The following is a 285,282-nucleotide window of genomic DNA, read 5'->3' as shown; positions in this document are numbered from 1 at the left end:
AGAAAAGCCTCTGAGGGGAGGAGATTGAAGGGGATGGAAGGGTGAGGATGGGGGTTATAGATATAGTATAGATTATAGTGTAACTTTTATTTACTTGTAGGGTTTAGGCAATACATCAGGGCTGATTCTGAAATGGAACCTAACTAGTTGCAAATATATCTGTGGGATTACGTGCCCTGTGATATGACCATATAGGGCACAGTCACATTTTCGAGGAGCATATTACTCAGACTATGTGGGATAGTCCTCTATGTTGGATAAGACCTGTAACAGTTCTGATTACCTTGTATATACCCCTGTGCTTAATACAGTGCTTGTCCCTAGTAAGTGCTTAACAAATTCAAATCAATTGGTACATTTATTGAGTGCTTTCTATCCACAGTGCACTGTTCTAACCACTTGGGAAAGTACAGTACAAAAGAATTTGTAGATACGATCCCTGCCCACATGAAGCTTATAATCTAGAATACAAAATCACAATTATTATTTTTGTTGGAAATTATTACAAAAAACTAGACCCACATGTAGGTAAGATGCCATCTGCTTGAAACCAAAGATTGCCAGAGGTCTTAAAAGATGCCTTCTAGCTCTAAGATTTCATGATTTTTGTTTAAGAAGAAACACTTAAAATAATTTTTGCCTTTGAAAGACAATAGTTGAGGGATGGTGTATCAAGGGATGCATGCACTCTTCCCAGAGTTTAGTTTCAGTTTTTGGCATGTAGTGGGTACACAATAAAAAAATGATGTGAATGAATAAAAATGTACATGAGTCAATATTCTGATGGATTTTTCACAGAAGACTCTGGACAAAGAATAGAAGCAGTTGGAAACAGAGAAGAAAGAAGGAAACGAAGCAGGAGACAAGGGAGAAAAGAAGAATAAGAAAAAAAATCTATAAGAAAAAGTGAAAAAAATACACGAGAGACTTCCCCTGAGCTACAAAGGGTTAGAACAGAAATGAAAAAACAACATAAAGAAAACACACTTGTGATTCCAGGAGGAGTAAAGTGAGGAGTACCTGACACACTATCCAGTTTGGCCAGTCGTTAGATCCATTAAGACATGGGGAGATGGAATATCTTGAGTGCGTGTACTGCCCTGGGCAGCATCCCCAAGTGGAGAGTGATCGGCCATGACAACTGACCTGGCTGCACCAGTTCCTGCAAGTCCTGCAAGAGGTCTTCCCCAATTCAAAATGATTTTGAGCGTCTACCTGTCCTATCGTGTTGGAGAGGGGCAGGGGATTAGATCACTGATCATCTCTGGAATTTTGGAGGCCTGGGGAGTTCTGGGAAAGGATTCTGCTCTCAGTGCACAATACCGTGGAAAGGGAGAGGTGGAAATGTTGGCATAAGAAGACTCCTTGAATCATCTTATATAAATTTAGTTCTCTTAATCACTGACTGCAGATAATTTCTTCATACAATGCTTATGGATAACAAATTTCTTTCTTGAATAAGAAAATTAGAAGAGCTGAAACAGAATAATCCATTTAGAGGTGGTCACCCTGTCAATATGCTAATTCTGCTAAACTCTACCCTGCTCCTTACTCTCTGGAAGCCATACTGCCAACTCATCTTCCTTGGGCTTTTTCTCATTTCTGAGCTAAAGTTCTTCCTTCTCTCCATGCCTGGATCTCTCAGCCCCAGTCCATCTACCAAACCACATTCCTTCTCACCTCTGAAGCCTTTCTTAATGTATATCTCACTCAAGGGACACTCTTCCCGATCACACTTCGCCATCAGTCACCCTCTTACTCATGTCTCTCCCTCAACCGCCTGAGGAATCCGGTGTAAATCTCTTCATATGACTTCCATTGTATTGACTTGCTTACTTTATATTTTTATGCCCTACTCCTTCTCTACATCCTCTCCCTCCTAAAAATGCGTGTGGGGACTCTTCTGAGGAGATGGGCAGGTGAAGGAATGTGCAGGAGCAAACGGAAGGGGAAGGGCATTTGTTTTGCCTTTACGGACCATTGGGTAGGGAATTAGATACTAGATCTCAACTAACAGATCTGGTCCTAAAGGATGATCTGTACACTGAGTTCTCACATGCTTGTCCAGAAACTTCAGTCAGGCACCTTATCCACATTATCACTTAGTCTCTGAGCCCTATGTGGGTCGTGGACTGCGACCAACCTGATTATCTTTTAACTACCCCAGCACTTAGTAGGGTGCCTGGCACATAGAAACTGCTCAACCAATATCATCATCATTACCGTCATTATTGTTATCATCATCACCACATCCTGACCACCCACTGTCCCTAAATCAGGAACTTTCTCCCTCTCTGTTTCTCCCTCACATCCCACATCAGAGCCTGACACCCAGAAGTCACTCACCTAGTTGGGACGACTCTCCCTCTGTGCTGAGCTATGGAGGGCTTATTGTCTCGCTTCATGGTGGGACCCTCCCGGGGCAGCACTTATAGAAGAAAGAGAGCATGAGCTCATCTCTCTCCAGGGCTCCCATTATTGTGTCATTTGCTGCTGCTGTGACACTAACTGCAGTGGGAGTTTGGGATATCTCTAAAGAAAGAATAACTTCATTCTCATTTGGCAATCCTCCTCTAAACCAGCCATAAGGATGATGCTAATAACTGAACAATTAACTTGGAGTGTCAGGCTGGGAGTAAAATCTTTTGAGGCTTGATTGGAAATGCCCACTGAGAGTTGGGATTGTCATGGAAATCTAGAGATGGAAGAGATATTAATAGGTCATTTGTTCTAGCCCCCTGCCTCTAAGAAGGCACATCACTAGCCACCTACAGAAGATGATTTTCCACAGTTTCATTCATATTATCTTGGTCAGGGAGGTGTCTGTGAAGCTGGAAGAGACTTAAGGGTTTGAAGAGTGATAGAGTCCAACTTATGCTATTGCTCACTTATATCTCATAATTGAATTGAATATAATTCAATTGGAATGGAGGGAAAAACCTGTCTTAGAACAGGTTGTTGGGAGGTTGGATTCAATTTCAGAACATAGGATCATGGGTCAAACCCTCTAGCCTATGAGCTCCTTGTGGGCAGGGAACATGTCTACAACTCTACTGTATTTTTCTCTCCCAGGTGCCTAGTAAAGTGCTCAGCACAGGGAAAGTTTGATGAATGCCTTTGTTGGATTGTGGATTTATTGAAGGTACCTCCATCCTGTCAGAGGAAGGGAGAACCATGAATTGAATGCTGATAAAAGTTTCTGATGCAAACCAAGGGTTTTCTGTTATTCCACTGCACTCAGAAATGAGTATACCCTCTTTCTTCTTAGCCAGCACAGTGATGCTTAGACCACTTAAATGATGGCCCAGTGAATGCTGGTTTCATATGACACCTCAGCCTAGAAAATCAGTCAGTCAACAACATTTATAGAGCCCTTAGAGTGTGAATAATAATAACTAATAATAATTATAATTATGGTACTTGTTAAGCACTTACTCTGTGCCAAGTACTGTTCTAAGCACTGGGGTAGATTCAAGGCAATAGCTGTCCCACATGAGGCTCACAGTTTTAATCCCCATTTTACAGATGAGGTAACTGAGGCAGAGAGAAGTTAAGTGACTTGCCCAAGGTCGCACAGCAGACAAGTGGCGGAACTGGAATTAGAATCCACGTCCTCTGACTCACAAGCCTGCTCTTGCCACTAGGACCTGCTATCTCTTAGTATAGTGAAGACCACTATACTAAGCCTGGAGGAGAGCATAGTAGAATTGGTAGGCACAGTTCCTGTCCTGAAAGAGCTTAAAGTCTGCTGGAGAAGACTGACACTAAAATAAATTACAGGGAAAAGGAAGCAGTAGAGTACAGAGATACGTACATACCCGATCCTGGAGTGGGTTGTGAGAACCTAAGTGCTTAGAGGCCACAGAATTGTGGAAGTGGAAGACGGGAGGGGACATAGAGTGTAGGGCATCTTTGGATCAAAGGTCTAAAAGTCACCAAGCAAAGATTCCAAGGAAAATCCAGATGTCAGTCTAAAGTAAGTAGAGCTGACTTTTACTCTGTGGCTTTTCCATGGACTCTAGGTCCAGAGGGGCAGATTTAGGGAAATGAGAATATTTCCTCACAGGGTTGTGACCTCTGGGCTTCGTGAAATGGATGAAAGAAGGGAGAGTTGTGCAAGTCTAGAGAGGGAGAGGGGTCATGGAGACATCCAGGTGGAATCGATGAAGACTTCTCCAGCTAGATCATTTTACAAAGTTATTTTTGAGTCTGAAATCTCCCTATCTAGAAATATTCCTACTGAGCAATTGCAAGACCCAGGTAGCCCCAGACAAAGGAGACGGTGGACAGAAATGCCATCCAAAGAGAATGTCCTATGATTATTCTGAAAGCAACACCACCATTGACTCATGCCTCAACTGATCTTAGATCATTCTATCTTTACTTTCTTATTTCTAGCTCACCATCAACATCTCCTGGCATTAGCTCAAAGATTCTTAGAAATGCACTTACATTGTTCTATCAATAGTATTTTTTGAGTGCTTACCGTGTGTACAACATGGTTACAAAGTACTTGGGAGAGTACAACAGAGTTGGTGAATATGTTCTCTGCCTACAGTGACCTTACAATATAGAAGCAGAGACCGACATTGATATAATTAAACGTTGTGGACATGTGTATAAGTCCTGTGGGTCTGAGGGTGGGGTGAATATCAAGTGTCCAAAGTTTACACAACTAAGTGCAAAGATGAGGCAGAAGGGAGAGGAAGTTGAGGAAAAGAGGGCTTAAATGGGGGAGACCACTTGGAGGAGATATAACCTTAATAAGGTTTTGAAGGTGGGGAGAGTGGTGGTCTGGCATGTAAGGAGGGGAAGGGAGTTCCTGGGCATAGGGAGGATGTGGGAAAAGGATCAATGGCTAAATAGAGATTGAGGCACAGTGAGCAAGCTGGGGCTGGAGGAGTGAAGTGTGTGGGCTGGGTTGTAGTAGATCAGTTAGGTAAGGTCGGAGAGTGTGAGCTGATTAAGTGCTTTAAAGCTAACGGTAAGGAGTTGGTCAGGCAACCACTGGAGGTTCTTGAGGAGTGGGGAGATGTGGACTAAGCATTTTTTAATGAAAAAAGATCTGGGCAGCCGAATGAAGTATGGACTGGAGTGAGGAGAGACAGAAGGTGGGGGAGGTCAGTGAGGAAGCAGATGCAGAGTCAAGGCAGGATAGGATAAGTGCTTGGATCAGTAGAGTAGCAGTTTGGATGAAGAGGAAAGGGTGGATTTTAGTGCTATTGCGAAGGTGGACTCAATAGGAGTTAGCGACAGACTGAGTTTGTGGGTTGAATGAGAGAGATGAGTCAAGGATAATGTCAAGGTTCCAGGCTTGTGAGTCAGGGAAGATGGGAAAGTCAGGAGGAGGACAATGTTTGGGTGGGAAGACGAGAAGTTGTGCCTTTGACATATTCATTCATTCACAACTCTAGCCCTGCTGGAGACCTCGACATTCTAAACATTGAGAAGCCTTCATGCTGTCACTGATCAAGTCCTTCCAGGGGCTGGAGCAGAGGCCTCTGGGAACCCCAGTGTCATGGATGTGAAGTGATGTGGACCCTCACCCAGAACCCTGAATCCACAGACCCCCTTTTCACTCTCACCCTTCCATCCAAATGCACTATGGTTCCTTCTATTTTCTCCACAAACCTCGCAAACAGAATTGTCCTTGCTGCTGCTGACACAGCCCCTCCCACCAGTGCCAAGGTAAAGACCCAGGCTGCATAACTTGGGATGGGGTAAGAGCAGTCTCCAGAGGCAGAAGAGAAGGAGGAGGGGGAGAGGGTGGATCAGAGCCTCTGATTTTCATCCTTGCGCCCCCATCTCCTCTGAGCCCTCCCTCCTCCCCACAACCTCGCCACCACTGCCACCTGCTTTTACTGTTCGTTGCCCGGGTTGACCATGACATTTAAAATTTCAGCCTTTGGAGGAAGGACTGCCAGTTATGGAAGGGGCTAGGGCCATGACCATGATAGCAGCAATGAGGGCCACTTTTAGGGACACCTTCCCTCCCCACTAAATATAATAAGGTAGAGGGCCGTATGGAGGAAGCGGGGAAACAGAGCCTTGAGCCCAGGGTGCAGGAGAGTGTCCAGGGAACACATGGGAACAGAGAAGCCTAGACAGAGGAGGATGGACATGGCCTGGGAGTCAGAAGGTCATGGGTTCTAATGTCGGCTCTGCCACTTGTCTGCTGTGTGACCTTGGGCAAGTCACTTTACTTCTCTGTGCCTCAGTTACCACAGTTGTAAAATGGGGATTGAGACTGTGAGCCCCACGTGGGACAGGGACTGTGTCCATCCCAATTTGTTTGCATCTATCCCAGTGTTTAGTACATTGTCTGGTACATAGTAAGCGCTTAATACCATAATTATTATTACTATGGACGGGAAAGGTAGGGGGCTGAGATCAGGCTACAGGAGAGTGTCCAGGGACTACGTGGTAATGGAGAAGACTGGACTAAGGAAGATGAGTTGGGGTGACAGAGGACTGAGACCAGGGTGCAAGAGAGGGTCCAGCAAGAGAGTTGGATGAGGGGTGGGGGGAGGCAGAGGGGCCAGGGTCGTGGGACAGGAGAGAGTCTAGGAAGTACACAGAAACAAAGGAGCCTGGACTAAAGATACTGGGATGGACCTATGTCTCTGGTGATGTCGTAAAGCAGAAATACCAACTGCCTTGTCTTGGAGGAGAAGTGATTTCTGACCCGCTGATGGGGAAGCAGCCTTTCATAGATCCCCAAACACTCTGTACTGAAAATGAGAAGAAGAGTCCAAAACACAGAAAATGGTGACAACAAAATAGGATAGCTGTTACAGTGATGAGCTCCTACACATTTAGCAGCAGGACAATGGGATGCACCAGACACAGAAGGAAGGGATAGAGAGTAAGGAATGGGCAATGGCAGGGAAGAGGGCCAGGAGGAAAGAGGAAGTGGTCCCTTTTACCCAAATGATGCTCAACAACTGTAGGATGTCTTCTCCCACCCAATCAGGGAGTGGCTTCTAGACAAGCATGGCGTGGCATAGAGAATGGCACATTCCATATGAGGAATAATACAGAAGGAGTGAAGATATCCAACTCAATTCTGGCTCTGAACGTTCAAGATGTCTGTTCGCTGGAGAAGCAGTGTAGGCTAATGGAAAGAACACAGACCTGGGATTCAAGGGACGTGGGTTCTAAGCCTGGCTCTGTCACTTGCCTGCTGTGTGAACTCAGAAAAGTCACTTAACTTCTCTGTGCCTCAGTTTCCTCCTCTGCAAACTGGGGATGAAATATCTCTTCTCTTTCTCCCTTCATCTCTGAGCCCTGTGTGGGCTTGATCTGAATGTCTTGTACCTATGCCATCTTCTAGTACAGGCTGGGTACATAGTAAGTACTTAACAGATGTATGTTATTATCATTATTATTATTGTTATTAATAATGATTAACTGGCTCTCAGAGGAGATTATCCAAAACCCCTAGAGAGGCTGTTCCGGTAATGGCCTTCTCTAATTAATTTTCACAGAGGATCTAAGGACCGAGTATTAGGCAGTGAAAAGTGTACTGGTTATCAACCCGTATGTATAAGAGAATATTTGAGGGCATGCAAGAGCCCGTGAAGCTGGGGATCATTGTTTATGAGAACCAGGGGGCACAGAAAGGCAAAACACAAACCTAGAAATATGCCAGGATCATACAGATTCAAGGCATCCTGAACCACATACATCATAAACACAACCCCCCCACTGATGCAGTAAAAGGAAACAAAGCAGGTGATGAGGAGGAGGATGGCCTGGGTGGCTCTATACTCGGGAGAGGATTTGGGGGAAAGGCTGGTGCTGTGGATGTGTTGGACTTGCTTGTGGTGTCGGTGTAGCACCATTACCATGTAGCCACTGGCCCAGCTCATGAGACCGACAAAGATGGCATCACAGAGAGTTAAAGCATTTGCAATTGCAATCCGATGTAAGCCATTTGTTTGGGGTAAACTGAGACAAGATTTTCTACTGACACCACTAACTCTGGTTGTGGCATTCAGGATGGATTCAGCTATTTTTAGAGTATTCATGTCTACCAACAAGCAAAGGATCCAGAAGAAGAGGAAGGAAGGAAGGATGTAGTTGGGGGCTCTGTGTTTGAGCTGGGCCCAACAGAAGGTGCTGGGACTGATAGTGTTGGCCTGGAACACACTCAAGAGACACGTGGTACAGATGGAAAGACCTCAGGACACTCTCTCAATGTACAGGATGAGCCGGCACCCAACCACATCCAGAATATCCTCCCACTCGAAGGCCATCACTATTCCGGGGGCAGTGTTGGTCAGAAGAGTTACTGAGTTGGTCATGGTCAGATGAGTGATGATCAGGTCTGTGGGTTTCCTCCAATGGGGCTGGGAAAAGAAGACAGTGACATAGAACAGAAGCAGTATTGAGTTCCCCAGCAGTCCAATCCCCGTCTGAGCCAGGAAGAAAATGGAGAAGACTAAGTCACTCAAAGACATTTTTGTCATTTCTTCAATCTGAAGTACTCACAAGATCTTAAAGAGACAAACCCAAAGGGAATTATAAACCTTAAATCTTCATGTACGAGAAATTGAGCTCTTGAAAGGCATCACCAGACTTTCCCAGGTCACAAATTCAGTCCAGGTGAAGGCTCTAGGGCCCCATGATGGATCTTGCGAGTTGGTGCTGGGGAAGGGGCTTCCAGTAAGAATTCCCTGAAAAAAAAAGACCTCTTTTGTCTGAGGCCATGACTCTCTAAATTTGTCTTTAAGAGTGGTAAGTAGCCATAGATTGCAAAGAGCTGAAGGGTTTGCCCATCTATCACAGTTACCGGGGGAGGATTGTGCGTAAAATGTAGGGTCCCAAAGAGCACACCTTGGTACACATGTCCTTCAAAAAATTTGGTCTCCGGGGTTGCCATTGATTGTTTTGAACTCCGAATCCCTTAATCATACTAATGATGGCATTTGTTAAGTGCGTACTATGTACTGTACTAAGTACTGAGGTAGATGCAAACAAATTGAGTTGGTCACAGGCCCTGTCCCAGGTGGGGCTCACAGTCTCAATACCCATTTTACAGAAGAGGTAACTGAAGCACAGAGAAGTGAAGTGATTTGCTCAAGGTCAGGCAGTAGACAAGTGGTAGACCTGGGAGTAGACCCCTTGACCTTCTTGCTCCCAGGCCTGTGCTCTATCCACTATGCCATGTTGCTTCCCTAGGCTCCACCAGCCTGCTGTTACCCTCTCTCTGAACCCCAACTTGACCCCGTGGCTAGGGCTTTGACCCCCAGGTTTTAGACCAGCTTGCAAACTTGTCTTGCCCTGAATTACTGGAGACCTCTACCATTTTGTCAGAGAGAGGACCCCTTCTCTGTTCATCCAACACCTGAATTTGGGTGGATTGCGATTAATCTGAAACCAACCAATCATCTAGGGTGTGTAGAGCCCAGTCTAAAGGTTTGAGAGAGATGAATAGAGTTAATTGACTCAATACCTGTGCTCAAGGAGCTTACAACCTAGCTAAAAGGGGGCCTTGTGTCAAGATCTGTCTTCTAGACTTTGAGCTTATTGTGGGCAGGGAATGTGTCTGGTTGTTGTTGCACTGTACTCTCCCAAGGGCTTAGTAGAGTGTTTTTCGCACAGTAAGTGCTCAATAAATGATTGCATAGAATAGAATAGCACAGTCCCTTAAAAACACAGCTCCTCCAAAAATCCTTTTCCAACTAAACCTTCATCTCCCCTACTCCATCTCCCTTTTGTGTCACCTATGCACTTGGATCTGTATCCTTTAACCATTTGATATTTAGCCCATCCTCGGCCCCACCAGCACTTATGTACGCATCTACAATGTATACATTCATATTAATGTCTCCCTCTCTCTACTTTAAGCGTGTTGTGGGCAGGGATTGTGTCTACCAACTCTGTTGTTTTGGACTCTCTAAAGTACCTAGTACAGTATTCTGCACACTGGAAGTGCTCAATAAACTCCACTGATTGATATTGAGAGCCTAATTTAAATATTTCTGTCTGTGCTCTGTAGCCACAGATTCCCAGTGATGAGCCAAAGGAGCTACAGTATAAATCAATCTGTCATAGTCATTTGTAAAGGAGCAGGAGAAAAATCCGTAGTCCCACTATACAATCCCAAACACTCAGACCTGAAACGCCTAAAGGGACTTGATTTTAGGGGGCAGGGAGGAAAAGATACATCAAAATACGGCCTAATGGAAGGAGCGTGGGCCTGGAAGCCAGAAGACCTGGGTTCTAATACCAACTCCGTCACTTGTCTGCTGTGTGACATTGGGCAAGTCACTTAACCTCTTTGTGTCATATGTAAAATGGAGAGTCTAGATTGCTTTGCCTTCCCACAGACTGTGAGCCCCATATGGGACAGGGACTGTGTCCAATCTCATTATTTTGTATCTACCTTAGTGCTTAGAACAGTGCTTGACACGTAGTAAGTGCTTAACAAATATGATAATAATAATAATGTTGGTATTTGTTAAGCGCTTACTATGTGCAGAGCACTGTTCTAAGTGCTGGGGTAGATACAGGGTAATCAGGTTGTCCCACGTGGGGCTCACAGTCTTTATCCCCATTTTACAGATGAGGGAACTGAGGCCCAGAGAAGTTAAGTGACTTGCCCACAGTCATACAGCTGACAAGTGGCAGATCCAGAATTCAAACCCATGACCTCTGACTCCCAAGCCCGTGCTCCTTCCCCTGAGGCATGCTGCTTCCCTAATAATAATGATAATGGTAATAGCTGTTTTAGTTATCTGACCAAGGGAAGCTTGGGTGTCTCCTCTAGAGAAGTCAGAGGTCAAAACACTGCCTCAGGAATAGTAAAATAATGTTATTTCCTGAGCTTCATTTTTCTCTGTTTCCTCTCATCACCCTCTCTCCCTCATCATACCCACCATTTACACTCTCTATCAATCCATGACATTTATTGAGTGCTTATTGTATGCAGAGCACTGTATTAAGTGCTTGGAAGAGTATACTCCAAAAGAACTAAGCATGTTCCCTGCACCCAAGGAGTTGAAAGTCTAGACAGATATTAAAACAAATACATAAATTATGGACGTATCCATAAATTGAAAGCAGCAAGGCCTAGTGGAAATAGTATGGGCCTGGGAGTGAGAAGACCCGGGTTCTAATCCTGACTCCACCACTTGTCTGCTGTGAGTACTTGGCAAATCACTTAACTTCTCTGGCCTTCAGTTTCCTCATCTGGAAATTGGGGATTAAAATCCTCCTCTCTCCTACCTAGACTGAGAGCCCCATAAGTGACAGGGACTATGTCCAACCTGATTATCTTGTATCTACCCCAGCGCTCCAAACAGTGATAGGCACTTAATAAATACTACTACTATTTATAATGATAATTATAAGTGCTGTGGGGCTGAGGGTAGGGTGAGTATCAAGTACTTAAATTGAACAGATTCAAGTATATGAAAAATGTATGGGAAAGGCACTCAGGGTGTTGAGAATGTGGAGATGAACAGAGAGAGAGAGAGAGGCAGAGAAGGGGAAGGGCACTTGTTTTAGTGGACAGCCATTAAGGTAGCAGATCTCACCCAAAGAAGCTGGACAAAATTGCTGTGTTTGTGTAGTTTCTCCCTCCTCTTATGAGGGAATTTATATTAGACAGCCAGAAAGAGGAGAAGTTACAGACAGTGACGCTGAACTTCATGGTCTCGAAAGAGACATGATCCAGGGACCTTTTCAGTGACATCAGTACACCCCAGTCTCCCATATCCCAGGGACCCTCACCCCTTCTGGTTTTTTTTTTTTTGCTCACACCACATATCAGAGTCTGATACCCAGGGCTCACTCACCTAAAGGGGTCTTTGCGCTCATCATACTGGTCTCGTCTATGTTTGGCAGGGGCCAGTTGAGGCAGCAGTTATAGGGATGAGGTGGTGTGAGCACATCTCCCCTCAGGGCTGTGATTATCTTGTCACTTGCTTTTGTTGTGACAAAGGTTTCTGGAGTGGGAGTCTGTGATGTCTCTGTAGAAGGGACAACCTGCAGAGGGGACAACCTTACTTCCCTGTTGGAAATGCCCATCCAAAACACACTGATGGTGGAATTAAAGAAATAGCCATTAATCAAATAAATCACTGAATGGGTAGGGTCATCTTGGAAGTAAAGCTTTCTGAGGCTTAATCAGAGATACCTACTGGAGTTGTGATTGTCATGGAATCCTGGAGCCATAAATCCTATCGGTTGATTGATCGATGTCTTCACTATCTTTGAGGGACTAAGATTTGACAAGTGTCCTCATAGGGGTGCTTTTGGGTCAGAGCCCCAAAAGTGGAAAGAGTCTAATGTCAGCTCATGAGGAAGAAGGAGGAAGAGCAGGAGGGGGAAAAAGAGGATGAGGAGAAAGTAGAGGAAGAGGAGGTGAAAGAGGAAGAAAAGGGGGAGAAGGAGGCAATGGGGGCTCAACTGTCCCAGGCACAGCTGCTGCCATAGGAGACTTGCTCTCTCCCTGGCCAGGAAGGCAAGGGACTCTGAGGCTCAAGGTCCAAGGCTGGCCCTGATGCCACTGCCAATTGACCTGCCAGGGCAGAATGGACATCACTCAAGCTCACTTCTTTGCCCTACCTGGGAATTGGGGTATTTCTTAGTTTTCTGCCATTGCCCCAGTGACAATGGCCCCCAGGTACCTCAGCCAACAGAGCAGAGTTTTTCCTCTTACTTCTCTGCAGCAGCCTGCATTTATGGACAGGGAAATCATTTGTGTTTATGGTCTATCGTAGGCTGTTTTTACATACTTTCTATGAATTTACAGTCAGCAACCCACTTAACACCAGTGCATAAGTGACACGTTAATGAATGAACGTTAGGGTGAGTAAATAGCATGAGGACATGAGAGATTAGGTAGGGAAGGTTTCCTGAAGCCCTCTAAAGACCAGAAATGAACTTACAGCATCCTCATTATCTTCCTGTACCCTGGGGCAGGGGGCAAGAGGTTGAGCCATTATACTGGTTCCCCCATGTTGCTTTCTGGTTCTAAAGGGTGGAATGGGTTGCCAGAGATTGCTCATTTGCAGGGATATCATATGGGCACAGCAGGAAATCTGACTCCCCAGGGCCCTCCCCAGGACCCCAAGAGGGGCTCCATCTCCAGCCCTCAGTCTAGTCCACCCAAAGCTTCCTTGAGCAATGCTACTCCCAAGTTGACCTCCCTGATGGTTGGTCAGAATGGCACAATGAATGGCGATTGTCCACAAACACCAGCTAGGCATATGGCTGGTCAACTGGTTTCACAATGGGCAGTCTGATTTTCCCTTGGTGTCCCTAGGGAACTGGATGTTTTTGTAAATTTCTAAAAATCCCTGGCAACTTCTGCCACTGGTTCTCATGGCTCCAGACAAGATCCTACAGGCTTTGGAGCCAGTGGGGAGTTCAAAGTTGATGCTGAAGAAATGCTCTAGGTTCAGGTGACTTGGACTGCATCTGCAAAATAGCAGCTGTGACACCACCGAATCATGTTTATACATAGCAGAGAAGTCTGAGTTCACTGAGGTACACGAGGTAAAGAAGAGGAGGAATGGATGACTAGATATGAAGAATGAACATGAAGAAATACAAGTGGTGACATTTCTCTGGGTTACTTTTTGAAAATGGCTCACCAGGCTAGACCCATCCCAGATTCCTCCATTTCAATCACTAATGCCGATGCCTGGATACAGTACTATAATTTATTTTCCAAATTGCTTTCACAGTTGTCATAATGTGTTCCACAACATCCCCGTGAGGTAGAGTGGAGCAGAGATTTCTATTCACTAGATGAAGAAATTGGGGCCTAGTCCAGGTCAACTTGCACACACAGCAGAGGCAGGACTTGGACTCATGGATCCAGACTCCTACACCTTGGCTCTTTCTACTAGTCCCCATCCTGCCTTTCTTACTGACAATATATGGCCTAGTTGTTGGATCCCAAGTCCCTGATTTTAATGCCCAAAATGGATGTTCAAAGATATTATCCTTGCATCATCCTGTTGAAGACATGTTATCATATGATACATTTGAACTATGGTGTTGCAGGGCACACCATCTTGGCTCCCAATTGGATATGTTCTTTTTACTCATCCTTAACTGATTTTAGCTTATCACCTCCTGAGTCCAGGTCACTTAACAACCACCAGACACCTCCATTCAGGATTGCTCTTCTGTTGAAAGATAAGAATTGAGGAGAATAGAAGAAGGAAGAGAGGAGGTTGAAGTAGATTATGAAAATTCTGACGTTGATGAATGATAAGATGAAAACTATCATGATCCATTCATGATAGAAAGCCTGATGGAGTTTGTGAATGGAGACAAAGGAATGGAAATTGGAAGGGAAGTGTAGGCAAGAAGATAGAATGGTGCGGTGAAGCATTTCCTTCCTAACAAAGAATGCACTCTTTGTTATGTTCTCATGGGGTTGGTGAGTCACTGAATAGCCTTTCCAGGTGGGGAGATGGGGTTTCCAGGGGTGCTTATTGCCTGGATCAAGATGGTGGGCTTCCAAAGCCTGCTTCTTCTTTCTAACCAGCGACTTTTCAGAGAGTCTGTGTGTGTGGTGTATTCAGAAGAGGGTAAAGATGTTTCTCATCACTGGGATATGAAGGCAGAGAGGGCTCTCTCTCTTCCAAGAGGACATAGTAGTTTGGAGACTCGGGGGTCATTACTAATGAGCACCAAGGGTCCAAAGAAAGAGTAACAGGAACCTAGAAATAATACAGGATCATATAACCTCAAGTCGTCCTCCTCGAAAAAATTCAAAGCCAGGGTAAGGCTGCTGTTGATGCAATAAAAGGAAACAAAGCAGGTGACGAGGAACAGGATGGTCTGGGTGGCTTTGGTCTCTGCTGAGGATTTCGGGGAGAGGCTGGTGCTGTGAATGTGCTGGACCTGTTTATGGTGTCGGTAGAGCACGATCACCATGTAGCCACTGGCCCAGCTCATGAGGAACACAAAGACGGCATCTCGGATCACCTTGGCAGTTAGAAAAACCACATTATTTAAATAATTCCCCCGGATCATATTAAGACAACATCTCCTCCTGTCAACATGGAGGGTGAGAGTGACATTTTGGCTGACTTCAATGGATTTTAGTATGTTCATTTCTACCATGAAGTTGAGAACCCAGAAAAAGAGGAAGATAGAGACGATATACTTGGAGAGGCTGGGTTTGATCTGGGCCCAGCGGGAAGTGCTGGGACTGATGGTGATGGCCTGGAATACGCTCAGAAGACAGGTGTTGCAGATAGAAAGTCCCCGGGCCACTCTTCTGATGAACAGGGCGATCTGGCACCCCACCACGTCCATTGCATTTTCCCACCTGATGGCCAGAATCATCCCTGGGGCCACCTGTGTGATAAGTATCCCTGTGTTGGCCACAGTCAGGTAGGCAACAATCAGGTCTGTGGGCTTTTTATGATGTCTGTGGGAAGTGAAGACACTGACAAACAGCATGAGTAGTATTGAGTTTTCCAGAAGCCCAACCACAGTCTGAATAAGGAAAAGGATTAGGAAGACCAGGTCAATTAAAAGCATTTTTTTGATGTCTTCAGAATGGTCAAACTGAGAATACCTTAAAGAGAAATCCCAAAGCACTCATCATGGCTAAACCCTCCAATGAGAGAATTTGAACTCCACTGGAGAGTGGTTAGGCCTTCTCATTCCAGTATAGTTGTCAAATTCCGGATACCAGCCCAATGGGTGAAGCGTCTAATAGAATGACCTTAGGGGATCTGTGATGATCCCTTTGATCTTCAGATGCCTGCAGACACCTTTCTGAAAAAAATAATAAAGCACTCTTTTGTAAACTTTAAATACCTGGAGAGGATTGAATTGTTTCAAATATCCTTACACGACTGCAATTTCAATGTCACTGGGTGAAACTAAGTTCTCTCAGGTGTCTAAATGCTAATTGCAATAAAGTGCAGCCAAACCTGAGAGTTCAAGGATTATCACAACAGCCTCCTTTATAAACAATCAATACTATGTATGCATGACACTTCATGTACTCTGCACAAAATAAGCACTCAATAAATACCATTGATTGTCTACTCTTTGCAAGGAAATGTATTCAGTGCTTTGGAGAGTATAGTAGATGCATACACAAGTGTTGTGGTAATTTTGAATTGAGTGTAAGCTTCTAGATTTTAAGCTCTTTAAGGGCAAGAATCATACCTATTATTCCTTGACTTCCAACTTCAATGGTTAACTTTCCAAGGGTTTCTTTCCCACTGCTTTCAAACATACTCATATATCCTATATCCAAAAACACCTTCCCTTAACCCCACTGTTACCTCCAGTTATCACCCCCCCCCCCATCATTCATCTCCAAATTCCTTGAGCGAGTTTTCCTACACCCAATGCCTCCACTTCCTCTTAGAATGCCCAAAGCACTCTATTGCTTTTGTTTTTCATCTGTGCATCTATCCTGATCCTTTTATGTTGCTTGAGATTTTCACTGTTTCATTGCTCCTTATATATCTGTCACCAGCCTGCCCTTTCCCTTTTAATTTTTGATGGGAAGTCAATGGGGACAAAGAGCCATGTCCAATTCCTATCTGTGTATCCATTCCCAAGATTTAGTACAGTGTTCTGCACAAAGACTGTACTACTACTATTGTTCCTCCTATTACATCCACTGATGACTCATTTTCTGGAGCATTGGTCAGAATCTGCTCATCATCATTTCTACAATCCATTTTGAAGAGGTTCTTTCAAATCCATTGTACCTGATTCTGTTCCTGTTTTAGTGATTTCAGGGTGTACAGAAGCAGGTGTATGTGATGTATGTGTGATCTATGTGAGGTGGAGGTTGATGATGGAGAGAGCAGAGATGAATTCTGGGGAATGAAATGAAGTTTAACAAATGGGGCTGGTGATTGTGGTGTGGTTAAAAGAAGACAGCAGGAGAGCAGGAATGGTCAGGAACAGGTGCCCTGAGTTGTTGGAGAGATGCACCATAAGTCTCAACTCATAGCTGCATAATTGAGGGAAGGGTGGCAACCTTGCAGGAGAAAATTTTTTTTTAAAAAGAAGCACTCTAAAACTAATGACCCAAGATGTCCACACCTCTTTTTTCCATTACTCCCTGTAGCTAGTTGAATGCTTATTTCCAAGAAGATAAATTAATCGCTCCCTACTGTAAGTATATGAATACATTGGTGCTAAATAAACAATGCAAAAGGTATTCTTCTGTGTCCACAGTGTCCCAGAAGTGAGCTCACCCCAAGAATGGTGCAGCCACAAACATGAGACAGAAGCCACTTTTTTAAAATAGTGAGGGGAGAAAAAGCTAAAGAAAAAGAGTAACAGAAAACCATAATCTATCATGAATATCAAAAAACATCAATTTTCTTTGCTATAAGGGAATGCATCATGTAAGTTTCAAATCACTCCACCAACTGGATTTATTGAGCACCTCTTTTGTTATAGGCATTATGATGAGCACTTGGGAGAGCATAATGAGAACAGGATACACATTCTCTTCCATCAAGAAGTTTACAATTTAATGCAGGAGAGGAAAAGTACATAAGGTAATACACATATCTGTATGATACATAGCAATTTAATCATTATCTAAAATTTCATCGGCAAGACTTTAAGGCATGGAAATAACAGCACTGATGGGTTGTAAAATGGTAAATCCTTTCCTGATTCTAATATATCTGATATGAAAAAGAGCAGGAGAGATTGGGAACCACAAGTTTCATCTTACAAAATAGGACCTAGAATATTAGACATTTCAAACCATTCTATGAATGCTAGAAGGTTAGATTATAAACTCTTAAGGAGCAGGGACCACAGTTTATGATTGTTTCAGGATGATCCCCAGACACTCATTATATTTATATATTATATATTATATATTGTATATTGTACTGTATATTATATATACAGTACTATATTCTGTATATTGTAGGTTCTCAGAAAGTAATGATGAAGTTAAAGCTACAATTTTGGATCACCAACATGTTTCTTGATAGGAATTAAACAGGATTTGGAGAAAGAAATGTGGGACTGCCAAAATAGTTCTGGAACTGAATGAACTGGATTTGAATATTAAAATACATCAATCAGAAGCAGTGTGGCCTAGTGGATAGACCACGGGCCTGGGAGTCGGAAGGACCTGGGTTCTAATCCCGCCTCTGCCACCTGTCTGCTGTGTGACCTTGGGCAGCATGGCCTAGTGGATAGAGCATGGGCCTGGGAGTCAGAAAAACTGAATAGTTGAGGGATGGTGATTGTATCATGGGATGCATGTGCTCTTCCCAGTGTTTAGTCCAGTATTCTACACATAGTAACTGCACAATAAAAAATAATAACTGAATTGATACAGATGTGCATAAGAGTCAATACCCTGATGGGTTTTCACTGAAGACCCTGAACAAAGAAAAGAACTAGTGGGAAGCAGAGGAGAAAGAAGGAAATGAAGTAGGAGATGCGGGAGGAAAGAAGAATAAAAAAAAAACTTGTATAAGAAAATATGAAAAAAACAGCCAACTGAGAGACTTCATCAGCTACAAAGGGTCAGAAGAGAAATGAAAAAATCAAATAAATTAAACACAATTGTGATTCCAGGAGGAGTAAAGTGAGGCTTACTTGACACACTATCCAGTTTGGCCAGCTGTGTGATCCGTTAAGACGTGGGGAGATGGAACAACCTGAGTGTGTGTACTGCCTTGGGCAGCATCCCCAACTGGAGAGTGATCACTATGGCAACAGGCCTGGCTGCACCAATTCCTACAAGTCCTGCAGGAGATCTTCCCCAATTCAAAGGTGATTTTCATCGTCTACCCTGCTGGAGAGTGGCAGGGGATTGGATCACTGATCATCTTTGGAATTCTAGAGGCCTGGAGAGTTCTGGGAGAAGTTTCTGCTAACAGAGCGGAAGGGCACAATACTGAGAAAAGGGAGAGGTGGAAATGTTGGCCTAAGAAGACTCAGTGAATCATGTTACATGAATTATTTCGCTTTATCACTGACTGCAAATCAATTCTTCATATAATGCTTATGGATAACATATTTCTTTGCTGAATGGGATAAATAGGAGACTTGAAACCGAATAATCCATTTAAATGTGGTGACCCGATCAATATGCTAATCCTGCTATACCCCACCCCGCTCCTCACTCCCTGGAAACTCTACTGTCAACTCATCTTGGGCTTTCTCTCATTTCTGAGCCATAGCTCTTCACTCTCTTTAAGGCCTGGATCTCCCAGCCCCCAACCATCTACCAAACTGCATCCCTTCTCACCTCTGAAGCCTTTTTTAATGTCTATCTCCCTCAAGGGACATGCATTCTGATCTCACATCTGCTCCTGCCTTCAAGTCATCTCTACTGGGAGGTCCTCTCAACAACCTCAAAGTTAACATGTGTAAAACAGAACTTATCATCACAACCAAACCCTGTCCTCTCCCCGACTTTTCCATCACTAAAGAGACCACCATCCTTCCAGTTTCACAAGTCCGTAACCTTGACATTATCCTCGACTTCTTTCTCTCATTCAACCTACATATTCAAATCCATCCCTAAATCTTGTCTGTTCAACCTTCACAACGTCGTTAAAATCTGTCCCTTCCTCGTCATCTAAACTGCTATCATATTCCAATCGCTTATCCTATCCTGCTTTGATTCTGTATCAGCCTCCTTGCTAACTTCCCTTCCTCCTTTCTCTCCCCACTCCGGGCCATACTTCACTCTGTTGCCCAGATCATTTTTCTACAGAAACATTTGGACCATGTTTCCCCACTCCTCAAAAACATCAAGAGATTGCCCATCCACCTCCGTATCAAACAGAAACTACTCACCACTGGCTTTAAAGCATTCATTCATTCATTCATTCATTCATTCATTTATTCAGTCATATTTATTGAGCGATTACTGAGTGCAGAACTCTGTAATAATCGCTTGGAAAGTACAATTCAGGAATAAAGAGAGACAATCATAGCTCACTTCGCTACTCTCATAGTACAACCAACCCGCACACTGTTCTCTTTTAATGCTATCCTTGTCTCTGTACCTCATTCTCATCTACCTCACCACCGACCTTTCACTCACATTCCGCCACTGGCCTGGAATGCCCTCCCTCCTCCTGTCGGACAGACAATTACTTTTCCTCATCTTCAAAGCCTTATTGAAGGCACATCTCCAAGAGGCCTTCCCTGACTAAGCCCTCTTTTCCTTTTCTTCAACTCCATTCTGTGTCACCTGGACTTGCTCCCTATATTCATCCACCCTCTCAGCCCCACAGCTCTTATGTGTACTTTATATCTGTAATTTACTTATTTGTATTAATGTCTGTCTCACCCCCTTGACTGTAAGCTCATTCTGGGTGGGAATGTGTCTGTTATATTGTCATATCACACTCTCCCAAGTGCTTAGTACAGTGCTCTGCCCACAGTAAGTGCTCAATCAACACAACTGACTGACTGACTTCTGCTTCAGTCACCGTCTTACTCAAATCTTTCCATCAACCACCTGAGGAATCCGATATGAATCTCTTCATTTGATTTCAGTTGTATTAATCTGTTTACTTGATATTGTTATGCCCTACTCCTTCTCTCCATTCTCTCCTCTTTTCCCTTAGTCTGAGCTTAAACTCCCTCCTATTGAAGTATGTGGGGCTGTTATAAGGAGATGGGCAGATGCAGGAATGTGCAGGAGTGAATGGAAGGGGCAGGACATTTGTTTTGCTTTTCTGGACCATTGGTTGGGGAATTAGATGCTAGAACTCATCTAAAGGATCAGGACTTAAAGGACTGTCTGTATACTGAGATCTCAGATGCTGGTCCAGAGACTCCAGTCAGAGACCATATTATCACTTAGACTGTGATCCCTAAGTGGAACAAGGACTGTGACTAACCTGATTATCTTATAACTACCCCAGCAATTGGTACAGCGCCTGGCACATAGAAAGCTCTCAAAAACATCATCACTACCATCATCAACATCATCATCGTCACCACCTCCCTGACCACCCACTGTCCCTGACCACCCACTGTGTCCCTGAACCAGAAATCTTCTCCGTCTCTGTTTCTCCCTCACATCCCACATCAGAGCCTGATACCCAAGAGTCACTCACTTGGTTGGGACGACTCTCCTTCTGCACTGAGCTATAGAGGGCTTATCTTCTCTCTTCATGGTGGGACCCTCCCGGTGTAGCATTTATAGAAGCAAGAGAGTATGAGCTCATCTCTCTCCAGGGCTCCCATTAATGTGTCACATGCTGCTGCTGTGAGTGACCCTGACTGCAGTGGGAGGTTGGGATATCTCCAAAGAAGGAATAACTTTGTTCTCAGTTGGAAATCCTCCTCTAAACCAGCCATAAGGATGATGTTAATAACTGAACAATTAATCAAGTAAATACTTAGCTTGGAAGCATCAGTCTGGGGGTAAAACCTTTTGGGGCTTGATTGGAAATGTCCCCTGAGAGGATTGTTATGGAATCCTAGAGATGGAAGAGATATTAATAGGTCATTTGGGCCAGCCCCCTGCCTCTGAGAAGGCACATCACTAGCCATCTACAGATGATTTCCCAAAGTTTCATTCACATTATCTGGGTCAGGGAGAGGTCTGTGAGGCTGGAAAGGACTTAAGGGTCTGAAGAGTGATAGAGTCCAACTTCTGCCATGCTCATTTATATCTCATAATGGAATTGAATCTAATTTAATCAGAATGCAGAGAAAAACCTGGTTTAGAACAGGTTGTTGGGAGGCTGGATTCAATTTCAGAACCTAGGGTCATGGGTCAAACCTTCTAGCCTATGAGCTCTTTGTGGACAGGGAACATGTCTACAACTCTACTGTATTTTTCTCTCCCAGGTGCCTAGTAAAGTGCTCAGCATAGGGAGAGCTCAATGAATGCCTTTGATGGATCGTTGAGTGATTGAAGTTGCCTGCATCCTGTCAGAAGAGGGAAGAACCATGAATTGAGTGTTGATAAAAGTTTCTGATGAAAATCCAGGGTGTTCTATTTGTTACTCCATTGCACTCAGAAACGGGAATACCCCCTTTTGCCAACACAGTGATGCTTAGACCACTTAGGTGATGGCCCAGTGAATGCTGGTTTCATATGACACAGCCTAGAAATTTAGTCAGTCAATAACATTTATTGAGCACCTAGAGTCTGAAGAACACTATACTAAGCACTTAGGGGAACATAGTAGAAATGGTAGGCACAGTTCCTGTTCCAAAAGAGCTTACAGTCCGCTGGAGAAGACTGACATGAAAATAAATTATAGGGAAAAAGAAGCAATAGAGTATAGAGATATGGGCATATGTTGTCCTGGAGTGGGCTGTGAGAACCTAAGTGCTTAGGGGTCACAGAATTGTGGAAGCGAAGATGGGAAGGGGCATAGAGTGTTTTGAAGGTTTTGAAGGTGGTGAGACTGGTGGTCTGCCAAATAAGGAGGGGGAGGGAGTTCCACGGTGGGGGGAGAATATGGGAAAGGGATCAGTGGCTAGATAGACAAGATCGAGACACGGTGAGCAAGCTGGTGCTGGAGAATTGAAGTGTGTGGGCTGGGTTGTGGTAGGAGATCAGTGAGGTAAGGTAGGAGGGAGGGAGCTGACTGAATGCTTTGAAGCCTGATGGTAAAGAGGGAAGATGAGGAGTTGTGCTTTTGACATACTAAGTTGGAGTGTGGTGGGCCATCCAAGTAGTGATGTCCTGAAGGCAGGAGGAAATATGAGACTGCAGAGCAGGAGATAGATCAGGGCTGGAAATGTAGATTTGGGACGCAGCTGCATAGAGACAGTACGTGAAGCCATGGGAGCGAATGATTTCACCAAAGGCTGGCATTAGATGGTGAATAGAAGAGGACCCAGAACTGAGCCTCGAGGGACTCCCACAGTTAAAGGATGAGAAGCAGAGGACGAGCCCGCAAAAGAAACCAAGATTGAATAGCCAGAGATAAGAGAACCAGGAGAGGATGGTGCCAGTGAAGTCAAAGATAGATAATGTTTTCTGGAGAAGGAGGTAGTCCATAGGATTGGAGGCAGTTGAGAGGTCAAGGATGGAATGGAAGTCATTGGATCTGGCAACAAGTAGATCATTAGTGACCTTTGAGAAGGCAGTTTCGGGGGAACAAAGTGGGGGGAAGCCAGATTGTAGGGGGTCAAGGAGAGAAATGGAGGAGAGGAAGTGGAGGCAGCAGGTGTAGACAATTCACTCAAGGAATTTGGAGAGGAATGGTAGGAGGGTAATGGTGCAATAACTGGAGGGCAACGTGGGGGTCAAAGGAGTATTTTTTTAGAATAGGGGATTCTTCAGCAGGTTGGAAAACAATAGGGAAGAAGTTATTAATAGAAGTAACAGTAATAATTGCATTTAATAAGCACATACCATATGCAAAGCACTGTTCAGGGAAATAAATACACAGATGAGGGAGAGAACAGTTCCTCTTCACCAAGGGGATCAGTTTGAGAATGAAATGAGGAGGAGGATGGTGACAGACATGTAAGAAAAGTCAAAGAGAATTACAAAAGACAAAGATAATGACAACCACAAAGAGCGCAGCAGGATTCCAGGCTACTCACAGCTCAGACCAATGATCCCAGAATTCACAACTGCAGCCCCACTGGAGACCGTGACATTCTAAACCCTGGTCGAGTCCTTCCAGGGACGAGCAGAGGCCTCTTGGGAGCTCCAGTGTCATGGATGTGGGGCAGCATCCTTCACACATGACTGGACCTCAGAGGGCCAGAAATAAGGACCAAAGACTGTGCAAGTCGAGAGGAGGCAGGAATTACCTCTGAATTCTCAGTGGTCTGGTGGAGGAGAGGCTGAAAGACAGGCCAACTGTAGCTCAGAGTGGATAGGGCGAGTCAGGTGCAGGGATCTCAGGTGGCCCAGTGGTCAGGGGCCCTGGTTCCCAGTGGATTCACTCAGTTCATCTGGTGGAGGGTGAGCGACTTGGAAAAGGATACACGTTTTCTGCCCTGAGATGTTACACTGCAGAGGATGAAATTTCACTGCTCCAAGTCAATAACGTCTTTGATGTTCTTGTTGTCATGAAACATAGTCAAACCCCATACATGCCCTACCCCAGTTCACACATGTTCCACTTCCCACCATGCTCTGGGTTTTGTGGTTTTCAGTCATTCCTCGACCCTCACCCAGCACCCTAAATCCACAACCCCCCTTTTCACTCTCACTCTTCCCTCCAAATTCAGTGTGGTACTTTCTGTTTTCTCCCCCAACCTCACCGACAGAATTGGTCTCGCTGCTGCTGCTCCTGCAGCCCCTCCCACCACCGTGGCCCCCTACTGCCTGCCCTCACAGTGCCAAGGTGAAGACCCAGGCTGTAAAACTTGGGATGGGGGTAAGAACAGCTTCCAGTGGCAGAAGAGAAGGAAGAGGAGGAAAGAGGTGAGGGTGGAGCACAGCCTCTGATTTTCACCCTTGTGCCCCCACCTCCTCTGAGCCCTCCTTCCTCCCTCCAACCATGCCACGACTGCCTCCTGCTTTCACTAGTCCCAGATCAGGTAGACCATGGCACTTGGAGGAAGGACTGCCAGTCATGGAAGGGGATGGAGCCATCGCCATGGAAGCAGCAGTGAGGGCCATTCTACAGGGACCCTTTCACTCCCCACTAAATAGAGTAAAAGGCAGTGTGGAGGAAGTGGGGAGGCAGAGCCTTGAGCCCAGGGTTCAGGAGAATGTCCAGGGATGGCACAGCAAGGGAGAAGACTGGAGTAAGGAAGATGAATTGGGGTTCAGAGGACTGAGACTGGGGTGCAGGAGAGGGTCCAGAAAGTGCACGGTAATGGAGAAGTCAGGACTTACAGGGTTGAATGGGGGAGGCAGAAGGGCTGAGGTCGCGTGGCAGGAGAGGATCCAGGAAGAGCATGGGAACAAAGGAGCCTGGACTAAGGATGCTGGGGTGGTACTATTTCTCTGGTGATGTCGTAAAGCAGAAATACCAACTGCCTTGTCTTGGAGAAGTGATTCTGTCCCACTGATTGTGAGCCATCCTTTCATAGATTATGAAACAATATGTACTGAGAATGAGGAGTCCAAGACACAGAGGATGGTGATGAGAAAAAATGATAGCCCTGACAGCGAGGAGCTCCTATGCAGTTAGTAGCAGGGAAATGGGATGTACCAGAAACAAAAGGAAGAGACAGAGAGTAAGGAATGGGCAACAGCAGGGAAGAAGGCCAGGAAGAAAGGGGAGGCGTTCCCTTTTTGCTAGGCGATTCTTGACAACTGTACAGCGTTTCCCCCCACCCAATGAGAGAATGGCTTCTAGACAAGAGTGGTGTGGTATTACGTGGCCTGGCATGGCATGGAGAATGGCCCATTCAGTACAAGGAATGATAGGGAGGGAGTGAAGATATCCAACTCTGTTCTTTCTCTGAACTTTCAAGGTGTCCGCTTGCCTGAGAAGCAGATTAGTCTAATGGAAGGAGCATAGGCCTGGGATTCAGGGCACCTGGGTTTTAAGCCCAGCTCCATCACAGGTCTGCTGTGGGAACTTGGGCAGGTCACCTAACTTCTTTGGCCTCAGTTTCCTCCTCTATAACCTGCAGATGAAATATCTCTTCTCTTTCTCCCTTAATCTCTGAACCTCATCTTGAGCCGATTGTTTTGTACCCATGCCAAATTCTAGTTCAGGCTGGGCACATAGTAGGCACTTAACGAATGTCTGTTATTATCATTATCCCAATTGTTATCATTAGTATCCTCAAACTCAGGGGATAGAGTCTGTCTGAAACCCCTAGAGAGGCCGTTCCTGCAACTTCCTTCACTATAGACTATTAGGCAGTGAAAAGTGTAATGGTTAACTTCCAGTATGGTATTAGGCAGTAAAAAGTGTAATGGTTAATTTCCAGCACGTATGGTAAGAGAGTATTCAAAGACATGCAAGAGTCTGCGAAGCCGGGGATCATTGCTTATGAGAACCAGGGGGCACAGAAAGGCAAAACACGAGCCTAGAAATATGCCAGGATCATACAGATTCAAGGTATCCTGAACCACATAGATCATAAGCACAAAACCCCCATTGAGGCAATAAAAGGAAACGAAGCAGGTGACCAGGAGCAGGATGGCCTGGGTGGCTCTGTCCTCGGGAGAGGATTTGGGGGAAAGGCTGGTGCTGTGGATGTGTTGGACTTGCTTGTGGTGCCGGTGTAACACCATCACCATGTAGCCACTGGCCCAGCTCATGAGACCGACAAAGATGGCATCACGGAGAGTTAAAACATTTGCAATTGCAACCTGATGTAAGCCATTTGTTTGGAATAAACCAGGACAAGATTTTCTACTGACACCACTAACTCTGGTTGTGGCATTCGGGATGGTTTCAGCTATTTTTAGAGTATTCATGTCTATCAACAAGCAAAGGATCCAGAAGAAGAGGAAGGAAGGAAGGATGCAGTTGGGGGCTCTGTGTTTGAGCCGGGCCCAACAGGAGGTGCTGGGACTGATAGTGATGGCCTGGAACACACTCAAGAGACATGTAGTACAGATGGAAAGACCTCGGGACACTCTCTTAATGTACAGGACGATCCGGCACCCAACCACATCCAGAATATCCTCCCACTCGAAGGCCATCACTATTCCGGGGGCAGTGTTGGTCAGAAGAGTTATTGAGTTGGTCATGGTCAGATGAGTGATGATCAGGTCTGTGGGTTTCCTCCAATGGGGCTGGGAAAAGAAGACAGTGACATAGAACAGAAGCAGTATTGAGTTCCCCAGGAGCCCAATCCCCGTCTGAGCCAGGAAGAAAATGGAGAAGACCAAGTCACTCAAAGACATTTTTGTCATTTCTTCAATCTGAAGTACTCACAGGAACTTAAAGAGACAATCCCAAGGGAATTATAAACCTTAAATCTTCATTTAAGAGAAACTGTGCTCCTGAAAGGCATCACCAGACTTTCCCAGGTCACAAATTCAGTCCAGGTGAAGGTTCTAGGGTCCCATGATGGGTCTTGCCAGTTGGTGCTGGGGAAGAGGCCTTCAATTAGAATTCCCTGAAAAAAAAAGAACTCTTTTGTCTGAGGCCTTGACTCTCTAAGTTCGTCTTGAAGGGTGGTAGGTAGCTATAGGTTCCAAAGAGCTGAAGGGTTTGTCCGTCTATCACAGTTATGGGGGAGGATCTTGCCGAAAATGTATGGTTCCAAAGAGCACACCTTGGTACACATTTCCATCAGTTTGGTCCCCAGGGCTGCCATTGATGTTTGAACCCCAAATCCCTTAATAATAATAATGGTAATAATAATAAAGATGGCATTTGTTAAGTGTTTACTATGTTCCAGGCACTGTACTAAGTGCTGGCGTAGATAAAAGCAAATTGAGTTGGTTCCATGTACGGCTCAAAGTCTCAATACCCATTTTACAGAAGAGGTAACTGAAGCACAGAGAAGTGAAGTGATTTGCCCAAGGTCACACAATAGGCAAGTGGCAGAACTGGGATTAGAATCCATGTCCTTCTAACTCCCAGGCCCATGCTCTATCCATGCCACACTGGTTCCCTTGGCTCCACCGGTTTGCTGTTGCCCTTTCTCTGAAGTCCAGCTTGACCCCCGTGGCTAGGGATATGACCCCCAGTTTTAGACCAGCTGGCAAATCTGTCATGCCCCCAGTTACTGGAGACCTCTACCATTTTGTCAGAGACCAAACCCCTTCTCTATTCATCCAACACCAGGAGTTGGGTGGACTGTGGATAATATGAAACCAACCAATCGTGCAGGGTGGTAGAGCCCTGTCTAAAAACTTGAGAGAATCAGAGTTGGGAGATTCAATCCCCGTGCTCAAGGAGCTTACAGTCTAGCTCAAAGAGGGCCTTGCATCATGATCAGATACTCTGTTTCCTATTCATTGATCAACATCTCAGGGCATGAGTGCTGAAAGATTGTACTGTCCATTAAAATCACAGCTCCTCCAAGAAGTCTTTCCCAACTAAACCTTCATCTCTCCTACTCGTTCTCCCTTCTGTTTCACCTATGCACTTGGGTCTGTATCCTTTAAGCATTTGATATTCAGCCCATCCTCAGCTCTACCAGCATTTATGTACACATCTGTAATGTATTTACTTATATTAATGTCTGTTTCCCTCTCTCTGCTGTAAACTTGTGGGCAGGGATTATGTCTACCAACTCTGTTGTACTGTACCTTCTAAAGTACTTAGTACAGTATTCTGTACCCTGTATGTGCTCAATAAATATGGGAAGAAGCATGGCCTAGTGGCAAGAGCATGGGCTTGGAAGTCAGATGTCATGGGTTCTAATTCTGACTCTACCACTTGTCCGCTGTGTGATCTTGGGCAAGTCACTTTACTTCTCTGTCCTCAGTTACCTCATCTATAAAATGGGAATTAGGAGTATGAGCCTCATGTGGGACAGGGACTGTGTCCAAGCTGATTTACCTTGTATTGACCCAGCACGTAGAACAGTGCTTGGCACATAGTAAGCGCTAAACAAATATAATTTTTTTAAAAAAAACATTGGTTGATATTGAGAGCCTAATTGAAATATTTCTCTCTGTGCACTCTAGAGCCACAGATACCCAGTGATGAGCCAAAAGAGTTACAGTGTAAAACAATCTGCCATAGTCATTTGTAAAGGAGCAGGGGAGAAATCTGTAGTCCCACTATACAATCACAAATTCTCAGACCTGAAATGCCAAAAGGGAGTTGAATCTAAGGGGCAGGAAGGAAAAGATGCATCAAAATATGGACTAGTGGAAAATGCATGGGCCTGGGAGCCAGAAGACCTGGGTTCTAATCCCAAATCTGCCACTTGTCTGCTGTGTAACCTTGGGTAAGTCACTTAACTTCTCTGTGTCATTTGTAAAATGGGGATTCTAGATCGGTTTCTCCTCCCACTTGGACTGTGAGCCCCATAGGGGACAGGGACTTTGTCCAATCTCGTTATTATCGGGACCTAAAGGACTGTCTGTACACTGAGATCTCAGATGCTTGTCCAGAGACTCCAGTCAGAGACCTTACCCACATTATCACTTAGACTGTGATACCTAAAGTGGAACGAGGACTGCGACTAACCTGATTATCTTGTAACTACCCCAGCACTTAGTACAGCACCTGCACATAGAAAGCCCTCAAAAACATCAGCACTCCAAACTGTGATGGGCACTCAATAAATACTACTACTACTAATGATAATTATAAGTACTGTGGGGGTGAATATCAAGTACTTAAATTGAACAAATTCAAGTGTATGAAAAATGTATGGGAAAGGCACTCCAGGTGTTGAGAATGTGGAGATGAACAGAGAGAGAGAGGCAGAGAAGGGGAAGGGCACTTGTTTTAGCGGACAGCCATTAAGGTAGTAGATCTCAACTAGAGAAGCTGGACAAAAATGAAGTGTTTGTGTAATTTCTTCCTCCTCTTATGAGAGAATCTATAATAGCCAGAAAGAGGAGAAGTTACTGACTGTGACTCTAAACTCCATGGCTTCGAAAGAAACAGGATCCAGGGACATTTACAGTGACATCAGTACACCCCAGTCTCCCATATCCCAGGGACCCTCATCCCTTCTGTTTTTTTTTTTTTCCGCTCACACCACATATCAGAGTCTGATACGCAGGGCTCACTCACCTGAAGGGGTCTTTGAGCTCATCACACTGGTCTCGTCTATGCTTGGCAGGGGCCAGTTGAGGCAGCAGTTATAGGGATGAGGTGGTGTGAGCTCATCTCCCCTCAGGGCTATGATTATCTGGTCACTTGCTTTTGTTGTGACAAAGGTTTCTGGAGTGGGAGTCTGAGATGTCTCCAAAGAAGGCACAACCTGCAGAGGGGACGAGCTTACTTCCCTGTTGGAAACCTCTTCCAAAACACACTGATGTGGAATTAAATAAATGAGCCATTAATCAAATAAATCACTGAATGGGTGGGGTCAGCTTGGAAGTAAAACTTTCTGAGGCTTACTCAGAGATACCAACTGGAGTTGTGATTGTCACGGAATTCTGGAGCCATAAATCCTATGGGTTGATTGATTGATGTCTTCACTATTGTTGAGGGAATAAGATTCAACAAGTGTCCTCATAGGGGTGCTTGAGGACTCTCACAGCCCCAAAAGTGGAAAGAGTCTAATTTCAGCTCTTTTACATATAATAATGTTGGTATTTGTTAAGCGCTTACTATGTGCCAAGCATTGTTCTAAGCGCTGGGGTGGATACAAGGTGATCAGGTTCTCTCACGTAGGGCTCATAGTCTTCATCCCTATTTTACAGATGAGGTAACTGAAGCACAGAGAAGTTAAGTGGCTTGCCCAATGTCACACAGCTGACAAGCAGCGGAGCCGGGATTAGAACCCATGACCTTTGACTCCCAAGCCCGGGCTCTTTCCACTGAGCCATGCTGCTTTTCTGAAACAGCGTATATGCTGGGTGACTTTGAGCCATAATTTCCTTTGTGCCACAGAGTCCTCTGGGTGACTTTCTGCTTCTGTGCCATGGTTTCCTCATCTGTACAATGGGCAATCAATATCAGTTTTCTCTTCTACCTATCTTATCAGCCCCTTGTGGGACAAGGACTGTACCTACCCAAGCACCTAGAAAGGAGTTTGACACAGAGTAAGCACTTAACATATAACAGAATCATCCTTGCACTTTAAGCACTTGATTTTCCCCTGATGGTTCTTTGGTCCATTCTGAGACCAAGGGGCACCGAGGCTCAAATTTCAGGGCTGGTACCACTGCCAATGCTGATTGACCTGCCAAGGCAGACTGGACATCACTCAAACTCACTTCATTCCTGTACCCGGGAATCAGGGTTTTAGTTTCATGCCACTGTTCCAGTAACAGTGCCCCGCCAGGGACCTCAGCTAACAGAGCAAACAGAGTTCTTCTTCTCACTTCTCTGCAGCAGCCTGAATTTACAGACAGGGAAATCCTTTTCTAGGCTGTGTGCATATGGGCTATCATGGACTGTTTTTTAGACTGTCTATGAATTTACAGACGGTTAGCAACTCACTCAACACCAATGCATGGGTGACGTAGTAGGTGGGGGAAATAGCATGGGAATATGCAAGATTAGGTAGGGAAGGTTTCCTGAAGCTCCATGAGAACCAGAAATGAACTTGCAGCATTCTCATTATCTTCCTGTACCCCCGGGCAGAGGGCAAGAGGTTGAGCCATTATCCTGGTTCTCCCTGTGTTACCTTCTGGTTCTAAAGGGTAGAATGGGTTGCCAGAGATTGCCTATTCGCAGGGGCATCATATGGGCACAGCAGGAAACCTGAATCCCCAGGGCCCTCCCCAGGACCCCAAGAGGGGCTCCATCCCCAGCCCTCAGTCTAGTCCACCCAAGCTTCCCTAAGCAATTCTTCTCCTGAGTTGATTTCCCTGACTGTTGGTCAGAATGGCACAATGAATGCCGATTATCCACAAACACCAGCTAGTCACATGGCTGGTCAATTGGTTTCACAATGGGCAGTCTGATTTTCCCTTGGCATCCCTAGGGAACTGGATATTTTTGTAAATTTCTAAAAATCCATGGCAGCTTCTGCCACCAGTTCTCATGACTCAGACAAGATCCTACAGGCTTTGGAGCTGATGGGGAGTTCAAAGTTGCTGCTGAAGAAATGCTCTAGGTTCATATGATTGGACTGCTTCTGCAAAATAGCAGCTGTGATACCACAGAATCAAGACTGTGAGCTCATTGTGTGCAGGGATAGGCTCTCTTTATTGCTATATTGTACTTTCCCAAGCATTTAGTACAGTGCTCTGCACACTGTAAGCACTCAATAAATACAATTGAATGAAAGAATGAATGTTTAATCCACAGCAGAGAAGTCTGAGTTCACTGAGGTACATGAGATGAAGAAGAGGAGGAGTGGATGACTATCTAGTCATCTATGAAGTCATCCATCTATGAAGAAAGGACATGAGGAAATTCAAGTGCTGACATTTCTCTGCGTTACTTTTTGAAAATGACTCTCCAGGCTAGACCCATCCCTGATTCCTCCATTTCAATCACTAATGTCGATGCCTGGATAGAGTAGCACAAATCACTTTTCCAAATCACTTTCACAGTTGTTATACTGTGTTCCACAACATGCCCGTGAGGTAGAGTAGAGCAGAGATTTCCATTCAATAGATGAAGAAATTGGGGCCTAGTCCAGTTCAACTTACACACACAGCAGAGGCAGGACTCGGACCCATGGATCCAGATTCCTACACCTTGGCTCTTTCTACTAGTCCCCAGTAGTCTACTATTGCCTTCCTTACTGACAATATATGGCCCAGTTGTTGGATCCCAAATCCATGATTTTAATGCCCAAAATGGATGTTCAAAGATATTGTCTTTGCATCATCCTGTTGAAGACATGATATCATATGATACATTTTAACTGTGGCGTTACGGGGAACCATCTTGGATCCCAACTGGACACGTTCTTTTTACATATCCTTAGTTGATCTTAGCTTATCTCCTTCTGAGTCCAGGTAACTTTACCACCACCAGAAACCTCCATCCAGGATTGCTCTCTGTCGAAAGATAAGAATTGAGGAGAAAAGAAGAAAGAGAGGAGGTTGAAGTAGATGATGAAAATTCTAAAGTTGATGAAAACTATCATGATCCATTCATGGTAGAAAGCCTGATGGAACCTGTGGTTTGAAGAGAAAAGAATGGTAGTTGGAAGGGGAGTGATGGCAAGAAGATAGAATGATGTGGTTAAACATTCCCTTCCTATCAAAGAATGGACTCTCTCTTGTTACGTTCCCATAGGGGTAGTGAGTCACTGAATGGTCTTTCCAGGTGGGGAGAGATGGGGACTACAGGGATACTTGTTGACTGGATTAGGAAGAGTCACACACATCAAGACGGTGGGCTTCCAAAGCCGGCTTCTTCTTTCTAAACGACGACATTACAGCGACTCTGTGCATGGTATATTTAGAGGAGAGGTAAAATGCTTCTCATTACTAGGATATGAAGGAGGAGAGGGCTCTCTTTCTTCCAAGAGGACATAGCAGTTTGAAAACTCGGGGGTCATTATTGATGAGCACTAAGGGTCCAAAGAAAGAATAGCAGGCACCCACAAATAATCCAGGATCATATAACCTAGAGTTGTCCTCCTCGAAAAAATTCAAAGCCAGGGCAAGGCTGCTGTTGATGCAATAAAAGGAAACAAAGCAGGTGACGAGGAGCAGGATGGTCTGGGTGGCTCTGGTCTCTGCTGAGGATTTTGGGGAGAGGCTGGTGCTGTGAATATGCTGGACTTGTTTACGGTGTCGGTAGAGCATGATCACCATGTAGCCACTGGCCCAGCTCATGAGGAACATAAAGACGGCATCTCGGATCACTTTGGCAGTTAGAAAAGTCACATTATTTAAATAATTCCCCCGGATCAAATTAAGACAACATTTCCTACTGTGAACATGGATGGTGAGAGTGACATTTTGGCTGACTTCAGTGGATTTTAGTATGTTCATTTCTACCATGAAGTTGAGAACCCAGAAAAAGAGGAAGACAAAAGGGATATTCTTGGAGAGGCTGGGTTTGATCTGGGCCCAGCGGGAAGTGCTGGGACTGATGGTGATGGCCTGGAATATGCTCAGGAGACATGTGGTGCAGATAGAAAGGCCCCGGGCCACTCTCCTGATGAACAGGGTGATCTGGCACCCCACCACATCCATTGCATTTTCCCACCTGATGGCCAGAATCATCCCCGGTGCTACCTGGATGATAAGTATCACTGTGTTGGCCACAGTCAGATGGGCAAGGATCAGGTCTGTGGGCTTCTTATGATAGGTGTGGAAACTGAAGACACTGACAAACAGCATGAGTAGCACTGAGTTTTCCAGAAGCCCAACCCCAGTCTGAATAAAGAAAAGGATTTTGAAGACCAGGTCAATTAAAAGCATTTTCTTGATGTCTTCAGAATGGTCAAGCTGAGGATACCTTAAAGAGAAATCCCAAAACACTCATCATGGCTAAACCCTCCAATGAGAGAATTTGAACTCCACTGGAGAATGGTTAAGGCCTTCTCTTTCCAGCATAGTTGTCAAATTCCAGACACCAGCCCCCAGGGTAAAGCCTGGATCTGTGATGACCCCTTTGATCTTCAGATGCCTGTGGAAGCCTTTCTGAAAAAAATAAAGCACTCTCATGTAAACCTTAAAAACCAGGAGAGGAGTTGTTTAAAATATCCCTACACATCTGGAAGAGGAAATGTGTGGTGCAATTTCAACACCTTTAGGTGAAAGTATGTTCTCTCAGGTGTCTAAAAGCTCGCTGGGTTAAAAGGGCAGGTGGACCTGAGAGTTCAAGGATTACCACATCAGCCTCCTTGAATCAATCAATACTATGTATGCACTGCTCAACCTGTGCTCTGTGCAAAATAAGCACTCAATAAATACCACTGATTGATTGCCTACTCTTTGCTGGGAAATGTGCTCAGTGCTTTGGAGATTACTGTAGTTAGATACATACACAAGTATAACCGGTAATTGTGAATTGAATGCAAATTCTAGAACATAAGATTTTTAAGGGCATGGATCATATCTACCACCTCCCTGACTTCCATCTTCAACAGTTAACTTTCAAAGGGCTTCTTCCCACTGCTTTCGAACATGTTCAATTATCCTATATCCTAAAAACCCCTCCCTTGACCCCCATGACTTCCTCTAGTTATTTACCCATAACCCTCTTATCATTCCTCTCCAAATTCCTTAAGTTCACCACATCCACTGCCTTGATACCCATTGCCTTCATTTCCTCTTGGAATGCTCACAGCACTCTATTGATTTTGTTTTTAATTTGTGTGTCTATCCTAGGTTTTTTATACTAACTTAGATTTTCCCTGATTCATTGCTCCTTATGTATCTGTAGCCAGCCTCCCCTTCCCTTTTTAATTTTTCAGTTGGGTGTCACTTGAAGACCAAGGGCTGTGTCTAATGCCTATCTGTGTATTCTTTCCCAAGATTTAGTGCAGTGATCTGCACATCTCATGGACTTAATAAATAATAGTACTACTACTGCTTTTCCTACTAATTCTAGTAATAATTCTAGTAAATTCTAGTAATAATTACTAGTAATAATTGGCACATAGTAAGTGCTTAACAAATACCAGAACTATTATTATTATTAATATAATTATTATTATATTATTATAATAAGTTATTCTGGGAACTTTTCTTATCCGAGGCTTCCAGTTTAAAATTGGTTGACAATTTGCTCCTTTTGCCCTTTCCTCTATTTGGAAAGTGCCTTGTACCTTAAAAAAAATTCAAATGTTTTGTGCTTTAAAATGTTCACGAACGAAGCATATTTTTACAAATTGGTTTAATATGATGGTTTCTAAAGACACAGATAAATGAAATATTCATTAAATGGATTTTATTTCAAGTCAATTATTTTCACCCTTTCCTGGAAACACTCCATGTAATGATTCATTTAAACTCAATCCTTTGGTGGGCACTTCACCAAATTTTCAGTCACTTTGCAGGTGATTAATATATGATCCAATGGAGGAGATCTCCTCCCTCCTCGCAAGTGCCACCCCCTCCACCTGCACTTCGGACCCCATTCCCTCTCACCTTCTTAAAACCATCGCCCCTGCCCTCCTCCCTTCCTTAACTTCTATTTTTAACCACTCAATCTCCAAGGGCTCCTTCCCCTCTGCCTTCAAACATGCCCACGTCTCCCCCATCCTAAAAAAACCCGCTCTTGACCCCACTTCCCCCTCCAGTTATCGTCCTATCTCCCTACTACCCTTCCTTTCCAAAATCTTAGAACGAGTCGTCTACAATCGATGCCTAGAATTCCTTAATTCCCATTCTCTCCTAGACCCCCTCCAATCTGGCTTCCGTCCCCTCCACTCTACCGAGACTGCTCTCTCTAAGGTCACCCATGACCTCCTTCTTGCCAAATCCAATGGCTCCTACTCCATTCTGATCCTCCTTGACCTCTCTGCTGCCTTTGACACTGTCGACCATCCCCTCCTCCTCCATACCTTATCTCACCTTGGCTTCACGGACTCTGTCCTCTCCTGGTTCTCCTCTTACCTCTCTGGCTGATCATTCTCGGTCTCCTACGCTGGAGCCTCCTCCCCCTCCCATCCTTTAACTGTTGGAGTTCCTCAAGGGTCAGTTCTTGGCCCTCTTCTGTTCTCCATTTACACTCACTCCCTCGGTGAACTCATCCGCTCTCACGGCTTTGACTACCATCTCTACGCAGATGACACGCAGATCTACATCTCCGCCCTTGTCCTCTCCCCCTCCCTTCAGGCTCGCATCTCCTCCTGCCTCCGGGACGTCTCCACCTGGATGTCGGCCCGCCACCTAAAACTCAACATGAGCAAGACTGAGCTCCTCATCTTCCCTCCCAAGCCCGGTCCGCTCCCAGACTTCTCCATCACCGTGGATGGCACGACCATCCTTCCCGTCCCGCAGGCCCGCAATCTCGGTGTCATCCTTGACTCGTCCCTCTTGTTCACCCCACACATCCTATCCGTTACCAAGACCTGCCGGTTTCACCTCTACAATATCGCCAAGATCCGCCCTTTCCTCTCCACCCAAACGGCTACCTTACTATTACGGGCTCTCGTTATATCCCGGCTAGACTACTGTGTCAGCCTTCTCTCTGACCTCCCTTCCTCCTCTCTCGCCCCGCTCCGGTCTATTCTTCACTCCGCTGCCCGGCTCATCTTCCTCCAGAAACGATCTGGGCATGTCACTCCCCTTCTTAAACAACTCCAGTGGTTGCCTATCGACCTCCGCTCCAAACAAAAACTCCTCACTCTAGGCTTCAAGGCTCTCCATCACCTTGCCCCTTCCTACCTCTCCTCCCTTCTCTCTTTCTACCGCCCACCCCGCACGCTCCGCTCCTCTGCCGCCCACCTCCTCGCCGTCCCTCGGTCTCGCCTATCCCGCCGTCGACCCCTGGGTCACGTCCTCCCGCGGTCCTGGAACGCCCTCCCTCCTCACCTCCGCCAAACTGATTCTCTTTCCCTCTTCAAAACCTTACTTAAAAATCACCTCCTCCAAGAGGCGTTCCCAGACTGAGCTCCTCTTCCCCCTCTACTCCCTCTGCCATCCCCCCTTTACCTCTCCGCAGCTAAAGCCTCATTTTCCCCTTTTCCCTCTGCTCCTCCACCTCTCCCTTCCCATCCCCACAGCACTGTACTCGTCCGCTCAACTGTATATATTTTCGTTACCCTATTTATTTTGTTAATGAATTGTACATCGCCTTGATTCTATTTAGTTGCCATTGTTTTTACGAGATGCTCTTCCCCTTGACGCTGTTTAGTGCCATTGTTCTTGTCTGTCCGTCTCCCCCGATTAGACTGTAAGCCCGTCAAACGGCAGGGACTGTCTCTATCTGTTGCCGACTTGTTCATCCCAAGCGCTTAGTACAGTGCTCTGCACATAGTAAGCGCTCAATAAATACTATTGAATGAATGAATGAGAAGGAGAGAGCCAGGACTTCAAAGAATGCAAATGAAAAGTATCTGCAATAGCTATTTTGTCAGAGGTACACAATATATTTTCCCCTCTAAACTGTAAGCTCGCTATGGTCAAGGAATGTATCTAACCCTGTTGGATTGTACTCTCCCAAGTGTTTAATACAGTGCTCTACACATAGTAAGCACTCAGTAAATATCACTGATGATGAAGATTATGATGATCTTGCTAATCTGCGATTCCTTAGACAACTGAAAGCCTTCTGGGAACTTTTCTTATCAGCTGCTTCCAGTTTAAAATTGGTTTACAATTTGCTCCTTTTGCCCTTTCCTCTATTTGGTGGACAAATTGGATCTCTCATGCCAGTGATCTAATCCCTGTTGGTTTTGAATGTGGGAAGGGTCACTCAGCACACACTGTGTCTTGCTTTTCATAGCAGCAGACCGTCTGTTTCCCAGGTCTCTGGATTACCAGTTCCGGGCTCTTTCCAAAGCAAAAGCAGGAACTGCAAGGGGCAGCTGGGGGAGGGGAGTAGAAGTAGTCTGGCTGCAAACAGAAGGGTTTCTGAGCCTAGAAACAACTGTACACTGCAGCTTGGGGTGGAAGGGAGAGATCTGCTTTTAGCTGTGTGACTGTGGGCAAGTCACTTAACTTCTCTGTGCCTCAGTTCCCTCATCTGTAAAATGGGGATTAAGACTGTGAGCCCCACGTGGGACAACCTGATTCCCCTGTGTTTACCCCAGCGCTTAGAACAGTGCTCTGCACATAGTAAGCGCTTAACAAAACAAATACCAACATTATTACCACTACACGCCTGGTAGATTTTTCAGCTCCTTTTGAAGTTCGATGATAAACTTCAAACAAGTGGGAGGAAAGCAGAAAATAAACTTTTATCCTGCTGCACTTCTCCTGATTCCCTTTAAATCCCTGCCAGAATCCAGGCAGCACCTTGGTCCACCCTGCCTCCTCTCCACATCTTATCCCCTTTTTCCTAGTAATGCCCCAAGCAAGTCTTAATTAGACTTGAAAAAATGAATAGTTGCTTTGAAAAGCTGCCTCTAAAACAGTCGGTTTTTGGGAGAATATGTCAAATATGAAGTTATCTGTCCATAAAGTCAGACTGGCCTCATGGTACTGTGATCTCATTTACCGCATATATCCAATCCGTCACCAAAACCTGCCGGTCTCACCTTCACAACATCACCAAGATCCACCCTTTCCTCTCCATCCAGACCACTGCCTTGTTAGTTCAATCATTCATCATATCCCGACTGGATCACTGCATCAGCAACCTTTCTGATCTCCCAAACTCCTGTCTCTCCCCGCTTCAGTCTATACTTCACTCTGCTGCCCGGATTACCTTTCTACAGAAATGTTCTGGGCATGTCACCCCCCTCCTCAAAAATCTCCAGTGGTTGCCTATCAACCTTATATCAAGCAAAAACTCCTCACTATTGGTTTCAAAGCTGTCCATCCCCTTGCCCCCTCCTACCTCACCTCCCTTCTCTCCTTCTACAGCCCAGCTCGCACACTCCACTCCTCTGCCACTAACCTCCTCACTGTGCCTCATTCTCGCCTGTCCCACCATCGACTCCGTCCCACATCTGGCCTGGAATGCCCTCCCTCCTCACATCTGCCAAACTAGCACACTTCCCCCCTTCAAAGTCCTACTGAAAGCTCATCTCCTCCAGGAGGTCTTCCCAGACTGAGCCCTCCTTTTCCTCTGCTGCTCCTCCCCTCCCTATTGCCCCAACTCCCTCCCTCTGCTCTACCTGCTCTGCCCCACAGCACTTGTGTATATATGTACATATTTATTATTCTATTTATTTTATTAATGATGTGTATATATCTATAATTCTATTTATTTATACTGACGCTATTGATGCTTGTCTACTTGTTTTGTTTCGTTGTCTGTCTCCCACCTTGTAGACTGTGAGCTCATTGTTGGGTAGGGATTGTCTCGATCTGTTGCCGAATTGTACTTTCCAAGTGCATAGTACACTGCTATGCACACACACAGAGCACGATTGAATGAACGAATGAATGTTAGAAAGAACAAACAAATTGCTAGGGCTAAGAAAGATTGTGTGAACTTGCCAAGGATGAATGTGTATAGCCTGCTCCTCTTAGAGACTGTGGTCTGTTTAGGGGAGCTGTATCACCTCGTGCAAAGAGCACAGGACTGGTGCTGAGCAGACCTGGGTTCTAATCCCAGGTCTGCATTCCCCTGCTGTGCAACTTTGGACAAGCCACTTAACTTCTCTGTGCTACAGTCTCCTCATGTTGCCTGCTACATGACCCTGTGCAAGTATTAACTTAGCTGTGACTCCTTTTTCTCTTCTTTTAAAAGGGATCAAATGCCTGTTCTCTTTCTTAGAGCAAGAGCCCCAAGAGGGATGGAGACTGCTAGAGATCTACCTCAGACTTTTGCAGATTGTTTGGCAAGTAATAAGCCCATAACAAATACCACAATTCTCATTGCTATTGTTATGGGGGCTGCAGGGAGACATGACACACCCAAGTTGGAGGGGACTCCTGTGTTACAAAGAACTGAGAGAGGTACACAATGATTCTGGAGTAAAGGAGGGAGAGGAACAGAAGTCCCCTGAGAAAAGCACTCCAGGTTCTGGGGCTTGGGACTCAAGTGGACTTCTGAGTGATAGCATTTTTATGCTGTGTGACCAAGGTAAAATGCACAGCATGATGGGCTTCGGGATGGCCCACCTGTGACAGGACTGGCATCTTGCTTCCAGATCAGGGCTGTAATATGTTGGTATTTGTTAAGCGCTTACTATGTGCCGAGCACTGTTCTAAACGCTGGGGTAGACATAGGGGAATCAGGTCGTCCCACGTGGGGCTCACAGTCTTAATCCCCATTTTACAGATGAGGGAACTGAGGCACAGAGAAGTGAAGTGACTCGCCCACAGTCACACAGCCGACAAGTGGCAGAGCTGGGATTCGAACTCATGAGCCCTGACTCCAAAGCCCGTGCTCTTTCCACTGAGCCACGCTGCTTCTCATATGCCCGATGGCATTGAACTCAGACATAGTGAAATAACATGACACAGGGGAATGAGCACAGGCCTGGGAATCAGAAGACTTGGGTTCTAATCTTAGCTCTGTCTCTTGCCTGCAGTGTGATTTGGGGAAGTCACTAAACGTCTCTGTGCCTCAGTCTCCTCATCTGTAAAATGGGGATTAAATACCTATTCTCCCTCCCCCTTACACTGTGAGCCCCATGTGAGACAGGGACTCTATCTGACCTGATCAATCTTACATCTACCCCTGCCTTAGTACAGTGCTTGCCACATAGTGAGCATTTAATTATCATTATTATCATTATGGTTTCTCCTCATCCCTTTCCAACATCCTTTCATAGCAGAAACAACAAGAACTAGGCTGTAAACACAAACTCCATTTGATTTCCTTCCCAGTATATCAGCACATCTGGATTTAGAGTCTATGAGCCCAGATAACACGCTCTCTCTCTTTCAGAATCCCCTGCTCACATAAAGATTGACGAGGAAGGATATACTCACTTGGGCTGGTCCCTGCTTCCACCGTGATGCCCAGTGATGACCTTGTGTTCCCTGTGGCTGGAAAGGCACAGGGAGGGCAGCAGATAAAGGGACAGGATGGGGTGAGCTCATCTCCCCACAGATCTGCCATTACTGTGTCATTCATTATGGCTGCCTGGATTGGGAGTCTCAGAAATCTCCAGAGGAGCAAACTTCTTTCCCTGTAGCCAATCATCCTCTGAATATATTGAATATGAAATTAACCAAGGAATAATTAGGTGAGGAATATGAGGAATTTTAAAAAAAATTTACAGTATTTGTAAAGTGCTTACTACGTGCCAGGTCCTGTACTAAGCGCTGGGATTGATATGAGCTAATCAGTATGGACACGGCCCATGTCCCACATGGAGCTCACAGTCTTGATCCCCATTTTACAGCAGAGGTAACTGAGAGGTTCAGTGACTTGCGCAAGGTCACACAGCAGATAAGTGGCAAAACTGGGATCACCGGGATGACTCCCAGGCCTGTGCTCTTTCTAAAAGGCCATGCTACTTCTTCAGCAGTTCCATTATCAAGTATTGCTACCAAGTAATGTAGTAAACGGAACATCAAATATGATAAACTGACATCAGTATCATTCCCCCCGTCCAGATCCATTCCATTTGACAACCACGCATTACCCTGGAAGCTGTGAATGTGGAGGTGGCTTTCTCTCTGCCATTCTGTCAGCTCTGGCCTGTGGATTGGCTGGTTTCTAGGGTTTACAGGACAGTTTAGGAGCAAAATTCAGATCTTACACTTCACGTATACTAGGGACATTAACCTACAGTGCTAATTATCCTTTGACCAGGTCCACATTTCCCAATTGCTTGAAAATTAAAAAACAACAACAAAATATCTCTGCAAATTTATCCAGAAAGTAGAGATCAAGATGAATCTTTAAACTTATTAGAGGAGAAAGACAGAGTAGTAGAAGAGTAAAAGACAGAGACAATGGAAATGTGTGAAAGAGAGAGTATTCCTCCATTTTTGAAGATGATGATATCAACGAGATTCTATTCACTTGGGAACTGTGGCTGACAATCTATTCTACACTGTGTGCATATAAAGATAAAAGAATAATTTGTCTAACTGTTGCCTTTATGACTGGCTCCATATGTCATTATTTTCTGTACTTAGTCTCTCCATCTTCCCCGAACTTCTGATTGTCACCTGGCTGCCTTGATTGCCTCCCAACAGTCTTCCAAAATACCACACTCTGAGGGCCTTTCAATCATTGTTTCCTTAAAATGCTTGCTCCACAATCCCTGCTTTTTGGTACCTTCCTGTGGTTTACCCCATATTCATTCATTCAATCGTATTTATTGAGCGCTTACTGTGTGCAGACAACTGAACTAAGCACTTGGAAAGTACAATTCAGCAACAAATAGAGACAATCCCTACTCAACAATGGGCTCACAGTCTAGAAGGTGCTTAGGTATCCTACCATATCCCATTAGGAGAAGCAGCATGGTGTAGTGGATAGAGCATGGGCCTGGGAGTCAGAAGGTCATGGGTTCTAATCCCGGTTCTGCCACTTGTCTGCTGTGTGACCTTGGGCAAGTCACTTCACTGGGCCTCAGTTCCCTCATCTGTAAAATGGGGATTGAGACTGTGAGCCCCATGCGGGACAGGAACTGTGTCCAACCCGATTTGCTTGTATCCACCCCAGTGCTTAGTACAGTGCCTGGCACATAGTAAATGCTTAACAAATACCATTATTATTATTATTATTCCATTAATGTCATAACTCCCAACCAGTGACAAGTTCCACACTACTCCAGCCAAGGCCCTCCCCAGTCCAACAGTCACAGCTTTCCCAGTGAAATGAAATAAGGGAAGGAAGGATTTATCTTGCCTCTCTCTGACCAAGTGTGTGGGGGAGGGAAGAGTGTCAGTGCCTGGACCCCGGCCTCTGATTGAGAAGGAGCTCTGAGCCAAAGGGACACAGCTCCAACTTCTCCTCATCTTACACCCAATATCTACATGTCTTCTAATTCTACTGAATGCTCCCATGTGCTTAGAACAGAGCTTCATATCCAGGAGATGCAAAAACAAATACTCCTGAGTGTGTCCAACATCACATGAACCTTCAAGAGTGTAGTTTCAAGCATCAGGAGCTACAGGACACTTTTTAATTGCCTCTACTCCTACTTCTATTATTAAGTTTGAATACTTTCCTGGAAAATCGGAAGACTATTCTGCCATTAATTTCCATGTTTCCTGGTGCATCCTCCTGAGGCCACACAGAAGAGATGAAATGGGACACACCTACCTCACATCCCAGCTGTAGTCTGGAGTGTGTGTGGAAAGCTGACCCCTCGAGTCAACAGTGAATTTTGGTGCGGGAGAATTTCTGGCTGTTGGAGGTGCGGTCAACCTTTGAGAGCCCACAGATAAGTCTTCTGGGGGATTTGGCCAAAGAATCCCCAGTGTACGTACTGAGCAATGACATGTACGGTGGATCCTACATGTCCTAGTCTCACAGTCTCTCCACCTACCTTGGCCGATTGACCAGAGTTGAAGACAAGAAGGAGGAGTGATATGTTCATCTCAATTCAGTTCCCAGGAAAGCAGAATGAACATGGAGAGAAAAATAGAAGTGAAAAAACGCAGGAGGTGAAGAGACACTGAGTGCAGGTACAGAGCAGGTTGGTTACCTCCCTAACAGGTGGCTTTCCATCACAAATATGTAGTAGGACCAAGAGGTCACCACAGTGCCATCCATCTTTGGTTTGGGGTCCTCGGGTCACCTGGGCAAATGCAATAGGAACCATCATGTTCAAGGAAGAAAATCCATTCGTGTGGAGAGGAAAAGGGAGAGAATCAATCAAGCAGTCAAATCAATGGTATTTACTGAGCACTCACTATGTGTAGAGCACTGTACTATATGCTTGAAAGAGTACAACACAACACAATTAGCCGAACTGAACGATGCCCGTGACAAGCCTACAGTCTAGTGGGGGAAAAAGATATTAATAAAAAGAATTTACAATGTATAATTTAAAGACCAAATATCCCCTTCAGTTCTCTTATTCTCAATTCTACCTATCAAATGCCTAGAAGCACTGTGGCTTAGTGGAAAAAGCATGGACTTGGGAGTCTGAGGTCACGGGTTCTAATCCTGACTCCACCACTTGTCAGCTGTGTGACTTCAGGCAAATCACTTAACTTCTCTGTGCCTCAGTTACCTCATCTGTAAAATGGGGATTAAGACTGGGAGCCCCATGTGGGGCAATCTGATTACCTTGTATCTACCCCAGTGCTCAGAAAAGTGCTTGGCGCATAGTAAGCACTTAAATACTATCATCATCATCTTGGATCAGGGAGGTCAGGACTCCTGAGGAAAGTCCGTTCCCCAAATTTTGCAGCGTGGCTCAGTGGAAAGAGCACGGGCTTTGGAGTCAGGGCTCATGAGTTCGAATCCCAGCTCTGCCACTTGTCGGCTGTGTGACTGTGGGCAAGTCACTTAACTTCTCTGTGCCTCAGTTCCCTCATCTGTAAAATGGGGATTAAGACTGTGAGCCCCACGTGGGACAACCTGATTCCCCTATGTCTACCCCAGCGCTTAGAACAGTGCTCGGCACATAGTAAGCGCTTAACAAATACCAACATTATTATTATTAAATTTTCCTTGCTTCTATTTCTAATGGTTCTATTGAGGGGCTGTGGTCAGAGAGTGGGCCTGGGAGCCAAGCTGACACCTAAAACAGCTCAGCCTAGTGGAAAGCAAATGGTCCTGGGATCTGGAAGACTGGGGTTTTAAACTCAGCCCCACCATTTGCCTGATGTGTGACCCTCAGGCAAGTCACTCAACTCTGCTATGCCTCAGTTTCCTCTTCTGAATACCTTTCTCCTTCCCCTAGACTGTGAACCCCTTGTGGGGCATGGACTGTGTCTAATTTGATTATATTGTATTTACTCCGGCTCTTAGGAAAGTGCTTGGTACATGATGAGCAGTCAATGAATTCCACAGTTGGTATTATTATTAGCTGGGGGAGCAGAGAGGCCTCTAACCTTTTTGAAGAAAGATGGGGGCTTGGGGACCCTTGGATCACTGCTAATCAGCACCCAGGGACAGAGGGATGGGTAGCATGCAGAAAGGTATGCTAGTGTTTCATTTAGCTGAAAGTCTTCCGCCACAAAATTGAAAGAGAGCGTGATGCTGCTGGTGATCCAGTATATGGACACAAAGCAGATGACGAGGAGCAGGATGGTCTGGGTGGCTCTGGTCTCCGCGGAGGATCTTGGGGAGTGGCTGGTGCTGTGGATGTGCTGGACTTGCTTGTGGTGTTGATGCAATACAATCACCATGTACCCACTGGCACAGGTCATGAGAAACACAAAGAAGATATCTCGGAAAGTAATCACACTTAAAAATGCAGTGTCAGTTAAGAAACTCATCCAAAATACACTGGGACAGTATTTTATATTATACTTACTAACTGAGAGAGTGATATTTTCACTGGCTGCAGTGGTTGTCCACAGGTTGGCATACATGAAGAGGTGGACGATCCAGAAGAAGAGGAAGGAAGGGAGGATGCTCTCTGGGGCTCTGTATTTGAGCCGAGCCCAGCGGGAGGTGCTGGGACTGATAGTGACGGCCTGGTACATGCTTAGGAGGCACATGGTGCAGATGGTAAGACCTCGGGTCACTCTCCTGATGTAGACAAAAATCTGGCAACCCACTTCACCCAAACGATTTTCAGTCCCATAGAGAAACATCAGCACAGGAACACCCTGAGTGAGGAGTGTCACTGAGTTGGTTATGGTCAGGTGTGTGAGGATCAGGTCTGTGGACTTCCTCTGCTGGGGCCGAGAAATGAAGATACAGATGTACAGCGTGAACAGTGTTAAGTTCCCCAGGAGCCCAACCCAAGTCTGAAGCAGGGAGAAGGTTGCCAGCACCACATCCCTCACCAGCATCTTCTTGTTTTCATCAGAACTACAAAGGTCAGAGTCCCATCAAGGGAAGCCCAAATGGGTTTACTACTGCTGGATCCTCAAATTCTGGAATTTGAGAAACGTCAGGAAGCCGTTATGCTTTTTCTACCCACCTTGCCTTACGAAATTGCCGGTTGCCAGTTCAACTTAGATGGACATCTTGGGGTTAGTCAGTTGATGTGTGACATCACGGTGAAGTGGAGGAAAGACCCTCCTATAGCACTTTCTGGGAAGAATGTGGACTCTTTTCTAGGCAATCTTGCATTTAACCCTCTTCCAGCTAGAACTGTCCAAATCTTCGAAGCATAGCAAAAGATCTGGAGGGATACAGAAGCACATTTTAAGGTGTTATGGATAGCTGGATGCCTGAACTCTTATTATCATTCCCTGGAATGACTTCTGCAAATATCTCTTTGAAGTCCATCCTGGTGTTTTACTCTCTTCCCTATTCACATGTACATCATATTCCCCCACCAAGTTCCATTCATCCACCCTGCAAACCTACCAACTCATTTCATAGTAAGCGCCATCATTCTGCAAATTCCACCATTAAATCATAAGCTCCTTGAAAGCAGGGATATTAACTCTACTGCACACAGTGAATACTAATACCACTGATTGATTGGCTTTCTGGGGTGATACATATTATCTGCTCAGCATTGTGTCTAAAGTAATTCTGGTGAGAGTCTCTCCAAACCAAGAAACTTCGTTCAACTAGTGGTTTAGCAGTTTAATGGTCCAGAGAAGTGCAAGGTGCATTTGTATTTGTATGTGTTTGTGTACATTAGAGGTGTTGGTTGATGAGGAGTTTATACTTTACAGCCTTTGGGTCATAAACTAATACAGCCCCGTCAGTAATTTATCTGAGCCTAGAAAGAGCCAGGGGTGTCCAGAAACTCAAGTATCATGTAACACACCAGATAGACTATTAAACATTTGAAATCTTTCTACAGGTGATAAATAATTATGGCACTTATTAGGCACTTACCATGTGCCAAGCACTGTTCTAAGAGCCAGGGTAGACACAAGTTAATCAGGTTGGACACAGTCACTGTCTTACATGGGGCTCGCAGTCTAAGCAAGAGGGAGAAGAATTGAAATCCCACTTTAGTGATGAGGTAACTGAAACACAGATACGTTAAGTGACTTGCCCAAGGTCACACAGCAGACACGTGGCCGAGCTGGCACCAATGCTTCTCTAAAGAACTAGAGAATTAGATTGTAAACTCTTTTAGGGGTAGGGATCACATCTTACCATTTTTCAGTGTAGTCATTTGGGGATATTGGTGATATTGCTGGATTTGAATATTAAAATAAATCAAGCATATGAAGTGAAGGAATGATGGATGCAATTAGTAGAAACAAAAAAATGTTATATATCAGATGAAAAACAGACTTTCTTTGCAGCGCATAAAATTAGGTATATAGAACAAGGTGCACAGAAGGTAAAAAAATAGACTAAAATAAAATTACCAATATGTTATTAAAATTGTTACAGAAGTCACCAACCATAAAGATGCTCTGCAATTTGAAGCATCTGTTTCTGAGACAACGAGAATATTCATCCTACATTAATTTGTGATGGTGAGGGAAAGACAGAAATTGTCACCAAGCTACATATGCAATTAAATACAGTTAGCATCACATTTGACAGCACAATGGGTACAGAAAACAGAAGCCTGTGAAATTTTAACAAGAAATAGCAAATCTGATGGCAATTAGAATGGAATATAAAGCTAGTACTAAATCAACATGCATTTGCCTCGATTTAACCGGGGGTGTTGGGGTACACACACACTTCACTGGAAGCCAAGAGATGAGCAGATGGACCTTGTCTGGAGGATGTCACCATAGGAAAAAGGGGCACCAGAGAACTCTAGGTTGGGAGAAACAGCATGTAGATGAGCGGTTTGAGAGTCAAGCAGATGGAGTTTTCACCTAATTAAGAAAACAGTATCATCTCTTAAGACTGAAGAACTGCAGAGAGAAATGGCTGTTTTTAAAAAATAATTTAGGGTTAAAAAAACTAAAACAGTTATTTGAGGGGATCATGAGATGTGTTTGCACCATTTAACAGAGCAATGAGAGAACGGCAGAAAAGCTAAAGGAATAAGGAGAATAAGTTGCATCTTAAAAAGAGTGTACTTTAAATAAGCACATGAAAGTTACATGATTCTTGTGGCCTGATTTAAATGCCTACTATAAAAAAAAACCCAAAAAACTTCCGTGAAAGACTGTTTCTTAGGGATGTTAATCATTTTTATCATTTCATGGAAGAGCTCCCTTTAATGATTCAACTCAATACAAGGGCAAAGAAACTGCAGGACACAAGCAGAGGCAGAAATGTTGATGTATTTGAAGGTAATTGATTTATGACTGGCTGAAGGTGGGAAGAGAGAGGGGAGAAATATAATGTAGGAAGCAAAGGGGCAGAAGAGGAAAGGAAAGCGTTTCAAAGGAAAAGCAAGCAGGAGGTGAAAATAGGGGAAAGAGGATCAGGAAAAGATTTAGTCAGAGTTAGAGGTTTGCACAATAAATGTCAACAGCATTAGATATAGAATTGGAAGAGATGTGGTCTATGGGGAAATGAAGGAACAGGAACTTGCCATCCTGCTGAAACAAGAAACCAGAGGGGAGAAGAAGAAAGCATAAGATTGAACCAACAGGGGGACCATAAAGGAAATATATAGAGAAAACAGGATGGGACTGGAGTGATTTCAAAAATAAAACAACAATGAGGTGGGTGGTGTGTTATCTTTAGGGTGCATTTTAGTGGAGAGGAAAACTTTCAGTGATTCATAATCATGTTGGTGTGATTCAGGCAAGCAGTGAATGTGTGAATTGCTCAAGGTGATGACAAGGTGATGAGGGAGGGGGCTCAACCAGGGAATGAATGGGAGGCTAAAATTCAAAATGAGCAGCAACTAGAACAACTGGACAGGACCCAGGACAGCCAGAGGCAATCTGCAGAAACACCAGGATGAGGGAGAATTTTAAAGACAATTTAGGGGAAGGAAAAGTCCCAATGAGATCTGTCAGTACAATACATTGAGCTTATTTTGGCTTATTGAATGCAAGAACACCGTACTAAGCCTTAGAGAGAGTTCAAGACACAGCCTCTGCCCTTAAGAGTTTACAGTCTGCTGGGAAAAGTGGAAATAGCATGAGCCTCAGAGTCAGAGAACTTGGGTTTGAATTCTGACTCTGGAACTTGCCTGCTGTGGGACCTTGGGCAAGCCACTTCACTTCTCTGTGCCTTAGATACCTCAACTTTAAACTAGGGTCTAAATCCTACTCCCTTTACTTAGGCTGTGAGCCCCATGTCTGACAGAGAGTGTGACCAAAATGATTATCTTAATTCTACCCCAGTGTTTAGCATATTGCCTGGAATATAGTAAGTGCTTAACAAGTACCATAATGGTGATTATCATCATTATTATTACTATTATTATTATTATTGCTACTATTCAGCCTACTCCCTGTATCGTTTCTCTGCAAAAAATTGTTCAGTCCACATTTCCCCACTCCTCAAGAACTTCCAGTGGTTACCCCTCCACCTGTGCATCAAACAGAAACTCCTTATCATCAGCTTTAAAGCACTCCATCAGCTCTCCCCATTCTACCTTATCTTGTCTGTTTCTGACTACAGATTCTGTCAGTCATTTATATTTACCAAACGCTTACTCTATGCATAGCACTGTACTAAGTGCTTGGGAGAGTACGATATAACCATATAACAGACACGTTCCTTGCCCACATTGAGTTTACAGTCTAGAGACAAGCTTACAGTCTAGAGTGAAGGTAGTGGAAACTAGATTGGAGGAGTCAAGGATAGAATTAGAGGAGAGAAACCAGAGGCAGTGGGTGTAGACAATTTACTCAAGGAGTTTGGAGAGGGATTCATTCATTCAATAGTATTTATTGAGTGCTTACTATGTGCAGAGCACTGTACTAAGCGTTTGGAATGTACAATTTGGCAACAGGTAGAGACAATCCTTGCCCATTGATGGGCTTACAGTCTAATCAGGGGAGACAGACAGACAAAAACAATAACAATAGAATCAAGGGGATATACATCTCATTAACAAAATAAATAGGGTAATAAAAATATATACAAATGAGCAGATGAGCACAGTGCTGAGGGGAGGGGAAGGGAGAGGGGGAGGAGCATAGGGAAAGGAGGGGAAAAGGGGGCTTAGCTGAGGGGAGGGGAGGGCGGGGTAGAGAGGCAGCAGAGGGAGCAGAGGGAAAAGGGGAAGGTCAGTCTGGGAAGGCCTCTTGGAGGAGGTGAGCTCTCTGTAGGGCTTTGAAGAGGGGAAGAGAGTTAGTTTGGCGGAGGTGAGGAGGGAGGGCATTCCAGGACAATGGGAGGACATGGGCCAGGGGTCGACGGCGGGATAGGCTGGGAAGATGGGGTGATAACTGGAGGGAGCAGTGAGGTCAAGGGACAGCTTTTTTTAGGATGGGGAGACATGATCATATTTGAAAGCAGGGAGGAAGAAGCCATCAGAAAGTGAACAGTTGAAGATGGAGGTTTAGAGAGTGAGTTTCCTTTACCCCAACTTCCTCCCCTTGCAGAAACACTGAGAATTCAGCTGTTCAAACAGATTACATTCAGTTCCCTTTCCCACTACAGCATTCCATTCCCGGGATGCAGATTCTCTGACTACAGGCCACACATTCTCACTTTCCATCACCGTATCGCAACTCGACAATAAGGACCTTCTCACCTGTGCTGGTCTCTGCTCTAGGTGTGCTGCACAGTGATGGGCTCTTCTTGTCTACAGCTGGAGGGACCTGGCTGGGGTAGCAGTTATAAGGAACAGAGGCTGTGAGTTCATGTCCCCATCCTAATCACTGCTGTGACACTGGTGTCCCTTGTCCCTGCTGTGACACAGGTATCTCTTGTCAATGCTGTGAAACCACCCAGAGTGGAAATTTGAGAGATCTCCATAGAAAGAACAATCCTCCCTCCCTGTGGCCAATCGTCCTCCAGTCATATTAAAAGTTGAACTAAGCAAGGAGCTAATTAAATGTAAGTTGTTGGGTTGGGAGTAAAAATGAATAAGGCTTGATTAGAGTTGTACCTCGGGGTTGCGTCTGTCACAGAATCCTTCAGATAGAAAGGACTTAGGGGTATTTTCCAATCTCCTGATTCTGGAAAGTGAAGTGTCCTTATCCATTAATACTGATGCTTTCCATGCTATTGCCCCTCTCAAACCCCTCTGATTGCTATCCCATCAGTGGAATAATCATCAATCAATGGCATTTATCACACACCACACTACATTCTTTTACTTCCTTTTTCTCCATCTGGCTCATTTTATTTGTATGCCATTTTGTCTGTCTGTTCATATCCACTATATGGTAAAAAGCAAAAGCGCAGCAGCCATATGCCTTTTGTTGTAATAATAATAATTGTGGTATTTAAGTGCTTACTCTGTGCCAAGCACTCTGCTAAGTGGTGGGGGAGATACAAGCTAATCAGGTCCCACATAAGGCTCACAGTCTAAGCGGAAGAGAGAACAAGTGTGGAATCCCCATTTTGCAGATAAGGGAACTGAGGCATAGAGAAGTTAAGTGTCTTGCCCAAGGTCACAGATCAGGTAAGTAGCCGAGTCAGGATAAGAACCCAGATCCTCTGATTCCTAGCCCCGTGCTTTTTCTACTAGGCCAGGCTGCTTGTCCTCTTCAAATTCCCAAGTTCGGTAATCGATATTCACGGGGTGTCTAATAAATGTCATTGATGATGATGATAACTGTAAGCTCTCCTCTAGACTGGAAGATCCCATCCACAGGCTGTGGGACCTTGGGGAAGTCACTTTACTTCTCTCTGCTTAAGTTTCCTCATCTGTAAAATGGAGATTCAATACCCATTCTTCCTCCAACTTAGACCATGTACCTCATGCAGGACAGGGACAATGTCCAATCTGATTATCTTGGTTTTACTCCATTACTTAGTCCAGGGCTTGGCACCTAGTAAGTGATTAACAAATACTATAGTCATCCTTGTCATCATCATCATCATAACCATTATTGAGGGCAGGCATTGTGTCTACCAACCCTATTCTGCTCTCCCAAAGTGTTCTGTACGATGCTCCGTACACAGTAAGTGCTCAAGAATACACCACTGCTTGATAATAGCATGGAGAGCACTGTTCATTCATTCATTCATTCGATAGTATTTATTAAGCGCTTATTATGTGCAGAGCACTGTACTAAGCGCTTGGAATGTACAAGTCAGCAACAGATAGAGACAGTCCCTGCCCTTTGACGGGCTTACAGTCTAATCACTGTTCTAAACTCCTGAGGTCTAACTGGAGCATAAAACAGATTTTTCCCCAAAAGAACCTTAAATTCTAATGAGAGATACAGCGAGACATACATCATTTACAGCTTGAGAGAGCAAGGAAATGAAGAAAGGACTAATAACAATTTTTAAAAATTGTAGTATTTGTTAAGCACTTAATGCCTTTCAACCTTTATTCTAAGACCTGGTATAGATACAAGATAATCAGATCAGATACATGTCCCACAAGCAGCTCATGGTGTAAGGTGGGAGAGAGAACAGATATTTTATCCCCATTTTACAGATGAGGAAACAGAGGCACAGAGAAGTTAGGTGACATGTTCATTATCACACAACAGGAAAGTTGAAGAGCCAGGGTTAGAACCTAGGTCCTCTGACTCCCAGGCCCGTGCTTTTCCAACTATGTCTTGCCACTTCTCTAGGCATTCATTCCTTGACTAATTCTATCTTCTGGCTCAAACCACCTCCTCAGCCACCAACCCAGCCATCTGTATACTTGCTCATTTTTATGTATTTCTTAATCAACATCATTTGTTTTTAGCATTTATATTGATGATCTTACTCTCATCTACTCTGAGAAAAAGAAGTCTTCCACTGTTACTCTTCCCTGTCTTTTTGAACTTGTATGGCTGAAAAGACCTAGGCTTGACTGAAAATCAAGCCCTGATTCTGCCTGTTAAAAGACAGTTCTTTGCTCCCCTCTGCAATGGTGAGGGCTGTGATCTGGAGGATTTGAGTGGAGAGGGAAGTACAGGATGAGGAAGCAGTAGAAGAGCGGGGTACAACTAGGTGGTGAGCATGGGAGAAGGGAAGAGCATGAGCTGGGCAGAGAGAAGCCCTCCTAAAATCCTACCTTCTCCAGGAAGTAATCCCTGCTTATTTCACCATCCCCTAGTTGTATTGGCCCAACACCCACCATTAGTGCTTAGCACAATGCTCTGCACACCAAAAGCTCTCAATTAATATGATTGACTGACTGACCTAAAGAAGGACCGGCATTTGGATTCCAGATCGGTTTTTCCATATGCCTGAATCCAGCCTCGTGTGATACTGGTCTCAGAGACACTGAAATAGTGGAATTGTTACTCCTTCAGCTCACTCCTCATTCACTCCCAACCACTAACCCATGGGTAAATACTGAGAACCCCATCCATACACATAGACTCCTTTCAATACCCTTTCCTTTTCTGTGGCCACATCCTCAGAATCTCTGAGTCTGGAAAACATGCTCTCTCTCTCTCTCATTCCCTGTCCCCTTTCAGTTACCTTAGATGCCAAGTTAGGCCACACTCCCCTGGACTGGTCTATGCTCCCTCTGTGGGGCTCAACGATGTACTGATCTTGTCTATGGCTGGAGGGCCCCATCCAGGATGGCAGTTATAGGGGCAGGATGGTGTGAGCTCACCTCCCCTTGGGGCTGTCATTACTGTGTCACTCGCTTTGCCTGTGACCCTCTCTGGACTGGAAATTTCTAAAGAGCACACAACCTTCCCAGTCGCAAAGAATCCTCCAAATAATTTGAGTCATGAATTAACCAAGGAAGAAATTGAACGTGAAGTTTGAATTTGGGAGTAAAGCTTAATGAGCCCTGGTTAGAGGTGACATGAGGTTGTAACTGCCACAGAATCCTTCAGCTGGGAATTGCTGAAAGAGGTCAGTTGGTCCAGACTCCAGCACCTAAGCCGGAAACTGCCTAAACCACCACCAAAGAACTCTTTTGGCCGCTCTATCTGTGGTTTGCCTTTAAAGTTGTCTATCAGTTCATTCCCTGACCTAGCAGCTTTCTTATTTCACATACCAGCTATCAACCTTCACTTCTCCTTACCTAATCTAAGGGGATTTTGTTCTTAACAATCATATCTGATGCATTATTCAAACTCTTCCACATTCATGGAGCTTTTTCCTCTTCTGGGTTCCACCAAATCGAGTCCCTCTCTACTCGATGGGGGTCAGGAGATCCAGGTTCTAATCCTAGCTCGATTAGTAGCTTTCTGGGTGAACTTGGACAAGTCCCTAGAACTGTCTGGATCTACATTTCCTTATCTATTAAATGGAGATGAAATTGACAGAGAGACCCATCATGTGTGTCAAGGTGGTGACCCATCAACCTTGTATCAACTCCAACCCTTATCAAATAGTCAGTGTTTAATAAATGTTATCCTTAATCATTATAGGTTATAATCCATTGAATGATATTTAATTAAATGTACATTTTCATATTTGTATAATATATAACTTTATCATATGGCAATTTTGTATTGGGAAATGCAGGCTGTTTTAGACATATTTCAAAGGCTGTTAAATTTTGGAATGCTTTGGGCAGAATCTATCACAGGCTAGTTAGTGGTGGAGAGGTGGTCCGGTAATAATAATACTAATAATAATAATGATGGTATTTAAGCACTTACTATGTGCCAAGCACTGTTCCAAGTGCTGGGGCAGATACAAGGTAATCAGGTTGTCCTATGTAATGCTCACAGTCTTAACCTCCATTTTACAGATGAGGTAATTGAGGCACAAAGAAGTTAAGCGGCTTGTCTAAAGTCACACAGTGACAAATGGCAGAACTGGGATTAGGGCCCATGTCCTCTGACTCCCGAGCCCGGGCTCTTTCCACTAAGCCATGCTGCTGATGGAATGCCATTTCAGATCCACTGTATCTGAAATCAGTTCAACTTAAATTCCCTATCCCTGGGTATCTCTCCTTGGAGGAATAGACTTCAATTGCAGGAGGAGTGATTTAGGCTAGAAACAAGAAACCCATTTCATACAGGTTATCAGAGGCTGAGAGGTAGAACCAAACCAGGTGGTGAAGCTTCTTCTGAGAAGTTTAGATAAAAATAAATGCCCATGTATCCAGAATGACTGAAAGTTGGGTGAGGTGGTCCAGAGGTGATGATGGGAGTCCAAAGAAGAAAGGAAAATTAATGCCAGTCTCTAAAGCCCAGTGTGGGCCCTGTTCCTTGGAGGGAAGAAAATACTATGCGTTACTGATCTAAAAACTTTAATGGTGAGCTAAGTAGACTTTGCCCTAGGGGCCTTCCTCTGGACCAATCATCAAGCATCTCTAATTGCTCAGTGTGGGTACAGGATCTCAAGGGCCCCACCAGAATCAACAAGGCAATTTTCTCCTCCAACCAGAGATATTTCCCTTATAAGGTAGAACATTTCATTCTTCTCCTCCACCCATAATTGGCCTTTGGAGTCTGCCAATTTGGTTGGAGTCTCCAATTCAGGATGGACACATATGCATGTGCTTATTCCTGAGTATCCTTGTTAGTGTCTCTAGCCTGAAGGCCTCCCTGACCCATTACTAGGGTGAGGGAGATCGGTCATAGCCAGAGACGGTTAATGTCTCGGGTTATTGATACTTGTAGCTACAAGTCTAAGTTTCCATCAGTTAAAAGAAGCTCTTTTGATCAACCTTAGCTGGAGGAGAAGCTGTGTGATCCAGTGTCTCCTGACCAAATCTAAACCAGTAAACAGAACTGAAGCGACAAGAGAGACAAATTGGCCTCAATTATGTGAGGGATCCCAGTGGTCTGCTTTGACTCTGATCTGTCTTTCAAGCCCAGCACCGGTGATCCACTAACCCAGCCAGACCAAACCCTAAACTCACTCCTATCAGAGGTACAAGAGAAGGTATGTTGCATGGTCTTACTCTAACTAAGCTTCAAGGCCTTTTTTTTCAAGGTAGTATTCTTAAGCACTGTACTGCTTAAGCACTGTACTAAGTGCTGGGGTAGGTACAAGATAATTAGGCTGAACACAGTCCCTGTCCCACATGGGGCTCACAGTCTTAATCCCCATTTTACAGATTGAGGTAACTGAGACACAGAGAAGTTAAGTGACTTGCCCGAGGTCACAAAGCAGACAAGTTGCAAAGCTGGAATTAGAACCCAGGTCCTCTGACTCCAAGGCCACGCTCTTTCTACTAGGCCACACTGTTTCTCAGGATTAGGGGAAGGAACAGAAGATACTAAGGCTTGTAATATGAAATCAGAGTTGAAGAGCAACCTCAAGAGGTCATTTGGTCTAGTCTCCCACATTTCACCCCTCTCAGGGTCGCAGCTGGGGAGTTTCCAGTACTCTACCAGTCTCGACTACAGGATGGAGAATCAAGCAGAGACATACCCCTTCCATTCCTAGCTTGGGCAGTGGCTAGTGAGTGGAAGGCACTCTGCTACAAGTCAAAACTCACCCGTGCTGGGCAGCAGCGGCATGGGAGAGTTGAAGGCGGAGACTCAAGTTTACTGCGTGGAAGGAGGCAACGGTAAACCACTTCTGGATTTTTACCAAGGAAACTCTATGGATCCACTACCTATTTTGAAGTCTAATTACCCTGACAGTCCCGAAGTCTTTCCTTGTGTCTAACTCAATTTACTATGGGTGCGATTTAAGCCAATCATCCAATGGGTTTCTCTATGGAGGTGTCTGTTTTCCTTATGACAATACCAGAGTCATTCAGTCCCCTTCAGTCTTCCCTTTTTTAAGCTTAACAACCTCAACTCACCCTAACTCCTCTCACCTTCAGCCTTAAGACTTGTTCTCCCCTTCATCAGTTTGTTGCTCTTAATTAGTGGTGTTTATTAATAATAATGTTGGTATTTGTTAAGCGCTTACTATGTGCTGAGCACTGTTCTAAGCACTGGGGTAGACACAGGGGAATCAAGTTGTCCCACGTGGGGCTCACAGTCTTAATCCCCATTTTACAGATGAGGGAACTGAGGCACAGAGAAGTGAAGTGACTTGCCCACAGGCACACAGCTGACAGGTGGCAGATCCGGGATTCAAACCCATGACCTCTGACTCCAAAGCCCGGGCTCTTTCCACTGAGCCACGCTATTCTGAAAAGGAAGAGATGTGAAAGGCAGATGGGTCTCCGATTCTAAAAGCAGAGGATGGAAAAAGCCCCATTACGGATAATAATAATACTAACAATAATGATGATGGTATTTGTTAAGTGCTTATTATGTGCCAAGTCCTGTTCTAAGCGCTGGGGTAGACACAAGGCAATCAGTTTGTCCCATGTGGGGCTCACGGACTTAATCCCCATTTTACAGATGAGGGAACTGAGGCACAGAAAAGTGAAGTGACTTGCTCACAGTCACACAGCTGATAAATAGCAAAGCCGGGATTAGAACCCACAACCTCTGACTCCCAAGCCTGGGCTCGTTCCACTAAGTCATGCTCCTTCTCTGCATCTAGGTGGAACAATGGCCATTCCTTGTCCTCATTAGTAATGGTCCGAATACCTATATTTTGGCATCCAAAGGGATACCCATCTCCTGAAATAATGTCTCAAGTTATGAATGAAAGACAGTGATGCTTCCCTAACTGGATCGATGTGAGAGTTAGGGTCCAAGATGGGGGAGGTCGAGTATGGAAAAGGACAATAAGCGCCATCTACTGGAATGTGTGGAACGTATAAATGTTTTCCAGGCCGATGTTCTAGGTAATCACATTGTGCTGAACAAGTTATATTTATTGGGATATTTGTTAGTTGCCTACTATCTGCCAAGTAATAATAATAACAATAATAATAATGGCATTTGTTAAGTGCTTACTATGTGCCAAGCACTGCTCTAAGCGCCAGGGTAGATACAAGGTTATCAGGTTGTCCCACGTGGGGCTCACAGTCTTAATCCCTATTTTACAGGTAAGATAACTGAAGCACAGAGAAGTTAAGTGACTTGCCTAAAGTCACACAGCTGACAAGTTGCGGAGCGGGGATGTGAACCTATGACTTCTGACTCCCAAACCCATGCTCTTTCCATGAAGCCACACTGCTTAGTAAGCACTGGGGAAGATATGACAATCATTTTAGGCACATTCCCTGTCCTACTTGGGATTTATAGTTCAAGAGAAGCAGAGTGAAGCAGCTTGGCTTAGTGGAAACGGCACGGGCTTGGGAGTCAGAAGTCATGGGTTCTAATCTGGGTTCCTCCACTTATCTGCTGTGTGACCTAGGGGAAGTCACTTAACTTCTCTGTGCCTCAGTTACCCCATCTGTAAAATGGGGATTAAGACTGTGAGCCCCATGTGAGACAACCTGATTACCTTGTAACTTCCCCAGCACTTAAAACAGTGGTTGGCTCATAGTAAGCGCTTAACAAATACCATAATTATTCCCTTCTAAACTGTGAGCCCGTTGTGGGGGCAGAGATTGTCTCTATTTGTTGCTAAATTGTACTTCCCAAGCGCTTAGTACAGCGCTCTGCACACAGTAAGTGCTCAATAAATATGATTGAATGAATGAATGAATGGCCTAGTGGATAAAGTACAGGCCTGGGAGTTAGAAGTAATAATAATGTTGGTATTTGTTAAGCGCTTACTATGTGCAGAGCACTGTTCTAAGCGCCGGGGTAGATACAGGGTAATCAGGTTGTCCCACGCGAGGCTCACAGTCTTAATCCCCATTTTACAGATGAGGGAATTTAGGCACAGAGAAGTTAAGTGACTTGCCCACAGTCACACAGCTGACAAGTGGCAGAGCCGGGATTCGAACCCATGACCTCTGCCTCCCAAGCCCATGCTCTTTCCACTGAGCCACCTGCGTTCTAATCCTATTCTGCCATTGCCTGCTGTGTGACCTTGCACAAGTCACTTAAATTCTCTTTATCGCAGTTATCATATCTGTAAAATTGGGGTTAAGACTGTGATCTCCATGTGAGACAGGGACAATGTCTGACTTGATTAGCTTGTATTTTTTTTTTATAGTATTAAGTGCTTACTATGTGCCGGGCACTGTTCTAAGTGCTGGAGCAGATACAAGTTAGTACAATGCCTGGCACATAGAAATCACTTAAATACCAAAAACAAAAAAAACACAAAAAGAGGGAGGGAGAACAAGTGTTTAATCCCGATTTTGCAAACGAGGAAACTGAGGCGTAGATAAAGTGACTTTCCCAAGTCACACAGCAGGTAAGTGGTCAGGACTCGAACCTGGGCCTGCTGATTCCCAAAGCTGTGCTCTTCTATAGATCACACTCTTTTCATCATATAGGAGAATTGGCCATTTTAGATCAGTAAATTCCCGTTAGAGTGTATATTTTTATAGTTCTGTTATACTTTCCAAGTGATTAATATAGTGCATTGTCTTCAGCAGGAAGTGAATAAATACCATCAAGGCTTCTAATATTATTAGATATAAAGCAGTAACGCTTGACCTCCATTTCCACTAGGGGTAGAAAGTGAAACTGAATTAAATCACACAGGACGACTATAGCATGAGTTTACGAAACCAGATCTTGACAGTGTGAGGTGCTAACACCGAAGGAGGCTACGGAGATTCTAGCATTTCCCTGAGTGGATTAAAAACATTCTCTCATTCTTAGAATCTCTGCTATGAAAATGTTAATGTTTTTCCAAGTCTTATCTTGCCCAGTGCCTGCCAATGTTCCAGAAAGAAACATCACAGTCTCCTGCCCAAAGATCCGCTCCAGCCAGAGGATGGTAGGTTTCTCAAAAAATTACCCCTTATCTCCAGAGCACTTGTACACTTCTCTTTATACTCTACTGCTGTAATTAAATGTCCGTCTCCCACACTAGACTGTAAGTCCCTCGAGGGCATAGTTTGTCTCTAAGAACTCCATTACACTTTCCCAAGTGCTTAGTACAAAGTAACCGCTCATTAAATTCCATCAATCGATTGCCATTCCTCTGATACCTTCCCCTCCTTGCAGGTAAGATGAACTGAAGGTGCCCACAAAATGAGATCTAACGGGAGCTCTTTGGGGGCATTTGTCTTACTGGGCTTCTCCGATCAACCCAAATTGGAACTAGTCCTTTTTGTGGTAGTTCTGATCTTCTACATCTTGACCTTGGTGGGCAATGCCATCATCATCCTGGTGTCCCGGCTGGACCCTCAGCTCCGGACTCCCATGTACTTTTTTCTCACCAACCTCTCCTTCTTAGACATCTGCTTCACCAGCAGTTCCGTCCCCCAGCTGTTATTCAACCTAAGGGGCCCAGACAAATCCATCAGCTACCTGGGCTGCGCCATCCAGCTCTTCATGTTCTTGGGACTGGGTGGCACAGAGTGCATCCTTCTAGGGGTCATGGCTTATGACCGCTTCACGGCCATCTGTAAGCCCTTGCGCTACAAGGTGGCCATGCATCCGCACCTCTGCCTGCAGCTGGTGGTTGGGGCCTGGGCCAGCGGGATCGCCAACTCGCTGGCCATGTCGCCCGTGACCTTGAGCCTGCCCCGATGTGGGAGATACCATGTGGACCACTTCCTCTGTGAGATGCCAGCCATGATCAGGTTGGCTTGTGTGGACACCACTGTCGTAGAGAGTATTGTTTTTGTACTGGCTGGTTGCTTCACTCTCCTGCCTCTCTCTCTTATCCTGGTCTCCTATGGTTACATAGCACGAGCTGTGTTGAGGATTAAGTCAACCATGGGGCGGCATAAGGCTCTGAACACCTGTGGGTCTCACCTCACTGTTGTGACCCTCTTCTATGGGAACATCATCTACATGTACATGCAACCTGGTACCAGTTCCTCTCAGGACCAGGGAAAGTTCCTCACTCTCTTCTACAATCTATTAACACCAACCCTCAATCCCCTCATTTATACTCTGAGGAACAAAGAGGTGAAGGGAGCCCTCAAGAGGTTGGTGAGAAGCAGCATGGCCTAGTGGTTAGAGCATGAGCTTGGGAAGCAAAAGAACTTGAGTTCTAATCCGGGCTCTACCACTTTTCTGCTGTGTGACCTTGGGCAAGTCACTTTACTTCTCTGGGCCTCAGTTACTTCATCTGTTAAATGGGGATTAAGATTGTGAGTCCCATGTGGGACACGGACTGTGTCCAACTTGATTAGCTTGTGCTTAATCCAGTGCTTAGTAGTGTGTCTGGCCCATAGTAAGCACTTAACAAATAGCATTTTTTAAAAAAGAATGAGAATATGAGAGAGGTTCTAGGGTGAAACAACCAAGAGAACTTCAGGACAGGACGTTATCTCCATTTAGAGAATGGAATTGAGGCAAGTATTATTGTGAAAGACAGGTTGAAAGTCTAAACCCATATTAGTGGTTGTGAATATTTTGTCTCCCCTGTGAGAGTGTAAACTCCCTGTGGAGAGAAAAGGTGTCACCTTTTTTTATTCTGAACTTCCCAAGGACCTAACACAGCATACCACACCAAGTGAGCACTCAATAAATGCTACTGCTATTACTATTCCTACTCTGACTACTCTTACTCCTCCTCCTACTACTATTGTTTTGTTCTTAGAATACTTTTGGTAGACAGTAAGGAGATCACATTTCAGCTGGAAATGTGGTAAAAGATGCCTAGAAGCCCCAGATAAGAAGCTGTATGACTTAAATAAAGTTCAACTGATTGAACTGATTGGCCAGTGTTGTCTTTTCATCTGGTACACCCCTACGGGTTCAAAGACGATGAAACCAATGGTGACATTCTGTGTGTGGGCAGGACTGGTAAAACCAACGTTTGGTCCCAAGCCCCATGCTGTCCCTGGTGTACCCTCCCTTCCTAGAGAATTATAGTGATGAAAAACGCATAGGTAAGTACCATCCATTCTGAGTGGATTAGGGACGAAACAGCCTATTAGCAGCTAATTATAGGGCTTGATTAAATGAATCATTCTGGATTTTGTACACTGCCAAACATCATGTACAGCACACTCTTTTTACTGATCTCAAGAATTTTGCTCCCCAGATTGACATTTCACATTTAACTCATTTCTTAAGACTTCAATTAATTAATTCATTTACAGAATGATTTACAATAGGGAGGGACTTTTACTCCTTCTGTGGAGATGTTTCGGTCTCCCAGTGCAGGGTGTACCACAAGCACAGTGAGTGACACAGTAATGGTGGCCCTGGGAGAGATGAGCTCAGCCCAACTCGGCTCTATAACTGCTGCCCGAGCAGGACACACCTGAGCAGGGATGAGAGCTCCGTCTCTGTGCAGTGTGGAGGGAGAGCAGCCCAGCCCAGGTGAGAGTCTCCTCTTCTGCCAGGCTCTAGCAGGGAGACACTGGGAATGGAGAAGAAACTCAAAGGGAGCAGATTGTGGGGTCAGGATGTTGGGTGCTGGAGGATGTAGTGGGGTCATCGGAATTGGCCCTGTGTGGAGTCGGTGAGGGCTACTGAGTTCTCTCTGTCTCTCCCTCTTTTCTCTCCCCTCAGTTGGCTGGAATGTGCTCAGCCAGTGGAGAATCAGGAACAAATCTGGGCCTCCTCCTCCTAGTTGTCCTCCCTGACAGAAGCACCAATCTTTCTTTCTGAGGGCAGTGGTGGAAAGAGGCAAGGGATTTTTAGTGGATGTGAGTGGGGGGACCTCAAACAGGTAACAAGGCCTGATATTTTGCCCCAGGTTTGTGCCTTTTCAGCTCTGACTGGAAACTCTCAAGTCTTGTCACTGACTTGATAAGCTTAGGAGAGAAGCAGCGTGGCTCAGTGGAAAGAGCCTGGGCTTTGGAGTCAGAGTCATGAGTTCAAATCCCAGCTCTGCCACTTGTCAGCTATGTGACTGTGGGCAAGTCACTTCACTTCTCTGGGCCTCAGTTACCTCATCTGTAAAATGGGGATTAAGACTGTGAGCCCCACGTGGGACAACCTGATTCCCCTGTGTCTACCCCAGCACTTAGAACAGTGCTCTGCACATAGTAAGCGCTTAACAAATACCAACATTATTATTATAGGAGGGACCTCGGTTCACATAGCTGTGGGGGCCACCATCACCCCTTAAAGCAATTAGTACCATTCTATGTGGAGTGGTAGATGAATAAATACCACTGATTGATGGAAAGGACACAATAATGATGGTGTTTATTGAACTTCAAATGCCACATCCTATGCTAAGGCAGGGATAGATACAAGATAATCAAATCGGACACATTCCATGTCAATGGAGCTCACAGTCTAAGAGGGAGGGAGAACAGGTGTTTTATACCCAAACAATTAATAGTAGTCACTGAATGCTTATTGTATCCAGAGCATTGTATTAAGCACTTGGAGAGTACAATATACAGAATTCATAAATATACCCTCTGCCCACAACGAGCTTTCAGTCTAGAGGCAGAGATAAACATATATAAATATATATAAATTATGGATACATACTTGAGAGGGGGTGGTGGGGGACGAGGAAATAAAGGGACCAAATCAGGGCAATGCTAAAGGGAGCGAGGGAAGAGGAAATGAGGACTTAGGGAAAGCTTCTTGGAGGAGATGGCCCTCCAATAAGGCTTTGAAGGTGGAGAAACTGTAAGATGTGGAGAGGGAGGGCATTACAAGCCATAGGCAGGAAGTGGGCAAGAGGTTGGTGATGAGATAATGAGATTGAGGTACACTTAGTAGGTTGGCAATAGAGGAGTGAAGCGTGTGGGCTGGGTTGTAGTAGGAGGGCCACGAGGTGAGGTAAGAGGGGGCAAGGCAATTGAGTGCTTTTAAGCCCATAGTATGGGGTTTCTGTTTGATGCAGAGGTGGATGGGCAACAACTGGAGGTTTTTGAGGAATGGGGAAACATGCACTGAATATTTTTGTAGAAAAATGATCCGGGCAGCAGAATGAAGTATGGGCTGGATAGGGGAGAGACAGGAGGCAGGGGGGTCAACAAAGAGGCTGATACAGTAATCAAGGCGGGATAGGGTAAGTGCTTGGATTAACATGTTAGCAATTTGGATGGAGAGGAAAGGGCAGATTTTAGTGGTGTTGTGAAGGTTGGACTGACAGGATTTAGTGATAAACTGAATATGTGGGTTGAATGAGAGAGATTAGACTTTTTTCATCAATGAGGAAACTATAAGGCACAGAAAAGGTAAATGCCTTCCACAAGGCATATGTAATCTCAGGGTGTATACACCACTATTTTGTTAGCTTGGAAATGTCTGCCATTTATTATATTTAATATCAGATTGCAACTCCAATAGAAGGACAAAATGACCTTTGTACTTATCCTAACTAAACTTCATGCTTTCATTTTTTGATGTGATTGCAAACATGTTTTAAATACATTAGCATGTAGAATATGCAATTCAGAATCAAAGGCAACTGCCACTGCCAATGAATACCTGCCACTGAGTACTCTTATTTCTGTGTAACCAATAATTAAAAGCCTCCTTGCACAAAACACAAATTTCTATCAAAGCACAGTAGTTGAAATAATATTTTCTCTTCTTATAAGTTTCCTTCATAATTGCTACCAGAAGCGTGTGATCACTTTTTGCAGAGAAACAAGTTCCTATGAAACAATAGGACATTCTTTTCATTTACGTGGCTCAGTGGAAAGAGCCCGGGCTTGAGAGTCAGAGGTCATGAGTTCAAATCCCGGCTCTGCCACTTGTCAGTTGTGTGACTGTGGGCAAGTCACTCCACTTCTCTGTGCCTCAGTTACCTCATCTGTAAAATGAGGATTAAGACTGTGAGCCTCACGTGGGACAACCTGATGACCCTATATCTACCCCAGCGCTTAGAACAGTGCTCTGTACATAGTAAGCGCTTAACAAATACCAACATTATTATTATTATTATTTACAGCCCAACACATACACACTCCACTCCTCTAACGACAATCTACCTCTCTGAGGCTCAATTTTGTCTATCTCACTGGTGACCACTTGCCCAAGTCCTCCCTCAGTCCTGGAGCTCCCTCTTCACTTCACGTATTTCAGACCACCACTATCCCCATCTTCAAAAACCTCCTAAAATCACAACTCCTCCAAGAGGCCTCATTTCTTCTATGTACCCACCCTTTGAATTAACTATGTGCTCGGCTGTGTGTCCCTTAAGTACTTTAATACTCACCCCAGCCCTGCTATACTCAAAAATTCTTATACTATATCTACAACTTCCCCTATCCTTAATTTGTTTTAAAGTCAGTCACCCCCTTTACACTGCAAAGTCATTGTGGGAAGAGATCACCTTTACCAACTCTGTTGAATTGTACTTTTCCAAATATTAGTACAGCTCTGCACATGGTAAGTGCTCTATAAATATCAATGATTAAGATAAATGTTAAAGTTTTATCAATGTCAGCACAATTTCATCGACATCATGGATCTAGATGTTTATGTCACTGTTCTCCATGTTAAGCCACACTTCTGCCTGATTCCTTGTTTTGAAATTTCCACTGAGAATTTGGTTTCTGTATTACTATCAGCATATCTTAGTGTCAGTGCCTGTTCTCTCATCCCCCTTAGACTGCTAGCTTCATGGGACAGAGGGACTCTGTACAGCCTGATTATCTTGTATGTTCTCCAGCACTTACATAGCACTTCAGCTCATAGTAAGTGCTTAATTAATACTTTTATAATTGTTGTTATTTTGATAACATTTCATCCTGTCAACATTTCATCCTGTCGAACTCCTTCTGATGATATCCCTATCAACACAACTAAACACATATTTCATTAACCTCTCTAGTTTATCTCTTTAGGCATAAGTGAAATGTACATCCCCACAGCATAAAAAAACACACACATCCAGTACTATTTGGAACAATCATATATTCATTCAATAGTATTTATTGAGCACTTACTATGTGCAGAGCCCTGTACTAAGTGCTTGGAATGTACAATTCAATATATATTCAATATATTTAATAGCCTGCATGATATTTTGATCAAATACTGCCAACTGCCAAAAAAGTCCCACTAAGTTAAATTAACGTTACATTTTATTCAGTTTCATTAATCAGTAGTCCTTATTAGGTGCTTACTGTATGCACAGCACTGTGCTTGGGAGAGTACAATAGAGTTGGTAGACAGCATCCTTACCCTCAAGCAGCTTACAGTCTAGTAGGGGGGACAAATATCAAAATTTATCACAGGCACATTAAAATAAATTCCATCTCCACTTTGTACTCTTTACTCAATTTCTGTCTACTCCAATATTAAGTTCCTCCAATGATGCTCCTCAAATCAATAAATAGGAATTTACACTTTTATACTATTCTATAACATCCAATATTTAGAAGAAATGGCATATACAAAGCACAACCTGGGGTGAGAAGCAGCATGACCTTGTGGATGAACATGGGCCTGGAAATCAGAGGACCTGGGTTCTAATCCCGGCTCTATCACTTACATGCTGTGTGACGTTGGACAAGTCACAACTTCTCTATGCTTTAGTTTCCTTATCAGAAAAATGAGGATTCAGTACTTGTCTTCTATTCTACTTAGACTGTGAACTCCATGTGGGACCTGGTGATCTTTTCTCTACCCCAGAACTTAGTAGCGGGCTTGGCATAGAGTAAGCACTTAAATGTCACAAATATTAATATTACTAAATTCTTCTATTAGGACGTGCAAAAACTCAGAAGACACATGTATAGAAGAAATGCATTTGACTCTATAATTTGACCTATATAATGATTTTGGTATTCATTAAGAGTTTACATCAATCCGTGGTATTTATTGAGCACTTACTGTGTGTAGAGCACAATGTTAAGCAATTGGGAGAGTAAATTACAACAGAGTTGGTAGACATGTTCCCTGATCACAAAGAGCTTACAGTCTAGAGAGGGAGACAGAAATGACATTGAATACTTTTGAAATGTACCAGCCTATTTACTCTATAAGGCTTGTGAACCATTTGGGTTTGAATTACTCTATTAATAATATTGGCTGACTGCTTACTTTGTGCAGGGTATTTTACTAAGCATTTGGGAGAATACAATACAGGCAGCAGATATCCTTTCCTCAAAGAGGTTATAATAGAATCGGAGAGACAGACAAAAAACAATTTGTAGAGGGAAGGAAGGAATTCTTAATTAGGGTCTGAAAATTGATATGTACCCAAATGCTGTGGGAGATTGTGAAAGTTTAAAGAGCCAAAGGGTTGTAAAGTCACTGAGATGATCATTGGGAGGGTCAGAACTGATGGCTAGGCACCAAGCTACCCAAAGCAGCTTGACATAACTCCAAAATAATCTTAATATCCTTGCTGGTCCTTTCTAGGAGTGGACTGTTCCAGATGGTCCATGGGCCAATGTGAGGGGGTTAACCAGTGTGGACATATTTTTCTGGAACTGTAGACTCCAGTGCTCCACCATCACCACACCAGTCCCAAGGGTGGTTCTCCTGAAAGATTCATCTGCTTGACTCTCAACCTTCAAAGTGATCCCGAGTCATGGGTGGAGGAAGCTTCATCAGTGCCTTATGCACCTCACATGACACCATTTGAGGACAGAACAGTGAAGAGCTAGCTGTTCAGGATTTCTTCCGCAGCTCTGAAGAAATCACAAAAATGCTCCTGAGTGATCTGGTCTTTGTCATTTTCTCCCTCTCTCAGACTGGCATTGGCCTTCTGGGGAACTCCATCTTGCTCATAGTGTATGTCAGAGCTTTCATTTCTCAACCCTGTCGTAAGAAGCCCACTGACCTGATCCTCACTCACCTGACGATGGCCAATACGGTGACCCTCCTGACACAGGGTGTCCCAGGAATGATACTGGTCTTTGGGGTCAAGCATGTCCCGAATGAAATGGGGTGCAAGATGGTCCTCTATCTTCGCCGGGTGTCCCGGGGTCTGTCCATCTGTAGCACCTCTCTCATGAGTGTGTTTCAGGCCATCGTAATGAGTCCCAGCAACTCCTGCTTAGCTCAGCTCAAACCCAGGGCCATCAGATGCATCCTCCCCTCCTTCATCTTCCTCTGGGCCCTCCACATCTTCATGTACATCAATATACTAGTAGCCTCTGCACCCATTCAAAATGTCACCATTGTAGTTAATGGCCATGATATAAAATATTGTTCAAATGTGATCTGGAATCACATTTTAACTAATACTTCCTTTGTAAGTGCTGTGACTCTCCGGGATGTCTTCTTTGTGCTCCTCATGAGCTGGGCCAGTGCCTACATGGTGATCGTGCTCTACAGACACCAGAAGGAAGTCCGGCACATCCACAGCACCAGCCTCTCCCCCAGATCCTCCCCAGAGACTAGAGCCACCCACACCATCCTGCTCCTTGTCACCTGCTTCCTTGTCTTCTACCTTATTAACTGCAGCACTAACCTTTCAATACATCTGGGGGCTTGGGCTGTCTTCAGAGTGAGTGATACTAACACTTTTCTGGGGGCTTGCTACCCTTCCTTCTGCCCTTTGGTGTTGATCAGCAAGGATCCCCGAGTCTCCCAGCCCCAGTGGATCCTGGAGAAAGTGAGAGTCCTCTTTCTTCCCTCTGACGTCACGGATGGAAAATTCCAGGCAAAGAGAAGCAGACCCTTAGAACAGCCTCTACCAGGACCCAGCCAGTCCTTGTCCTTTGAGGACAGATAGAAATTCCAGTGAAAGAAAACTGATGGGGAGATCTTGGTCTCCCATGGAATGTAAGGAAAACAGTGGCCCTTTCGGGTTTTCCCCCATCTCTGCTGCTCCTTCTGAATCTCTTTCACTGGCTCTTTCTCTGTCCTCCACCCCATAACTGTGTGTACCCCTCAAACCTCAGTTCTGGGTCTCTTCTAGTCTCTTTTTACACCCACTCCCTTGGGGAGTTCATCTGCCCCCATGGATTTAACTATCATCTCTCTGTGAATTACTCCTATATCTACCTCTCCTTTAGCCTGGAAGCTCTTTGTGAACAGGGAATGTGTGTCCATTTATTTTTGTATTTAACTCCCCCAAGCACTTAGTACAGTGCTCTGCACACAGAAATTGCTTAATAAATACAATTGACTGAATGACTTACTGCTCCAGCCCCAAACTCTCTTCTCTTTCACAGTCTGGAATTTCCTCTTGCCTTTGGGAAAGCTAAACCTCTATGTTCTGAAGTCACTTCAGATGCAATATGCCCAAAATAGAACTCCTCATCTTTCTTCCCAGAATCACCTTATCACTTATCCCTCCTTTCCCATCACTACCATCCTCCCTGTCTCACAAGTCCACAACTTTGGCCTTCTTTTATCTGGCCTTCAACCCTCCTTTTCACTGGGGCACCAAATCCTACTGGTTCTATCTTCAGATTATTTCAGCAGTCCACGGCTTTCACTCCATTATACTGGTTCAAGCATATCCTGTCTCAACTACTATATAAGTCTCCTCGGTGACCTCCCCGCCTCCAGCCTCTGCCTTCTCCATCCATACTTCACTCTGCTGCCTAGATCATCTTTCTAAAAAATGAATACCGCTCACTTAGCTATCTCTTTCCTTCCTATCCTCCCTCCTCGCACATCTCAACCCAGCCTGCATGCTTTGCTCCTTGACATCAGCCTACCCACTGCCTCAATCTAATCTCTCTCTCCACTGAACCCTTGCCCACATCCTTCCTCTCCATCTTCAAGGACCTACTTGTTAACAGTGGACGAGTGAGCCAATGGGTGCCCGGGTGTGTCAGCTGTGTATAGTGGCAGCAAGATAGCCACACTGAGTCTTTATTAGTCCAGGGTGGAAAATCTGTTGATCTGTGGAACTGCTCAAGGAGAAGTTTAACACATACCACCATCAACCAAAGGTTCTCTTAACCTAAGAGTTCCAGTGTGTTATCATCAAAGGGCATTGGAAACACACCTGTTCACATCCCTAGAAAGGACTTTCCTGCTCCCACAGACTTTCAAAAAAAAAAGAATTGGTTATCCTCTGGTGGACTGGTAAATAAGGGGAGGAGTTTGGGATAAAAGGAACAGCCTCTTTTGCCAAGACATGCCTCTACCAAATTATCTTGACATGAGGACTCTAGGAAGTGAGGCCAGTGGATCACTTTAATAAAGATCTGATGTGAGTCATGCTCCTGGTGTGTATCTTTTGAATTGTGGCTACCAAGTGGGACAATCTTGTTAACTATGTGGGTACCAAAATCACATCTCTTAACATTTGCTATTTTCAACTTTCCATATCCAAACCAGAATTCCTCATATTTCCAGGTAAACCTGTCCTCCCCCTGACTTTCCCATCACTGTAGACAGCACCAAGACTTTTCCTCTCTCACAATCCCATAACCTTGGTGTTAACCTCAACCAATATCTCTCATTCAACCGCATATTCAAGATCACCCAATTCTGTCAGTTCAACCTTCACACCATCGCTAAAATCCACCCTTTCCTCTTCAAACTGCTACCATGTTAATCCAAGCACTTATCCTATCCCGCCTTGATGGCTGCATCACACTCCTTGCTGACTTCTCTGCCTTTTGTCTCTCCTCACTCTAGGCCATATTTCATGCTATCTGGATCATTTTTTGGCACAACTGTTCTGTCCATATTCTCCCACTCAAGAAACTCCAGTGGTTGCCCATCTGCCCTGGCACCAAACAGAAACTCCTTATTACTGGCTTTAAAACAGTGCACCCTCCTCCCTTATCTCCCAAATTCCTAGTACAACCCAGCCAACAAGCTTTGCTTCTCTAAAGCCAACCTACTCACTGTTCCTCGATTTCACCTAATTCATTGCTAAGCCACACTGAAGTATGGACTGGAGTGGGGAGAGGCAGGAAGTAGGGAGGACAGTGCGGAGGCAGATGAAGTAGTCAAGGTGGGACTGTATCAGTGTTATGAAGGTAGAATCAGTGTTGTGAAGGGAGAAGGTAGCAGCCATTTCTCTGCTGAATATTCCTTCTTGGATAAATCATTTAACTTCTCTGTATCTCAACTTCATCATCTCTGTAATGGGAATTAAATATCTGTTTTTCCTTCCCTCACTAGAATGTGAGAGAGGGACTGTGACTGGCCTGATTAACTTTTGTCTAGCTCAGTGCTTAGTACACTTCTTGACACCTAGTAAGCACTTAAATAACAGCATTATCATTATTATTACTAATAACAATAATAAGAAAAACTACAATTATTCCATTATATAATAAGATTTTTAAATTATTATCATCATCACAAGTATTTACTAGGGCTCTACTCTGTGTTGACCATGCCAAAATCACAGTATCCAGTGTCCACTCTGACAGTGGACATTTTTTATGGTATTCTTTAAGGGCTTACTACATGCTAGGCACTGTACTAAGCATTGGGGTAGATACGAGAAAATCAGCCTGGACATAGTCCCTGTCCCATGTAAGGCTCACAATCTTAAATCTCATGTTACAACTGAGGTAAATGAGGCACAGAGAAGTTAAGTGATTTGGCCAAGGTCACACCACAGAGCTGTGGCAGAGCTGGGATTAGAACCCATGTCCTTCTGACTCCCAGGCCCATGCTCTATCCACTAGGCCATGCTGCTTCTCATAACTTAACATAAACACTTAAAAGTGGCTAACCTTAATACGAGTGTAAGCAAACCCTGGCCCATATCGTTTAGGAATTTTCCTTACCGCAGGCCACTGTCAGACTACATAAGATATTGGAATCAGTTAATCTGTGGAGTTTGGGGACAATCTCCACCTCTAACAGGCATCTCTAATCAAGTCTGGCATTTTCACTCCCCAGTAGTTGTACTGTACATGACAGGCTACTTGATCAATAGCTCCACTCATTCATTCAAGTGCCTACATGATGTAGAGGCAGATTTCCTAGTGGGAGAGGAGTTGGTTCCTTCAGAGACATTTCAGACTCCCTCTCTGTTTGGAATGGCAGATACAGCAGGTGACACAGTAAAGGGATCCCTGAGGGGTGATGAACTCACACCATCTCGGCCCTATAACTGCTGCTCCAGCTTCTACCTCTCCAATCAAAGGCAGGATGGCCCCATCCTCATGTGATGTTGCAGGATCACAAGATAGCACAGGTGAGTGTCTCCTTAGCTTCTTACAGGGGAGGGAGGGAAGAGGAGCAAGGAAGCAGAGAGAAGGAAACTTCTGAGCTCAGGGACTCTTAGTTTCCTTTTATGATATTTGTTGAGTGTTTGCTATGTGCCAGGCACTGGGGTAGAGACAAGATACTCAAGGTGGACAGAGTCCCTGTCCCACGCAGGGCTCACAGTCTTAATCCCCATTTTACCAATGAGGTACCAGGCACAGTGAAGTTAATTGACTTGTCCATGGCTAGACATCAGACAGGTGGCGGGAGGTAGGATTAGAACCCAGGTCCTTCTGACTCCCAGGCCCATGCTCTATCCACTAGACTAAGCTAGAGAAGCAGCGTGGCTCAGTGGAAAGAGCCCGGGCTTGGGAATTCAGAGGTCATGGGTTCGAATCCCGGCTCTGAAACTTGTCAGCTGTGTGACTGTGGGCAAGTCACTTAACTTCTCTGTGTCTCAGTTACCTCATCTGTAAAATGGGGATTAAGACTGTGAGCCTCACATGGGACAACCTGATTACCCTGTATCTACCCCAGTGCTTAGAACAGTGCTCTGCACATAGTAAGCGCTTAACAAATACCAACGTTATTAAGCTACCTTTCATCTTGGTGCCCTCATTTTAGCGGAGTCATTTCTCAGGCTGGTCTTTTTGTTGCAGTGATCACTGATAAATCCACTAAATATATGCTGAGAAGCAGCATGCTGTAGGGGATAGAACACGGGACTGGGAGTCAGAAGGTCATCGGTTCTAATCCCACCTCTGCCACTTGTCCTTGCCACATATAGGGGTTCATAAACTTCAGAGGAAGAAGAACAGGTAGTTTAATTCCCATTTTATAGAAGAGGAGAATGAGGAACAGAAAAGTGAAGTGATTTGGCCAAGGTCACACAGTGGGTGATTGGCTGGGAATTTACATACTAGTCTCCTACATAACAATAAATCAATCTAAATTGAAGCCATTAACTGGATATACAGAAATAAAATGTTGCATTATCATTGCCAGTAATCCTGAGGATTACAAGAATACTTATAAACTATTTCACTGTCCTTTGCATTAGTAGGAGAACCAGTGACAAACGGTGAAATTAACCTATGAGTGTCACTGGGAAAGCCAAAGTACAGTATGTTTATATATATATGCATTATACGATTGGCTAACCAGTTGCAGCACTGTTGTGGTTTGCTATTTACTTGGGCTCCTGTGCTAAAAGGAAAAAATGAACATCAGTTATATTTACTGTACTCTGGTCCCATTTTTAGGAATTATCCATTCTTTTTCATTCTATCTCATATCAAAAATTCTCAATTGTCTCTGCTCCTCGACTGGTCAACTGTGTTTCTGCCAATTTTAATCAGCTTTTTGTACCACCTTGTTTTTATTTCTCTAATTCACTTGCTAACAAATGCAAAATTATTATGGACATTTCAACAAAATACAATTATTCCAATTGGGTGGAAGCTGATTTGTGCCATTTGGCTAACGCTGGCTTTTTCTGGCCTTGGATGGAAATAAGTGAATTAACTCCCACAGTTCTGCATACATCATTTTTTATAATCCAGTTCATTCAAATTTTTCAGGAAATCCATTTTTCCCACTGAAATCTCTATTTTATCCCAAACTGGGAAATTTGCTGGTGTTCAGAGAGCTCAATTTTGATTGAAATTCATTGTCCTTTGCATTAGTAGAAGCAGCGTGGCTCAGTAGAAAGAGCATGGGCTTGGGAGTCAGAGGTCATGGGTTCGAATTCCGGCTCTGCCACTTGTCAGTTGTATGACTGTGGGCAAGTCACTTAACTTCTCTGTGCCTCAGTTACCTAATCTGTAAAATAGGGATTAAGATATGAGCCTCATGTGGGACAACCTGATTACCCTGTATCTACCCCAGTGCTAAGAACAGTGCTCTGCACATAGTAAGCGCTTAACAAATACCAACATTATTATTAGTAGAAAAACCAATGACAAATGGTGAAATTAACCTATGAGTGTCACTGGGAAAGCCAAGGCACTATATATATATATATATATACATTATACTAATGGCTAACCAGTATACAGAATGAACATGTTTCTTCTCCTGCTGGTGATCGTGATCATATAGACAACTTGAGCCTGAAAATAGATGAAACGAACCCAGGCTTCTGAAGATTTTCTTTTTGAATTAGTCACTTTGCTCAACAGAATAAGTCAAACCCCTGTAATAATTTTCTCCAGTCATAACAACCTCTAATAGCCCATAGGTCTTGCTGTTTTGAATGAAATAACCCCTTCCCTTGAGTGAAGAAGAATGGCCTAGTGGAGTCAGAGGACCTGGGTTCTAATCCCAGCTCTACCAATTACCTACTTCATAGCTTTTTTCTCTTTATATGGTATTTTTTAAGTACTTACTATGTGTCAAGAACTGTTCTAACACTAGGGTAGGTACAAGTGAATTAGGTTGGATACAGTCCCTGTCCCGCATAGGACTCACAGTCTAAGTAGGAAGGAGAATAAGATAATTGAGGCACAAAGAAGTTGAGTAACTTGCCCAAGGTCACACAACAAGCATTCGGCTTAGAACACAGGTCCCCCGATTCCCAGTCCCATGATCTTTCCACTAGGCCACACATTCTCTAAGGGGCAAACTTTCTGCGTCTCAGTTTCCTCATCTGTAAAATGACGATTCAGAATCTGTTTTCCTCTTAGATTTTGATTCCCATGTTGGACAGGGTCAGTGTCTAACCTGATAAACTGAAAGCAGAATAGCTTAATTAGAAAATTCCAGGCCTGGGAGTCAGGGGACCTGTGTTCTGAGCCAGAATCTTGCTGAGTGGCCTTAGGCCATTTCTCTGGGCCTCAGTTTCCTCATTTGTAAAACAGGGATTCAATAAGTGTTCTTTCTCCCTCTTAGACTGTGATCCCTTTTTGGGACAGGGACTGTGGCCAATCTGATTATCTTCTACTGACCCTAGTGTTTGTCACATGGTAAGCATTTCACAAACATTATTATTACTAAATTCTTCCACTAGGATCTTCAAAAACTCACCAGACACATATAGAAGAAATGCATTTGTCTCTATAATTTGACCTATGTAATGATTCTGGTATTCATTAAGAGTTTACATCAATCATTGGTATTTATTCAACACCTACTGTGTGTAGAGCACAATGTTAAGCAATTGGGAGAGCGAAATACAACAGAGTTGGTAGACATGTTCCCTGACCAAAATGAGCTTACGATCTACAGGGAGAGACAGATATGACATTGCAAGACTTTTGAAATACATCAGCCTTTCTACTCCAAAAACCTTCTGAACCGTTTGAGATTGAATCACTCTAATAATAATATTTGCTGAGTGCCTACTTTGTGCAGAGCTTTTTATTAAGCCTTTGGGAGAATATTTAATGCTATTATTTTTGCCTGTCTCCCCCGAGTAGACTGTAAGCCCGGCAATGGGCAGGAATTGTCTCTATCTGTTGCCGAATTGTACATTCCAAGCGCTTAGTACAGTGCGCTGCACATAGCGTTCAATAAATACTATTGAATGAATGGATGAATGAATACAATAGAGTCAGTAGATGTGATCCTTTCCTCAAGGAGCTTATAATAGAATGGGAGAGACAGACACAAAATAATTTGCAGAATGAAGGAATCCTTAATTAGTAGGGTGGGTAGGATATGTACCCAAATGCTGTGTGAGACTGTGAAAGCCTAGAGATTCAAAGCATTGTGACGTCACTGAGATGATTTTTGGGAGGGTCAGAACTGATGGCTAGGCACCAAACTACTCACAGTAGCTTGACATAACTCCAAAATAATCTTAATATCTTTGCTGGTCCTTTCTAGGAGTGGACTGTTCCAGATGGTCCATGGGCCAATGTGAGGAGGCTAACGAGTGTGGACATGTTTTTCTGGAACTGTAGACTCTAGTGCTCCACCATCACCACACCACTCCCAAGGGTGGTTCTCCTGAAAGATTCATCTGCTTGACTCTCAACCTTCAAAGTGATCCAGAGTCATGGGTGGAGAAAGCTTCATCAGTGCCTTATGCACCCCAGATGACACCATTTGAGGACAGAACAGAGAAGAGCTGTCCAGGATTTCTTCCGCAGCTCTGAAGAAATCACAAAAATGCTTCTGAGTGATCTAGTCTTTGTCATTTTCTCCCTCTCTCAGACTGGGATTGGGCTCCTGGGGAACTCCATCTTGCTCATAGTGTATGTCAGAGCTTTCATTTCTCAACCCTGTCGTAAGAAGCCCACTGACCTGATCCTCGCTCACCTGACGATGGCCAATATGATGACCCTCCTGACACAGGGTGTCCCAGGAATGATACTGGTCTTTGGGGCCAAGCATGTCCAGAATGAAATGGGGTGCAAGATGGTCCTCTATCTCCGCCGGGTGTCCCGGGGTCTGTCCATCTGTAGCACCTCTCTCATGAGTGTGTTTCAGGCCATCATAATGAGTCCCAGCAACTCCTGCTTAGCTCAGCTCAAACCCAAGGCCATCAGATGCATCCTCCCCTCCTTCATCTTCTTCTGGGCCCTCCACATCTTCATGTACATCAATATACTAGTAGCCACTGCACCCAAACAAAATGTCACCAAAGTAGTTAGTGGCCACAATATAAAATATTGTTCGAATGTGCTCTGGATTAATATTTTGAATGATACTTCCTTTGTAAGTGCTGTGACTTTCCGAGATGTCTTCTTTGTTTTCCTCATGAGCTGGGCCAGTGCCTACATGGTGATCGTGCTCTACCGACACCAGAAGCAAGTCCGGCACATCCACAGCACCAGCCTCTCCCCCAGATCCTCCCCAGAGGCTAGAGCCACCCACACCATCCTGCTCCTGGTCACCTGCTTCATTGTTTTCTACTTTGTCAACTGCAGCATTAATCTTTCCGTACATTTGGGGGCTTGGGATGTCTTCAGAGTGAATGATACTAATACTTTTCTGGGGGCTTGTTACCCTTCCTTCTGCCCTTTGGTGCTGATCAGCAAGGATCCCCGTGTTTCCAAGCCCCAGTGGATCCTGGAAAAAGTGAGAGAACTTTACCTTCCCTCTGACCTCGTTGATGGGAAATTCCAGGCAAAGAGAAGCAGAGCCTTTGAACAGCCTCTACCAGGACCCAGCCAGTCCTTGTCCTTTGAGGACAGATAGAAATTCCAGTGAAAGAAAACTGATTGGGAGATCTTGGTCTCCCATGGAATGTAAGGAAAACAGTGGCCCTTTTGGGTTTTTCCCCATCTCTGCTGCTCCTTCTGAATCTCTTTCACTGTCTCCTTCTCTGCCTCTCACCCTCAAACCACAGTTTTGGGTCTTTGCTAGTCTCTATTTACACCCACTCCCTTGTAGAGTTCACTTGATCCCATGGATTCAACTACCATCTCTCTGTGAATCACTCTTAAATCTACCTCCCCTCTAGACTGTTAGCTCTTTATTGGCAGGGAATGTGTCCGTTTATGGTTGCAGTGAACCAAGCACATAGGACAGTGCTCTGCACACAGTAAGTGCTCAATAAATACCACTGACTGACCTCTCCAGCCCCAAACTCTCTCCTCCTTTTCAGTCTGACATTTCCTCTTGCCTTTTTGAAATCTATACCTGGATGTTCTAATGTCACTTCAGACTCAATACATCCAAAAAGAACTTCTCATCTTTCTTCTCAGACCCTCCTTACCCCTGGACGTTCCCATCACTACCATTCTCCCTGTCTCACAAGGCTACAACTTTGTCCTTATTTTAACTGGCCTTCAACCCTCATATTCACTGAGTCACCAAATCCGGTTGGTTCTTTCAGTTCTACCTTCACACCATTGCTAAAATCCACCCTTTCCTCTCCAAACTGCTACCTTGTTAATCCAAGCAAGTACCCTATCCTGCCTTGATTACTGCATCAAACTCCTTGCCGACTTCTCTGTCTTCTATCTCTACTCACTCCAGTCCCTGTTTCATGCTATCTGGATCATTTTTTGGCAAAACTCTTCTGACCACATTTTCCCACTCAAGAAACTCCAGTGGTTACCCATCTGCCTCAGCATCAAAGAAAAACTCCTTACCACCGGCTTTAAAGTTCCACAGATCCTCACTTTGCACCCTCCTACCTTACCTCCCAATTTCCTAGTACAACCCAGCACACAGACTTTGCTTATCTAATGCCAACCTAATCACCGTTCCTCTGTCTCATCTATTTCATGGCTGACCCATACTGAAGTATGGACTGGAGTAGGGAGAGGCAGGAAGCAGGGAGGTCAGCGAGGAGGAAGATGAAGTAGTCTGGGTGGGATTCCAACAGTGTTAGGAAGGTAGAAGCAATGCTGTGAAGGTAGACGGTAGCAGCCACTTCTCTCTTGCATATTCCTGGGTAAATCATTTCAATCACAAACTTTTCTGTGGCTCAACTTCATCATCTCTGTAATGGGTATTAAATATCTGTTTTCCCTCCCCTCCCTAGAATGTGAGAGAAGGACTGTGCAGGGCCTAATTATCTTTTATCTATCCCAGTCCTTAGTACACTTTTTGACACCTAATAAGCACTTAAACACCATTATCACTATTATTACTAATGACAATAATAAGAAAAAATACATTTATTCCTTTATAGAATAAGATTTTTTAAATTATCACCATCACAAATATTTAGAGAAGCAGCGTGGCTCAGTGGAAAGAGCACGGGCTTTGAAGTCAGAGGTCATGAGTTCGAATCCCAGCTCTGCCACTTTGCTGTGTGACTGTGGGCAAGTCACTTAACTTCTCTGTGCCTCAGTTACCTCATCTGTAAAATGGGGATTAAGACTGTGACCCCCACGTGGGGCATCCTGATTCCCGTGTCTACCCCAGCGCTTAGAACAGTGCTCGGCACATAGTAAGCGCTTAACAAATACCAACATTATTATTATTACTAAGGCTCTACTCTGTGTTGACCATGCCAAAATCAAAGTACCCAGTGTCCACCCTGAGAGTGGGCATTTTTTATATTTTAAGGCTTACTACGTGCTAGGCACTGTACTAAGCATTGGAGTAGACACAAGAAAATCAGATTGGACACAGTTCCTGTCCCATATAAGGCTCACAATCTTAAATCTCATGTTACAACTGAGGTAAATGAGGCACAGAGAAGTTAAGTGATTTGGCCAAGGTCACACCACAGAGCTGTGGCAGAGCTGGGATTAGAACCCGAAGTCCTTCTGACTTTCAGGCCCATGCTCTATCCACTAGGCCATGCTGCTTCTCATAATTTACTTAACATAAACACTTAAAAGTGGCTAACCTTAATACAAGTTTAAGCAAACCCTGGCCCATATTGTTTAGGAATTTTCCTTTCCACAGGCCACTGACAGACTACATAAGATATTGGAATCAGTTAATTTGTGGAGTTTTGGGACAAACTCCACCTCTAACAGGCATCTCTAATCAAGTCTGGCATTTTCACTCCCCAGTAGTTGTACTGTACATAACAAGCTACTTGATCAATAGCTCAACTCATTCATTCATCTGCCTACATGACGTGGAAGCAGATTTCCTAGTGGGAGGGGAGTTGGTTCCTTCAGAGACATTTCAGACTCCCTCTCTGTTTGGAATGGCAGACACAGCAGGTGACACAGTAATGGAAGCCCTGAGGGGGGATGAGCTCACACCATCTCGGCCCTATAACTGCTGCTCCAGCTTGTACCTCTCCAATCAAAGGCAGGGTGGCCCCATCCTCATGTGATGTTGCAGGATCACAAGATAGCACAGGTGAGTGTCTCCTTAGCTTCTTCCAGGGGAGGGAGGGAAGAGGAGGGAGAAGCAGAGAGGGGGAAACTTCTGAGCTCAGGGACTCTTAGTTTCCTTTTACAATATTTGTTGAGTGTTTGCTATGTGCCAGGCACTGGGGTAGAGACAAGATACTCAAGGTGGACAGAGTCCCTGTCCCACGCAGGGCTCACAGTCTTAATCTCCATTTTACCGATGAGATGACAGGCACAGAGATGTTAAGTGACTTGTCTATTGTCACAGAGCAGACAGGTGGTGGAGACAGGATTAGAACCCAGGTTCTTCTGACTCACATGCCCATGCTCTATCCACTAGGCAAAGCTACCTTTCATCTTGGTGTCCTAATTTTAGCTGAGTCATTTCGCAGGCTGGCCTTTTTGCTGCAGGGATCACTGATAAATCCAATAAATATACTGTTGAGAAGCAGCATGTTGTACGGGATAGAACACGGGCATGGGAGTCAGAAGGCCATAGGTTCTAATTCCACCTCCACCACTTGTCCTTGCCACATGTAAGGGGTTGATAGATTCCAGAGGAAGAAGAACAGGTAGTTTAATCTCCATTTTACAGAAGAGGAAAATGAGGTACAGAGAAGTGAAGTGACTTGGCCAAGGACACACAGTAGGTGATTGGCTGAGACTATTCATATTAGTCCCCTACACAACAATAAATCAATCTAAATTGAATCCATTAAATGTATAAACAAAAATAAAAAGGTTGCATTATTATCTCCAGAAATCCTGAGGATTACATGAATACTTTTATTACTATTTCATTTTCCTTAGCATTAGTAGAACCAATGACAAATGGTGAAATTAACCTGAGTGAGTATGTCACTGGAAAAGCCAAATTGCAGTATATTAATATATATATATGCATTATACTAATGGCTAACCAGTTGCAGCACAGTTGTGGTTTCCTATTTACTTGGGCTCCTGTGCCAAAAGAATAAGAAAAAAAAAGCTTCAGTTTTATTTACTGCATTCTGGCCTTTCAGGAATTACACACTCTGTATCATTCTATCTCATATCTCAAATTTTCCATTGTCTCTGCTCCTCGACTGGTCAACTGTGCTTCTGCCAATTTTAATCAGCTTTTTGCACCACCTTGTTTTTATTTCTCTAATTCATTTGCTTTTTAACAAATGCAAAACAATTATGTTCATTTCAACAAAATCCAGTTTTTCCAACTGTGTGGGAGCTGATTTGTGCCATTTGGCTAACCCCTGCTTTTGCTGGCCTTGGATGGATTTCAGTGAATTAACTCCCAGAGTTCTGCATATATCATTTTTTATAATCCAGTTCATTTAAATTTTTCAGTAAACCCATTTTTCCTAAAGAAATCCCTAATCGATTCCAAAGAGAGAATTTTGCTGGTGTTTGGAGAGCTCGGTTTGATTGAAATTCTAAGGACCTTCAGAATGAAAATGTTTCTTCTCCTGCTGGAGAATGTATAGACAACTTGAGTCTGAAAATAGATGAAACGAACCCAGGCTTCTGAAGATTTTCTTTTTGAATTAGTCACTTTACTCAACGGAACAAGTCAAACCCCTGTAAAAATTTCTTCCAATCATAACGACCTCTAATAGCCCATAAGACTTGCCTTTTGAATGAAATGGCCCCTTCCCTCGAAAGAAGCAGCATGGCCAAGTGGAGTCAGAGGACATGGATTCTAATCCTAGCTCTGCCAATTACCTATTTCATAGCCTTTTTTTTCTTTTTATGGTATTTTTTTTAAGTGCTTACTATGTGTCAAGCACTGTTCTAACACTGGGGTAGGAACAAATGAATTAGGTTGGATATAGTCCCTGACCCATATAGGGCTCACAGTCTAAGTAGGAGGGAGAATAGGAGAATTGAGGCACAAAGAAGTTAAGTGACTTGTTCAAGGTCACACAGAAAACATCTGGTTTAGAACACAGGTCCCTGACTCCCAGGCCCATGATCTTTCCACTAGGCCACACTGATTCTCTAAGGGGCAACTTTTCTGCACTTCAGTTTTCTCATCTGTAAAATGGGGATTAAGGATCTGTTTTCCTCTTAGATTTTGAGCCCCATGTGGGACAGGGACTGTGTCTAACCTGATAAACTGGAAGCAGAATAGCCTAATGGGAAAATCCCAGGCCTCAGTTCCCTCATCTGTAAAATGGGGATTAAGACTGTGAACCTTACGTGGGACAACCTGATTACCCTGTATCTACCCCAGAGCTTAGAACAGTGCTCTGCACATAGTAAGCGCTTAACAAATACTGACTTTATTATCAACAACCAACAGGAAGTATTTACTGAGCACCTATTGGGTTACAAGGATTATATTAACTGCTTGGAAGAGTGCAATAGAGCCTACAATCTGTTGCCTCTCCCAAAGTGTGAAAAATTATGTAACTATTAATCTATCCACTATGGTTTTCACAAATTTCCTTTCTATCCTTTAAAGGACGAGATGATTCCCGATGGCATAAAGACAGTTTTGAGGTGGAAAGGTGTTTTCTTGAATTGTTGTCAGTCTCCTATACTCCATAAAAGGAATTACTGACCCCAGAACAACTTCTTGGAATATTCAGCTAGGGAAGCGGCATGCTGGGAATTTGCACCCTGTACTGAAAATAGAAAAATCTATCCATTTGTTTATTCTTCTTAAATTCTCCTCAAATTCCACCATTTGAAGATTTCATGTTACGTTTGCAACGACAATAAACTTGTCCTGCTCTCTACAGTTTTGAAGAAAATAAGAACATGGCTTCTAGGGATTTGGTCCTGGGTATTTTTTCCTTCTCTCAGACCAGCATTGGTCTCCTGGGGAACATCACTCTGCTTACGGTATATGTCCATGTCTTCATTTCTCACTCTCTATCAAAGAAATCAACGGACCTTATCCTGATCCACCTCACAGTAGCCAACACAGTCACACTTCTTACCCAGGTTGTCCCAGCGATGATTGTGACCTTTGACACGGAGAATAGCCTGGGTAATGTTGGGTACCAGATCATTATCTTCACCAGGAGAATGTCCCGGGGTCTTTCCATCTGCACCACCAGTCTCCTGAGCGTGTTCCAGGCCATCACCATCAGTCCCAGCACTTCCTGCTGGGCCAAGTTCAAGCCCAGAGCACCAAGGTACATCCTTCCTTCCTTCCTCTTCTTCTGGATCCTCCACATCTTTATATATGTTAAAATCCTGTCAGTCAGTGTAAGTGCCCAAAATGCCACTCTATTGGCTAATCATTCTGCTGTAAAAAATAGTCCTAATATATTCTGGTTAAATTATCTAAATGATACTGCATCCCGTTTGACTGCAGCTGTCCGAGATCTTCTCTTTGTGGGTCTCATGAGCTGGTCCAGTGGTTACATGGTGATGGTTCTTTACCAACATCGCAGACGGCTCCAGCACATCCACAGCACCAGCCACTCTCCGAAATCCTCCCCTGAGACCAGAGCCACCCAAACTATTGTACTACTGGTCAGCTGCTTCGTTAGTTTTTATTTAATCAACTCCAGCATTAATCTTTTTGTTAACTTATTCAAGGAGAAAGACTTCTGGTTGATCAACATTGCAGCATTTCTGAGTACCTGTTACCCCTCCCTGTGCCCCTTGGTCCTTCTCAGTAATGATCCCCGACTCCCCAAGCCCTGCTGTGTCATGGAGAAAGTGAGAGAGAAAATAAATTATGGTATTTGTCAAGTGCTTACTATGTGCCAGGCATAGAACTAAGCAATAGGGTGGATACAAGCAGATCGGGTTGGGGATAGTCCCTGGCCCATGTGGGACTCACAGTGAATGGGGCCGAATGAATGTATCCCCATTTTCCAGATGAGGTAACTGAGGCACAGAGAAGTTGTGATTTGCCCAAGATCACACAGCAGACAAGTGGTGGATGCGGGATTAGAACCCATGACCTTCTGACTCCCAGGCCCGTGCTATATCCACTACTCCATGCTGCTTCTTCCCCAGATCCCACTAATGAGCAAAGGGTCAGCTCCTTTCCTCCTTTGCCAAGGGACCATTTGCAAAGTTCAACTCAAAAGAGAGAAGAGGATTCTGGGATCCTCCCATACCTCCAACACTTCCTCTTCTCAGAGACTACTAGAACATCCACTGAGAAGAAAGAGTGGATGTCTTTGCTTTATCTCCATTCCCACACTCAATTAGCCTTTTACTTGCCCACATTGTCCATGAAAATACAAGAGCATGTCTTTCTGTCACCTTGAATTCAGCTGAGCTGTGCTCAGACACCAGTGGCTAAGAGGAAAAGGTATGTCCAGGTTCCGTGGATCTTCCAAGTAGACACTGATGTTCGGCTGGACGAGTGGAAAGAAGACTGTATGGAATGTGCTTAGGTAACACGCTATATCACTAAATAATGTTCCTAGTCCCTTCGAAGCCTTGTTAAAATCACATCTTCTCCAAGATTCACCCTCGACCCACAGTACTTGTGTACATAGTAGTAATTTATGTTAATGTCCATCTCCCCTCTTAGACTGCAAGCTCCTCGTGGGCAGGTAACATATCTACCAACTTTGTTATACTTTCTCAAGGGCTTAATACAGTGCCTTGCACTCAGTAAGTGCTCAATAAATATCACTGATTAAGTTACCTCCTGAGACTCTGTCTTCTTCTCTGGGGTGATGGTAAGATAATCTCTGTGGAGCTCAACTCTGACCAATAGAATCCCTGGGAAGAGAAAAGGCACAGTCCCAAACAGCTCTCCGCATGAGCTGTAGGTTTTTCAGGAAGCGTGATCGGAGGATCCGAGGCAGGGCCAGCTTTAGGCAGTAAGCAGAGTAAGACATGGCCTCAAAGGTCCATGGAACAAGAGTGACTACACAATTCTTCTCAGAGATGGCCACTCTGCTACCCTTCTCAAACATGGCCAGCACATCAGGAATTCCCAAGAAGGCTGTCTGGAAAGTTAGGTCTTGGAGGGGAGCTGCCCAGGGAGCTTGGTTAAAGGGTGCTCCTGTGGTGGGGGGGGGGAGGTGGGGGAAGGGGCAGTAGGGCACCGATCGGGTCAGAGAAACACTCTTCCACGGAGTGATCAAAGACATCACATTTCACTGCGGACAAGCATTGTAACATAACTCTATTGTACCCTCCCAAACACTTAGCACATTGTTTTACACACAGTAATGCTCTATAAATGTTGTTTGATTAATTGATTGATACAGAGGAAAGGGGCTAATTAACCCCTCCACCCCCCATCTCAGGGCAGCAAAGTATTTGCAAGAGCAAAGGTCTAGAGACTTCAGTTTGCTCCTGCCTTACTATTACCAATCACCTGTTTGTTACTCTGACAGTTGCTATTATTATTATGGAATTAATTTAGGGCTAACTGGTGCCAAAACAGAGTTCTAAACGCTGAGGTAGATACAAGATAATCAAGTCAGATACAGTTCCTGTCCTACTTACAAGAAAAGCAGAGTGGCTTAGTGGCAAGAGCTCGGACTTGGGAGGCAGAGGGTGTGTGTTCTAATCTCAGCTCCGCCACTTGTCTCCTATGTGACCTTGGGCAAACCACTTAACTTCTCTGTGTCTCAGTTATCTCATCTGGAAAATGGGGATAAAGAATGTGAGCCCCACGGGGGGGCAAACTGATTACCTTGTGTCTATCCCAAGGCTTGGCACATAGTAAGTGCTTAACAAATACCATAATTATTATTATTACTACTTGGGGCTCACAGTCTAATGGGGAGAGAGAACAGGGATTTTATCCCCATTTTACCGATGAGGAAACAGAGAGAAAGACACATGTGGGGCCTAGTGGAAGGAGCACAGGCCTGGGAGTAGAAGATATGGATTCTAATCCAGCTCTGCCATGCATGTGCTGCATGATCTTGGGCTAGTCACTTCCATCTGTCACAGTTTATCTGTAAAACAGAGTTATTCAATAGCTCTTCTCCCTCCTACTTAGACTGAAAACCCCATGGGGGACAGAGATTGTGCCCAGTCTGCTTATACTGAAACTTTCCCGATGATTAGGGCATAGTAAAGGCTTAATAAATATTTTTCTTTACTGGCTTCTTTTTAAAACTTTAGGTTGGTTTCTTCCTTGAAATGCACCTAAGCACTGATGTATTTAATAGACACTAAATGTTTTATGAAATATATTGCAGATACAAATAAAAATATTGAGTGAACACGTATCAACCATTCAAATTTATTGAGCCCTTACTGTGTGCAGGGCACTGTACTAAGCGTTTGGGAGAGTGCAATATAACGGCTGGTAGACATATTCCCTGCCCACAGTGAGCTTACACTCTAGAAGGGGAGACAGACATCAATACAAATAAATTATGGATATGTACATAAGTGCTGTGGGGCCGCACGACACAGAAGGGGGTGGGAAAAGAGGAAATGAGGGCTTAGTCAGGGAAGGCCTCTTGGAGGAGATGTGCCTTCAATAAGGCCTTGAAGGCGGAGGAAGGAATTGTCAGATATGAATAGGGAGGGCATTTGGACAGAGGCAGGAAGTGGGCAAGAGTTTGGTGGTGAGATAGATGTGATTGAGGTACAATGAGTAGGGTGGCAATAGAGTAGTGAAGTGTGCGGGCTGGGTTGTATTAGGAGAAAAGCAAGGTGAGGTAGGAGTGGGCAAGGTGATTTAGTGCTTTACACAAAGCCTTTTGTTGTAGGGTTAAGAACATCTTTTGCACATGTGTGACAGTGGCCTCTTAGACCAAATATACTTATGCATTTATATGATTACAAATAGATAAAATATACACTCAAATATATTGCATACACATGCATTAAAAAGTATATATTAAATACGTAAGAATTAAATAGGAATCAGAATGTCTTGCATATTGATCATGAAGGCGCCTTCCTATTCCAAATGCATGTAAAAATATAATCTGGGTGCCTATAAACATACTAAATAAATATATTGAATACATAAGTGCCCAGGTACCTTTGGAATAGCAATAACATCTTACATTGCATAGAGACTCATATATTATAATCTTCAGACTGTAAACTTGTTCTGGACAGGGAACGTATCAACCAACTCTGTTGTGTTATTCTCTCTCAAATGCTTAGCACAGTGCTCTGCACAAAGTAAGCTCTCAGTAAATGCCATTGATGATGATTGATGTCTAATTTATTAGTCCACATGCTTGACAGGTTTTCTTTAATTCTACAACTGGATTAAACCTCAGCTTCAAGGTACCCAACTTCACCCTGCACTGAATAATAATCATAGAAATGTGGACAAGAACAGTCCAGCTTGGTTGAGGCATTGTCCCACCTGCAGGTCAAGGGACAGATTAAATGGCATTTTGAAATCTATTCTTTTCTAGTATTGGGTGAGAACCATAACTCTCAATGGGCAGTACTAATCAAGGTCCTGGCCGCTCTACTCCCTATTAATCGCCATGTGTACAGTGAGTGATGTGATTAATTGCTCAAATACTTAATTCAACTGTCAATTTGAGTATGAGGACGACATTCAACTGGGAGGAGAGTTTGTCCTTTCGGAACTGTTTCAGGCTGCCACTCCTGAGAGGGCTCACAGGCTCAACAGGGCATGAAATAATCAGGGACCTGGGAGAGATGAGTTCACACCTCATCCCTATAATAGCTCACCCAGCCATAACCCACCAGTCAAAGGCAGGACAGGACTACAGTGTGGCGGCATCTGGAGGGAGAACAGGTGAGTGTCATCTTAAGGCTGACACTGTATTCTGCTTCAGAGACTCTTCATACAAGAGTTCATGAATAGAGATTTTGGGCCCAGGTGAATTTTAAGCATCTTGGGCCACCTGGCTCTTTGCCCCATTGCCTGGAATAGGTCCAGTTAGAAGAGTCAGGGTAGAGGAATAAGTTTTGGGATATGCTCTCAGTTTCCTCCCTTGCCCCGACATTACCTCTGTCATTTGAGGTGCAGCGTGGTCTAGTGGATAGAGCATGGCCCTGGGAGTCAGAGGACCTGGGTGCTGATCCCGGCTCTACCGATTGCCTGCTGTGTGACCTTGGGCAAACTACTTCACTTCTCTATGCCTCAGCTTCCTCACCTACAAAATGGGGGTTCATTGTCTGTTCTTCCTCCTAGACGAAGAGCGCCAGGTGGAACAGGGACTGTGTCAGATTAATTAATTTGTATCTACTCCAGCATTCTAAGGAGTGCTTAACACGTAGTAAGCACTTCATGAATAACAATTTGCACCAATATCTGATTCTGAAACCCAAGAAGTTTTCAGATTCTTTCTAAGGATTAACCCCCTCACCCATCTTCTGAGATCACTGGCTCCAAACCCCTCCCACAGCAGGGACAATGGGGCTAGGGATGGGAAAGCTTAACGATTTTGACTTTTCAGAGATGTCCTCTCCATTGCTCTGTCTCTGTCTCTACATCTCCAGTGACATTTCTGCTTCTCTAATAGCTAGAGAAACAGCGTGGCCTAGTGGAAAGCATACGAGGCTGAGAGTCAAAGTACCTGGGTTCTAACCCCAGCTCTGCCACTTACCTGCTGTGTAACTTTGGGCTAGTCATTTAACTTCTCTGAGCCTCAGTTTCCTCAGCTGTTAAATGGGTATTCAAGATCTGATCAACCTCCTACTTAACCTGTGAGTCCCATGTGGGACAGGTATTATGTTCAACCGGATAAAGCCATATGTACCCCAGTGCTTAGAAAATGCTTGACGCACAGTAAGTTCTAAACAAATACTATTAAAAGAAAGTTTTCATATAGTGTCAGGTCCTGCCAGGGGGAACCAGTAAAGTGACATAGCTCATGTTTCAGAAACCAATCAGGGGATGCAGCTCATAATTGGGCAATAAATTAATCACTTAAACCGAGTGCTTACTGTGTGCAAAGCACTGTACTAAGTGCTGGGGAGAGTACACTGTAACATCAAACACATTCCCTGCCCACAACTAGCTCACAGTTTAGAGGGGGAGACAGACATTAATGTAACTAAATGAATAGATAAATAAATTACAGGTATATGCAGATATATATATGTGTACCATTGGGAAGGGAGAGAGGATGAATGAAGGAGCAAATATGAACAACACAGAAGGGAGTGGGAGAAGAGGAGGGCTCAGTCAGGGAAGGCTTCCTGGAGGAGATGTGTCTTCAATAAGGCTGTGAAGTTGGGGAGAGGAGTTGTCTGTCTGATATGAGGAGGGAGGGTGTTCCAGTCCAGAGCTAGGATGTGGGCGAGAGGTCGGTGGCGAGATAGACGAGATGGAGGTACAGTGAGAAGGTTAGCACCAGTGGAACCAAGTGTGCAGGCTGGGTTGTAATAGGAGAGCAGCGAGGTGAGATAAGAAGGGACAAGGTGGTTAAGTGCTTTGAAACCAATGGTGAAGAGTTTTTGCTTGATGCAGAAGCGGATGGGCAACCACTGGAGTTTCTTGAGGAGTGGGGAAACACGGTCTAAACGTTTTTGAAGGATTCGAACAGTAGAATGGAGTATGGACTGGAGTGGAAAGAGACACAAGGCCGGGAGGTCAGCAAAAAGGCTGATAGAATAAGCAAGGCGGGATAAGAGAAGTGCTTGCATTAATGTGGTAGCCAGTTGGATGAAGAGAAAGCGATGGATTTGGGCGATGTTGTGAAGGTAGAACTGACAGGATTTGGTGATGGCTCAGTAAATTGCTTGACACATAGTAAGTACTTAACATCTACCACTATCATTATTACTATTATCATTAATAATATTGTTACTGTTCTCCTAATCAACCCAAGTGGAGACCAAAACTGAAATACTATTTCCCCACACAGTAACAGATTGAACATTTTTTTCCACCCAAGTCATTGAAACTGGCATCTTCCAAACCCACATAACGGCCATATAAATGGAATGTAAACTGAAATTAATATATTAAGCAAAAGTCATTTTGTCAGGTATGCATTTCGAGACGGTGCTAGGTAGTGTGGGTTTAATTAGGGAATCTCATCCCTTCATCAATCAAAATGCTTTACTCAGTTCACTCTAGTGCCATAGTGTATGTCTTTAATGAAAGAGGAAACAGTTACTGCTTACGCTATGGAGATATATATGTGAAGATGATGCTACTGACAGTAAGATCAATCGATCAGTCAATCGTATTTGTTATGCACTTACTGTGTGCAGACCACTGCCCTAAGTGCCCTAAGTGATAGAATTAGCAGTCACGTTCCCTGCCTACAATGAGCTTACAGGCTAGAGACTGGTTTCACCTCAGTTCCAACACCCCTTCCCCATCCAGGGCAGAGTGCTGCCTTCCCCAGGGGCCTAATTCACTCCCGAGGGGAGAAGGGCCTTCACCTCCACGCAAAACCATTGAGGCTGCCATCCCCTCCCCGGGCTGGGCTGGGGAGGGAGCAGCTCGCTGAGGTTCCCAGGCCTGGCTCCCCAAAGCTGGTCACACATGAGCAAACAAGCCAGAACGGTTTTCCTGAGGCACCCCCAAGAGCCAGGGGGTGACAAGACTTGTCATAAACCATATTCAGAAGTCTTCTTGCTGGAAGATTCAACCAGTGAATTGGCATGGGGAGAATTAGCCCAACACAATGAGCAGAAGTATAATGGTCAGCATTGACTTCTCAAAATAATTCAGATGAGAATTTTGCATGATAATGGTAGTTATGAGGTGATGTTGATGATAATGATAATTAGACCTTTTGTGTTTCTCTTTCAAGGTGCTCTGAAGGCAGTTTTAAAGAAAATAAGAATATGCTTGTGAGTGACCTAGTCTTGGGGATTTTCTCCCTCTCTCAGGCTAGTCTTGGACTCCTGGGGAACTCAACATTGTTCCTGGTGTATGCTGGTGTCTTTTTCTCTCAGGCCCATTCAAGGAAGCCCACAGACCTGATCCTTGCCCACCTGACTATGGCCAACACGATAACACTTCTCACCCAAGGAGTTCCAGCTATGATAATGATTTGGGGGCAGGAGAGCACCTCAGATTCTGTTAGCTGCCGAATCATTATCTATATCAGGAGAGTGTCCCGGGGTCTTTCCATCTGTACAACGTGTCTTCTGAGCGTGTTCCAGGCCATCACCATCAGTCCCAGCACCTCCAGCTTGGCCCCGTATAAGCAGAAAGCACCCAAGTACATTCTCTATTCCTTCTTCTTTTTCTGGATCCTCAACTCTTCAATGTATATCAATATACTAGCAACCACTGAAACCATCAAACATGTCAATAACACAGTTAGTAGCTACGACATAAGATATGGTGCTAATATCTTCTGGATGAACTTTATAAATGATGTTGCATTTCTAAGTACGATAACTTTCCGAGACGTCTTCTTTGTGTTCCTCATGACGTGGTCCAGTGGCTACATGGTGATGGTGTTACACCGACACCGTAAACAAGTCCAGCACATCCACAGCACCAGCCTCTCCCCCACATCCTCCGTAGAGACCAGAGTGACCCACACCATCCTGCTCCTGGTCACCTGCTTTGTTGTCTTTTACTGCATCAACTGCACCATTAACCTGTTTCTAACCTTTGTAGAGGAGGAAGATTATTTCAGGCTGAATGATACCAAAGCATTTCTGGCTATATGTTACCCCTCCCTCTGCCCTTTGGTGCTAATTAACAGTGATCGTCGGGTCCCTAGGCCCCATTGTGTTCTCAAGAGAGTGATAGGTCCCTCTCCTCCCTTGGACTTCAGTGAAAGAGAACAGGTCAGCTCCATAAAATGTTCTTTGCCCACGGCTCGTCTTTGAAGGCACCGGTCAAAGAGAAAAAGCATATTCTAGGAACAGACTTTTCCCAGATGCCTCAGACCTCCTGACCATATCATCATCTTCATCATCAACATCTTTATAAACCTTACCATCAGCATTGACATCATTCTCTCACCATCCTCCTCATCCTCCTCCTCCTAACCTCTGCACCCTTTCTCACCCACTCTGGCTTTTCAAAAGCAAATAAAGCTCACGAGGGAGATCCTGCGGAAACTTGCGGTAAGCTGCTCCCTTTGGGAGATAATGGATAATCAGATGGAAATTCAGAAGAATATCCATATCAAATGGTTTGAGGTAATGCACCTATAACACTAAATGCAGTTTAATGGAGTCACACATGATGTGGGATAATTTCTCTAGCTATCAATTCTGGCCATTATATAGCCAGATGACTGTCCTGGATTTGATGCCATTGACCTTCTATAAAATGCTGACCAAGTCACCTGAGTCCCTTGCACTTAAGTTTCTTTATCTGTCAGAGGGTAACATCAGTTCCTTCTCCTCTCGACTTCTGAAATGTTTTGAGGTTGAATTGAAATAACTGGTGTAAAAGCTCTTTGGTAAAGACCTGGGACTGAAAATTCCAGGCCTCGTTATGAGAGGCAGAGAGAGATAAAGAAGGACTAGATGGATATACTCCATTTTGAACATCAGCTTAAAAAAATAATCTAGCTGGGTACATTAGCATTATCTCCACTGGCTTCATCTCACTCCCCAGATATACACACCTCATTCATTTACCCATTCATTCATTCAATAGTATTTAATGAGCACGTGCCCTAAGATATTTAACTTCCTTGTGTCTCAGGTATCTCATCTGTAAAATGGAGATTCAAAACCTATTCTCCCTCCTACTTATGCTGTGCATCCTGGGTGGAACAGGGACTGTGAATAATCTGATTATATCTACCCCAGTACTTAGTACAATGCTTGGTACATAAATGCTTAATGAGTACTACTACTACTAATAATAATGATGGCATTTAAGTGCTTACTATGTGCCAAGCACTGTTCTAAGCACTGACTATTATTACTCTCACTACTCTGATTTTTATTGTCATTATCTTCTCAATCAACCAAACAGGAAACCAAAATTGAAAGACTACTTCCCTTCATAACAATAAATTGCACATTTTTTTCCCACTGAAGTCATGAAACCACAATACTGCAATATTACATTCATAATATAAACCGAGAATTACTATGAATGTTAAACAAAGTTCTACTGGTCAGGGGTGCATTTCTAGGTGATGATAGATGTCTGGGTTTAATGAGGAATTTGTATTCCTTCACCAATCAACATCTTTTACACATTACACTTCAGTATCATGGCATGTTTATATTGAGATAGGAAAAAGTTACTGTGTAAGCTGTGGAGATATAAATTTGAAGATGATGCTACTGATCATTCATCCTATCCCACCTGGATTACTGTATTAGCCTTCCTTCTGATCTCCCATACTCCTGTCTCTCCCCCATCCAGTCCATACTTCACCTGCTGCCCGGATCATTTTTCTACAGAAACGTTCAGGACATGTCACCACCCCCCTCCTCGATAAACTCCAGTAGTTGCCCATCCACATCAAACAAAAACTCCTCACCACTGGCTTTAAAGCACTCCATCACCTTGCCCCCTCCTACCTCACCTCACTTCTTTCCTTCTACAGCCTAGCCCACACACTTTGCTCCTCTAGCGTTAGCCTTCTCACTGTGCTTCTATCTCGTTTATCTCACCGCCAACCCCTACCCCACATCCTGTCTCTGGCCTGGAATGCCCTCCCTCCTCAAATCCGACAATTACTCTCCCCCACCTTCATAGCCTTATTGAAGGCATATCTCCTCCAAGAGGCCTTCCCAGACTAAGCCCATCTTTCCTCATCTCCCAGTCACTCTTTTCTGCATCACCCTGACTTGTTCCCTTTGCTCTTCCCCCCTCCCAGCCCCACAGCACTTATGTACATATCTGTAATGCTATTTGTATGTATTCATGTCTGTCTCCCTTCCTCTAGACTGTAAGCTCATTGTGGGCAGGGAATGGGTCTGTTTATTGTTGTATTGTACTCTCCCAAGCGCTTAATACAGTGCTCTGCACACAGTAAGTACTCAATAAATACGATTGAATGATGGTGAGATCTTTGTATTTTGTTTCTACCTCATTGCTTACTACAGTGCTTGTCACAAAGTAAGCACTGAACAGATGGCATTGTTATTATCATTATCCTCTAGACTCTAAGCTCACTATGGGCAGGGAAACTGTCTACCAATGCTGTCCTATTGCCCTCTCCCAAGAACTTAGTAGAGTGCTCTGCACACAGTAAGTGCTCAATAAATACAATTGACTGACCGATCATTATTATTACTGAATGCAAAGTATTGTACTGGGCTCTTGGAAAGTGAAAGATTCAATCTCCACTTTCAAGGATCATTGGCAGTAATCACCTTCTCAAGGGGTAATATGGAAATTGTGGGTTGAGGGGAAGTGGCCCACAGATGTCCTGGTTCTGGCTTCAAGAGTCCACTTTGTGACATTAACAGACGTGCTACACATGATTGTGAAATTCCTTCCCTGCCCCACCTTTAGCCTTCAGACAGTTGTTGGGCAAATCGCAAGCTCATCTGAATCTGGATCCAAATGACCACCACCAGTGAATTGCTGATGCTTATTGTCTGCTGATCACAATCTTGCTCAGAGTATGGTCCATAGGTGTCCCTTGACTAATCCCAGGGGACGATCATCTGAATATCAGGAACTATCTCTTACACCCACCCTCAAACAGTCCTATCATACCTGTTGCCCTATAGGTCCCGGTCCCTCTATAGACTTTGGAATCTTAGCACAAACCAAGACCCCTTAGTTTCTTCCATTCCCCACCTTGAGAATGCAACACCTAGACTGAATTCAGACCCCTTGAAAAGGCAGCGTGGTTTGAGTAAAGAGGATGGGATCAGGTGTCAGGAGACCTGGGTTCTAGTTCCATCTCTGCAGGCTGTGTGAACTTGGGCAAGTCACTTACTCTCTGGACTTTTCTTCATTGGTAATATGAGAATAAAATAGATTGAGAGTCCAATGCAGGACAGGTACCCTGTCCAATATGATCATCTTGTATCTATCCTAGTGCATAGTGAATAGTCAGCATTTAATGAAAACCATGATATTAATTGTTACTTTCTTCAAACACTCGGTCTCCAGCTCCTCATTTTTATTCCTGTAGAACCGACTGACAGTAGCAGTCTCTAACCCAGTAGAATTTCTCTCTTGGAAGCATCAAATCTTCATCCCACTGGGCCTTGATGAGACTTCAGTGGTCCTGGGAGAGAAAGACTGGAGCAGATTCTGACTTGAGAAACTCAGATGCTCCTCTCCAGGAAACTCTCCAGCCACCAGCCAGATCAGCTTGGCTGGGAAAGGTGGAAAGAACCCCAGAAGAAACAAGCCGTCAAAGTCACCAATAGGGACCTTACCTAGCCACATACTATCTGTGTTGCGACCTAAAGCCAAAATTCCCAAAGGGGACCTTCTCTGCTATCCCCCTCAACCTGTTAAATTTCCCTGGAATAAACAAGTTCAATGGGTATGAGGGGTCACCGCCCAGGAATTGCCAAACAGGTTATTGTGTCTTTTCTGGAACAATTGGTCCCTATCACATTGCTACGATCCTGGGAGATGAATACAGGAAAGATCTGCAGAAACCCTTTGCTCTGTGGGTTCAAGCTCTTGTTCCTGTTGAAAGACCCCTTTGGGGAAAAAATGCCAACTTCCTATGAGTGGTAGCCAGTTAGTGGAGCTTAGATGTTAAAAGACATTAAGCTCCTTGAGAGCAGAGATCATGCCTTGTCCTGCCATTGAACTACTCCAAGCCCCCAGTAGGCACTTGATAAATTCCACTGTTGGATTTCATCTTAGATTTGTTTCCCCAGCCTTGGTGGTTTGACACCCCAAAACTAACCTATTGATTGAGCGAATCTCTAGAGAAAAGCAGACTGTGATCAACTGATCTATCAGCTCTCCCCTCTTACCTGAACTTGCTGGTCTCTTAGAACAAACCAGCCCACTCAGTTTCCTCCTCTAAAGTCAACCTACTCTCAGTATCTCTATGACTTAGTTTCCTCATCTGTAAAATAGGGATTCAATACCTATTCTCCTTCCCTTAGATGGTTAGCCCCACGTGGGACAGGGACTGTGTCTCATCTGATTGTATTGTATCTACCCTAGTGTCAGAGCAGATTAATGCTCAATGATTCACACAAGTGTACACACAGACACACACACTAATCATCCCCTTAGGGAGAAGAGTTATGAGGAAAAGCAGCCTATAAATACAGCCTCAGCCTCGTTCTGGCAGAGTCTGACTGTCGGCAAGCTGTCCTCCCAGCCAGCAGGAGCAAGGGAGAGGGGTGAGTAGGATCAACATCTCCCTGTTAGTGGTGTTTCAGGGTCAAAATTCGCCATTTGATAGGGAATCCGTGCTTTCGAAATGGAGGTCTGAGGTGGGATCCAGGACTAGGGACCCCCGAAGTGATTCCCCTGAGATAATTGGAAACTTAATAGTAAAAATAACAACTGTGGCATTTGTTATCTGCTTCCCATGTGCCAAGAACTGTACGAAGCACAATCAATCAGGTCAGACACGGCCCCTGTCCCACACGAGGCCTACAATCTAAGGGAGCAGGGAGAATCATCAATGGTATTTATTGAGTGCTTACTGTATGCAGAGCACTGTACTAGGTGCTTAGGAGGGGAAAACAGGTATTTCAGGCCCATGTCATAGATGAGGAAACTGAGGCACAGAGCAGTTAAGTGGTTTGTTCAAGTATAAACAACAGGTAAGTGACAAAGTCAGCATTAGAACTCAGGTCCTCTGACTTCCAGGACTGTTTTCTATCCACAGAGCCATGCTGCTTCCTGCCAGCACCCTGATATAATGTACCTCTGGTCCCGTCAGCTTCTCTAGGGGAATTCCAGGTTTCAGCTTTACCCCCTCTATCTTTCTCTCGGAATCTTGGGATACCAGGGTACAACTGCTCGCAATCCAAATGCTCATTTTCCCCACTCAGTTGGGGCAGCCTCACTCCTGAGAGATCATAGCCTACGGTCCCCAACCTGGACAACCCTTCCTCCTTCGGTCTGTTACCGAGGGTCATTCCAACTCTTAAAATGTCTTAGTCTCCTCATCTTTTCCTAATCCACTTATGTGAATGGTTCTGTCATGGGTCCCCCAGCTAAGTAGTGTTACTTAAACAGATTAACATTCCCTCTGTGAGGGGGTCCCGAGGACCAAGATTCGACCTGTTTCAGTGATTTCTGAGGCTCTCCTCACCATTACTTCTAGTTGGGGGTTTGACTTGACTGGCTGTCACATGGACTATCAACCAGAGAGTTGAGATTTTGGAAGCAAGCGTGACTGTCTACAAGGAGTGTGGATACTTCCTACTCAGAGCACCTTCGGTGATGTTGGGATTAGTTTCAAAGCTGTACCTATATCTGGACAGTGTTTTTTCTTTTCCTGGATTTTATTCATCACAAATTTAAAATTTATCCCTAAATTGTAAATTCCTAGAGGGCAGGGATTGTGCATTACAATTCTATTTATCCAAGTGCTTAGTACTCCGGGCACAGTAAGCAGCCTGGCTTAGCAGATATAACACAGGGCTGGGAATTGGAGACACTGGATTCTAATCCTAGTTCTGCTTCTTGGCTGCTGTTTGACCTAGGCAAGACACCACTTCTCTGTACCTCAGTTTCCTCTTCTGTGAAATGGGGCTTCAATACCTGTTCTCTTTCCCCCTTAGACTGTAAACCCCATGTGGTGCAGGAAGTGTGTCCAACCGATTATCTTGTATCTACCCCAATGCTTACTTCAGTGCTTGACACATAGTAATCAATCAGTTGTACTTATTGAGTGCTTACACTGTGCAGAGCATGGTACTAAGACCTTGGGTGAGTAAAATACAATATAATTAGTTTCCCTGCCCATAACGAGCTTATAATCTAGAGGGAGAGACAGGCATTAAAACAGGCAATACCACAATTATTATTAACTCTTCAATAAATCTCATTGATTGATTGGTTGAATGACTTGGGTGGGACCAAGCTTTGACTCCAGATCTGCTCAAGAGAAAGCTAACACTGACTTTAGCATTAACTGAGACCATCCCCAACTGGATCCATCCCAGAGTCCACCTCTATCCCAACAATCCCCAGATACATCATGGCCATCACCCTATGTCTTTTAACATGATAAATATGGTATTTAAGGACTTACTTTGGCCAAGCACTGTACAACCTCCTCCATGAAAGGATTGATAAATTTGGGGATTCCGCTAAAAAAATCTGCACCTAATGGGGTGGGCAGCTCTGGTGGGGAGATAATTCCTAGTTACTAATCACCTTCCCCAAATTACTGTGGCCTTTCCAGGTCAGTGGGGTTTCTCTATACACCCATAACCACACATCTCACTTCTGTACATATTGATTCCCAAGCCCTTCAGTTTAAACACTTACTCATTCACCTGTCCATCATTCCATTCTTCCTCATGTCTGCAATTTACTTCACTGTGTTGGTCCCCCCAGCTAGGTGACGTCTAACTCTATTCTACTCTCCCAATGACTGTGCTCTCAACCCAGTAGGTGCTCAATAAATACTATTGATTGATTACTAAGTACTGAAAAGCAGCAATACATGATCTTAAGTAGCAGGCAGCATGCACTGCTTACAGACTGTGCTCAGACTTACTAAAAAATCAGCTTCCGAAAACCGCTTTTTAAGTCTACTCGTAAATTAGAGCTGATTTTTGTAAGGGAATGATGTTATATAAATGGGGTGTTACTATGTCATTGAGGATGGCCTAAGTGTAATTACAAGAATAGCAACAGTGCATGGTCAAACTCTCCTGAATCAAACCTGTTCTCTAGTCTGGCACTGTTCCCCCTCTCAACTGGATTGCTCCGAAATTCCCACCAAGTTCTGCTGAAATCTCCTTAGCTTGGGTCCAATGGACCTTCAGTTCCAGGTGCGGGACAAGCCTTCTGTCACCTCACCCGGTTGCTTGATTCCTCCCTCCTAATAGGCTGATCTCCAGCTGTTGTCTTCAGGTGATTGATACATTATGGAAATAAGCTAAGAGTTTGGGGTTTCATGGGAGCCGGCAGTCCAAATTGCATTTTTCATAGTCCTAGTGACACCCCATTATGGATTTGCCAGCTGGCTAGCCCCCAGAACAAATTCACTGAGAATAAATGAATTTAACTTGCCATTATATTTATGTGGTGCAGATACCCAGAATATGTTCTAATGGAGCCTCTTCTGCCCCACCCCCTCCTCCTTTTCTCTCTCTGCTTGTTCAATTTTTTTCCTTTATCTTGCCTCTGATGTCTCTCTTTGTTCCGCAGTTTTCTACGGTATTAAATGACAATTCAAGATGATGAACACCGTTGAGGTTTCTTTCGCAGTGGCAATGCTGTTACAGGTCAGCACTGGGGTCTCAGTGAATGTTTTCCTTCTCCTCTTTTATACCCACACTGTCTCCACCAGCCACAAGCCCAGCTCCTCAGACCTAATACTCTCCCACCTTGCATTGTCCAACACCATCATTCTTCTCACTGTTGGAATCCCAGAGACCATGTCAGCCTGGGGACAGAATAATTTCCTAAACAGTATTGGATGCAAAACTCTCATCTACCTTTATCGAGTGGCCCGGGGACTGGCCATCTGCACCACCTGCCTCCTGAGCGTCTTCCAGGCCGTCACCCTCAGTCCCGGCACCTCCCGCTGGGCAGGAACCAAAGTCAAATTACCCAAATGCATCATCCCCTCCTGCCTCCTCTCCTGGATCCTCAATCTGCTAATAGAAATTAATACAGCACTAAACTTCACAGGTCCCCAGAACAGTAGCGGCATTCGATATCCCCTAGATCTCAAATATTGCTCCCGAGTCAGTGTCAGCGCAAAAACCAACCAGGTTGTTGCAGTTGTGCTTTCCACCAGGGATCTGCTGTTCGTGGGGCTCATGACTGTGACCAGCAGCTACATGGTGTTTATCCTGTTCAGACACCACCAGCGGGTCCAGCACCTTCACGGTCCTGGCCACTCCCCCAGGGTGATGCCCGAGGTCAGAGCGGCCAAGAGGGTTGTTGCCCTGGTGACGTTCTATGTCATCCTCTATGGACGACAGTCAATCATGCTGAGTTTTATACTGAACATGAAAGAAAATTCCCCTCTGCTGGTAAATACCCACATGGTGCTGTCATTCACCTTCTCGGCCATCAGTCCATTCCTGGTGATTCACAGTGACCGGAGGATGAGGACATTCTGGAAAAAGGAATCTCCTCTTTCCAGTACCGATCCTTCTTAGCGTATCAGAGAAGTCACCTGTCTTCACACCAGTTCTCTCTAGGGTAAGGTGACCAGAAGCTCTGAAAAGGTGAGCACTGTGTTGATTTAGGGGTTCTGTGTCCATGGTAATTATTAAGCATTTAATTTGTGCACAGCAGCAGGCTGAGAACGAAGGAGAGTATAGTTGGTAGACATAATCCCTGACCTCAAAGAATTTGTCATATTCCAGTGAGGGAGGGAGGCGATGGCTGTGACTCTTATGCCTCCCATAGATCAGAAGGAGAATCCTGCCCTCCCCTAAAAAGCTTCCCTTCCACCAAGGCACCCTTTCCCTACCCAGTTCCGCCCTCACTCTGCTCTCCGCTAGAGCACAATTCCTTGAGCACATTCCGATAAACAGTAGCAGGTGGCTAGCAGGGAGAGAGCGCTTGACCCTGTTACACAAAACCAGTCCCACTCTGGAGAATGCCTGGAACTCCCTCCCCAACCATTTTTGCCAGACCACCACTCTCTCCACCTTTGAAGTATTATTAAAATCACATCTCCTCCAAGATGCCTTCCCCAATTAAAACCTCTTTTCCCTGACTCTCCCTTCTGTGCCACCTATACACTAGGTTCTGTTTTCTTTGGACATTTGATTTTTGCCCCACTGCCAATCCTACAGCATTTATGTACATATCTTTATATGTATTATAAATTATTTATATTAGTGTCTGTCTTCTCCTCTAAACTGTAAGCCTGTTATGGGCTGTGAACTTGTCTGCTAATTCTGTTGTGTTATACTCTCCCAAGCACTTAATGCAGTGTTCTGCAGTTCTCAATAAATACCATGGATGGATTCACTGACTGACTGAGAATCACCAAATCTGTCAACCAAAGGATGTTGTGGGCTGTGAATGGACCAGATGTTTGAAAGGGGCAGAGGTTTGAAATGGACAATTTGTGGGAAATAACCACTCTTGAACCTTCCCAGGAGAGAAGCAGGAGAGTGCAGCCCTTGTTTAGCTTTTTCCTGTTTCCTTTCTCATATTCTAGAGGCATGTCACTCCTTAGGTGAGGGGAGGAGAAAACGATACCCTGGATGAAGAATGAAAGGTGAAGGAAGAAGAGGTGGGGAGTGATCCTATTTCACATGGAGAAAAAGACAGTAATAGGAGGGTAGGAGGGAGCAGGGAAGATGTGGGGGACAGACAAGGTGGGATCCTTGATAGATGATACTTGATATTCTCTAGTACTTCCAACTGGGATGGGATCCAAGTCATAGATGTAGAAGAAAAAGAGTCAGCGACTCAGCTGGGAGATGCGTGGAAATGCCCAGTCCATGCCTTGCCTGCTCTTTAAGTCTTTTTGCTGCTAGAGTATATCTGCTTCAACTAAGCCATTTTCTTTTTTCTTTTTTTGCTCAGTTCCCACTTTCCTCACAATCACCACTGGCCCTAAAACTCCTTTAATTGCCTCTGACCTCCCTTCCTCCTCTCTCGCCCCGCTCCAGTCTATTCTTCACTCCGCTGCCCGGCTCATCTTCCTGCAGAAACGATCTGGGCATGTCACTCCCCTTCTTAAACAACTCCAGTGGTTGCCTATCAACCTCCGCTCCAAACAAAAACTCCTCACTCTAGGCTTCAAGGCTCTACATCACCTTGCCCCTTCCTACCTCTCCTCCCTTCTCTCTTTCTACCATCCACCCCACATGCTCCGCTCCTCTGCCGCCCACCTTCTCACCGTCCCTCGGTCTCGCCTATCCCGCCGTCGACCCCTGGGCCACGTCCTCCCGCGGTCCTGGAATGCCCTCCCTCCTCACCTCCGCCAAACTGATTCTCTTCCCCTCTTCAAAACCCTACTTAAAACTCACCTCCTCCAAGAGGCCTTCCCAGACTGAGCTCCTCTTCTCCCTCTACTCCCTCTGCCACCCCCCTTTACCTCTCTGCAGCTAAACCCTCTTTTTCCCCTTTTCCCTCTGCTCCTCCACCTCTCCCTTCCCATCCCCACAGCACTGTACTCGTCCGCTCAACTGTATATAGTTCCATTACCCTATTTATTTTGTTAATGAATTGTACATCGCCTTGATTCTATTTAGTTGCCATTGTTTTTACAAGATGTTCTTCCCCTTGACTCTATTTATTGCCATTGTTCTTGTCTGTCCATCTCCCCCTGTAAGCCTGTTAGACTGTACGCCCGTCAAACGTCAGGGACTGTCTCTATCTGTTGCCGACTTGTTCATTCCAAGCGCTTAGTACAGTGCTCTGCACATAGTAAGCGCTCAATAAATACTATTGAATGAATGAATGAATGTTCTGATCGCACATCAGATGTACCAAACCTTAAACCCACCTAATAATTTTGGATTTTGTTAAGAACATACTCTTTGCCAAGCACTGTACTAAGCACTGGGATAGATGCAGAGAAGCAGCATCGCTTAGTGGAAAGAACACGGGCTTGGGAGTCAGAGGATGTGGGTTCTAATCCCAGCTCTGCCACTTGTCTGCTGTGTGACCTTGGGCTAACCACATAACCTCTCAATGCCTCAGTTATCACAACTGTAAATGGGGATTAAGACTGTGAGCCCAAAATGGGACAACCTGATTACCCAAATAACAAGAACAAGTAACCCCAAACAGTGCTTGGCACATAGTAAGTGCTTAACAAATACCATATTAATAATTATTATTATACAAGATAGGTACAAGAAACAGTCCCTGTCCCACATGGGACTTACAGTTTAAGTAGTAGAGAGAGCCAGTATTTAAATTCCATTTTACAGATGAGGAAATTGAGGAACAGAGCAGTTCAATGACTTGCCCAAGATCACCCAGCAGGCAAAGGATGAAGCCAAGATTAGAAGCCAGGTCCCCTGACTTTCAGAGCCTTGCGATTTCCACTATACCACACTGCTTCTCCCAACCACCTCTGCCAAATTGGCACGGAACCTCAAATGTTGACCACCCCTACAAAAGTGTTCATGCTACCTGCCCAATCTCCCTCTGCTGGGACCTGAGGCAGGAGGTGGGGGGAGGGGAAGAGCTAGGAGAAAGAAATGGAAGAGGCGGGGTGGGTGGGGAGGTAGGAGGTAGTCCTCTGATGGTGGCAGTGATTGTCATAGCAACAGGAGCAGCTAATCATTCATTCATCCATGTATTCATTCATTTGTCAGAGTGGACCTTGCCCTTCACCTGACCCATACCCTGGAATCAAGAAAATGAATAGAAGGAGACCCAGAATTTAGCCTTGAGAGACTCTCACTGTCAGAGGGTGGGAGGCAGAAGAGGAGCCCGCAAAAGAGATTGAGAAGGAGCGGTCAAAGAGATAGGAGGAGAACCAAGAGAGGACAAGTGTCAGTGAAGCTAAGGTTGGAAAATGTGTCAAGGAGAAGGGGGGTGGTCTTTGATGTCAAAGGCACCTGAGAGTTCTAGAAGGATTAGGATGACACAGAGAGGGTCATTATTATTATTATCATTACCATTATATAGCATCACTTAGGTCAGCAACATAATGTTCCAAGTTAACATTGCAAACACATCTGTTTGCACCACAATCCCTGGACCTCTACAAAGGTAGTTGAAATCTCTGTCCTGCAAGGGGCCTGGGGGAGGGAAAGGGAGGAGGGGGATTTTTGTTTTTTCTTCTAATAGTATTTGTTAAGAACTTACAATGTGCCAGCCACTGTATTAAGTGCTGGGGTAGATACAAAATAATAAGGTCTGACACAGCCGCTGTCCCACTTGGGGCTCACAGTTTAAGTAGTCAGTCTCATACTGAAAGAGACTTCTCTTTGTTCCGCTGGTCTCTCTGGCTCTTACCTCGTCTCCTCACTCCCACTCCTCTCCAAACTTCTTCAGTGGTCCCACGTCATCTGCCATGGGGAAGCAGCATGGTGTAGGGAGACAGCATGGGCATGCGAGTCAGGTCATAAATTCTAATTTACCATTAATGTAACCTAGTATAAAGAGCACGGATGTGGGAGTCAGAAGACCTAGGTTCTAATCCCAACTCCACCATTTGCCTGCTGTGAGACCCTAAGCAAGACACCTAACTTCTCTGTGCCTTAGCTTCCTCATCTGTGAAATGGGAACTTAATACGGATTCTTTCTCCTTACTTAGACTGTAGATTTTGAGCCAGGTGTGGGACAGGGCTCAGTAAAGTGCTTGGAAACACAGTGAACATTTACCAAAAACCGCCATTATCAGAACTGACTCTTTCCCACCTGATTCGTGAAGAGAGCTGAGCAGTGGCCAGGAGGCAGGGGATCAGCAAGGAAGTAGGGATTACCATCCTGGCCATAGTCAGCAGCCCTGTCCCAAGTGGCTGAGGAGTAGCTGTGGAGGGCCGTCTGGCTATGCGTGACCCTGGAGTGTGAAAGTTAATCAGGCACTAGAGAAACTGGCTTAGCTCATGACAGAAATGGAGATGGACGAAAGTTCAGATGCACCTGAGATTTCTGGCATATGGCACTGATGGATTCCTGTCTTTCTAAAGCAATAAGGAGAACAAGCTCTGGGGTCACCTGCTCCCACATGGAGGTAAGAAAGGAGCCTGGACATTTCCAGATGCATGGAGTGTCTGTGTGGATTAGTGTTCAGTGATTCAGTCACTCACATGCACACTAATCACCTCCTGTGGGATGGGAGCGATGAGAAAGGCAGCTGATAAATGGTACCTCAGTCTTGTTCCTACAGAGACAGACTTCCTGTGAGCAGGGATTGTGTCGGTTTAGCACTTAGTACAGTGCTCTGCACACAGTAAGTGCTCAAAAAATACGATTGACTGACTTTCCACCCAGGTTTCAGAACCAACAGAAACAGGTGAGTTGGGGAAAGCCATCTTTCTGTCCAGGGGAATTCTAAGCTGGGAGTTGCTGTCCAATTGGACAATACTGCATCCTAGAACTCCAGGATGAATCCCATAGCTGGCCACTTGTAAAAAGAACTACTACCTCCCAGGAATCTTACAAAGTCTTTTTTCTCAGGGCTTTTGGAATACTGGCCTTTAGGGATTAGCTGGATTACCTTTTGTCTGAGGTTTCAGAAAATAATTGAATTAAGTCTTGATATGAGAAGGCTAAATACCTGTATTACCCAGTGACTCCCAGTTGGGAGATGGGGGTAAGGGGGGAAGAGTGGTCTGTCAGATATGAAGGGGGAGGGAGTTCCAGGAAATGGGGAGGATGTGAGCAAGAAGCCAGTAGCAGGTGAGATGAGAAAGAGGCCCAAGGAGCAGATTAACTGGAGAGGAACAAAGTGTGCGAGCTGTAGTGTGAAAAGGTATTGGAAGAGGAGGGGGGAGAGTGCTGATTGAATGCCTTAAAGCCAAGAGTTAGTAGTTTCTTCTTTGTGAGAAAACAATGGGCAACCACTGGAGGTTTTCAAGGAAGGGGGTGATAGATGCAGTTATGACACTGCAGAAAATCATCTGGGCTGTACAGTGAAGTTTGGACTGGCGAGTGGAGAAGCTAGAGGCAAGAAGGTCAACAAGCAGGTTCATGCAAACGAGAAGATGACAAGGGTTTGGAACAGTGAGTTGGCCTCCTGGATAATAATAATAACTATGGTATTTGAAAGGGCTTGCTATGTGCCAACCATTGTACTAATCTCTAGGAGGTTATTCAAAATAATCAGACCCAGTCCCTGTCCCACAGAGCCCTCACAGTCTAAGAGGGAGGGAGGCCAGGTGTTGAAATCCCATTTTACATAAAAAGAAAGTGAGACCTAGAGAAGTTAAGTGACCTATTCAAGATCCCAGCAGATAGTGATGGAATCGGGATTAGAAAGGATAGTTCCACCTCGGAGTGGAGGTGCTGAATGATCCCAGGGTGGGGAGAAATGTCTCCTTAACTCAGTCTCAGGAACTGATGCCTTGGTCAATAATGGGTAATCAGAGGGTAAAGGTGGGGACAGTAGGAGAAGAAAAGGATGTTGAAGAGGGCAAGCATCCCAGAGTTCTTGCAATTATCTTTAGAGCCAATATTGGAAGCAGAGCACTAGGCTGATGGCCTGCTGTTCTAGCCCAGGGTGGCACTGTTGGTTTTTTTTTAGATGTGATATCAGTAGCACTTGGATCCTGGGGAGAATGGTGGTCTGTTGATATGAAGTGGAGGGGAGACTCAACCAGATGGAAGGCAAAGACAAAGAGTCAGCAGTGAGATAGATGACATCGAGGTACAGTGAGTAGGTTGCTGTAAGAGGAGAAAAATGTGTGGACTGGGTTGTAGAAGACCAGTGAGGTAAGATGGGAGAGGAAAAGCTGATTGTTTTAAAACTGATAATAAGGAGTTTCTGTTTGATAGGGAGCTGGATGGGTAACTACTGGAGGGTTTTGAGGATTATAGAGACATACACTGAAAGTTTTCATGGAAAAATGACCCAGGCAGTTGAATGAAGTAGGGGCCAGAGGCGGGAGAAAGAGGCTGGAGGGAGGTCAGTGTGGGGTCTGATAGAGTAATTAAGGTGGGGTGTGATATATCGTTGGATCAGCAGGGTAGCATTTTGGATGGAGAAGAACTGATTGATTCTAGAGATGTTGTGATGTCAGAATTAATAAGATTTTGGTGTCAGATTGAATATGTAGGTCAAATGAGAGAGACAAGTCAAAAATAAAGTCAAGGTTATGGACCTGTGAGACAGGAAAAATGGTTGTATTCCTTTCATTGATGGAAAAGTCAAGGGGAGAACAGGGTGGAAAGATGAGGAATTCTGTTTTGAACATGTTACTTTTGAGGTGTCAGTGGCTCACCCAAGTAGAGATATTCTGAAGACAGGAGAAAATGCAGGACTGCAGAGAAGGAGAGCCATCAGGGAGATGTAGATTTGGGAATCCTCTGCATAGAGATGGGAGTTGAAGCCATGAGAGTGAATGAATTTTCCAAGGGAGTGGATGTAGATAGAGAATAGAAGGGGACCCAGAACTGAGTCTTGAAGGATTCCCACAGTTAAGCATGAGAGGCAGAGGAGGAACCTGTGAAAGAAACTAAGAATGAACAGGCAGAGAGAGAGGACAATAACTAAGAGAGGACATGTCAGTGAAGCCAAGGTTAGAGGATTTGTGGATAATTTGTCCTCAGTAGTGAAAGTAACTGAAAGATGGCAGATAACTAGGATGGAGTAGAAGCTTTTGGATTTGGCAAGAAGGAGATAATTGGTAACCTTAGGGAGGTCCCGTAGAGATATTCCATACAGATAGGGAATATATTCCATAGAAGTATATTCCATAGGGAGTATAATCCACAGAGATAAGGAGGCAAAAGCCAAATTGCAGGGGGTCAAGAAGAGAACTGGAGGAGAGGAAGTGGAGGCAGCAGGTTTAGACAACTCACTCAAGGAGTATGGCAAAGAATGATAGGAGGAAGATGGGGGTGATAACTGGAGGGAACTGCGGGGGGGTTACGAGTGGATTGAAAGTAGTGGGGAAAGAGCCATTGGAAAGTGAATGGCTGAAGATCATGATCAGGGAGGAAAGAAAGGAGGGGTCAAGTGTTTTGGTTAAGGTGATAGAGGATGGGGTCAGAGTTCAGGTGGATGGACTACAGTTTGAGAGGAGGCAGAAGAGCTTTTGAGATGCTACTTGGAAAAATGGGAGAGTCAAGGAGACGACAGGAGGAGAAAAGGCCTGGAGAGGAGAAGGGCAGAAGTTTAGGAAATTACATCTTAATTGAGATGAGAAAGGAGTTAAATATCTGAAGCAGATGGCCAAGCAATGGGCGTAGTCAGTATCATTGGAGAAATAGAGAGGGTAGAGCTAATCAGGCTGAGGTTGAATTTTGGTTGGCTGAGGTCAGCCTGGTGTCTGGATTTCCACTTGCAGCACTCTGCAGCATGAACACAGGAGTGGAGGAAGCATACTGTAGCAGTAATCCAGGACTGTGAGGTAATGGTATGAAATTGGAGGAGGGAAAGGGGAGCATATCGGTTGAGTTCAGTAGGGAAGGAGGAATTGAGGACATGAATCTGAATGCCAAGAGCATGGCTCAGTGGAAAAAGCCCGGGCTTGGGAGTCAGAGGTCATGGGTTAGAATCCTGACTCTGCCACTTGTCAGCTGTGTGACTGTGGGCAAGTCACTTAACTTCTCTGTGCCTCAGTTACCTCTTCTGTAAAATGAGGATTAAAACTGTGAGCCTCACGTGGGACAACCTGATTACCGTGTATCTACCCCAGCGCTTAGAACAGTGCTCTGCACATAGTAAGTACTTAACAAATACCAACATTATTATTATTATTACTCTATTTTATTAATGATGTGTATATATCTATGATTCTATTTATCTATTTTGATGGTATTGATGCCTGTCTACTTGTTTTGTTTTGTTGTCTTCTAGACTCCAAGCCCATTGTTGGGTAGGGATTGTCTCTATCTGTTGCTGAATTGTACTTTCCAGGTGCTTAGTACAGTGCTCTGCACACAGTAAGTGCTCAATAAGTACAATTGAATGAATGAATATGGGGACCAAATGGGCAATGATGACTTTAGAAAGATTGTAGGTCTCAGGGGGAACAGGACAGATTTTCAGAGTGAGTATGGGAGAGAAGGCAGGTGAGGATATTCTAGTTAGAATAATTTCACATCAGTGAGAATAGAGATTATATAGTGGCTAGAGATAATAAGAGAAGCAGCGTAGCTCAGTGGAAAGGGCATGGGCTTGGGAGTCAGAGATCATGGGTTCAAATCCCGGCTCTGCCACTTGTCAGCTGTGTGACTGTGGGCAAGTCACTTAACTTCTCTGTGCCTCATCTATAAAATGGGGATTAAGATTGTGAGCCTCATGTGGAACAACCTGATTACCCTGTATCTACCCCAGTGCTTAGAACAGTGCTCTGCACATAGTAAGCACTTAAATACCAATATTATTATTATTATAAGATCAAATGCATTTAAATTGGCAAGTGGGTAAAGTGTGGAGGAGCAGGAGAGGAGCCGAGGAGTGAGTGGAAGTGGGAAGTAGAAAGGTTGGGAGGAACATCCACGTGGATATTGAAGTCCCCAACTAGGCAGTTGGATTAGTATATGGTAGCAGTAGAGACAGATTCTTGTCTTAGGGGAGATTGCAATCCTAATAGGAGATGTAGGAAAGTGATTATGACAGGACTATTAATGATCAAATGGAATATATGAATTTTTTCTATTTAGACAGCAAGTTATCTGTTGTTGCAGACGTTACGTTTCAATTAACACTCTCTCTGTCTCTTTTTCTCCTACCCCTTCCTTTTTCATTTCTACCCTTATCTTTCCTCCTCTCACAAGGATGCTTCAGAGGAGTTCTCCTCTGGTTCTAATTAAAAAATCAAGACAATGGATGCCACTCAGCTTTCCATTGGGATTGTGATGCTGTTACAGATCTGTGCTGGGGTCTTAATGAATGTCTTCCTCCTCCTGTTTTATATTCACATGTTCTCTGCCAGCCCCAAGTTCAGTTCTTCAGACTTGATCCTTGCCCACCTAGCCTTGGCCAATGTCATGATCCTTCTTACTTTTGGAATCTCAGAGACTCTGTCAGCCTGGGGACTGAGAAATTTCCTAGATAAATATGGATGTAAAATCATCTTTTACCTTTACCGTGTGGCACGGGGCCTGGCCATCTGCACCACCTGCCTCCTGAGCGTCTTCCAGGCCGTCACCATCAGTCCCGGCAACTCCCCCTGGGCCATGATCAAAGCCAAATTATCCAAGAGCATCATCCCTTCCTGTGTCCTCTTCTGGATCCTTAATCTGCTCATCGATTTTGATGTATTAATTAATATGACAAGCCCCCAGAACAGCAGCAATGTTCAAATCATGTTAGATTTCAAATATTGCTCAAAAGTCAGTATCAGTGCAGAAACCACCCTGCTCATTTCAATTGTGTTCTCCCTCCGGGATCTGTTCTTTGTGGGACTGATGAGTGTGGCCAGCGGCTACATGGTGTTTGTCCTGCACAGACACCACCGGCTGGTCCAGCACCTTCACAGGCCTGGTCATTCCCCTGGGGTGATGCCCGAGGTCACAGCGGCCAAGAGGGTCATTGCTCTGGTGACTCTTTATGTCCTCCTCTATGGGAGACAGACAATCATGCTGAGCATTTTAGTAAACCTGAAAGAAAAATCCTCTCTACTGGTGAAGAGCCACATGGTATTGTCATTCACCTTCTCTGCCATCAGTCCATTCCTGGTGATTCACAGTGACCGGAGGATGAAAATGTTCTGGAAGAGGGAATCTCCTGTATCCAATCTGGATCCCCCCTAGGGTCCCAGGGAAGCTGTCTGCTTTCCCTCAGAGTCCCACTAGGACAAGGTGGCCAGGTGTCCCAGTCGAGCGTTCTGCCCCATGTCCCAAGATGCCTAAGATAAGGCTACATAAGGATAATGGCAGTGGCCACACTGGTGATGGTAGCTGCTCCTTCTAGAGGAGAGCAATAAGGGAGTGACTGCTGTCACTAATTCAGTCTGGCCCCAGCTCAGTTCTGCCAATGGGACTTTCTCTCCTGGCCAGAGAGTCATCATCCAGCTGTGCCAGAAATTTCCAGCCTTGGCCATCCTGGAATGGCCAGTTCTGGGGCAGAGGAGTATCCATGGTAGTTACTGCAGCCTCTGCCTGGAATCTGTTAAAGGGACTCCTCAGGCAGTGTGGCCTAGTTGAAAGAGCATGAACCTGGGAGTCAGGGAACATGGTTTCTCTGCCCAACTTTGCTACTGGCCTGCTGCATGACCTTGGACAAATCACTTAATAATAATAATGATGATGGTATTTGTTAAGCACTTACTATGTGCAAAGCACTGTTCTAAGCACTGGGGAGGATACAAGGTGATCAGGTTGTCCCACGTGGGGCTCGCAGTCTTCATCCCCATTTTACAGATGGGGTAACTGAGGCACAGAGAAGTGAAGTGACTTGCCCAAAGTCACACAGCTGACAAGTGATGGAGCCGGAATTTGAACCCATGACTTCTGACTCCCAAGCCCGGGCTCTTTCCACTGAGCCATTAACTTCTTTGTCCCTCAGTTTCCTCATTTGTAAAATGGGTATGAAATACCTATTGTCCTTTCCTCTTAGTCACGACCCCTCCCCCTTTCCCCCCTCACCATGTAAGACAAGGAATGTGTCTGACCTGATTAATTGGTGCTAATACCGTGCTGGCATAGAATAAGCTGTAAGCCTGTCAAAGGGCAGGGACTGTCTCTGTTACCGATTTGTACATTCCAAGCACTTAGTACAGTGCTCTGCACAAAGTAAGTGCTCAATAAATACTATTGAATGAATAAGCACTTAGCCAATCCCACATTTATTTTTATCATAGTGCCCCAGCCTGAATCCTGCTCCATGGCTCTAAGTTGGACCCAAGATGGCCTTACCCAGAAAGACAGAGTGCAGCAATGAGATGAATTATATTGTGGTTGCCAGCATCACTACTATCTCCCTATGAGCCATTTACCTCTCCTGCCCCCCTTGCCCACTGGCCCCACCTGCCTTTAAACCTCTCTTCCCAGGGCTCCCCTGGGCCTGCACCCTATACTGCCAACCCATCTCTGTGTCTGCTTTGAGCCCTGGCCAAACAGGAAGCCCCAAATCTGCTCCTTTTGCTCTCATTCTAACCTTCTCCCACTCTCCTCGGTCCTCTGGCCCCCTGTCTCCATGCCATGCGATTCCTTTCCAGGACCCTCAACCTTGGGGAGGATAGACAGGGTGAAGGTGACCCCAGCAGGTGGGGCAGAGAGATGCTGTAGGGGCAGAAATTTAAAGGAGGGGCTGGAAGAGCCAAATAATAACAATGAACACGGCAGGGACAACCTCAGATAACAAGGAAGGAAAGTGGGAGAATCGGGGATACCACGTTTCCTTCACTCCCAAGATGGCTACAGGTTGGGACATTCAAGATGGAACCTGTATCAGTCCTCCTTATCAAGATGGCCACCGTGCAAGCAAGGTCAACTCCAGCCCCTCCCTCTACATATACATGGCAGTCATCTTTAGTTACACTTTTACACGGCTACTCCACTTTTCCACCCTCATAAATACGGGAGTCTTTTAAAAAGGTTGACTTTTTATTTATTTAAAGACTAGAGGGCATCTCCTTCCCTCCATCCCCATCCCATCCTACTTCCAGGCCCAGAAGTGGCCCAGATCTTCTCTTTGCCTGGGGTTTGGTGGTCAGGTGGCCCAGGGTGGGGGCCCGGGATGGTGTTGGAGGGCAGTCCCAGGATTCACACAGGGGTAGATGAGCCACTCTGAGCCTGGGACTGAGGGCAGGAGAAGACAGGATTGGAAAGGGGAAATAGTTGGCTGAGAGGATGTTTTCCCCGACTCAGGCAGGGGATCCTGAAACCCAAGGCTGGCGGGGGGTACCCGTGGGGTGGGGTTAAGAGCAGCTCCTCATACTTGGGAACAAGAAGCAGGCCCTTGTTCCTGAGTGGGATAGAGCTCACTGAGAACTCCTCTCTGAACTGTTGACAGGATTGTGTCTTTCATGTGGCCCCTTGGATAGGTGTCAAAAGTTCCCATTTCCACCCCTGTTTGTGGCATGGCTGTGGGGAGGATGGATGGGGTGGAATTGCCAATGCAATTTCCCCTTCTGGTATTTTTTTTTCCAATGGTAGTTGTTAAGCGCTTATTCTGGGCCAGGCATGGTACTAGGAGATGGAGCAGTTACAAGTTAATTAGGTTGGACACCGTCCCCATCCCACATGGGGCTCACGATCAATCCTCATTTTACAAATGAGGCAACTTAGGCCCACAGAAGTGAAGTGTCTTCCCCAAGGTCACACAGCAAACAAGTGGGAGAGCTGGGATTAGAACCCAGGTCCTTCTGACTTCCAGGCCTAGGCTCTCTCCATTATGCCACACTTCTTTTCTACTTATGGATATTTATTGAGCCTTCATATTGTATGCGGAGCACGGTACCGAGCATGTTGTTGGGTAGGGATTGTCTCTATCTGTTGCCGAATTGTACTTCCCAAGCGCTTAGTACAGTGCTCTGCACACTGTAAGCACTCAATAAATACGATTGATTGAATGAATGAATACCTTGTCAAACAGGTGCAAGGTCATGGTGCCCTGCCCTCAGGGGGCTCGCAGTGTGAGACGGGGCAGAGTGGAAGTAGCCCAACCCTCTGGGGGAGCTTACAGAATTAGCAGATGCCTTCGCTGCCCGTAAAGAAATAACAGTCTAGGGCAATATCTGCCAATTTTTTTTCACAAAGCACCTTCCCCATCTAGGAGCTGTTTTTCAGCAGCTCCTTTGGCTTTTTCATTCATTTAGTCAATTATATTCACTGAGTGCTTACTGTGTGCAAAGCACTCTACTAAGCACTTGGGAGAGTACAATATAACAATAACCAGACATTCCCTGCCTACAGTGAACTGGCAGACTAGAGGGGGGACAGACATCAATATAAACAGCTAACATTAAAATACAGATTTGGTAATTTTATAAATTACAAATATTTTCAAGCTAGCTTGCACAAGTTCATCTCCTTTTTCATCTTACGGTATAACTCTAAATCACATTTACAACCTGGGCTTTAAAACTTTGTTGTGGATTTGGTGTTGTGTGTGCTTCAGTCACTTCTTCAGATTCAGTAGAACTTAATAATAATAATATTTATTAAACCCTTACTATGTACCGGGCACTGTAGTAAACGCTGGGGTAGATACAAGCAAATCAGATTAGACAGAGTTCCTATCCCACATGGAGCTCACAGTCTTAATCTCCATTTTACAGATGAGGTAACTGAGGCCCAGAGAAGTGAAATGATTTGCCCAAGGTCACACAGCAATCAAGTGGTGGAACCAGAATTAGAACTCAGCTCTTTCTGTCATCTGGGCCCGGGCTCTATCCACGAGGCCATACTGCTTCTCCATCAGAAGACACAGCCCCTCCCCTCATAGAGCTTATAGTATAAGCACATGGAGAAAAGTCAAGGCAGATTGCACATTTACAGTCAATTAATCACATTTATTGAGCACTTACTGTGTGCAGAGCACTGTACTGAGCACTTGGGAAAGTACAATATAACACTAATAGATATTCCCTGCCAGCAATGAGTCTACAGTCTAGATCGGGACAGTCTAGACAGGGAGATGGACCAGACACTGTACCGGGTCTTGAACTAGTGAAAGCAGGAGTCACACAGATATAGACAGACAGTGATCATGTACCACTTCAAGTACAACCCACATTCATTCATTCAATCATATTTAATAATGTTGGTATTTGTTAAGCGCTTACTATGTGCAGAGCACTGTTCTAAGCGCTGGGGAAGATACAGGGTCATCAGGTTGTCCACATGAGGCTCACAGTTAATCCCCATTTTACAGATGAGGTAACTGAGGCACAGAGAAGTGAAGTGACTTGCCCACTGTCACACAGCTGACAAGTGGCGGAGCCGGGATTCGAACCCATGACCTCTGACTCCCAAGCTCGGGCTCTTGCCATTGAGCCACGCTGCTTCTTTATTGAGCACTTTCTGTGTGCAATAGTAATAACAATAATGATGGTATTTGTTAAGCACTTACTATGTGCCAAGCACTGTTCGAAGTGCTGGGGAGTATACAAGGTGATCAGGTTGTCCCATGTGGGGCTCACAGCCTTAATCCCCATTTTACAGATGAGGTAACTGGGGCACAGAGAAGTTAAGTGACGCCCAAAGTCACACAGCTGACAAGCGGCGGAGCCGGTATTTGAACCCATAACCTCTGACACCCAAGCCCATGCTCTTTCCACTGAGCCACACTGCTGAGCACTGTACTACCAACTTGGAAAGTACAATTTAGCAATAAAGATAGACAATCCCTGCCCACCCCGGGCTTACAGTTTAGAAGATGTTCCATACATCATCAGTAAGGAGTCATCCATCCCAGCCCTCGAGGACACTCAACTTCAGGTCCAGCAGTCGCCCCCGAACCAAGCCCAACCTTCCTCAAGGCCAAGGACATCTGCTTCTAAAGTCATCTTCCAACCCCTCCCTATCTGCTTAGGCCCTCCACCCTCAGCCCAAACAAGAAAAGGCAGCTCTCAGGCTCCAGCCCCTCCTCCCTGAAACCCTCCCCCGAATCCGAGACCAGCAACAATATCAGAAACGTAATCTGAGCACCCAACACAATCATCGCCACCCCAACCCCTCTCCACTTTCCCTAGTGCCCCTCAACCAGGCAATGCGCAGTGTACACACACACACACACACACATCATTATCAGGGTCACAACCCATCAGTATCAAGCACCCCAACACCTCTCCCTAGTCCCCTCAACCTTCATCCCCACACTTGCCCCAACACCCACAGTTCAACAACATGTACATATAGGTCATTTCTGAAACCCTGGAATGCACACCTCCTCCAACTCCCTCTCCACCCAACCAGTCCAACCCCGATTCCCCCCCCCATTACCAAAACAATAAGCATCAACAATCCCAGCAACCCCAGTTTCAGATCCACCCTAAAAAAATGGAGGGTGTGGGTAGCTGAAGTAGTCATTGTTGTCTACTCACCAAAGCCCCAGGCAGACCACATTCTGTTTCCTTTACCACTTGCAAAATGGAGGTGGCCTAATCAGGAGCCTTATATAGGGCAGGGAAGGATCCAGCAGCCCCTAAGGCCTTAAAGGGACGGTGCTTCTTGGCCCCATGGTGTAGTGGAAAGAGCAAGAGTCTGGGAATCAGAAAGTCTTGGGTTCTAATCACAGATCTGTCACTTGTCTACTAGCTGTGTGACCTTGGGCAAATCACTTAACTTCTCTTTTCCTCAATTACCTCATCTGTGAAATGGGGATTAAGACTGTGAGCTCCTTGTGGGATTTGAACTGTGTCCAACCTGATTTGCGTGTATCCACCCCAGTGCTCAGTAGAATGCCCTGCACATAGTAAGCACTTAACAAATACCACAATTATTATTATAATCTCACTGGGCAGAGAGGTGAGGATGGGACTAGGTAGTGGATAACAGGGGTGGTAGCGGCAGCATTCTAGAAGGTTCAGAGCCTCAAAGGAAGGAGCGGAAGCTAGAGTGGAAAAGCCGCGAGTGAGAGAAGAAATCGTGGCCAAAGTTGATTTACCTGAAAGCTGGTGTTGGTATTCATACAGGTAGCTTTCCTAACTGCAGAATGGTTTGTTATTTTAATACAAGGACTAAGTGTTGGCAGTGACAATAATACTAAAATAATAATAATAATAATGTAGTGGATAGAGCACAAGCCTGGGAGTCCAAAGGACATGGGTTCTAATCCCCGCTCTGCCACTTGTCTGCTGCGTGATCTTGGGTAGGTCACTTCACTTCTCTGTGCCTCAGTTGCTTCATTTGCAAAATGAGGTTTGAGACCGTGAGCCCCTGGTGGGACAGGGACTGTGTTCAACCCAGTTGGCTTGTATCCACCCCAGTGCTTAGTGCCGTTCTTGCCACACGGTGAATGCTTATCACATCCCATAATAATCATTATTATTAATGATGATGATAGAGATGCATCATGGCCTAGTGGAAAGAGTATGAGCCTGGGAGCCAGAGAACCTGGGTTCTAATCCTGATTCCTCCACTTGTCTGCTATGTGACCTTGGGCAAGTTACTTCTGTTGCTTAGTTACCTCATCTATAAAAGGGGGTATCTATGAAAGGTGAGAGCCCCATGGGGAATAGGGATTGTGTCCAACCTGATTATCTTGAATCTACCCCAGTGCTTAGTGCCTGGCACATAGTAAGTACTTAACAAATAGTATTAAAAAAAACAAAACCCTCCAAAAAAATAAGCATGGTCTGAGGGAACAAGGTGAAATCTCTGCCTCATCACAAAGCAGAAGGCACAGCTAGCTTCTTGAGATGTTTAATGAGTCTATGCCCTTCAATCTGTGACCTTCAGACACACGGTATTCTACCCACCCCCAACCCCACAGCACTTCTGTACATATCTCTGAATTATATATTGTAAATTGCTTATTTGTTCATATTAATATCTGTCTCCCCCTCTAGAATCTGTTTATTATTGGCAGGGAACGTCTGCTAATTTGGTGGAATTGTACTCTCCCAAGCGCTTAGTACAGTACAGCATATAGGAAGTGCTCAGTAAATACAACTGATTGGTCCAGGTGTATCTGTGACCATGCACAATGCTGAGGGTGAGAGTGTCAAAGATGTTTTGGAGACCCAGGCTTGGCTTCTGGCAGGGGTGAGTTTTGCCTAGCAGCTGGACCCTGTAGGAATCAGCCATGATCCTGCCCTGTCTATTAACAGTGTCTCTGCAAGGACAATTAGCAGCAGATAATTAGGGGAGCTCCCTGGGTTAATCGAGTCCTAGGTTGGGGGCGTCAGTAAGGGGAGGTTGGGCATTTTCAGAGACGTCCCAGTTAGAGTGTCAGAGCAGATGTCAGAGCAGATTAATGCTCAGAAATTTGCTCATTCACCCACACGCTAATCGTTCCCCGAGAGAGCAGAGTGATGAGGAAAGTAACTGATAAATGCTGCCTCAGCCTTGTCTTGCCAGAGACTGACTGCCCGTGAGCTGCCCTCCCAGACATCCAGATATCAAGGGGACAGAGACGGGTAAGTAAGATAAAACCGTTTCTTTGCCAAAGGAAATGCCAATGCCCCAAGAAGCAGCATAGCCTATTAGAAAGATTTGGGGAGTCAGGAGATCTAAGTTTTAATCTTGGCTCTGCCTCTTGCCTAGTGTATGACCCTGGATAAGTTATTTAGCTTTTTTGTGCTTCAATTACCTCATCTTTAAAATAGGATTTAGATATCAATTCTCCTTTCCTCTTAGGCAACGAGCCCCATATGGGACAGGAGATGTATCTGATGGTATCCACCCCAGCATTTACCTAACAGTAAGTGCTTAGCAAATACTGCAATTATTGTTAATCGGGTTTGGGGACTGGAAGTTAATTCAATTCATTCAATTGTATTTACTGAGCCCTGGCTGTGTGCAAAACATCGTACTAAGAGCTTGGGTGAGTACACTACAATAATAATAACTGTGGAATTTGAGAAGCACTTACTATGTGCCAGACACTGTACTAAGCACTGGGGTAGATACAAGGTAGAGTCCCTGTCCCTGGGGCTTTCAATCTTAATCCTCATTTTACAGATGAGAGAAGTGAGGCACAGAGAAGTTAAAGTGACTTGCCCAAGATCACACAGCAGACAAGTAGCAGAGATGGAATTAGAACCCAGGTCCTTCTGACTCCCAAGCTCATGCTTTATCTACTAGGCCACATTGCTTCTCTACAACAGAGTTGGTAGACAGGTTCCCAGCCCACAAGATGCTTACAGTCTAGAGGAGGAGACAGGCATTAATGTGAATAAATAATTTATAATATATAACGGTGTTTGGTCTGATCATTTTGTATCTACCTCAATGCTTGGCACATAGTAAATCCTTAATACATGGTATTATTATTTTCACCATCATCATCATGTTGTGGGATCACTTTAGAAATGGTCCCAAACCCATACTAGGCCAATGTTTTTTTCCTAAAGGTTAATTTGGGAAAATATAATATTTCTCCAAATCTGTGGTCATGAACAGCTCAATCCCAATCCGAGCTCTGCCCTAGAAATTAAAATGAAGATGGATACGTAGCAGGACCCCGTATCCTCTATCAAGCCCATCCTATTCACCCTAAAATTTACAAACAAATGTTTTCCAGATCTTTCCTGTAAAATCGGTTTAAAATTATGATGATTTTATCAGTAATAACAGATTGACTGGGTACATTTTTTTCACTTCTCAATAATGTGCCATGAAGTTATGTTTATTATAGGCATATATATATAATGTATATATGTGAAAAAATGAGTTCTATGCATAGGCTTCAATTAACTTCCTCTCCTCCCTCCCCCTGTTTTCATTCTCTTTCTTCCTCCCTTTCCCTCTTTTTTCTCTTCCTATCTCTCTCCCTTTCTCTCCTCCATCCCCCCTCTCCCTTTCCCCTTCTCAATTGCTTTTTAGGAGATTTTCTCCAGTTCTAACCAGAAATTAAAGAGGATGAATGCCACCGAGATCTCTTTGGGGATTCTGTATCTGCTAAAATTCACCACTGGGGTCTCAATGAATGTCTTCCTCCTGCTGTTTTATTGCCGTGTGATCTCCACAAGTCCCAAGATCAATTCTTCAGACTTGATCCTGGCCCACCTGACCTTGGCCAACACCATAGTGCTTCTTATCCTTGGAATCCCAGAGACCCTTTCAGCTTGGGGACTGAGAAACTTCCTGGGTGATACTGGGTGTAAGATCATCATGTACCTTTTTCGAGTGGCGCGGGGCCTGGCCATCTGCACCACCTGCCTCCTGAGCGTCTTCCAGGCCGTCACCATCAGTCCCGGCACCTCCCAGTGGGCAGGAGTCAAAGCCAAATTACCCAGGTGCATCATCCCCTCCTGCGTCCTCTCCTGGATCCTCAATCTGCTTGTAGAGTTTGACACCCTGTTGAATATGACAGGCCCTCAGAGCAGCAACAGTGTTCAAATAATGCTAGATTTAAAATACTGCTCAAAAGTTAGTGACAGTTCAAAAATCCACGTGCTAATTGCAGTTGTCCGTTCCCTCCGGGATATGTTTTTTGTGGGGCTCATGATAGTGACCAGCGGCTACATGGTGTTTGTTCTGCACAGACACCACCGGCAGGTCCGGCACCTTCAGGGGCCCAGCCACCCTGCCAGGGCAATGCCCGAGGTCAGAGCGGCCAAGAGAGTAATTGTCTTCGTGACTCTCTATGTCATCCTCTACGGGCGACAGTCAATCATGCTGAGTGTTTTACTCACCCTGAAAGGTTATTCTCCTCTTCTGGTGAAGAGTCACATGGTGCTGTCATTCACCTTCTCCACCATCAGTCCGTTCCTGATAATTCACGGTGACCGGAGGATAAGAATGTTCCGGAAAAGGGAATCCCTAGTTTCTGACATGGAACCCTCATAGTGTCCTGTGGGGGAGCCTGTTCTACTGCTGAGTGCCATTTGAAGAGGGTGGCCAGATTTGGGAAGGACCAAACCTATATTGGGTTCATGCCTCCCATCCCAAAACCTTTTAGGCAGGGATATTACCGTGGTAGCAGTGGTGGGTATTGTTTCTACATTGAAAGAAGAGAGTCCATGTGGAACATGGAATATGTCTGAACTGATGATCTTCTATCTACCCCAATGCTTAATATAATGCCGGCATAGAGCAAGCACATAAAAACCAAAAAAAAAAAAGAAAAAAAGAAGGATTCTATCTACCCCTGCCACTGAGCTAAGTTCTTCCCCAACTGAGCTCTATCCTTGCCAGAAACTTCCACTGCCACCATGGAAAAGTCCACTATGGTGCAGATATGATCTTTTCTGTGCTCTGGAAGAGTATGGCCTAGTTGAAAGAGCACTGGTTTGGGAGTCAAATGAACCATGTTCTAATCTCAGCTCTGCCACTTACCTGCTGAATGAACTTGGTCAAATGACTTTTTTTTATGGTATTTGTTAAGTGTTTACTATGTGTCAAGCACTGTTATAAGTGCTGGGGTAGATTGAAGTTTATAAGTTGGACACAATCCCTGTCCCACATGGAGCTCACAGTCTAAACTGGAAGGAGGTGGATTTAATATGCATTCTACAGATGAGTTAACTGAGCCTCAGAGAAGTTAAGTGATTTGCCCAAGGTAACACAGCAAGCATTTGGAAGACCTGGGATAGGTCAGTCAGAGGATTGTATTTATTGAGTGCCTACTGTGTGCAGAGCACTTTACTAAGCACTTGGGAGGGTACAATATAACAATAGACAGACACAATCCCTGTCCATAACAAGCTTAGGTCCTCTGACTCCCGGGCCCATGCTCTTTCCTCTAGGCCTTGCTGCTTCTCTTCTCTGTGCCTCCATTTCTTCTTCTGTCAAATAGGTATTCATTTTCTCCCATATTTAGTCTGTGACCCCCAACATTGGAAAGGACTATCTCCAAGTGGGTGAACTTATATTTACACCAGTGGTCAGTAAAGTACATGGCACATAGTAAATACTAAGCAAATACCACAATTATCATCATCATCACTGCTGCCATAGCAAACACCACACGAGAAGGATTCCCCTAGTCCATGTTGGGGCAGGGACTCAGACTACTCCTTCCCCGGGCGCAGCCTGGGGCACCCTCAGCTTGTCCTGGGCAACAGTGGAAGTGGGCAGGAGTGGCTCCAGTCCTTTTTGATCTAGAAGGGTTTGATCTTTCTGCTGTTGCTGTGCAGCTATGCTCAGCTATGCTCATCTTGGAGTGGCATATGGAGTGGTCCCCTCATCCTATGAACTACTGGACCAGGAACTTGAGTGGCCAAAAGTAGGTGATCAGTAGCCCGAGACAAAGTGGACCACATGGACATCAGTCCTGGCATCAAGAGAATGAGCTAAGAGAATGAGAAGCAGCAAGGCCAAGTGGAAAGAGCACAGGGCCGGAAGTCAAAGGACCTGGGGTCTTAATCTGAGCTCCACTACTTTCCTGCTACATGAAGTCACTTAACTACTCTGTGACTCCACTTCCTCAACTCTGAAATGGGGATTGAATACCCATTCTCTCTCCCCCTTAGATTATGAACCCCATATGGGACAAGGACTGTGTCCAACCCAATTATCTTTAATATACCCCAGTGTTTAGTACAATGCTTGGCATATAGCAGACACTTAACAAATGCCTCAGTAATATATTGAGTACTCTACCATGTGAACTCATACTTGCTTTTCTAAGTAATGTTATGCAGCAGTCTTTCCTTGCTCAGCCATTCCTGGACCCTGTTGAGGTTGAGGATAATAAAATTGGTGAGGAAGAATAATGAAAGGAAAAGGTAAAATGGGATGGAGCAGTTACGGATAGCAACAAAAGTATGTGAGGGGGTTATTGCCAGGGGTAAAAGGATTGTAACCCAGGCAAGAGCTGGATGATCGAATCTGGGGACCTGCAAGAGGGTATGATCTTTAAAGAAAAATAGGTTGAGAACTAGATAAGGGCAAGATGATCTGATCATCTTCAAGAAAATCATAAAGAACACAACCTCAAAAGAACCCAATGAACCTTGGAACAATGGAGAAATACCATAATAAAGAAGCAGAAAGAAAAAGAAGACAGCTTCCCCTGCCTTCACCTCCAAAGAAGAGTTTCCAGAGGTGAAGCTGAACTAATGGTGACTTCTTTAAAGAACTGCACAAAATCCTGGATGACCCTCGGCCAAGAAACAGATCAGTACATTCGAAAAGTGCAGAAACGTCCTAGACTACCCAAGAAGTGTCATTGCGATATGGGAGACTCTCTGCTGGGGAGGAGCCAGAAAGGAGTGTGGAAGGTAGACAAGGTTAGCATGCTCCATCAACATCTGAAAGGCCTCATCTTCATTCTGCATCTTGTTCCATTCCATAACCAGGCCACTGCCTCTTGTCTCTTCCAGAAGTAAGTGACTTCACTCAGAACAGATGAGACAATTGTGTGAACTTTCCGAGGGCTTGCTTTGTACACTACTCAAAATAGAGAAAAGTCTCAATTGATGTCATTCATTTTGTGATTATTATTATCGTTACTATTATTATGAGCTGCCACTGTGAGAAGATAACCAGTAAAGTAAGAATAATTATAATCCCATCCCTTAGCCAACCGGATTCCTAATTTTTAGAAGACTGGATGATATGTGACCATGTGATAATCCTGTGATGCAGGAGGGGTGATTAATGCTCAAGGGAGGCAAGTCAGGGTCCGTTAGCGACCTTCAACATCTCCCAGGCCATGTGCAGTAGTGTCCTCTGGGACTAATCAGAGAGGCATCTCCCACTGAGCCCCCAGGATTCCCTCCTCCCCAACTCCCTCAGCTTCTAACTCTTCATTTAATTTAAATAACAGAGAACTCACCTCAGACCTAGAATCGGGGTTCTCCCCCCAGGTCCTGAGTCAGAGATCTTACCCCAGATCCGGATTCAGGTAACCAAGATTCCTGTACAATCTGTGATAGTGAGTGAAACACTGCTGATCCACAGATTTCTGTAAATCTGGTCCTGTCCTCTTAATATTTCTGTTCTCTGTGTGTGAGGTGAGGTAGGTCCCAGGAGGAGGAGGAGGAGGAAGCTGAGGAGGAGGAGGGGAAGCTGCAGCTCAGAAGCAGAGAAATTTCTTTAAGCCTCAGAAGAGAGGCTAGAATGCCCATTCTCTGAAATGTAAGTGCCAAAGCCAAATTCTGGGTGTCTCCAAATTAATTAGAAATAAACCATGGTAAGAAATCTCAGGGGAACAAATCCAGGAAATGTGTGGAAAAGAATTCTAGGTTCCTTGAGGGCAGGGATTGTATCTACTTACTTTATTGTGCTCTCAAAAATGCTGAGTTCAGTGCTCTGCACATAGTAAGTGCTCATTAAATACCATTAATTGATTAAAGTGTCTGGGAAGTGGGGGAGGCCTAATTACTTGAGGTAATACTTGATATATCAGTGACGTCCCCTAAATGTGGGCAAGTCAATCAACTTTTCTATCAAATTGGGATGAAATAACTGTTCTCTCTCCCTTAGACAGCGATTCCCCTGTGGGATAGGGACAATGTCTGATCTGCTCATATTCTATCTACCGTAGTGCTGAGTACATTAGCAGGGACATAGTAATTGTTCAACAAATATATAAATTAAGAGGTGAGGTGTTGATAATATTTTTTTCTATTTGATCATCTGTTTATTAATGTCTTTATTTCTGGTTTAGACCACACCCTGTTCTTTTTTAATAGTGTTTGTTAATTGCTTACTTATAGAGAAGCAGTGTGGCTCAGTGGAAAGAGCATGGGCTTTGGAGTCAGAGGTCATGAGTTCGAATCCCAGGTCTGCCACTTGTCAGCTGTGTGACTGTGGGCAAGTCACTTAACTTCTCTGTGCCTCAGTTACCTCATCTGTAAAATGGGGATGAAGACTGGGAGCCCCACGCGGGACAACCTGATTCCTCTGTGTCCACCCCAGCGCTTAGAACAGTGCTCGGCACATAGTAAGCGCTTAACAAATACCAACATTATTATTATTATTATGTGCCAGACACTGTTCTAAGCACTGGGGTGGATACAAGCAAATCAGGTTGGATATAGTCCATGTTCCACATGGGGCTCGCAATCTTAATCCCCATTTTACATATGAGATAACTGAGGTACAGAGAAATTAAGTGACATGCCCACGGTCACTCTGCAGACAAGTAGCGAAGCTGGGATTAGAAACCAGGACCTTCTGATTCTCAGGCCAGGACTCTGTCCACTAAGCCACGCTGCTTGTCAAGTTAGGTAATCACCCAAGATGGTGAAGATGGCAATGGCTAACAAGGAAGCCACTTGACGGGTTTCAGGACTCCAGCATACTGTGCTGTGGTTACTTTAGCCATAAATAGGTCCTGTAAATAGGAAACCTTTGCAAGCTTTTTGTATTGTGCTACACAACTACCCACCTACCTGCTGTTCAAATTCTGTGCCAGTGACTGACTCAGTACATGGACAATTATGAGTCAAGGACATGGCAGCACTCAGCCATGTCTGGTGAAGGGATATAAGAACCCAGACTGAGCTGGAGTCCTTTTTAGCCACTGTGCAGAGGACACCACCTGAGTTGGGCTTGGTGAACCTACCTGGTGTGACAGGGATTGCCCACCCCAAGACCAGCCCGAGTTAGGATGGAGAACTAAAGAGGCCATTAATTCTAGGAAACATGGCATTTAACGACTGTAATCATCTTGCCCCGAGGTGTGCCAAGGAACGGATATAGGTGCTTGAGGCTTTATCTGACTAAATGCTAGCTACGAGGAACCCAGTTGAGGTGCTTATCTGATTGTTTACCTACTTCGATTAGTATTTGTAGGCAATAATCCTTTTATTCCTTGCACCACAAGGGGTTTAGAATCCAAAACCAAGCCGGCCCTGCCTCTTCCCCTTCATTCAGTATACTCCTAAATCTTGGTGATTCCTCCTTCATGACAGTATCCACATTTGTCCTTTCCTCTCCACTCAAACAGGTAACACCCTTGTCCAAACTCTGGCTATAGCACGATTAGTCTACTCCATTAGCCCCCTTGCTGGTTTTTCTGCCTCCAGCCTCTTTCTGCTTTAGTCTGTGCTCCATACTGCTGCATGGATCATTTTCTGGCAGGGTGTTTCATCACACATCTCTCCAGTCCTCCAAAACTACCAATGGTTACCCATCTTCCTCTGCAACAAGCAGAAATACCTTACCCTAGGCTTCAAGGCTCTCCAGTCACATAGTTATTTCACCCACAACGTCCTAGAATGCACTCTTCCCTCCTTTCAAGCTTATCTTCTAGCCATCCCTCACTCCAGATTCTCCCACTTTCAAACTCTAACTCATGCTGTTTCTACCTCTTGGGCAGGAATCATGTCTACTGTACTCTTCCCAATACGTAAGTGCTCAATAAATACCACTGATTGAATGAAAATTGCTGGCATGCCTTTCCACAGCAGATAAAGAACATCTTTCAAATATCCCTAGTGCCATCTACAGCATTAAAAAAAAAACCCCTTCTGTTTCCATGTGTTCTTTCCTAAAGTGACCAGTTCACAATTTCCGAAGTTGAAATGGACAATTGTACCTCGGTGACGGAATTCTTTCTCCTGGGGTTCTCCAACAGCAGGGAGCTGCAGCTGGTGTATGCCACGATGTTCCTCCTGGTTTACCTGGCATCCCTGATGGGGAATCTCCTCATCATCACCGTTATCACCCACGACCGGCACCTCCACACCCCTATGTACTTCTTCCTCAAGAACCTTTCTTTCATTGATCTCTGTTACATTTCTGTCACCGTCCCCAAATCCATCCTCAATGGATTGACCGGCAGTGGGTCCATCTCTCTCCTGGGGTGTGTTCTGCAGGTGTTTTGGGTTACTTTCCTTGCATGTGCTGAGCTGCTCTTACTCACAGCCATGTCCTATGATCGCTATATTGCCATCTGCTGTCCTTTGCGCTATGACAGCATCATGAACCGAGGGGCCAGTGTGAAAATGGTTGCTGTGTCCTGGCTTGGTGGAAGCTTCAATGGCTTCCTTCACACAGCAGCATCTTGTACTCTCCCCTTCTGTGGGTCCAATGTGATCCACCAGTTCTTCTGTGAAATCCCCCAACTCCTAAAACTCTCCAGCTCTAGAAGGAATGTGCCTGAATTGGCAGTCACAGTGGTATCTGCAGTTCTTGTCCTTTTTAGTTTTATAGCCATCATCATCTCTTATGTTCGCATCTTCTCTGCCGTGATGAAGATCTCATCTGTAGAGGGTCAGTCCAAAGCCTTCTCTACCTGCCTGCCCCATCTCCTCGTTTTCACCACTTTTCTGATCACCTGTGTCTTTGAGTATTTAAAGCCAACGTCAGACTCTCCCTCCATCCTGGATGTGCTGCTGTCTGTCTTTTACACTGTGGTGCCCCCCACCCTGAACCCCCTAATTTACAGTCTGAGGAACATGGACATGAAGGCTGCAATTGGGAAATTTATGGGTTCCTGCAGAATCAGGTAGGCTTTTCAGATTTCAAATCAGTCCGCATTTCACGGGATCAGTCAGTTGGTCAGTCAGTCCTAAAGCAGCTCCTCATGACCATCAGGAAGAGGTGTTCCCAGAAGCCTCTGATATAATTGGACATCCAAGATGAGCAGTGGAGTGCCAAGCCTGGAAGATCTAGGATATTCCAATTATTGAACTGATGTCTAGGGATGCATCCCCTGGAATCTTGCACTGAGAATGACATCTAAGCCTCTATCCTGATCAGGAATAGGTGAAAAGTAATTAGTTCATTCATTTAATAGTATTTATTGAGCGCTTACTATGTGCAGAGCACTGTACTAAGCGCTTGGAATGTACAATTCAGCACCAATTAGTCATAGGTGATGGTGGTTCATGCAGGGCCACTCACACCTGCTTCAGCCCTGGAAGTCAGATTCCTGCTGGGACATGGAGTAGAATAATTGAGAAGCTTGGCAGAAGTGCGGTCCATCGCAGAGGGCACAGAGAGGCTTGTGATGGGCAGGACCCACTGATGGGCAAGGTGACCACCATAAGTGTTGCTGTGCCAAGAGAGTCATTACCCAACTTGTGGATGATTTGCTAGCCACTGCAATTGCCATGGTGCTTGTAATAGTAGCAGAAATAGCAGTAGTAGAAATGGAGGTAGCAGAAATGGAAGGAGTGTGACCAAGTGGATATGGCACAGGCCTGGGAGTAGGAGGAACCAGGTTCTAATCCCTGCCCTACCACTTGCCCGCTGTGGGACCTTGGAGAAAGTCACCACTTCTCAGGGCTTGTCAGTTCTACCTCCACAACACTGATAAAATCCGTCCCTTCCTCTCCATCCCATCTGCTACCACATTAATGCAAGCACTTATCCTATCCCTCCTGAATTATTTTATCAGTCTCCTTGCTTACCTCCCAGCCTCCTGCCTCTCCTCTCTCCAGTTCACACTCCACTCTGCTGCCCGGATCATTTCCCTTCAAAATCGTTCAGACCATGTTTCCCCAGTCCTCAAGAAAGTCCAGTGGTTGCCCATCCACTTCCACATCAAATGAAAGACTCCTCACCATTGGCTTTAAAGCACTGAATCCCCTTGCCGCCCCCTCCTACCTCACCTCGCTACTCTCCTACTATATCCCAGCCTGCACACTTTGTTCCTCTAATGCTAACCTTCTCACTGTACCTCCAGCTTGTCTATTTCGCCACCGACCTCTCGCCCACATCCTCCCTCTGGCCTGGAACATCCCCCCTCCTCTTATCAGATGGATAATTGCTCTCCCCGAATTCAAAGCCTTGTTGAAGGCACATCTCCTCCAAGAAGTCTTCCCTGACCAAACCCTCCTCTTCTCTTCTCCCACTCCCTTCTGCATTGCCCTGACTGGCTCTCTTCATTTATCCTCCCTCCCATCCCCGCAAAACATATGTATATGTCTGTAAGGTATTTATTTATTTATATTAGTGTCTGGCTCCCCCTCTAGTCTGTGAGCTCAGTGTGGGCAGGGAATATGTCTGTTTGTTGTTGTGTTATTCTTCCCCAAGTGCTTAGTACAGTGCTTTGCATGCAGTAGGTGCTCAATAAATATGATTGAATGAATGAATGAATGGGCCTCCATTTACTCAGCTGTAAAATGGAGATTCAGTACCTGTTCTCCCTCCTGCTTATCCTATGAGCCCCATATGGGGCAGCTACTGTGTTTAACCTGGTTGTCTTATATCTGTCCCAGTTCTTAGTTCAGCACTTAGCACATGGTAAACATTTAACAAAACTACACTTATCATTACCATTGGTATTTATTGAGAGCCAACTGGGTGCAGTGCACTATATGAGGATTTGGGTTACTCAAGGCATGTTCCCTGCTGACAAGGAGCTTACTCGCTAATGAAGGAAGTGGACGTCGAAATATTTATAAACAGTGGAATCAAAATAAATACTCTGAATGCTCTATCAGTGCAAGTGCTGAGGACAGGTACCAGTAAAGATATGAGTGCAAGAAGCAACTGAAGACACCAGGAACACACTCCAAAGCCTTAGAGAGGAGTAAAATGGTCAGAAGAGGAGGGGTTGCAGCTGGTGGCAAGAATAGAGACAGCATCACTCAGTCAGTTGAAAGGGAGTGGCGGTTGACATCCAAGGACACTGCAGATGGTGAGGCCTGAGGACAGGGCTGGGAAGCAGAGCCCTTCCCTGGCCTCAAGAGCAGCTGCCCTCCACCCCCAACCACCACCATCCCACCCCAGGAGACAGATTGAGGGGATTGGGTCTGCTTGGTATTTGTTAAGCACTTACTATGTGCCAAGCATTGTTCTAAGCACTGCGGTAGATACAAGGCAATCAGGTTGTCCCTCGTAGGGCTCCCAGTCTCCATCCCCATTTTACAGATGAGGTAACTGAGGCACAGAGAAGTTAAGCTACTTAACCAAGGTCACACAGCTGACAAGCGGCAGAGACAAGATTTGGACCCATGATTTTATGACTCCCAAGCCCGTGCTCTTTCCACTAACTGATGCTTCCCTAGTTCATTCAATAGTATTTAGTATTTATTGAGCGCTTACTATGTGCAGAGCACTGTACTAAGCGCTTGGAATGTACAAATCATTCTAAACCAACAGACAAAAGCAAAGGAAGGCAATGTATAATATAAATCAAGCCAGTGTGAATCAAAATATTAAAAACGTATCTAAAATATGCCTATCCAACAAATAATAATGAATGATGATTGTAGCATCCAGTAAGCATTTGTTAAGGTCAAAGCACTGTACTGATCACTGGGGTAAATACAAGACAATCAGCTGAAGTACAGTCCTCCCCCCCCATGAGACTCATAACCTAAGATATCACAGAGGCAATAAATAGTAAGAAAGTAAAAGGATAGAATGCCAAAAATTAGTAGAATGTGAATATTACAAATGGCAAATCCTAAAGAAAAGAATCCATAGTAGTATTCATTCATCACCTACAGAATGAGCATTGGAACAAGAGAAACAGTATGGCCCAGTGGATAGGGCACGAGCCTGGGATTCAGAAGGACCTGAGTTCTAATCCTGCATCCGCCACTTGTCTGCTGCATGACCTCACACAAGTCACTTAATTTCTCTGGGCCTCAGTTACCTCATCTGTAAAATGGGGATTAAGACGGTGAGCCCCATGCGAGACATGGACTGCTGTCCAAACCTGATTAGCTGTACCCACTACAGTGCTTAGTAGAATCTCTGGCACATAATAAGCGATTACCAAATACCCCCAAAATAAAAACCCAAACAACAAAACGGCAAAACCCACAGGTTCATTCCCCATCTTACTGGGGTCTGAGCACCGTGTCCGAGGATGAGGCAGAGTTGACCTTCAGTTTGAAGGCAAGGTGGCCAAGGACAAGACTACACTCAAGGATGTGAGTGCCACGGTAAGAGGAGGTATCAGGAGGGATCTAGTGCTACTGAGAATACAGGATCCCTTGCCATTTGGTATGAGCATCATGCAGACACCAGTGGTTCAAAGGAGGAAGGCAAGTCCTGCTGTCAATGGGAGCTCTGAGTGAGTCACTGCTGCCAAAGGGATGATGGCATGTGCTGAGCTATCCACACTCTCCCCCATCTGCTTCCCCAGTGTACACTGGCAAGCCTTGAAAGAGACTGGTAGGGAGAATAGATGCAAGCATTGGCCCAGAGTAGATTATTTCTGAGAGCTTGATAGCAGTAGACAGCATGGTTCTCAGTGTGTGCTGCAGGTCACAGGGTTTCAACTCAGACTGCGGCTTGGAAAAGGGAAAAGGAGGGACCAGGGAACAAACTTCTGTGGCAACTTGGGGATGCCCCATGGCAGCAGGGGCTCTCGGTGCTGGACTCCGTGGCACCTGGCGTGGGCAGACACCAGTGTTATCTCCACAGGCTCCCTCTTTGTCACGGAGACTGAACCTGAGGAAGCCAAGGGTAGCACAGAGAACCAAGAAACAGATAAATATTTCTCACACAGTAGTGAAATGACACAGTTGTCCTTTTCCCACCTGGACAGACTGAAGTTGGAAAACCACACTCTAACATGAAATTCTCAGTAGGGCCAATGGGGAGGTTGGAGGCTGATTTGTGCTAGTGAGGATTTCCTCATACTAGAAAATTCAGCACAGAGAGATGGGAAATTGCAGGGTCGATTGCCGTGAAAGAATAGTTGGGTTTATCAATGTCCACATAGGACAATGTGTTCTGAGTTCATAAACAAGATCCCTGCCCTCAAGGAGCTCAATCTTACCACTGGTAATTCATAAACTGCCATGAATTTTGTGAGTCAGACCCCAGAGATTACATTTACCAACTATATTTTATTGTACTCTCCCAAGTGACTAGTAAATGCTCAGCACACAGTAAGGAGTCAATAAATATCATTGAATGATAGATCGATTCTCTTCTGGGTAAGAGCAGTTGGAGCTTCTTAATTTGATTAATTCCACTAAGACTGTAAGCTATCCGAGGCAAGGGATTGTATCTACCAATGCTATTATACTGTACTCTCTCAAGCATTTGGAACAATGCTCCTCTCACAGTAAGCACTTAATAAATACCATTGATTGATTTGGAATGGTATTTATTGAGGTCCCGCTAGCTGCACTTCACAGTATGAAGCATTTGGAAAGGTAAACGGAAAGGAGAGATATGTCATCTGCCCACCAAGAGTTTACACTCTAACAACAACAAACAGAAAGAGATCTATTCCAGATTTTCCCACTCCATCTCATGTCTTCAGAATTCTCCCCCAGTTTTTCACCATACCCTCCATTTGTGCTCTAGACTGACTGCTCACTGTTCATTTGAGAGGAAAATAAAGAAAAGGAGGAAGTGGGAGGGAGGCAGGGTAAATGAGGGAAGGTGAGAAGAAAGGAGAAGGGAAACAAAGATGTCTCTCACTGTAGGAAGGCATGGATTGCATAAGAAATGTAGTCTGGCTTTTTCCTGGACCCCTCCATGGAGTGTTCATGGCCACTGGTCAAGATTTCAAGCTTCATAATGATAATAATAAACGTGATATCTGTTAAGCACTTACCATGTGCCAAGCACTGTAATAGATATAGTTTGTTGGGTTTAAAGACAGTCCTTAAAATTGGTATTTCATCCCCATTTTACAGATAAGGAAACAGGCACAGAAAGTTTTACTGACTCTCCCAATATCAAACTGCAGGCAGTGGCAGAGCCGGGACTAGAATCCGGGTCCTCTGACTCCCAGGTCAGTGCTCTTTCCATTAGGTCACCCAGACAATGCTGAGGAAAAAACATTCTGGAATGAAGACTGGTTAAGTCAGAGCCGTGGTCAGGGCAGTCCATGCAGAAGGACCTTTTATCCGATAGGTGTTTTCTCCTTTGGCAAATGTTTTGGCCATAGCAGAGTCCCCATTGCTGCCTTCATGTCTCGGTTCCTCAAGCTGTAGATGAGGGGATTAAGGGTAGGGGGCACCATGGCATAGAACACAGACACCAGCAGGTCCGGTGCAGAGGGAGAGTCTGTTATCGGCTTTAGATAGGCAAAGCTGCCAGACATGAGGAACAGAGTGACGACAACCAGGTGGGGCAGGCAGGTGGAGAAGGCTTTGGAGCGGCCCGCCACCGATGGCATCCTCAGCACGGCTGAGAAGATGCGGATGTAGGAGCCCACGATGAGCACGAAGCAGAAGAAAGATAAGCCAACGGTGATGGCTAAACTCACATCTTCTGTGACACGGTCAGTGGAACATGCAAGTCTTAGCAACTGGGGGCCATCGCAGAAGAACTGGTGGACAATGTTGGGGCCACAGAAGGATAGAGAGAAGGTGCTGGTTGTGTACATGATGGCATTCAAACAGCTGCCGAACCAAGAAGCAGCCAACATACGTACACAGGCCCCGTGGGGCATGATGACCTCATAGTGCAGGGGGCGGCAGATGGCGACATAGCGGTCGTGGGACATCACCGTGAGCAGGGCCATCTCTGATCCAGCGAATAAAAACACGAGGAATACCTGGGCAGCGCAGCCCAGCAGAGAGATGGAATTGACATTTGTGAGGGAATTGAGGATGGATTTGGGGACTGTGACGGAGATGTAGCCAAGGTCAAGGATGGACAGGTTCTTGAGGAAGAAGTACATGGGGGTGTGGAAGTGCCGGTCAAGGGTGGTGACAGCAATGATGAGGAGATTCCCCATCAGGGCTGCAAGATAGACCAGGAGGAACAGCGCAGTGTGGATCAGCTGCAACTCCCGGATGTCGGAGAACCCCAGGAGGAGGAATTCTGTCACTGTTGTGATGTTAGACATGGTCTGGGAGATGTCATGAGCTGCCTCTGAGAGCTAGTGTCTGAAGAATGGTGCAAAGTCAACATTCCAAACTGAGCATCTTCTGAGTCTGCTATTAGTGTTGGGGGTTTTCTGGAGAAGAGCTATAAACAATCTCAAGAAAAGTTATAATCTGATGGGGCAAGAGGAGGCAGGAGTGCATTTTGGCCCAGATACAACAGCCAAAAAATTACAATTGTGGTATTCGTTAAGCACTTACTATGTCCCAAATGCAGTTCTAAGTGCTGGGCTAGATACAAGATAAACAGTCCTTCACAATCTAAGTAGGAGGAAAACAGTTCTTAATGCCCATTTTGCAGGTGAGGAAAGTGGGGCCCAGAGAGGTTAAATGACTTGCTAAGATTACCCAGAAGGCACATGGCAGAGTCAGGTTAAAACTAAAGTCCTCTGACTCCCAGCCCTAGGCCATGTGGCTACTGAAATAACACTCCTACTCACACCATTTTCAAAACCCTTACTAAACGACACCTCCTCCAAGTAGCCTCTTTAGATTTTGCTCTCATTTCCCTACTCTGTTGGCCTTCTCTTCTATGTCATCGATACACTTGAATCAGTACCCTTTGAGAATCTTTTAAAATTACCCTTTGTAATTTATTTTAATGCCTATCTCCTCAACTAGCATGTTAGCTCCTTTTTTTAATGGTATTTGTTAAGCGCTATGTGCCAAGCACTGTTCTAAGCACTGGGATAGTTACAAGGTCATCAGGTTGTCCCATGTGGGGCTCAGAGTCTTTCAGCTCCATTTTACAGATGAGGTAACTGAGGCACAGAGAAGTTAAGTGACCTGCCCAAAGTCACATAGCAGACAAGTGGTGGAGCTCCTTGAGAGCAGCGGTCATGACAGGCTGTAATTTTCCAACCACTTAGTACTGTACTCTGCACATAGTAAGTGCTCAATAAATATCATTCATTTAATAATAATAATAATTATTATTATGACATTTGTTAAGCACTTACTGTGTGCCAAGTACTGTGCTAAGTGCTGGGGGGCGGGGGGCACAAGGTAATCAGGTTGTCCCACATGGGGCTCACAGTCTTAATCCCCATTTTCCAGATGAGGTAACTGAAGTCCAGAGAAGTGAAGTGACTTGCCCAAAGTCACACAGCTGACAAGTGGTGGAACCGGGATTAGAACCCTTGACCTCTGACTCCCAAGCCCGGGCTCCTTCGACTGAGCCACGCTGCTTCTCTTAATCAATTAATAATCAATTTATTGATTGATCTAAGCATTAGGGTCTCTAACCTTTAAGAACTTTGATATTCACCCCACTCCCAATCACACAACACTTTGTCCATAACTTTATACTCCGCTGCTTCCCCTATCTGTAATTTTTTTTAGTGCTCAACTCTATAAATCCCTTAAGGGAAGGGATCATGCCTACCTACTCTATTGTATTGTGCTCTCCCCAGTGCTTAGTACAGTGCTCTGCACCAAAAAGCACTTAATAAATACAACTGATTAAGATATGATTCCAGGTAGAATCCAGATATATTTCCATGTCAGGGAGTCAGCAGGTATTTACTGCACCCTCGCACAAGACCATCCACTGCCCTTCATAGGCAGGGATCTTGGTCGACAGTAGACCTCCTCTCAAAACCTCCACCCTCCACCAGTACTTCTGACCCCATCTTCAACCGTTCACTTTCCAGTGGCTTCTTCTATATTGTTTGTAAACGTGCTGGCATATCCCCTATCTTAAAAAAACCCATCTTTCTCCCCACAACTCCCACCAGCTATTGTCCTATCTCCCTCCTACCCTTCCTCTCCAAACTTCTTGAGCAAGTTGTCCGCTTCTTCTCCTCCAATTCTGTCCTTGATCCACTCCAATCTGGTTTCTGCCCCCTTTGCTCCACTGAAACTGCCTTCTCTAAGGTCACCAGTGATCTCCTTTTGCCAAAGTCAAAGGCCTCCATCCTAATCATCCTTGACCTCTCAGCTGCCTTCAACACTGTTGACCACCCCCTTCTTTTGGAAACATTATCCAACCTCGGCTTCACTGACACTGTCCTCTCCTAGTTTTCCGCTCCTTTTCTATTTCTTTCACAGGCTCTCCTGCCTCCCACCCTCTAAACGTGGGAATCCCTCAAGGATTGGTTAGCATCCCCCTTTATTCTCCAGATACGCCCACTACCTTGGACAATTCATTTGCTCCCATGACTTCAACTACCTTCTCTACATGGATGATTCCCTAATCTACCTTTCCAGCCCTGACACTTTCCTTCTCAGGAGTCTCATATTTACTCTTGCCTTCAAGACATTTCTATTTGGATTTCCTGTTATCACCTCAAAGTTAACAAGCTCAAAACAGAACTCATCTTCTGCCCCAGATCCTGTCCTCTCCCTGTCTTTAGGATAACTGAAGACAATACCACTATCCTCCTTGTCTCACAAGTCTGTACCCTTGCCATTATCATCAACATCTCTCTCATTTAACCCACATACTCAATATGTCACCAAATCCTGTTGGTTTTACCTTCGCGGCACCACTGAAACCCTTCCTTAACTCTCCATCCAAATTGCTGCTATGTTGATCCAAGCGCTTATTGTAGTCTGACATAATGACTGCAGCAGCCTCCTGGCTAACCTTGCTGCCTCCTGTCTTTCCACAATCCAGTTCATACTTCACTCTGCTGAGTGGATCATTCTTCTAGAAAAATGTTCAGTCCACATCTCCCCACGCCTCAGGAACCTCCAGTGGTTTCCCATGAACCTCCACATCAAACGGAAACTTTTAATATCGGCTTTACAGTGCTCAATCACCTTGCCCCCTCCTATCTTACCTCCCTGATTTCCTACTACAACCCAGCCTGCACATTTCACTCCTCTAACAACAACCTGCCCACTGCACCTTAATCTCATTTACCTCACTGCCAACCTCTCACCCACATCATGCCTCTGACCTGCAGTGCCCTCACTCTTCATATTTGACAGATCACCATTCTTCCCACCTTCAAAGTCTTATCACAAGCACATCTCCTCCAAAAGATCTTCCCTAACTAAGCCTTCATTTCCCTTGCACTTGGATTTGCACCCTCTCTTCACCCCTCCCCTTCGCCCTCGCCCCACAGCACTTATGTACATATCTGTAATTTATTTATTTATATTACTGTCCATCTCCCCCTCTAGACTGTAAGCTCGTTGTGGGCTGGGGATGTGTCTGTTTATTTTTATATTGTACTCTCCCAAATGATTAGTACAGTCCTTTGCACACAGAAAGTGTTTAATAAATATGATTGATGAATTTATCGATTGATTGGTTTCTCCAATCCTCAAAAATCTCCAGTGGTTGCCTGTCCATCTCCACATTGAATAGAAATGCCTTGTTCTGAGCTTTTAAATTCTCAATCAGCCCAGCCCTTCATATCTTACCTGGCTGATTACCCACAACAACCCAGGCTACATGCTTCAGTACTCTAATGCCAATCAACTCCTTGTACCTCGATCTTATCTACCTCACCTCTGACCACTTGCCCATATTCTGCCTCTAGCCTGGGACTCTTTCCCTGTTCATATCTGGCAGACTATCACTCTCCCTATCTTCAAAGCCTTATAAGAATCACATCTCTTACAAGAGGTCTTCCCTGATCAAGCCCTCATTTCCCCTACTGAGGACCAGAGGGTGGGCTCTCCCCACATCTTACTGATAACTTGTGTTTAGCTCAGCACTAAACATCGTGTTTGGCATAGAATGAGTGCTTGATCAACCCCATGCATTTCAGGGGGAACTCACTGACCTGAGGTGGGTTTGTCCTTAATTTGCCCCGCTGCTCTCCTTATCCTGTGGGTCTGCAGGCCATCGATCGCATCTTGTGGAGGTTTGCTAACTGTAAAATAATTTTGATTTTAAGCACCATAGATTCTCTCCTGGGGCTGGACTGTTCTGTGAATGGCACAGCCTTGCCCACTGCAAAGTCCCAGAAAGGGGAGCTGTACAAGTCCCAAAGGGTCTCCAGAGTTCAGGTCTGGGCCAATGGGGCAGGCCGCCTGGTTTCAGAGATGGGGCTATTCCCAGGGCACAACCAGGGAGGAATTGGTTCTGCCTTCTCCTCAGTTTCAGATTGACCATGATAACATGATGCTTCAGCACCCTGAAGCCAACCCAACAGACACAAGCCTGGCGAAAGCATGGCAAGGAGGAACCATGACTCTTCCCTTCCAGACTGAAAGCCCCTTGGGGTCAGAGATCATGTCTATTAACTCTGTTGTACTCTCCCAGTGCTTAGTACAGTTTTCTGCCCACAGTAAATGGTCAATTAGTAAGATTGATTGATTTATGAAAACATCCTCCTACACAATTTCCAGATGCAGATCCTCTCTAGATCACCATGCCTGTATTTCGAATCTCTCTTTACTGACAAGTAAACCTTAGCATTATCCTTGACTCCTCTCTCTCATTCAACCCAACTATTCCAATCCATCACAAAATCCTGTCAATTCCACCTTCATAACATCACTAAAATCTGCCCTTTCCTCTCCATCCAAACTACTACCACATTAATCCAATCACTTATCCTTGATTACTATATCAGCCTCCTTGCTGACCTTCCAGCTTCCTGTCTCTCCCCACTCCAGTCCATACTTTACTCTGCTGCCTAGATCATTTTTCTACATAAATATTTAGTCCATGTTTCCCCACTCCTGAAGAAACTCCAATGGTTGCCTGTCCACCTCGGCATCAAAAAAAAACCTCCTCACCATAGGTTTTAAAGCACTTAATCACCTTGGCCCCTCCTACCTGACCTTACTACTCTCCTACTACAACCTAGCCCACACACTTCATTCCTTTAATGCTAACCTTCTCACTGTACCTTGACCTCATCTATCTCATCACCAACTTCTTGCCCATGTCCTATCTCTGGCCTGGAATGCCCTTCCTCCTCTTATTAGAAAGAAAATTACTCTCTTTTCCTTCAAAGGCTTATTGAAGGCACATCTCCTCCAAGAGGCCTTCTCTGACTAAGCCCTCCTTTCCTCTTCTCCCTTTCCCATCTATGACACCCTGATTTATTCCCTTCATTAAAAACCCCCTCTCCCAGCCCCACAGCACTTATGTACATATCTGTAATTTCTTTATTTATATTAACATCTGTCTCCCTCTCTAGACTGGAAGCTCACTGTGGGCAGGGACTGCATCTGTTTATTGTTGTACTGTACTCTCTCAAGAGCTTAGTACAGTACTTTGCACAGAGTAAGCACTCAGTAAATATGAAAGAATGAATGAATGAAAGGGGATCCAGAACTGAGACTGGACCTATTCCCACAGTTAGGGAGTGGGAGGTAGAGGAGGAGTCGGCCAAGGAGTCTGAGAATCAGTGGCCAGAGAGATAGGAGGAGAAGCAGGAGAGGACAGTGTCAGTGAAGCCAAGTTTGGGAAATGTTTCCAAGAGAAGAGGGTGGTGGAAAGTTTCACAGGCAGCTGAGAGGTTGAGGAGGATTTGGATAGAGTAGAGGCCACTGGATTAGGTAATAAGGAGATCACTGAGACCTATGAGAGGGCAGTTTGGGGGGCATGAAAGGGGTGGAGCCAGAATGGAGGGGGTCGAGGGGAGAAATGGGAGAGGTGGAGGCAGCAGCTGTAGAAAACTTGCTCAAGGAGTTTGGTTGAGACTGGTATGAGTGACATGGGTCAATAAGTGGAGGAAGCTGTGAGGTCAGGAAGGTTTTTTAGACTAGGGGGACTTGTGCATGTTTTGAAACAGTGGGGAAGACCACTGGGGAGTGAACAATTGATGAAAGTGGTCAGGGAGAAAAGAAGGGAAGAGGCAAGCTTTTTGATAAGATGCAAAGTGATGGTGTCAGAGGCACAGGTGGAGGGGGTGGAATTTAAGAGTAGTTGGGAGATATCCTCTTGAGATACTGCTATGAAAGACTAGAGAGGAGAAGAATTGTCAGGAAGAGGGAGGAACTGGTGAGGAGCAGGGGAAATTTTAGGGAGCTCATGTCTGATGGCTTCAATTTTCTCAACAAATTTCATGGCTTTCATGGTGAAGACAGGGATGCAGTAGCATAGCTGGGATATGATGAATTCCTGGAATTAGATAGCAGCTGTTTGGTTGGAGAGTTAGGAGTTGATCCAGGACATGTTAGGGAAAAAGACGAGATTTGATAGACTGAATGTGAGCATTGAAAGGGCACTGGGAGTTGAGGATAAAGCTAAGGTTGCAGACTTTGGAGGGAGAGAGGATGGTGGTGTTTAATATTCCAGGACGCTGTGGAAAAGAGTGGGTACCGTGCTTCAGTGATGCTGCCTCATCCCCGGTATTACAGAGCTTTGGACTTGGCTAAGTGGAGAGTTTCCAAGGTGCAGTTGGTTCATCATGATCTCAGTCCTGATGAGGCAGTTCTACTCATCTGCAGCACTCCTTGGGGCTCTCTCAAGGGAGAGAGTGTAACTTTTTCCAGGAAAGGGGGCTAGGTCAGTGTTGGCAATGGGTAAATTCCTTTTCCTGGAAATTTTCATCTGCCTGCTACAAATCACCAAAAATGGACTAACGGCTGACAAGGAGAATGCCAGAATCACAAGTGTGTTCAGAAGCAGAGAGGAAATTTCTCTGATGTTGATTAAAATGCTCATAGTTATGGTCTCGCGCCTGTAGAGAAGGACATAGAGAGTCACTGGGGAAATGATTCTCTTGGTCATGCTCAGGCATCACTCTGGGGGAGTAGCCAGGCCCGTGAAGGTGCCGGACCCTCTGGTGGTGTCTGTGCAGCACAAACACCATGTAGCCATTGGCTACACTCACGAGACCCATAAAGAACAGATCTTGGAGGGAGAACAACAATAGCATTGACTAAGGAGGCTATTACACTGGTACCAATGGCAGAACAGTATTTCAGAATAATAGCATTTTGCCTATTTGTTCTATTCCAGGAACCCATCAGGAACAATGGTGAAGGAACATCCACCAGCATATTGAGGATCCAGGAGAGGACACAGGAGGGGATAATGCACCTGGATAATTTGACTTTAATTCCTGCCCACTGGGAGGTGCCAGGGCTGATGGTAATGCCTGGAAGATGCTCAGAAAGCAGGTGGTGCAGATGGCCAAGCCTCAGGCCACTCTGAACAGGTAAATGAAGAGTTTACATCCAAAGTCCACCAGGAAATTTTTCATCCTCCGGGGTGACAGGGTGTCCAGGATGTCCTTGGCCAAAAGGGTCATGGTGTTGGCCAAGGCCAGGTGGGAGAGGATCAGGTCTGAGGAGGTCAGCTTGTGGCTGGAGGAGACGAGGTAGACATACACCAGGATGAAGAACATGTTCCCCAGGACCCCCACGCTGATCTCCAGCAGGATGAGGACCCCAAAGATGATCTCACTGGTCTCCATTTTGGGATTCAGCGCCAGGACCACAGAAGGCTTCCTGGAAGGCCACCTGAAAAGGTGCAGAGAGGAGAGGAAATGTTCCCTAGAGCACGGAGCACCAACCAAGGCTTAGACCCACTACCTACCAGCCATATCCTTGGATATTAAAGTAACAAGACTGTAAGCTCCTTGTGGGCAGTGGCTGTGTCTACCAAGTCTATTTTACTGCACCGATGCTTACTACAGTGTTCGGAATACAGAAAGCAATCAATAAAACCACTGATTGATTGACTGATTGAAACGCTCGAGACTGTTCACAGCTCTCACATATGTATTCATTAACTTGGTTCCCATGTCATGGCCAGGACATTAGCAAGCAGACAAGTGTGATCAAGTTCAGCCAGGAAAACTCCAAGTTGGGCTCAAGTTGACTTGGATCTGGGAAGGGTGAGAAAGCTTAAGGATCACCCCTTCAGAATTGAGAGAAATCTGTGCTGTGGACTACAGTTGTAGTGGGGTAAAGCATACCAAGTCTGCAGTCAAAATCTGAGCCCCTCCCAGTTCCACCTCTTCCCCCTGTAGATTGTAGACTCTTTGTGGGCAGGGATCACGGAGTCTATGGACTCTGTTGTATTGTACTTTCCCAAGTGCTTAGTAGTGTTTTGCAGACGGTAAGCACTCAGTAAATACCACTGATTGATCGATTGACCCATGACTGAGGAAACAGGAAGCCTTTGCTACTGGCCAGAGGAATGAGGTCACAGCAAGCACTCTGAGTATATTCAGTCAATCCCTTGAGGGCAGGGACTTGGTCTTGTTTTTCAGTTGAACTCCCTCAAACACTTAGTCCAATGCTATAATATAATTTCTAATAATGATAAGAATAACAATAAAATAGTAATAATTTGTGGAGTTTATTAGGTGCTTACTAGGTGCCAAGCAATGTAGTAAGCAATGGGGTAGATACAGTATATATGGAATAGACTCAGTCCCTGTCCCACTTGGAGTTCACAGTCTAAATAAGAATGAGAACAACTATTCCATCCCTATTTTACAGAGGAGGAGACTGAGGTAAAGATCATTTAAGTGACTTCCCCAGGTCATGCAGCATGCAAATGGCCAAGTCGGATTGGAAACTAGGTCCTCTGACTCTCAGGCCTGTCCCTGTTACATGAGGCAATCCTGTTTCCCTAAGCAACTACGTGGTAGATGGTCAACATGTTCTACTGATTGATCAATTCAGTCCCTTCACCAAGGTAGTCCTGCCTCCAGCAGAAGGGAAGGACAGTTTCCTTTCCAATTGTATTTTGGGGGTAAAAGGAAATGCAGTATGAGATCCTGGTCACTCTACTGCCATTGGCCTGTTGCCCGGGAGAGAGACTTCCCAGTCCCCATTCCAACTGGGACCCCCAGCGGGCCCTGCTCCAATTATCCAGGATAAGGCAATCCCACATCTTCTCTCGTCTCTATATCATATCCACAGAGATGTCTCACTGACACTTCAAACTCAGCATGACTAATAGCCATGGCACTTGTAAAGTGCTTCCTATGAGTTAAGCACTGTGCTAAGTGCTTAGGTAGATCTGAGACAATCAAGTTGGACATAGTCCCTGTCTGACTTGGGCCTCTGAAAAATGGTCAGGGCAGCCAAGTGAAGTATGGACTAGAGAAGCAGCATGGCTCAGTGGAAAGAGCATGGGCTTTGGAGTCAGAGATCATGAGCTCGAATCCCATCTCTGCCACTTGTCAGCTGTGTGACTGTGGGCAAGTCACTTAACTTCTCTGTGCCTCAGTTACCTCATATGTAAAATGGGGATTAAGACTGTGAGCCCCACGTGGGACAACCTGATTCCCCTGTGTCTACCCCAGCGCTTAGAACAGTGCTCTGCACATCGTAAGCGCTTAACAAATACCAACATTATTAGAGAGGGGAGAGACAGGAGTCAGGGAGGTCAGCAAGGAGTCTGTTGCTGTGGTCAGAGTTAGATTATGATTCTTGGGTGGGACAGGGACTTGTTCCAAAATAATGCTCAAGAATTCACTCCAGTGCTTGTCACTCTGTAATCACTTAATAAATACCATAATTATTTTTATAGAAAAATGAATAGGTACATTAATAAAGAAGTAATGTAGAGTGTCTACCTAAATACCTAGGGTTGCTAGGTTGTTGCGATTTCAATCCATGGCTTCTTGTTCCATCTTTAGATTATACCATGTGAGATATCACCATTTTTCAGCCCTAAATTCCCACCGCAAGAGCCCCCGGACTCCCCAACCTCCACTTGGTCCTAAAGCCCTGCTGTACTCTATCCTTCTATCACAGGTTTTGGGATGTCCTACCCACTCCTTGCCACCTAGTTTCCTGCACCCCTATTGTTGCCACCATTCATCAAGTGATTTCCAGGCATTTCCCTGAAGGTATAGGAGTCATCTCCCTCAGGGTCGCCACCTGGAGAGTTACCATTCACGACTACAGGAGGAAGAGTCAAGCGGAGGCCTATCCATTCCATTCCCAGCTTGAACAGTGGCTAGCGAGTGGAAGGCAATCTGCTACAAGTCAAAACTCACCTTTGCTGGGCAGCAGCGGCATGGAAGAGAGCCAAAGGTGGAGACTAAAGTTTTCTGCAGGGAAATGGATACACTACACGAATGATTGCTGATGGAGGTGGGGCTCTCTGGGGGAGATGTGTCCATGGAGTCACTAAGGCTTGGAAGCAACTTGACAGCATAAAACAAGACTTGTTAAGCACTTACTTTGCGCCAAACACTGTTCTATGCGCTGGGCTGGATACGAGTTATTCAGTTTGGACACAGTCCCTGTCCCATGTGGGGCTCAGACTTTTAATCCCCATTTTACAGATGAAGTAACTGAGATCCAGAGAAGTCAAGTGACCTGCCCAAGGTCACACAGCTGACATGGGGCAAAGCTGGAATTAGAACCCAGGTCCTTCTGCCTCTATCGACTAAGCCACGCAGGACTTTAATGAATGCTATTATTTCTACTACTGGTGTTTCAACTTCTACTACTACTAATAATGTTGGTATTTGCTAAGCGTTTACTCTGTGCCAAGCACTGCTCTTAGCGCTGGGGTAGATCCAAGGTAATCAGGTTGTCCCACGTAGGGCTCACAGTCTTCATCCTCATTTTACAGATGAAGGAACTGAGGCACAGAGAAGTGAAGTGACTTGGCCAAGGTCACACAGCTGACAAGAGGCGGAGCTGGGATTAGAACCTACGATCTGCTGTTACTAATCATTCTGCTACTACTATTATTACTACTGCTAATACTAATGAGAGTAATAACAATAATTATGGTCCTTGTCAAGCATTTCCTATGTGCCACGGATTGTACTGAGCACTGTGGGGTAAGTGCAAGTTATCCAGGTTCTAAACAGTCCCTGTCCCAAATGGGGCCCCCAGCCTAAGTAAGCGGGAGTAGGAATTAATCCCTATTTTACAGATGAGGTAACTGAGGCCCAGAGAAGTTAAGTGAATTGCCCGAAGTCCCATAGTGGACACTTAGCAGAGCCAGGATTAGAACTCAGGTCCACTGACTCCCAAGGCCAGGCTCTTCCCACTAGCACACTGCTTCTCACCATTCCCTACTATTAGCTACAACTATTTCTTAAAGAAAATGATTTATCTTAACCTCAACACTGATTTTTTCACCCATGTACCCTACCCCTAGTCCTCTTTCTGCCCTCACTCTTGGTAATTAGGAAGTGGATTATGAATGGCTTTTTTCTGTTGCAGATCATTTAGAGGGACTGATTGATCCCTTCTGTCTTGTTTGCTGGATCCATGGAGTTTCTTAATCCTGGGAGCTTGCCTCTTTGAAACAGGAGGCTCCCTGGTTACCCCTTTGGTCATCTATTGACATTTCAATCAGATCAGCAATCACGGGTATTTATTGAGCACTTACTGTGTGCAGAACACTCTACTAAGTCCTTAGGAGAGTACTTTGCAAGAGAACTGGTAGAACCGATCCCTGCCCACATGAAAATTACAGTCTAGAGGGGGCTTACAGTCATTTCTGTGTGATAGAATTATACAGGGTCAATGATCAGCCAAATAAAGGGGTGTTTAACCCTAGAGAAATGGGTTTCAGCCCCAAACCTCCCAAAGGGCGGCCTTCATGTCCCTGTTCCTCAGGCTGTAGATGAGGGGGTTCAGGGTCGGGGGCACGACGGTGTAGAAAACAGACACCATCAGGTCCAGGGTTGACGGGAAGTCTGAAGGTGGCTTCAGGTAGGCACAGGCTCCAGTAGAGAGAAAAAACATGATGACGGCAAGGTGAGGCAGGCAGGTGGAGAAAGCTTTGGAGCGGCTCTCAGTGGATGGAAATGTCAGCACGGTGGAGAAGATGTAAATGTATGAAATGATGATGGACACGAAGGAGATGAAACCGAAGCTCATACCAATGGCTACACTGACATCAACGACAATGTGCCTTTCAGAGCAGGAGATGTTCAGCAGGGAAGGGACATCACAGAAGAACTGTTGGATCATATTAGTTCTGCAGAAGCTTAATGTGAATGTTCCCGCTGAGTACATCGCCCCAAGCAGCCCCCCGCTGAACCAGGTAGCAGCTGCCATCTGCACACAGGCACCTCTGTTCATGATGACCTCATAGTGGAGGGGGCGGCAGATGGCCACGTAGCGGTCGTAGGACATCACGGTGAGGACGAACAACTCTGAAATAGCCAACATAATTGTTAAAAAGAGTTGGGCCACACAACCCCAGTAGTAGATAGAACAGCTGTTGGTCAGGGAATTGGCGATGGATTTGGGGACTGTGACAGAAATGTAGCAGAGGTCGAGGATGGACAGATGCTTGAGGAAGAAGTACATGGGGCTGTAGAAGCGCCGGTCGAGGGTGGTGATCGCGACGATGAGAAGATTCCCTGTCAGGGCTGCGAGGTAGACCAGGAGGAACAGTGCAGCATGGATCAGCTGCAGCTCCCAGATGTCAGAAAACCCCATGAGCAGGAAATTGGTCACTGTGGTGACGTTGACCATTTTATTGGAGAACTTATTATGGATAGCCTGCACGAAGAACAGAAATACTTTCAAAAAGAAAATTCGAAAATTCCTCCCTTGAGTTTACAGAATGGATCGCTCTGTTACAAGTCTCGAATGATATCAGTACTCCTGCCCCTTCCAGACAAATACAGAGTTCTATTTTGGCAGAACTCTTAAAACGTACAGTAGTCACTCTCAATGGGCTTTAAATTTCCCATCCCTGTGACTTCTGGGAATTGTCATCACTGAATGAGGATTTCTTACTTCGTGTTCCTTGTAAGGCCTTGTGCTTATTTAACACTCTAATTTTTCAAAAAAACTTTCACACAAGTTATCACATTTTGATCTCACCGCATGCCTGTCCAGTAGGGTGAGGCAAGCATCTCATCCTCATTTCACAAATGAGGTAACTGAGGCATGGAAAGGTTAAGTGACTTGGATGGGGTCACCCAGCAGGCCAGTGACAGAGCTGGGAGCAGAGCCCTCATCTCCTGACTCTGTGCTCTACATTCTGCACCAAAGAGTGGTAATACATTTACAGGCCACAGAAAGACTTGCACAAGTATACTAGGAAAAACAAAAAAAACCTATAGCACAATCAGAGTGTCATAGATGACCAGAAAAGATGAGTCTGGAATGAAGTGACGTTATTGTGAAGAAAAAGTGAACACTGTTTTGGAATGTATCAATCAGATTTTGATAAATAGGATCCAGGAAGTTATTCTTCCATTATAGTCTACACTGGCCAGTGATGCATTCAGTTTAGGCCACTTCACTTTCAAAAGGCTGTAGAGAAGCTAGAGAGAGTCTTATGATGAGCCACAAAAACAATTGAAGGGATGCAAAATAGTTCACAGAGGAAGTTTGAGGTACTGACAGAAGAAACAAGTGAAAATATCCTGCAGGCAAGAGGAAATGTGGGATTGTGGTTAGATGGAATTTCAGGGCTAGAGAGTTGGATTTGGATGTGATCCGCTGAGATGGGGGAGCTGAACTCAAGTGAGTGGATGAGCTTCCCAAGAGAATGGGTGCAAGGCAGAAAGAGTAGGGAAGCAGAATGGAGACTTGAGGAACACTACAAGTTCAGGGAGGTGAGGCAGAAGTGGAGCTAGGGAATGAAACTGAGAAACGGCCAGAGAGGTAGGAAATGAACCAGGCTAGTATCACATAAGCAAAATTGGGGGCTGAAAGCATTCCAAGAAGGGGTTGGTCCACAGTGCCAAAGGCAATCTAGAGGTCTAGGAAAACTATCACAGAGTAGTGCCCATCGGATTTGATGATAAGGAGGTCATTGTTGACCTTAGTGTGTGAAGTTGAAAAACTGATTGTGACAGCTTAAGAAGCGTGTTGGTGAAGAGGACAAGAAGGTAGTCAGTGTAAATGACCTGTTTCAGGAGTTTGGTATTCTTGAGTCATCTTGGGCAAGTCACCTAACCTCTCTTTGGCCAGATAGTTAGCTCCTTGAGGGCAGGGGTCATGTCTGCCAACTCTTTATGCTCTCCTGAGTGATGAATAGAGCACTCTGCACACTGGAGGCTCCCAGTAATTACAATCGATTGTTTGAATTTCCACATCTGTAAAATGAAGTTGTTGCTTTCTCTCTCTTACCTCTTAGACTGTGAGCCCCGTGTGGGACAGGGACTGTGTCCAATCTGATTCTCTTGTATCTAGCCCAGCTCTTAGTCCACTGAATGAATCCTTAACAAATGAAAAATAGCAATAAGGTGAAGAAACCACACAGACTTGGTTCCTTGTGTGGCATCACTCTCCATTCCCTGTATCATTCTTCCATTCAGACTCACTTGATCCGTAAAGAGTGTGGGAGTCCCCATCCTTGCTCATCTCCTCTTCAATGTTTTGAGCTGTGGCAGGAAAGTCTCTGGGAGCTAACCATTCTGTAGTATTCTCCCAGTGGTCCCCTATCCTCCTTGGAGAAAGCAACCCCTTTTCTCTGAGGGATTCCTCTGGGAGGATCAGCCCACAGCTCTGCTAGGGGACTTTGTTGCCTGGGAGACTCCAGAGCCCACGGGTGACATCATCCCTGAGATGTGGCACTGTTCAGATCTCAGACTGCTTGGCCAGAGTTGCCAGTCTCACCCATATATTCATTCGTTCATTCAATCGTATTTATTGAGAGCTTACTATGTGCAGAGCACTGTACTAAGCACTTGGAATGTACAATCCAGCAACAGATAGAGACAATCCCTGCCCAATAATGGGCTCACAGTCTAAACAGGGGAGACAGACAGCAAAACAAAATAGAACAAAACAAAACAAGTAGTCTGGCATAAATATCATCAAGATAAATAGAATCATAGATATATACACATCATTAACAAAATAAAGTAATAATTAACATATACAAATATGCACAGTGCTGTGGGGAGGGGAAGAGGGAAGAGCAGAGGGCGGGAGAAGGGGGAATGGGGAGGGGAGGAGGAGCAGAGGGAAAGGGGGGCTTAGTCTGGGAAGGCCTCCTGGAGGAGGTGAGTTCTCAGTAGAGCTATATCTCTACAATGGGTCCAGAATGACTGTGACCCTGGGCTTATAGTCCCTCTCTGCCACGTGTCTTCTGTATGACTTTGTTTCCAGTCCCTCAATTTCTCTGTGTCTCACAGTCCTCAGCTGCAAAATGGAAAGTAAATACCTGTTCTTCCTTCCACTCAGACTCTGAATCCCGTATGGGTCAGTTCTGTATGGAATCTGTAGATATTTTATCTCCCCCGCACTTAGTAGGGTGCTTGGCTCATGATACAAACTGCTATTATTATTAATATTATTATTACTACTTTTGTTGTTGTTCTAGTTATTGCTGGGGGAATGGGTTTTCCCCCAGGACCTTCCCCAGGGTAGCCGTCATGTTCTTCAGGCTGCAGATTAGGGGAGTCAGAGTGGGGGACACGATGGTGTGGAACAAGGACTCCAGTAGATCCAGCACCAACTCAGGGGAGTTGATGAAAGCTTCAGATAGGCACAGGCTTTGTTACATTCACCATTATAATTATGGAGGGGGACAAGATATACCCAGATGCCATCTATCCTATTTACTCACATAATTGCCAGAATATTTGCTTCATTAAAACAAGGGTGGGGCAGTTGTCTGGCTTGTAGAAAAATTAAGTCTAGCAGTAAGGCAAGGAGGAGGAGGAAAAAAAGGATGAAAAAAACAGAGAAAGGAAGGGAGAAGGAAAAGACATGTAAGGGGTCACTTGATACTCTATTGCTACTTCTATTACACTCTTCTAAGTGTTGCATACAGTGGAATCCAATGAACTGATTCCACTTCTCTTCTCCTCTTCCTCCCTTGGGTCAAACCTGCTTCAATCAAAAAACTCCCTTCCCCTAGCAAGAGCCAATTCTGCTGTGTTTCTGCACTGTTACCTTCCTTCTCCTCTTCCCCCAGAACGTGTCCCCATCACTGCTAACAAGTATGGGGTAGGAAAAGTAATATTTTATTTCCTCCTCAAAAATTAGCATGAGACAATTATGTAAGTAAATAAAGCATACAATTAGAAGCAGCTTGGTTTAGTGGATAGAACAAGGGCCTGGGAATCAGAAGACGTAGTTTCTAATCCCAGCTCTGCCCCAAATCTGCTGTGTGACCTGGGTCAAGTCACTTAACTTCTCTGGGCCTCAGTTCCCTCATCTGTAAAATTGGGATTAAAAGTGTGAGCCCCATGTGGGACAGAGTCTGTGATCAACCTGATTAAATTGTATCTACCCCAGCGCTTAGAACAGTGCTTGACACACAGTAAGCACTTAACAAGTATTATTATTATTAATAAAGTACTAGGCTAGATCCAAATGATAGTCCATAAATTGGCAATAAGATACACAGAACCGGCAACTTGGTCAACACATGTGTGCTAAGATGGCTAGTGTAGTGCTTGGAGAGGAAAGGGGAAGTATTAATCAGGAAGACCTTTTCAATGAGGTGATTCTTTGGGAGGGATTAGGGAGAGGAGAAGGGTGTAGCTTGGTGGAGCAGAGAAGGGAAGAGGTTCCATGCACAGGGAAGAACAGGATGGGGGTGTTGGACTTGTGACCACTGCAAGCAAGGTACAATTGGAAGTTTATGTTGAGGGTAGCAAGAAGTTTGAATTGGGTTATAGCAGCAGAAGAGAATAAACAGACAGAGAAGCAGCATGGCCAAGTGGAAAGAGCACAGACCTGGAAGTCAGAGGACCTGGGTTCTAATCCCAGCTTTATCATATACTTGCTCTGTGACCTTGGAAAAGTTACTTGATTTCCTCATGCTTCATTTGGGAATAAAAACTTGTGTGTGTTTGTCCTTGAATTTATTCTGATCCCTTCCACTCAACTTCTGTGTGACCTGAGGCAAACCACTTAATTAATCCGTGCCTCAGGTTCCCCATCCAAAAAAATGAGAATGACTGTCTGTTCTCCCTCCTCTTTAAACCAGGAATTCTATGAAGGAGATGGACAGCACTTGATATACTTACATTATACCTTCATTGGGATTTGGTACAGTACTTGGAACAAGAAGGGATAATTTTTAGTTTGCCCAGTGTGGCTGAGGCTTTGGCTGCCTCTTTGGTCTTTTCAGCCACACGCTCATTCAGAGGTGAACTTCACCATCAGTGGTGTCTTATCAGTCAGTAAATCAATCAGTAGTCTTTATTGAGTGCTTACTGAGTGCAAAGCACTGTACTAAGTGTTTGGGAGTGCACAATACAGTAGAGATGGTAGGCACATTCCCTTCTCACGAGTAGCTTCTTCAAAATAAAAAAGAATAACTGCTAAAAATACCAATATTAGCTACCCCTCCCAACAAGGGGCGAGCCAGTGGAACAATACCGCCCAAAGCCATATTTGGTAGTCAGCTCCTTTTCTATTTGAGACTGTGTGACTATGAGGATCAGCAGCTATTTTTTTTTGTTTTAGTCACTTGCAGGGATCACACGCTATGCCTCTAATGTTATCCCGTGTCACTATGTGCACATCGCTGACAGGTCAACCAGCAGCACCGAGGGGAGGGGAAAATGCTCTGGGACCAACTAATCCCAGAAATCTGGCTATCAAGGAGGGGAGTCTGGGTATTTTCAGAAATGTTTCACTTGGGTTGTCAGAGTGGATTTATGCTCATGATTTCACTCGTTTGCTCACACACTAATTATTCTCTAAGGAAAGGGGAAAATGAGCTTAGTGGCTAATAAAGTCTGCCTCGGACCTGGTTTTCCAGGGGACAGATGGTCTGCAAGCTGGAGCCAGTCATTCAGGTGAGTAGAATGGACCCCTCATCTCCCTCTCTCTCCCTCTGTGGGTTTCAGGCTCAGGAATCTGACTGCGAAGGATTTGCTGTGAGACTAGTCCTATGTGGATCAAGTCAAAAAATGGTTTGACACTGGAATTACGATTGATTGATAATGGTATTTGTTAAATGCTGAATATGGCATGGGCCTGTGCTAAGCAATGTGGTGGATGCAAGCTCACAGTCAAAGTTGGGGAGGACAACATGTAGAACACAGGAATAAGTGACAATGAAAGCTATTGAAACTATAGGATTCAAGACTTTTACATAGGCAAGTTCTCATTACTATTATTGATTTATTAGTAGTAATAATAAAAGTAGCATTTGTTAAGCATTTGCTATATGCCAAGCATTGTACTAAACATTGGTTTGGGTAAAATACAATATAATCAGGCACAGCCCCTGTTCCCCACAGGGCTCTCAGTCTAAGAGGGAGCCAAGAACAAGTCTTTAATCTCCATTTGACAAGTGAGGTAACAGATGCTCAGAGAGTTTAGGTGGTTTGTCCAAGGTTGCACAGCAGTCATTAGAGGGGGCAATCAATCAATTAATCAATCATATTACTTACGGTACATAGAGAACTAAACTAAGCTCTTGGGAGAGTGCAAGATAATAGAGATGGTAGACACATTCTCTGACCACAAGGAGCTTACAGTCTGGAGAGAGGACCTTACAGTGTAGAGGGAGGACCTTACAGAGGAGAGGGACATATTGGTCCAGGCCACAGTCCTTCGTAAAGAGATGCAGAAGGCTCCCCAGTGATCTAATGGTTTTAAAATGGTTTCTGGGCATTCCACACCTCCAGCGGGGGGTATGGAACTGTCAAGAGACAGTTGGGTGAGGAATTGCCCTACTTTCTGGGCAATAGGTGAACTGAACAGTAGCTGGTACATGGAGCCGGAGAATGGCTTGGAGGGGTGTGGGAAACAGGGGAGATAGAAGGAAAATCGAGGGTCCTGCTGTAATAATAATATAGTAATGGCGGTATTTGTTAAGCGCTTACTATGTGCCAAGCACTTTTCTAAGCCCTGGGGGAGATACAAGGTAATCAGGTTGCCCCACGTGGAGCTCACAGTCTTCATCCCCATTTTACAGATGAGGGAACTGAGGCACAGAGACGTGAAGTGACTTGCCCAAAGTCACACAGCTAAGTGGCAAAGCTGGGATTAGAACCCACGACCTCTGACTCCCAAGCCCGTGCTCTTTCCCCTGAACCACGCTGAAATTAGGGCTGAAGGTAAGCAAGCACTGCCTGTGTATTAGGTCTGGAATAAAGGAAGTTCTGAAATGGGAGTTCTGGTAGGGCAGGGGCGTGGGGCTTGGTGTCCCTGCCCACATGAAGCTGGGCCAGTGGGGGAGAGGCTGAGCTTCCTGTCCTGTCCCAGGTTCCCGCTCCAGATTCTGTCCCCACAACCTGCTGTTTGCTGTCCCTTTGGCTGTCAGGAACTACAGTCCTCTGTCTGTCCCAGTATACTCCACCTGAGGCTTTGCATGCCCATCTGTGTGGCCAATACTCCCCATCCTTTCCAGAAATTCTGAATTCTGCTTGCTTCTGGTGCACTGAGGTTAGCAGCAGTGAAGTTGTGGCTGAGGCCAATGCCATTCACCTTAAAATTGTTTTTTTCATTTTTTTTTTACTTTGACCACAGTTGGAAACTCACAAGGCTCTATATGTTGTATCATAGCATACATATCCTCAAAAGCCTCTTCTTCTCAGGTGCCTTCCCTGATTAATTGACCCAACCCCACCACACTCCCTTAGCACTTAACACCCTCATATAAATTAAACACATTGCTTATGTATTTTATTCCTTTCTTTAGCCTCTCACTATAAAGTCATAGTAGCATTATATGGGCATGAATCATGTCTGCCAACTCCATTGTACTGTACTCTCCCAAGAGCTCAGTACAGTTCTCTGCACACAAAAAGCATTCCTTCAATATCATAGATTGATTGATTGATTCTCTTGTAAAGGAAGATCAGTATTTTCTGAATTTGCTTCATTCCAATAGATTTTAAACTCCTTGAAGGCAGGGATCATGTCTACCGACCCAACTGCATTATACTCTTCCAAGTTCCAATATAGCACTCTACAAACAGTAAGTGCTCAATAAATACTACTGAATGATGATTATGTTGTCCAGTCTTTCCTTAAGGGATTGGGATAAAATGAGAGTTGTTACAAGACCTTTACCAAGCAGGGAGAATACATCTTTTTTGATTCTTATTTTAACCTCCTGTCATGATTATATAATGCAATTTTATGTACTGTGTCTGATTGAAAAAGCCTCTCAATTTTGGTCTCTCTGTCTCTCTATTCATCTCTGTCTCTGCCTCTCTTTCTGTCTCTTTCTCTGCCTCTGTCTGTGTGCCTGTCTGTCTGTCTGTCTCTCTCACTAACTGATTCTCTCTCACTGTTACTCTTCTGGAGGCCTCCTCTGAACCACTCTGAGATTCCAGGTGAATGGATGCCAGCGGATACTCCCTTGGGATCATGATTGTGCTACAGATCTGCATTGGATTCCCAGTGAATGTCTTCCTTCTCCTGTTCTATGGCTGGGTGGCTTCCACCAGACACAAGCTCAGCTCCTCAGAGTTGATTCACACCAACTTGGCCTCGGCCAACATCATGATTTTCCTCATCATGTCAGTTTGGGAATGGAGAAATTTCCTGAATGCTGTTGGATGTAAAGTTCTCATGTACTTTTATCGAGTGGCCCGGGGTCTCTCTGTCTGCACCACCTGCCTTCTGAGCATCCTCCAGGCTGTCACCATCAGTCCCAGCACCTCCCGCTGGGCAGGAGTCAAAGCCAAATTACCCAAGTGCATCGGGCCCTTCTGCATCCTCTCCTGGGTCCTCAATCTGTTGATAAATGCTGGCATTCCATTGTATATGTCAGACTCCCAGAACACCAGTATTCAAATCACATATGACCTTAAGTATTGTTCAGTAACTACTCTCAGTGTAAAAACCATTCTGATTAATACAGTTGTGTACTCTGTTTGGGATCTGCTGTTCGTGGGGCTCATGGGTGCGTCCAGCTGCTACATGGTGCTTGTCCTGTACAGACACCACCGGCGGGTCCAGCACCTTCATGGACCTGGCTGCTACCCCAGAGCGATGCCTGAGGTCAGAGCGGCCAAGTGTGTCATCTCGCTGGTGACGCTCTACATCCTGCTTTACGGGAGGCAGACGATCATGGTGAACGTTTTAATAAATATGAAAGGGAATGCTCCTCAGCTGATGGCCAGTCACCTAGTTTGGTCATTCACCTTTTCAGTGTTTAGTCCTTTTCTGATTATTCACAGTGACAGAAGGATGAGGAAATTCTGGAAAAGGGAATCTCCAGTTCGGAATATGGATCCCTCTTAGGATCCTGGGGAACTTTCCCATTCTTCCAGGTTTCCCCAGGAGGTCCAGAGTGAGCATGTCAAGGGTCTGCAGAATGGAAAGATGCAGAGTTGCCCCAAGAGGTGAGAGACTCACCTCCCAACTGGGCCTCTTCAGAGGGTCAGCAGGTGATGCAGTCATCTCAGGATGCTCTGTCTAAAGATTGGTAAAAGAGCAGTCACTGAAAATAGGAGACCCCTTGCTCGTGTCCTCCCTCCCTCTTGGCATTTCCTCCTCCTTCATATATGACAGACCATTTCTCTCCGCATCTTCAAAGCCCTACTAAAATTGCATCTTTCCCAGGAAGCCTTCCCTGACTATCTTTTACCTCCTAACCCTATTCTTTCTTTCTTCTTCATCAAGAAGTTCTACTGTACTCTCCCAAGCCCTGATGGTTTCTGCCACCCCTGAAGAAGTTTGAGCAAAGAATAGTCCCCCGATGTCTAGGGTGGGTTAGTCATTCCTCCAGCTGGAGGGAGAAGGCCAGAGATACAGTGAAGCAGCATGGCCTAAGAGATAGAGCAAAGGATTGGTAGTCAGGGGTTTTGTGTTCTTATCCCATCTCTGACACTTGCCTGATGAGTGATCTTGGGCAAATCACATAATCAATCAATAAATAAATCATTGGTATTTATTGAACACTTATTATGCACAGAACACATAACTTTTCCCCTCCTCTGCTTCTTCTTCTGTAAAATGGGGATTCAATACTTTTTCTCACTCCTACTGAGGCTGAGACCCCCTCCAGTGGGATGGATATGGTATCTTGCATCTACATCAGGTCTCAGTACAATGTTTAGCACACAGCAAGTGGATAAAAAATATCATTACTACTATGTTGCTCACCAAATCCCTCAACAGCAGAGACTGGGGACACTCTAGAACGTTGTAAGTCTAAATCAATCTGAAGGAAGCATTTCTTCTCACAGTTGATGCTGAGGATAGCAGACTTGCTCAACCAGGATGCTGTGCATGCCAACAATATCAGCAGATTTCTGAGGAGTCTGGATCAATTCAGAGACCAGAAACTATAGAGATTTACTAGTGTTTATGTACTTACTATACGCTTCTGAACATTGGATTGTACTTATCTGTGCCATGCTCTGACATTTATATGTATATGCCTTAAATTATGCTTTCAATTTTTGTGATTACTCTGTTAAGACTTCCATGTCTGTGTCCCCTATGAAAATGTAAGCTCCTGATGGGCAGGATTTTGCCAGCTTTGTACTTTGCAGTGGTTTGTACTGTGTCTTGTACACTTTTGTTGCTCAATAAATGCTATCACTACTACTAGCAAAATACCACCACTACTCCTACTATTTCTACTATTACTACCCGCCCCCCAGTAGAAGATTAATTAGATATGGTACATCCTTGAATTTCTGATGGAAGTCACGGAGGCCAACTGGCACATTTTTCCTCCAAGGGTCTTCTGCAGACCCTTTCAGAGAAGGATTATTGAACCAGATGAATCACGGGTTAACTTGATACTGGTGTTTTCTACATTCTCATTTGTAAGCCTGACTTAGGAATCAGGAAGGGCATGAAATTATTTCACTTGTCACTGGGAGAAATGTGTTGAGCGATCTCTCCTTCTCTCTCCCTGTCACTGTGCCTTTCCATCTCTCTATGTCTCTTTATCTGTATCTCTGTCCTTCTCTGTGTTTGATTTTGTCTCTCTAAGTTCTTTTAGTTTTGGATCCCCCAAATCGTGGGTAATTGGAAAGTTATCCTACATCACTATTTCCCTGTGCAGGTCCTGGTTCCTCGGGCTGTAGTTGATGGGGTTTATTGCAGGGGCATGATTACATAGGCTACAGACAGACACACGTCCAGAGCTGAAGGAGTGTTGGAGGATGGAATTAGATACTTAAATATTCCCACTGACAACAGTGAGGTGAAGATGATGAAGTGGGACAGGCAGGTGGACTACGCTTTGGACCTAACCTCAGTGGGCGGGATCCCCAGCACTCTGGAGAAGATGTGCGTGTAAGATACAATGATGCACATAAAACAGATCCATCACCCAGTAAGCAGACATGATTATGATGGTGAACTCCACCATGTTTCCACTGTCACCAGTGAGCTTCAGGAACCAGGGGGACATCACAGAAGAACTGACGAATCACTTTGGAGTCCACAGAAGGGGACTGAGAAGGTCACGGTCATGTACCTCAGTCCAGAGAGGCTGACAAAGATGCAGGAAGCAGCAGCCACCTGCACACAAGTGGCTCTGCTCATGACCACCTCATAGTGTGGGGGGTGGCAGATAGCTACATAGCAGTCCTACGACAAGGCCGTGAGCAGGGCCACTTCAGAATACCCTGCAGAAATGATGAAAAACACTTGCAGCCCAGGAAAGATACCGAGTTTCTGTCATGGAATTGAAAGAGGGCTTGGGGACCATGGTGGAGATGACACGGAGAATGAGGAAGGACAAGATTTTCTGGAAGAAGTACATGTGGGTGTGGTGGTGCCAGTTGAAGGTGGTGACAGTGATGATGAGGAGATTTCCCGTCAGGGACACCAGGTAGACCAGGAGGAACAGAGTGGCGCAGACCATCTGCAGCTCCTGGATGTTGGAGAGTCCCAGAAGGGGGAAACTGGTCACTCTGGTCTCACTGACCATGTTCTTTTGGGAAGTGATATGAGCTACATGTCAGGAAGAAGGTCCAGAAAATGTAAGACAAGTGAAATCCGGTTCTTTAAAACAACAACTGCAACATGGAAGGGCCCATGGAATGGATCCATCAGGGAATTGCACTGTCCCAGGGTAAAGTGCTCTGCAAACAATAAGCAGTCCATAAATACCATCGTTTGATTAGGCAGTAACCTTCTTGAGGGCAGGGTCATGTTTTTTAGTTCCCTTGTATCATCCCAAATGCTTAGTACAGTGCTCAGCACATGTGCCTGTTTATTGTTGTACTCTACCAAGCACTTAGTACAGTCCTTTGCACACAATAAGCGCTCAATAAATGATTGAATGAATGAATGAATAACAGATCCTCAATGAATATTTTTAATGACAATGAAATAGCAACCCAAATTTCCCGAATGTATCAGAAATGCCGGTATGCACCCAACATGGCACTCTCCAATGCAGTGAATGACCATGTAGGCAGTGCGACCTAATGGGAAGAGTATGGATTTAGGAGTCAGGGGGCAGAGGTTACAGTCTTAGCTCTGTCTCTGTGTTGCTGAGGGATCCTGGACAAGGTCTTTAATCCTTCTATGCCTCACTTCTCTCCTTTGTAAAAATCTGTATGAAACCTCAGCCCCCTATGTCCTTCCTTCTTAGATTTTGAGCCCCATGCAGGACAGAGCCTGTATTTGATATGATTATCTAGTATCTACCCCAATTTTTAGCCCATAGTACTTAATTAATGCCATCATTAATTTATTTTGGGGGGCCACAGCTCTCTCCATCTTCGAAGCACTCCTAAAATCATACCAACCTGACACCACCCTCAGCACTTATATAATTCATTCTTAACAGTAGTACTTACGAACGTATATGTTTATTTGTGTATTCAATTATTTCAGCCATTTCATATTGATTCATCTGTACTTCTACCTGTTATATTCTCATGCTTCCTATAGCTTGCACTATTTACGGTTCGTTGCCCATCTCATTGGATTGTAAGCTCCTCAGGGCCTCTTGTTTCTCACTTCTATTGTACTCTCCTAAGCTCTAAGTAAAGCATTTTGCACTGAATAGGGGCTCAATAAATATCTCTGATGGATTAATGGGGGAGTTTAATATTTAAATCCTAAAGGTGGGTCGCCTGAAGAAAGATGGCTGAATTTCAGAAAGAGGGAAAAAGGCTTCCTGGAGGTTCCTTTGGCAATCTGCAGTTCTCATCCCCATATTGCAGCCTCTGGTTCCTGTGGATCAGAATGCCTGCAGTAGAGAAGTGGCCTGGCCTAGTGGAAAGAACATGGGCCTGGGAGTCAGAGGACATGGGTTCTAACCCCAGCTATGCCACTTGATTACTGTGTGACCTTGGGCGAGTCATGAAACTTCTCTGGGCCTCAGTTTCAATATCTGCAAAATGGGTATTAAATACCTGTTCTCTCTCCCTCTTATGCTGTGAGCACCATGTGGGGCAGAGACTGTGTCTGACTTGATTATCTTGTACCTACCCCAGTCTTTGTACCATGCTTGGCATCTAATATATACCTGACAAACACCACAGTTATCTTCCTTATTTATTCGATGAGGCTGGCTGGTTGAAATAAAAATCCTAGAGAAAAGGGGGCAACATAAATCTAGTATATAATCAGAATATCACTTTGAAATGTCAAGAAAATAGCAGAAAAATAGTATTCTCTAACAATTGTAATCTTACAAGTATCTCTAAAGGGCTGGGCTCTGAAAGTTCCAAATAGAAAAATCCATGCAGATGACACATCCTGAGGTGTATATCCCTCCTATTTTCAATGACTGCTCTCTCACCGACTTTTGAATCAAGCATCCTGAGGTGACTGCATCTGAAGAGGTCCAGCTGGGAGGTGAGTCTCTCACAACATGGGGCAGCTCTTCACCTTTCCATTCTGCAGCTCCCTGACATGCTCACTCGGGGCCTCATGGGGAACCCCGGAAGAATGGGAAAGTTCCCCAGGACCCTAAGAGGGATCCATATTCCGAACTGGAGATTCCCTTTTCCAGAATTTCCTCATCCTTCTGTCACTGTGAATAATCAGAAAAGGACTAAACACTGAAAAGGTGAATGACCAAACTAGGTGACTGGCCATCAGCTGAGGAGCATTCCCTTTCATATTTATTAAAATGTTCACCATGATCGTCTGCCTCCCGTAAAGCAGGATGTAGAGTGTCACCAGCGAGATGACACACTTGGCCGCTCTGACCTCAGGCATCGCTTTGGGGGAGCGACCAGGTCCGTGAAGGTGCTGAACCTGCCGATGGTGTCTGTGCAGGACAAATACCATGTAGCTGCTGGACGCACCCATGAGCCCCACGAACAGCAGATCCCAAACAGAGTACACAACTGTATTTATCAGGGTGGTTTCTACACTGACAGTAGTTACTGAACAATATTTAAGGTCATATGTGATTTGAATACTGGTGTTTCGGGGGCCTGACGTATACCGTGGTATGCCAGAATTTATCAACAGATTGAGGACCCAGGAGAGGATACAGGAGGGGACGATGCACTTGGGTAATTTGGTTTTGACTCCTGCCCAGTGGGAGGTGCTGGGACTGATGGTGACAGCCTGGAAGACACTCAGAAGGCAGGTGGTGCAGACAGAGAGACCCCGGGCCACTCGATAAAAATACATCAGAACTTTACATCCGATAACATTCAGGAAATTTCTCCATCCCCAAGCTGACATGGTTTCTGGAATGCCCCAGCTAAGAAAAATCATGATGTTGGCCAAGGCCAAGTTGGTTTGAATCAATGCTGAGGAGCTGAGCTTGTGTCTGGTGGAAGCCACCCAGCCATAGAACAGGAGAAGGAAGACATTCACTGGGAATCCAATGCAGATCTGTAGCAGAATCATGATCCCAAGTAAGATTTCGCTGGCATCCATTAACAAGGAATCTCAGACAGGCCCAGAGGAGGCTTCCAGGAGAGAGAGAGAAACAGAGAAAGAGACAGTGAGGGAGAGGGCCAGAAGCAAAGAGAGAGAAACAGGGACAGAGATTGAGGGGCCTTTTCATTCAGACATATTACATAAAATTGCATTACATGATCATGACAGAAGGTTAAAATAAGAATCAAAAAAGACATATTCACCCTGCTTTGTAAAGGCCCTTTAACAACAACTCTCATTTTGTCCCAGTCCCTTAAGGAAAGACTGGAAAACATAATCATAAATAAATAGTATTTACTGAGCACTGACTGTATGTAGAGTGCTGAATTAGCATCTGGAAGATTACAATACAATTGGGTTGGCAGACATGATCTCTGCTTTCAAGGAGCTTACAATCAAGTCGAAAGAAGCAAATTAAGAAACTACTCACCTTACCCAGAAGAAAATCAGTCCATCAGTCAGTTGATATTTTGGAATGCTTATCATGTGCAGAGCACTGTATTAAGCATTTGGGAGAGTATAATACAATAGAGTTGGTGGAAATGATTCCAGCTCATAAAAAGTACGGTGTCTACCATCTCTATTATATTGTAGTCTCCCAAGTAGTTTGTACTTTGCAGAGAGGCTAAAGAAAGTAATAAAATATACATAATATATATGTGTTTTATATTAGGGTGCTTCTACACGTGTTGGGCGAGGGTGCTGGGGTTGGGTCAATTAATCAGGGAAGGCAGCTGAGGAGAAGAGGCTTTCGAGGATATGTATGCTATGGTACAACATATAGGGCCTTGTGAGTTTCCAGCAGTGGTGAAAGTAAAAAAAAAAAATAATAATAATTTATAAAAACGATTCCAAGGGGAACACCTTCAGATGCTGCCACACCTTCCCCCCTGCTACCCTCACTGCACCAGAAGGAAGCAAAATTCAGAATTTCTGGAAGGGGTGAAGAGCATTGGCCACCCAGAGGGGCATGCAGGACCTCAAGTGGAGTAAATTGGGACAGACAGAGGACTGTGTCTCCTGATGACCAAAGGGACAGCAAACAGTAGGACCTGGGGTCAGCATTTGGAGTTGGAATGGGGGAGAGGACAGGAAGTTCAGCCTCTTCCCCACCGGCCCAGCTTCATGCGGGCAGGGACACCAACTCCGTGCTCCATCCCCCCCGCCCCCCCAGCCTGCCCCACCAGCACACCCATTTTAGAACTTTCCTTTATCCAAATCCAAGACACAGTCGGTTCTTGCTTATCATCACCCATAATTTCGTAGTGGGACCCTCAATTTTCCTTCCATTTCCCCTATTTTGCACACCGCTCCAAGCCTGTCTCGGGCTGCAGTCACCAGCTACTGTTTAGTTCATGTGATGGCCAGGAAGTACCCAACTACCTCTTGAGAGACCAGGTCCATCCCCCTGCTGGAGGTGTGGCATGCCCAGAAACTGTCCATTAGATTACTGGGGAGTCTTCCTCATCTCTTTACCAAGGACTGTAGCCAGGAGCAATGTGTCCCTCTAGTCCTTAAGGTCCCTCCCTCTAGACTGTAGACTCTAGACTGTCTACCATCTCTATTATATTGTACTCTCCCAAGCGTTTCGTACAGTGCTCTATGCTCAGTAAATAATAAATATCATTGATTGATTGCCCCCTCAAATGACTACTGTGTAACCTTGGACAAATCCCCTAACCTCTCTGAGTACCTGTTACCTCGTATCCAGTGGAGATTAAAGACCTGTTCTTTCTCCCTCTTAGACTTCCCAGCCCACTGGGAAACAGGGGCTGAATCTGATTTATTGTATTATATCCCCACCAATGTTTAGCACAATGCTTGGCTTATAATAAATGCCTAACAAATGCCAGTTTTGTTATTACTACTAATAATGAAATAATAGTAATGAGGACTGTTTGTCTATTTAAAAGTCTTCAATCCTGTAGATTTAATAGCTTTCACTGTCACTTATTTCTGTGTTCTATATGTCGTCCGCCCCCACTTTGTGAGCTTCTGTGGGAGAAGAGGCCCTCTCCAAATTATTTATTTTGCATACACCCTGTTGACTAGCACAGGTCCAAGCCATATTCATCATTCAATAAATATCATTACCAATCAATCAATGATAATCCCAATGTCAAACTATGTTTGACTTGACCCATATGGGACTGGTCTCATAGCAAATCTTTTCCATTTGGATTCCTGCCACTGAAACATGCTTAGAAAGGGAGAAAGAAAAAAGAGAGAGAGAAGGAGGGTCCATTCTGCTCACCCTAATGAATGGCTCCTGCTTGCTAGAAGAACAGCTTGTAGGCCTCCTGTTACCTGGAAAAACCAGGTCTGAGGCAGACTTTATTAGCCACGAAGCTCATTTCTCCGCTCCCTTAGTGGACAATTAGTGTGTGGGCAAATGAGTGAAATGCTAAGCATGAATCCACTCTGACAATCCATGTGAGACATCTCTGGAAATACATGCTCTCCCCTCCCTGACAGGCAATGTTCTGGGATTAATTGGGTCCCAGGGCATTTTCTCCACCCTTTGGTGATGCTGATTGACCTGTCAGAGAACTACATAGAGACACAGGGCATCACTGGGGTCACAGCCTGTGATCCCTGAAAGTGACTAAAACAACAAAAAAAGCCACTAAACCTCATTTTCTCAGGGTCTCAATAGAAAAGGAACCTACTGTCAAATCTGGCTTTGGGAGGCATTCTTCAACTGGCAACTCCTTGTATGGCAGGGTAGCTAATACTGGTATTTGTTAGCACCTATTCCTATGTATTTTGAAGAAGCTCCTCTTGGGCAGGGAATGTGCCTACCTACTCTAGGGTACTGTGCAACCCCAAGCGTGTAGTTCAGTGCTCTGAATACAGTAAGCACTCAATAACTACCACTGATCTGACTGATAAGACTGGTTTCTGACTGACTGATAAGAAACCAATGATGATGAAGTTCACCTATGAATGAGCATGTGACTAAAAAGGGCAATGGGGACCCACTGTCTCAGCCACACTAGGCCCACTAAAAGTTGTCCCTGGTTGTGCCAAGCACTGTACTAAACACTGATAAAGATGGAATATAAGTATATCAAGTGCAGTCCTTCTTCCTCATGGAACTCCCAACTGAAAGGGGAGGGAGAACAGATATCTCATCCTCATTTTTAGGGATGAGGAAGATGAGGCACAAATAAATTAAGGGTCTTGCCTCAGGCCACACAGCAGCTGAGTGGAAGAGGCAGGAATAAAGTCAGACACACACACACAAACACACACACTTGTACATCATCATTAGTTCCTTCTTCTCTGAAAGTACAATCAACATTGTTCTCTGACTGATCCAAAAGATGTTCCCTAAATTCTGGTGGGTCCAGGTGGAAACAGATGTTGAGCATGTCTAAAACCATCTGCAAAATGAATGAAAGCCCACCCCCTCACCGTTCATTCAATCATATTTATTGAGTGCTTACTGTGTCCGGAGCACTGTTCCAAGGACTTGGAATGTACAATTTGGCAACAGATAGAGACAATCCCCGCCAAGACCCAGTGGCTATTGGTTTGCCTTTGTCTCAGAGCAACAAGGAGCCTGAAAGATTCCTCTGGCCATAACATCCTCCAGATTTCTGTTTTTATTTTGTGTATTTGTGCTTGCTTCATCACTCCTGATATGTCTATCTTCAGTCCTTTCTCCCATTATAGTCTTGGGGGTTGTGAGTCCCTTAAGGATCAGGGATTCTATTTCCCACTTTTCTATACTATCTCAGCACTTAGTTAAATGTCCTGCATGTAGTAAGCACTTAATGAATACTATTTCTACTACTAATAGTTCATGGTTGATGTTGGTAGAATCAAATGCTCAAAGGCACAAGTTCAGAAGAATATTGCAATGGATTCACATTTGTTTGTTTGGTTTGGATTTGCCCAGGAGAGGGGTATAGGATGAATACAGAATGGAAATACGTTACAGGATAACAATGGGGTGGAAACATAAGAGTGAGCTGAGGTTAAAGCAGCCCAGGTTAGGTGGAGGTGTGGGGAATGAAGTGGGACCAGTCGTGGTAATGGACTTGCCAATGGGATGACTGGAATGGCAGCCCAAATCCCCTCCCCAGTGGCCTCAGTGGGAGGGGAAATGTCCCCACTGAGTCACTTGTCTGTGGCCCCTTGTCTGCCGTTGGTGTGGGAACAGCTGCAGGAGGAGAAAGCTACTGACACAGAGTGTAAGTGCAGTTGTGGGGGATTCATGTCACAGTTTTACTGTACTCTTCCAAACACTTAGTACAGTGTTATGCACACAGAAGGAATCAGTAAATACCACTGATTGATTGACTGCTGTAACAGTCATTCCCTACCATGCTTCCCCTGGCTTTTCCCCTTCTCCCTTACCTTGTTGAATAACCTAGTCTGCATAATTTATTCCTCAAGGCCAATTTACTCTGTCTTTTGTTTTATTAATAATAATGATGATAATAATTGTGGTAGTTATTAAGTACTTACTATGTGCAAAGCACTGTTCTAAGCACTGGGGTAGATACAAGGTAATTAGGTTGTCCCACAGGGTGCTTACAGTCTTAATCCCCATTTTACAGATGAGGTAACTGAGACACAGACAAGTTATGCGGCTTGCCCAAGGTCACACAGCAGACAAGTGGCGGAGCCAGAATTAGAACCCACGTCCTCTAACTCCCAAGCCCGGACTCTACCCACTAAGCCACGCTGTGTCCAATCCTTCCTCTAGCCCGGAACGCCCTCACCCTTTATATCCAACAGAGAACATCTCTCCCTACCTTCAAAACTCTACTGAAACTACAACTCCTCCAAGAGGTTTTCCCTAAAGAAGACTTATTTATCCAATTTAGGCACAGAGAACTGAAATGAATTGCCCAAGATCACAGAGCAGGCAAGTGGCAGAGCAGGCCTTAGAACCCAGGTCCTCTGACTCCCAGGCCCTTGCTTTTTCCACTAGGCTATGCTGCTCTGAAATGATATGAAATGAAATGAAAATGAATAATAACATAGTTACAAATTAATATGATGAAAAATAGAATGAAATCTAACAACTAAGCAAGCAGTTCACTTTAATTCTTTAGCCAACCGCAGGCTTTATCAATGCCCTCATAAAATATCAGTGTAAGAAAATCACAGCAATAAAAAGAGAATGAATAGTTGAAGTGATGAAAAGAAAGAAAAGAATCTGTTTTTTTTATAAAGACAAAACTGACATATGAAGAGTTCAACTGATCAATTATTTTAAGTGAAAAATACTGGTTCTTCTATTGTCAATTTCTCAGACGTTCTAGAAAAAATTCTGCCTTAAATACCCTTAAATTTCCAAGAAATGATTATAGCTATAAAGAAGCATAAACAAACACGTTTTTAAATAGGTGAAGCAGACTGATAATGAAATATACCGTGGATTTTAGATTCACACCAAAATGCTAAATAGCTAAATAAATGCTTCAGGTGACTGCTGGCGTGATGAGACTTGTGTTACTGGAAATAAATCAGGGAAGTCTTGTCGGGGTTGAAATTTTAGGAACATGGGGAACTTCTTGTATACTGACTTTCAAAGTCCTTGAGGGCAGGGATCATGAATCCAGCTTTTGCTCTACTTGCCCAAGCATTGATACAGTACTCAGCATCCAGTAGTTGCCATTAGAAAACCAAATTAAAGAGCCCTGTGCTTCCTTGGAGACACCGAAAGTGGCAGCAGCTAGGCAACAAGGCTTTGCTCAAACCAAGTGTATAAAATGATAATAATAACTGTGGTGCTTGTTAAGTCCTTCCTATATCCCAAGCACTGTACTGAGTGCTGGAGTACTTGCAAGATAAATCAGATAGGACACATTCTATCAACGTTTGTGGTCAATCCAGGTACCAAGCTGGTGCGTTCAGGTTTTCAGTGGCTGGTCCAGGTCTCATCATCATCTAGAATGTCCATCTAGCTTCCCAAGCAGGTCCCCTTGAGAGTCATCCTCAATATCAAATGGCAAGATAGGATTGGTGGCCATGATGTTGGAATAAATCTGGAGCCCAGATTCAGTGACTGTATTGCAGCTAGAAATTCCAAGGGGGTAATTCAATGTCAACCTCTCCAAAAGGAAATATTAAATGCCAGAGGGGCGGTTCCCGACAGCATAAAGACCAAGCTATAGGACAATAGCAGTTTTATACAAACTCCCATAATTGATGAGTTAAGGCCATTGATAGCATGCAGTGCATGGCCAGGAAAACTCTAGAACAAAGACAAACATTGCAGATCTTTGTGCGATGGAAGAGCCTCTACAGGGACAAGGCGGGGGAAGAGAAATGACGGGGTCAAGGCAAAAGGAGGCACTTCATACCCTGGTGAAAAGAGTCTTGCCGAGTATCCTCCCCATTGCCGCCTTCATGTCCCTGTTTCTCAGGCTGTAGATCAAGGGATTCAGAGTGGGGGGATCCACATTGTAGAACACGGATACCAGCAGTTCCAGTGCTGAGGGGGAATTTGATATTGATTTCAAATGGGAGAAGGCTACCGTGGTGAAAAACACAGTAGTGACGGCGAGGCGGGGCAGGCAGGTGGAGAAGGCTTTGGTCCGACCCTCGGTAAAAGGCATCCTCAGCACAGCAGAGAAGATGTGGATGTAGGAGACGAGGATGCAAATTAAGAAGTTTGCAGCAAAAGAAACACCAGTGATTATGATCACATCAAGGGCAATGTGTGTTTCAGAGTAGGAGAGCTTGGCTACAGAGGGGACATCACAGAAGAACTGTGGGACCACATGGGATCCACAGAAGGGCAGGGAGAACGTCCCAGCTGAGCACATCATTCCAAACAGACCTGCGGTGGACCAAGAAGCGGCCGCCATCTGTACACAGACCCCTCTATTCATGATCATTTCGTAGCGTAGGGGGCAGCAGATGGCGACGTAGCGATCGTAAGACATCGCCGTAAGGATGAACAGCTCTGAACCGGCAAACAGAACCACGGAGAAGACCTGGACAGCACAGCCTAGGAAAGAGATGGATCTGTGGTTGGTCAGAGAGTTGGTGATGGTTTTGGGGACAGTGGTGGAGATGAGGCAGAGATCAAGGATGGACAGGTTCTTGAGGAAGAAGTACATGGGGGTGCAGAGGTGCCAGTCAAGGGTAATGATCATGATGATGAGGAGATTCCCCATCAGGGCAGCCAGGTAGACCAGGAAGAACAGCAGAGCATGGACCAGCTGCAGCTCCCGGACCTCAGAGAACCCCAGGAGGAAGAACTCTGACCTCACACTAAGGTTGGCCATTTGGAGATGTCCTGTCACTGCCTATGGAGAGAAATGAAATTAATTTTTTTTTCTTTCTCCAAAGAAGAGATCATACTTTAAGTTACAGGAGCATCACTGGATCCTCTGTCGCAAATTCAAATTCCCATACCCCACCAACAACCTCACAGACACATATGGACATATAGGTAACACAAACACACATGTGCATAGAGATAAAATAAACATGTAAGGACATAAAAAGATAGCAATTAATGGGCCTAGAGACACACAGGAAGAGAAATGAAAAACATAAACACAGACTCATATGTGAGCTGGATTCAGCTCAGACAACATGTAAGTACACAAAGAGATACAGTCAGGATACATAAATACAGGCAAAAACACAAGAGAACAGAGGCATGATGCACAGGGATGCTAACACAAATGCGCACCTTGTTCCTGTTTCCCTCCCCTAAGCACTTGGTATGCATTCAGGAAGCACACGATAAATACCATTAATTGATGGATTGATCTGGCTCTGTTCATTTTGGCCACCTGGATGCACTCAGTAAGCCATGCTGCTTCTCTATTCTCAAGAAGTTTTCAATCTTCTTGTCTGTGTTCTTGCATATTTTCCCATCACCTTGGTTTTCCTGGACAAATTCTCCCACATCTAAGAAACCCCCAGGAGTGGCCCACCTGCCTCCTCATCGAACAGAAAATCCGTACCATGGGCTTTAAAGAACTCAATCAGCATACTCCTTCCAATCTTATCTCCGATTTCCTACCACAACCCAGCCCACAAGCTTCACTCCTCTAATGCCAGCGTAGTCACTCTTGCCACTGACCCTTTGCCCACATCTTCCCTCCGACCTGGAACTCTCTCCCCCTTCATTTATGACAGATCCCCACTTCCCACCTTCAAAGCCTCATTAAAATCACCTCTTCAAGAGGCTTTCACAAACTAATCCTTCATTTTCCATACTGGCTCTCCCTTCTGTATCACCTAGGCTCTTAGATCTTTACCCTGTAAGCACTTGATAGTCACCTCCCCCCCACCCCTCAGCACCACAGCACATTTGCACATATCTATAATTCATTTTAATTTCTGTCTCTCCCTCTAGACTGTAGGCTCCCAATGGGCAGGGAACTTGTGTACCACCTCCATTGTATTATAATTTCCAAATGCTTAATATAGATATCTGCAAACAGTAAGTGCTCAGTAAATACCACTGATTCATATCACAGTATTTTACAAACTGATGCTTTTCTCTGCAGCTGTGAGAGGGTAAGTTCCTGGTAGGCAGGGAAAGTGTTTCATGCTTTTGCCAGACTTTCCCAACTGCTTAGTGTTGGGTTTTGCACCCAGTGAATGTGCAAGAAAAGCCATTATGACTACAACCACCTCTCCTTGCCATTACTGCTTAATAATACTTGAAATAATGTTATTTTTAAGGCACCTTCTCAGGCTTCCCTCCTTCTAATGATAATAATAATAAATAATGATGATGGCATTTGTTAAGTGCTTACTATACGCAAAGCACTGTTATAAGCGCTGGGGGGGGGATACAAGGTGATCAGGTTGTCCCACGTGGGGCTCACAGTCTCAATCCCCATTTTACAGATGAGGTAACTGAGGCACAAAGAACTGAAGTGACTTGCCCCAAGTCACACAGCTGACTAGCGGCGGAGCCAGGATTTGAACCCATGACCTCTGACTCCCAAGCCTGTGCTCTTTCCACTGCCTACGAGCTCTGCTCTGTTCTAGTTCTTCTTGACTTCTAGGCTCCCTTGGCCCCTGTTGACCATTTCCTCTTCCTTCAGGGCCACCACTGATTCCTCACTCTTCTTCAGCTCTCTCATTCTAAATCCCACTGGTTCTCCCTACACAAAATCTTCTGGCTTGGTTACTTCCTCTCCATCCAACCAGCTACACCTCTGGTACAAGCTCTGGTCACCTCACAACTACACTACCTCATTGAACCCCTTGTGGGCAGAGAACGTGCCTACCAACTCAGTTGTGTTGTGCTATTCAAAGCATTTAGTACAGTGCTCTGCATATGGGACACACTCAATAAATACTATTGATTAGTTGATTAGACTACTTACTTATCACCCTAACCCAAGCTGCTCTCCATTCAAGTCTACTCTACATAATAATAATAATGAATAATTATGGTATTTAAGCGCTTTCTATGTGCCAGGTACTGTAGTAAGTGTAGGGGTGGGTACAAGTAAATTAGGTTGGACACAGTCCCTGTCCCACATGGGGCTCACAGTCTCAATCTCCATTTTACGGAAGCAGTGTGGCTCAGTGGAAAGAGCCTGGGCTTTGGAGTCAGAGGTCATGGGTTCGAATCCCGGCTCAGCCACTTGTCAGCTGTGTGACTTTGGGCAAGTCACTTAACTTCTCGGTGCCTCAGTTACCTCATCTGTAAAATGGGGATTAAGACTGTGAGCCCCATGTGGGACAACCCGATTCCCCTGTGTCTACCCCGGCGCTTAGAACAGTGCTCGGCACATAGTAAGTGCTTAACAAATACCAACATTATTATTATTATTAACTGAGGCCCAGAGAAGTGAAGTGACTTGTCCACGGTCACACAACAGATAAGTGGAGGACCCGGGATTAGAACCCATGGCCTCTGACTTCCAGGCCCGTGCTCTAACCACCACACCATGCTGCTTCTCATGCTGCATACTGCTAAGGGGATCATCCTCCTGAAAAGGTGCTTGGCACACATGTCTCCGCTCCTCAAAATCCTGCACTGGCTCCCCATTTTCCTCCGTGTCAAGAAAAAATGCCTCCAATTGGCTTCCAGCCTCTCCTGCACATCTGTTCTTGTTGCCCATGATTAACTAGCCCGTTCTCTCCGCTCCTCTCACTTGACTCTCCCCATTCCACCCCTCAGTTACACGTTTTTCCAGGTTTGGAACTTGTTCTCTCCCCAAATTCCACAAACCACAGCCCTCCCTAGTCTCAAAGCCCTTCTGAAAGCCTACCTCTAAGCTGCCATCTGCAGTTGATTCTCAGCATCCCAAGTTAGTTTTCAACATTGGATATAATTCCATCAGCCATCTCTACCCCTTACTCACTTTGGATTCACTGACCGGAATCTGCTGGTCTGGAAGGCTTGTTTTAACCCTTCAGCTCCCAGAGCTCCCTTGCCATGACTGGAGGGTCTCCAGGAGGGATGGAGGATTTTGGCTTCTCTTCCCTCCCATGCAGAGTATGATGGGCTCTCACCGAGGCCAAGCCTTTCTGGAAAAAGCTCCTTTCTATTCCATGTGGGATTATGCCTAGAGGGCTTGGGCCAGACATTGGGCTGAGGAGCCTCATTATGTCTTGTTCAGGGCTGGGTCCCTTGGGGTCTGGCACAGCTCAGACCTTGTCCCCTCCCCCCAAGAAGGGGAAGTAGCCCAGACTCAAATAACTGTCCCATGTGGACCAGGTGACTCACCAGCCCGATGTGTCTTTCAGGAAGAAATTCCAGTCAAACTGTGAAAAAGATGAAGCATCTAAAGTGACTGATGGATGGGCCTGGATATGTCCCCCACCCTGAATTTTCCAAGCACTTTCTGACTCTATCCTCATAACATTCCTACTACGTGGGGGGAGGATTCATTTAATATTCCCATTTTACAGATGAAGTCATTGAGGCCCAAAAAACATTTAGTAAGTTGCTCAGAGATATTCTGTAGCAGACTACTGGCTGAGCCATAGCTAGAATTTGGGTTTCTGGACTCCCTACCCCATTAATGTTGCCCTAGGCCATGCTGTCCGGTATAGGTGAGCCTCATAGTTTGGTGGGGGGATGAACTGGGCCATCCCACTAACATTCCCTTCTTAATGCCACTGACCACACCCTGTCCTTCAAAATCTGTCCTATACGGTGATTAAACTAAATTAAGGATAGCGGAAATCGTAGTGTAGTAGGGGAAATAAAGTAGTAGGGAAAATAGCCTCCCTCACTCCCATTCTTGGTCCCAAACACCTATTCACAATCCATTCCTGGACTTGTTCATTCTCTCTCTCTCTTCCATCTCCTCCCCCTCCTACTTTAATATTCTTCCACTCCTATTCCTGCTTCCCCACTTCTGCCTTCCCATGCCATCTCTCCCTCAGCTCCAGTAAAGCTACCAACATCATCTGTCATTCTGAGAAAAGTGGTGATCTTGATTTCCCCCAGCCCAGCCCAGCCCAGCCCAGCCCAGCCCAGCCCAGCCCAGCCCAGCCCCTCCACTGTGCATCCCTGCACCGTGCAGAGACTGTATCTGGCCAACACCTGCTACCCGGCCGAGAAGAGGTCCACAAGCAGGTGAGTCACCTTTAACGTTTCCCTTACCCAACCATCACACCTTGCTCACATTGATCGGCCAATCAATTAATCCAGAAATCAGTGCTGTTTATTGAGCACCTGACTCACCTACATTGAATACCTCAATCCCCTGTATCTCACAGTCAAACCACTGTCCGTGTCATCCCTCTGGTCCACGGCTCCTCCCTATTTATACCCCACAGTCCACCACTCTCCTCACCTTAAAATCCTTTCTAAAATCATATCTTCTCCTAGAGGCCTTCCCTGACTAAGTCCTCATTATCCCTAACTGCCCTCTCCTCTATGATGCCTATGCATTTGTCTGAGTATGCATTAATTACTTTACACACCCCACAGTAGGTATGTAGGTACAGTCTGGCATTCTATTATTTCCCCTACCTGTAGACTGTAAGCTCCTTGTGTAGATACAAGTCAGGAATTTGGAGATACAATCAGGGGTCTCAGCTCTTCTACCTTCCAGTTGGAAGCATGACAGGCTATCAGTGAGACCAAACATTTCCAAAAAGGCTCCCTGCTATTCCTTGTGAGATTCCACCTCAGGGGAGGAGGCAGATGTTGGGCTGAGGAGACTTACTATAGCCCCTGAGGTCTGGCACTACTCGGGTCCGGCCCCACGGGTAGGGTAGCGGGCCCTCTCCCAGGTGACTGCCCCCTGGGGACCATGTGACTCCCCACACTAGTTTGTCTCACCGGAAGATCTAGTCTAGCTGGGGTCACTTCATAAAGAAGTTGCCTCATCTGCTTCTAGATCATAGGGTGGTCACTTTAATCGAGCGAGTTCCAACTGGCCCATCCCAACCCTGTTCTGGCCTCTTTAATATTCTCTCTTGGTCTTCCACTGACCATGCCCTATTCTGCCCATATCCATCTTACACATTGATCCCTCTCTAAACTGCCATCCCCACTCACTCCAAATGCTTTCCAGTGATGCAAAATTGGTTCTGTAAGTTTCCCTAGATGCAAAGAACCTATGCCTTGGTTCAGTCCTACTCTTGAAAGTGATTTGTTTAGTGCTCTGCTTTCAGGAGATGCTCAATGAATACAACTGGTTATCTGATTGAAGGAAAAAACATATCAAGGAGGCCAGTGAGTTCTTTGAGAGACTGACAGAATGGCAGTAGCAAGACAGCAAGGTTCAGGCCGAACAAATTGATCAATCTTAAATCAATCAATCAGAAGCAGCATGGCTCAGTGGTAAGAGCACAGGCTTGGAAGTCAGAGGACATGGGTTCTAATCCCAGCTCTGCCACTTGCCTGCTGTGTGACCTTGGGCAAGCCACTTAACTTCTCTGAGCCTCAGCTACCTCATCTGTAAAATGGGGATTAAGACTGTGAGCCCCTCATGGGACAACCTGATTACCATGTATCTACCCCGGAGCTTAGAACAGTGCTCAGCACATAGTAAACATTTAACAAATACCATAATTATTATTATTATTGGAGCATTTCCTCTGTGCAGAGCTCTGAAGTAAGTGTGTGGGAGAGTGTATGGTAGAATTGGTGGACAGGATCCCTGCCCTCAATGATCTTGCAATCTAGTGAGACAGTGAAGTGTTTTCCCATCTGTCCATCCATCCATCCATTATCATATCGAACAGAGACTTCTTACCACTGGCTTTAAGACATTCAATCACTTTTTTTCCTTCTACCTCTCCTCGCTGCTATACTGCAATCAGGGCCACCCACTTCACTCTAATACCAACCTACTCACTGTTCCTTATTGTCTTCTGTCCTGCCTCCAACGCCTGGCCCGCCTCCTCCCTTGGATTTGGAAGGCCCTCTTTCCTTCATGTCTTACAGACCACCACTCTGCCCAACTTCAAAACCCTACTAAAATCACATCTTCGCCAAAAAGGCTTCCGTGCCTTAGCTCCCATTCCCTAAAGCCTTCCATTTCCTCCCTCCCTGTTACGTACAAGACTGGGGATCCCTGTCTAGCAAACCCCACTCCTGCAACTCCTAGCAAACCACCACCCCTTGATTTTGGAATAAGAGGTTTTTTACTAATAATAATTGTGATATTTGTTAAGGGCTCACTATATGCCAAACATTGAACTAAGTGCTGGGGTAGGTACAATATAACCAGATTGGACACAGTCCCTGTCTTAAATGGAGCCTAGAGTCTAAGGGGGAGGGAGACAGGCATTTATTCTCCATTAAAGTAGATTAGGGATAGGGGAAAGTATGATGGATCACAAGGGCCCTATGGGGCAGTCATATGGGGCAGAGCCGCTACCTGGGCTGTTGGGACAGGGCCTGAAGCGGAGCTGGATCTCAGGCGACCCAGCCCCCAACAGTACATAATGAGGCTTCTCAGACCAACATCTGGCTCGTCTCCTGGGGGGAATCCCATGTGGAATAGCAGGGAGCTTCTCCAGAAAGGTTTGGCCTCACTGAGAGCCTGTCATTCTCCAAACTGGAGCAAAGAGGAATCAGGATCCTCAATGCCTTCCGGAGACTCTCCTGCATATGCCAGTGATTTCTGTCAGGTGAAGGGTTAAAATGAGCTTTCCAGACCAGCAGAGCCTGGTCAGTGAATTCAAAATGCATGAGGGTTAGAGAAGCCTTGATGGACTCATATAGGATGCTGAGAACAACCCTGGGAGGCTGAGAATTGATTGCAGAAGGCAGGTTTTCAGAAGGCAGGAATGACTGGTGAGTTGAGGTTAGAAAGGAAGACACTTTTTAAGGAGTATGTGAAAGAGCTCCTTCTAAACATGAAACACAATGGATTTCCCATGAAGCGGTGAGTCTTTGACAGATTCAGGGAGGGGGCCAAGCCAAAGAGTCACAAACTGCCGGGGAGGAGAGGCCCTTGGCTCTCCGCAGCTTTGTCCATGCAGAATGGCTCATCATCTAGTATGTAGGAGATATGGGCATAGGGCACCCAACCAAGAAGAGGAGTGAGGCTGTCTCTGTGTGTCATGGGGTCCCTGTTGTAGATCCCCAGATGGCTACAACAGCTTGGCTTAGGGGAAAGAACATGTGCTTAGGAGTCAGAGGTCATGGGTTCTAATCCCGGCTCTGCCACTTGTCAGTTGTGTGAGTTGGGGCAAGTCACTTCACTTCTCAGTGCCTCAGTTACCTCATCTATAAAATGGGGATTAAGATTGTGAGCCCCATGTGCAACAACCTGATTACCTTGTATCTACCACAGTGCTTAGAACAGTGCTTGGCACATAGTAAGTGCTTAACAAATATCACCATCATTATTATTATTATTAGAATGGAGAAAGACTGACTGATCCATCAGTGGTATTTATTGCATGCCTCTTGAATGCATATCGAGTGCTGGGGAGAGAGCAATAGAAACAAGGGATGTCTCTTAGTCTCGGAGGGCTTACAATCTAGTGAGGAGCTTACAGTCTTCATGATCCAAAAGTGGATCAAGAGGAAATTTAGAAATAGAATTGTGTGCACAGACACAGCAACATCATACTAAGGAACTATGTAATCTCTTCCCTCCCTCATCTCATCATCAACTTCTTCTTTCTCCTAATTGTCTTTTCTTTCTGGCTATTTCAACCTCGTAGGTTTTTTCTCCTTGATCCCTATTAGCTCTCTGCTGGAATTTTGGGCCTGCATTTTGTGAATTTATGCATTTTTTTCGTATAATACCATTTGTCATAATGCATGTGTGGCCTTGCCGCCGTGCATATATTCATTTGTAGGCTTATGCATGTTTGGGAGAATCTATGTTTGTGTTGGTGACCATGTATCTGTGAGTTGGTGATAGTACTTGTGTGCTCTGAATTGATCCTTTTTTACGAATAACTACATATTTTCAAAACTATGTGTCAGTGCTTGTTCTTTTAATATGTCCAAGTGGGTCTGTGCATTGATTGTTTTCTTTCTTTATCCATGTGTGTCTATGTGTTTGCTTATTTTCCTATATGTCCATTTGTGTGCTTGTTGGTGTGTTTTGGGACTTGGAGGGTTGGATCCCATGAAACCCCCCCCAAAACTATCCATTTTCTTTTCCTCTTTTAGGTAGACATAACATCTCCCCAAAATGGCCAACCTTACTTTCAAGCCCGAGTTCATCCTGCTGGGGTTCTCCGATGTCCGGGAGCTGCAACTGGTCCACGCCGCGTTGTTCCTCCTGGTCTACCTGGTGGCCCTGATGGGCAATCTCCTCATCATTGCCATCATCACCCTTGACATGCGTCTCCACACCCCCATGTACTTCTTCCTCAAGAACCTGTCCATCCTCGACCTCTGCCTTATCTCCGTCACTGTCCCCAAATCCATTATCAATTCGTTGACCGACCGCAGATCCATCTCTTTCCTGGGCTGTGGTGTCCAGGTCTTCTCCGTGATTCTGTTTGCCGGTTCAGAGCTGTTCATCCTCACAGCAATGTCCTACGACCGCTACGTCTCCATCTGCTGCCCCCTGCGCTATGAGATCACCATGAACAGAGAAGCCTGTAAGCAGATGGTGGCCGCTTCCTGGCTCACTGCAGGTCTGTTTGCAGTGACATCTTCAGCTGAGATGTTTTCTCTGCCCTTCTGTGGGTTCCCTGTGATCTTACAGTTCTTCTGTGACATTCCCTCTGTAGCCAAACTCTCTTGCTCTGCTCCACACATTGCCCTAGATGTGATCGTAGTCACCGGGGTTTCTTTGGGCGCATCCAGCTTTATTTGCATCCTCATTTCTTACATCTGTATCTTCTCTGCCGTGCTGAGGATGCCATCCACTGAGGGCCGGACCAAAGCTTTCTCCACCTGCCTGCCCCACCTTGTTGTTGTGACCTTGTTCCTCTTCACCGGGAGTGTTGAACACCTCAAACCACCCACGGCTTCCCCCTCCCTTCTGGACTTGTTGGTGTCCATGTTCTATGTGGTGATGCCCCCTACCTTGAACCCCCTCATCTACAGCCTGAGGAACAGGGACATTAAGGTGGCGATGAGGAGAGTCATAGGTGGGACTCTTTTCTCCAAGGATAGAAAGTTCCACCTCATGCTTTGACCCTATACTTTTTCTCCCTTGGATTGACTCTGTACAGATGCATCATCCTGTGAAGTTCTGAAATATTTCTCTTTGTTGAAGAATTTTCCCACTGCCATGCTGCATGCTATCAATGTCCTCCATTGGATTGTTTCAGGAGTTTGTATTGAGCTGTTATTGCCCTGTGGATAGGATGGTTCAATCAATTAACAATAATAATAATAATAATAATGATAATGGTATTTTTTAAGTGCTTACTATGGCCAAGCACTGATCTAAGCACTGGGGTGGATACAAGGTAATCAGGTTGTCCCACTTGGGATTCACAGTCTTAATCTCCATTTTACAGATGAGGTAAGTGAGGCACAGAGAAGCTAAGTGACTTGCCCAAAGTCACACAGTTGATAATTGGTGGGGCCAGAATTAGAACCCATGACCTCTGACTCCCAGGCCCGGGCTCTTTTCAGTAAGCCACACTACTTCTCCTTAATCACTCAGTCAATCACTCAACAGTACTTACTGAGCATTTACTCTCTCCAGATCACTGTTCTGTGTGCTTGGGTGAGTTCAATAGAGTAGGTAGACACAGTCCCTGCTCTTAGGAAGCTTACAATCTAGAGGGAGAGAAAGACATTAAAATAAATTGCATATAAGGGAAACATATGTTTAAGGATATATTCATAAGTGTTGTGGGAAGGCTCCTCATACCAGAGTCCCTCTCTGACTCCATATACTTCTTTTTTAAGAGGTTGCTCTTTCCTCATTTTTTTGTCTTCTAATTGAAATATAATCATTTATTCTAGATTCCAGATTTATTCCTATCTTATGTGTACCATTTCTGCTTTGCCATTTGATAGTGAGTGTGTTTCTCAAGTGAATCTACCCAAGTGCTTGGTTGTCTTGTATGAAAGGAGAGGAGGTTAGCACTCCCCTTGAGAAGGATGGAAGAGGTCCTAGTGGCCTTTACAACACACATATGGTTAAGGCATTGCCACCTACTTCGTGGCATCTAACCAAGTTTTAGAGAAGCAGCGTGGCTCAGTGGAAAGAGCCCGGGCTTGGGAGTCAGAGGTCATGGGTTCAAATTCCAACTCTGCCCCTTGTCAGCTGTGTGACTGTGGGCAAGTCACTTCACTTCTCTGTGCTTCAGTTCCCTCATCTGTAAAATGGGGATGAAGACTGTGAGCCTCATGTGGGATAACCTCATTCCCCTGAATTTACCCCCGTGCTTAGAACAGTGCTCTGCATGTAGTAAGCGCTTAACAAATACCAACATTATTATTATTATTTCTATACGACTGTGAGACCTGGACCGGTCACTGAAGACTTGGGCACAACTTCAGCTTTGTAGCTGGATCGGTCACAGCTTTGTAGACTCTTGGTTTGGTTCAAAATATTGCTGCTTTGAGGCTGCCACTCTCTGTCAGTCATAGGACAGACAGGCCTCCTGACTTTGGTTTACATAATAATGGAATAATAATAATAATTTAACACTTACTACGTGCCAAGCATTGTACTTAGTGCTGGGGAGAATGACCAAGTGCAAGATAACCTGGTTGAACACAGTTCCTGTCTTACAGGGGGCACAAGTCTAAATGTGATTTCCTTCAATCACACAATCCAGCAATCACTCCACTCAATCCCCCAAAATATCTTTGCTATGTCCTGAGTACCTATTAGGTGCAGAACATTGTACCCATTTCTTGGTAGTGTACAACACAAACAAGGAACATGACCCCTGTCCTTAAGGAGTTTGAAAAGGGGTATACATTAAGTTTCCTGTCTTCCTAAAATCCCAACCCCAAAAAGACTTTCCTGATTAATTCTCACCATAGTGTGTTTATTATCTCATCAGCAACCTGAAGCATGCACTTACCTGCACCCATCTTCAGCATACCTGTTTATAAGCATAATAAATTGTGTATTCAATTATTCATTTTTATTAGTTTCTTTGTAAATATGTTGATATCTGCCTCCCCCATTTTATGGTAAGTTCTTTTTGGGTAGAGAATATGTCACGTGCTCAGTACAGTTCTTTTCATTCCGTATGTACTCAATATTTGGCTGATTGATTGACTCACTGATTGATGTAGGATGGCAGCAGAGGTCAGGGAAAATGAACATGTTGAAGATGATCACTGGGACTGATCTGTGTGTGAGGGAATGTTCTGGACACCAGGTAATAGACATTAGCTGGATACAGCTTCTGTCCAGCCTATGGAACACAGAGGGGAGAGGTCGGAGGGGACTATGGATTGCCTCATTTCTCAAAGTGAAAACCAACAGTGAGACTTTGAGTGGTGCTGAAGACCACGTTAAGAGATGTGGTAGGAAAATAGAGGACAGAGTTGGGGGAGTAAGAGAGGGAGAGAACCTGGAAGAAAGAGGCTGGATGGATCTCAGAGGAGAAATGGAGGAGATATAGGAGGGAGAAGAAGAGAATGACCAGCACAAGAGTGCACGATAGGTCAGACTTGAAAGGTTGTTTGAGACTGGAGGCAGAAATGGGAGAGAGGTCGTGTGGGAGGGTGAACAGAATTGTGGGTAGGAGTGTGTGAAGAAGTGGTGAGGATGCCAGGTGACAGAGGGAAGATGATCTTGGACAAAATATAGGAGAGACAGGGGGTGGTTAGTGGGTCCAGGAGTTTGTGTGTTAGAGAGGGATCTGGCTACCCTGCAGCCAAGAACCAGATGAAGCCAATGGGTTACTGACAAAAAATCAAGATGGACTTATCATCATAGTCTGCATGGTTACACTGGAACTTCTCCCTGTGAGATGAACCAGTGTGATGGGGTCACATGGTCTCCACGGGGCAGTCACATGGGGCAGGACCACTACCACTTCTACCGTGGGACCCGAGCCTGAGTGGTGTCAGCCTCAGGGGACCCAGGCCAAAATAGGACATAATGAGGCTCCTCAGCCCAACATCTGGCTCATCCCCTGCGGGGAGCCCTGCATGGAATTGCAGCGAGCTTTTCCAGAAAGGCTTGGCCTCACTGAGAGCCCGTTGTGCTCCAGACGGGAAGGAAGAAGAGTCAGGACAATCAGTGACACCCAGAGACCCTCCTGGGGCCCACGTTGGAGAGCTGAGGGGACAAGGACAATTGGAGGACAACAGAGACCAGCGCCCTCTTCTCCCAGTCTGAACAGTGAGTCTGGGCTGGTGAGTACCAGGGATGAGAAGAGCCTCACAGGGGGACCAGCAGTGACAGAGAATTAGAGAAAGCTCCCTCTCTCCTCTCACCTTCGCTTGTAAAACAGATCATCCCCACTGGCGTCTCCATTTCTTTCCATCCATTGGATCTCCTGGGTGGCTGGTGAGGATGGAAGTGGTTGGATCAGTCAGAAACGTTCTGAAAATATCTGTTTCCATAGTCCACTGTCAAAGCTGGTTATATCTACCACTCACTGGCAGTTATTGAGTGCCTTATGTGTGCAGTCACTGTCCTAAATGCTGGGGAAGAGAAGAATGAAAAGATTATTTCTGCTAACACCACTGTGTTCTCCAAAGCACTCATTATAATGTTCTGTATAGAGCAAGCACTCAGTACTATGGTGTAATTGATTCATTAATTGGATAAATTGGATACAATCCCTACACCTCATGGGGGCTTACAGTCTAAAAATAAATGGGAGAGGGGAAGGCGATAGACACTCATCAGTCTTTCCTTAATCCCACCCAGCTAGGGCAGCCTCCCTTGGTGGTGATTAGGGGAGAGGGCTCTGTGGGTATAGTGCTGTGTTCTCTGTTCAGTTCCCCCATGGTGGGGGCATCCTGGACTATTTTCTATATTGGCTCTGTCTGCGATAGATTTTCCTGCCTCTGGTGTCTGCACCGGGGAAAAGGATTTGCGGGAAGGGCATTTCACCTTGTACCTATTGCGTCCGGAGAAGGGAGAGAGTGGGGAATGTGAGCCATAGCTCCTTGGAAACAATTCTGAGACCTCAAAGGAACTGCCCTAGGGGAGGAAGTAGGAGAAATAAAATGTTTTTAAGACTCACTACCTCCCACCCCTGGTCCTAGTCCACAGACAGATGCACCCTGGACAGGCTGGGTGGGCAGTGAAACAGAGGAGGAAGAAGAGGAGGAAGAAGGGCAGTAAAGCAGAGAGTGAACCACCCCCGACCACGGCAGTTTTCCTCCTTTCACCGCCCCTCCTGACACGGAGCCGGGGACGTGGGCTTTGGTCTGGTTTCCACCTGACCTGCCCCCTAACCAGTATGGATGAGGCATCTGGCATCAGGGAAATATTCAATCAATCAATCATATTTATTGAGTGCTTACTAAGTGCAGAGCACTGTCCTAAACATTTGGAAGAGTACAATCCAACAGAATTCGCAAACATGTTCCCTGCCCATAACGAGCTTACTGTGTAGAGGAGGAGACAGACATTAGGGATCAGGCTGGCAAACCTGGAAGCTCTGGTCATAGTTGGGGGCAGTTCAGCATTCCTAAAGTCATTTTCTAGGCAAAATGACACATATGATAGCATGGAGGAGCAGTGTTGCCTAGTGGAAAGATCGTGGACCTGGGAGTCAGAGAACCCGGGTTCTAATCCGGCTTTGCCACGTACCGCTGTGTGACTTTGGGCAAATCACTTAACATCTCTCTATACCTTACTTCCCTCATCTATAAAATGGAGATCTGATACCTGTTCTCCCTTCTCCTTAACCTTTGAGCACCATATGGGACAGGAACTGTCTTATTGATCTTCTAGCTGCTCCAGCACTTGCTATAGTGTGTGACACAGAGTCAGTGCTAAACAAATACCACAATTATTATCACATTTAGCTGTGTCCAACATCAGACACAGGACATGACACTTGATTCTGTATTCAGTATTCAAGGGGGCTGTGACCCAAGAGGAGGGTTAAAGGCTATCTTTACCTAGTGTTTTTATAAACCAGGAGAGTAAATCTGGTATTGAAGGTTTTGGTGTCTTCCTCCCTCGAGGTTGAGGGTTAGGAGGGATGAAATCTTAAGGTCACTTTGACCATCACTGCCTGTTGAAGTTTGGAAAAATAGTCTTACTCTTGTCCCCTTTAGGTGATCTTGGAAATGCCTGGGAAATGGTAAACGTTACCAGAATGACCGGTTTTCTGCTCATGGGGTTCTCTGACATCTGGGAGCTGCAGCTGGTCCATGCCACACTGTTTCTCCTGGTCTACCTGGTGGCCCTGACAGGGAATCTCCTCATCATTGCCATCACCACCTTTGACCGGCGTCTCCACACTCCCATGTACTTCTTCCTCAAGAACCTGTCCTTCATAGACCTGTGCCTCATCTCCACCACCATCCCCAAATCCATCGGCAACTCCCTGACCAACCACAGATCCATCTCTTTCCCGGGTTGTGTCATCCAGCTCTTCTCCGTGGTTCTGTTTGCTGGTTCAGAGCTCTTTGTCCTCACGGCGATGTCCTATGACCGCTATGTTGCCATCTGCCGCCCTCTGCATTATGAGGCCGTCATGAGCCGAAGGACCTGTGTACAGTTGGTGGCTGCTTCCTGGATCAGTGCAGGACTGGTAGGAGTCATGTCTGCAGCAGAGATATTCTCACTGCCCTTTTGTGGGTCCTACGAGATCCCCCAATTCTTCTGTGACATCACCTCCGTAGTCAAGGGCTCCTGTTCTAAAAGTCACATTGGCCTCGACGTGATCATAATCACCAGTGCCTGTTTTGCTGTCTTCTGCCTGATTTGCATTCTCGTCTCCTATGTCTGTATCTTCTCTGCTGTGCTGAGGATGCTGTCAGCAGCGGGGCGGTTCAAAACCTTCTCTACCTGCCTGCCCCACCTCGCTGTTACGACTGTATTTTTCACCACAGCTGCTTTCGCTAACTTAAATTTCTCTTCAGACTCCTCATCAATCCTTGACTTGCTGGTGTCTGTGTTTTACATAGCAGTCCCCCCTGCCCTAAACCCCCTCATCTACAGCCTGAGAAATAAGGACATGAGGATGGTGATGGGGAGGGTACTAAGTGTACATCTTTACACCAAGGATCAAAAGTTTCTCCACCTTCCTTCACCCTGCCATTTCTAGCCCCCACAGATTGCTGCATCAAACTGTTGCCTAGGTAGCAGAACTCTGTGACAGCACCGACTTCTACGTGGCCCAGTCAACTTTTTCGCCTACAAGGCACCCCTGCCACTGGACCCTTGCTTCACAGGTCTGGAAACCTTTTGGGCACACAATGGGGAATGGGAGTTGGATTCTAGATTGTAAACTCTTTGTAGGCAGGGAATGGGTCTGCCAACTCTATTATACTGTACTCTCCTAAATACACAGTAAGTGCTCAATAAATACGATTGATTGATTCTCCTCTCTCGGTGCTCCAGGAGACTGCTGAGATCTTGGGAGCCGAGACCCTTCTTCCGGAAACAGGGAGGTTCCATAACCTTTGATGGAAGCAGTGGGCACTGCGGGGAGGGGCTGAGGGATGGGTGAGGGGAGGTGGAATGTAAAATATTTATTGGGAGTTTTCCATGGAGTGCCTGGACTAGTGGGTGGTCTGTCATTTCATTTTCTACCAGACAGTCTGGTTCTCATCTTGTCCCTCCCAATTGTGGTGCAGATATGACATCCTACAAGTCTATGGCCCGTCTTTTTTGTTTTGTTTTGTTTCTATGGGGTATCGGTTAAGTGCTTAGTATGTGTCAAACACTTTCTAAGCACTGGAATATGTAAGTTTTAATTAGGTCAGTCACAGTCCCTGTCCCGCAAAGGGCTCGCAGTCTAAGTAGGAGGGAGAACAGGTATTTAATTCCCATTTTACAGTTGAGGAACTGAGGCACAGAGAGGTTAAGTGATTTGGTCAAGGTCACACAGCAAGCAATTGGCAGAGATGATATTAGAACCTAGGTCCTCTGGCTCCCAGGCCCGGGCTCTTTCCATTAGATCTTGCTGCTTCTTTTGTGGGCCCAGCCTTTCTCAGCCTTGGTTCCTTTGCCAAGTCAACTAACCAACCAATCAATCAATAGCACTGATTGGGTCAACTCTGTGTGGAGCACTGTACTAAATGTTTGGGAGAGTGCAATAGAATTAGTAGACATGATTCCTGACCCCGGGAGCTTACAATCTAGTTGGGAGATGCAACCCAGTACAAATAGGAGGACTTAATAGAGTGTAAATGTACACACATATGGGCTTCAGGGGTGTGGAAGCGATGAGGTTTGAACCACAGAACCACTCAGACCATAGCCATGCCCACACTGATTTCCCCACTAAACCTGGGTGAGGGTCTTAGAGGCATTCAGAGGCATCTCTCACTCTCTACATTTGCAATTGGAAGACATCAGAAAATACAATCGCTCGATTAACTGATTGACTGAAAGGCTGATTGTCAGAGGTTATTACCAAGATGAAGATAAAACTGCCTACAGTTGATCCAAATTGTCCATCGTTAGGGGAGCAAGCCGGATGCTGGGATGCAGATGCTGTTGTTTCCATGGGAACCTCTCAGGCCAGCTCCATTGCTGAAGGTACAGGACTTTGTCTCTGTGGGTCTACAGGACCAGAAGGTTCTCACGTCACCCAAGCCATTAGATCCCTTAACAGGCTCCAAGTTGGGCCTCCAGGGATCCCCTGTGGTGCAGCGGCTGCTTTATCTACAGGGACAGGGGACTTTCTGGAGAGCAACTCAACATCTGCAGCAGATCTTAGAGAGACTGAGGACACCACACCATTCCTTCGTGGCCATCTGCACCCAGGAGTCCTAGAAGAGAGGGGATCATCCCAACTGGGCAGAGGTCAGCGCCTTGGTGAGTGTGACCAGGGGTGGGACAGGCAGGGAGCTGTGAGATGGTCAGCGAGTCAGCGAGTGAGATGGAGCCAGTCGAGAGAGACCCTGGCATTTGGGGTCCAGGTTGGATTTAATGTTGGGTCTGAGTCTGTCTGAAGTGCTATGGGAAGTTGTAAATTGTAAGTGCAGAGGTGGTAGTTGGGTTGATGTGGCCTGGGAAGAAGAAGCATTCATTCTGAAAGTTCTCTTGGAGAATGTGGGATTTCAAGAGGTCTTTTTTTTTTTTTTTGCAAATTTGGAGAGCTGTGTTCTGGGGAACTGAAGGGCATGGGGTTCCAGGCAGAAGGACCCATCAAAGCCAGGGGCTGGAGGAAGAAGAGTTGAGAACAAGGCACTGGGAGGAGGTTATCTGGGGCATAGTAGAGTAAAGCGAAAAGATACGAGAAGAGAGAGCTCTTCGATTGTCTTGAAGCCAGTGATCAACCTTTATATTTTCCTCCTTACAGGGAGAGCTGCCATCGAATTCCCTTTGCTTAATGCTAAATGTGTGTGTGTGTGTGAGTGAGTTAGTCTGTGAGGTGGGGCCTGGGATGACCGCCTAGCCATGCACAAACAACCCAGGGTCCCTTAGGGTCTGCTGCCGCTCTGCTGACCAGGAAGGAGGGGTAGGAGCCGTAAGAGTCCAGCTGGGGAGATGGGGAGAGAACCAGGAGAATCACAGATGCATTGTAGTTGGGGTCAAGGTGCCAGAAATCGTGGTAGTTATACTTATTGAGTGCCCACTGTGTGTGACACAACTGTACTAAACGCATGGGAAAGCTTAATGGACTCCTCAGCCACATTCATTGTCCACAAGCAGCTTACATTATAGGGGGGAGGTGCGAGTGGGAGAAGAAAAGACAAGGCGGAGACATCAAAAGTTGGCAGACATAGTTGGGAAGCTAAAACTCACTGGGCAGGACAACGCCCCCTTCCAGGCTTTTCTCCTCACCGCATCAAGGACTGCCTCTTCTCAGGGCTGGTCTAATCACCATCACTCCCTACCCAGGAAATATCTCCAGATGCCTCATCTGACATCAAACCAACCAAAACTGAGCCGTCTTCCCCACCCCGCCCACCCCGCCTGCTACTCACTGCACTCCACTTCCGCTACCCCTCCTCTGTGCTCTCTGCTCCTTGGAAGTCCACCTGCTAAAGAGTACCAGGCACCAAGGGCCTAGTGCAGTGCGAGCCAGCAAGTCAGTGCTCCACAAATTAATTAATTAATGTTGGTATTTGTTAAGCGCTTACTATGTGCAGAGCACTGTTCTAAGCGCTGGGGTAGACACAAGGGAATCTGGTTGTCCCACGTGGGGCTCACAGTCTTAATCCCCATTTTACAGATGAGGTAACTGAGGCACAGAGAAGTTAATTGACTTGCCCACAGTCACACAGCTGACAAGTGGTGGAGCCGGGATTTGAACCCATGACCTCTGACTCCAAAGCCCGTGCTCTTTCCACTGAGCCACGCTGCTTTTCCTTCCACTACTACCACTGCCTGCTATGCTCTACATTTAACTCTTCCCTGCTCTGGGATATCAAATGCTCTGCCCCCCTCTCCCCTCCCCCTGAGCCAGGAATGTCTTCCTCCCGCTTCTTGCCAAAAAAGAAAGACTTTCTCATCTTCCAAATTTCTGGCCCCAATTCCACATCCTCCGGAAGCCTCCTGCCAGCCAGGACATGAAGTACACTGAGCAAGTGAAGAGACAGGGACACTGAACATTGCAAAGTGTTCTTTTTTTTTCCCTTGCAGGCCACTTTGCCCCACCACTTGCATAATCAGACCATATCTCAAACTCAATATTTCTAAAACAGAACTCATCTTTTCCCCTAAACCCATGCTTCCCTCTAACATTCCCATCTCAGTTGTCTCAGTAATTATTACTCTATTTTATTAATTATGTGTATATAATCTATGATTCTATTTATCTTCATGGTATTGATGCCTGACTACTTGTTTTGTTTTGTTTTCTGTCTCCCCCGCTTAGACTGTGAACCCGTTGTTGGGTGTGGATCGTCTCTGAGTGTTGCCAAATTGTACATTCCAAGTGCTTAGTACAGTGCTCTGCACACAGTAAGCGCTCAACAAATACGATTGAAGGAAAGAATGAAAGTTGTCAAACCCGACTGCTTCCCCATCCCTTACGCCCACAGATATGGTGTTATCCTCAACTCTTTGCTAATATTCAGCTCTCACATTCATTCTACTGCCAAATACTACTTGTTTTTCCAAAATGACATCTGAATCCACATCTTCCCCTCAATCCAAACTGCTATCACCCTGGTACAAGCTCTGGTCCCACCGGAGCTAGACTACTGCATAAAAATCCTCGCTTGTCTCCCATCCTTCAGTCTCTTCCCCTCCAAGCTATACTAGGAGTCGCCCCACAACTCTCCCCAAAATTATCCACTGCTTTCCCGTTTTTTGCAGATCGAGCAGAAATGCATCACAGTTGTCTTCAAAGCTCTCCATCATCTGGCCCCACCTCACCTATCTTTTCTCCTCTCCGACTATTCCTCAGCCCATTCTCTTCATTCCTTCCGAGCCGATCTCCTCTCTTGGCCTTGCTCTCAATTCTGTCCCTACAATACCTTTCTCTTTACCCACAGTGGACCGACTACAGCCTCCCCACATTTCAAACCCTCCTAAAAATCTCACCTCTTTCCACGAACCTTCTCTGATGAATTTTCTGACACCTGAGCCTTCAGTCAACTCTAGCACTTAGACACTCATTTCTACTTTCCTCAGTTATTTTTCACTACAATGATTGAAAATATCTGTCTCCACATTGTATTGTAAACATCTTACGATAAGGGAATGTGTTACTTCTCTATTCTGAACATCCCAAGAGCCTAGTACAGTGTGCTGATATCACTAATAATAAATATCTATCTTTGAACATGCTAGAAACTCCTCTTCATATAGAATCACCAACAAATGTTCTGTTGATTTTTTTCCACCCATCCCATCAGTAACTTTAAATTGGTTCCTTCCCTCTTCCTTTCCAGGGAGCTACTTTCACTTCACCGAAATGACCAATGTATCCCTGGTTACCAGCTTCCTCCTGATGGGATTTTCCGATCCCAGGAAGGCTCAGGTCATTCATCTCATTTCATTGAAATGACCAACGTCTCCTTAGTTACCAACTTCCTACTGATGGGATTTTCTGATATCAGGAAGCTGCAGATAGTTCATGCCACACTGTTCCTCCTGGTCTACCTGGCAGCCCTGACAGGGAATCTCCTCATCATCACTGTGACCACCCTCGACCGACACCTCCACACCCCCATGTACTTCTTCCTCAAGAATCTGTCCTTCATAGATATCTGCTACATCTCTGTCACTGTCCCTAAATCCATCGCCATCTCCCTGACCGATAACAGCTCCATATCTTTCTTGTTCTGTGCCACCCAGCTCTTACTGGTGGTCTGGCTGGCTGCTTCAGAGTTTTTTGTCCTCACAGCAATGTCCTATGACCGCTATGCTGCCATCTGCCGCCCCCTGCACTATGAGGTCACAATGTGCAGAGGAGCCTGTGTGAAGATGATGGCATCTTCCTGGCTCAGTGGGAGTCTGTTTGGTTTCTTGTTTTCGACTTCAACATTCTCCCTGTCCTTCTGCGGGTCCAATGCTGTCCAGCAGTTCTTCTGTGATGTCCCCTCCCTGCTGAAGATCTCTTGCTCTGAGGACCACATAGCAATTGATGCAAGTGTGTCTGCTGGGGTAACTTTAGGTGTCATCTGCTTCATTTACATCATCCTCTCCTACATTCACATCTTCTCGGCCGTGCTGAGGATGCCATCCACCGAGAGCCGGGCCAAAGCCTTTTCCACCTGCCTGCCCCACCTCATTGTCATCATCGTTTTTTTCTTTACTGGTGCGTTTGCCTACCTCAAACCACTCTCCGACTCCCCCTCGGTTCAGGATCTTTTGGTGTCTGTGCTCTACGCCGTGGTGCCCCCTACCCTGAATCCTCTTATTTATAGCTTGAAGAATAAAGATGTGAAATCTGCACTGGGAAGGGCCCTGAAGGGGACATTCCCCTGCCTTCCTCTCTCGAACAAATTGTCCGTTTCCTTGTGCTGATAATCCCAATCCCTCATTAGAGGGATTGCCTACAGATTTTTCAAGATATAGAGCTGTCCTCCAGGCCCTGAGAGAAAACCTTGGCAAGGACAGTTTTCCAATGTGTACTGCTGAGGCTGAGCAGGTCACTGCGGTCCTTCTTCATGATGAGAATGTAAAGATGTCTCCTTGATCTCTATTAGATTTGCTTGGGAGGAATCAAGGCCTGAATTGGGGTGCTGTGAAAGAAGAGAAAGGGGGTAGATAAGAAGGAGACAGGTAATGGAAAGCCTCAAAGCTGAGGCCTAAGCGACACAGTCTCCGCTTCCCCAATCCATGGAAGTTTTCCTTGAGTAACTCAAAACAGCCCAACTTTTTCAGCTCAACAGTCACCCTTCACACTTATGTATGCTATTCCAGCTCCCAGCTCTTACTTATGTAGAGACTATGAATTGTACATTGGGAAGCAGTGTGGCTTAATGGATAGAGCATGGGCTTGGGAGTCAGAAGGAGCTGGGTTCTAATCCCCACTCTGACACATATCTGCTGTGTGACCTTGGGCAAGTCACTTCACTTCTCTAGGCCTCAATTCCCTCATCTGTAAAATGGGGATTAAGTCTGTGAGCCCCATGTGGGACCAGGACTGTGTCCGACCTGATCAATTTGTATCTACCCCTGTGCTTAGAACAGTGATTGGCACATAATAAACTCTTAACAAGTACCATCATAATCATTATTATTATATTCAGTTAGTGATTTGTGAATCATTCTTATCTATTCTTCCCACTAAATTGTGAACTCCTTGAGGCCAGAATATATATGTTTTGCTTTTGTTGAACTCCCCCAAATGTTTCCTACAGTGCCTCATATTCAGTAGGCCGTCAATAAATGTCGTAAATGTCACTGATTATGTCATTGATTGATTGTGGTTTTTGTGAGATGGCATGAGTAGCCATTGGACGTTTTAGCTCTGTCTAGCATTTTTCAGAGAGGGGCATACTTACTAAATACCAGTAGTGCTGACTCAAGCGAGTTAAAGTGATCTATCTAGCCCCACAAAATGTGAATGATTCAAGCCTCTTTGTTTTTTCATTTCACAGTCACCAAGAGCTCTCATTTTACAGGAATACCCATTTTTTCCCCATTTTTCTTGATGTCTTAGTTTTCATTCCTTCATTCAATTCATTCACTCATTTTTATTGAGTGCTTACTCTGTGCAAAGCACTGTACTTATCACTTGGGAGAGTACACTCTAACAACAAACAGACACATCCCTGCCCATAACGAGCTCATAGGCTAGAGGGAGAGACATACATTAATATAAATATATAAGTAAATAAATAAATTATGGATATTTACACATGTTATGGGGGTGGGAGGGAGGATGAATGAAGGAGCAAGTAAGAGCGGCGAAGAAGAGAGTAGGAGAAGAGGAGGGCTTAGTCAGGGAAGGCTTCTCGGAGGAGATGTGCCTTAAATAAAGTTTTGAAGTGAGGGAGAGCAATTATCTATCCAATATGAGGAGGGAGGGCATTTCAGGCCAGAGGTAAGAAGTGGGCACGAGGTCAGCTGCAAGATAGATGAGACTGAGGTAGAGTGAGAAGGTTAGTATTAGAGGAGCGAAGTGTGTGGGCTGGGTTGTAGTAGGAGAGTAGTGAGGTGAGGCAAGGTGATTAAGTGCTTAAAGTCAATCTTGAAAAGTTTTTGTTTGATGCAGAGGTGGATGGGCAGCCACTGGAGCTTCTTGAGGACTGGGGAAACATGGTCTGAATATTTTTGAAGGAAAATGATTCGGGCAGCAGAATGGAGTGTGGACTGGAGTGGGGAGAGACAGGAGGCGGGGAGGTCAGCAAGAAGGCTGATACAATAATCAAGTTGGGATAAGATAAGTGCTTGCATTAATACAGTAACAGTTTGGACGGAGCTAACAATCTGAAGAGAAAGATGGTCTTCAGACTTCAAAATGTGCATGCAAGAGGTTATAATAGGAAGCAGGTCAAGTATACCAGGAAGAAATACCAGGAGCACTAATTGAAAATACAAATGCAAATTAGAATAAAGGTATGCATAAATACATAAGTGCTGAGGATACGAATAAAATAGGAAAAGAAATGAGTACCCATTGCCACTTTATTGAGTTCTGAAAGCTACAAAACCTCAAAGATACACCAAGTCCTTTGCTAAATGGGACTGGCAGACTGAGGAAGAGACTGGAAAGTGAAGGAGCATCACACCCTGACTGACGCCACTCACAGGTGGAAAACTATCTCCTCCAATATCAGATTTACTTGAGCCGAGTTGTGGATAGAATTACTCCAGAACACACCCGTGGTTTGGGAAGAATATTCCTTAATTCTTCCACAGTGCTCTATTCAAATTGTGTAATGAGAACTTGTGTTATAACAGATCTAGGCAAACACATATTGGGAGAGAAGAGAGAAGCCCCAATAGGAGTTGTGAGAACGGGTGGGTAGAAGAGTTTGAGGTGGGGTCCAAATCTCCTCCCTCATCATCACTGCAACCATATATAATAATGATAATAATAATAATAACAATAATTATGGTATTTGTTAAGTACCTACTATGTGCCAAGCACTGTTCCAAGGGCTGGGGTAGATATAAGGTAAGCAGGTTGTCCCATGTGGGGCTCGCAGTCTTAATCCCCATTTTAAAGATGAGGTAACTGAGGCATAGAGAAGCTAAGTGACTTGCCCAAAGTCACACAGCTGACAAGTGGCGGAGCCGGGATTAGAACCCATGACCTCTGACTCCCAAGCCCATGCTCTTTCCACTAAGCCACGCTGCTGGTGGGGAGAGGCAGAGATGAGGTGGGGGTGGAGTGGGCGGGTGAGGCAGCCTACATTCTATGCAACAGATTTCAAATTGCCCAAATCCCAGTGCAGAGGAAGCTGGAATCCTAAGAGCTGGCAAGAAGAAAGCCTTCAGTGAAAGGAGATTTCCAGCCCCTCGCCCTCCAAGATAAACAAGGAGTCAGAGAGTGTGACTCACTTTGGGAGAGGGCAGTTCCAGGGGTGAGGTCCTGGGTCTGGGAAACTGCCCTCATCCATAGCCAGAGGGGACTTGGAGCCCCAGAGATTTCTGGGGAGGGAGATTTTCCAGCAGCACCCTGGGCTGATCCTCCCAGGAGACTCTCCCAAGGAACAGCAACTGCTTTATCTATAGGGATGTTGGGACCATCTGGAAAGCATCCAATGGTCCATTGGAGAGGGGAGAAGAGGTTGAGCCTCTCTCTGCTTTCATACCGACTTCCTCTGCATAGCCAGGAATGTCCAGAAGCACACGGGGAGTCGGGACTGACCTGGATCAGCTGAGGTCCAGTGCTCCCCAAACTGGATTGTCCTATAGAGGTGGAAAAGGGCTGGAAGAGAAGGCAACGACAGGAAGGAAAAAGTTTAACTGGGGAGGGATTAAGAAATATTACCATCATCAGCAATGGTACTTATTGAGCACCTGCTTAAAACAAAGCACTTACTAAGTACTTTGGAGCCTACCCCAGACATGTTCCCTGCTCTCCAGAATATTACAAGCTATTGGTGGGACCAGGCAGACAAAAAAAATGATAAAGAGTAGGAGCAGGAGAGAGAACTAGGGTACAGAAGGAAGAGAAACAAATGAATTAGGAAGGAAAGAGCTGCAGGAGCAATAGCATATACAGAAAACCAGACTCATATATGATACATAGGAACACAAATGCTGAAGAGCAATAGTATATATAAATGCTAAGGACAGCGTTGAGTTGATGGGCCTGGGGTGTTGACAATCAGTCAGAGAAGGCTTTCTAGCAGAGGTGGAAAGAATAGAAATTACTTGTATCTCTTCACTGATACTGGGAAGACCTGTTTCTTCCCTCTGGGCAGTCTCTCCCTTCCTGTTGGGAGATCCCAAGAGAAGCTGCTGTTCCTTCAATGTTCAAACATTTTCTTTCGCCCACTAAAAAAGCAGTATACATGGGCATGACCAAAGACAGTCGCTCTGTTGAAGGCTCAATTTGAGATTATTCACACAAGGAAACAAACATTTTGTTCCAGAGAGAATGCAGGGGGATTGTCCCCTTTAGGATCCTGCCCATGGCAGCCTTCAGGTCCCTGTTTCTCAGGCTGTAGATGATGGGGTTAAGGGTGGGGGGCACCACGGTGTAGAACACGGATACTAGCAGGTCCAGCGATGAGGGTGAGTATGAAGGTGGCTTGAGATAGGCAAATACACCTGTAGAGACAAATAACGTGATGACGGCGAGGTGGGGCAGGCAGGTGGAGAAGGCTTTGGCCCGGCCCTCAGAAGACGGCATCCTCAGCACGGCAGAGAAGATGCGGACATAAGAGAAGACGATGTAAAAAAAACAGATGGCATCTAAGACTATTGCAGTAGCTACACTCACATCTATGGCAACGTGGTCCTCAGAGCAGGAGATCTTCAGCAGAGGGGGGACGTCACAGAAGAACTGCTGAACAGCATTGAACCCACAAAAGGTCAGGGAGAAGGTAGAAGCTGAAAACAAGACTCCAAACAGACACCCACTGAGCCATGACACTGCTGTCATGATCATACAGGCTGTTTTGTTCATGATGAGCTCATAGCTCAGGGGGGAGCAGATGGCAGCACAGCGGTCGAAGGACATTGCAGTGAGGACAAAAAACTCTGAAGCAGCAAACAAGACCAATAGGAAGAGCTGTGAGACACAACCCAGGAAAGAGATAGAGCTGTCACCGATTAAGGAGTTGACAATGGATTTGGGAACTGTAGTAGAAATGTAGCAGAGGTCTATGAAGGACAGGTTCTTGAGAAAGAAATACATGGGGGTGTGGAGACGCTGGTTGAGAGTGGTGACAGCAACAATGAGGAGATTTCCCAGAAGAGCCACTTGGTAGACAAAGAAGAACAGCGTGGCATAAACCAGCTGCAGCTCCCGGATGTCAGAGAAGCCCAGGAGGAGGAACTCAGCCACCGTGGAGACGTTGGTCATTTCTGGAAAGGAAGAGGGTGTCTTAAATTGACAGACATCGACATTCCCTCTAGACCGTAAATTACTTTTGGACAGGGAACATCCTGGAGAGATGCACTATGGGACAGAGACAACTTGGTAGCATAAGAAAAGATAGAGAATGGCTCAAACATCTCTCCTCCAAACCCTTCCCTGGCACCATGCATCTTTCACATGAAGCAAAAACATCTCAAGGTCATCTTCAAGGTTTTTTTACCATGTGAGACTCGGTCTTAATTCCCATTTTACAGATGCAGTATCTGAGGCACAGAGAAGCAAAGTGACTTCCCAACATCACACAGCAGACAAGTGGCAGAGCCATGATTAAAACCCAGGTCCCCGAGCCCATTGTGGCATAGGGACCCCTCGATTAGACTGTAAGCCCATCAAAGGGCAGAGACTGTCTCTATTTGTTGCCGATTTGTACATTCCAAGCACTCAGTACAGCTTGAGCACATAGTAAGCGCTCAATAAGTACTATTGAATGAATGAATGAATGAATTGTCTCTTCTGTTGCCGAATTGTACTTTCCAAGTGCTTAGTACAGTGCTTAGCACACAGTAAGCTCTCAATAAATACGATTGAATGAATGAATAGCACTCATGATTAGAACCCAGGTCTCCTTACTACTACCACTACTATTTGCCTCTACCTGGGACCAGACACACCTTTTCCCTGGAAGGTGATGGGAGAAGATTCCCTCCCCTGCCCCACCCTGGGCACACACACAGCCGCCGACACAACAAATCTGACTGTGGTTCTCAGAGGAAAATGAAACAGACTGAAGTTTGGTTGACTCCAGTCAACTCCTTGCCATTAGCTTCAGGGCTTTTTACCAGAGTTCTTCTCCATGTTTCCCTTCCCTCTTTATTAACTACCCTCCAGCCCTTGGAAACAGATCTTCTCTCTATGCTTCTCCAAGGACTTTCCCTTCTCCAACACATGACTCGGACCCTTTTTTCTGCCCCAATCTCCCTCTCCCTTCAAATTTGCCCAGATTAACATTTCTTCTCCCCATGCCGTATCAGCCCAGATACTACCTCTGCATTTACACGGTCACAACGGCTCATAGCTCTTCTCTTCCTATAGATTCACAGTACTATGTAAGCACTGATTAAACTGTGCATCCACCTTTCCATTCTTATTTCCCCCTAGCTGTGAATCATTTTGGATCATTCTAGCCCAGCATACTGGTAAATCCAGGAGGGAAGGGATTGAATCTCTAACCTCCCTTGTGTTCACCCAAAATTCCTGCATGGAGGAGTTGATGATAGTGGTCACTGTCTAAAACCAATCACGCTCTCTCATTCCCTCCCTGTCATTCCCACCAGAATCTTTTTCTGACAACCAGGAGCCACTCCTGGCCAAAGTGACCACAGCATAATGCTGACGCTGTGCTGCAGGGCCCCAGTCAGACAAGCGGCTTCCATGTTAGCTGGATGGAGGTGGATGAGGAAGGGGAGACAACTGTTGGTTGGGGCCACTGCACTGTCAAATACCCTCCCAAAAGCCCACCTGCCCCTCTGGGGATGTAGCCCTGACTCAAAGTCCGACATTGGCCCTGCGTGTAGCATTTCCCCAGAACAGCTCCATCTTTTGACATCCTCTTCATGGTCTCTTCCTTTACCTTTACCCCCGCCCCCTGCCCCGGTCACACTCACTGGGCAGCATAGGTCCGGAGGGCTCTGACCTCTGCTGGGTTGGGATCGTCCTCTCTCCACTCTAGTTCTAGGATGCAGCTGCCTATGAAGGAAGGGACATCATGGCACCTAAGCCCCTCTCTGATCTCCTGTGGGCAGGGAGATGTTCTCCAGAGAGTTGCCCATCCACAGAGATAAAGCTGCCACTGCTCCGTGGGGAACCCCTGGAGGTTCAAATCAGGTGGGACCTTGTGTCCTGGATGATGCAAAAAACCTCTGCCTGTGAGGTCCCTGAGGTCCTGCAGAGATAAAGGCCTAGTCCCTAAAGCTGCACCAACAGAGGTGCACCCCAGGGTTCCATGGAAACAACAGCATCTGCATCCCAACATCCCAACTGTTTCTAATGTTACTGTCAGTCTACATCCAGCTTCATCTCCTATACAACCTTAGACAATCAGTTTCTCATTCAGTCAGAAAATGGATTGATTCCATTTTCTGACACCTGATTGCAAATCTAGAGAGAGCAGGAGATTCCTCTGAATCCATCCTATGATTCTGCCCCAGGCTGAGTGGGGTGGGGCAGGGGACTGAGGTCTTGAGAATGGGATAATGGGAAGGAGAAATTCCTGGCTTGAGGAAGAATAAGATGGAAGTGGCCCTCCTGTTGTGATGATTTACTGACCTGGGTTCTGGAACCCAGTGCATGTCTCATTCCCCTTTCAAACACCATCGTCATTATTATTATTAGTTGCAGAGAAGCAGCGTGACTCAGTGGAAAGAACCCGGGCTTGGGAGTCAGAGGTCATGGGTTCAGGTCCCAGCTCTGCCACTTGTCAGCTGTGTGACTGTGGGCAAGTCACTTAGCTTCTCTGTGCCTCAGTTACCTCATCTGTAAAATGGGGATTAACTGTGAGCCTCACGTGGGGCAACCTGATTACCCTGTATCTACCCCAGCGCTTAGAACAGTGCTCTGAACATAGTAAGTGCTTAACAAATACGAACATTTTAGAGAAACAGCATGGCTCAGTGGAAAGAGCACGGGCTTGGGAGTCAGAAGCCATGGGTTTGAATCCTTGCTCTGCCACTTGTCATCTGTGTGACTGTGGGCAAGTCACTTAACTTCTCGGGCCTCAATTACCTTATCTGTAAAATGGGGTTTAAAACTGTGAGCCCCACGTGGGACAACCTGATTACCCTGTATCTACCCCAGCGCTTAGAACAGTGCTTTGCACACAGTAAGCAATTAACAAATACCAACATTATTATTATTATTATTATTAGTTTTCTTATTTGGTGATAACTTCTGTGTCAAAGTCTTTGCCACGTGATGGAGTCGAAACAAAATAATTCAACTGATCGATGTTATTTGTCGAGTGTTTACTATATGCAGAACATTGTAGTAAACACTTTGAAGAGTACGATACAACAGAGTTGGTAGATACAAGCTGTGCTCACAATGAGCTCACAGCCAAAGATGAAATTACAATTCAGACACGTTTCCTGTCCATAAGGGTCTCAGAGAGTAAGAGGAAGTGAGAGCCCAGAAATGTTAAGATGGTAATGCCAGGTCACACAGCAAACCAGTGGCCGAGCTGGGATTAGAACTCAGGTCATGTGAACCCATTCACATTCCATTCAGCAATGAGGCCTACCAGGGAATGCACTGTCACTCACAACCTAGTCTTATCAGCCAACCAACCAGACCTTGACAAATCCTGAATATCCAGACTTCTTCTTTGGGCCTCTGGGTCAGTGGTATATATGGATATGTCTAAGGGCAATTCCTCTTTTAACGGGTGGGAGGAGATTATTGGTACATGGACACAGACATTTTGTCCCAGAGTGGATGCAGTGGGAATGTCCCCTTTAGGATCCTGCCCAGGGCAGCCTTCAGGTCCCTGTTCCTCAGGCTGTAGATAAGGGGGTTCAGAGTGGGGGGCACCACAGTGTAGAACATGGAAACCAGCAGATCCAGAGCCGAGGGTGAGTCTGAAGGTGGTTTGAGATAGGCAAACGCTCCGGTAAAGAGAAAAATGATGATGACAGTGAGATGGGGCAGGCAGGTGGAGAAGGCTTTGGTCCGGCCCTCAGAGGACGGCATCCTCAGGACAGCTGAGAAGATGAAGACGTAGGAGAGGATGATGTAAATGAAGCAGATAGCATCTAAGACAAAACCAGCAGCCACACTCACATCAATGGCAATGTGGATTTCAGAGCAGGAGATCTTCAGCAGAGGGGGGGCATCACAGAAGAACTGCTGGACTGTATTGGACCCACAGAAAGTCAGGGAGAAGGTAGAAGCTGAAAGCAAGACTCCAAACAGACAGCCACCAAACCATGAAGCTGCTGCCATGCGAATACAGGCCGTTTTGTTCATGATCAACTCATAATGCAAGGGGGAGCAGATGGCGGCATAGCGGTCATAGGACATTGCAGTGAGGAGAAAAAACTCTGAAGCAGCAAATAAGACCACTAGGAAGAGCTGTAAGACACAACCTAGGAAAGAGATGGAGCTGTCACTGGTCAAGGAGTTGACAATGGACTTGGGAACCGTTGTGGAAATGTAGCAGAGGTCTATGATGGACAAGTTCTTGAGAAAGAAGTACATTGGGGAGTGGAGATGCTGGTCGAGGGTGGTGACAGCAACAATGAGGAGATTCCCCAGAAGGGCCACTAGATAGACAAGGAGGAACAGCATGGCATGGACCAGCTGTAGTTCCCGGATGTCAGAGAAGCCCAGGAGGAGGAATTCAGCCACTGTGGAGCCGTTGGTCATTTCTGGGAGTTGATGCTGACTCGCTGGAAAGGAAGAGGGAATCTTAAATTTAGAAACATCAATATTCGCTCTAGACTGTATGTTACTTGTGGACAGGGAACATGTCTACCAACCCTATCATGTTGTCCAGTCTAGAGGAGGAACTAATAAGACTGGTGATTATATGCTGTATAAAAAGGGGGTCTAGAGAAACAGCAACAGCAATAATAAAATAAACAATATAAAATGAGGCAAAATGTATAATCACAAGGCTTGGAAGTTTGTTTCACAATATTGTATAGAATTCATTCAATAGTATTTATTGAGCACTTACTATGTGCAGAGCACTGTACTAAGCGCTTGGGATGAACAAGTCGGCAACAGATAGAGACAGTCCCTGCCGTTTGACGGGCTTACAGTCTAATCGGGGGAGATGGACAGACAAGAACAATGGCAATAAATAGAGTCGAGGGGAAGAACATCTCGTAAAAACAATGGCAACTAAATAGAATGTAACTAAACACAACTGATTGTGGTATACTTAATAATTTATAACTGTACATTGTGCTTTATGCAAAGAAGGTGCTTAGACAGCTAGAGTCCTTCGAGGTCCTAGTTTAGGGTGACAGATTTATAGCATGAGAGCAAGATGGAGGGGGAGGAAAGTTTGCTTGAAGTTAACAGTGTCAACAGAGAAGTAACTGTGTGGAGGCAGAGAGGCCAGCTTGAGGAGACATCACTTGCCAGATTGCAATAGTGGGCTTGGAAGCAGGATAACCTCACCATCAGCCAAGGAGGGACATAGATAAAATAGAGGACCGGTGGAAATCCAGTGGAGATGCTGGCGACTGATGGATATGGGGAGTGATTATGTAGGTGGGTGGTGGCATTGTTGGGGGTTTATCCTCTAGTAATTATGGAGAGTGTATTCATGGTTGTACCTTTCTTGATGTGGGACAAGAACAAACATGGTTTTGGAAATCTCTGAATGCCTCCTCATTGCAGTTTTGTGGCATGACCACCCGAGCTACTAGTTCATGTGATCCTTTCTTTTATGGTCCTTCCATTCTATTGTGGCAGGGCCCAGTTGAAAGACCTCACGCCTGGGAGTCACAGGATCTGGTGTGTAATCCTGGCTCTGCCACATTCCTGCCGAGTCACCTTAGGCATGTAACTTTTCTCTACCTCAGTTCCCTCATCTGGAAAATGGGGATTCAATACTTCTCCTTCCAATTTAGACCCTGATCCCCACGTGAGGTGGACACTGTGTCTGATCCCATTATCATGTGGCTGATCCGGCCCTCAGTATTTTGATTAGCGTATTGTAAGATCTTTATAGATACCACAATCATCGTCAGTGATAATAATGATAAAATACGTAATGATGTCTAAAATGTTACAGAATAAAAAATTAATAATGATCTAATCATTGTTAGATCATTAATCTTCTAGACTGTGAGCCTGTTATTGGGCAGGGATTGTCTGTATCTGTTGCTGAATTGTACTTTCCAAGAGTTTAGTAGAGTGCTCTGCACACGGTAAGTACTCAATAAATACGAGTGAATGAATGAATAGTGGAGAAGGCAGAAACTAAAATAGATCCCAGATAGGAGAAGGCCAGAGAGTATAAAGAGATGTACATGATGGCTACGAAATGCTCTCGATGATTTTATCATACTTGGACAAAAAACACCCTCATATGTAAAGACACTTATCGTGCAGATATACACAACCACACACACACACTCTCGCACACATGCTTCAACTGACTGCGGTTACTTATACGAAAACAGATACAGTCATACAAACCCATACATATTTAGCCACTCATATTCTCATTTAACTATTTGCTAAAGCATCACTCCCCCGACTCAGAATCATACCTCGAGAGTTTCCAGTACCCTACCAGTCTTGGCTACCAGACGGTCAGTCAAGCGGAGGCATACCCAATTCATTCCTAGCTTGCGCAGTGGCTAGCGAGTGAATGGCAATCTGCTACATGTCAAAACTCACTTGTGCTGGGTAGCATGGTCATGGGAGGGAGTTGAGGAGGAGACTCAAGGTTACTGGAGGGAAGAAGGCAGTGGTAAAGCACTTCTGTATTTTTACTAAGAAAAGTCTATGGATAAACTACCAGAACACTGGCAGGTGGAGAATGGGGCACTCCTGGAAAGATGTGTCCATTGAGTTGCTGTGGGTCAGAGAGGACTCGATAGCATAAGAAAAGACAGAGAATGGCTCCAACATCTCTCCTCCAAACCTTTCCCTGGCACCATGTATCTTTTCACATGAAACAAAAACACCTCAAGGTCATCTTCAAGGCTTTCTGCCAGGTGAGATGGTCTTAATTCCCATTTTACAGATGCGGTATCTGAGGGACAGAGAAACAAAGTGACTTGCCCAATGTCACGCAGCAGATAAGTGGCAGAGCCAGGATTAGAACCCAGGTCCCCAGGCCCATTGTGGGGTAGGGACTGTCTCTTCTGTTGCTGAATTGTACTTTCCAAGCGCATAGTACAGTGCTTTGCACACAGTAAGACCTCAATAAATACGATTGAAGAATGAGTGAATGGCAGAGGCAGGATTAGAACCCATCTCCCCTTAGTACTACCATTACTATTTGCCTCTCCCTGGGCCCAGACACACGTTTTCCCTGGAAGGTGATGGGAGAAGATTCCCTCACCTGCCCCACCCTGGGCACACACACAGCCGCCAACACAATAAATCCGACTATGGTTGTCAGAGGAAAATGAAACCAACTGATGTTTAGTTGACTCCAATCAACTCCTTGCCATTACCTTCAGGGCTTTTTACCAGAGTTCTTATCCATGTTTCCCTTCCCTCTTTAATAATGTTGGTATTTGTTAAGCGCTTACTATGTGCAGAGCACTGTTCCAAGTGCTGGGGTAGATACAGGGTAATCAGGTTGTCCCACTTGAGGCTCACAGTTAATCCCCATTTTACAGATGAGGTAACTGAGGCACAGAGAAGTTAAGTGACTTGCCCAAAGTCACACAGCTGACAACCAACTACCCTCCAGCCCTTGAAAACAGATGTTCTCCCTGTGCTTTTCCAAGGAGTTTCCCTCCTCCAAACAATGGCTCAGACCCTTTTTTCTGCCCGAATCTCCCTCTCCCTTCAAATTTGCCCAGATTAATGTTTCTTCTCCCCATGCCGTATCAGCCCAGATACCACCTCTGCATTTACACATTCATAATGGCTCACAGCTCTTCTCTTCCTATAGATTCACATTGCTATGTAAGCACTGATTAAACTGTGCATCCACTTTTCCATTCTTATTTCCCCCTGGCTGTGAATTATTTTGGATCAGTCTAGCCCAGCACACTGATAAGTCTAGGAGGGAAGGGATTGAATCTCTTACCTCCATTGTGTTCACCCAAAATTCCTGCATGCAGGAGTTGATGATCCCATGCTTGTGGTCTAGAACCAATCAGCCTCTCTCATTCCCTCCCTGTCATTTCCAACCAGAATCTTTTTCTGACGTCTAGGACCCACTTCTGGCCGAAGTGACCACAACATGATGTTGACGCTGTGCTGCAGGGCCCCAGCCAGGCAAGCGGCTTCCATGTTAGCTGGATGGAGGTGGATAAGGAAAGGGAGATGACTGATGGTTGGGTCCACTGCATTGTCAAATACTTACCCTCCTGAAAGCCCACCTGCCCTTCCCCTAGATATGTAACCCTGCCCCCAAATCAGACATTGGCCCTGCGTGTGAGCATTTCCCCCAAATGGCTCCATCTTTTGCCATCCCTATCATGGTCTCTCTCACCCCCTCCACCACCACCCCGGTCACACTCACAGGGGCAGCCTAGGGCCTGAGGGCTCTGACCTCTGCTGAGTTGGGATCGTCCTCTCTCCACTCCAGTTCTCGGGTGCAGCTGGCTATGAAGGAAGGGACAGCATGGCACTCTAAGCCCCTCTCTGATCTCCTGTGGCAGGGAGATGTTCTCCAGTGAGTCCTCCATCCACAGGGATAAAGCTGCCACTGCTCCATGAGGAACCTCTGGAGGATCAACTCAGGTGGGACCTCATGTCCTGGCCGATGCCAAAAACCTTTGCCTGTGAGGTCCCTGAGGTCCTGCAGAGATAAAGGCTCAGTCCCTAAAGCTGCACTAATGGTGCTGCACCCCAGGGTTCCCATGGAAACAACAGCATCTGCATCCCAACATCCCAACTGTTTCTAATGTTACTGACAGTCTACATCAACCATGGGTGGTTTCAGCTTCATCTCCTATACAACCTTAGACAGTCAGTTTCTCATTCAGTTGGAAAATGGATCGATTCCATTTTCTGACACCTGATTGCAAATCTAGAGAGAACAGGAGATTCCTCTGAATCCATCCTAGGATTCTCCCCAAGGCTGAGTGGGGTGGGGCGGGGGACTGAGGTTTTGAGAATGGGATCATGGGAAGGAGAAATTCCTGGCTTGAGGAAGAATAAGATGGAAGTGGCCTCTCCTTTTGTGATGATTTACTAACCTGGGTTCTGGGAACTAGAGTTCCATCAGTGAATGCCTCTTTCCCCTTTCAAACACCATCATTATTATTATTATTAGTTTTCTTATTTGGTGTTAATTTCTTTGTCAGATTCTGTGCCACGTGATGGAGTCGAAACAAAATAATTCAATCGATTGATGGGTTTTTTTTTGAGTGTTTACTGTGGGCAGAACATTGTAGTAAGCACTTCGAAGAGTATGATACAGTGGATTTGGTAGATACATCCCATGCCCACAATGAGCTTACACCCAAAGATGAAATCACAATTCAGGCAGACACATTTCCTGTCCATTAGGGTCTCAGAGAGTAAGAGGAAGTGAGAGCCCAGAAATTGTAAGACGCTAACACCAGGTCACACAGCAGGCCAGTGGCCGAGCTGGGATTAGAACTCAGGTCATGTGACACCCATTCACATTCCATTCAGCCATGAGGCCTCCTAGGGAATGCATTGTCACTCACAACCTAGTCTTATCAGCCAACCTCCCAGACCTTGACAACTCCTGAATATCCAAACTAGTTCTTTGGGCCTCTGGGTAAGTGGTATATATGGATGAGTCTAAGGACAATTCCTCTCGTAAGGGGTGGGAGGGCATTATTGGTACATGGATACAGACATTTTGTCCCAAAATGGATGCTGGGGGAATGTCCCCTTAGGATCCTGCCCAGGGCAGCCTTCAGGTCCCTGTTCCTCAGGCTGTAGATTAGGGGGTTCACAGTGGGGGGCACCACAGTGTAGAACATGGAAACCAGCAGATCCAGAGCTGAGGGTGAGTCTGAAGGTGGTTTGAGATAGGCAAATGCTCCGGTAAAGAGAAAAATGATGATGACAGTGAGATGGGGCAGGCAGGTGGAGAAGGCTTTGGTCCGGCCCTCAGAGGACGGCATCCTCAGCATGGCTGAGAAGATGAAGACGTAGGAGAGGATGATGTAAATGAAGCAGACAGCATCTAAGACTAACCCAGTAGCCACACTCACATCAATGGCAACATGAACTTTAGAGCAGGAGATCTTCAGCAGTGGGGGGATGTCACAGAAGAATTGCTGGACAGTATTGGACCCACAAAAGGTCAGGGAGAAGGTAGAAGCTGAAAGCAGTATTCCAAACAGACCCCCATTGAGCCATGATGCTACTGCCATGCGCATACAGGCTGTTTTGTTCATGATGAGCTCATAACGCAGGGGGCAGCAGATGGCGGCATAGCGGTCATAGGACATTGCAGTGAGGACAAATAGCTCTGAAACAGCAAACAAGACCACTAGGAAGAGCTGTGAGACACAACCCAGGAAAGAGATGGAGCTGTCACTGGTCAAGGAGTTGACAACAGATTTGGGAACCGTTGTAGAAATGTAGCAAAGGTCTATGATGGACAAGTTCTTGAGAAAGAAATACATGGGGGTGTGGAGACGTTGGTCGAGGGTAGTGACAGCAACAATGAGGAGATTCCCCAGAAGGGCCAGTAGGTAGATAAGGAGGAACAGTGTGGCATGGACCAGCTGCAGCTCCCAGATGTCAGAGAAGCCCAGGAGGAGGAATTCAGCCACTGTGGAGACGTTGGTCATTCCTGGGAGATGATGCTGACTCCCTGGAAAGGGAGAGGGAATCTTAAATTTAGAGACATCGACATTCCCTCTAGACTGTATGCTACTTGTGGACAGGTAACATTCATTCAATAGTATTTCAATAGTATTTATTGAGCGCTTACTATGTGCAGAGCACTGTACTAAGCGCTTGGGATGAACAAGTCGGCAACAGATAGAGACAGTCCCTGCCGTTTGACGGGCTTACAGTCTAATCATGTCTACCAACCCTATTATGTTGTCCAGTCTAGAGGGGGAACTAATATGACTGGTGATTATATGCTGTATAAAAAGGGGGCCTAGAGAAACAGCAACAGCAATAATAAAATAAACGATATAATATTAGGCAAAATGTATAATCACAAGGCTTGCAAGTTTATGTTGCACAATACTGGATAGAATGTAACTAAACACAACTGACTGTGGTATGCTAAATAATTTATAACCGTACGTTGTGCTTTATGCGAAGTTGGTGCTTAGACAGATAGAGGCCTTCGAGGTCCTAGATTAGGGTGACAGATTAATAATAATAATGATGACATTTGTTAAGCACTTGCTATCTGCAAAGCACTGTTCTAAGCGCTGGGGGAATACAAGGTGATCAGGTTGTCCCACATGGGACTCACAGTCTTAATCACCATTTTACAGATGAGGTAACTGAGGCACAGAGAATTTAAGTGACTTGCCCAAAGTCACACAGCTGACAAGTGGTGGAGCCAGAATTAAAACCCATTACCTCTGACTTCCAAGCCCGTTCTCTTTTCACTGAGCCACGCTGCTTCCCCATGATGGCATTTGTTAAGTGCTTACTATTTGCAAAGCACTGTTCTAAGCACTGGAGAGGATACAAGGTGTTCAGTTGTCCCACTTGTGGCTCACAGTATTCATCCCCATTTTCCAAATGAGGTAACTGAGGTACAAAGAAGTTAAGTGAGTTGCCCAAAGTCACACAGCTGACAAGCAGCTGATTTGGGATTTGAACTCATGACCTCTGACTCCCAAGCCCGTGCTCTTTCCACTGAGCCTGACAGCAAGATGGAGGAGGAGGGAGGTTTGCTTGAAGTTTACAGTGTCAACAGAGAAGTAACTGTGTGGAGGCAGAGAGGCCAGCTTGAGGAGACATCACTTGCCAGATTGCAATAGTGGGCTTGGAGGCAGGATAACCTCACCATCAGCCAAGGAGGGACATAGGTAACATAGAGGACTGGTGGACAGCCACTGGAGATGCTGGTAACCGATGGTTATGGGGAGTGATTATGTAGGTGGGTGCTGGTATTGTTGGGAGTTTATTCTCTAGTAATTATGGAGAGTGTATTCATGGTTGTGCCTTTCTTGATGTGGGACAAGAACAAACCTGTTTTTGGAAACTTCTGAGTGCCTCCTCATTGCGGTTTTGTGGCACGACCACCTGAACTAATAGATCATATGATCCCTTCTCTGACGGTCCCTCCATTCTATTGTGGCAGGGCCCAGTTGAAAGATCCCACACCTGGGAGTCAGAGGATCTGGTGTGTAGTCCTGGCTCTGCCACATTCCTGCCATGTTACCTTAGGCATGTAACTTTTCTCTACCTCAGTTCCCTCATCTGGAAAATGGGGATTCAGTACTTCTCCTTCCAGCTTAGACCTTGAGCCCCACGTGAGGTGGACACTGTGTCTGACCCCATTATCGTGTGGCTGACCTGGCCCTCAGTATTTTCATTAGCGTATTGTAAGATCCTAATAGATACCACAATCATTATTATTAGCAATAATAGTAATAAAATATATAATGATGGCTAAAATGTTACATAATATATAATTAATAATGATCTAATCATTGTTAGATCATCAATCTTCTAGTCTGTGACCCCATTGTGGGCAGGGATTGTCTGTATCTGTTGCTGAATTGTACTTTCCAAGCGCTTAGTAGAGTGCTCTGCACACGGTAAGTGCTCAATAAATTTGATTGAATGAATAGTGGAGAAGGCAGAAACTAAAATAGATCCCAGATAGGAGAAGGCCAGAGAGTATAAAGAGATGTATATGATGGCTATGAAATGCTCTTGATGATTTTATCATACTTGGACAAAAAACACCCTCATATGTAAAGACACTTATCGTGCAGATATACACAACCACACACACACACACTCACACACACATGCTTCAACTGACTGAGGTTACTTATACGAAAACGCACAGTCACACACACCCACACATATTTAGCCACTCATTTACTCATTTAACTATTTGCTAAAGCATCACTCCCCCAACTCAGAATCATACCTCAAGAGTTTCCAGTACTCTACCAGTCTCCACTACCAGACAGACCGTCAAGCAGAGGCATCCCCATTCCATTCTTAGCTTGCCCATTGGCTACCGAGCGGAAGGCAATCTGCTACATGTCAAAACTCACCTGTGCTGGGCAGCAGGGTCATGGAGAGAGTCGAGGAGAAGACTTAAGGTTCCTGGAGGGAAGAAGGCAGTGGTAAAGCACTTCGGTATTTTTACCAAGAAAACTCTATGGATAAACAACCAGAACACTGGCAGGTGGAGAATGGGGTGTTCCTGGAGAGATGTGTCCATTGAGTCGCTGTGGGTCAAAGATGACTTGGTAGCATAAGAAAAGACAGAGAATGGCTCAAACCTCTCTCCTTCAAACCCTTCCCTGGCACCACGTATCTTTTCACATGAAACAAAAACACCGCATGGTCATCTTCAAGGCTTTACACGATGTGAGACTCGATCTTAATTCCCATTGTAGAGATGCGGTATCTGAGGCACAGAGAAGCAAAGTGACTTGCCCAACGTCACACAGCAGACAAGTGGCAGAGCCAGGATTAGAACCCAGTTCCCCTTACTACTATCACTACTATTTGCCTCTCCCTGGGCCCAGACACACTTTTTCCCTGGATGGTGATGGGAGAATATTCCCTCCCCTGTCCCACCCAGGGAACACACACAGCCGCTAACACAACAAATCCGACTGTGGTTGTTAAAGGAAAATGAAACAGACTGAGATTTGGTTGACTCCAATCTATTCCTCGCCATTAGCTTCAGGGCTTTTTGCCAGAGTTCTTCTCCGTGTTTCCCCTTCCCTCTTTACCAACTACCCTCCAGCCCTTGGAAACAGATCTTCTCCCTGTGCTTCTCCAAGGACTTTCTCTTCTCCAAAGGCTCAGACCCTTTTTTCTGCCCAAAACTCCCTCTCCTTTCAAATTTGCCCAGATTAATGATCCTTCTCCCCATGCCGTATCAGCCCAGATACCACCTCTGCATTTACACATTCACAATGGCGCTTAACTCTTCCTTACCTACAGATTCACATTACTATGTAAGCACTGATTAAGCTGTGCATCCACCTTTCCGTTCTTATTTCCCCCTATCTGTGAATTGTTTTGGGTCAGTCTAGCCCAGCAGACTGGTAAATCCAGAAGGGAAGGGATTGAATCTCTTACCTCCATTGTGTTCACCCAAAATTCCTGCATAGAGGAGATGATCCCATGCTTGTGGTCTAGAACCAATCACGTTATCTCACTTCCTCCCTGTCATTTCCAACCAGAATCTTTTTCTGACGTCCAGGATCCACTCCTGGCTGAAGTGGCCACACCATAATGCTGACACTGTACTGCAGTGCCACAGCAGACATGCGGCTTCTATGTTAGCTGGATGGAGGTGGATGAGAAAGGGGAGATGACTGATGGTTGGGGCCACTGCACTGTTAAATACTTACTGTCCAAAAGCCCACCTGCCCCTCTGGGGATGTAGCCCTGACCCAAAGTCAGACACTGGCCCCATGTGTGAGCATTTCCCCAGAATGGCTTCATCTTTTGCCATCCCCATCATGGCCTTTTCCTTACCCTCCACCACCACCCCTGGTCACACTCACTGGGGCAGCATAGGGCCTGAGGGCTCTGACTTCTGCTGGGTTGGGATGGTGCTCTCTCCACTCCAGTTCTTGGGTGTAGCTGCCTATGAAGGAAGGGACAGCATGGCACACTCAGCTCCTCTCTGATCTCCTGTGGCAGGGAGATGTTCTCCAGAGAGTTCCCCATCCACAGAGATAAAGCTGCCACTGCTCCGTGGGGAACCCCTGGAGGATCAACTCAGGTGAGACCTCGTGTCCTGGCCAATGCCAAAAACCTCTGCCTGTGAGGTCCCTGAGGTCCTGCAGAGATAACAGCTCAGTCCCTAAAGCTGCAATAATGGTGCTGCAGCCCAGGGTTCCCATGGAATCTATACCATCTGCATCCCACCATCCCAACTGTTTCTAATGTTACTGACAGTCTACATCAACCATGGGTGGTTTCAGCATCATCTCCTATACAAACTTAGACAATCAGTTTCTCATTCAATCAGTAAATGGATCAATTCCATTTTCTGACACCTGATTGCAAATCTAGAGAGAGAAGGAGATTCCTCTGAATCCATCCTAGGATTCTCCCCCAGGCTGAGTGGGGTTGGGCGGGGACTGAGGTTTTGAGAATGGGATGATGGGAAGGAGAAATTCCTGACTTGAGGAAGAATAAGATGCAAGTGGCTCCTGCTGTTGTGATGATTTACTAACCTGGGTTCTGGAACCTCAGTGCATGTCTCAATCCCCTTTCAAACACCATCATCATTATTATTATTTGTTTTCTTGTTTGGTGATAACAATTTCTGTGTCAAAGTCTGTGCCACGTGATGGAGTCGAAACAAAATAATTCATTTTATCGATGGCATTTGTCGAGTGTTTACTGTGTGCAGAACACTGTAGTAAGCACTTGAAGAGTGAGATACAATGGAGTTGGGAGACACAATCCTTGCCCACAATGAGCTTACAGCCAAAGATCCAATTACAATTCAATCAGACACATTTCTTGCCCCATAGGGTCTCAGGGTGTAAGAGGAAGTGAGAGCCCAGAAATGGTAAGACATTAATGCCAGGTCACACAGCAGGCCAGTGGCTGAGCTGGGATTAGGACTCAGGTCATGTGACTCCCATTCACATTCCATTCAGTTATGTGGTCTCCTGGGGTAGGCACTGTCACTCATAACCTAGTCTTATCAGCCAACCTCTCAGACCTTGACAAATTCTGAATATCCAGACTTGTTCTTCGGTCCTCTGGGTCAGTACTATATTTGGATGCATCTAAGGGCATTTCTTCTTTTAAGATGTGGGAGGGGATTATTGGTACATGGATACAGACATTTTGTCCCAGAGTGAATGCTGGGGGAATGTCCCCTTTAGGATCCTGCCCAGGGCAGCCTTCAGGTCCCTGTTCCTCAGGCTGTAGATTAGGGGGTTCACAGTGGGGGGCATCACAGTGTAGAACATGGAAACCAGCAGATCCAGAGCTGAGGGTGAGTCTGAAGGTGGTTTGAGATAGGCAAATGCTCCGGTAAAGAGAAAAATGATGATGACAGTGAGATGGGGCATGCAGGTGGAGAAGGCTTTGGTCCGGCCCTCAGAAGATGGCATCCTCAGAACGGCAGAGAGGATGTGGACGTAGGAGAAGATGATGTAAAAAAAACAGATGGCATCTAAGACTATCGCAGTAGCCACACTCACATCTATGCCAATGTGATCCTCAGAGCAGGAGATCTTCAGCAGAGGGGGGGCATCGCAGAAGAACTTCTGAACAGCATTGGACCCACAAAAGGTCAGGGAGAAGGTAGAAGCTGAAAACAAGACTCCAAACACACACCCAATAAGCCATGAGGCTGCTGCCATGCGCACACTGGCTGTTTTGTTCATGATGAGCTCATAACGCAGCGGGGAGCAGATGGCGGCATAGCGGTCATAAGACATTGTAGTGAGGACAAAAAACTCTGAAGCAGCAAACAAGACCACTAGGAAGAGCTGTGAGACACAACCCAGAAAGGAGATGGACCTGTCACCGGTCAAAGAGTTGAAAATGGATTTGGGAACTGTTGTAGAAATGTAGCAGAGGTCTATGAAAGACAAGTTCTTGAGAAAGAAGTACATGGGGGTGTGGAGATGTTGGTCGAGGGTGGTGACAGCAACAATGAGGAGATTCCCCAGAAGGGCCAGTAGGTAGATAAGGAGGAACAGCGTGGCATGGACCAGCTGCAGCTCCCGGATATCAGAGAAGCCCAGGAGGAGGAATTCAGCCACCATGGAGACGTTGGTCATTTCTGGGAGATGATGCTGACTCCCTGGAAAGGAAGAAGGAGTCTTAAATTTAGAGACATCGACTTTCCCGCTAGACTGTAAATTCCTTTGGGGCAGGTAACACTGCTACCAATTATATCATATTGTACTCTCTCAAGCACTTAGCACAGCGCTCTGCACACTGTAAGTGATCAATAAATTGATTCCCATTGGAATTAATAAAGCAGCTGTATTCATTGATCATCTATTGAGTTCAATAGTATTAATACATGTCTAGGGGGGAGACTGTATTCATTTATACAATACATTACAGATGTGGACATAAGTGTTGTGGGTCTGAGGGAGAGGTGAAAAAAGGGAGCAAATTCAAGTGCGAGGGCAATGCAGAAGAATGTGGGAGAAGAGGAAATGAGGGCTTAGGCAGGGAAGGCCTTTTGGAAGAGATGTGTTTTCAATAAGACTTTGAAGGTAGGGAGGGTCATCGTCTGTGAGATATGAAGAGGGAGGGCGTGGGCAAGAGGTCGGTGACAAGATAGATAAGATCGAGGTACAGTGAGTGAGATGGAACCAGACGAGTGAGGTGTGCAGGCTGGCTGGTAGGAGGAAAGCAGCAAGATAAAGCAGCAGGACTCAGGCTCAGAGGATCCCTGGCTTCTACTGGATTTTGGGGGTGTGGGTCGACCACCCAATAGTATATGAACCCTAATGGGGAGCAGGGCTCAGGAGAACACCAGAGTTACGGGTGTTAAGGCTTTAACACCCCCCGCCCACAGTTGTAGAGCTGCCTGTGAACACCCAGGGGTGAAGGAAGGCAGCAGTCGGATGAATCAAAACCATGGCATGAAGTGGATGGCTGGTAGTTCCCAAGATATGTCATAGATTCTGGTAGAGCACGCTTCATAATGGCTAAGGGGGAGAGAGGGACAGTCAATCAATGGCCTTTAGTGAGCACCTACTGATAGCAGAGCACTGTACTGAGCATTGGGACAGTACAGTACAATAAAAATGGTAGACACACTTTCTGCCCTCAAGAATCTGTCAATCCGAGTGTAGTCAAAAGCAGGATTCACAATCTTGCTTCTGTCCCCACCCTCAGGCCCACAGCACTTATGTACATATCTGTAAATTATATATTATAAAATATTTCTATTAACGTTTGTCTCCCCCTCTAGGCTGTAAGCTCGTTGTGGGTAAGGAATGTATCTACTCACTCTGTTGTACTCTCCCAAGCACTGAGTAGTGTTCTGGACACAGTAAGTGCTCAATAAATACCACTGAATGACTGTCACTCACTTGGGGATCCGTTTAGACTGTGAGCCCGTTGTTGGGCAGGGATTGTCTCTATCTGTTGCCGAATTGTACATTCAAAGTGCTTAGTACAGTGCTCTGCCTATAGTAAGCGCTCAGTAAATACTATTGAATGAATGTAGGGGTATGAACACAATAAGTAAATCAGTGGTATTTATTGAGTACACACTGTGTGCAGAGCACTGTACTAAGTGCTTGGGAGAGTTCAATTCATCAGAGTTGGCAGATATTTTTCATCCCACCAGGAGGTAGCAGTCCAGTGGGTAATTTTATACTTTGTAAAAAAGGTTGCCTAGAGAAACAACAATGATAAAATAGACCACAGCACTCCCATTATTTGGAGCCCTGCTAAAATCCCACCTCCTTTAACAAGCTTTCCCATCACCCTAACCCCTATCATTCCTGAACGAGGTGATGTACACCTTCGTGAACACTTAGGTGCATATGTCCACTCAGTACTTTTTATTTTTCAGAATTTTTATGTTGTCTCTTTTGGGGCAGGGAATCATTCACTTATTTTTCAGAACTTTTCAAGCACCTAGTACAGTGCATGGCCTCAAGTGGGCACTCAATAAATCATCTAACTTTTACCGCTGCTATTTACCTCTCCTTGGGTCCAAAGACACTTCCTTCTTTGGATGTGATAGGAGAAGATTCCTTTCTCCCCTCCCCTCCAGAGCACCACCAGACTAGGTTTGTTTACCACCCCTCACCCCCGCCACCTTGGGCACAAACACAGCCTCTGACACAAGTAGTCTGATTATGGCTCTCCCTCTTTGGAGGAAAATGAATCACAGATTGACATTTGGTTGCCTTCAGTCAACTCTTGTCTATCGGCTCCAGGGTTCTCCACTGTCTCCTCTCTGCTTCCCTTCCCTCCTCACTTAGTGTGCCGCAGCACTTGGAAACGAACCTTCTCTCTGTCCCTCTCTCGGGTCTGTCTCTCCCAGTCCTTGTTTCAGATGCATCTTTCTGCCTGGAATTCCCTCTCCTTTCAAATCATTCAGACAGCAGCTCTCACCATCTTCAAAATCCTTCTGAAATATCACATTCTCCAGGAGAACATCGCATGTTAATGTTTTTTTCTCACCAGACCATACCAGCCCAACTACCACCTCTGAATTTGTACATTCACGACCACCCGTAGCACTTCCCTACCTAGAGATTTACATTATTATGTAAGCACTTGTTAAGCTGCATACCCATTTTTCCATTCTTCATTCCCCCCATTGTAAATTGTTTTGAATCGGTCTAGCTTAGTAGACCAGGAGATCAGGAATTACATCTGTAGGGGATGTTGTGCCCCGGCTCTGACCCGCCAGAGTTTCAAGGCTAAGGCTGTGTTTTCGCAAGTATGGTGTGTGCCCTGGACATGTGCAGATTTAGCTGGTAAACACCTTATCTAAGCTATTTTGCTTTTGTAGTGATGTCATGCAGCATATAAAGGGGTGGCTCTGGTTAGGCGGGGTGTGGTGTGCCTCCTGTGCCCTGCTGCCACCCAGGGTTGTCCCGTAAGTAACTTCCCCAAATAGACCACTTAATAGTTAAGCAAGCTGGCGTGGTCTGCTTCCTTTTTCGGAATCTCTATGCCATCCCGTTACGGCAGGACGGTGCAACTTGACGGGATTTTCCCTTACAACATCTCTTACCTGTACTGTGTTCTCCCAACATTTGGGGAGAACTCATGCATGGAGGACTTGATGATAGGGCAAGTCGCTGTCCAGAACCAGTCACGACTTCTCTTCCCTGTCTGTCATTTCCCCGCCAGAAGTGTTTTTGATGTCCAGGACCCACTTCTGGCTGAAACAACCACAGCATAATGCTGACTCTGGGCTGCAGTGTCACAACCAGGCAGGCATTTGTCATGGTAGCTGGAATGGAGGTGGGTGAGAAAGGGGAATTGTGTGGTGGTTGGGGCCACTGTACTGGCAAACACTTGCCCTCCTGCAAGCCCGCCTGCCCCTCTGGGGATGCAGCCCTGCTGTCAACTCCAACTTTGGCCGTGTGTGAAAGTCTCCTCAAAATCCACCATCTCTTGAATCCCCATCCTAGTCCTTTCCTGCCGCTCTACCCTGCTGATCACACTCACCAGGGCAGTGTGGGGCTCAGGAGCACTGACCTCTACTGGGCTGGTCCCCTTTCCTCTCCAGTTCTTGGTTGCAACTGGCTATGAAGGGACAGTGTGGTGCTCTCATGTGGGTGCTGAGATGTTCTCCAAATGGTCCCCCATCCCCATAGATAAAGCAGCCACTGCTCCGTGGGGAGCCCCCTGAGCCGGTCCTCCATGGGGAGCCCCCAGAGGACTAGCTCGAGTGGGACCTTGTGGCCTGGGCAACGTTAGAACCCTCTGCTTACAATGTTCCTGAGGCCCCATAGAGGTGAGAGTCCGGTCTCTGAATTTGTAACAGTGGCCCTGAACCATGGCATTCCCACAGAAACAAAGGCATCTGCAACCCTACACTGCAACGGTTTCTGATGTTACCGACAATCTGTATCAACCGTGGGTGTATTCAGCTTCATCTCATTTACAACCTCAAACTATCAGTCTATCATTCAGTCATCCAGGGAAGAAAATTGTAGTGTTAGATACTTTCTAACTGCAAATCTAGAGAGAGCGAGAGATGTCTCTGAATCCAACCTAAGGCCCTCTCCCGGACTGAGTGGGGGCAGGGCAGGGGACTGAGGTTCTGATTATGAGGTGATGGGAAGGGGAAATTCCAGGTTTAAGGAGGAATAGGACAGAGGCTATGCTTTGTCCTCTCTTTAACTCAGTATCAGAAACAGCTCCTCCTATTGGGATGCTGTACTGGAGAAAGTTGAGTTCCTTCCAAAGAATGGCCCTGTCCCCTTTCAAAGTGTCGCAACAAACCTCAAGGAAAATGAAGCAATAATCTGTCTCTTAGCCTCCCCCAATCCCTGGCTCATGGAACTCCTGACTGGAACTCCTTCACCCTTCCAGTCCATCAGACCACGACTCTCCCCATCTTCAAAGTCTTTCTGAAATCACCACCTCCTAGAGAATACGTTCCTCGATCAATTTTTTGTCTCTTTAAGTCACTTCCTCCCAACACTAATTGGCATTTTGGACCACTTATGGACTTATCCACTCACTCCCACCAGTTGAAGCTCTCTTCATAGTGTCTATACAAACTGTAGTCTCAAAACTCACCTGTTCTGAGAAGCAGCGGCACGGGAGAGTTGAGGGCGTAGGCGCAAGTTTACCACATGAAAGGAGGCAATGGTAAACCACTTCCTTATTTTCACCAAGCAAAGTCAATGGATATGCTACCAGAGCAATTGCAGATGGAGGTGGGGTATACTGGGAGAGATATGTCCATGGCGTCACTATAGGTCGGAGATAGCTCAACAGCATAAGACAAGTCTTGATGCAAACATCTATCTCCTTTTCTATTTTTCCCTCCATTCCTTCCTACTCTAGGCAATTTATTCTGTGTCTATCTCCCCCATTATACTGCAGTCTCCTAGATAGCAGGGACAATACATTTTTTTCTCTCCTTAGAATTTACTACAGTGCTTTGCACCCAGAATGTGATCAGTAATTATAATCGATTGATTGATTGAAGGATGGATGGAGGGATAAGAGGATGACTTTGATAAGACAGATGGAGCTGTAACCATACTGTCTCCATTCTCCCTTATAGCCTCCCATTTTCCAACTTTCATACCCACCCAAGTGATCTAACATGCATATTATCACAGTTATTACCAATAACGTTTTTATTGAGCTTAGGTGCCAAAAAACTGTTCCAAGTGCTAGAGTGAAAACAAAATAATCAGATCAGACACAATCCCTAGCCTATGGAGCCTGTATTGAATTCCCACTTTACAGAAAGTCCTAGAGATGTTAATTCTCCAATTCAAGGTCACACAGCTGTTCGGTGCCAGAGTTGGGATTGATACTTTGGTTTTATCAATCCCAGTCTCACATTTGTTCCATTAGTGCATGATGCCTCCCAAAGAATGGATCGTCAGTCACATACTAGGTTCATCAACGACCCTCCCAGACTTTGACAAATCCTCACTCTCATGACTATCTCTTTGGACTTGTAGGACATCTTTGTACGTAGAGAAGTCCTCGAGTGGGTACCGTGTTGAGAGTTGGGATCATCAGCACAAGGAAACACACAGATTATCCCACAGGAGCCAGTGGGTGTTTTCCCCTTTTAGTGTCCTCCTCAGGGCGGCCTTCATGTCCCTGTTTCTCAGGCTGTAGATGAGGGGGTTCAGAGTGGGGGGTATCACAATATAGAATATAGATACTATCAGGTCAAGGCCCGAGGAAGTGACTGAGGGAGGCTTGAGAGAGGCAAATAAACCTGTAGAGAGGAAAAATGTGACGACAGTGAGGTGGGGCAGGCAGGTGGAAAAGGCCTTCTTCCGGCCCTCAGAGGATGGAATCCTCAGCATGGCTGAGAAGATGCGGATGTAGGAGATGATGATGCAAATGAAACCGACGACAACTACCACTGCCGCAACAACTAAACTCATATCAGTAACAACGTGGTCCTCAGAGCAGGAAATTTTCAGCAGTGAAGGGACATCACAGAAGAACTGCTGGACAGTGTTGGACCCACAGAAGGGCAAGGAGAATGTTGAAACTGAAAACAAGACTCCAAACAGACTCCCGCTGAGCCAAGAGGCGGCCAGCATCTGCACACAGGCCAATCTATCCATGATGAGTTCATAGCGCAGGGGGAGGCAGATGGCAGCATAGCGGTCGTAGGACATCGCTATGAGAACAAAAAACTCTGAACTACCAAACAAGATGACCAGAAAGACCTGGGAGGCACAGCCCAGGAAAGAGATGGAATTGTTATTAGTCAGGGAGATGGCGATGGATTTGGGGACGGTGATGGAGATGAAACATAGGTCGTTGAAAGACAGGTACTTAAGGAAGAAGTACATGGGGGTGTGAAGGTGCTGGTCCAGGGTTGTGATAGAAATAATGAGGAGATTCCCCAACAAGGCTGCGAGGTAGACAAGGAGGAACAGTATAGCGTGGACCAGCTGCAGCTCTCGGACATCGGAGAACCCCAGGAGGAGGAATCTGGTCACTGTGGAGATGTTGGTCATTTCTGAGATATGAGGTTGTCTCTCTTACAGGACAAGAGAAATCTTAAATTTAGAGACACTGATAACATGGATGAAGGAATCAGCATTCATTTCAATAGGAGTAAATCAAGCAATCGCATATGAGTACTTCAAGGAATCAGTAATATTAGTGCATATGAGCCCTGCTTTCAGTGAGTTTCTATGTCACTGGAATCTCTAAGTTTCCAATCCTGTAGAAACTATATGGCCTAATGGAAAGAGCACAGTCTTGGGACTCAGAGGATCTGACTAATCTTCTAATCTCGGCTTCAACATCTGCCTGCTCTGTGACCTTCGGCAATTCACTTAACTTTTCTGTGCCTCAGTTTTCTTATTTATAAATTGAGGGTCTAATACCTGTTCTCCCTTCGACAGAGACTCTGTTATCTCCAGATTCCACGTTGTACCCCAGCATTTAGTTCAGTGCTTGACACATAAGATCTTAAAAAATGCCACAATATTATTATTAGTGGAGGGGAACAAAACTAAAATAAATTACAGCTAGGAGAGGGTTAGAAAGTGTAAAGAGATGCATATAATGCCTATGAAATGTTGATGATTTAATTTTGTCTTGTCTTATGCTGTTGAGTCATCTTCGACTCGTAGCGACGCCATGGACACATCTCTCCCAGAAGGCCCCACCTCCATTTGCAGTTGTTTTAATAGTGGATCCACAGAATTTTCTAGGTAAAAACACAGAAGTGGTTTACCGTTGTCTCCTTCCGCGCAGTGAACTCGAGTCTCCGCCGTCGACTCTCTCCCATGCTGCTGCTGCCCAGTGAGTTTTGACTTGTAGCAGATTGTCTTCCACTCGCTAGCCACTGCCCAAGCTAGGAATGGAATGGATATGCCTCTGCTTGATTCATCCTCCCATAGTCGAGATTGGGAGAGTACTTGATTTAATACTCAAACAAAAATGTCCTTATATATAAGCAAACCCATTCTTACTAAGACCCATACGCTAGGGCACACACGTACACACACGGACACATGCACACGCTTCCAACTGACTCGTTGCTTACATATACACATACACACTGAAAATCTTAAAAGCACATATATATATATAGTCACTTATTTAACTATTTCCTAAAGTATCTCTCAGACTACATCTCTCCTCTCCTCAAAACCCCCGACTGATTCTAAGTGTCTTTTCAGATGAAAGAAAAACGCCCCACAATTGGCTTAAAGGTTCTCTACCGCCTAGCTTCACCCCACTTCTCCAGAGCTTAGTACAGTGCCTGGCACATAGTAAGTGCTTAATAAATACCACAGTCATCATCATCCTCTATTCATTCCATCTTCAGTGTTCCCAAGCCAACTTTCTAATTGTAACTCACTCTTGGCTTTCCTGTTTCCACTCTTCGCTTCAGGTTGGGGACCCAACCCTCTCCTCAAAACCCTCCACCTCCCTTCCCCATCAGATAAGCCTCAGCTCTCCACTCATTTGGAGCCCTGCTAAAATCCCTACAAGCTTCTCCAGATTAATGTCCCAGCACTCTAAACCATGCCATCCTTTCAGATAATTCCTGCACGAATGAGCTGAGCTTATTAAAACCTTCCATAGCAGCCATATAATACATATGTACTTATTTAGTTATGTAAATATTGTCATGCTCAAATACTTGTGGGCAGAGAATATGTCAATTTTGGATTTGGTTGGTTCATCTCCTTGTGGGGAGGGAACATGTCAACTAATTCTGCCATATCGTGCTCTTCCCAAGTGCTTAGTACAGTGCTTGGCACACAGTAACCACTCAGTAAATACCGTTGATTGGTAAAGTGCACTGTTCTACGTGGGCATTCAGTACGTGTTATTACTCCTACCACAACCATTTATCTCTCCTTATGCTGAGATGCACTTCTTCCCTTGGAGTTGATGGGAAAAGATTCTCATCTATCCTCTCCTCCAGACTACCTCCCAAGGTACTAGAAGGAGGAGTTCAATTAGCCAAGTTCTGCAGAATTCTTTGCCTATCAAGACAAAGAGAAAGGCAAAACTAGTAAGAGACAATCAGAACACTCCCTTGAAAGGCAGGTTCCCTACCATTTAGTGCAGTGGTTGGCATGTAGTAAGTGCTTAAAAATACCATAACTATCTAACCATGGCTTTCCCCATCACCAACCTTTCTTTCTGCATTTTGCAAATCTCAGCAATAAATAAAGCAGATGTGAGTGTGTCCCAACAACCACTTACAGGCTGGATCAGGGCACGGCAGGGCCTGTTACTGAGAGGATAACTAGAAATCTGCTTTTCTATGCCACCCCACCCTGCTGCCATCTTTATCAACTGTCTTGCAGGGTGTGTTGTTGACTATAGCAGTGTTAGACTAGAGAGTGAGAATAGTTCACTGCAAACCATCACCACTACTTCAAAAACAATTTAAGAGCAAGTCTTACTGATTGAGGGATACCTCATTCCTGCACCCACTGGGGAATTTAAATGTCAGTGGCTCTTCCTCCAAGTTGAAGAAGCCTCCTCTCCTAGATTTACCCCAAAGTCCTCCATACATCTTGGTTGGTTTAGGACTGGATGAAAAATAAAATAAAATAAATAATGGTACTTGCTAGGCACTTACTATGTGCCAAATGCTATTCTAAGCACTGGGGTATTTACAAATTAATCAGTTTGGACACAGTCCCAATCCGACATGGGGCTCAGAGTTTAAGTAGAAGGCAGTAGGACTTAATCCCCATTTTACAGATTAGGTAACTGAGGCAGAGAGAAGTTAAGTGACTCATCCAAGGTCATACAGCAGACATGTGACAGAGCCAGGATTAGAACCCAGGTCTAGCCATCATAAATGGAGCAAGACCTAGGAGCTCTATGGTGCCCCAAGATTTGGGGGTGAGGAGGTGCTCCTTTTCAATTTGCTCCATGGTGACATGGGACACAAAGCCTGTGATAGAATGAGATGACTTGCAACACCGACTGGGATATTTTGACGAGCAGTGTGAGCGGTGGAAGGCCCAGCGGGAATCACAACTACTCAGGTAAACTCATGCAACGTCAACTCAGTGTGCACACACTCACCCAAACATGCAGAACTAGGACCTCTACCCTCCTAAAAAAATCTATAACACACCCACATGCATAGTTAGCTCCAACACAGGCTTCCCCTCTAGTCTCTAGGCTCTTTATGGACAGGGATCATGTCAATCTACACTATTGTATTGTATTCTCCCAAGAAATTAGTGAGGGGCTGTGCCTGCACTAAGTACGCAATAAATACCATAGATTGATTTTTCACACCTACACAAACCATCTAATTGAGAATCCACACACTCCCTTACCCAAAAAAGGACCATATTTGCTGCTCCCACTGTTGCTGCTGCTAATAGTGATGGTGATGGAGAAGTATTCTGTGGGAATGTCAGGCAGATCTCACTCTGGAGACTTTGAACCTGAGATTTTGTAGATGGGAATTGGTTATAGTGTGAGCAGCGTATGCAATGTGACTCACACACGCTCATCCTTAGCCACCTTGTGTCCCCTGAGTAAGGAGTGCAATGAGCAAAATGTTGGCCAGGAGTGCAGCACAATGCCAATGTCTTTTGCCTGAAACAACCACTGTAGGGTGAAATTACTGCAGCACAGTGCCAATACTGTATTCTCCCAAGCATTTAGTCCAGTGCTCTGCACGTAGTAAATGCTCAAAAAATACCATTGATTGATTGATTGACCCGGAGCCAAAGTGCAGAGCCCAGAAGCAGCTGCTATAGTAGCAGGGGTGGATATGGGTGTTGGAGGGGAGCTCTTTAAAGGATGGGACCACTGCACAGGAAAATATTTCCCCTCCTGCAAGCCCCCTGCCTGCTGGGAGACAGTGCCCCAGCCCAAACTAAACCCTCATGTACTTTTGTCTCCCCAGAGTGGCCCCTCTCTCACATTGAACTCCTGGTCCCTTCCCAACCCTGGTTACAGTCACCTGGGCAGTGTGGGGCTGCAGGGGGTGGGGAGGAGGAGGGGGGACAGGCACTGTCCTCTGTCAGTGTGGGATGGCTCCTGTACCCCTCGGGCTTCCTTGGTGGTGCTGACCATGAAGGGAAAGAGTGGCCCTCAACCCTTCTCTGCTCTCCTGCAGATGCTGAGATGCTCTTTAGATGGTCCCCCATCCCTGCAGATAAAGTAACTGCTGCTCTGAGGGGAATCCCTAGAGGACCAGCTCAGGCCTCTGCAGAGGGACCTCATGGCCCTGGATGGTGTGAGAACTCTGCCTTCACAGGGACCCTGAGTCCCCATGGAGATGAGGTCCATGTAGCTGTTCGCCTGCTGACCTGCAAGGTTCCCATGGTAACAATAGCATCTCAGTTCCAACATCCCAGAGGGCCTCTTTGTTAAGGATATTCTGGTCAGATGCAGTTTTAGCTTCATCTCATTCACAATCTCAGACAATCAATCTGTTAATAATAATAATAATGATGCTGATGGTATTTGTTAAGCACTTGCTATGTGCCAAGCACTGTTTTAAGCATTGGGGTAGATACAAGGTGAGCAGATTGTCCCACGTGGGGTTTCTGGTCTTAATCCCCATTTTACAGATGAGGTAACTGAGGCACAGAGAGGTCAAGCGACTTGGCCAAGATCACACAGCAGATAAGTGGTGGAGCCGGGATTAGAACCAAGGTCCTCTGACTCCCAAGCCCAGGCTCCTTCCACTAAACTATGAATCAATCAATTGTATTTTCTGATACCTATGCAGGGCAAATCTAATGAGAGTTAGGAATATCTGAGTATTCTCCATAAAACCCCCCTAAGCAGTGTGTGTGGATAAGTATGGGCAGGGCAGGAGGTTGAAGGGTTCTGAGATAGGGGTGATAGGAAGGAAATACTGATCCTCACCATCTGAACAGGGACTGGAAATCCCTGGCTTGAGGAGGTGCCTCAAGGTGCAGCCTCCCCTTTGTTGTCTTCTAATTTGGTTTTGTAACCAGTTCCTCCTGACAGAATGCTTTGTCAAACTGGGGTGTGGAAACAACTGGGTTCCTTCGACTCAATGACCCTGTCCCCTTTCAATGTATATGACTCTTCCTCATGAGGATGGAGAAAGAATCTGTGGGGCTGGGCGTTTGGGCTCCAACTCACGCTTGCTAAAACTGTGCTCTCCTCACATGCTCAGCACACACCTTCACATTCATTTATTCATTCATTCATATTTATTGAGGGTTTACTATGTACAGAGCACTGTACTAAGTGCTTGGAATGTACAATTCGGCAACAGATAGAGACAATCCCTGCCCAACAACAGGCTCACAGTCTAAACAGGGGAGACAGACAACAAAACAAAACAAGTAGTCTGGCGTCAATATCATCAAGATAAATAGAATCATAGATATATACACATCATTAACAAAATAGAGTAATAAATAATATATACAAATATTCACAAGTGCTTTGGGGAGGGAAAGGGGGAAAAGCAGAAGGAGGGAGTAGGGGGAATGGGGAGGGGAGGAGGAGCAGAGGGAAAGGGGGTGCTCAGTCTGGGAAGGCCTCCTGGAGGAGGTGAGCTCTCAGTAGGCTTTGAAGAGGGGAAGAGAGTTAGTATGGCGAATGTGAGGAGGGAGGGCATTCCAGGTCAGTGGTAGGACGTGGGCCGGGGTCGACGGCGGGCCGGGCGAGAACGAGGCACCGTAAGGAGGTTAGCGGCAGAGGAGCGGAGTATGCGGGGTGGACTGTAGAAGGAGAGAAGAGAGGTGAGGTAGGAGGGGGCTAGGTGATGGAGACCTTTGAAGTCAAGAGCGAGGAGTTTTTATTTCATGCGACGGTTGATAAGCAACCGCTGGAAGTTTTCGAGGAGGGGAGTAATATGCCCAGAGTGTTTCTGTAGAAAGATGATCCAGGTAGCGGAATGAAGAATAGCCTGGAGCAGGGAGAGACAGGAGGATGGGAGATCAGAGAGGAGGTCCTGCAGAATTTGGAGTTAAAGGGCCTGGAGTGGGCAGACCCCACCTGAAGCCCTGGAAGGGAATCAGTGTAGAGAGCTGTTCTCTGCCAGAAAAGCAGTGTTCCAGAAGGGTAAACAGCCCGGGAAAACCAGCGGGGAATGCAACCATGCAGGGGATGCTAAGGGAAATATAGTGGATTAGAACTAGGGTTAAGGTTAGGGTTAGGGTTGGATTTAGGGTTTGGGTTCAGGTTCGGGTTAGGGTTATAGTTGATTTTAGTTAGGATTAGGGTAAGGGGTAATACTGGGATGTGGCTTCTGGTTAAAGTTAAGGTTAGGATTAATATCTATTCAGAGAGCTAATTAAGGATTATGTTTAAATAAAACCCTGCACTAGCTCAGATAACATCTATGTCGAACCTAAATTCTGCCAAGGTCATATAGCAATACATAGGACTTCCTATAACTGCACAAATTGTCAGAAGTGGCACAAAGAGCTGTGCTTTCCTGCCAGCAAGATATGCAGTTCCAGAAATGACTCTCAGCCCGTGACTGAGCTTGGAAATTTGTGTCTGCCCTTCAAGGGACTGATCATTTAATAACAATAATAATAATAATAATGTTGGTATTTGTTAAGCGCTTACTATGTGCAGAGCACTGTTCTAAGTGCTGCGGTAGATACAGGGTAATCAGGTTGTCCCACGTGAGACTCACGTCTTAATCTCCATTTTACAGATGAGGGAACTGAGGCACAGAGAAGTTAAGTTACTTGCCCATAGTCACACAGCTGACAAGTGGCAGAGTGGGGATTCAAACCCATGACCTCTGACTCCCAAGCCCGGGCTCTTTCCACTGAGGTGAAAGGAGCACCGGGATTAACTCATGGTTCGGAGAAGATCCGGAAGGTCGCGGTCAGTGAGCACACACTCTCCCAAGTTCTTTGTACAGAGTAGGCAGTAAATCAATACTATTAATTGATTGATTGGCTATCTGTCTTGGTGAAAATTATGCTTGTCTGAGCCATAACACAACCAATTAGTGATATTCATAGAGCACTTATTGTGTGCAGAGCACTGTACAAAGTTCTTGGGAGAGTACAATACAACAGAGTTTATAGACATGTCACCTGCCCACAATGGGCCACAGCCTAGGGGCAGGGGATTGGTCAGACATTAATATAAACATAAATAAATTATGGATATGTAAAATAAGTTCTATAAGGCTGGGTACCCGCACCTTTATAAGAAGAGTTTGTTAGTTACTCTTGCACACATTAAACCGCCCCCCCCCCGACAACCCTTTTCCCCTACTTACCCATCCTTCCCTGCAGTATCCTCAGAGGAGATCTCCTCCCTCTTTGCAAGTGCCACCCCCTGCACCTGTGCTTCGGACCCCATTCCCGCTCACCTTATAAAAACCATCGCCCCTTCCCTCTTCCCCTCCTTAACTTCTATCTTTAACCACTCACTCTCCAATGGCTTATTCCCCTCTGCCTTCAAACACGCCCATGTCTCCCCTGTCCTAAAAAAATCCCTCTCTCGATCCCACTTGCCCTTCCAGTTATTGCCCTATCTCCCTCCTACCCTTCCTTTCCAAACTCCTAGAACCAGTTGTCTATACTCACTGCCTTGAATTCCTCAACTCCAAATCTCTCCTGGACCCCCTCCAATCTGGCTTCCGTCCCCTCCACTCTACTGAGACTGCTCTCTCAAAGGTCACTCATGACCTCCTGCTTGCCAAATCCAATGGCTCCTACTCTATCCTAATTCTCTTTGATCTCTCAGTTGCCTTTGACACTGTCGACCATCCCCTTCTTCTCCACACCTTATCTCACCTTGGCTTCACAGACTCCGTCCTCTCCTGGTTCTCCTCTTATCTTTCTGGCCATTCATTCTTGATCTCTTTCACGGGTTCCTCCTCCCGCTCCCATCCACTAACTGTAGGGGTTCCTCAAGAGTCAGTTCTTGGCCCTCTTCTGTTCTCCATCTATACTCACTCCCTTGGTGAACCCATTCGCTTCCAGGGCTTCAACTATTATCTCTATGCAGATGACACCAAAATCTACATCTCCTCCTCTATTCTCTTCCCCTCCCTTTAGGCTCATATCTCCTCCTGCCTCCAGGATGTCTCCACCTGGATATCTGCTCGCCACCTAAAACTCAACATGTCCAAAACTGAGCTCCTTATCTTCCCTCCCAAACCCTGTCCTCTCCCTGACTTGCCCGTCACTGTGGACGGCACGGCCATCCTTCCCGTCTCTCAAGCCCGCAACCTTGGTGTCATCCTTGACTCAGCTCTCTCATTCACCCCAAACATCCAATCCATCACCAACGCCTGCCAGTCTCACCTTTACAATATCGCCAAGATCCACCTTTCCTCTCCATCCAAACCACTATCGTGCTAGTACCAGCTCTCATAATATTCTGGCTGGATTATTGTGTCAGCCTTCTCTCTGATCTTCCTTCCTCCTGTCTCTCCCCACTCTAGTCTTCATTCCGCTGTTCGGCTCATCTTTCTGCAGAAATGCTCTGGGCATGTCACTCCCCTCCTTAGAAACCTCCAGTGGTTGCCTATCAACCTCTGCATGAAACAAAAACTCCTCACTCTTGGCTTCAAAGCTCTCCATCACCTTGCCCCCTCCTACCTCACCTCCCTTCTCTCTTTCTACTACCCACCCCTCATGCTCTGCTCCTCTGCCACTCATCTCCTCACTGTCCCCAGTTCACACCTATCCCATCGTCGATCTCTGGCCCACATCCTAGCGCTGTCCTGGAATGCCCTCCCTCCTCACCTCCGCCAAACTAACTCTCTTCCCCTTTTCAAAGCCCTACTGAGAGCTCACCTCCTCCAAGAGGCCTTCCCAGACTGAGCTACCCCTTTTCCCTCTGCTCCCTCTGCTCCCTCTCTGCTCCCACTCCGCCCTCTGCTCCTACCCCTTCCCCCCTTCACCTCCCTTCAGCTAAGCCCCCTTTCCCTCTGCTTCCCCCGCCCCTCTCAGCTGTTCTCATTTGTATATATTTTTATTACCCTTTTTATTTTGTTAATGAGGTGTTCGTCCCCTTGATTCTATTTCTCGTGATTATGTTGTCTTGTTTTTGTCCGTCTGTCTCCCCCGATTAGATTGTGAGCCCATCATTGGATAGGGATTGTCTCTATCTGTTGCCGAACTGTATATTCCAAGCGCTTAGTACAGTGCTCTGCACATAGTAAGCACTCAATAAATACTATTGAATGAATGAATGAATCCCTCACTGTCAAGACTTTGTCTTCAGACAAGAAGGACAGCTCTATAGATGGACATGCCACTGGTGATTCCCTCTGATTAAGGAGAGAGAAATTTTAACCTGGAAGGAAGGACGAAGGAGTCTCCCCTTTAGGGTCCTTCTCAGGGCATTCTTCATATCCCTGTTCCTCAGGCTGTAGATGAGGGGGTTCAGGGCTGGGGGCACCATGGTGTACAACATGGATACCAGCAGATCCAGCACTGAGGGAGTGTCTGAGGGTGGCTTGAGATAGGCAAAGGCGCCATTCATTATGAACAAAGTCACCACCATGAGGTGCGGCAGACAGGTGGAAAATGCTTTGGCCCGGCCTGCCGTGAACGGCATCCTCAGCACGGTGGAGAAGATGCGCACATAAGAGAGGATGATGTAAATGAAGCAACCAACAGCTAAGGCTACCCCGGCAGTCACACTCACGTCAATGGCACTATGGTCCACAGAGCAGGAGATCTGCAGCAGGGAGGGGACGTCACAGAATAACTGTGGGACGGCATTGGACCCATAGAAGGGTAGGGAGAATGTTGAAGCTGAAAGCAAGAAGCCGAACACACTCCCTATGAGCCAGGAAGCTGCCATCATTTTCACACAGACCCCTCTGCTCATCAGGACCTCATAGCGCAGGGGATAGCAGATAGCAGCATAGCGGTCATAGGACATCGCCGTGAGGACAAAAATCTCTGAACCAGCAAACAGGACCCACAGCAAGAGCTGTGCAACACAGCCGAGGAAGGAGATGGACCTGTTGCTGGTCAGGGAGTTGTGGATGGACTTGGGGGCAATGGTGGAGATGAGGCAGATGTCGAGGATGGACAGGTTCTTAAGAAAGAAGTACATGGGGGTGTGGAGGTGCCGGTCAAGGGTGGTCACGGTGAGGATGAGGAGATTTCCTGTCAGGGTTGCCAAGTAGACCAAGAGGAACAACACAGTATGAACCAGCTGCAGCTCCCAAACATCGGAGAACCCCCAGAGGAGGAATTCAGTCACCATGGAGAAGTTTGTCATTGGGAAATCATGTAGATTCTCTGCACAACACAAAGGAAGGATCAAATTTAAAAATATCGATGGGGTGAAGAAATCAATAGGAAATTTGCCCGTAATTCTACGAGGGGGCAAAGGATGGTACACTGACACTTATTGGTTACAAAATGACCTAGAAAATTTGGAAAATTGCTTCCACGTAATTAGCAGGGGATTCCAAAGAAGCGTTGGCAAAATAATACTGCAAGTGGTGACAAAATGACAAAGATGTAAGATGGGAAAGTAGTCGTAGTAATAGCAGTAATAGCAACAAAAGCAGTAGTTCAAGCAAGTAGTGGTAATATTCATATTCATTCAATCGTATTTATTGAGCGCTTACTGTGTGCAGAGCACTGTACTAAGCGCTTGGAATGTACAATTCGGCAACAGATAGAGACACTCCCTGCCCAACGATGGGCTCACAGTCTAAATGAGGGAGACAGATGTTGTGGGGATAGTTGTAACAGTAGGAATAACAGTACTTATTGAGTACCCAATGGTCAGAGTCCCCTTCTATGCAACACTAATTGTGAGTGATGGAGAATGGAGTGTGTTGTCCAGGAGAATAATGAGAAGCGGAAGAGGTTTTTATTCACATTTACTCCTGTCCCTGATTTTAGGAGTGGACAAAGAGGAGTCTCTTCAAGATTTCCAATGGCTAAACAGGAAATAGTCTGGCTTGGGAAGTGCTTAATACAGTGCTCTGCACATAGTAAGCACTCAATAAATACCATTGAATGAATGAATGAACGAATGAAGTCCTGCTGTTTGAGGCCTCGGGCCTGGCAGAGGGATGGGGGAGATCAATCGATGAATCAGTGTCATTTATGGAGCACTTATTGTGTGCACAGCACTGTATTCAGTGCTTGGAAGAATATATAAAACAGAGTTGGTATATATGTTCCCTGCTCAAAAGGAGCTTACGGTCAAGAGGGGGAGACAGACATTAAGATAAATGCTTCAGTTACCTCATCTGTAAAATGGGGATTAAGACTGTGAGCCCCATGTGGTACAACCCAATCACCTTGTATCCTCCCAGCACTTAGAACAATGCTTTGCACATAGTAAGTGCTTAACAAATACAATCATTATTATTATAAATACATAATTTATGGCTATAAATAATTTAGAGCTATAATCCCAAGAGGGGAAGAAAGTGTTCTAGCATGAACAGTGGATGAACAAAGACCTTATGACTGAGAAGCTGAGCAGAGGAATTGATTCCAGTAGTAGTGGCTTGTGTTGCAGTATTCCCCACCCTCTTGTCCCTTCCAGTCCTGCTGAGGCCTGGTTTCTGCTCCTGCAAATCCGTCTGCCCCACAACCCTGCCCCAAACCCCAAGCAGAGGCTGAAGTGAGCATCTCCCCAGAATGGCTCCATCTCTCACATCGACCTGCTGGCCCCCCTGCACCCCAGTCACACTCACCAGGGCAGCGGGGGGCAGGGGGACTGACCTCTGCTGGGCTGGGATGGTTGCCCCTTCCCTCAGTCTCCTGGGCGTGGTCAACCATGAAGGGACCATGTGGCACCCTCAGCCTCTCTCTGTTCTTCCCTGGATGTTGAGATGCTCTCCAGAGCCTGCCCCTGTAGATAAAGCAAGTGCTGCTCTGTGGGAGATCCCCAAAGGACTGGCTCGGGTGCTGCCGAGGGACCCCGTGGCCTGGGTGACAGGGGAAACTGCTGGCTGTGTGGTCCCTGAGGCCCTTCAAGACTAGGGTCTCGTCCCTGAAGCTGCCATAATGGCTCTGGCTCATGGGTTTTCCAGGACAATGGCAGCATCTGCTTCCCAGTGTCCCAGAGGTTCCCATCTTTAGCGATGATTTGCGTTACTTGTGGACAGATTTAACTTTGTCTCTCTCATGACCTCGCTCAGTTAATCATTCATTCAATCAACTGCACTTGCTGATCTCTACAGAGTGTGACATTCTAAGCTTGTTATAGGCAGACGACATGTCCGCCGACTCTGTTATAATTTACTCTCCCAAGCACACAGCATTCAGTAAATACCTTTGAATGTAGAGACAGTGAGAGATGCCTTCGAATCCATCTTGAGACCCTCATGCAGGCTGAGAGGGGAGGGTCCAGTGTGGGTGGGCCAGGACGCTGAGAGATTCTGAGATAGGGTTACTGGGAAGCAACCACTGATAGAAACCATCTGCACGTGAGGGGGAAATCCCTGGTTTGAGGAGGAATAGGTCAGAGCCTACCCTTTGTCTTCTTGTATATCAGGGTTGGAATCAGCCCTTTCTGCTGGGAAGCTGTATCATCCTGAGGAGTGGAAATCACTGAATTCAATCTAATCCTTTTCAAAGCAGCTGATTGTCCCTCATGGAGAATGGAAAAATAATCCATGGGCTGGGCCTCCGGGTTTAAGGTCAAGCTTGCCAATGTTGTGCTCTCCTCCTGTGATCAAAACAGAACTCTACACTTAGTAGATGCGGAACAGTCAATCAGTGTCAGTCAATCGTATTTATTGAGCACTTACTGTGTACTTGGGAAAGTACAAAATAACAGACACATTCCCTGCCCACAATGAGCTTACAGTCTAGGTTACTGTAGAAGTGGTGTTAGGCTTGGGGTTAGGGATGAGGTTGATGTTAGGGTTAAGGTAAGGACAAGCACTAGGGTTAGGGGTAGTCAAGGATAGTGCCAGGGTTAGGGTTAGTGACAATTCAAAGGGACAAATTAAGATTCTGTTAAAACAAACTATGTTTTCCTTGATATATCTAGTGTCCTTAATAATTGAAGTGAACACAACCGACAGCGAAGTTCAAGTTTGGGCGTGTGAGTGAATGAAAATGCTAATGTGCGATTGTTAAGTGCCAGGCACTGTACCAAATGCTGATGTAGATACAAGATAATCAGGTTGGACATAGTCCCTCTACCATATGGTGATCACAGTTTAAGTTGGAGGGAGAGGATTTAATCTCCATTTTACAGATGAGATAATTAAGGCAAACAAACTTGGCTAAGGTCACAGAGGAGACAAGTGATAGATCTAAGGTAAGAACCCAGGTCCTCCAAACACCAGGCCCCGACTCTGTCCACTAGGACATGATGCAGTTCAGGAACTAACTCCCCCCGATGACACTATTCTCCTGGGAAAATCATTTCCAACTGACAATGTTATGACTTGTGCCATTTTCCAGGAAGGCTTGTGCTATTCATTCAAGGGTGGCCTTCAGCTCATAAAGCAGAAGACATACCTAGTCTGACCTGTTCCATCTGTGGAAATGAGGAGATTGTTCTAAACAAGTGTCACCAATGAGTTTCTCTTCCCCTAGGACATTCTGCGGGGACAACGCACGCTTAGGGCAAAGATCTGGTTGCTGACAAATGCTGGGGTCATTCACTGGATCCACAGTAGGTCCAGCAGGCAAGGGATATTGACATCACATCCCCAAGATGGAAAACATTTCACACCCAGAATCTTCCCCAGGGAGGTTTTCATGCCTCTCTTCCTCAAGTTGTAGATGAGGGGGTTCGGGGCAGAGTGCACTGCAGTGTAAAGTACCAGCAGGTCCAGTACTGAGGGGGGATTTGAGGACAGCTTCATATAAGCACAAAAAAAAATCATGACAAAGAGAGTGACCACCATGAGGTGGGGCAAGAAAGTGGAGACAACTTTGGTCCATCCCTCTGTGAATAATCATCATCATCATAATAATGATATTATTATTCTCTTCTCTGCTGAGCCAATATCCTCCGCACAGCAGAGAAGATGCTCATATAGGAGGTGATTATGGAAATGAAGCAGAAGACAACTAGGGCTACCACAAAAATCACACTAACATCAATAGCAACATGGTCCTCAGAGCAGGGGATATTCAGGATAGAGAGAGCACCACAGAAGTATTGCTGGACAGTGTTAGACCCATAGAAGGATAAGGAAAATGTTAAAGCTGAAATCAAGATTACAAACAGAATCCTTCTGAGCCAAGAAGCTGCCCCCATCTGCATGTAGGCTTTTTTTGCTGTGACCTCATAGCACAGGGGACAGCAGATGGTGACATAGCAGTTTTAGGACATCACCATGAGGACAAATCATTCTGCATCTAGAAAGAAAATCACCAGCCAGTCCTGTGCTGCACAGCTCAGGAAGGAGAGAGAGCTGTACTGTGTCAGAGATATGAGAATGGATTTGGGGATGGTGACGGAGATGTAGCAGAGATCTAGGACAGACATATTCTTGAGGTTCTTGAGAAAGATGTACATGGGGGTGTGGAAGCGCTGGTGGAGGGAGGTGATAGCAACAATGAGGAGATTCCCGCTCAGGGCCACCAGATAGATCAGCAGGAGTAGTGCAGTATGGACCAGCTGCAGCTCCTGGATGTCTGAGAACTCCAAGAGGAGGAATTTGATTATCCTGGTAATGCTGGCCACATCCTGCAAATGGCCTCTGGGCATCATGTGATGGGATCTGATTTCCGACAAGGATGACAACACTCAAAGAGAGTTTCATACAGCAAGATAATCGCCTTGTCCTGGAATGAATCTCATTCAATACTTTTCAATTGAGTGATTACTGTGTGCAGAGCACTGTTCTAAGCACTTGGAAGAGTTCAATACAACAGAATTGGTAGAAACTCGGTAGCTCTCACCTCATCCGATATCTATTTTTCACATCCTCCCTTCTGTTTGGAACTCCCTTTCTCTCCAAATCCAAAACATCACTTCTCTCCCCATGTTTAAACACTTACTGAAATCATATCTCCTTCAAGCAGCTTCCCTGGACTAAGATCTCAAAACCCCCAACACCATTTTCCCTTCCTACTGCCTCTCTTGCACACTTACTACCAAGCACAAAGGCTTAGATACTACCCCCCCATTCCCTTTCCTCAGTATCTATGTCCATATCCTTATACTCTGCTTCCCCTAATCTCCAAGAGGGCCGAGAGCATGTCTACCAATTCTATCAATTGATGTTATATAGAGAGGGCTTACTGTTTGGAGTGATACACACAACTAGGACGTTCACACTAACCTTCTATGTATTCCATGAGATCCAGCAGTTCTTCTATGATGGCCCCTCCCTGCTGAAGATCTCTTGTACTGAAACATATGTTGTGCCTGATGCTGGCATGGCCTTTGGGACTGGATTCACTTTAATTTCTTTTCTTTCCATCATCATCTCCTACGTCCACATCTTCTTTGCTGCCCCGAAGATGTCGTTCAGTGAGGGCTGGACCGAAGCTGTCTCCACCTGCCTGCCCCACCTCACTCTCATCACGGGTTTCCTCTCTACGGCCACTATCGCTTATCTTAAGCCCCCCGAGACTCCGCCTCAATGCTGGACCAGCTGGTGTCCATGCTGTACAATGTGGTACACTTCTACACCCTGATCCCCATCATATACAGCCTGAGGAATAGGTCATGAAGGCCACTCCAGAGAAGGTTTAGGGATGAAAGCCATTGCTCCATGGTCAAAAACTGTTTTCTGTACCTGTCATTGTCCCTATTTCAGGACCAGATTCATGCAGGGACCGAAGTCACCACGGTGATCTGATTCTTCCACCTGAGGTTGTCCGATGTCCAGGAGCTGCAGCTGCTCCAACCACATGTTCCTCTCTATCTGTGGCCCTGATGTGGAACTCCTCATTGTCACCGTCACCATTCATTCATTCAATAGTATTTATTGAGCACTTACTATGTGCAGAGCACTGTACTAAGTGCTTGGAATGAACAAGTCGGCAACAGATAAAGTCCCTGCCGTTTGATGGGCTTACAGTCTAATCGGGGGAGACGGACAGACAAGAACAATGGCAATAAATAGAGTCAAGGGGAAGAACAACCTTGACCAGAACCTCCACACCCCCATGTGCTTCTTCTTCAGACTCCTGTCCATCCTTGAACTCTGCCTCATTCCTGTCACCATCCCCAAATCCATCCTCAACTGCCTCAAATGTCCACTCAAATGTCCTCATGGTGATGTCTGATGACCTCTATGCCACCATCTATTGCACCCTCCACTATGAGGTCACAGTGAACTGAGCAGCCTGTGCACGGGTGGCAGCTGCCTCTTGGCTCAACAGAACTTGTTTGGGGTGTTACTGACATCAGCTACTTTCTCCCTGCTTTTCAAGAGACCCAACACGATCCAGCAGTTCTTCTGTGATGATTCCTCCTTCCTAAAGACCTCTTGCTCTGAAATCCATATTGCTCTGAATTTGGTATTTTCCTGCTGCGTCTCCTTTGCTGCCTTTTACTTCCAGATATTCTTCCATGCCTCAGTATGCTTAATTGTCTAGAGCTGGGCCTGGGTAAAAAGGCCCCACAACCCTGGCGTGTCACAGACTGGATCGAGATACTGGTCTCTTTGCCTGTGTGGAACTCAAAGGGAGGGCAGGCAGCTTCCCTAGGAATCTATGGAAAATCTTCCTTGGAAGCAGATTGCCTTTATTCTCCTGTCACTGTGAATGATCAAAAATGGACAAATGACTGGAAAGGCGAACCCTAACATCATTTGGCAATTCACCAGCAGAGACGACTTTTCCTTCACGCTGAATATAACACTCAGCATGATTGACTGTCGCACGTAAAAGAGGATGTAGAGAGCGACAAGGGCGATGACCCTCTTGGCCGCTCTGACCTCGGGCATCTCCCCAGGGGAGCGGCCGGGTCCGTGCAGGTGCAGGACCCGTTGGTGGTGCCTGTACAGGATAAACACAATGTAGCCACTGGCCACACTCATGAGCAGTACGAAGAACAGATCCCTCAGGGAGAGCACGACCGTGATTACCAGAGTGGATTCTGTACTGACACCTACTTTTGTGCAGTATTTGAGGTCTAGCATGATTCGGACAAGGCTACTGTTCTGGGGGCCTTTCATGTGTATTGGCATACTCAGCTCTATTAGCAGATTGAGAATCCAGGATAGGAGGCAGGAGGGAATGATGCACTTAGGTAATTTGGCTTTAATTCGGGCCCAGCGGGAGGTGCCGGGGCTGATGGTGATGGCCTGGAACACGCTTAGGAGGCAGGTCGTGCAGATGGCAAGACCTCGGGCTACTCGGTAAAGATACATAAGGATTTTACATCCAATGTCATCCAGGAAATTTCTCTGTCCCCAGGCTGACATGGTCTCTGGGATTCCAATGGAAAGGAGAATTATGGTGTTGGCCAAAGTCAGGTGACTGAAAATCAAATCTGAGGAGCTGACCACAGGACTGATGGACACCATGCGGATATAAAATAGGAGGAGAATTACATTCACTATAATCCCAACGGTGATCTGTAACAGCATCACAACCCCGAAGGAGATGGCAATATCATCCATTGCCTTTAATGTTTCATCCATTGAAATTCCTTTCTTTGAATTCCTTTAAAGAAACCTGGGATGAAGGAGAGAGAAAGGGAAACAGAAATCTGCTGCCAGTGGTTCATTCTCATTAAATCAAGCAATCGATCGTATTTATTGAGTGCTTACTGCATGCAGACCGCTGTACTAAGTGCTTGGGAGAGTACAGTATAACACAGTTGGTAGATACGTTTCCTGCCCACAACGAACTTACAAGCCTCGAGAGGGATACAGACATTAATGTAAATAAGTAACAGATATGCACATAAATGCCGTGGAATGGCATTAGAACCCATGACCTTTAGAACTCAATAAGTTCTATTCAATTATATTTATGGAACACTTACTGTGTGCTGAGTACTGTACTAAGGTCTGGCAAGAGTTCAGTACAACAAATTTTGGAGTCACATTCCCTGCCCACAATGAGCTTACAGTCGAGAGGGGGAGACAGACATGAATATAATTAACTTATGGATATGTACATAGGTACTATGGGGCTGAGGATGGGGTGAATACCAAGTTTTCACAGGTTATAGATCCAAAGTGCATAGATGATGCAGAAGGGAGAGGGAGTAGGGGAAGAGAGGGCTTAATTGGCAAAGGCCTCTTGAAGGAGATATGATTTTCATAAGGTTTTTAAGGAGGGATAAGGAATCATAACCACCCGAAATCCACCTCTAGCACTTAAGTATACCATTAGCATGTACGCATGATCATATATATGAAACATATGACTGCATATCATATACATGATATATATATTATCTATGTAAATTAATGAAACATTAAACTTTTTTTGTTTTATGGTATTTGTTAAGCATTTACTATGAGTCAAAAATTGTTCTAAGCACTTGGGTAGGTACAAGTTAATTAAGTCCGAGACAGTCCTTGTCCTGCATGGGTTTCACAGTCTTAAGTGGAAGGGAGAACAGGTATTTTGCAGTTTGAGAAAACCTAGGCACAGGGAGGTTAAGTGACTTGCCCAAGGTCACACAGCAAACAAGTGGGTCCTCTGACCCACAGCAAACAACAAACAAACACACAGCAAACAACTCAGGTCCTCTGACTCCCAAGCCTGGGCTCTTTCCACTAGGCTACGCTGCTTTCTGATTATTCTATTTGTCAATATTTTTATGTCTGTTGCTCACATTAAAGTACAAGGTCATGTGGATAGGGAACTTGTCGCACGCTTCTATTGGACTGTCTGTAGCTAAGCTTGGTATACATGACATGATTTCTCCCCCTCTAAATCCACTGAGAAAAGAGCCCAGATCTGAGACCTGAAAGTCACACACACTGGGATGTGGTGCTAAGCAGATGAAATTGAGAAGCAGCATGGCTTAGTGGAAAGAGCACGGGTGTGGGAGTCGGAGGTTATGGGCTCTAATCCCAGCTCTGCCACTTGTCTGCTTTGTGACCTTGGGCAAGTCACTTAACTTCTCTGTGCTTCAGTTCCCTCATCTGTGAAATGGGGATTAAGACTGTGAGCCTCATGTGGGACAAGCTGATTACCTTGTATCTATCCCAGCACTTAGCACAGTGCTCTGCATATAGTAAGCGCTTAACAAATACCAACATTATTATCATCTGGTGTTGTGTCAAACCTATCTCCTCTCCACATCTCCCTTCCAACTTCTCCCTCCCTCTCCCTTGTGTCACTTACCTTTATTAGACTGCTCCTTGCTGCCTCCTCCACCAGGCCTGAAATGGAGAGCAGAAGTGAGGGCTCAAGAAGATGTATGCTGTGTGGTCACTTCTCTCTCTGCCCCAGTCCTCCCTGCCAGTCACCGCCTAGAAGGCACCTGGAAGCCTTTCTGAAATACCAGCCATCACCTGTAGGACAACACTCTGCCTTTTACATATCAAGACTAAAGTGGATTCTTTTCCCGAAACCTCTAATGCCTCTAAGAGTCTCTTGTCCAAAGGTTCTAGGAGCCCCGGGAGAAGGCTCCCAGAGGGTGACCAACCGTGGCTCCAGTGGGAAGCTACAGATTTGCTACTGAAAGCCTTGAAAGCACCGTGTTGGAGAGATGGTTTTATCCTACTCTTCTCTATCACTCTTGCTGGCTCCAGAAGACAGCTTGCAGACAGACCCTGATAGATCTAAGATAGAGCAGCCTTTATTAGCCAGTTTTCATTTCTCTCTCCCCTTTGGGAATGATTGTGTGAGTGTGTTTATAAACATTATTAATCCACCCTGACACTGCAACTCGTATCTCTCTGCAAATGCCCACCCTCCCCTCCCCAGTGACACTGAAGCCTGGGACAAGATTAATCCCAGAGTCCTCCCTGCAATTATGCACTCGTCATTGACCCATCAGAGATGACACTAGCAAGGAATGGCATCACAGGGACTCAGGAAAGTCCCAGCTCAGCTCTACCAGGATTCAAGCCTGCATCTCCAATGCGAGACTAACCCCTGTAGTGTGGTCAGAATCATGTTTGACAAAAGGTGTTCCTTTTTTATTGCTTTGTTAAGCACTTACTGTGTAACAGGGCATTGTTCTAAGTGCTGGGGTAGATAAAAGCTAATCAGGTCAGACATAGTCCCTGTTCCACATAGGGCTCAAAGTCTAAAAAGGAGAGAGAATAAGTATTTCCTCCCCATTTTACTGTTCAGGAAACTGAGGCACAGAGAAGTTAAGTGACTTGTCTAAGGTCACACAGGAGGCAAGTGGTGGAGCCCAGATGAGAACCCAGGTCTTCTTACTCATAGGCCTATGCTCTTTCAACTAGGCCACGTTGTTTCCCACAGTCTTCTGCTATAGTCACAGCTCAACTTTAACAGGATTCAAGTCTAAATCTCTAGTGTGCGAATGACCCCTGCAGGATGGCCAGAATGGCAGAATCATGTTTGTCAACAGATTTTCTTCTGCCACAGCCCCAGATCCGCCTATTCCTTGTCTGTTGGTCTAGTCTCCATAACTGGTCGGCAACGAGGTGATTAATAGGGTAGAGGGAGATTATACTGTTGGCTTGTACTGACTCCCTACACAACCCTGTCCTTCCCACAGCTTGCCCAGGAGCTGGCAGTTTCACTGGGAAGTGATCACTGACCATGGCAGGAATGTGAATCCCTTCCTGCTTCAAAAGCAGCATGGCCTAATGGAAAGAGCATGGCGTGGGAGTCAGAAGGACCTGGGTTCTAATTCTGGCTCTGCCACATGTCTGCTGTGTGACCTTGGGCAAGTCACTTCACTTCTCTGTACCTCGGTTACCTCATCTGTAAAATGGGGATTAAGACTGGGAGCTCCACATCAAAAATGGACTGTGTCCAACCAGATTAGCTTGCATCTACCCGAGTGCATAGAAAAGTGTCTGGCACATAGTAAGTGCTTAACAAATACCATTAAAAATGGTATTATTGCAGGTTTACTGTACATAAATCTCTGAAATAAGTACTTGGGAAAGTATAATACAACAGAGTTGGTAGACACATTCTCTGCCCACAGGAGCTCACAGTTGAAGGATGATAAAATCCCCAAGGAATGCAGAGCCCCCAAATAAAAAAAGTAGTAACCAATCAAAGGAATTTACTGAGCATTTACTGTGTTCAGCGCATGGCATTGAGTGCTTGGAAGAGTACAGCGTGGAAGCAGCGTGGCTCAGTGGAAAGAGCACGGGCTTTGGAGTCAGAGTTCATGGGTTCAAATCCCAGCTCGGCCACTTGTCAGCTGTGTGACTTTGGGCAAGTCACTTAACTTCTCTGTGCCTCAGTTACCTCATCTGTAAAATGGGGATTAAGACTGTGAGCCCCACGTGGGACAATCTGATTCCCCTGTGTCTACCCCAGCGCTTAGAACAGTGCTTGGCACATAGTAAGCGCTTAACAAATACCAACATTATTATTATTATTATTATTACAGTAGAGTAGGTAGAGAGGAACCCTGCCCAGAAGGAGATTTCAGTCTGGTGAGGTACAGACATTAAAATGAATTGCAGATAGGGGAGGCAGCAGATAATTTGGATCTGTAAATAAACGTTGTGGGGGTTGGGGTAAGTATCACAGTGCTTAAGGGTTAGAGAACCCACTACACAGACAATGGGGAAGGGAGGGTGAAAAAGGTGAGGAAACGAAAGGTTAACCAGGGAGTGCTTCTTGGAGGAGACTAAAATTTAGAAGGGCTCAGGATGGGGATCTGAAGGGGAGGGAGTTCAAGGCCAGAGGGAGGGTGTGAGCGAGAGATGGGCAGGGAGATAGAAGAGATGGAGGTACAGTGAGTAGGTTGGTAATAGAAGAGCAAAGTGTTGGGGCTGGATTGTAATAAGAAAGGAACCTCTTGGTGCCTGGGCCCTTCTCTTTTCAGAATCAGTTCTGGGGAAGCCACTGACAGCTCCTACCCCAGACCAAAACTGAGCTCTCAGACAGCTCTTTGCATAGGGACAGAGACTTCTGTGCCCATACTGTAATGGGGAATTTAAGTCACTGAAGCAGAATTTGAGGAAAGACAGCTTGACTGCACATCTAACAACATTCCAAGTAATCCATGTGGTCTGGTGAAAAGAGCATGGGCCTTGGATTCAGAGGACCCTGGTTCTAATCTCTGCTCTGCCACTTGCCTGCTGTGTGACCTTGGGCGAGTCATTTAATGTTACGGATTTTTGTCAGAGAAACGACTCTCGCAATCTCATGAGAGGGTTTTGTGACCTTGGTGTAGAAATGAACACACTCAAGAGGGTGAGCCGAGAGAGCAGGAAAGGGCAGAAACAGTAAAGGGTGGAAATTGACTGACGCCTGTTCAGCCCACGAGTGAGAACAACCCCAGCCCTCCGAACCCGGTACCTTTATTTGCAAGCATTTCCACATTCCACTCGACTGCAACTCTTCCAGTGTGCACCCCAAATCCCACCCAACCCCCTTGCGTTGGCCGGAACTTCACCCTCCATTCAGAACCAGTTCTTAGGAGTGGTAATGTAATTGACACATCGTTACCCAAATTCAACTGATTGATCTACCACAGGAAGGAGATTAAATGGAGACAGGATGTCTAGCACAATATTGGAAAGAGATAGAATGGAGACAGGATGGTCAATTGCCTAGTACAATATGGGAAGGAGACAGAACAGAGACAGGATGGTAAATCATCCAGTACACTTAATCCCTCTGCACCTCAGTTTCTTCATCAGTAAAATGAGGGGGATTAAATTCCTGTTCTCTCCCAATTAGACTGTGAATCCCACGTAGGATAGGGACTGATTCCGACCTGATTATCCCCTATCTATCCCAGTTCCTGTAAGAGTGTTTGGCACATAGTAAGTCCTTAACAAATGCTACAGTTATTATTAAGCACCAACATACACACACACAAACATATCCTTCAGTTTGAGTTGGTTACTGATAGTTTATGCAAACATAACAACAATCCTTTCCACACCATGTACGTCCTCTGACAATCCCAACCTTCAACTCCCATTACCAAGGCTTCCTGCTTGAGGAACACAAGTCTTTTTAAGGGTCAAATTTTGCTCCTGAAGAAGCTGGGAATGGGTGACATGGTTGAGATGCAGTTTGACATGAAAGCAGGGGATTGGTAGAGAAGCAGTGTGGCTCAGTGGAAAAGAGCACAGGCTTGGGAGTCAGAGGTCATGGGTTTGCATCCCGGCTCTGCTACTTGTCAGCTGTGTGACTGTGGGCAAGTCACTTCACTTCTCTGTGCCTCAGTTACCTCATCTGTAAAATGGGGATGAAGACTGTGAGACTCACGTGGGACAACCTGATTGCTCTGTATCTACCCCAGCGCTTAGAACAGTGCTCTGCACATAGTGAGCACTTAAATACCAACATCATTATTATCTGGTGACTATCGAAGGCTGATCCAGCTGGAAGGTCTATTTGGTGGGTAGAGTACTGTTCTAAGCACTTGGGAGAGTACAGAGTGACAGAGCTGGAAGATACACTGCCTGCCCATAAGGAGCTTACAATCATTTGGCCAATGGGGAGAGAGAGGGGTCCAGGGAGCAGCACAGAAAGGTAGACATAAACCTCTAGATTGTAAGGTCCTTAGTAATAATAATGATAACTATGGTACTTGTTAAGCGCTTACTATGTGCCAAGCACTCTCCTAAGCACCGGGGTGGAGACAAATTAATCAGGTTGAACACAGTCCATGTCCCACATGGGGCTCACTCTTAATCCCTATTTTACAGATGAGACAATTGAGGCCCAGAGAAGTTAAGTGGGCAGGGAATATGTACTCCTTGTGAGTAGGGAATATGTCTACCAACTCCACCGTAGTGTCCTTGCCCAAGCACTTAGTACAGTGTTCAGCATACAGTAGGCACTCAATAAATATAATTGATTGATTGATGTACTGATTGATCCCTCCACTTTCCATTACCACCCCAACATTCTGCCTCTCAGTGCTGTCAAAGCACAGACATGCCCTTCCCAAGAGCCCCCTTCATTCATTCATTAATTCAATTGTATTTATTAAGCACTTACTGTGTGCAGAGCACTGTACTAAGCACTTGGGGAAGTACGATATAACAATAAAGAGACACATTCCCTGGTCATAACAAGTTTACAGTCTTGGGGAGGGGGGGTCAGGGGTCGGGCAGAGACAGACATCAATACAAAAAAATAAATTACAGATGTGTACATAAGTGCAGTGGGGCTGGGAGGGGGGAAGAACAAAGTGTGCAACTCAGGGTGATAAAGAAGGGAGTGGGAGAAGAGGAAAGGGGTGCTTAGTCTGAGATGGCTTCTTGGAGGAGATGTGATTTCAGTAAGGCTTTGAAACGGGGGGGGGGGGGGGGGGGGGGGGGGGGGGGGGGGGGAGAGTAATTGCCTGCTGGATTTGAGGAGGGAAGGAGTTACAGGCCAGAGGCAGGAAGTGGGCCGGGGTCGGCGGCAAGACAGGTGAGACCGAGTCACAGTGAGAAGGTTAGCACTAGAGGAGCAAAGTGTGTGGGCTGGGCTTTAGGAGATTAGCGAGGTGAGGTAGGACGGGGAAAGGTGGTGGAGGGCTTTGAAGCCAATGTGATGAGTTTTTGTTTGATACAGAGGCAACAACCTCTGGAGTTTTTTGAGGAGCAGGGTGACACGTCCTGAACAATTTTGTAGAAAAATGATCCTGGCTCAGGCCCCTCGTCCACGACCTTCGTTCACCCTTCCCATCCTCCCGGTCCCAAGTCACTGCTCTGGGGCAGCCCAGAGGTCAGAGTGGAGAACCCTCACTGAGGCTTTGGGGAGCCTCTGGTCAGGACAGACCTGGATGGCATCAAATGGCTCAAGATCACCAGAGTATCAAGTGTGTCTGTTTCTGTTCTGGCATGGAACAGAACCAGGTTGTTGCCCTGGCAGGCTTGATAGAGCTCAGGCTGGTACCTACACATCATCCAGAGTTTGACCGATCCAATTCTGGCAGGAACTGCTGTTTAACCATGACCAGAGGGGCTTCTCCTAGGCTGCAGGGCCTAGCTCCAAACCCACCACCCAGCTGGTATATGTGTGTGTGGTGCTTTAGATGTCAGTAGGGGGGACCATGTCCTCCACACCACTGGGGAAGCCCCTTGTCATGTCTCCTGTCCCAGATTCCCCATTGGGAAACCTAGTTTACAAGGCAGACCCAAAAACAGTGAGTATCCTAATACAGTTATTGAAGTAAGTGGCTCCTCCCTCAACTCTCTGCATTGGCTGTAGTTTTGTAATGTGACCGAAGGTGGCTTGTCCTGAATCTATCCCCTATTTGTCAAACCAGAACCTGAGAACTATGGAGCAGTGTGGCCTAGTGGAAAGAACATAGGCCTGGGAGTCAAGGGACTCATGTTCTAATTCCAGTTCTGCTACTGTCTGCTGTGTGACCTTCGGGATGTCACCTTATTCTCTGTGTGTCAGTTTCCTCATCTGTAAAATGGGGATTCAATGAATATTCACCCTCCTACTTAGACTGTGACCCCCATGTGGGACAGGGTATGTGTCTGACCTGATTAATTTTTTATCTACACCAGCCCTTAGAACAGTGCTTGAGTGGCTCAGTGGAAAGAGCAGGGGCTTGGGACTCAGAGGTCATGGGTTTGAATTTTGGCTCTGCCACTTGTCAGCTGTGTGACTGTGGGCAAGTCACAACTTCTCTGTGCCTCAGTTACCTCATCTGTAAAATGGGGATTAAGACTGTGAGCCTCATGTGGGACAACCTGATTACCCTGTATACCCCAGCGCTTAGAACAGTGCTCTGCACATAGTAAGCGCTTAAAAAATACCAACATTATTATTACATAGTAAAAGCATAAAAAATACAATAACGATAATAATAATAATAATCATGATAATAATAACAATAATAAGGGACACATCTGGTGTGTACACTGTAAATTCCTAGTGTACTCTGTGTGTTTGCAAGATAGGCAGTTTGGACACAGTCCCTGTCACATATGGGGATTACAGCCCAAGTAGGAGGAAGTAGGATTGAATCCCCATTTAACAGATTAGGAAACCGATGTACAAAAAAGTTAAGTAACTAGACTAAGGTCACATGGCAGATAAGTGCTGGAGCTGGGATTAGAACACAGGTCCTTTGGCTCCCAGGCTCTTTCCACTAGGCCAGGCAATTTCTGGGGGCTGAGTTGAATCAATTAATCAGTCAATCAATCATATTTATTGAGCCCTTCCTGGGTGCAAAGCACTGTACTAAGCTCTCAGACGAAAACCATATAACAGAGTTGGTAGATGTGTTCACTGCCTACAAAGACCTTACAGTCTAGAGGGGGGAAAAGACATTAATATAAAAGAAAATTACAGATATGTACATCAGTGCTGTAGGACTAAGGGTGGGGTGAATAAAGGGTACAAGCCCAAGTGAAAGGGCGATGAAGGGAGAGGGAATATAGGAAATGAGGGCTTATTTGGGGAAAGATTTTGAAGGAGATAAACTTTAATAAGCCCTTGAATGTGGGGAAAGTGATGGCCTGTCAGATATGAAGGGGCCAGAGGTAGAACGTCATGAAGGGTAAGATACACTAGATTGAGTTTCAGGGAGTACATTGGCAACAGAGGAGTGAAATGAATGTCCTGGGTCATAGTAGAAAATCTACCACTTGTCTGCTGTGTGACCTTAGATAGGTCACTTAACTACTCTGTGCCTCAGTTACCTCATTTGCAAAATGAGGATTAAGACATGAGCCCCATGTGGGACAGGGTCTATGTCCAACCTAATCATCTTGTATTTATCCCAGTGCCTGGGACATACCATGCCAGGACATAGTAAGCATTTAATAGATATCACAATTATTACTATTATTATTGTTCCACCCACAGTGGCAGGTCTGAGAACCGAAGAGAGTGAATCTGGAGGAAGTCTCCTTTGCCATCCTGTTTCCACTGCAGGTAGTCCTAAGGGTTTTGGGAAACGTAGCCTTCCTCTTACTCTCTATCAGCTCCAGCCTGAGGCCCATTGAGCAGATCTTCATCCATCTGGCATTGGCCAACATCTTGGTCCTTCTTAGCAAGGGCATCCCGGAGACCATGGAGGCTTGGAGGCTAAAAAACATCCTGGATGCTGTCGGATGCAAAATTCTCCTTTACTGTTCCCAGGTGGGCCGTGGCCTGTCCATCAGCATGACCTGTCTCCTTAGTGTCTTCCAGGCCAACACCATCAGTCTCAGCACCTCCCGCTGGACCACACTCAAAGCCAAGGCTCCGATGTGTATCGCACCCTCTTGTCTCCTCTTCTGGATCCTCAGTCTGGGCCTGGATGTCCCTTCCCTGCTGTACATGACCGGTCCTGAGAACAAGACCAGTACTCAAAGTATATTAAATTTAATATACTGTTCCTCATTCAATCTCCCTTCAGGAGTCACTCGTGGACTTTCAATTGTTTTCATTCTCTGGGACCTGATCTTTGTGGAGCTCATGAGTTCAGCCAGTGGCTACATGGTATGTGTCCTGCTCAGACACCACCAACTAGTCCAGCACCTTCATGGACCCAGGCACTCTCTCATAGTGATGCCTGAGGTCAGTGCAGCTAAGAGAGTCATTACCCTGGTGACTCTATATGTCCTCCTTTATGGAAGCAACACTATCATAATGAAGGTTTTACACAACACCAAGATAGATTCTCCCCTCTTGTTGAACATCCACATAGCTCTGTCACTCTTTTTCCCAACCATGAATACCTTTCTGATCATCAACACCAACAGGAGATCCTTTGCAAGGTAGAATCCCTCCAGGAAAGCAGAAGCTGTCCGCTTTCTGCAACAACCCCATTATGTTTCAGGCTGTGACCGAGCCCTATGCTGCCAAGAGAGAAGCTTTACTGGATCTGATGGGAGGAGCCTACTGGGAGAGTGTCCTCCGCATTGGAGCTTGGTCTTTGCTGATTCTGGCTGAAGTCACAGCTGCCTCTCAATGTAGACATATAGTGGAACATGAGGAAGAAGTTTGCCAGGTCTGAGACAAAGGTCTCAGCCATTCATAAGATCCCTGTGGCATGTAACACCCCAGGCCTTCCCAGGCACTTTCTGTTTTGTTCTTTCTTCCAGTGGGGGCTTGGTAAGGGGTTGGCTCAGGATGTCTTGTGGTGGTGGGTGACCTCTCTCACTCTTCTCAGAGATGGCTGTGGCTACCTACACTTTCCATCTCAAAGATGTCCACCAACATAGGCCTTCTCAATCATGGCTACTACCTCAAAGATGGGAACCACAATGACCACCACCACCTTTCTCAAAAATAATCACCATCTCTGCCCCTCTTGGAGGTGCCCAACAACACTACTGCCTCTCTAAATAATGGACCAAGGATGAACCCCATCTCTTTGTTGCATAAAAGCTTGGGTTTCAGTACCAAGTTCTCTGCTATCAGATGACAATCAAGGTATTAATAATTTTATACTCAGAAGTTTTGAAAATTGTTATATGATTAAGAACTGGGTGTCATTAAGAATGTGTGTGGAAAAGGACTCAAATATTCTGTGGCCTGTAGAACAGAATTAATATTTAGCTCTGAATTAGAAACTCAGCACCCATGACACAAATTTCTGGAGACCATGAGAGTTGGAAGATCCAAGGAGCGTAGTATTTATTGGGGTTTTTTTAATCAATCAATCAATGTTAGTTTTTACTATATGCAGAGCACTGTTCTAAGACCCTGGGAGATTGTCAATCAATTGTATTTACTTAGTGCTCACTATGTGCAGAGCACCATACTAATCGCTTGGGAGAGTACAATATAACAGAATTAGCAGACACTTTCCCTGCCCATATTGAGCTTCTGGTCTAGAGGGAGCTAGACTACAAATAAACAGAGCTGAAGAGAACTTGACTTCCCTTCCCAAAATGTGCACTCTGGTCAATGTTGAAAGGACTTAGAATGAATAAGTGTAGACATCTAAGCAAAGATATGTTTGTTACTTGGTGAAGTGATATCCCAGAGGAGCACAGCAAATCAAGTGAATCAACACTTTGGGAGCAGGAATTGTGTCTTCCAAATTAATTATAGTCTCCCAAGCACTTAATGCAGTGATCTGCACAAAGTAAGCACTCAATAAATACCATGGATTGATTGATATCATGTTTAGTGTGGCCACTGGACATTAACATATCAGACAGACCTACAGAAATGACCATCCTCTCAACTATATCTCACAAAGTCTGCCTTCACCCTGAGCTTTGATGTGAACACAATAGCAAAGGGAACCTGGAGTTGGAGGATCACCTGGTCCAGGGAGTTATGAGTACCAGCATCATCTGGGTGAAGATGGAAACATATTTCTATATAATTGATGGGGCAGCATTCATAGATCCTTTCTTCATTGGAGAGGATTGAAGGCCCTGCCTGGAGTTTGCTTGTGAAATTACTGTATTGGGGTGCTAACTGGCTGCAGAGCTGCTAACTAGGGGAAGGTGATGGAAGGAATTTGCCTGAGCCAACTTGAGCACAACTAAAGAACTAATTCAGCTATGACAACCTGAGCACAACTAATTGGAGTGTAATTAGAGAGATTATGTATGCACTACAGAAACAAAATTAAATAAAAAGTGGGAGGAACTTGCGGATATTGTGAAACATTCTTCTGGGGGAGGATGTGCTACATTCTCAGTGGCAAGAAAACTGGGCCAGTATCAACTGGTGCAGAGTAATAAGATTAGTGCTAACTTGTCTGTAATAGGGAGTAAAGGCAGCCTAATAGATGACCTGGAGTCAGCTACACAAAACTATCGGCTAAGCGCTTTCACCTCCTCCCAGCTCGGCCTCTCACCCACTCTATCAGGCTTACTTCTGCCATGGAGATCAGAGAGGAGACTAATGCAGTAGGCCAGTCAGGCTGTGATGACGCTGTTTCTCAAGAGCATACGTCTTGACAATACTAAATCCAGGAGACATGTCTAGGAATCACTATTCCTATAACTTTTGTTATATATGATATAACAATAGAATAATAATAATAATGTTGGTATTTGTTAAGCGCTTACTATGTGCCGAGCACTGTTCTAAGTGCTGGGGTAGACACAAGGGAATCAGGTTGTCCCACATGGGGCTCACAGTCTTAATCCCTATTTTACAGATGAGGTATCTGAGGCACCGAGAAGTTAAGTGACTTGCCCAAAGTCACATAGCTGACAAATGGCCTAGCCGGGATTTGAACCCATGACCTCTGACTCCAAAGCCCATGCTCTTTCCACTGAGCCACGCTGCTTCTCTATTAGAATATTAGGTAAGGGTCAAGAGAATTGTACAAGCAATGTGAGAGGAAACATATAAAATAGGTTGGCTGCAACTGATAATATATAATGCATATTTGAAGATATCTTAAATGTTTTATTCAGTAGTATAAACATAAAATGCACCAATTCTAGGGATACAGTGGCATAAAACTTATATAATTTATTCAGTTGTATTTATTTAGCATTTACTGTTTGCAGAGCACTCTACCAATCAAGGGTATTCTTTGAGTACTTATGTGTAGAATACTGCATTAAGCACTTATATAAATTCCATGGGTAAAAGTTTCACCCCAGTAGAAACATTCTGAAAGGCTGGCAAGGCTTCCCAACTCTGATTCAACAGCAAAGGAATCGAGACACTTGTTCTCTGCCTGGACATTCTCTCTCCCTTGCTGCTTTGGTAGGTTTGACTACACTGAAGATTACAGGGATTTTTCTTTTTCTTATTGGTTGAAATTATTTCTTTTTACCAATTCACACTGCATTGATGGGGTCTTGTGCTAACATTTCATTCTAATCCAAAGTATCTTTGTTCAGCTCCTCTATTAAAATGGTCACTTTCAATCAACCAATCCACTGTATTTAGTGGAGCTTACTGTGTGCAGGCCACTGAAGTGCACTGAAGGGCTTGGGGGAGTACAATGCAATAAAGTTTGTAGATATGCTCTCTGCCCTCAAGGAATTTATAACCTAATAAGGAAGAGAGAGATTAAAATAAATTACAGATAGGGGAAGCACAGAGTATAAGAATAGGTACATAAATGCTGTGGAGTTTGAGAGGGGGTAACAATCAGAGAGCTTAGGGTGGGAGAAAAAAACTTTCAAATTCTATGACTTTCTTAGTCCTTGTGATCTCAGGAAACTGCCATTTTCTCACTTCCTGCTGCTCTTGCTGGTTTTCAGGGCTTTGGTTCTCTTAGCCTGACATGCTCAGTATAAATCTCTCAAAGGGAGAGGACTGGAGTCACCCTGTGTTAAGTTTCTCTCTGGGAGGATATCTGTGGAAAGAAATGTTTGTTACCTCATGGAGGAACCCAAACAGTGTGTCCCAGCTGAGATCAAAGAACTGAGACCTCTTCTGGGAAATATTTTTGGGGGTGAGAGGTGTGGCGGGAGGAGTCTGAGAAATCCAGAAATAGGCTTTGGAAACCTACTGAATTATAATCAAGATAGGACTGCTGCTGAGGATTTTCATGTCTCATGCTTTTGAACCAAGCAATGATATTTATTGAGCACTTAGAATGTGCAGAACACTGAACTAAATGCTTGGGAGAGTACAAAATAAAGGAATTAGTAAATATAATCTAATTATATACATATGTAAATACTTTCCTTGCCCACAAGGCATCTTCAGAGGAAAGCAACCATTTGCCTGCTGTGTGACCTTGGGCATGTCACTTGATCTCTCTATACCTGATTCTTCTTCTTCTGTGAGTTGGGGATTCAATACCTATTCTCTCTCCTGCTAAGACTGTGAGCATTGTGTGGTACAAGGACTGTGACTGACCTGATTATCTTGTCCTTATCCCAGTATTTAATAAAGTGATTGTCACAGAGTATACGTGTAATAAATATTATTATTATCACTATTATTTCATGTGCTTCACTGAAAGAACTGTGTTGGAAATAGGGGACTTCCTTTTCCAGAATGTTCTCATTCTCTTGTCACTAAGAATGATCAAGAAAGGACTAATAGTCGAGAAGGTCGGGGACAAAACTACATGAATAGTCACCAATAGAGGAGAATTTTCTTTCATGTTCATTAAAACACTCAGCATGATTGACTGTCGCCCATAGAGGATGACATACAGTGCTACCAGACCAATGACTCTCTTGGCTGCTCTGATTTCGGGCATTGCCCTGTGGGAGTGGTTGGATCCATAAAGATGTTGGACCTGCCTGTGGTGACTGTGCAGGACAAACACCATGTAGCCACTGGCCCCACTCATGAGACCTACAAAGAACATATCCCGGAGGGAGACCACAACTGAATTTATGAGGCCAGCTTCTGCACTATGAACACCTATCGAGCAATACTTTAGATCATATATGAGTCGTACACTGGTGCTGTTCCTGGGGCCTGTGACGAAAATCAGTGTACTAGTATCTATGAGCATATTGAGGATCCAGGAGAGGAGGCAGGAGGGGAGGATGGACTTGGTCAACTTAGCTTTGATTCTTGCCCAGCGGGAAGTGTCAGGACTGATGGTGATGGCCTGGAAGATGCTCAGGAAGGAAGTGGTACAGATGGCCAGGCCACGGGCCACTCGATGAAGGTAAAGGAGAATTTTGCACCCGACATCATCTAGGAAATTCCTCAACCCCCAAGCTGACAGGGTCTCTGGGATTCCACTGGCAAGAAGTCTTATGGTGTTGGCCAAGGCCAGGTGAGTGAGGATCCAGTCTAAGGAGCAGAACTTCTGTCTGGCAGAAACCAAGCAGGCATAAAATAGGAGAATGAATGCATTTCCTGAGAACCCAATACTGATCTGTAACAGAATTGCTACCCCAAAGGAGATATCACTGGCATCCATTCATATGAGTTTTAAGTCAGAATTAGAGAGGGTCTCCTTCAGCACAATCTGGATAAAGAGAGAAACAGAGAGAGGAATAGACAGAGGAAATGAGAAGCATAAGTGTTTCATTGAGACATGATGTATATATTTGTACTACATTAAGTTGAAATTAATTTGTAGCATCTTAAATCGCTTATTCCATCTGAGCAGCAGACCAGTCTAGTGGAAAGAGGATTGGCCTGGGAGTCCAAGATTAATCAATCGATAGTATTTATGGAGTACCTACTGTGTGCAGAGCACTATACTAAGCACATGGTGGAGTACAGTAGAGAAATTGGACATGATTACTTCTCTCAAAAAATTTGCAGTCTAGTAGGGGAAACGGTATAGATATTGACCAAGATCTACCACAAACTCTGCAAAAGCCCCAGTAGTCATAGCTGAACCAGTTTCCCAAACAGAATACTGGCCAAGGCCAAGATTTGGTCATTATTTAAAATTGAAAAGCATACCCAATAGAGAAATACCAAGACTGAGGTTTAGAGAATAACTGTTAAAAGTCACTGAGTTTTAAAGCTGCAAATGCAAAACTCATTTGCCCAAATACCAAAAGCCACTCATCATATGCTTCTCACATGGACAGTTTGGGGATTTGGTTTAAAGGAAGGGGACTGACAAATGTTTTCAGATGGAATAATGCCAAATGAGTTCACTCAGCCCTCCCTTTACCTCAGGTATAGTTTAAACAGAGCAAAAATAACTTCACCATACAGACATCCCTTCTAGCAAGGTTTGAACTTGCATCATATCAAAAGCAACCAGCAGGAACAAAAGTCAGCATACAAATTTACCCCTCCAATCCTCTGAGGAAAACTTAATCCCATTCAGAGGGGGGAGTGGAGTGCTTCCCTTATTTAAGGAAAAGAAATTTTTTCTTAAAATATCCCAGTGGCTTCTACGAGGTATAGATGAAAACATCCTCTTTGCCTCTTGGGTTCTGTAGGTTTTCTTACCTTTCCTTCAATCTCATCACCCTAAGTGATGGCTCCAACTGCAACTTCAGCAATTCTGTGCCACTTAATCACTGGTTTACTTTAAATAGACTCAATCTAAATATTCACAATATATTCACATATTCAATTCGTCAGTAAATCCTGTCAGTCCCACCTTCACATCGCTAAAATCCACCCTTTCCTCTCCATCCAAACTGCTACCACGTTAATGCTATACTGGTATGGGAAGAGAAATAGTGCCATCCTACTCACCTGTCTGTGAAACTCCAGCTCAGAAGGTAGCTTATGGGTAGAAGAAGACTGAGGTAGCATTTAGCAGTTGCTTTTCTCATCACTTCCCTCCCCCAGGATATGATTAGGGTGTATGAGGTGGCGGGGGGCAGTTGGGAGGAGAGCACACGGGGGGGGGGAGGGGGGGAGGGGGCGGGTGAGGATTGCTGAGCATTAAATCACTCTGACCCTCCAACTGGGAAGTCTTTGGAAATGCCCAGACTCCCCTCCCCACTCTCTTACAGTCTGGGACTTTAGAACCTTAGGTCAGTTCCCAACAAGGCAGAGAAGTTAGTTGACCCCACTTAGGCACCCTTGAGAAAACAAAACATATCCACTGCCACATTTGCAGGTCCCAGTGTGTTTAGTCATTCTCCAGCTCTGCCCATAGCCAACCCTCCCCTTTCTAAACCCCTCATTGTTTAATCACGACTTCCTGGGAAGAGTCTTGGGAGCACAGACCCTTAAAAGCCCTTCCCCATCTGAATTTCATTTGGACCAGGTGAGGAAAGAAAAGTAGGGTGGGGAGATTGATGAAATGATCAATCAATCAGCTAGTCAATGGTATTCAACTGAGCACTTACTCTGCATAGAACACTGTACTAAGTCCTTTTCCGGGTACAGTATAATAGAGTTGGTAGACATGATTCCTTCCCTCAAAGACCTTAAGAGTTAGTGAAATGAGTAACTAGCAATAATAGTATTTATTGAGCCTCCATTGAGTGTCATGTACTCTTACTAAGTGGTGGGAAAACTATAGTACAGAGAAATGGGGCATTCTCTGTCCTCAAGGAGACAAACATAAAGTAGTTACAAGATAGTAAAAGTAAATAACTTTATGAACAATCCAGGAAACGTATATATGCAAGTACTTCCCAATCCTCTTCACATTAAGCAGAGCTGCTGAGTTCTACCAACCAATTTTCACCTGAGACAAAAAGGAAAGCCTCATAGAACCAAGAACATATATTATAATAATGGATAGATGCAAGATAATCAGGACAATAACAGTCCCTGACCTATATGGGCTTACAATCTAAGTAGAAGAGATTTTTTTTTACTCTCCATTTGACAGATGAATAAACTGAGGCATAGAGAAATTTGCCTAAAGTCATCCAGCAGGCCAGTGGTGGAGTTGGAATTAGCATTTATGATTTTTGACCATAAACCAGAGCACAGCGCCGAGGCCTAGTGATATGAGTTCAGGCCTGGGAACCAGAGAAAGTGGATTCTAATCCTGGCTCTTCTAGTTGCCTAAAATGTGACCTTGGGCAAATCACCTGACTTCTCTTGGCCTCAGTTTCCTTGGGGATGAAATGGGTATTCAATACCTGTTCTCCCTCATACTTAAACTGTGAGCCCCATGTGGGGCCCTGATTGCCTTGTAATAATAATAATAATAATGTTGGCATTTGTTAAGTGCTTACTATGTGCTGAGCACTGTTCTAAGCGCTGGGGTAGATACAGGGTAATCAGGTGGTCCCACATGAGACTCACAGTCTTAATCCCCATTTTATAGATGAGATAACTGAGGCACAGAAAAGTGAAGTGACTTGCCCAAAGTCACACAGTTGACAAGCGGCAGAGCTGGGATTAGAACCCACAACCTCTGACTCCCAAGCCTGTGTTCTTTCCACTGAGCCACGCTGCTTCTCTTCTTGTACCTACCCCAGCACTTAGTGCTTGGCACATAGGAAGTTCTTACCAAATACCACAATTGCTATTACCAGAGGTTTTATAGCTATACAGCTATAGTTTTCTAGTTTTCACCTTCAACTCTGAGCCCTAATCTTTAATTCAGTTGATAGATTTTATTCCAGCCTTGCTCATTCATTCATTCATATTTATTGAAGACTTACTGTGTGCAGAACACTGTACTATTTGGGAGAGTACAGTACAACAATAAACTGACACATTCCCTACCCAAAACGGGCTTACAGTCTGGGGTGTGGAGGGGTGATCAGACATTAATATAAATAAATTACAGATATGTACGTAAGTGCTGTGAGCCTTGGAGAAGGGGAAGTACAAAGGCAGCAAGTCCGGGTGAAGCAGAAGGGAGTGGGAGAAGAGGAAAGGGGGGTTCAGTTAGGGAAGGCCTCTTGGAAGAGATGTGCTTCCAATAAGGCTTTGAAGGTGGGGAGAGTAACTGTCTGTCAGATTTGAGGAGGGAGGGTGTTCCAGGCCAGAGGCAGGACGAGTGCAAGGGGTCAGCAGTGAGATAGATGAGACTGAGGCAGAGTGAGAAGGTTAGCATTAGAGGAGCCAAGTGTGCGGGGTGGGTTGCAGCAGAAGAATAATGAGGTGAGGTAGGAGGGGGCCACGTGATTGAGTGCTTTGAAGCCAGTGATGAGGAGTTTTTGTTTGATGTGGAGGTAGAAAGACAATGACTGGAGGTTTTTTGAGAAGTGGGGAGATGTGTCCTGACTGTTTTTGTAGAAAAATGATCTGGGCAGTGGAGTGAAGTATGGAGTGGAGTGGGGAGAGATAGGAGGCTGGGAAGTCAGCAAGAGGATGAAGCAATAATCCAGGCGGGATAGAATGAGTTTGTATTAATGTGCTAACAGTTTGGATGGAGAGGATAGGGCAAATTTTTGTGACGGGAAGGTGGGACCAACACCGTTTAGTGCGTGGCTCAGTGGAAAGAGCCTGGGCTTCGGAGTCAGAGGTCATGAGTTTGACTCCCGGCTCTGCCACTTGTCAGCTGTGTGACTGGGCAAGTCACTTAACTTCTCTGTGCCTCAGTTACCTCATCTGTAAAATGGGGATTCACTGTGAGCCTCATGTGGGACAACCTGATTACCCTGCACCCCAGCGCTTAGAACAGTGCTCTGCACATAGTAAGCGCTTAACAAATATCAACATTATTATTATATAAGGGCTGAATGAGAGAGGAGTTGAGGATAACACCAAGGTTATGGGCTTGTGAAACAGGAAGGATGGTGGTGCCATTTATAGTGATGGTAAAGTCAGGGGGAGGACAGGGTTTGGGTGGTAAGATAAGAAGTTCTATTTTGGACATGTTAAGCTTAAGGTGACAGGAGGACGTCCAAGTAGAGATGTCTTGAAGGCAGGAGGAAACGCGAGACTGCAGAGAGGGAGAAAGATCGGGGCCAGAAACATAGATTTGGGTAATCAACCTAGAGGCACATACTACTGTGCAGACACCTCTCTCTGCCCCAATTCTGCTTGCCAACCTCTATCTTAGAGCCTCTAGGCAACCCACATACAGCTCTCTGCCTTTTCACAACAAGATTAAAATTGATTCTTTTCTGCCACTGCAGAGAGGAAATGATTCCATCCAATGCCAAAATGCCTTCTGTTCTGATGGTCCAGGGAACAGAAAAATGGGGGAGACCTGAGAGACACCTCTGAGCTTCAGTAAAAGTCAGAATTTCCCTTTTGGATGGTAAGTCCAAACCCAGGACCTCACTGACAGAGAGATGGCTTTCTTCTACTCACCTGTCTCTCTTGCTTCTGCCGGCTGGGATGGTCATGTCAGAACAGGGCTGAGGCAGAATTTATCAGCCATTTTTCTCTTTGGTCTCCTCCCTCAGGGGGTGATTTGTGTGTGTGTTTGTGTGTCTGTGTGTGTGCATGGGCACAGGTGTAGGGATGTGTAAGTCACTGATCATTAATCCACTCTGACACTCAGACTGGGATATCTCCAAGGTTACCCTTGCCCAAGTGGCTGAGCTGGGATTGGTATTAGTAGAATAATAATAATAATAATGGTGGTATTTGTTAAGTGCTTACTATGTGCAAAGCACTGTTCTAAATGCTGGGGTGATACAAGGTAATCAGGTTGTCCCATGTGGGGCTCACAGTTTTAATCCCCGTTTTACAGATGAGGAATTGAGGCACAGAGAAGTTAAGTGACTTGCCCAAAGTCACACAGCTGGCAAGCGGTGGAGCCAGGATTCAAACTCAAGCCCGGGCTCTTTCCACTGAGCCACACTGCTTCTCACTAGAAGTAGCAGTAATGGTATTGTTAGCATATATTAAGCACCAACTGGGTGTCCATACACTGTGATAAGTGACACATTTGCTGCTCACAAGGAAATTCAGCTCTAATGGGGGATATAGACGTGAAAATATGTTCAAATATATTAATGAGCATAACAGTGGAATGTCCAATTAAGCAGTGCTGAAGGTGGGTCTGAGCAAGTACATGCATGCTGAAAGTGAACGATGGATTTAGTTTGGGGGGAACAAAGATAGCAAGTTGGGCAATAGTGTTTGAAGAGAGTAGAACGATAAGGGGAGGTGAATTGATGGGTTGCCTTGAAACCAACACTGAGGGGTGTTTGTATAACAAGGAGGGACTCGGGAAGCCAGTGGAGAATTTGGGAAGATTGGAGAGCTGGGGGTTGAGCTTCCAGAGGATCCGTGCAGCAGTGTTACAGCATATTATGATTAGATACAGAAGAATCATGATGAGGTTCAGAAGACCAAAAGGGAGTGTGTTCTCCCATCAGATCATTGCCTTGGGCTAAGACATAGATTTTATTGATGCTGCCCCCATGGTCACAGACTACCACCTGCTAAATTGTAAGCTCCTTGAGGGCAGGGACTGTGTCTATTAATTCTAGAGAAGCAGCATGGCCTAGCAGAAAGAACACGGCCCTTCTAATCCCAGCCCTTCCACTTGCCTGCTGTGTGACTGTGATGACCAGTTCCATTGGACCCTGCATTTAGGAGAGCAAGAATATCAATCACCGGAATGTATAAAGAAGGTTAGCTAAGTTGAACAAGTACTAGTAGTGGTGGTAGCAACATTTTTTATTCAGATTGTACTGTGTGGAGAGAACTGTACTATGAGTTGGAAAAGAACACATGCTTGGGAATTAGACGTGTTCCCTGTCCTTTTGGAGACTCTCAATTCAGAGGTGTAAGTCAGTTAATTTTGTCCATACTATTTGTAAAAATCATACTCAGCAGTCCCACAACTTTGGGGTTCGAACCTGAAAGTCATGGAATGGTGGCAGCCATTTAAAGCATAAACATTTGGGGCTTCGATTGTGTAAACCTCTTACAGTGATTCTAAACCTTCTATGGGAAAGGAAAGGGCACTGGCACCTTAGGCAAATCTGGATGCCCAAACAGTTATCAGTGGCTCCAGGGTTGTAAATAGCAATAACATTTGTTATGCATATTCCCCGTTGCACTTGAGGATCCCTGTCTAAGAGGGAGGGATAACAAGTAATGAATCCCCATTTTACAGATGCAGGAATTGAAGTAAAGGGAAATTAAATGACTTGCCCAATTTCACCCAGCAGGCAAGTGGTAGAGTGAGGATTAGAACCCAGGCCTCCCAATTTCAGGTCCTCTGTTCTTTCCATTAGGCCACGGTTTGTAGCAGGTTGGTAAGGACTAGAGTGATGATGGACTTATGTGCTGGGATGAATTGCAAGCTGGGGGAGTGGATCAGCGATGGAAAAGGATTTGTGATTTCCACCTATTCATGCAGTCCCTGATGACCGGAGTGTTACTTGGGAATGCAAACTTGTGAACATCAAACATGACAATAAGGAATTCCCTCAGAGATAGTGTTTTAGATCTTTTTTTCCAAGTGGCTTAAAAAGGCCCTTCTTTTTATGGCATTTTGAAAATGAGATCTTTATTTTGCAGCTTGAATGTCAACACCTCTGAACAAGGGAATCAAGGAAATATTTACAGGCCAAACTATCCCTCTTTCAAGGCCTTGTCCTGACGTCTAGCAGATGTTCACTCCCTCTTTGCCAGTTTTTTCTCTGGCAGCAGATGGCTTGAATTCAGTCACTTTTCCCTACTTCTTTTGCCATTGCAATTATGTGTTTTGGGATGTAGGCACCATCCATGTTTTGCAGCAAACTTGGTTACTTGGCCTTCTTGGGAATTTCTTTTACTTTTAGGCCAGCGATTCACATTTTCATCTCACTGTACAATTCATCCCACTGGACCAAAAATTCCTTGTTGGCAGTTATCGTGTCTACCACTCTTGTACTGAAGTCTCCCAACTGCTTAGTCGAGTGTTCTGCACACAGTAAGTACTTAGTAATACCATTGATTGATTGATTGATTAGTCTGGAGAAGGTGGCAGGAATTACAGAGAAGATATGTCCTCTTGTATTTGTCCATCAACTATCCCAGATGCCCTTGCTCTCTGAGTCAGAGATGTTTCCATCCATGCAGAGGACACATTCTCAGGATCTGATTCATCCTGTGATCGGACCATTCACTGGTAGGCCCGAGGCAGAGCTTAATGCTCAGAAATGACTCGATTGGCCATAGGATTCATGGAAAGAGAGGGGGGTCTCACATTCCCCAGAGAGCAGTGGTTCCTGTTGACCCGTGGATCACTGCTGATCAACACCAGGGGGCAGAGGGCAGGGTAACAGGCAGAGAAGAACGTTGCAGTGCCCTCCAAATCAACATCTCTTTGGAGCACATATATCACGTACAGGGTAATGAAGCTACTGATGAAATAAAAACAAACAAAGCAGGTGACCAGGAGCAAGATGGTCTGGGTGGCTTTGGTCTCTGGGGAGAATATGGGGGAGAGGCTGGTGCTGTGGATGTGCTGGACTCGTTTTCGGTGTTGGTAGAGTATGATCACCATGTAACAGCTGGCCCAGCTCATGAAGAACAAAAAGAAGAAATCTCGGAGGGTCATGGCAGTTAGACTGGCCATTGTGTGGATATAATTCCCATCAAGGATAGTAAAACAATATTTTGAAGTGTAACCAACCCAAAAGATGGTGGAGTTTCTGAGACCTTGAATGGAGGTAATCACTTTGATGTAGATCAGCATATTGAGAATCCAGAAGAAGAGGAAGGAAGGGAGGATGTAGTTGGGGGCCCTGGATTTGAACCAGGCCCAGCGGGAGGTGCTGGGACTGATAGTGATGGCCTGAAACACACTCAGGAGACACGTGGTACAGATGGAAAGACCACGACACACTCTGTTAATGTACATGAGACTCTGACACCCAGCATCATTCAGAACATCCCTCATCCCAAAGGCCACCAACATCTCTGGAACACCACGGGTGAGAAGTGTCATTGTGTTGGCCATGGTCAGGTGAGCGAGGATGAGGTCTGTGGTTTTCTTCTGCTGGGGCTGAGTTATGAAAATGTTGATATACACCATCAGCATTGTTGAATTTCCTAGGAAGCCTAAGGCAGTCTGGTAGAAGAAGAAGATCCCAAAAACCAGGTCACTTGACCACATTTTCAGTGAAATTTTTCTTAACCAGGATGTTCAACGGTCCCTAAGGAGAAATCCAAAGACATTTTCCAAAATGAATAGATCAGAGTTTTATATTTTTAAAAATGCAAATGCTTTCATATCAATCACCAGAAGGTATAAAGAAGGTTAGCTAAGTTGAACAAGTACTAGTAGTGGTGGTAGCAACATTTTTCATTCAGATTTTACTGTGTGGAGAGAACTGTACTATGAGTTGGAAAAGAACACATGCTTGAGAATTAGACGTGTTCCCTGTCGTTTTGGAGACTCTCAATTCAGAGGTGTAAGGGGGAGGAGAAGGGCCTGGACACAGGAATGACAAAATAAAATTTTAAAAAACAGTACAGTGCTGTGCCTAGGAGAGTAGAATTTCAGGCTCCTCAGGTCCCAAACTTCAAAGCACACCGGTAGTCATGGTAACCACTACAGCATCCACCACTCTTCCTAGTAGGTTTGTGACTTGGCCCCAGGCTCTGGGTGTTTTTCTCTTTCCTGTCGGTGAGGTGGGAGACAGGATGGGATGGTTTCTCTTTGGTGGTGTGGAGGAGAGCCAGTGTTGCTTCTGAGGGAGGCAGCATAATAATAAATGATAATGATAATAATGATGGTATTTGTTAAGCACTTACTGTTTGCCAAGCACTGTTCTAAGAGCTGGGGTAGATACAAGGTAATCAGGTTGTTCCACGTGGGTCTCACAGTCTGAATCCCCATTTTCCAGAAGAGGTAACTGAGGCACAGGGAGGTGAAGTGACGCCCAAAGTCACACAGCTGAAAGGTTTATGGCTCTTCAAGCCACACTGCTGAAACAGCATGTGTGGCTGTTCAAAGCAAGGAATTCTGAGAGCACATTGCCGATGCACTCTGCACAAGCCCTTTCCCATGTCCCATTTTTGCTAGGGTTGGAAGGATTGGCAGTGGGGCTGGATCAGCACTGGGGTGATAGAAACAGGGGAGAGTTTGTCAACCTCTGGTATCTCTTACAGGGTATTATTATTGACTATTCAGTTTTAGTAGATCTTAGAGTGAGATCCCCCCAAGGAATGGGTCAAGGAGAGGAGACCAAGGAGACCAATGGAGGGAAAAAACAAAAAACCTGTCTCTCAGAGAAATTCCAAAAGAGTTGGAGATATTTAATGTGCCAGGTTAAGTCAGATGCTTTTCAATCAATTAGCCTGTCTCATGATTAATAATAGTGGTGTTTGTTTAAAAAGTATACAACTCATTTCTCTAAATGAATCAGTGAAGATGAGCAGTGAACGTATTTGAAGAAGAGGACAAGTAAAACAGAAACTCCTGACCGCTGGCTTTAAAACACTCAATCACCTTGCCCTCTGCTATCTTTCCTTTTCAAATTCTTTCTACAGCCCAAGGTGCCCATTTCACCCCTCTAACAACAATCTACTTACTGTAGCTCGGTCTCATCTCTCTCACCGCTGGCCAATCACCTATGTCCTGTCTCTGGCAAGGGCTTCCATCTCCCTTCTTAGCTGACAGATGACCACTGCCTCCACCTTCAGAGCTTTGTTAAAACCACATCTCCTCCAAGAGGTCTTCCCTTAGTATGTCCTCATTTCCCCTATGCTCTCTCCTTCTCTGTCTCCCTTTCACTTGGATCTGTACATTTTATGCACTCCACCCTCAACCCCTCAGCATTTGCAAACATATCCATCATTTATGTTAATGTCTACCTCCCACTTTAAGCTCCTTGCTGGCAGGGAAAATGACTACTGACTCTGTTATACTGTACTCTCTCTAGCATGTAGTAAAGTGTTCTGCATGCAGCCAGTGTTCAATAAATATGACTGATTGATTGATTCTCATTTGCTCAATTCTCAGTTGATTTTTAATTCATTCACTCAGAATTGCCTGCCACCATCTAGTGATCTGAATTTTTTTATCCTAAACCAGTACAGGACAGAGTGGGAGCTCACTTTTGCCCAACCTTAAGTCTTGAAAAGGGGGGTTTTCCTGAGACATTTTCCATCCTCTCTCTTAGGAGAACCCTCTTAAATAGGATGGGGATACACAGGGCACCAGGCCAATGGTGAGAAGGGTTTTTTTGATGCAGAGATGGATGGGTAACCACTGGAGTGTCTTGAGGAGTAAAGGAACATGTCCTGAAAGTTTTTATAGAAAAATGATCTGGGCAGCAGAGTGAAGTGTGGACTGGAGTGAGGAGAGACGGAAAGTTGGGAGATCAGGAAGGAAACTGAAGCAGTAATCCAGGTGGGATGAGTGACTGTATTAACATGGTAGAAGTTTGGACTGAGAGGAAAGGGCAGATTTTAACGATGTTGTGAAAGTGGAACTGACAGGATTTAATGATGGGTTGAATTTATGGGTTGAATGAGAGAGAGAAGTCAAGGATAACACCAAGGTTACAGGCTTGTGAGACAGGATGGATGGTGGTGCCATGTTCAGTGATGGGAAAGTGAGGGGAAGGACAGGATTTGGGTGGGAAGATAAGTTTGATTTTGGACATGTTAAGCTTGAGGTGACAGGAGGACATCTAAGTAGAGATGTCTTGAAGGCAGGAGGAGATGAGAGACTGGAGGGAGGGAGAGAGATCAGGTCTGGAGATATAGATTTGGGTATCACCCACATAGAGATGGTAGTTGAACCCATGGAATCGAATAAGCTCCCCAAGGAAGTGGGTGTAGATGGAGAATAGAAGAGGACCCAGAAATGAACCTTGAGGGACCTCCCACAGTTAGGGGGTAGGAGGCAGAGGAGGAACCCATGAAGGAGACTGAGAATGACTGGCCAGAGAGATTAGAGGAGAACCAGGAGAAGACAGTGTCATTGAAGATGAAGTTGGATAATGTTTCCAGGAGAAGGGGGTGGTTAATAGTGTTGAAGGCAGCTGAGGGGTTGAGGAGGATTAGGATGGAGTAGAGGCCATCAGATTTGGCAAAGAGGAGATCATTGGTGACCTGTGAAAGGGCAGTTTTTGTGGAGTGAAGGGGACAGAAGCCAGATTGGAGGGGGTCAATAAGAGAAGTGGAGAAGCAGAATTTGAGACTGGGTGTAGACAACTCGCTCAAGGAGTTTGGAGAGGAATGAAAAGAAGGAGACGGGGCAATAACTGGAGGGAGCCGTGGAGTCAAGGGAGAGTTTTTTAGGATAAGGGAGTCATGGGCACGTTTGAAAGCAGTCAGGAAGAAACTAGTGGAGAATAAACAGTTAAAGATGGCTTTTGGGGGTCGGGGGGAGAAAGGGGAAGAAGAGAAGGAGTAAGTGTTTTGATAACATTTACAGACTGCTCACTGTGACTTCTTGCTTGGAACATACTGAACAGGTTAAAAACCTGAATCCTGCCTTTGAGTTTGCAATACAGTTGAGGAGCTACACAACCACCATTCTATCAGCCTGTTCTAGGCAACACAGGGACAAAATACAAGTGATAAATAAATATAGACAATTAAAGAAATAAATGGAATGGGCAAATATACACAACTCTCCTATGGTGTCAGTGGGATGGCATGATTAGGAAGATCAGGATGCATTAGGGAATCTCTAAGGGAGGATTATTTTTCTTTTCTTGGTCAGCCTCGAAAATGGGTAAGGTTGCGTTCTGTCAGATTGAATATTGAAGGAATTTATGCAGGGAGCAGGTGTGTATACCTGGTCAGACACAGAATAATAAGGAGTGAAGTAGAATCCATTTTCACAGGACCAATCAATCATATTTACTGAGCTCTTACTTTGTGCAAGCACTTCGGAGAATATAACATAACAGTATCACAGAGTTGGTAGGCAGGTTCCCTCCCTACAACGAGCTTACAGTCTAGAGGATGAGGGCCAGAAGTTCTGACTCCGCCAGTAGGTTTAAGAGGGTTTTGATTAATCTGCGGATGAGGAGTCCACAGTGGCTTATCGGGAGCAAGATCAGTGTTTTCAGTATCTTTTGTAAATAGCTTTACTCGACTGTACTTACTTTTGCTCTTTTTGTCAGTGTTTCCATTTTTTGTTCCATATGAGAAAGGGGATTAGAAATGTGCAGCAGCTTCACTTTGAACTGCAACAGTGCTTAGTATCCTGTATTGCTCTCAGTGGGTCCTCGGTACTACCCTGAAATATTTGGATTGATTGATGGCACATTTCATGGTAGTTGGAAGGGCAGTATTTACTGAATACCCACCAGATACAGTGTCCTGTACAGGAGCCTGGGAAGTACAGAATAAAGAAGTGGCACATTCCCTGCCCACAAGGAACTTGCACCCTAATGGGAGAGCAAGCGTGAAATTATTTACAATTAAATTGGGCAAGATAAATAATTGAGAATGCATACTCCTCTGCTTCTCTATAATCTTGCATCTCTTTCTGCCTCCGACAAATCTCTATATGAATATTCCAAAGCACCTCAAGTTCAACATGTCCAAAATTCAAGTCCTCATCTTTCCTCCCAAATCCTCTTCTTCTAAAGTTTGCAACACTCTCAACAACAACACCACCCTCCCTGTCTCTCAATCCCTCAACCTTGGATTTATCTTTGACTTTTCCTTCCCCTTTCATCCTCATTAATATAGGTAGGCAATGCAAATGATAAGTTTCACTGTAACTTTGACATGGAATACACACATTCAGAAAAATATCCATGTTAGCGCACATGATTTATCACACAAATTAGAGTCATAGTCTATATACAATTAATAGTCATAATCACCAACACAAACAAATTATAAGGAGACCCACCAGAGAACCACACACACACACACACACAAATACACATATGGGCATGTACATTTGGGTATGTACCCACTGACACCCAAAGAATTATACAGTTAGAAAGTGATATATGAAGGCTTGCCCCTCTCCCTACATGGATCACAAAATAGGGACACAAAAGACTGAGAAAAAGAAAAATCTAATGAGATGTCTCAGTTTCATAAGTTCTTATAATGAAATGAATCTTTTTCATCCTCTCATGGAATACTGAGATTTCATATATTTAGATTCCATATTTAGATTTCATCATCTGTCTCTGCCACTTATCTGCTGTGTGACCTTGGGCCAGTCACTTTACTTCTCTGTGCCTCAGTTACCTCATCTGTAAAATGGGGATTGAGACTGTGAGCCCCCTGGGGGACAGGAACTGTGTCCAATCCCATTTGCTTATATCCACCCCAGCGCTTAGTACAGTGCCTGGCACATAGTAAGAGCTTCACAAATGCCACAATTATGATTATCCTTAGTGTTATCATTTGTAATTTATTTATTCATTTATTTATTTATATTAATGTCTTGTTTCCCCCTCTTTACTGTGAGCTCGTTGTGAGCAGGAATGTGTAATGTGTCTGTTTGTTATTATATTGTACTCCCCAAATGCTTAGTACAGTGCTTTGCACACAGTAAGCACTCAGTAAATCCGATTGAATGAATGAATCTATTCATTTACAGAAAGAGGTGAAGATGAGCCATGAACAGTTTTATGAAGAGTGAGATTTGTAATAATAATTGTGTGCTTGGCACATAATAAATGCGTAACAAATACAATCATTATTATTAAATATTTCCTATATGCCAAACACTATACTTAGTGCTGGGGTAGACATAAGTTAATTAGATTGGACATAGCCCCTATCCCACATCGGGGAATCACAATCTAGTAGGGAGGGAGAGTAAGTATTTAATCTTCACTGTTACAGATGCAGAACCAGAGGTCCAAATAAATACAGTGAATTGCCCAAGATCAGGCATAGGAAATGTTCTCTAGCAAGACAGGGAGATGGTTAATGCCAAGGTCATGGTAAGGGCATGACGTTGGGCAATATGACTCGGAGGACAAATTCAGGGGCAGGAGTTTAATGACTGCAGATCTTTTTATAGGGATGTAAGGTTGGGGAGGTGGGGAAGGGGACAGTTGTCTGCCTTCAATTCTCCACACTTTTCCTTCTGGAGTTGAGGGAAGAGCAGGAATACTCCCGCCACTCTTGCTCAGCTATGTGTCTGGAAGAGTCCTGCCTAACAAATGAAGGAGGCCTCCAGGCATTTACTAACTAAGTGCTTTCACTGGGCACCAGCTGCCAAGTGCCAAGGATGCTCCATGCCCAAACCCTGGGACATTCTTGGCTGTAACTCCTGGGAGGCTCACTGACCATAAGCCAGACCTTTACTGAGTCTTTGCCCACCAGGCTATTTCTTTCCCCGATGCCTCAAAATGCTTGTCATCCCAGGATCCTCAGCATCCTCTTCCTTGTGGGGAAACTTTCCCAATGAGAGCTCCTGTTCAGATTCCTGACGGATACTCACCCTATATTCAGCCTCAACCAGGATTGGCCTGTTTGTCAAAACCGTCTTCCCTATCCACTTTTTACTGTGAGTTAGCTTTATACTTGGACAGTTGCAAGTAAAGGATGGAATTTCACTACTATAGTAGCCACAAGTTTTTCATCCTGTCCTGGTCCCTCTCCCTGTGCCTGAATCTGCCCTCTGCTGCTCCCTTCTGCATTCTTCCACTCCAAATCCACACAGATAGCTTCCTTTTCCCACTCCACAGCTCTAAATCAACAGACTCCTTCTATGGCTGCTGCAGATCTTGCTGCACCACCTTTTTCTACACCACAGCCTCAGAGTTGGGGGACTGATGTGGAGCAATCGATCAATCCTTGGTATTTATTCAGTGCTTACAATGTACAGACCACTTTACTGAGCACTTGGGAGAGCACAACAAAACAGAATTAGCAGACATATTCCCTTCCCACAATAAGCTTACAGTCTAGAGGGAGAGACAGACATTAATATCAATAAATAAATTGTAATATATAATTTAAAGATAGGTACATAAATGTTGTGGGCTTGGGGGTGGTGAGACTATCAAATGTCCAAAGGTCACAGATGAAGTGCATAGATGACACAGAAGGAGAGCAAGCTGGGGGAAAGAGTGCTTAGTCAGGGAAGGCCTCTTGGAGGAGATGTGACCTTAGTAATGCTTTGAAGGTTGGGAGAATGGTAGTCTGGCACATATGGAGGGGGAGGGAGTTCCAAGCTAGGGGGCAGATGTGGGAAAGGGGTCAGTGGTGAGATAGATGAAATCAGGGCACGGTGAGTAAGATGGAGCTAAAGGAGTGGAATTTGTGGGCTGGGCTGAACTAGGAGATTAGTGAGGTGAGATAGGATGGGGCAAGCGGATTGAGTGCTTTAAAGCCAATGGTAAGGAATTTCTATTCTATGCAGAGGTGGATGAGCAGCCACTGGAGGTTCTTGAGAAGTGGGGACAGATGAACAGAACATTGTTGTTGATAAATGACTCTTACAGCAGAGGAGTACAGATTGGAGTGGGGAGAGAATCGAAGCCGGGAGGTCAGGAGGATGCAGATGTGGTAGAAGGAGGAGCAGTGTGGCTTAATGGATAGAGCATGGGCCTGGTGGTCAGAAGGACATGGGTTCTAATCCCCGCTCTGCCACCTGTCTGCTGTGTGACCTTGGGCAAGTCACTTCACTTCTCTGTGCCTCACTTCCCTCATCTGTAAAATGGGGATTAAGACTGCAAGCCCCATATGGGACAGGGACTGTGTCCAACCCAATTTGGTTGTATTCCCCCCAGTGCTTAGTACGGTGCCGGGCACACAGTAAATACTTAACAAATACAAAAATAATAATAATATTCAAGGAGCAGAGCCAGGATAGGATGAGGGAGAGCTGGCAATGGCGCTAGAAGAGGAAGAGAAAGAAGCAGAGGTAGGGGATGGGAAAGGACAAAATATTTTCTCCTCTGAGCACCCAACCTCCTCTACCTCCACTTCCACCTCCTTTCCCAATCCCTTCTCTTTGTCCTTCAAATTTGTGGCCCCCGAGGGAGGAGATTGGCCAATAATCACTGGCAGCAGCAACAGCAGAGATCCAGTGTGCCAGAAACAGAAAAAAATGAAGTTACAAAAATAGATTTAGAATTGAGGACTATGGATGACTGGAAAGACTTCTGGTCGATCCCAGAATTCTGGCAAGGCTCCGGGAAACCAAGGGAAACAAGGAGAATCGGGCTAGGAAGGCCAGTGTAGGTGGCTGATCCTTGGGCGAATTTGGTCAAAATGATATACAAACTGCAATCACTTCTAGAAGAAGTACATACTTCCAGGTAGACTTGGAATCTCTGGAAAGTCAGTTTTAGCCTTTGGGGAATAATCTCAAGAATCACTTCAAAGATAAAATCTCAATTCCCTAAAACATAAACTTCAGGAAGCTTCACTTCAAAGATAAAACACACTGGCCTTGGTTCTTTCATGGTTTAGTGGCCTGCTAGACACTGAGTCATTTGGGTAATCCAGCTTTGTGGACAGATAACCTGTGTGATCTGGACCAAGACACTTAACTTCCTTGATTCTCGATTTCTACATTAGTAACATGGAGACCATTGGTGCCGCACCGTGGTGTGAAGATGAAATAACATCAAAGGCAAGAAGGCATTCTCAAAAAGATATAGGCTATAGAAATATAGGACCATAATATCAAATTCAGGAATGGTGAGTCATTATCATGATCATTTCTTGAGATTCCTCTTTCATATTCCTTTTCACCTACCCCTGATAACTTTCTCAGGTTCCCTGCAGCACCTAAATTCAGGACAAAGAGGGTAAGACACATAGTCGAGGTAAACAAGACAATCCAGGAAATGAACAGAAAATGTAAAATGAAAATTGATTTACAATTGTCTTCTACCAAGGGCCATGAGATCAACTGATTCTGTTCCCCATAATCCTCCCTCAGTTCAAATTCCCCAGACTGAGCTTAACAAAAGCAGTCTGATGCACTCAGGGTAGAGACACTGATTTCATTCACATAGATTCAGCAATCTCTTCTGTTATATCATCACATTCACATGTCTCTGGCCCTAGGCTCTCTTCTCTCCATTTCTCCCTTCCCCTCATCCAGAAAAGCCCAAAAGCTAAGAGGTCCTCACCTGGATCATGTGGTGGAAGGCTTGTCCTGGCTATTCCCTGAAATGGCACAGTTGGGAAGCAACAGTTATAGAGACAGGATGATGTGAGCTCATCTCCCCTAGGCTTATGATTATTATGTCACTCGCAATGGCTGTGACACTGTTTGAAGTTGCAGTCTGAGACCTCTCCCAAGAATTAGCAATGTTTTCCTCCCACTGCAAGCCTTCTGTTTGGTCAAATCACATGGATAGCTTAATTTTCCACTTGAGAAATTCTTTAATGAAGGCAGAAATCTTACCATAAGCACGGGAAGGAACATTTTGCAGCTCTATCTGCGGTTGAACTTGGGGTGTTGTTAAACACAAGTAAATAGATCCAGATGCTCATTTGAGTCAGCTCCTTCGCTACAGGACAATGAATAACTATAATGTCCAAGACAGATATTAGCAGCTAAAAGTCCTGAAGAAATCAATCCATCATTATATTGAACACTTTACTGTGCAGAGCACAGTAATAATTGCTTGGGAGAATGCAGTATTACAGAGTTAATAGACACATTCCCTTCTCACAATGAACTTAAAGTCTAGCATATCATGCAATTTTATAGTGAATGCTCTCCATACCCTTTTCACACCACTTCCATTTCTCAATCACTTTTTTTCATGTTCTTCTTATGGATCTTCCATGTTCCAGCTAAGGTTTTTTATACATTAGAAAGCACTATGGCTTCTCTCTTACAACCAAGCACATTATTCCACGCTGTGCATATGGAAAGGCCATGGCCTTGATGGATTCTTAATTTAGGGTGAGGTGCCAGGATATATCTCAGGATGAAGAATTTAATAATTAATCACCATGGGATTGGTAAATGCCACCTCTAATTTATTTTGTTTATGGAATTTGTTAAGGGTTTATTATGTACCACACACTGTACTAAGTGCTGGGGTAGATCAAATTTAATCAGTTTGGGCACAGTACCTTTCCCACAAAGGGCTCACAGTCTTAATCCTCATTTTACAAATGAGGTAACTGAGACCCAGAGAATTCAAGTGAGTTGCCCAGCACACAGCAGACAAAGTGGCAGAGCTGGGATTAAAACCCAGGTTTTTCTGACTCCCAGACTCCTCTCTATCCGTGTGAGCAGGGAATGTGCCTGTTTATTGTTGTATTGTACTCTCCCAAGTGCTTAGTACAGTGCTCCACATAAAGTAAGTATTCAATAAATACAGTTGAATGAATGAATGAATGAATGAATGAATGAATGAATGAACTAGGCCATGCTGCTTTTTATGGGCCAAACACCCTACCAAGTACCATGTAATCAGATCCATCACAGTCCCTGTCTCACATAGGGCTCATAGTCTAATGGTCTGGGAGATGGAGGTGGATTGGCAACCACTGGAGATTCTTTAGGAGTGGAAAATCGTGGACTCGGTGTATTTTTTAAAAAAAAGTCTGGCCAGCAGAATGAAGTGTGGACTGGAGTGGGGCGAGACAAGATAGGGAGGTCGACAAGGAGGCTTGGCGCGGTAGTAAAGGCAAGATAAGATAGGTGCTTAGAAAAGCAGTGTTGCTCAGTGGAAAGAGCACGGGCCTAGGAGTCGGGGTCATGGGTTCTAATCCCAGCCCTGCCACCTGTCAGCTGTGTGACTTTGGGCAAGTCACTTCACTTCTCAGTGCCTCAGTTACCTCATCTGTAAAATGGGGATTAAGACTGTGAGCCTCACGTGGGACAACCTGATTACCCTGTATCTACTCCAGTGCTTAGAACAGTGCTGGGCACATAGTAAGCACTTAACAAATACCAACATTGTTATTATTATTATTGTTATTATTATTATGGTAGCAGTTTGGATGGAGAGGAAAGAGTGGCTTTTAATGATGTGCACTTATCTATGGTTCTATTTATTTTGATTCATTCAATAGTATTTATTGAGTGCTTACTATATGCAGAGCACTGTACTAAGCCCTTGGAATGTACAATTCGGCAACAGATAGAGACAATCCCTGCCCAATAATGGGCTCACAGTCTAGTAGTGATGCCTATCTATTGGTGTTTTGTTTTGTTGTCTGTCTCCCCCTTCTAGATTGTGAGCCCATTGTGGGGTAGGGATTGTCTCTATCTGTTGCTGAATTGTACTTCCCAAGCGCCTAGTACAGTGGTCTGCACACAGTAAGCACTCAATAAATATGATTAAATGAATAAATGAATGAAAGTATGGAGGTAGAACGGACAGAATTCAGTGACAGATTTTACAGGTGGGTTGTATAAGGGAGATGAGTAGAGGATGATACCAAGCTTATGGTAGATGTGATCCCTCTCCGTAAGGATCTTAGATTGGCCACGGGCCCTGACCCACCTAATCTCTGTCTCCTCTGCCTCCTGCTACTTCCTTTAAGTCTCTCTGTGTGCAAATGACTGTGAAAACTTCAGACAGATGCTTGTATTCTGAAAATCTAATGAAATGGTTAGCAAGATAAGAAGGTCAGCTACGTGAAGAGGTGATTGTTTTCCTCCTCCACAGGGATCGTGTTTACCAACTGGACTGCATTGGACTCTCCCAAGAGTTTAATACAGTGCTCTACATGTAGTAAGTGCTCAATAAATGCAATTGATTGATTTAATGATTGATTGAGAAAAGACAGGCAGGGGAGAGACAAACACACATGCACGCATGCCACTTGGTTTGGTCAACCTTAACTCCCACTGTCCTGGTTGTCCAAGGACAGAGAAGGTCTCCTACAGAGGGAGAGCCTGTTCTCAGAATCTGCTTCTGCCTAGTGATTGGACCACTCACTGGTGGGACCAAGGCAGAGGTTAGTGCTTAGGAATGACTTGATTGGTCAAGGCCCTGATGGTGTGAGAGGGATGTCTCCCCTTCCCCAGGGCACAGCAGTTCCTCCTGACCCGGGGATCGCTGCTGACCAGGACCAGGGGACAGAGGGTTGGGTAACAGGCAGAGAGAAAAGCTGTTGTGCTCTCGAGCTGAAGATCTTTATCAACTACATTGGTCAAATAGACTGTTATAATGCTGTTGATCCAGTAAAAGCAAGCAAAGCAACTGACCAGGACCAGGATGGTCTGGGTGGCTCTGGTCTCTACAGAGGACCTGGGGGTGAGACAGGTGCTGTGGATATGCTGGACTTGTTTGCGGTGTTGATAGAGTACATTCACCATGTAGCCACTTGACCAGCTCATGAGGAATACAAAGAAGAGATCTCGGATAGTCATGGCACTTAGAAAGGTAATCGAAGTGATGAAATCCCCATCAGGGAGAGTGGAACAGTATTTCAAAGCATATCCCCACCCCACGATGGTGACATTTCTGATAGCTTGAATGGAGGTAATCACTCTGATGTAGATTAACATGTTGAGGATCCAGAAGAAGAAGAAGGAAGGTAGGATGTATTTGGAGGCCCTGGGTTTGAACCTGGCCAACTGGGAGGTGCTGGGACTGATGGTGACAGCTTGGAACACACTCAGAAGACAGGTGGTGCAGATGGAAAGGCCACGAGACACTCTGTTAATGTACATGACACTCTGACACCCAACATCATTGAAAATATTCCTCATCCCAAAGGCCACCATAATCTCTGGGACCCCACGGGTAAGAAGGGTCACTGTGTTGGCCACGGTCAGGTGGGTAAGGATCAGGTCTGTGGGCTTCTTCTGCTGGGGCTGAGTTATGAAACTGTTCATATACACCAGAAACACAGTTGCGTTTCCTAGGAATCCAAAGATACTCTGGTAGAGGAAAACAATTCCAAAGACTGTGTCTCTGGATAGCATTGTCAACAAAATTCTTCTTAACCAGGGTACCCAAAGATTCCTAAAAGTAAATCCAATAGTGATCCTTGTTTTATTTTATTTTATATTTGAACTTTCCAGAATACTGTCATGTTCATCATCTGCAGAAGGGCAAAGAAAAAACAAAGATGACCAAGGAGGTCAAAAACTAAAATGGTCATTTTGGTCATCAACATCAAATGACGAAGGCAGAGGTACCTAAACCACCCAGAGTGCAGAGAAACTTAAGGGTCAGTATGTGAATGGACATAGATGGAATAGCTAGAGATATGGTGCCGGGCTTGAGGGGAGAACAGATGATTCCCTAGGCCATTTTTGGAACCCCAGACAATCTTCTTTTGGAATCAGAGACCCGGCCACCCCAGTTGGGATGATCCCATCCAGAGGCCAAGGTGGGGGAAGCAATTTCCCAGCAGCTCCCTCTCTTCCCGACTATTGGAGCAGACCATTGGCCCCTTCAGCTTGTTGCCATCTGGAATCAAAACCATTCATTTTGATCAGGGCACTGGGAAAGGGGTGCAGCTGTATAGGAAAAGGACACCTAGAAGTTGTAACTCCCCAGCAGGAGGGGTGGACGGCAGGGGACTTACCAATCAAAGATAAAGTAGGAGGAGCGGGTCTGAGGGAAGACAGGTACAGGAAAGCTGGGGCCTGGGAGGTAGCAGCAATCCTTGAATCACAGTCAATCACTGGAGCCTGAAGGAAAGCAGCTTACATTGGTTCATTTTTAGATGGTGGGAGCCCCGGCTCTGCCTCTTGGAGTCCTTCCAGAAAACTGCTTAGGGGCAGCTTCCCAGTCTGTGAGCTCCTGAGACAGGCATCAGTGGAGAGGAAAGAGATGGGTTTAGGAAGGAAACTAACACATTCGATTTGGAAAAGTGGAGTTCCAACTGTCCAGATTGTGGGGTATTCAAGTGTAGAGGCCCTGGGGGAGCTTTAAGGAGTTATCTGCATAGAAGAAGGAGAGGTTAGAGAGGGGAAAGGAGGAGTCCTTGCTGTGTGCAGAGTTCTGTACTCTGCACTGGGAGAGAATACCCATGTGGGAATCCGACTTGGTTCCAGTCCCATAGGGGAGCTCACAATCTAAGAGCAGAAGTGGGGGATGGGCCTGAAGACAATCAGATCAGGAATGATGAGGCATAAAACCACAACACAAATCCATGAAATAAAAACAAAGGTCAGCATGGTTCTGGGGCTAGAGGAGTAGAATTGCAGGCTCCCCAGGGCTCAGAATTTAGAGCCCACCCATGGACAGTATGACTGCTACAGCAGCTACTAGTCTTCTGGGGCTTAGAAAGGGTGAGGGTGATTTTGTCTTTCCTGTCAGGGTGGTGGAAGACCAGACTGAGTCTTCTCTATGGTACAGAGGAGAGCCGGTTCTGTTTCCAGGGTAGGCAGCATGTCTGGCTGCCCAGTGAGGTAAATGATGAGAGCCCACAGCAGCAGGTTTTATCCCCGACCTACCGAGCAAATAGCATGTCAGGAGCCAGGTACCCTTGCTGATGGGAGGGAAGGTAGCAGTTTCCACAGTTGCTATTCTCTGTAGCTATGGAGGCGTCCGAGTGCTTGCCACCGGGGTGATGGAGGATGGATGAGAATGGATGGAGGCAGATGTCGATAGACTGAAAAGCTTAGCAGTGTCCAGTTTAGAAAGATAAAGACTGAAAGAGGAAATGAGTGAAGTTTCTCACAGGGATATATGATATGGAAGGGGAGAAGACACAATAGGAAATGGGAAAGTCCACTGAAGCCTGGTAGTTTTAAAAAAGAAAGTGAAACTTTTCCTTCCTCAGCAGTTTGTAAGTTTTTTTCTCCCATCAATAACATTTACTGAATGCCTTGAGAAGGGGGTGGGGGCAGCTTCATCCTCTCGCTAGTGAAAGCTATAGAACCTGCACAAGACTTTCCCACTCCATCAGGAATCCAGTCTACCTCGCCCTGAATCTCAAGAAAATGACCTTGGGCAAGTCACTTCAGTTCTCTAGACTTCATTTGCAAAATGGGGATTAAGACAGAACCCCATGTCGGACAAGGTCTGTGTCCAATCCTATTTGCTTATCCCAGCGCTTAGTACAGAGAAGCAGCGTGGCTTAGTGGAAAGAGCACGGGCTTTGGAGTCAGAGGTCATGAGTTCGAATCCCAGCTCTGCCACTTAGCTGTGTGACTGTGGGCAAGTCACTTAACTTCTCTATGCCTCAGTTACCTCATCTGTAAAATGGGAATTAAGACTGTGAGCCCCACGTGGGACATCCTGATTCCCCTGTGTCTTCCCCAGTGCTTAGAACAGTGCTCGGCACATAGTAAGCGCTTAACAAATACCAACATTAATTAATTGCATTTATTGAGTGTTTACCATGTGCAGAGCACTGTACTGAGCGCTTGGGAGGCCTTCCCCCAATAAGCCCTCCTTTCCTCTTCACTCCCTCCCGTGTCACCCTGAGTTGCTCCTTTTGTTTAGACTGTAAGCCCGTCAAACGGCAGGGACTGTCTCTACCTGTTACCGACTTGTTCATTCCAAGCGCTTAGTACAGTGCTTTGCACATAGTAAGCGCTCAATAAATACTATTGAATGAATAAATGAAAAGAAAATCCCAATCCTTTAGGTTCAATCATTTCCCCCATCTATTTCCTTCTCATCAACCACCCCACAGCACATACACAGACTCCTGAGAGACACAAATGTATGGGAAGTCACCCACTGACAGATACTGACAGTTTTCGAGTTTGTATAGAAAGTGATGTAACAAGCAGTTCTTTTCTTCCACACAACTGGAGAGAAAAACAAGAAATGATGAGAGAAATGGAACCCCATGAAAATTCACTATTTCATTTGTTATTTCAAAGGGAATTTATCAATGCCATTATTCCAAGGAATTTCTGTATTTACTTGTAAAATACAGCACATTCCTTTAAGGAAATCTGTGAAGATTAGCAGTGAATGTGGCTTGAGAAAGGGACACTTAAACAAGTTATCAGTTGATTTGTAGCTGATTCACTTGGAAATTCCTGTAGTTGTCCATTCATCTGAAATCAGCACAGGACAAAGTGAGTGTACACCACTCTTGACCAACCTAAGAATTTAGAAAAGAGGTGATTTGCTGGGGTTTTTTCCATCTTCCCTCCAGCTCTCAAATGGGATGGGGAAACACATGATTCTAGACCCACCAGTATTTTATTTAGGGTTCAGATGCAGTAAACATGTTACTAAAGTTAAAGGCAGGTTTCGGTGTTGGCTACAACCACAAACAGTAATCGAAAACAAGCCAACATGTCTTACATCAGGATCAAGATTGGCTTAAAAGGACACCAACTGAACTTCAATAATAAATCAATCATTCAATCATATTTATTGAACATTTAGTACGTGCAGAGCACTGTACTAAACAATTGGAAGAGTACAATACAACAGAATTAGCAGACACATTCCCTGCCCATAACGAGTTTACAATTTATCATGTAGCATCTGGTCATTTCCTAATGCAATGTGGCAATGTGGCATAGTGTGCAATGAGCCCCACTTTCCTCCTTCACTTCTTCCACCACTGCCTGCCCCAGTCCAGCCCCTCAGCCACACAACTTTATAGCTCTAGTGAGAGGGGACTGCAAGAGCATCGCTAGTACCTGCAGCAGCAGACATCTATTACATTACAGACAGAAAAAAGTACAAAAAAATTTAGAATATAGAATGGGATGTGGGGTGATGGGAGAAAATCGGGGTTGATTCCGGGATGTGGGAAAGGCTCCCGGAAACCCAAAGGAACTGGGAGAATTGAGTTAGGACTTCCAGAGTAGGGGCTGCTTCTAAGGTGAATTTGATCAAAGAGTGACCAAAACTTCAATCACTTCTAGAAGAAGCAATTTTTGCTTGGTAGAAGTGAAATCTCTTGAAAATCAATGCTAGCCCCTGTGGGGGAAAACTTTGAGGATCACTTCAAAGATAAAATATCAATCCCTTAGAGTATATGCTTCAGAAAGCTTGACTATGAAAATAAAGCACATTGGCATTTCTTGCTGCATGGTTCAGTAGTTGGCTAGACACTGAGTCATTCTGGGTTCTAATTTGGCTCTGTGACTGATATGCTGTGTGATCTGGAATGAGACTCAACATCTCTGATACTTGTTTTCTCCATCAGGATAATAGAGATCACCTATGCTGCACCATGAAGTGAACACAAAATAACATCCAAGACAAGAGGGCATTCTTGGAAAGATATAGGCTATGGAAATCCAAGGACAGAATATTAATTTCAGGAGTGGTTAGTCATTATTATGATCATTTCTTGAGATTCCTCTTCCATATTCCTTTTCACCCATCCTTGATTACTTTCCCAGGCTCCCTGCAGCACACGAATTTCTGACGGAGAGGGAGCACACAGAATCAGGGTAAACAAGGCAACACAAAGAACCAGCAGAAATTTAAAAATGAGATTCTATCTATATTTGCCATCTACTGAGGTCAACGGAACCAAGTGATTCTGTCCCCCAGAATCTTCTATCCATCTGGGCTCCCCCGACTGAGTTTAACACAAGCAGTTAGAGGCAGAAATAAGCAGGGAAGAGACACTAGGAAATTAGCTACTCACACAGATGCCACTCAGAAATATCTCCTGTTAGATCATCACATCCCATGACCCTGAGCTGAAACTTTCTTTCTCGTCATTTCTCCATTCCCTTTCTAGAAAAAAGCCCCAAGCCTAAAAGAGACTCACCCCCTGCTCCTTATGTTCTCACTGGATCATGTAATGGAAGGCTTGTTCTTTCTCTGTGTGTCTTGCTGAATTACAGTTGGGCAGCAGCAATTATAGGAAGAGAATGGTGTGAGCTCATCTCCCCCAAGACTGTGATTTCTTTGCCACTCACTTTGGCTGTGATACTGTCCAGACAGATAATGAGACCTCTCCAAAGAATGATCCAACTTTCCTCCCCACTGCAAAATTTCTGTTGCATCAAGTTACGTGGATGGTTTAATTTGGTGCATCCGGGAACCTGGGGAAACTGTGATAAGGGTGCAGCTGCACAGAAGGGAGAGATTTATTTCCTGAGCACCACAAATTTGGTGTGCGGGCATATGTAAAGAAAAAAAATTATCTGTTCAACTTTGCTGGTTCCACTGATCTTTTGTTTCAAATTATCTTTAATGTAAGATGTCTGTGATGCTAAGGGTTAGAGCTAAGGGTGAGTTAAGGGCAAACAGTGTGTGGTATCACTATTACAGCTTGGAGTAGAGGGTCTAATGGTGGAGAAATCTTTGTCACTCTGCAAAGGTTATGGTCATTGATAAAAGAAAAAGTCTGGATGTCTGTTTACCTTTGTCTTTGCAAATGTGTTTCTTTTTAAGGGACAGGAGAAAGTGTTAGGCACTGAATCCTAGGGATTTGGAAAATGGCAGAAGGATGATAACTGGGAAAATGCACTACTGTTAATTGTTATTAATAATGGTGGTATTTGTTAAGCACTTATTATGTACCAAGCAACATTTTAAGCACTCAGGTAGGTACAAGATACTTAATTCCCACCTCGGGCTCACTCTGTAAATATATATTTTGCAGAAGAGGAACTGAGGCACAAAGAAGTTAAGTGACTTGTCCAGGGTCACACAGCAGGTAAGTGGTGGAGCCAGGATTAGAACCCAGGTCCTCTGAGTCCCAGGCCCCTACTCTTTCTACTAGACAAAACAACTTCCTTTTTTTGGAAAGAGCTGCTTTTGCAGACTATCAATTTTGTCCAGCTAGCTGACACTGCTGGGTACTAAATTTATCTAACATATTACTCATTCATTCAATTGTATTTATTGAGCTCTTACTCTATGCAGAGCACTGTACTTGGTGCTTGGGAGAGTACAATGCAATGATAAACAGACACATTACCTGTCCACAACAAGCTTACAGTCTAGACATGGGGAGACAGACTTGACCACAAACAAATTACAGACATGTACACAGGTGCTGCGGGAATGGGAGTGGGGAAGAACTAAGGGAGCAGGTCAGGGAGATGCAGAAGGGAGTGGGAGAAGAGGACAGGGTGGGGCTTAGTCTGGGTAGTCCTCTTGTAGGAGATGTGCCTTTAATATTCACAAACATAGACATCAAAGGAGGAGAGATCAATGCTGCCACTTCTGCTTGGCTCTGGTTGAGAATGATTCCATATCAAATCAGTTCCCAGGAATGTTAGATGAAGGATGTGCAGAGGGAATGGATGGTCTCTCCTCCGCCATCCACCTTGAGTTCAGAATGTTCTTGTTCCCATTGAGAAGACACATTGCGGAGGAGATTTTTCAGCACTCAACCTGCTCTCTCTGCTCTTCTTACTATGGACTTGCAGCTCACACTCTATGCTCCTTTCAAGCCACCTATTCAGTCTTGTCATACTGCTGACTTTTGGCTCACACCCTCTCTTCTATCTGAAACTCTCCCCCATCCTCATTCAGAGAACAATTCTTCTTCCTGTCTTTAAGACTCTTCTAAAATCCCATCTCCTTCTAGGGGCCTTCCTGTTTAATGTCTGATCTCCCCACCCCATTTACCCCTCAACTGTGACTTCAGCAATTATGTATTCTCCCCCGATTAGACTATAAGCCCATCAATGGGCAGGGATTGTCTCTATCTGTTGCCAAATTGTGCATTCCAAGCGCTTAGTACAGTGCTGTGCACATAGTAAGTGCTCAATAAATACTATTGAATGAATGAATGAATGTATCACCCATGGATTTGTGTAAGCACCCTTTACGCCCATAACACTTATGTTTATATATTCATGTTCCATTGCTTCCTCCTTATTCATTTTTTTTTTTTGGTGTCTAGCTCCCCCACTGGATTTTAAACTCCTGAGGGACAGGGATCACTATTGCACTCTCCCTCAAGTGCTTAGTATAGTGTTCTGCATGTAACAGGGGCTTAATAATGAATGATTGCTTGATGGTTGTTCTCCAGCAACATGGAGTATGGTTCTCTTGGGTAGAGCTGTTCCCAGAATGTGCTATGTCCCCATGATGGAGTGAATCAGAGTGGATCCTTGGACAAAGAATAGGGCAAAGAGCAAGTCTGTTGCTCACCACCAGGATCCATGATTGGAGAGGTGCCTACCACCTTCCTAAGGACACCGTGAGGCCAGAGAACTCGGGGATCACTTTTTATTAGCACCCAGGGGCAGAGGGCCGGGTAACAGGCTCCAAGAATGGTCATAGCATCCGTCATACTGAAGTTTTTATTTTCTACCAGTGTTGACATCAGGCTAATGATGCAGTTTATGAAGTAAAAGGTAACAAAGCAGGTGACCAGGAGCAGGATGGTGTGGGTGGCTCTGGTCTCTGGAGAGGCTGTGGAGACGGTGCTGGTGCTGCGGATGTGCTGCACTTGTTTATGGTGTCGGTAGAGCACGATCACCATGTAGCCACTTGCCCAGCTCATGAGGGACACAAAGAAAACATCCCTGAGAGTTATCATACCTACAAATGCTACATTGGTCAAAAATTTCTTTGAGAATATATCAGAACAATATTTTATATTAAAATGATTAACTGTGACATTAGCATTTTTGGTGACAACTCTTGTGGTTAATATATTCATGTACATCAAGAGGTGGAGGATCCAGAAGAAACCTAAGGAAGGGACAATGTAACCAGAAGCCTTGGGTTTGAGCCGGGCCCAGTGGGAGGTGCTGGGACTGATGGTGATGGCCTGGAACATGCTCAGGAGACACGTGGTGCAGATGGACAGGCCTCGTGTCACTCTTCTGAAATAGCTTATGATATGACACCCAACATCTTCTAATTTGTTCTCTATCCCGATGGCAAATATCAGTGTGGGGACCCCTTGGGTAAGCAGTGTCACTGTGTTGGCCACGGTCAGGTGTGTGAGGATCAGGTCTATCAGTTTCTTGCGATGGGGCTGGGAAAGGAAGGTTCTGAGGTAAACTATAAACAGCACTGAGTTCCCCAGGAGTCCCATCCCAGTCTGAATGAAAGCAATGATTACCAAAACCAACTCTACCCAGATCATGTTCTTGTTTTCTGCAGCATCGAAGAGGACAGAGCACCTTAAAGAGAGACAGAAAAGGGCCGGTCACTTCCTAGGAAACCACTCCACTAGCTGAAACTCTCACTAGAAAGGCTGCTGGAAGTTGTCAGTGCTGTATGCCACATCACACCGCAGGAGAACACAGGAAACCAGTAATGCTCTCAAGAAAGCCAGTCCTTCCCTGGACATCACCTTGTACAGACCCTTTATGTCTAACCCTTAAATGGAAAGCAAAGGACCTTCAGAGAGCTTGGAGTATGCACGAAGCCAGAGTGTGAGATAGAGCTGGTGAGGGCAGGGATTGTCTCTCTTTATTGCTGAATTGTACTTTCTAAGTGCTTAGTACAGTGCTCTGCACACAGTAATTGCTCAATAAATATAACTGAATGAATGAATCTCTAAGCCAGCTTTGAGATCTCATGGGAATGACACCCCTCCCGCTCTCAACGATTCTCATTTCCCCTAAGAAACCAAGCATAGCATCCAAGCGTAGCATTTAAACCGCCCTGACTACCTTCCTGTGTAAGTCTTTGTCCCCCATTAGATTGAAGAGGGTGGTTGGCCTCAATAATGAAGCAGCATGGGTCAGTGGCAAGAGCCCAGGCTTGGGAGTCAGAATGGTTCTAATTCCGGCTCTGCCGCTTGTCAGCTGTATGACTTTGGACAAGTCACTTTACTTCTCTGGGCCTCAGTTACCTCATTTGTAAAATGGAGATTAAACTGTAAGCCCCACGTGGGACAACCTGATCACCTTGTATCCCCCCAGTGCTTAGAACAGTGTTTTGCACATAGTAAGCGCTTAACAAATACCACCATTATTAATTGAGCTTTTCTAAGCACTTAGTTTAGTGCTTAGCATTCACTAGTTGGTAAGAAATACCACTGGTTGACTATTAACTGGATAAGGAGGGCTAGGTAGGTTAATCTATAGACGAGAAATAACTTTACTACTATCTTTGCCATCATAGAATTGTAAGTTACTTATCAATAGAAAAGATTCAGGGCCATGTGTTGATGAATGAGTACAGACACAGTAGTAGCCAAACAGTAGTTGTAGTTATCATCATTCTTCAAAAAAATGATATCAAAATACCCTTGGGCCCAAGTCAAGTGATTACTCTTCCAAAAAATGAAACCATTGGGTATTTATAAAACTACTGGAAAATCACTTACAAATCTAGCAAAAGGGGTAAGACTCTGAAATGATTTACCATTAAAGCAAACAAATTAACGAAAGGGACAGTGACATGTTCCAAAAGGGTTTAGTTGGCTTGAAATCATTGGTCAGAAATATAACTGAAAAATACCTTGAAACTAACAAAGAATCCAAATTGCTGCAGATGCTTCTAAATACAGACAAGTCTCAATGTCAGGCAGATGTATGATTCAGATATGACATACAACATGGCCTAATGGAGATAACACAGGCTTAGGTTCTAATTCTGGCTCCACTACTTTTTTAAAAAATGGTATTTGTTAAGTGCTTTGTTAAACCAGGCACTGCACCAAGGATTGGGGTAGATACAAGGATAATGAGGTTGAACACACTCCTTGTCCCACATGAGGCTCCCAATCTTAATCCCCATTTTACAGATGAATTACCTGAAACACAGATAAATTACTTGTCCCAGGTCACAAAGCGGACAGGATTATAACCCAGGTCCTCTGACACCCAAGCCCGTGCTGATCCAAAGCCACTTGACTGTTGTGTGACATTGGGCAAGTCACTTAAATTCTCCCTGCCTCACTTTAATCATCTGAACAATGGGGATGCAATTCTACTCCCTCCTTCTTAGTTTCTGCAGTCTTGCACTTCCTCCTGCCTTCAAGACACCTTTTCTTGGATGTCCTCCCATAACCTCAAGCTTAACATGTCCAAAACAGAACTCCTTGTCTTCCCCCCCCCGAGCCTTTCCCATCACTGTAGACAGCACCATCATCTTTCCTGTCTCACACACCCATAATTTTGGTGTAATCTTTGACTCCTCTCTCTCCTTCAACTCACATATTCAATCCATCACTAAATCCCACCTTCACAACATAACTAAAATCCACCCTTTCCTCCCCATCCAAACTGCTATCACGTTAATGCAATCATCCTATCCCACCTGGATTACTGCATCAGCCTCCTTGCTAATCTCCCAGCCTCCTCTCTTTCCCCACTCTAGTCCTTACTTCTCTCTGCTGCCTGGATTATTTTTCTATAGGACATGTTTCCCCACTCCACAAGACATTCCAGTGGTTGTCCATCCACATCTGCCTCAAACAAAAACTCCTCAGCATTGGGTTTACAGCACTCAGTCACCTTGTCCCCTCCTACTTCATCTTGCTACTCTCCTACTGAAACCCAGTCCACACACTTTGCTCCTCTAATACTAACCTCACTCTGCCTCAATGTCATCTATCTCACTGCTCACCCCTCGCCTACATCCTGCCTGTAGCCTGGAATGCCCTCTCCCCTCAAATCCAACAGACAATTACTCTCCTTGCTTTCAAAGCCTTTTTGAAACCATATCTGATCCAGGAGGCCTGCCCTGACTAAGCTCCCCATTCCTCTTCCCCTACTCCCTCTGTGTCACCCTGACTTGCTCCCTTTGTTCATCCCTCCCTCCCAGCCCCACAGCACATATCTGTAATACATTTATTTATGTTAATGTCTGTCTCCCCCTCTCTAGACTGTAAGCTCATTGTCTGTTCGTTGTTGTACTGTACTCTCCTAAATGCTTAGTACAGTGCTCTGCACACAGTAAGTGCTTAATAAATACGATTGATTGAATGAGTGAATGACTGACTATAAGCCTCAGGTGGGATAGGGACTGTGTTAAATCTGATTATCTTGTATCTACTCCAGGACTCAGTACAGTGCTAGTCACAAAGTAAGCACTTAAGTGTAATAATAATAATAATATATAATTAGAGATGCAGGGAAGATAGAAAGAATAATTTCAAATGGAGAAGGAGCCTATAACAGTTTTTTTATTTGCATCTAAAGAAGATCATTCCTTAAAAAAATTGCTTTTAAACAAGCAGATTCTGTGTCTGATCTGATTATGTTGTATCTACCTCTGCCTTGATAGAGTCCTTGGCTCACTGTAAGATCATACATAACAGATTAGACAATTATTATTTTTATTATTTTCACCTACAGACCCCCAGCATTCAGGGACATTGCTTCTATCCCCTCCCCAACCTATTTGCCAAGCCACCTAAGGATTTGAGTACATCACACTAGTTTCCTAAAGCAAATATGTAAATGATAATAATTCATTCATTCAAATGTATTTATTGAGTGCTTAGTATTTGTTAAGCATAAAGCACTGGGATAAGATCAGGATTAGATATCATTCATTTAGATGAGACACAGTCCCTGTCCCTCATGGGGCTTGCTTCTAATGGTGAAGAACATCTATTTAATCCCCATTTTAGAGATGAGGGCAAGAAGCCCAGATAATTTAATTGACTTGCCCAAGGACACAGGAGCATGTATATGTTGGAGCCAGATTAGAATACAGGACTCTGGGCCCCCAGTCATTCATTCATTCAGTCATATTTATTGAGTAAGTAGTGTGCAGAACACTGTACTAAGTGCTTCAAAAGTAGAATTCGGCAACAGATAGAGACAATCCCTGCCCAACAACGGGCTCACAGTTTCCTAATCCTTTTCCACTATGTGGGGCTAAGGTATCTTTAGATTTTATTGCTTCCTCCTACCTGCCATTTCTTAGTGTCTTTCTACCCTGCTAGATTTTAAGCTCTTGGAGGATAAGGATGATTTCTGTTAAATGTATGATACTGGCCCAAGTGATCTATAAAGAGTAAGGTTGCTTTGAATACTATGGACTGATCTGACCAGAGGATAATGAGTCACCAACTCTGAAAAGTTTCTAGAACTGCACCGAGCAATTATAAGAGCATTACTGCCTTCCCTATAAAGTCTCTCCCCAGGTCCATGTTTCTAGCCTTTCACCCCCTACAGTGGATGCATCCCCTGCTCATTGGACCAGATCCCCGAGGGGTTACAATTGGGTTTCTTGTTGTATTAATATTGCTGGATTGATAGTATCGGCATGAGTCACGTTGATCCAGGAACTTTTTGAGTTGTCCTGGGGCTGGAAGTGGATCCTAGTTAGGAGGCTGTTTGTGGCAGATTGGGGAGAGGGGATCAGGCGACGGATTATTGACAGACTTCAAAGTGGTGCATGGTTTATAGTACACAACTACTAGGGAAGAGAGAAGGCCAGCCAGTGACAATCCAGGAATTGGGTATAATATAGTAATGATGAGAGAAATGGTATCTGTTAAGTGTTTACCTTGTGCCAAGTACTGAATTAATAATAGTAATAATAACAATCGTGGCATTTATTAAATATTTACTGTTTGCCAAGCACTGTACTAGCCACTGGGGTAGCTACATTACCCGTACTATGGATATAGTCCTTGTCCCACTCGGGGTTCGCAGTCTAAAGAGGTGAGTATAATCCTCAATTCACAGATGAGGCTACTGAGGCACAGAGCAGTAAAGTGACTTGTCCAGGATCACAGAGCTGGCACTAGACAGAGCTGGGATTAGAATCCATGTTCTCTGGCTCTCAGGTCCAGGCTTTTTCCTCAGGCTGGCATTTCAGGAGTAGATATAATTCAATCAGATCAGAGAGGTGGTCTCTGTCCTGCCTGGGGCACTCAGAGTGAGAGTTTGAATTGGGATTAAGGTTAAATTGAATCAAGGCAAAAACCACAGTTTCTCCATCATTGACCAACAACAGGGAAAGGGGATTTAAATTATAGCAAGAGAATCTGGTTATATATGAATAACTTCCTGGTTGAGTATGTAGTAAGCGCTCAATAAATACTATTGAATAAATATCTGTCATTTTTTTGTATTCATGTCTGTCTCCCCACCACTAGACTGGAAGCTCATTGTTGGCAGGGAACATGTCTACTTATTGTTGTATTGTAATCTCCCAATGCTTAGGACAGCTCAGCTCACAGTAAGCGCTCAATAAATATGATTGATTGAATGAATGAATGAAGCCTCTCACCTGGGCTTCCTGTTCCCGACTCGCCACAGTGAAGTGCTCAGCCAGTCTATGTGTTGTGGAGGTCCCGGCTAGGGCAACGATTATAAGGACTAGATGGGTGGGAGATCATCTCCCTCTAGCATAACGATTACTGTATCACTCACTGTTGCTGTGACACCGTCGGTGGTGAGAGTCTGAGACAGCTGCAGAGAAAGGACAAACTTCTCTACTCCCTGGATTATCTTCTCCAAGTCACATGATGATGCAATGAGCTAATTAAGAAAGTAACCAAGTGGCCAATTGAATGTAAATTGGCATTCTGAGTTTAAAGCATGGGAAATTGTGATGGTCACTGTGCCTTGAAAGTAGAAGCAAGTTAAAGTGATCATTTCATCCAGTGTACATTTTCTATAAAGGTGATTCCCTCAGACCTCTAGTGTGGATGCTGTCTAGGGCAGAGATGGTAACAGAAAACAAGTGCCACCAAGGGTCAGCAAGGGTATGGGCTCCCACGTGTTTTGAGCTTCAATCAAGCAATGTTAATCATAGTTATTGAGCATTACTGTGGGCAGAGGACTAGAGAGGCAGCATGGCTTAGTGGAAAGAGTGCTGGTTTGGAAGTCAGAGGTCATGGGTTCTAATCCTGACTCCACCACTTAACAGCTGTGTGATTTGGGGCAAGTCACATAACTTCACTGTGCCTCAGTTACCTCATCTGTAACATGGGGATTAAGACCGTTAACCCCATGCCGGACAACCTGATTACCTTGAATTTACCCCAGCACTCAGAAGAGTGCTTGTCACATAGTAAGCACTTAACAAATACTATTATTATCCTTATTATTATTAATAAGCACTTGGGAGAGTACAATATAGCAATGTAACAGATGGGTACACCTGTTCCCTGCCCATAGAAACTTACCTTGATTTCACTGCATTACTGGACTTGGACAGTACACTCCACTGCCTAGACTCTGTCTTGGGAGGAATTAGCTTCTGTTATAGAATAACATACCAGATACCCCTCTGGTAATGGTAGTTCTTGTTGAGAAGTCACCTGGCGCAATGCATTCTACTAAGCGTGTGGGAAGAACATTCCCTATTTGTTCATCATTTCCTCTGTGCAGAGCACTGTACTAAGCACTTGGGAGAGTGCCACAGAGCAAGTAGACCTTATGCGTGCTTTCAAGGAGCTGAACCAGGAGTTTCCATTGTCTCTACCCATTGCAAAATATTTTGTGTGGGGCCCGGAAAGACTGACCAAAGTAAGCCTGGGTCGTTTACTGACATGATCCACACTTTGGACTGAACACGAATCCCTGCCTAATTTGACCTTAGTTGACCATTTCTTCACCAATGATCAGTGATGGGAAAGGGGCTTAAATCACAGCAAGAGGGAGTACAATTAAATATGAAGAGTCACCAGAGTTCAAGACTCTCTCTCCCTTAGGTATCCTCATTTTTTTCCCACCACATCAGTGCCCAGTATAACCCAGCCCACACATTTTGCCCCGCTACCACCAAAATACTTACTGTGCCTCTGTCTCTCCTCTCTCCCCCTTGACAGTGTCCATGTTCTCTGTGCTACCTCGAACTCCCTTTCCCAACATCTCCAAAAGACCACCATTCTCCCCATGTTCATAGTCCACTAAAGCCACATCTCCTCCAGGAAGCCTTCCCTAATGGAGCTCACATTAACCCATCCTAATTTCCCTCCCACCGCATCAAGTATGCACTTAGATCCATGCCCTCTAACCACTTTGGTACTCTTCCCACCCCTACCATCGCAGCACTTTTTTACATATCCTTATACTCTATTGCTTCCTCTGTCTGGAAATTGTTTTCATGTCTGTCTGACAGTTTTAAAGTCATTAGTAAGGAATGGATAGCTATGACATAATATAAAATGATATTATGATTTTCTTCCTGCATGATTGAACACTGCTTGAATTTTCCTAAGACTTCTTTTTCTCATTCATTCCTTCAGAGACACTGTCCCTTTTGGATTGGGAGGGCAAGCGGTTATTATTACAATCTTACCTATTTAAAAAGGGAAGCCCTGAGGGAAATGTGAGTGTGTTGCAGGCTCCATCAGATGCCAGAGTATAATCAGGACTAGACGTCAGGTTTCTTGACCACTGACCATTGCCTGTAACATTTGGTGCCACCATTCCCCTAATCTCTCAGTTAGATAAATATACGGTCGTTCATTCAATCGTATTTATTGAGCACTTACTTTGTCCAGAGCACTGTACTAAGCACTTGGACAGCACACTTCAGCAACAGATAGAGACAATCCCTACCAAACGGTCTCACAGTCTAGAAGGGGGGAGACAGACAGCAAAACAAAACAAAGCAAGTGGACAGGAATCAGTTGCATCAACATAAATAAATAGATTTACATATCTCTTACTTGGCCCAGATCACTGTTTTGCACACATATTGATCAGAATCCCCATCCATAAAAGTACTGTGGCACTGACCCAGGCAACGTAGATCATTGATAGGCAACTCAACAGAATTGTATATTATCAACTTAAATATCATTTGGAAACTATGATTGGACGTATATTTTTTTCTATTTTTTCATTGTTATTTCCTGGAGGCCAATGGCTTACGATGTAGGAGCCCCAATTTTACCTATGACTTTTCATTTTCATTCAATGGTAAGGATTGAGTTGAAGGAATGGTGCAGTTATCATAGTATTGTTAGTATTCACTGAGCACTTCTTCGTGTAGTACACTGTACTAAGTGCTTAGGGACATACAAAATAAGTCATTGACACATTCCCTGCTCCCCAGGAGCTTACAGTCTATAAAGGGGGAGACAAGCATGAACGTATAAACAGCTATAAAAGTCAAAGGAAGAAGTTAAGGGTGCTGCTGTTGAGGAAGATTCCATAGCAAATCAGTTCCCAAGCAAGTTGGATGAGGGGTGTTCAGGGTAAATGGGTGGTCATTCCTCTGTCATCCCTCTTGAGTCCAGAATACTCCCATTCTCTTCTGAAAAAATGGAATGAAAACACAAACCATTTGGAATTGTTCTCTCTAACCAGGTCTCTCCCATTTACTATCTTTATCCCCTGACATTTCCTCTCCTGTAACTGAATTCAGTGTTTGCCTTTCCCTCTAGACTATAAGCTCATTATGGGCAGGGATCATGTCTACCAACTCTATTGTATTTTATAGTCCGAAGTGCTTAGTGTGGTGTTCTA

The 285,282-nt window shown here is 45.2% G+C and overlaps 30 protein-coding genes, 2 non-coding genes and 5 pseudogenes across 32 annotated transcripts; 16 read left to right on the top strand and 21 right to left on the bottom strand.

Moving 5' to 3' along the window:
- On the bottom strand, window positions 7,533–7,913 carry ORNANAV1R-PS3228 (vomeronasal 1 receptor ornAnaV1R-ps3228 pseudogene; annotated as a pseudogene).
- ORNANAV1R3159 (vomeronasal 1 receptor ornAnaV1R3159) lies at window positions 14,572–15,516 on the bottom strand. The gene has a single exon (NM_001253551.1). The coding sequence runs from the start codon at window positions 15,514–15,516 to the stop codon at window positions 14,572–14,574; it is 945 nt and encodes a 314-aa protein (NP_001240480.1).
- On the bottom strand, window positions 25,805–26,749 carry ORNANAV1R-PS4005 (vomeronasal 1 receptor ornAnaV1R-ps4005 pseudogene; annotated as a pseudogene).
- Window positions 32,867–33,808, bottom strand: ORNANAV1R3229 (vomeronasal 1 receptor ornAnaV1R3229). The gene has a single exon (NM_001253621.2). The coding sequence runs from the start codon at window positions 33,806–33,808 to the stop codon at window positions 32,867–32,869; it is 942 nt and encodes a 313-aa protein (NP_001240550.2).
- An 11,058-nt stretch (window positions 33,809–44,866) lies between these two features.
- On the bottom strand, window positions 44,867–45,832 carry ORNANAV1R3230 (vomeronasal 1 receptor ornAnaV1R3230). Its single transcript, NM_001253622.1, has one exon. It carries the CDS (start codon window positions 45,830–45,832, stop codon window positions 44,867–44,869), a length of 966 nt encoding a protein of 321 aa, NP_001240551.1.
- Window positions 45,833–56,213: 10,381 nt separating this feature from the next.
- Window positions 56,214–56,351, top strand: LOC114808273. The gene has a single exon (XR_003756120.1). It is a non-coding gene; the product is annotated as a small nucleolar RNA SNORA7 (small nucleolar RNA).
- Window positions 56,352–59,872: 3,521 nt separating this feature from the next.
- LOC107547808 (olfactory receptor 2W3-like) lies at window positions 59,873–60,802 on the top strand. Its single transcript, XM_016227134.2, has one exon. It carries the CDS (start codon window positions 59,873–59,875, stop codon window positions 60,800–60,802), a length of 930 nt encoding a protein of 309 aa, XP_016082620.1.
- A 6,574-nt stretch (window positions 60,803–67,376) lies between these two features.
- Window positions 67,377–68,408, top strand: LOC107547807 (vomeronasal type-1 receptor 4-like). Its single transcript, XM_029054641.1, has one exon. The coding sequence runs from the start codon at window positions 67,377–67,379 to the stop codon at window positions 68,406–68,408; it is 1,032 nt and encodes a 343-aa protein (XP_028910474.1).
- Window positions 76,666–76,947, top strand: ORNANAV1R-PS3836 (vomeronasal 1 receptor ornAnaV1R-ps3836 pseudogene; annotated as a pseudogene).
- Window positions 82,279–83,247, top strand: ORNANAV1R3067 (vomeronasal 1 receptor ornAnaV1R3067). Its single transcript, NM_001253459.1, has one exon. The coding sequence runs from the start codon at window positions 82,279–82,281 to the stop codon at window positions 83,245–83,247; it is 969 nt and encodes a 322-aa protein (NP_001240388.1).
- Window positions 83,248–90,201: 6,954 nt separating this feature from the next.
- Window positions 90,202–91,203, top strand: ORNANAV1R3066 (vomeronasal 1 receptor ornAnaV1R3066). Its single transcript, NM_001253458.2, has one exon. It carries the CDS (start codon window positions 90,202–90,204, stop codon window positions 91,201–91,203), a length of 1,002 nt encoding a protein of 333 aa, NP_001240387.2.
- A 7,443-nt stretch (window positions 91,204–98,646) lies between these two features.
- On the top strand, window positions 98,647–99,576 carry ORNANAV1R3065 (vomeronasal 1 receptor ornAnaV1R3065). The gene has a single exon (NM_001253457.2). It carries the CDS (start codon window positions 98,647–98,649, stop codon window positions 99,574–99,576), a length of 930 nt encoding a protein of 309 aa, NP_001240386.2.
- A 9,259-nt stretch (window positions 99,577–108,835) lies between these two features.
- On the top strand, window positions 108,836–109,765 carry ORNANAV1R3194 (vomeronasal 1 receptor ornAnaV1R3194). Its single transcript, NM_001253586.2, has one exon. The coding sequence runs from the start codon at window positions 108,836–108,838 to the stop codon at window positions 109,763–109,765; it is 930 nt and encodes a 309-aa protein (NP_001240515.1).
- Window positions 109,766–118,483: 8,718 nt separating this feature from the next.
- ORNANAV1R3064 (vomeronasal 1 receptor ornAnaV1R3064) lies at window positions 118,484–119,413 on the top strand. The gene has a single exon (NM_001253456.2). It carries the CDS (start codon window positions 118,484–118,486, stop codon window positions 119,411–119,413), a length of 930 nt encoding a protein of 309 aa, NP_001240385.1.
- Window positions 119,414–125,040: 5,627 nt separating this feature from the next.
- LOC100092796 (putative olfactory receptor 14L1) lies at window positions 125,041–125,970 on the top strand. The gene has a single exon (XM_001521273.2). It carries the CDS (start codon window positions 125,041–125,043, stop codon window positions 125,968–125,970), a length of 930 nt encoding a protein of 309 aa, XP_001521323.2.
- Window positions 125,971–131,282: 5,312 nt separating this feature from the next.
- LOC100092799 (olfactory receptor 14A16-like) lies at window positions 131,283–132,233 on the bottom strand. Its single transcript, XM_016226942.2, has one exon. The coding sequence runs from the start codon at window positions 132,231–132,233 to the stop codon at window positions 131,283–131,285; it is 951 nt and encodes a 316-aa protein (XP_016082428.1).
- ORNANAV1R-PS4007 (vomeronasal 1 receptor ornAnaV1R-ps4007 pseudogene) lies at window positions 138,617–139,601 on the bottom strand (annotated as a pseudogene).
- Window positions 143,683–144,597, bottom strand: LOC100079704 (olfactory receptor 14A16-like). Its single transcript, XM_001510589.5, has one exon. The coding sequence runs from the start codon at window positions 144,595–144,597 to the stop codon at window positions 143,683–143,685; it is 915 nt and encodes a 304-aa protein (XP_001510639.4).
- Window positions 144,598–152,367: 7,770 nt separating this feature from the next.
- On the top strand, window positions 152,368–153,246 carry LOC114807982 (vomeronasal type-1 receptor 4-like). Its single transcript, XM_029055077.1, has one exon. The coding sequence runs from the start codon at window positions 152,368–152,370 to the stop codon at window positions 153,244–153,246; it is 879 nt and encodes a 292-aa protein (XP_028910910.1).
- A 4,647-nt stretch (window positions 153,247–157,893) lies between these two features.
- Window positions 157,894–158,790, bottom strand: ORNANAV1R3124 (vomeronasal 1 receptor ornAnaV1R3124). The gene has a single exon (NM_001253516.1). The coding sequence runs from the start codon at window positions 158,788–158,790 to the stop codon at window positions 157,894–157,896; it is 897 nt and encodes a 298-aa protein (NP_001240445.1).
- A 6,164-nt stretch (window positions 158,791–164,954) lies between these two features.
- Window positions 164,955–166,076, bottom strand: LOC103165881 (olfactory receptor 14A2-like). Its single transcript, XM_007657995.3, has one exon. It carries the CDS (start codon window positions 166,074–166,076, stop codon window positions 165,141–165,143), a length of 936 nt encoding a protein of 311 aa, XP_007656185.2. The 3' UTR covers window positions 164,955–165,140.
- Window positions 166,077–174,389: 8,313 nt separating this feature from the next.
- Window positions 174,390–175,346, top strand: LOC100083044 (olfactory receptor 14A2-like). The gene has a single exon (XM_001513593.2). It carries the CDS (start codon window positions 174,390–174,392, stop codon window positions 175,344–175,346), a length of 957 nt encoding a protein of 318 aa, XP_001513643.2.
- An 876-nt stretch (window positions 175,347–176,222) lies between these two features.
- LOC114808617 lies at window positions 176,223–176,350 on the top strand. Its single transcript, XR_003756463.1, has one exon. It is a non-coding gene; the product is annotated as a U6atac minor spliceosomal RNA (small nuclear RNA).
- Window positions 176,351–180,414: 4,064 nt separating this feature from the next.
- On the top strand, window positions 180,415–183,044 carry LOC100681781 (olfactory receptor 14K1-like). Its single transcript, XM_029054639.1, has 3 exons — window positions 180,415–181,287; window positions 181,403–181,495; window positions 182,733–183,044. Exons 1-3 carry the CDS (start codon window positions 180,415–180,417, stop codon window positions 183,042–183,044), a joined length of 1,278 nt encoding a protein of 425 aa, XP_028910472.1.
- A 3,183-nt stretch (window positions 183,045–186,227) lies between these two features.
- LOC100681801 (olfactory receptor 14A16-like) lies at window positions 186,228–187,193 on the top strand. Its single transcript, XM_003430654.1, has one exon. It carries the CDS (start codon window positions 186,228–186,230, stop codon window positions 187,191–187,193), a length of 966 nt encoding a protein of 321 aa, XP_003430702.1.
- A 3,994-nt stretch (window positions 187,194–191,187) lies between these two features.
- LOC100681820 (olfactory receptor 14A16-like) lies at window positions 191,188–193,026 on the bottom strand. Its single transcript, XM_016227330.2, has 2 exons — window positions 193,011–193,026; window positions 191,188–192,158 (listed from the first exon to the last, which is right to left on the bottom strand). The coding sequence occupies exons 1-2, from the start codon at window positions 193,024–193,026 to the stop codon at window positions 191,188–191,190; spliced, it is 987 nt and encodes a 328-aa protein (XP_016082816.2).
- Window positions 193,027–195,621: 2,595 nt separating this feature from the next.
- On the bottom strand, window positions 195,622–196,590 carry LOC100083110 (olfactory receptor 14A16-like). The gene has a single exon (XM_001513651.3). It carries the CDS (start codon window positions 196,588–196,590, stop codon window positions 195,622–195,624), a length of 969 nt encoding a protein of 322 aa, XP_001513701.3.
- A 4,981-nt stretch (window positions 196,591–201,571) lies between these two features.
- On the bottom strand, window positions 201,572–202,663 carry LOC100083127 (olfactory receptor 14A16-like). The gene has a single exon (XM_007667125.3). It carries the CDS (start codon window positions 202,644–202,646, stop codon window positions 201,600–201,602), a length of 1,047 nt encoding a protein of 348 aa, XP_007665315.3. The 5' UTR covers window positions 202,647–202,663; the 3' UTR covers window positions 201,572–201,599.
- A 5,036-nt stretch (window positions 202,664–207,699) lies between these two features.
- On the bottom strand, window positions 207,700–214,144 carry LOC100083140 (olfactory receptor 14A16-like). The gene is made up of 5 exons (XM_029054638.2): window positions 214,112–214,144; window positions 213,238–213,242; window positions 211,863–211,939; window positions 209,532–209,666; window positions 207,700–208,804 (listed from the first exon to the last, which is right to left on the bottom strand). Exons 1-5 carry the CDS (start codon window positions 214,142–214,144, stop codon window positions 207,813–207,815), a joined length of 1,242 nt encoding a protein of 413 aa, XP_028910471.1. The 3' UTR covers window positions 207,700–207,812.
- Window positions 214,145–214,196: 52 nt separating this feature from the next.
- Window positions 214,197–215,162, bottom strand: LOC100087252 (olfactory receptor 14A16-like). Its single transcript, XM_001517182.3, has one exon. It carries the CDS (start codon window positions 215,160–215,162, stop codon window positions 214,197–214,199), a length of 966 nt encoding a protein of 321 aa, XP_001517232.2.
- A 9,190-nt stretch (window positions 215,163–224,352) lies between these two features.
- On the bottom strand, window positions 224,353–225,348 carry LOC100083162 (olfactory receptor 14A2-like). Its single transcript, XM_001513701.2, has one exon. It carries the CDS (start codon window positions 225,346–225,348, stop codon window positions 224,353–224,355), a length of 996 nt encoding a protein of 331 aa, XP_001513751.2.
- Window positions 225,349–231,718: 6,370 nt separating this feature from the next.
- Window positions 231,719–232,639, bottom strand: ORNANAV1R3246 (vomeronasal 1 receptor ornAnaV1R3246). The gene has a single exon (NM_001253638.1). It carries the CDS (start codon window positions 232,637–232,639, stop codon window positions 231,719–231,721), a length of 921 nt encoding a protein of 306 aa, NP_001240567.1.
- Window positions 239,885–244,421, top strand: ORNANAV1R3247 (vomeronasal 1 receptor ornAnaV1R3247; annotated as a pseudogene).
- On the bottom strand, window positions 246,910–247,854 carry ORNANAV1R3248 (vomeronasal 1 receptor ornAnaV1R3248). Its single transcript, NM_001253640.1, has one exon. The coding sequence runs from the start codon at window positions 247,852–247,854 to the stop codon at window positions 246,910–246,912; it is 945 nt and encodes a 314-aa protein (NP_001240569.1).
- Window positions 247,855–255,360: 7,506 nt separating this feature from the next.
- On the bottom strand, window positions 255,361–256,332 carry ORNANAV1R3249 (vomeronasal 1 receptor ornAnaV1R3249). Its single transcript, NM_001253641.1, has one exon. The coding sequence runs from the start codon at window positions 256,330–256,332 to the stop codon at window positions 255,361–255,363; it is 972 nt and encodes a 323-aa protein (NP_001240570.1).
- An 11,712-nt stretch (window positions 256,333–268,044) lies between these two features.
- Window positions 268,045–269,016, bottom strand: ORNANAV1R3250 (vomeronasal 1 receptor ornAnaV1R3250). The gene has a single exon (NM_001253642.1). The coding sequence runs from the start codon at window positions 269,014–269,016 to the stop codon at window positions 268,045–268,047; it is 972 nt and encodes a 323-aa protein (NP_001240571.1).
- A 7,016-nt stretch (window positions 269,017–276,032) lies between these two features.
- ORNANAV1R3251 (vomeronasal 1 receptor ornAnaV1R3251) lies at window positions 276,033–277,031 on the bottom strand. Its single transcript, NM_001253643.1, has one exon. The coding sequence runs from the start codon at window positions 277,029–277,031 to the stop codon at window positions 276,033–276,035; it is 999 nt and encodes a 332-aa protein (NP_001240572.1).
- Between the last annotated feature and the right edge of the window lie 8,251 nt (window positions 277,032–285,282).

The sequence above is a fragment of the Ornithorhynchus anatinus genome, chromosome X5, assembly GCF_004115215.2.
Source record: "Ornithorhynchus anatinus isolate Pmale09 chromosome X5, mOrnAna1.pri.v4, whole genome shotgun sequence".
Taxonomy (NCBI): Eukaryota; Metazoa; Chordata; class Mammalia; order Monotremata; family Ornithorhynchidae; genus Ornithorhynchus; species Ornithorhynchus anatinus.
The sequence above is the reverse complement of the archived record's forward strand: the minus strand, read 5'-3'. Positions and strand labels throughout refer to the sequence as shown.

Bases quoted from the DNA above. Each gene is read 5' to 3' on its own strand.
- LOC107547808 (XM_016227134.2), top strand. From the start codon at position 59,873: ATGAGATCTAACGGGAGCTCTTTGGGGGCATTTGTCTTACTGGGCTTC.
- ORNANAV1R3249 (NM_001253641.1), bottom strand. From the start codon at position 256,332: ATGTGGTCAAGTGACCTGGTTTTTGGGATCTTCTTCTTCTACCAGACT.
- LOC100092796 (XM_001521273.2), top strand. From the start codon at position 125,041: ATGGACAATTGTACCTCGGTGACGGAATTCTTTCTCCTGGGGTTCTCC.
- ORNANAV1R3067 (NM_001253459.1), top strand. From the start codon at position 82,279: ATGGCTTCTAGGGATTTGGTCCTGGGTATTTTTTCCTTCTCTCAGACC.
- LOC100083044 (XM_001513593.2), top strand. From the start codon at position 174,390: ATGGCCAACCTTACTTTCAAGCCCGAGTTCATCCTGCTGGGGTTCTCC.
- ORNANAV1R3251 (NM_001253643.1), bottom strand. From the start codon at position 277,031: ATGATCTGGGTAGAGTTGGTTTTGGTAATCATTGCTTTCATTCAGACT.
- LOC100092799 (XM_016226942.2), bottom strand. From the start codon at position 132,233: ATGTCTAACATCACAACAGTGACAGAATTCCTCCTCCTGGGGTTCTCC.
- LOC100083140 (XM_029054638.2), bottom strand. From the start codon at position 214,144: ATGTCCTACAAGTCCAAAGAGATAGTCATGAGA. The intron at 209,667-211,862 runs GTGGGTCCTGGA...TCTCCCCCTTAG, and splicing joins TGTGGTTGTTTCAGCCAGAA to CCATTATGAAGCGTGCTCTA. The intron at 208,805-209,531 runs GTGGGCGGGGGG...CTTCCTTTCCAG, and splicing joins TCACAGGCAGCTCTACAACT to GGAGTCAGCATCATCTCCCA.
- LOC100079704 (XM_001510589.5), bottom strand. From the start codon at position 144,597: ATGGTCAACGTCACCACAGTGACCAATTTCCTGCTCATGGGGTTTTCT.
- ORNANAV1R3230 (NM_001253622.1), bottom strand. From the start codon at position 45,832: ATGCTGGTGAGGGATGTGGTGCTGGCAACCTTCTCCCTGCTTCAGACT.
- ORNANAV1R3065 (NM_001253457.2), top strand. From the start codon at position 98,647: ATGAACACCGTTGAGGTTTCTTTCGCAGTGGCAATGCTGTTACAGGTC.
- ORNANAV1R3124 (NM_001253516.1), bottom strand. From the start codon at position 158,790: ATGATTCTGCTACAGATCTGCATTGGATTCCCAGTGAATGTCTTCCTT.
- LOC114807982 (XM_029055077.1), top strand. From the start codon at position 152,368: ATGATTGTGCTACAGATCTGCATTGGATTCCCAGTGAATGTCTTCCTT.
- LOC100681801 (XM_003430654.1), top strand. From the start codon at position 186,228: ATGACCAACGTCTCCTTAGTTACCAACTTCCTACTGATGGGATTTTCT.
- ORNANAV1R3250 (NM_001253642.1), bottom strand. From the start codon at position 269,016: ATGCTATCCAGAGACACAGTCTTTGGAATTGTTTTCCTCTACCAGAGT.
- LOC100083110 (XM_001513651.3), bottom strand. From the start codon at position 196,590: ATGACCAACGGCTCCACAGTGGCTGAATTCCTCCTCCTGGGCTTCTCT.
- LOC107547807 (XM_029054641.1), top strand. From the start codon at position 67,377: ATGCTCCTGAGTGATCTGGTCTTTGTCATTTTCTCCCTCTCTCAGACT.
- LOC100083127 (XM_007667125.3), bottom strand. From the start codon at position 202,646: ATGACCAACGTCTCCACAGTGGCTGAATTCCTCCTCCTGGGCTTCTCT.
- ORNANAV1R3194 (NM_001253586.2), top strand. From the start codon at position 108,836: ATGGATGCCACTCAGCTTTCCATTGGGATTGTGATGCTGTTACAGATC.
- ORNANAV1R3159 (NM_001253551.1), bottom strand. From the start codon at position 15,516: ATGCTTTTAATTGACCTGGTCTTCCTAATCCTTTTCCTTATTCAGACT.
- ORNANAV1R3064 (NM_001253456.2), top strand. From the start codon at position 118,484: ATGAATGCCACCGAGATCTCTTTGGGGATTCTGTATCTGCTAAAATTC.
- ORNANAV1R3246 (NM_001253638.1), bottom strand. From the start codon at position 232,639: ATGGATGATATTGCCATCTCCTTCGGGGTTGTGATGCTGTTACAGATC.
- ORNANAV1R3229 (NM_001253621.2), bottom strand. From the start codon at position 33,808: ATGCTTTTAATTGACCTGGTCTTCAAAATCCTTTTCTTTATTCAGACT.
- LOC100087252 (XM_001517182.3), bottom strand. From the start codon at position 215,162: ATGACCAACATCTCCACAGTGACCAGATTCCTCCTCCTGGGGTTCTCC.
- ORNANAV1R3066 (NM_001253458.2), top strand. From the start codon at position 90,202: ATGCTTGTGAGTGACCTAGTCTTGGGGATTTTCTCCCTCTCTCAGGCT.
- LOC100681781 (XM_029054639.1), top strand. From the start codon at position 180,415: ATGACCGGTTTTCTGCTCATGGGGTTCTCTGACATCTGGGAGCTGCAG. The intron at 181,288-181,402 runs GTGATGGGGAGG...ACTGTTGCCTAG, and splicing joins GAAATAAGGACATGAGGATG to GTAGCAGAACTCTGTGACAG. The intron at 181,496-182,732 runs GTCTGGAAACCT...GTCCATCGTTAG, and splicing joins ACTGGACCCTTGCTTCACAG to GGGAGCAAGCCGGATGCTGG.
- LOC100083162 (XM_001513701.2), bottom strand. From the start codon at position 225,348: ATGACAAACTTCTCCATGGTGACTGAATTCCTCCTCTGGGGGTTCTCC.
- LOC103165881 (XM_007657995.3), bottom strand. From the start codon at position 166,076: ATGGCCAACCTTAGTGTGAGGTCAGAGTTCTTCCTCCTGGGGTTCTCT.
- ORNANAV1R3248 (NM_001253640.1), bottom strand. From the start codon at position 247,854: ATGGATGCCAGTGATATCTCCTTTGGGGTAGCAATTCTGTTACAGATC.